At 36.6% G+C, this 288358-nt stretch overlaps 2 protein-coding genes and 1 non-coding gene across 3 annotated transcripts; 2 read left to right on the forward strand and 1 right to left on the reverse strand.

Annotated features, from left to right (window-relative positions):
• Nucleotides 1–4562: 4562 nt before the first annotated feature.
• Nucleotides 4563–173832, reverse strand: KCNJ3 (potassium inwardly rectifying channel subfamily J member 3). Its single transcript, XM_022569742.3, has 3 exons — nucleotides 171774–173832; nucleotides 161106–161322; nucleotides 4563–16395 (listed from the first exon to the last, which is right to left on the reverse strand). Exons 1-3 carry the CDS (start codon nucleotides 172473–172475, stop codon nucleotides 15809–15811), a joined length of 1506 nt encoding a protein of 501 aa, XP_022425450.1. The 5' UTR covers nucleotides 172476–173832; the 3' UTR covers nucleotides 4563–15808.
• Nucleotides 172547–241187, forward strand: LOC149748582 (uncharacterized). The gene is given in 5 exon segments (XM_089916814.1): nucleotides 172547–173398; nucleotides 173400–173542; nucleotides 209338–209418; nucleotides 239023–239105; nucleotides 239457–241187. Coding segments are annotated over 5 exon segments (1251 nt in total). The 3' UTR covers nucleotides 239549–241187.
• An 8361-nt stretch (nucleotides 241188–249548) lies between these two features.
• LOC115802207 (small nucleolar RNA SNORA72) lies at nucleotides 249549–249681 on the forward strand. Its single transcript, XR_004022605.1, has one exon. It is a non-coding gene; the product is annotated as a small nucleolar RNA SNORA72 (small nucleolar RNA).
• The last annotated feature ends 38677 nt before the right edge of the window (nucleotides 249682–288358 follow it).

Consider the following 288358-nt stretch of genomic DNA (forward strand, 5'->3'; position numbering starts at 1 on the left):
CAATAACTCTTTACCATTGAGTAGTGTATTTGTTTATCAGGAGGCCATAGTTAAAGATACAGAGAGACAGTAAACTTAAAGGACAACATCAGCTCGAAAGAACCACAATTTGATAGCCCCCATCTTCCTTTTATGGTGTCCAAAGTTGAAATACACTTATAAACCCAATCTGTTTCTAAGTTTCAACAAAGACCGTAAAGACTGTAGCTTGGATTAATGGAAGGGTCAATTAAAACAAAATGCAAGATTTTTGCCTGTCCCCTCCTAACCACAAGGACATCACTTCTGGGGAAAGACAGGGAAAATTTCTTTTATTAAAATAGTGGCAAAGTTAAAAATGTTGTTTTAGATGTAGTATTAAGATTACGCTGATCACTTAAAACAATCTGGAGTGTCTCATTCTCTATTCTCTGAAATTGCTTAATATTTAAATAAATTATTTCAAGACTGTTTGATAGAGTTTTTTAGAGAAACCATACATCCATGGAGTTTTCTTTGTCTTAAGACTTTAATTTACTGGGACTTCCCTGGTGGTCCAGTTGGTAAGACGCTGCACTCCCAATGCAGGGGGCCTGGGAACTAGATCTCACATGCATGCCGCAACTATGAGTTCACACGCCACAACTAAGAGTCCACATGCTGAAACTAAGAAGTCCACATGTTGCAACTAAGAGTCTGCAGGCCACAACTAAAGATCCCACGTGCTGCAACGAAGATCCCTTGTGCCACAACTAACACCCAGCACAGCCCAAACAAATAAATATTAAAAAGACTTTAATTTACTGATTCATTTTCTAAAATGATTATAGATTTATAATTTCTGTACATTTCTATGTCAATTTTGCCAACTGAAATATATTCTAGAAAAAATTTCCATTTCATCTAAATCTTCAAAGGCATCAAAATAATGGATCATAATTTCCTTTTCTTATCTTTTTATTAACTGCAGCATCTGCAGTGATACTCAACTCTTTATTCCTGATATTGTTTTGGTACCTACTTTTCCTTCTTGATCAATTTTGCAAGAGGTTGTCAAATTTTTAAATTTGCTAATAATCACTAATTTTTATTTGCTTTATGATTCATTAATTCTTGCTGTTGTCTCGATTATTTTATTCATCTGATTTTCTTTGCTTTTATTATGCTCTTTTTAAATAGCTAACTTCTTGAGAGATATTCTTAGCTCATTAATTTTAATTACTTTCCTCTTCTAATATTTTCATGCACTTAAGGTATTAAATTCTCTTTTGCTTTAACTGCATTCTTAAATATAATCTAATCCCCTTTACAATTTCTTCTATGAACCATGGACAATTTGAAGTGCTTTTTAATTTTTAAACATATAAAAACTTCTGGTTTATATATGATAAACTCAATAGATGCAGAAAAAGCCTTCGACAAAATTCAACACCCATTTATGATAAAAACTCTCCAGAAAGTGGCACAGAGGGAACTTACCTCAACATAATAAAGGCCATATATGACAAACCCACAGACAACATCATTCTCAATGGTGAAAAATTGAAAGCATTTCCATTAAGATCAGGAACAAGACAAGTTTGCCCAATCTCACCACTAGTATTCAACATAGTTTTGGAAGTTTTAGCCACAACAATCAGAGATGAAAAGAAATAAAAGCATTTCAAATAGGAAAAGAAGAAGTAAAACTGTCATTGTTTGCAGATGACATGATGCTACTATACATAGAGAATCCTAAGATGTCACGAGAAAACTACTAGAGCTAATCAATGAATTTGGTAAAGTAGCAGGATACAAAATTAATGCACAGAAATCTCTTGCATTCCCATACACTAATGATGAAAAATCTAAACGATAAATTAAGGAAACACTCCTATTTACCATTGTAACATAAAGAATAAAATACCTAGGAATAAATCTACCTAAGGAGACAAAAAACCGTATGCAGAAAACTATAAGACACTGATGAAAGAAATTAAACATGATATACCATGTTCTTGTATTGGAAGAATCAACAACGTGAAAATGACTATCGTACCCAAAGCAATCTACAGATTCAATGCACTCCCTATCAAACGACCAATTATATTTTTCACAGAACTAGAACAAAAAATTGCACAATTTGTATGGAAACACAAAAGACCCCAAATAGCAAAAGCAATCTTGAGATAGAAAAACAGAGCTGGAGGAATCAGGCTCCCTGACTTCAGACTATACTACAAAGCTACAGTAATCAAGACAGTATGGTACTGGCACAAAAACAGAAATGTAGTTCAATGGAACAGGATAGAAAGCCCAGGGATAAACCCACACACATATGGTCACCTTATCTTTAATAAAGGAGGCAAGAATATACAATGGAGAAAAGACAGCCTCTTCAATAAGTGGTACTGGGAGAACTGGACAGCTACATGTAAAAGAATGAAATTTGTACACTCCCTAACACCATACACAAAAATAAACTCAAAATGGATTAAAGACCTAAATGTAAGGTCAGACACTATAAAACTCTTAGAGGAAAATATAGGCAGAACACTCTATGACATAAATCACAACAAGATCCTTTTTGACCCACCTCCTAGAGAAATGGAAATACAAACAAAAATAAACAAATGGGACCTAATGAATCTTAAAAGTTCTGCACAGCAAAGGAAACCATAAACAAGACAAAAAAAAACACCCTCAGAATGGGAGAAAATATTTGCAAACGAAACAACTGACAAAGGATTAATCTCCATGTTATACAAGCAGCTCAAGCAGCTCAATATCAGAAAAACAAACAACCCAATGCAAAAATGGGCGGAATACCTAAATAAACATGTCTCCAAGGAAGATATACAGATTGACAACAAACCCATGAAAGGATGTTCAATGTCACTAATCATTAGAGAAATGCAAATCAAAACTAAAATTAGGTATCACCACTCACCAGTCAGAATGACCACCATCAAAAAATCTACGAACAGTAAATGCTGGGGAGGTTGTGGAGAAAAAGGGAATCCTCCTACTCTGTTAGTGGGAATGTTAATTGATATAGCCACTATGGCGAACAGTATGGTGGTTCCTTAAAAATCTAAAAATAGAATTACCATATGACCCAGCAATCCCACTACTGGGCATATACCCTGAGAAAACCATAACTCAAAAATAGTCATGCACCACAGTGTTCATTGCAGTACTATTTACAATAGCCAGGACATGGAATCAACCTAAGTGCCCATTGACAGATGAATGGATAAAGAAGATGTGGCACATATATACAATGGAACATTACTCAGCCATTAAAAAGTAACAAAACTGAGTTATTTGTAGCGAGGTGGATGGACGTAGAATCTGTCATACAGAGTGAAGTAAGTCAGAAAGAGAAAAAGAAATACTGTATGCTAACACATATATATGGAATCTAAAAAAAAAAAAAAAGGTTCTGAAGAACCTAGGGGCAGGACAGGAATAAAGACGTAGAGGTAGAGAATGGACTTGAGTATACGGGGAGGGGGAAGGGTAAGCTGGGACAAAGTGAGAGAGTGGCATGGACATATACGCTACCAAATGTAAAATAGATAGCTAGTAGGAAGTATCTGCATAGCATAGGGAGATCAGCTCGGTGCTTTGTGACTACCTGGAAGGAGGGTGGGAGGGAGACACAAGAGGGGGAAGGTATGGGGCTATAAGTATACATATAGCTGATTCACTTTGTTATACAGCAGAAACTAACACAACAATGTAAAACAATTATATTCCAATAAAGATGTTAAAAAATAAAAAGTTCAGTGGGCACGCATCTAAAACTTTCTGAGGATAGTTAGAACAGTAATTGCACACCCAGCACCATAGTCCTGGAAGAGAATGTGATGTAATTCAATACCAATATGTCCTCACTGGCATAGGAGTAACTTCTATCTGGAAGATGAATATGGAACAAAAAATGGTTCTACACTTTGGTAAATAAGGGGTCACCTGTTTCCTGTAAAGAATTAATGACAATCAAGTCACAGTATGTGGCAATCTATTCAAACCATTCAGTTTGTTTACATGGAGGTCTGGTGCAGACTAGAGTCACTGAAATTTCTGCATTAGATACTAGTTTCCTCTTCTAGACTCAACTAAAATTATTCTAGGACCTGAGTGTCTCATTCACAGATAAATACAAAAATAGTCCTCCTCTTGTCTTAAAAAATTATGAGTATTTTATAATTCTTCTACAACTTGCATATTTATTTTGAAATCATTTATATATGTGAATGCAAACAGCTAAAATAATTATTGTAGTCTCTTTCCTCCCTCTCAAAAAAAGAGTATTATTTCTACATTTCAAACTTTCTGGGAATGTGTATAAATATAGGTACACCAAAATATATCAGGTCATTTATTATTTTGAAACTATGATCTAGTTATTTTTAATGCACTGAATAGGTATGAATTCTAACACTAATTAAAGCAAGTACTTGGAATAGTGATCAGAGATTCAGATGTTTTTAAACTACTTTGAGATGGAGTTTGGCTGACTTGCTTTCTTATCTTAGGCTTCTCACTATTGTTTCCCTTTTGGTTTTTGCCAAGTCAGCTACCAGTAAACGTACTGAATACTCAGATAGTTCAGGAATGAATTTCTTCCAAGAAAGCACACTAAGTTGAAGAATTATTCTGAAAGAAAATGAAAGTTAAACCTTTAATTAAAATTAAATCTACCTTAGTATGGCAAAAAAAATGTCTGCCATGCTTATTTCACTTCTCACTATGTATAAATTAAACCAGGGTTATATGGTGAAACCAAGTGGAGGTTGGCATTTGTCTAACCCAACCAAGATACTCAGAGAATACACTGTATCTGTGCCCATCATTCCAGATATTGATTAGGGAGGTCAATTCAATTTTATTGAAATTTCAAATGATCTATATGATTTGGGGAACACCAAGATATATACCATTGATTGGCTTTGTTTTTATTTCTCTTTCCCTAGATGTGGTAAAAGCTATAAATTAAAATTGTAAAGCAGCAACTCTGTTTTGTATCTTATTAAAGCTCACACCGTTCCAGGGATGTGGTCTACATTGGTGGGTCACTATGCTGAATCCCAAGGTTGAATGAAAGGGTCAATGCAAGAACATTTATTTCTTTGAGTGATGTCTAATAACAATCAAGATTTTATTTCTCTGCAAATAATGATCGGAAAAAGACATTTTGTTGCATAAATTTTAAATTCTAGTGATTTAACCAGTGAATCTTTAATTATTAATTTTAAATAATGGAAAGTCTATAATATTATTCCAAGCTACTCAAACTTATGTGCTGACACCAGATATTGCTTTTTCTGAAATTCCGTCTTGGATTAGAGATGAAAGGAGTTCTTCCTCTAAAACACATAGCTGATACAAAAATAACCTCTTGATTGGCAAGCTGCCAATATTAAAACTGTTATATTGTTTTAATATTTGCTTCTTCAGAGTTTGAATTTTACCATCTTTCTTTAAATCAAGTTAATGCTCTTAAATGTATCAAGTGAACGAAAGAGAGGAAATACACTTTCAAATAACACTTTCCTTTGGGGACCAGTTCAGGTAATTTGGAGTGCTTAACTGCAATGGTTGAGGAAAGAGACAATGTTGTGAAAGTATAATGAGAGCTAAAAAGATCTGAAATTGTTGGTTGTTCTTTGGGGAATTTCTAGCGTTTTCCTTTTCAGATAAGGGGAACTACATAAAATGATTTTCTTTTTTTCCCTCTACTTGCCAGGAGTGAAATATTACATTCAGTTATAGTATTTAAATTAACTTTACAGTAAGAATATGTTTTTTTTCCTCATCTCTCTGTGTATTCAGTCTTGCTTATATTCTCCTATAACATTTTGCAAGCCTCATAAATTCTGAGGGGTGTAAGCTGTAAATAAAATATAATGAAAAATATATTGGTTCCAATGAAATAAAAATTGTGGAGTTTATTTATCCCTTGTGTATATTGGAAGAATGAACTTTTTAAAATACATATCTGATTCCATCGTCCTTTCAAAATCTTTAAAAGTTGTCTTCCACGTAAAAACCCAACTATTTTTTGAGGGCTATAATGTCTTTTATGAATGGGTCCCTACTTACCTTTCTGATTATCTCCTATATTAATGTACTCCATGATCTAATGTACCCCATGATCATACCCCATGTTCTAGTCTTTCTGAGCTACTTATATTTGCAACACATGTTTTCCAGACTCTATGAATCTATAACACTTCTTCCTTTACTTCTCCTTTTCATTATCTATGTAATTTCTCCAAATCTCTGAAAACACAATCCCAGTAACCCTTACTGCAAAATGCTTTTCAAGATCCTTCCACCCTCTTTAACCCCACCCCAATCCCACACCTGATATGAATTGGATCAGTTTCTTCCTCAGTGTGCCCATAGTATCCTTTGCAGTTATGCTTCAAAACATTCAGAACAGTGTATTTTCATTAACAGTCGTTTCTAACAAGTTTGAAAAGCTTTTATTACCTTCTATAACCCTAGTGTATATCATAACACCCACAACATAGTAGGCACACAAAATTGACCAAACAAGTGTTTATTGATTTGAAGCTTTTAAGATGATGGGTCTCTGTGGACGTGGCAACCCTGAAGTTAATTTCAAACTGGATGAGTGACCAGAAAGTTCATGTCAATGGACAACAGGTGGTACAGATTCAGCATAAGGTAAAATTGATTCCATCATCCTCAAGTAAGAGCTCCCTTATATAAAAGGCATGCTTGACAATTTGGAAAATATTAATATAAGGTATTGGGAAAAGAAACAAGATAAAATATATAACCAGTGACTAAAAAATAACTTATGGATTCAGAATACAATATTGGTATAAATACTGGTCATTCGCAGTTAGTGCTCCATTCCAACTGTACCAACATTTGATTCTCATCCAAGAGGGAAACTACCTGCTTCAAGACTAACTGTAATGTATACTTCTCCATGCAAACTTTTTTTTGTCCTCCAACTTAATCATCAATAATTATTTTATCCACTAACTAGCCTAAGATTTATCATTAATCTTACTTTCTTTAAGAAACTGTATATTTTATCACAGAAAAGATCTCAATTTACCAAATATCTGCCACTTAATGTTTTCTTTACTGTTAAATATCAACTCTGTAAGTCATCAAGAATGGAAAGTGTCTGACATTAAACATGAGTCAACTTAGTCAAAAAACCACAGGTGGATGAGAGAGTTCATCCACATGTCCAAATCTAGATATTTTAAGAAAAATTCTGAATAATGTGAAATACAAATCTCAGAATTTAATGTAATATAGTTTCATACTATAAATCTTACATACAGGGAAAGTGAGAGCCAGTGAAGTCAAACCTATACAAAAATACAAGTCTATAATATAATTAATTGTCTTATTCTGTTAGGGGAAACACTGACTGAAACCGCCTGCCCTGGCCAGGCAAAGACAGTAACAATTTGCACGAGTTATCTTACGACAGAGATCGAACTAACAAGGACTAACAAGCCACCACCAACCACAAGAATATGGGAAAGGTCAAAAGGAGAAAGGAGACGCTAGTCCACATGTCCTACCAACATCCCAGAATCCCCCTCGCTGGAATCCATCTTGGCTGAGTGATTGCATGCACCACCAGAAGGTACCCTGAGTCATAATGATTGGCCAGAGACAATCCGGAAACTAATCCCATCACCATTAAACCCGAGACTGCAAACCACACAGCAGAGCAGTTCTGAGTTTCCTTACCCTGCTGCTTTCCGCCTGGGTGCTCCTTCCCAATAACGTTTCTTGCTTTGTCAGCACATGTGTCTCCTCGGACAGTTCATTTCCGAGTGTTAGACAAGAGCCCACTCTTGGGCCCCCCTTCCTGCAACAATTCTGTGCACAATTTTCCTTTTAATACAAATAGCTTATGAAACCAAGAAGTCACTTCATCAGTGTAAGAGGGAGAAGAGATAAAAGTTGATTATAAAAACCAATCATTTATTTAGGAAGCTTTAACAAAAAAAGAAGCCATATATCTCATAGACTTTACAAGTCTTTATCACTGTAAGTCCATATCACTGTAATAATGGAATACTGGGTAGAAGACATGTTATCAACTTTGATTTATAAAAATAAAACTTCATCTAAGTGACATTTTCTGATTTCCCCTTCTCATTCAGTCAGCCACTGAAACGTAAACCTTGATCAAAATACCAACTCCCATGGGCCCATCCAATGTCTCTGCATACAGTTCATTGTTCTTTTGGTTAAAATACAATGGAATTTATTTTCTAAAATTAATTTCTAGGTCACAAGCTTTCATACATTTTAAGTGTCTGTGTGGCACACATTTTTCTGCCAACAAATACTGACACTAGCTTTTAAGTTACGTACTGAAATTTAAATCCACCTTTGATATTTTTTAAGACCAAAGCATAGGACGCTAACCAAGAAAAGTAGACTTGATGTACAAGCTTAGATTCAGGACATTGAAGTTATGGACGTTATTTTCAATCTATTTAATGAAACATTGCTTTGTTGTTTTATTTTGTTTGTTTTTTCCACTTCTGTGAAGAACTGGAAAATAAAGCCTGGTCAGACATTTTCTCACAACTAGGACAAAAATAGACTCCTAAGAGAATAATTAAATAATGTCTTGTTAAATACGTTTCTTCACAAGGAAGGACGTCATTAATGAAAATAAACGCTGCCCCTATTTTTAAATATACTTTGATATGGGGAAAAATATTTTGTTGAAACTACATTCTTTTTATATAAAAGGGGATAAGTAAGAAAGATTAGTGAGATAGAATAACAGTGCCCAATGAAATCCACACCATAATCTCTGGAACCTGTGAATATGTTACCTTGCTTGGCAAAAGGGACTGGCATATGTGATTACGTTAAGGACAGATATGGGAAGATTATTTTAGATTATTTACGGGAGCCCAGTGTAATCACAATTGTCCTTAAAAGTGGAGGCAGAAGGTAGAAGAGTCAGAAAAAGATATGACTATGAAAGAAAGGCACAAAGAGATGCAACTTTCTCGGCTTTGATGATGCAAGGAGAGGGCAATGAGCCAAAGAATATGGATGACCTCTAGAAATTGAAAATATCAAGGAAATGAATTCTCTTCTAGAGCCTCCAGATAGAATTGCAGCCCTAGTAACGTATTGATTTTTAGCCCAGTGAGACCCATGTCAAACTTCTAGCTACAGGCTGTGGGATTATACATTCGTGTTATTTATGGTCCAAATTTGTGGTAATTGATTATAACAGTGATAGAAAACTAATACACTTAAGCTGGCCTGTCTTCTCAAAATGGTAGATTAAATATAAGTATTTACTACTGCTACTTCCTGAAACTACTGAAACAATAGTAGAGGAATTTTAAAGGCATAGCAGGGCAAAAAGGTCAGGAAAGGAGACAGTAGCAAGAAGAACTCTTGAAAGTCTGTTTAAAAAGCAGACTTTCCTTTGTTTTAATCAACTCAACTGGTCCTCAGAACAATGGCGGCCAGGTACCTCCTCTGTAGGAAGGTGATTAAAAGAGTCTTATCTGGGCAATGTCATTGACCTTAAAGAAGAAACCTAAAGATACTATCAATAACTTCCATAAATAGTCCAACCATGTCACTGAAAAGTGAAGACTACGTATGCTTGGACATACTGCATACAATTGCACAGAGCCTCAATAATCTTTTTAGTTGCCTCCATAGAAAATAAATTCAAAATCATATGTATTAAAAGATATTAGAAACAGAATGAAGGTAGAAGAAACATTTAAAACACACTATCAAAAATTTGAGAGCGCTAAAATCCTTCACTTATGATACAAGAAAAAGACCCTTTAAAAAAGGAAACCTTTAGAGAACAACAAAAAGTTCTTGAAAATTAAGACTACTCTATGAGAAATGAACATCTTGGAAGATAAGTGAAATCAAATAGATGGATATAAATGAAAGTCATAGATGATAAAATTAAGAAAATCTCCAAGAAAATAGAGAAAAGATACAAAGAGATAAATAAAAGAGGAAATGAGAATATTAGAAAATCATTCCAAGAGTTCTGACATCCAAATAATGAAAATTCCAGAAAGAAGGACAGAGGAAGATGGAAGGGAGTGAATAAAGGAAAAAAAACTTAAGAAAATTTTCCTGATGGGCATGAGTTTCCAGATTGAAAGCACATGGCAAAAGATTAAAATGGATGCACAATTAGGCAGAAATTTTGAAATTTTAGAACACCAGGGAAGATTAGACTATCCTATAAGTTTTAAGGGGAGAAATCAGTTTCACACAAGGGATTAAAACTTAATAGCATCAGACATCTCAATAGCAACACTGGAAACTAGAAGAAAAAGGAACAATGTTGCTGAAATTCAGAAGGAACGCCATTTCTACACTAGTCCAGACTCTTAATATTAATTATTAGGGAAGAATTAATTTATTTAAAGAAATCAAGGTTTCAAAAAGTTTACTACCAGGTTTTTTTTTCCCCCTGAGAAACTCCTGGAAAATGTGCTTTATCAAAACCAAGGATTAGGGACTTCCCTGGTGGTCCAGTGGTTAAGACTCCACGCTACCACCGTAGAGGGCACGGGTTCGATCCCTGGTAGTGAACTAACATCCCACATGCCGTGCAGCATGGCCAAAAAAACATAAAAAAGAAAAAGGAAAACCAAGGAGTAAACCAAGGAAACTGCATATTTACCATGAAACAGGGTTTCTATACCTAGAAAGAGGTGAATGGAATCCCCATGACGATGATAAAAGGAGATCCCAAGACAACAGCTATAAATTGAGAGAAATTTACAAAATTGAGCAGATCAGGATGCTTTGGTAGGGATTTCGTCAAGAAGAGAAAACTGTTCCAATATTTTATGTGTTTGAAGAATTAACAGGAAAGTATTTATAATCGGAAAGGACACTGTGGCTAAATTAGTGATAAGTACATGTATAAATAAGCAAAGAAAAAATGACTATCAACTCTAGGGAGGAAAAGGCTGTGAGGGTGAGTAAAATGATCAAAACATATGGGCTCAAATGCAGTAGAACTTAAAACACTGATAATTAATCTAATTAAAAATATGAAAACAATATAACAATATTGGGAATTTAGGGTAGGGTGTATGTAGTAGAGGTATGGTGGGCAGCAAGTTTTAGAAATAGAACCAGATCTTCATCTACCACAGTGTAAAGTAAACAGAAAACGCCCCCAAATGGAAAATCCAGAAGAAGCAATTGCATATCAGTAGAACCACCAAAGAGCGCAGAGACTACTCAGGTTTGTGGATTCTCTAAACAACCTGTCTGAGAGTCAGTTTCTTCAAGTGTAAAATGGGGATAATCTCTACCATGTAGAGCTGTTGTGAAGATCCAAATACTATGTGCAAATCAGCACGCAAGTAATTGACTCGTGGAGCTGGGAAAGGATAAGCAAGAGTTATATTGGATACTGATCTTAGTAAGCAATGAGAAGAGATAATGGGCCCTACCATATCTTTTGTTCATTGATCCTACACAGCCTGAATATTCAGAAACAGCCATGATTTCAAGAAAACTTTTCAGGTAAAAAAAATCATGATTTGGAAAAAAATTCTACTGGATGAGGAGGATCATCCTTTTTGAACTCCTCTAGGTCAGAAGCTACAGGAACTTGGCTTTGCAGATTAATTCTGTGAGGTGTCAGAGAGCTGGACATATGACATATTGAACTCATCTGATCTAAAATTAGGAAAACACTTTTTCTTTGAAACACTGTCAGAAAAAGTAACTGAGCGCTTTTCTAAAAGGTGATTTGATATTTAAACAAAATCAGGAAAACAGTGTATTTGTCTGCTTTACTTACTGTGGCTTTTGAGACTCAGGTTCAGCAAAGCGTAAGATGGTCATGAAGCTTCCTCCAAGAAATGCAGGTCTCAAATAATCTGTATTATTAAATTCAGGTTCCATATTGCTGAAGCATCTCACCAGTAAGGAGCCAAAATAAAAGTAACCCTCAAGGAATGACTTATAATGACTGAATTATAAGTTTTCAATCATTTAATCATTGATTTTTAGGAGTTAAAAGTCTTATGATAAACCAAATCAAGTAATGTGAGTAATTAACTCTTGGGAAGTAGAAAAATGATGAGCACGCTACAGAAATTTAACCCAATCATATTTTGAAAGTTTAATACAGTTTTTATAAAACTGAACTTGCAGTATTGATTACATAAGTTTCTGCTTTTGTAACCTAAATGACCTTGTACATTTAAATAATAATAAACTGCATGCTGGACAATGCAATTAGTTTGATGCTAATCTGAATATGTACAACAGAACTCAAGCACATACTCGGAATAGAGCTCACAGATGTGCTGTGCAGTCACACTGAACTCTCTTCATGGTATGAAATGGTAGAAACTTTCATTCAAATAGAACATAAGCCACCTTCCCCAGAATCTCACTTTTCCTCCCAGAGAAATCATCCATTATGGTTCCATTCTATTTCCACAAAGTGGCTCTTGAGTACTGAGACAACTAAATATTTTTCAGAATATTTAATGCCATATATGGATGAATTTAAAACAGCATAAGAATTTCTTCAGAAATAATAATAAAATATCCTTATTTTTAGTTTAATATATATTTACAAAAGCATATTCACATATTTCTGAGGATATTTAAATTGAAAATAGGCATTATCAAAATAATTGTTTTTTTAATTTACATCATTTTGATAAACAGAATGAAATATTTTACCATGACAGGAGCTATACCATGAAAATCCCATTAAAAGGGACTAGTTTCTAGTTAAGTTGAATTATTCAGTTCAATGAACACATTAGATTTTGCTTTTTTTTTTTTCAGTCACCACACTGGTGGGCTGAAAATTATCTTGACTTAAGTTAACTTTTACTCCCTTTGATGTGAGCTCTTACAAATTCCTGAAATGGAAATACCAGAGGTTTATTTTTTATTCAGTCAATAAAATGCATAACTTTTCACTGCTAGGAAAACATGTCATGTACAGATTGAACAAATGTTACAGGAAATCACTTTGATGAGAAGTCCTACAGGCTAAAATATATGAAACTGAGATGACTTTGCTTGGAATGACCAGTGTCAAAAAAATCAGCAAAATGAGAAGAAAAAGCAATTCTTTATTTTTATCCAAATATATCAGACTTCATAAATTAGTTTCAACAAAAACGTAGAGTCACCATATATCATCCAAACCAGGACATTATAAGAGTGAAAGGGAGTATTAGTAATAATTACACAGGTACAACAGGTATAAACTGGAACTCTCCTGGGTAAACCGGGACCTATGATCAACTTAGCAATAGGGGTTAAACTGCAATTACATGCAGAAATCATACCTTTCCCATACATATGTGGGAAAGTTAAAGGAATAGCATTCACTAAGAAAAATTTGACAACCATGGTTCTTTCTCATCATTCAGGTCTTTGTTCAAAGATCACCCCCTCCCTAAGCCAGTCACCTCTTCTAAAATAATCAATTCTTATTTCACCCAGTCATTTTCCATCATGTTACCCTGTTTTCCTTCCCTTAACTGATATTTTGACTCTGAAATTGTGTCATTTGTTTTTTGTCTCCCCTCCCCCCACTCCTACTGATATGCAGTGTTTGAATGGGCAGTGACCTCCTCTGACTTAGTCATATCCAAATCTACAGGAGCTAAAAATGCCTAGAACATTAAAGACATGCAAAAATTTTGTTGAATGAATGAATGAATATATTTGGAGAGTTTATTTTTGGTCTCATAATCCTCTTGGTGCCAAAAACAAATTAAAATGACTCTCTAAATTAAATTATGGCTCTGTTTAGTTTTAAGTGGTTGGACTAAATGATCTGTGCAGTCTCTTCCACTGATAATAAATATACGGTGACCCCTGGGTCCCCTTCTCTCTCTGCTACTATTTCATTTCCTATATCCAGTAAATAAGAAAGTTTGGGGGTAAGGGTTAGGGCAACCAGCTCTATTCACAGTGGTTGGATGCTCAAGGTTGATCATTTTGCCAGTAACAATTCCCTGGTATATGTTTGCACCTGCAGAATTTGGTTGATACAGAGGTAGCCAGAAGGTATTATTGTAGTCAATGATAGAACTGTTGATGTAATAATTTTCCAATACGAAAATCATCACAGGATTGCTAAAAACAATGGGAAATGGTGGGAGCCCAAACCAGCTATTAAGGATTTACAATTTATAAGGAGAAGTAGATTAATTCTGGACAGACTTAGATTGCAATACCCCAAAAAGCTTTATAGGAAAATCCATGATATTCTGACAAGAAGCACTTGTAAATTTTCATTAAAATCTCTGCATTCCAAATCTTTATTTTTCATGTGTTCTTCTGAGGAATAGTTTTGATTCCTACTAATGAGTCATAAATATCAAACCTCTGGGTTCAAAAAATAGTACTGCTAAAATTATTTTGGTGGGCCAGAGATCCAAGACACCAATAAATTGAGTGTTTACCGAAACAAAACAAAACAAAAAACTCACATGGGTAAAATATCTTCAAGTTATCTGATTTTAAATTCTCTCAGGTATATACAAAACATTCCTTCTGAATTGAGTGACAGGCAAGGGATGAAATAGGTTCCCCAGGTGAGGAAAAGAGTCTGTCCTGCTATAACAAGTGCCACAAACAGGAGAATGGCATTAAAAGAGACTCAATGAGACATACATATTTTACACATAAATACCTATCATCTGTTTCATTGTATTGTTTTATCTCCTCAAAGATAAATTACTTATTTTTAAAATGACAAAAGTTTGAGAAAAAGAGTGAAAATGTTACCAATTGACTCAGTTTGAAACAGGGACCATTAATTATGTAATTTCACACAGATTCCAATATATTCAATATAACTTCGCTACTGACTATTACAGTGATTCAACATTTGTTCAGAGCTCATATTTGTATTAGATCATATGTAAAAGAGATTACCAGACTTTAATCAGTCCAGGAAAGGACCAACTCTCAAAATGGCAATATTTATTTTTTCCCAGTACTAGCAACTTTTAAAAATCATAAGAAATTGTCAGTGTATTAGTATGCTTCAAAATTTACAAGTTAAACATATAATGGTTATATTTTTGCAGGGCCATAAGTAGCACAGACTTGTGTGACTCCCTCGTATAAAGAACAACTGAAAACCTTCCAGGACCTTAAACAGCAGAAAACATTAAATCAGATTTTAAAATGACAAATAATTTAAGGCTAAAATATTTGGTATTAATAATTAATGCCAGAAGCCTTCCTAGCCTAATAAAGTAAACATGCACAAGAACTACAGCTTTGAACAAAACATCACAATTTTATCAGATATATGTATGTACGTGTGTGTATGTGTATGTATATATATGTACATATATGTGTGTGTATATATAAAACTATGTGTACACACACACACATATATATATATAGTTTTATCACCCTGAAAGCTATCAATTCATGTTTGGCTTAATACGTATGTTAGAAATGTTGTGCAGGGTACTACCCCTTTAAATATATATATATACATTTTCCATAATATACAATATAAATATACCATATATAAATCATGCCATAAAACTAAATGTAAAATTTGCACATTATTGCATGCTTGATGTGATAATACATGCCCGTTAATAAGAACTTCCTTCTGATGTCCTCCCTTTACAACTTTATCTTTTGCACATTAGCAATACTTGAAAAGGAAGGTTCTTAAATACGTATATATGACTGGGGGAAAAAATGTACCTTTCAGATTCCTTAAAGAGGATTACCTCATCAGCCAAATATTGGACTATTACCAAATCAAACAGTAAATAATGCCTGAAGGGGTGTTTGGTTATGTGAATCTATCAGAGTTCATTTTTCTTAGTTTTGCCGGAAGATTCCCTTCCATCCTGGCTGCTCCTCCAGCCATCTTTTGAAGCTTTGGTGGCAAATCAGCCACCGACTGGCTCATGGGATCAGACAACATTTTGGTGGTTTTAGATACCAGTTTTTCTTCTGAGTTGCCAGGTACTGAACTTATTCGTTGAAGTTTCATGGGCAAATCGCCCAAGCTGTAGGCTTTTTCAGAAGTTGTAGAACTCATTCTCAAGAGTTTTTTGGGAAAGTCTTCTCTTCCAGTAATTTTCTGCAGCTTAGATGGAAGTTTGGTACTAATGTCATCTAGTCCATCTAAGCATTCCACAGAATTATGTCTTTCTTTGCTGTTAGTTATGGCTGGTGCTATTAAAGGGGACGACATAAGAAGCATTTCCTCCTGTTCTTTCACACTGTAAGGTGGCGTGGGGACTTCAAATGTTGCATGGAACTGGGAGTAATCAACTTTAAAGAATCCTTCTTCTAAGGAAATTACAGGGAAAAAACGGTGGCCCCAAAGAACTTCATCTTCAGTGTATGATGTTCGAGCTTGACAAGTCATCCCTGAAAGCAAAAAGGAAGTCCTTGATAAATTACGCATAGTAGAAGCACATGTTAAGGCATTTTGAACTAAGGAATTCATTTTGCTTGTTAACTTAAGAAGGATACTTAACTGCGTATCACTTTCCTCTTCTGTAGAGTAAAATATAAAAAGCAACACCTGTCTTACAGTACTGCTGTAAGCATGAAATAAAATTACACGTACAGAAATGTAAAACGAGCCAAAATAGTTGGCTTTTATAAATGAAAGCAAAGATAACCATCCCAAGTATTTGTTAAATGAATAAAAGTTGAAAATATTTCTATGTTGTATAATGTAAAGTCATTGTAGAGATTCCCTTCTTCTGGACCTTTAGGGCCAGAATGAACTTTTGTTCAAGTTTCAGAAATCCTATGCTAAAATCAGTAATCTGGGCCACTGTGATGTTGCAAGTTCTATTCCTGCTATACAAATTTCTGAAACTGGATGCTGGATATAAGATGTGAAATGCTGCCATTTATATATTATGTTGCTTGGATATCATTTACCTTATGCTACTCTGATTAACTCAATTCTGTTCTCATTAATCATATGTTAAGACTAAGTTACTCTTAAATCAGTCAGCCTCTGAATATTCCTTTGTGAAGACTGGAAATATATGAATAAATTAAAGCCATATATTACATTTCAGTTTTATATTAGTCAAAAGGTACAATTTTCTATAAGTTGCAAAAGTCATTACTGTCCTCTACCTTTACTATCAGACATCTATTAAAGGTTATTAAAGTGTAAAATAATAGATGAATTTAAAAAATGCATCTTTCCAATAGTTAAGTATAATTTAAACAAGTAATGACAGTCTTTCTTCTTTCATTTCTATTCTCCCTTTGTCACTTTATAAATAATTTCTACTGTGTTTAAGCCTGGTATAGTCTGGATAAAGAGATATTCTGTATTTTTTCCTCTGACTAGCAATCACACATGCAATACTTAGAATTAGAAATAAACTGCATAATTCAAAAAACATACTGAAGATAAATTAAATCCTTCACTGAATCCTTCCAAAATCTTACCTTATAATTATTATCAGTTCTATATTACCAGGGAATCAGTTGTTATGACATATATATTGTCTTTTTCCAGACAGCTTTTAAAGAAATTTATGTAGAAAATAAATGCCCATCTCAGGCACTATGTTAGGTGCTCTCTCTCCATATTATTTCTAATCATCAGTATCATCTTGATAAGAATATTTTTATGTCTATTTTAAAGACAAAGAGTATAATGCTCAGAGAGTTTAAATCTCTTGCCCTTCCTGGCACACAGATCTAGGAAGTTGTAGGGAAAAGTTGGTATTATTCTAACTTCTGTTTTTGTTGTTGTTTTTACTTTGCCATGATGTCTCTATTATTTTAGTTGGGAACCTGATTCTAAACAACTTATCAATCTCACTGTCATGGTGGAAATCTGACAGTGACCCAATACTAGTCTTCATAGTCATTATCATATCAGGAGTAGCACCCAGAAATATTTATATGTGAAGATAACAAAATTAGACTAAAAAGTGATTTGTACATTTTATAGACATGCACACAGTAAGTATCATTCTGTATTTTCAAACATTTCTAGTTTCTGACAATATTTCATGAGAAAAAATTATAGAACATCACTTATTTAGAGAAGATAAAAAGTATATTTCCCAATATATTTACTTGGTTTTATTTTGAGATGTTTAAATATTAAGCAAACTACCTGGAATAAAGAACAAATATTGATGTTTTTATCCATTAGTATATGAAACAATAAAATGAGTAAGTACCCTTTATTGTTTAATTGAATAAGTACCCTTTAATTTCTCTCCAAGAGCAATCACTCTCATGAATTCTTTATGTATACTTGCCAGTTCAGGGTATTAATTTATATAAATTTATGAAAAAGGATCAGTATAAATGCATGTATATATTAAGAGCTGAAGTAAATTAAGATTATGAACTTTGTTCAATTATTTCTAACAACAGTAGATTACATATTGAAACAAAATTTGATTCCTATCACATTCTTAGGCCATATTTAGCTACTTTTTTCTTTGCATTAAGAAAGGACTATGAAATTAAAAATAAAAATTCTGTCCCCATTATTTATCATTATAATGTACTGTGTTGCTGATCCCCAATGCCTACCCTGAGCTGTTTCATATGTAGTTATCAGAAGTCATAGAGAAGAACTAGAGAACCTTAAATGAAGGGAAAAAAATGGGGGAAATAAAATCTTGTAAAATTTTTACTTTGAGGAAACAGGATATTGATAATTAAGGTACTATGACATCTACAATGGAAACAGGTATTTCAAATGTTTGTTCATGTAAAAATACCTGTAAGCATTATTGCTAAAATGCCAGTGGATAGTTCTGACTGAAAAGGAAGGTAGGGATTTTATTCTACTATATGAAATTGACTTTACTTCCTTTCATAGCAAACTAATACTGGTGAGGCAACATTTTTATATAATTGAAAAATATATAAATTAGGCTTCCTATTCCACTACTAAACAGCTTGTAAAAATCACTTAAAGCTCTCTGAGCCTCAGTTTACTCTTCTACATAGCAAGGATAACAATATCCTCTTACAAAGCTGTTGAGAGTTTGAGATAAGTGAAGTGTACGAAACAGTGTTTGGTATCAGGCAGTGCTCCATCATAACTGCTTTCCTTTTTATCATTCTGTGGGTGATCATTTGCATTTCCTGTTTTCCCTGGAAATTAGTGATAATGCATTCATATAAGCGGGGAATTTTGACATATTAGTAATTTGTCCCATATTAGTAATATAGGATATTAAACTTAAAAATTGCTAGGTATCACATAGCAATTTTCTTTTGAAATGGTCAACTAAACATTCAAAATATTTCAAAACTACAGAAGAAGATACATTACTCATCTTCTCAATTTTTAGGGTTTCTCAACATTTTCCACCTAATTATCTAGAATAGCTGGGAAGACTAAGTATGGAAACTTGGGGTGTATTAAAAAGGCCTCGGCAAGGTGAGTGACTACAGTACACTATAATACTTTGGTAATGAAGAACATTTGTCAGCACTTTAACCTTTGTTTGTTCTTCTACTGTTCCTTTTACACTTTCATTAAAAGTAGGTACACAGATATCAGACATTTCCAATTCAACAACATCATCGTTTTAAAATCTGATTTCACCTCAGGATGTTAATGTGCAATCAACATATGGATAATAATATGGAAACATTATTAATTGGATAACAGGAAGATCTCTATGATGGTCAATCTGCAGTTTAGACAATGTGCTAAAATAAGATGTAATTGAGAAACTACTTCTTTTTACAAGTTATCCCAAAAAAGTAACACCCAAAATGGTGTTGAAAATATAGAATACAGGTTTCAATTGAGAAGATTTAAAGTAAATATAATTGTTTTCTAAGAACATGAATATATTACAGTATTCTTCCTTCTAGAATGCTTTATCTTATGATACTACTTACTCTCAGCCAAATTATTTAAAAATAATCCATGCTTAGATTCATAATTACAAATGCCATTTGAATCAAACTAAATGCAGGTAAAAAGATACTATATGATTGCACCTCTTAACTGGCAATGCGACTGTTTGCATGTTTTAACCAGATTCCAGGCTTGAACAAATGTGATGAAAATCAACACGAGCTCTCATCTCTGTGGAAACTGGCAAAGCAGCAGATGCTGCTTTAACTGGAAATAGCTGGGACTTTTGAATCCTTAGACGAAAAACATTTTGTGAAAAAACGACTTATCCTGTGCCTTGATTCATGGACAAAGAAACTATACGTTGTTGTTTAATTTATTCCAAAGTAGTGTTTCAATTTAAAATGATAGAGGCAATGTAGTCTAATCTCTTTACTTTTGACTTTTCTCTTTCCTGATTCTGCCTTTACATCGTTAAGTTCATCTCCCTAACTTAACTGAACATTCATTCAAATAAGAAGTCTGAAAGCTTTTTGAGTGAAAATGGCAAACTGAATTGTTATTTTGACAAGTCCTTAATTAAACTTTCAGAATACCTCTAACTCAGTTGTTTTCTATTGTTTCTTCTGGACAGAGATGGTGCATATGTCACCTACGTGAGATGAGTACAAGATGGTTAAATGCAGTATAACCACAGGCCAAGGGGAATGTCTGGATGCTGCGACACAGAAAATACCAAGCAATCGATAACTTCTGCACAGCAGAGGCTTTACCTAAAGCTTACTCAGTATGGAAGTTGCTGAGGGGGTGTGGGGGTGTGGGAAGTTCTCCAATAACATGGTGGCTGTAGCTGCACTTTATCATGTGTGCACTAAACAAAAAGGAAAATAAAAGCAAATCTCCTTCAAACGAGCCGTGTCATAATAATAATAATAGGTAACATCACTATAGGGCTTACTATGTGCCAACTATCTTTCTAAGCACTTTTTGGAATCTTCACAACTGTCTGAGGAAGGCATGTGAACCCCAGTTCCACCACTAATTAATACATGATCTTTAAAAAAACTACCAAATCTCTTAATCCTCAATTTCATCATCTGTAAAATTAAGGCCCCCCCTACTGATTTCACCTGAATATTCTGAGAATTAAGTGAAATTATTTAATAGATATATATATAATTAAGTTATATATATGTAACTTACATATGTAATTTATATATATATATATACACATATATACACATTGCTTGTACAATAAAAATTGGTCATTTTCATCCATAAGTCCCTAAATACAGGCTACGTAACTCTACAAATTTCATTTATACACATACGTACACACAACTGAAATATTTAGCCAAGTAATAATATCTTAAATCTGTCCCCTTTGTCTATTTTTTTCTTTAAATTGGCAGTGGTTTTTATAACTGAATTGACTAATAGCTTAACATGCATAGCATATGCTGTATCACAAAGTAATTTCCTAGTCCACCCTATGCACTGCTCTGAGGATTACTGAATAAGATCTGTAGCTGTGACTTCCCTAAAGCACTTCCAAAATTTCACCCATCCCCCTAGATGTAATAACTGTAAGGCTCACTTGGCATTCTCTGCATGCTCTCTATGGTGTTGCACTGAGCTGAACCCAAATTTAAACTATAAACTTTCTGAGGAAGCACATGATGTTTGGGACTTTTTTATCTTGTTTACAAAATACAAAGACCCCATGTACACTGCTGTTCAATAATATTAAGGTCATGGCACCAGGCTCTTCTGGGATATTGGTTGAAAAGCTAACTAAGAATACATAAATGGCTACCAGAAACTGCAGTTTTCAAAGAAATGGAATCTCTTTACTTTTAAAGTTCAACATATTTTGCTCAGACACACTTTTAGTGAGGAGTAGAAGTTTCTGGCATACATTCAACCCAATATTATCCTCTATTATTTACAAGCATTTGGTCTTACAATGTGTTCTCAGACATCAGTTTGCTATTATTCCCTAAGCTAGGTCAAAGAAATCTAAAAAAGTAAAAATAAAAGCAAGAAGAAAAAGCCAATTATATTTGTTAGAAAATAGTTTAAAAAAATTAAATTAAAAAAGAAAATAAAGTGTCAATAAGAAATTTAGCAATAAATGTTTCAAATGTACTACTTTAGGTTTCTAAGTTCCCAGAAGAACAAAAGAAAAGAAAATAGACTTTTAACCATGACCAACAGAACAAAATGTTAGATTCCCAGAAAGGAATATAAGTGCAGGTGCTAAGGGTCAATGGCAGATGGACAATATGACAGGGAATTCATTATCATACTGCTGAAAATATATTTAAGAGAATCAAGGTAATATTAAGCAAAAGAACATGGGTTTTGAATATAAATGAGATTGTTGCTGTTTTAACCATACATTATTAGTAAGACCTTAGGCATATTATTTCAATGATCTGAACTTTGTTTACTAAAATATATCAATAGTAATAAGGGATAATAACATATTTATAAGGCTATCATGATTATAAATAATACCTACTTAATGGGTCTACCATATATCTAAAATAATAAAGGTTCAATAAGTGGTAGCTATTATCAATTATTATTATTATTGGGGTTCCAGCTAGTTAAAAGGTCATTTTAGATATATTTCAATTCTTTAGTGATCACTTTCTTTCTTAGAATCAACTCAAGGCAAATGAAATAATTCTTATCTTGTTAGTTTCTATTAACTTGATATAGACCATGTTGTCTATATTTATCTGGAGTATGAGGAAAGGCCTATATTACACACATAAGGAACTGAGTCAAGTCTAGCACTGCCAACCTGGCCTGCCCTGCACAAGTGTGACTAACTTTACAGTAGTAACTATTTCCCTCAAAATACAATTAACTTCTCTACTTTGTTGACAAGGCACTATCTTCAGCTCTCCACTCTCACTTCATACAGAAGCATTGCAGAATTTACCCAGCACACTTTCAAATGATTATAACTCCCTTACCCTAACTGTAGAAGTGTTCCATTCTTGCTTATCTTTTCCTCTCTTCCTTCATGGTACCTATTAAAACATACTTTCTTGCACTGACAATGACAGAAACAAAACAAAGCTACCGAAATCCATTCATGCTATTGTTTTCTCCTGTTAAGATATGATTTTTAGTTTCCAAAGCATCTTAATGGTATAGGTATAATGTAACCTAATTACTGTTGGGAAATATCCTATATTATGAGGCTGACATCATAAAAGATATTTTTCAAAGGGAAAATGTAATAAATTTCTAGCTTAAAAGAAAACAGAACATCTTTCAGATAATGCTGGAATTTAATCATTTTGGTGAACATTATCCCTAGTCATTGGGAAGAAAAACTTTTGATATATTATCTGAAGCAATACCACCTGTCAACTTTAAAAAAATATTGCACACAAATTACAGCAATTAAATGCTTAGATTAATCCATTTTAAAAGATATTCTTGGGCTTCCCTGGTGGCGCAGTAGTTGAGAGTCCACCTGCTGATGTGGGGGACACTGGTTCATGCCCCGGTCTGGGAGGATCCCACATGCCGCAGAGCGGCTGGGCCCGTAAGCCATGGCCACTGAGCCTGCGCGTCCGGAGCCTGTGCTCCGCAACGGGAGAGGCCACAACAGTGAGAGGCCCATGTACCGCAAAAAAAAAAAAAAAAAAAAAAAAAGATATTCTTAAAACTTTGCTTTAAAATGTCACTCAGAGCCACTTTCTATAATGTATGGGACTGAATTGTTTGTGTCCCCTTAAAATTCATAGGTTGAATTTTCACCCTAAACCCTAATGTGACGATATTAAGCGGTGGGGCTTAGTAACTTTTGAATATGTTAAACTAACTAAATAAAATTTAATCAAGAAATAAAAAACAAACCCCACAGTTACTAGCATGTCTTCCTAGTTCCTTCAAAATCTAGCTCTAAGTTACCACTATAGTTTTAGCTCTTTAAAAACCTTAACAACAAGAACTACAACACAGCAAAATATATATGCCAGATCCTAAGTGTCTTCTATATGTATTATCGTATAATTCTCCCCACCACTCTATGAAGTGTGTACTATTCTTTTTTCATATGACAGACAACGATACTGAGGTATCAGGAGGGGGAAGTAGCTTCTCCAATGTCACATGATGGTAAATCCAGAGCCAGTTTTTTTAACCTCTATTCTATTCTGCTCCAGTTTTCTTAAATGGATGACTTTCCTATTAGTAAGTACTGTTTTCCATATATATTACTTGGTTTATGCTATTTCAACTGCTTAAAATGTCCTCTTCCATCTCTCTACCTGTTGACATAATTCCTCATATTCAAAGCTCAGAACAAAGTGTCATTAATTCTATGAAGTCTTTCCCGATTTTTCTATTTTAATTTATTGTCTTTTAAATGTGTCTTATTGTCATGCACGTATGCACAGGCACACACATCAATATTCCCTGACCACTAGGTGTTGTAAATATCTCAATGACATACATAATTGACTTCAATCAGTGATAATACTTAACATTTATTAACATGTTAAACATCTCCTTTCTGCCAGGCACTCTTCTAGGTGCTGAATTACCAGGTGCTATGGCAATGGACTGAAGGATCAACCTCTCGACCTCCATGTTTAAACCTAGTCCTGAAAAATGAGTAGTAGTTTATCACATAGTCCACATCTACCATGTGAGAAAAACACATTCTGGGGTGGGGAAAGACTTGTGCACACATCCGGTTGTGTAGGGGCACAACCAGTTGTACTTGAATTTAGGATACAGTTCCTGTTTGTTCATTCATTACGGTTACAGATAAATATCACATTAGAATAAGCTTCTTAGGAGAACTCTTATCCACCTTGGCATCGCTAGTATCCAACATGGTGCCAGGTATTAGATGCTCAATGCTTTCTTGGGGAGAGACAGTAGAAGGAATGGAGGAAGAGGAAAAATGGGAAGGTTAAAATGGCAGTGCAGGAAAAGTCAACTTTTTGAATGAATCAGAGCTCCCATACCCATTAGTAATTTATTCACCACCAGTAGAGATTGTCACCAACAAAAAAAGAAGGAATATAATTGTTAATGAAGTAGATATATGTCAATCTTGATTTTTTCTTTGCTTTTAAGGTGATGATCTATTCATTAGTTCAACATATGAACTCAAAAATTGACTTTGAAACATCTATACTAAGAGCTTCTTATTTTAATTAGTAAAGTAGGGAGGGAAGAATATTAAAATATATATAATCACTGTATAGAATATGAATGATTCTTGCACAAAGAAGCAAGACACACTTGCTAATAATAAATCACACTCAGTGATAACCAGTCTGTTATCCACTGAAACCACTATTTTCTCCTTACATTTTTTTGAAATTATACACTGACAGATGTACAACCAGATATATTTACTAGAAGTTAGATTTATCTGCATTTAACCGTTAAACCATACGATAATTAAATTACTTGAATATTTTGATACACTTGAATACCTGACCTCTAGTTAAATCTAAAGTTTTGAGGAAACTATCCCTTATGCAACTATAACTGATCACCGTAGAAAATGGAGCAAATCCATTTTTACCTGACAATTGAAAACTTATTTTCCCCTTAATTCATGAGACTGACTTTTTATATAGGTTGCTATATCTTTTTCAATCACAAACTATATCTATTTTTTTAACATCTTCTTTGGCAGAAATTCAAATACATTTTGTCTGCTTGCAGGCTTAGAGCAGAGCCTGAATAAATATTTGCAATTCAGCAGTTGTTCTGGTTCTATGCTTTTCAGTAAAAAGTCAGAGAATTTTGCTTGTAATTTTGCTGTTACGTTATTTACAAAGACTAAATGAAAAATAAAGTCCCTATAATTTTATGGGAACTATTACTGAGTGGCTTTTATTTTAGGTATGAAAAATGCCATAACACAGTAATAATCACAAAATATATGACATTTTAGCACATGTATTTTAAAGGAAAATGATTGGGTTGAACATGTATGTACAAGTCTTCTGAAAGAATTAATTTTTCTGCCATGACATAAACAGGTATTTCAAAGTCAAAATATTGAAAGTTTCAAAACAATGAGATATTACCTCACACAGGTCAGAATGGTCATCATCACAAAATCTACAAACAATAAACGCTGGAGAGGGTGTGGAGAAAAGGGAATACTCTTGCACTGTTGTTGGGAATGTAAATTGGTACAGCCACTATGGAGAAGAGTATGGAGGTTCCTTAAAAAACTAAAAATAGAGCTATCATACGACCCAGCAATCCCACTCCTAGGCATATATCTGTAGAAAACCATAATTCAAAAAGGTTCATGGACCCCAATGTTCACTGCAGCACTGTTTACAACAGCTAGGACATGGAAGCAACCTAAATGTCCATCGACAAAGGAATGGATAAAGAAGATGTGGTACATATATACAATGGCATATTACTCAGCCATAGAAAGGAACAAAATAGTTTCTCATTTGCGAGACATGGATGGACCTAGAGACTGTCATATGGCATGAAGTAAGTCAGAAAGAGAAAAACAAATATCGTATAATATCGCTTATAAGTGGAATCTAGAAAAATGGTACAGATGAACTTACTGGCAAAGCAGAAATAGAGTCACAGTTGTAGAGAACAAACATATGGATACCAGTGGGGGAAGTAGCAGGGGAGGATGAATTGGGAGATTAGGATTGACATATATATACTTCTATGTATAAAATAGATAACTAATGAGAACCTACTATTTAGCACAGGGAACCCCACTCAGTGATCTGTTGTGACCTAAATGGGAAGGAAATCTAAAAAAGAGTGGATATATGTATACATATAACTGATTCACTTTACTGTATGGTAGAAACTAACACAACATTGTAAAGCAACTATACTCTAATAAAAATGAAAACGAACAAAAACTGTTTCCCTAAACTACATAGTTTCTCATCTCCTTGGACAGTACTTTAAATTATTTGAGTTAAACAAAATAAAATCACTTAAAGTAAAAGTCAACGATATAAAAATGCTGAGGAAAATAGCATATGAGATGCAAATAGTAACTTCCTTAAAATTGACATTTCAGAAAGGAAGTGATAACAAAACTCTGTAAGTTTATGCTAACATATAGTTCAACTCCTAAGACAGCCTAGATTTTTTTCCCAGGTTTTAAGTAAAAAATGATCTGTCTACAGCATTCTGTTAAGGTATCCAAGATCTGGAGGCAAAATTCTCAACTGGCCTGGTGACCTTGTGGGGAAATTTTATTGTATATATGTTTGCAGAAAGTTTTGACATTTATGAACAGAATTATTTATATCATATAAAAGATGCTAAGATATATAATACATAAAACTGTCTAATATTCAAAGGCTTGTTAATATTACAAGGGTCTAAATAAGGACGTAATAACCAAGGTCTAAATAAGGAAGGGAAAGAGAAAGGAGAGAAGGCAAGTGAATTAATCCACTTGGAATATTAAGACTCAAGCTCTCTGGTCAGAGGCCCACTTAGGAATCATAAGATAGAATTAATAATTGGTAAAGAAGAGGTTCATTTTGTGACTGTACATACCCACAGGTATCAATTTTTGTATCAGTCATAATTAGAAACTACTTTCTTATATATTCTACCTATTTTAATAGACTTGCAGCTACTGATGTTCATCCTTAGATACATCACTTTTTGAACAAAAACAAGGATTAGAAAATAACATCATGCAGTTATTTTATTTCAAGTAATATTTTATTCTTCCTGATAAACATTCTCAAAGTTAAACAAGGTTATATTTCATTCGATTGACCTGAAAAATATATGAAATGTGTATGATATTAACATAAAGGTATCCAAAATTATTCTAAGACTTTTATTCACTAATTTATGTCTTTATCTAACAAAACTTCCATAGGAAAAATGATCTAAATTTGTCTGCATTTAGGGGATGAGTCAAGAATAATAGAAATCTTTTAAACAAAATCAAAAGGAAGAATATTGGTGCTATTGATTTAAAAAAATGGGAAAGGAAGCTGATTGGTGGGATGAGGTGTGGGCAGTAAATTTTGTTTCAGACATGTTATTATGATGTAATGTAGAGAGTCTATAACAATATCCTCTAAAATTTATGTACATATATTCTAGAGTCTATGCTAAAATATTTAAATGAATTATTTTATTTTCAAAATCCCTGTGAAGTAGTTACTATCTCATTTTCAGCTAATAAACCTGCACCTAATAAAAACGGGGGTGGCAAAAGATCTGAATAAACACTTCATCAAAGAAGATATACAGATGGCAATTAATCATATGAAAAGATACTCCACATTGTATGCTGTTAGGGAACTGAAAAGTAAAATAACAAAGAGATACCACTACACACCTATTAGAATGGCCAAAATCTGGAACACTGACAACAGCAAATGCTGTTGAGGATGTGGAGCAACCAGAAGTCTCAGTCACTGCTGATGGCAATGCAAAATGGTACCGCCACTTTGGAAGTCAGTTTGGTAGCTTCTTACAAAACTAAACACACTCTTACCATATGATCCAGCAATCAGGTTCTTTGGTATTTACCCAAATGAGTTGAAAACTTATGTCCACAAAAAATCTGCACACAAATGTTTATCGCAATTTTATTCATAATTGCCAAGGCTTGGAAGCAATCTAAATGTCCTTCAGTAGGTAAATGGATAAACAAACTGGTGTGTATCTACACAAAGGAATACTATTCAGTGATAAAAATAAATGAGCTATCAAGCCACAAAAAGACATGGAGTAACCTTAAATGCATATTACTAAGTGAAAATAAGCAAATCTGAAAAGGCTACATACTTTATGATTCCAACTATATGACATTATGGAAAAGGTGATGATGGAGAGAGTGAAAAGATTAATCAATACAGCGTTTTGGGATGAACAGCTGATACACCAGGGATTTTTAGGGCAGTAAAACTATTCTGTACGATGTCTTTATATACTTGTCAAAACTTAGAATGCACAACACAAAAGGTGAACCCTAATGTAAACTATGGACGTAGGCTGACGAGGATGTGTCAATGTCGGTACATTGATTGTAAGTGATGAAGCCAGATTACTTCTGTTTTGGGAATTAACTTTTTCACACCTCAGGAGCCCTTATCTATGCTTATATGTTACATTTCAACCATTTCAGTATGCCTTAAAGATGAACCTAGGTACCATGATGCATATGGTGGGAAAAAAAAAAAAACTATTGACAGAGATGTACTACCAAATCTGTTTTCTTTAACAATTTCTAAATTTTGATTATTAGAATCCATAAAGGGGTCTTAAACACTTAAAAAATGTTTAAAACATTACTTTTAAGGGTGGAATGAAAAATCACATAATTAAACACCCTATTTTGTTGTTCTTAAATTTGTATATTCTAAACACCCTGCTCATCACATTAGGCAATACCTAGCCTATTCACATAAGTGTAAGTGGGCACATCTCTCTTACTGTGCCTGTATTTTATCTCCACAAAATGAATGGATGCAAGAAATAGGTATGTCTTCTGTGTAGACTAAGCTAATTTTCAAAACCTAAGTTTAATGCCAAAGTTTCCTCAAACAAAGATATAGTTATGTAATCATTCTTTAAAAAATATAAACAAAATTTCCCCTCTGTAATTTCAAACCATCATTATTGCTTATACCATCTACAGGGGCTCCATTCCCTCTGATACTGACAGCTCCTAGTTATTTTAGGCTGTTCTCATGCTCTTTTTAATCTACTTCTTCCCTTAATCAATACATATACTCTTTTCTTAATCTTCCTTCAGACATGAATTCTTTAAGTGCATATAATATCTAATAAACAGTGGAAGAAGTAGAACTTATTATAAACTATTTATCATATATATTCTAAGTCTAGGACTGTTATGAAAATATTCTAGGATCTTAATGAAGAAATATTCCTATCACCATAAGAGAGAGGAAAATGTACATAGACTATTTTTCAAGAGAAACAGAAAGTAAACATTCAAAACCTCAATATGCCAGAGGTGGATTTAAGATGATACTTACGCAGCTTAAGCATCAAGGACTTTCACTAGCACAAGTACTTTTCACTTTCATACACTTGGTTTCATAATTTTGTATTCTTTCTTCTTTAAAAAGACCTCCCCAAATTATGCAAGCATCCATCCCTGCCTAGATTTGCACCCACAAAGCGCTATAACATGCAATCAAAGCAAGGCTCAGTGACATAGGCTGCATGCATAATTAAAAAGATTTGCCATTACTTTGGTGCAATTGTTTTATAATTTATCTGTTCTTAATATTTATTAACTTTGGAAGGAAATTACACATGCATACCTTTTATAGGCATTCCCTATTTCACCTCGAGTACACATCTTATCCGTACAAATTGCCTACTGAACACTGTTCTTCATCTGACATCATGTTTCCCCAGCCCAAAGCTAGTGCAGAAAACAGCCTTCCACAGCACCTGGCAATTAGCCTGAGGTCTCTTCCTCACAATTTCCATTCTTTGACTTCATGGAGAACTCAATAGATGTTTGTTATTAGTACTACTATTATTGTCAAGACTTTAATAGTAATTTTCAAGAACCAAGATCTTATTATACAAAACTATTTTTATAGTGAAAGGTTAAACTCTTTCACTTCCTTGGAATGCTGAAAAACCTCTACCTGATAAGAAGTATTTGGTGTTTTATATTGAGGGAAATTTGTACATATCACCTGAAAAAAAATGTGTTGCTCCACTCAGTGGGGGGTAATTGATGTGTATTATTCAGAGGGTGTGACACTGTCTGACAGCGTTTTGTAGAAATCACCTTGACTGCTCCGTGGAGAAAATATCTGATCTGGGCAAGACTAAAACAAGTAGACCAGTTGGGAAGCTGTGTTAAAAGACAATGGCTGTGGAGATAGATTGAAAAGGCATTTAGGAGGCAAATTTAACAAGACTTGAAAACCGACTGGATTTAGAAGGTGAGAAAGACTGGAGACCACAATTTCATATTGTTAGAATGACGAAGATGGATGGACATACCATGAAATTTTACTTGTACTTCTCATAGGAAAGCGAAGATAAAAATAGTAAATTAAATCATACCCTTTTATTTTCTGAACTTTCTGATTAAATTTGTCTGACAGTTTTGTACCATCATGCCTGCCAACTTAGAGTCCTAGCAGCCAGTAGCATGAGAAAAATAATCATCCTCATCTAACCATGTGCCATTAAACTAAGAACAATTACTTCCAACTAAACTGTCTCTCCATTCTGCTAAGCTCAAAGGAAATGTTGTGACTGAAATGTCTCCTCAAACCTCAAGTTTCTATATCTAGCATTAATTTCATTAATTATAGCTTCTTTGTTTTACTCCGGATCTGCTGACAAAGCACCAGCTGGGTCTCAGCCAACTAATTAGATTAAATACATTGAGTTTGAAATACATGAAGTGCATCTTAATGCAATTGTTTTTCCAAGGCTCCTTTCCGAACAAACAGGTATCAATAATCTTATAGTGATTTGGTGATGTTAAAATATAGTTTTGATGGAAGCCATTAACTTTCCTGTAATCAATAGAAATTTGTTGGAATACAGCCACGATTCACTGTTTCTTTTCCAGGAATATGAGAGCAAAATAAGCAAAGAAAAAATGTACTTTATTAAGAACTCTGACAAAGAATTATGTCTACAGTAAGCTGAACAATCTTATTAGCCTGAATAGCACAATTAAAGAAACTCAATAATTTGAGTTAGACAGGCCATAGGAAACATAATCTAAAACACTACCTTATGTCAAAGAGGAAAATTGAGGTACAGGAGCAACTTCCTGTAAAGGTGCCAGCCTCACCTATTTTCATTTATAACATGATTCAATTTATAGATGATTTCAACACTAGAAAAGTGAAATGGGAATGTGAGTTCAATGACCACCTAATTTGAACACAATCTAAAACAAAGCTTTGCTTTAAAATGAGGAGAGCTGTGATCTTATCTGCGTCATCCAGATTAATTCCATTCTCAGTATAGGTTTAATTACATTCTGAGTTACCTCTTATTTTAATTAACAGTTCTGGTTGTTAATAGAATATGTGAAGGGAAAAGCCATCTGTCTCTCTCTTTACTGCCATCTTAAAGTAATGTTTGTGTTTTAAACCTTGGTATACCTCTTCCGAGGTCCCATCAGCTACTTTCAACTAGGGCAGGGAGGCAAATAACAGAGCCAGGATGGTATGGTGGGTGGTATAGAGGGTTTTTTAAAGTTTATTACTTTAGACCTAAATATTACATAAAATCTATTATATCTAAGACAGCATAGTTGGCATGACACATTTTTTAATACCGTGAATTGGTTAAGTAAATTCTACTTTCCACTGTCTTTTGTTTGAAAAACTCAAACTAAATATTTTATCCCTAAATCTATCTATCTAGCAATATAGAGCAAAAGTTCTTGATCTTGAAAGGATATAAGATTTTACATATCCAAAGACATGGACAAAAAGAGAGAGTAATAAGAGATTTCCCACCTCTGCTAGAGGCAGCACCATTCAAGGGAGCAGCTTGGGAGTGAAGCCTATGTCCTAATCTTGTGCTTCAAGCTAGAATAGAATAGCTCTGTTTTAACTGAACCAAGAGTCCATCTGAACTGCTGTTCTCATTGTCATTCCATGTTGACATTACTCAGCCCTGATGGTACTGAAGAAGAATCTGATTACTTCAACTTCTTCAACCGGTCTTCCCAAATCAATACCCAGAAATGCCAGCACTCCTCCCTCATCCAGAAACTGACGATCTTAAACATACTGGAAACTTTTAACCCAAACTTCGTTTCTTTCAGCATTTGAGAATCTACCCTACTCTACCTTGGTTGTTCTTGCATGTGGGAAGTGGGCAGGGCTGAAGTCACTGGGAGTTCTACTAGGCTACCTAAAGATTTTGATATCTATTAAAACATTTGGGTAGGTTTTCCAAGGTTCAGGTGCATGAGGTTTTCAGAGGGTGGCTCTTGTCAATGAAACCTACACACCCAGTGATCATGTGAAAAGCATGCTTTAAAATTTTTAAATGCATATGCTAACAGATAAGTAGTAGAAATTTTGAAAATGGAGTCATTCTGTTCTGGCCGTTTATTTAATCTTCTAGGACTTAATTTAACACAACTAGAATGCAAACGTCAAACTCATGTCATCTAATTCATATGAAGGTTAATAGAGTATAGAAATGCACTCAAAAATGTGTTCTTGAATCTAACATATTGTTAGACTGTACTAACATATTACATGTTAGTGTGCATATATATATATACATATGTTTTGTTATATATATAACAGAATATTATATATATAATATGGATATGGTATATATAACATACTAACATACTATTAGTCTTCCGACAGTCTGCTTATATTTTCTGAAATCTGAATTACAGAAAAAATATTGTCCTCTCCAGAATCTGATTATTAGAATCATTAATAGTGACATCAGAGAACAAGACTGCTTATTATGTTTATCATGAACTGTATGCCTTATAAAGTGCATTTATATTTATAAATGTCTATTAAAATCTACTAGATTGGAATATATTACACTGGATATAGCATCTATATTAAAAACCTAATTACGGGCTTCCTTGGTGGCACAGTGGTTGAGAGTCCGCCTGCCGATGCAGGGGACACGGGTTTGTGCCCCGGTCCGAGAGGATCCCACGTGCCGCGGAGCGGCTGGGCCCGTGAGCCATGGCCACTGAGCCTGCGCGTCCGGAGCCTGTGCTCCTCAACGGGAGTGGCCGCAACGGTGAGAGGCCCGCGTACCGCCAAAAACAAAACAAAACAAAAAAACAACTCATTACGCATGAAATCTTTTAAATGTACCTGTTTAAATAAAATTGATAATTTTGTGAACATATGAAAGCAGCTATACATTTCCGTCTTCAATTTGTTTACTCCTCCCCAAATATTATTATCCTGTGAGACACCTAGAGGTTTAGCGCCTGCTATAAATTGTATTTCAAGTAGGGGTCATCATTGGAAAGAGGCAATGGTCTCTTCATACTTGACAAGCAGAGAGAGTCATCAACGTGAGCAGCCTATTTAGTAGAATATCTGTTAAGCTGACTTAGGAAAAATATCACCTTTCAAAAGTCTTAAGGGAAATTTCTCAGTTAGAGCAGTGAGCCGCAGAAAAGTGATAGATTTTATCAACACACAAGTCAACAGGAACGAGGGGCTCTTTTGAGAACTTCTTTAATTGAAGTATAAAAGAAATGTATATCACTAGCCAAAAAACTAAGCCAAAAAGCAGCTCAGGTCTAGAACACTTTGCTTGGAGGAGTTAGGTTTTTCTCAGTAAATCAAGGAGGATATAAATTAATTAAAAGCGATGCTTACATTACACGATCAGAATGTGGAATAAAGGCAGATTTATTAAGTTGGAAGGAGTGAAGGATTTGATTTGGCAAAAGGTTATCATCTTAGAGAACAGAACGTACCAGTAATAAAGGGAAATGGGGATCTTGGAGGCTCAGGTACACACACATAAAAGGAATGGAGATTTACACATTCTAACCTGTTCTTGAAAACGAAACTGTACAAGATGACCAGGGGCCCCTAAACCATGTATGCTGTTTTTGAGCAGTAATTACAAATGTACGCAAATTTAGTAAGTTATTCTGTTGCATGAAGTGTATCTGCTTTACATTAAAATGAAATTGCAGAAAATATCCCCCTAAACAAACACACATTTACACATATACAAATACATGTACAGGTAGGATTATCTTCAAAATAAAATGTCCAGTCAAAATATACATAACAGAATTGGTACTCTCTGGACTCATCGTGCAGCATTTTCAGAGCAAGTCATGTTGCCGGAACCCATAATACCTAATCTAAATACCCTGACTATTGAAGTGCTCTTGTCAAAGAGAAAAAAACTGTTCAAAAGTATCTACATGTATCTATTTCTAGTTCAATACAAAATTAACTTTAACATCTCTTATCTCTGAAAAGCAAAGGTTAGTGACAATCCTTAAATTATATGTGTGGAAACAGTTTTCTATCTGTGTGGGAAAGTTGTATCCACATTAAGTTAAATTAGCAAAACTCCATGAACTGACGTTGTAAATGAATATCTTCATCAAATTCCCTTTTATATAAATAAAAAGAAAATAACATAGGGTTAAAAACTCTATAAATATTTTATAAGTATCAGAAAATTTTCAGATGCTAATAACATTTTAGGAAAAAAATCTGTTGTTGGTCAAATGCTATGTCCTCTGAACTACTCTTTAGGGACATTTTCACATACCTCACTGGGCAAAGACTATTCCTTATTCGTCTGTGCCCTTGGTAATGATCAGGTGAGTCTAGTTGCATTTTTGGCCCTCAAAAAACAATTCATGGACCTTGAGTACCCAAGTGACCAAGGATGATATGGGGAAGTGAGTCAGACCCTCAGTCAGTCTCTCTTTCTCTCTTACTCTCCTCTCTAATTTAAATATGTACCATGCCTTCCCTATAAGGCCAAAAAATAAGAGAGAAGTATTACTGAGAACGTTTTCAACAAAACAAATGGTGAGTGAGTTCATGTTGGGTAATTTTACCACTGATCTTTAACTATTAAAATTTCTGTCCCAGCCCTGTATTCTTGGTTGAGTGTGAATGTACAATTAAGCTCGTTTGTGATAGATGATGGCTAATGAAAAATCTTGCAGGGTCCTTGGGGCCCCGAGTCTTCATTCCCATGACTAACTCCTCAAGATTGCAACTTGCTACTTAACATTTCTCATATTTTAGTTATGTCATTAATACACTTATTCAAGCATTTAGGTATTGACCATTGTACTAGGCACTGAATACAAATCGATCAATAAAAGAGGTTTGATTCCCCACTCTAGTTGATATAAGAGTATAGCAAAGAATATATTTCTAAATACAACATTTCAATAAAATGTGATAATTTCCCTCTAGGAAATTCTGGAACACAAAGCTGAGGCACCCACCCAGGTCAGGGAAAGAAGGTCTCCAATGGTAGAGAGTACACAGAGGGATGATAATGAAAAGGTAAATTGGGAGGAAGATTATTCCAAGCCAAGTGATAGGAAAACTAGAGTGCCCAAAGGGGAAGCCAGAAAACACATTGAATATATTGAAGAAAACCAGTTACGGACAAACACAGGCTATTAAAAATAAGGAAGCAATGATGACATACCAAATAAGTAGGTAGTAACCAGGTCATAGGCATGAAACCATACTAAGCAGATTGAACTTTAAGGGAAACACATAAGCACTGAAGAATTTTAAATGTGTCACATACCTAGCAGGTGATCACTTCCCTTTCAGAATTGTTTGATTTCTCTTCCAAAAGTCTCCCTTAAGTAGATTGCACAGGACTGTTAGCACCAAATAATCCACATGACTATTTTCCCTTAAAGGGGTTTCACGTGTGGTTTACTACAGCCCTTTCAAGAAGACTCTATTACAGTCATTAGTTTACAGTAGTTGCTTTGGCCTGCATCCCCTGGAAGGTTAACTATAAACATGTTTTTGATATAAGCCATTTTCTAGTTCACAATTCCTCATCTGGTTTTCTTGTGGCTGGATTCTGCTTTCTGATTTCTGTACATGAAAACGCATATTTATGATCTGTGTCATAAAATTTAAAAATATACAGTTTCCCGGGCTTCCCTGGTGGCGCAATGGTTGACAGTCGGCCTGGCAAGGCAGGGTACACGGGTTCGAGCCCTGGTCTGGGAGGATCCCACATGCCGCGGAGCAACTTAGCCCGTGAGCCCAACTACTGAGCCTGTGTGTCTGAAGCCTGTGCTCTGCAACAAGAAAGGCCGCGACAGGGAGAGACCCGCGCACCGCAATGATGAGTGGCCCCCACTTGCCACAACTAGAGAAAGCCCTCACACAGAAACGAAGACCCAACACAGCCAAAAATAAATAAGTTAATTAATTAATTAAATATATATATATACAGTTTCCCTATATTTTAAAATGCATTTAAATATTTCTAAATAGAAGGAACACCACTGTAAGCAAGAGGTATATCTTAAGTTCTTTATAGATTGTTCACTGGTTTTATTTCAGTGATAGACCCACAATGAACCTTGGCTTTTAAATAGTTTTGAAAGGAGTAAAATCTGGTGCAGTGTGACTTTCATATCTATTACATTAGGCATTCAAATCTTTGTTAAAAATGAAGGCTGGGGCTTCCCTGGTGGCGCAGTGGTTGAGAGCCTGCCTGCCAATGCAGGGGACACGGGTTCGCGCCCCGGTCTGGGAAGATCCCACATGCCACAGAGCAGCTAGGCCCGTGAGCCATGGCCACTGAGCCTGCGCGTCTGGAGCCTGTGCTCTGCAACGGGAGAGGCCCACGTACCGCAAAAAAAAAAAAGAAGGCTGATATTTAATATTTAAGGAGATTGGCTGAGTATTTCAAGAAATAAATGATTTTATTAATTAATATATTCAACCTTTATATTTAATTCATATATTAATAATTAATATAAGATAACTTAAGACCAAATAAACTTTTCTCAAATTCACATTCCTTTAAAACCAAAGCAAAGAGGCCAAATACTGCACACCAAAAATCCACTCATTCATTCTACAATTATGTGAGTGCTTCCTTTGTGCCAAATACTAAAGGTCATCAGACCAGAGATAAATAAATAACACAAAACCCCTAATTCAATGGACATCACAGCCTTATATAGAAGCAAAATTATAAACAAATAGCTCACAAAAAAGCAATATGAATAAAGTAAGAAATATATGTACACATATTGAGATAACAGAAAAGAAAGTAATTAATATTGGTCTTTGTGGGTGAGATCAGAAACACCATTCAAGAAGAGGGACATATAGAAATTCCCTGGTGGTCCAGTGGTTAGGACTCCATGCTTTCACTGATGAGGGGGTGGGTTTAATCCCTGGTCAAGGAACTAAGATCCCTCATGCCATGCAACGTGGCCAAAAAAAAAGGAGAGACATATGAACTGAGCTTAAAATATATGGAAAACTTATATGATTGAGAGGGGCAATATAAGACAAGGAATGGATATGATATATTCAAGGTTTAATGAAAGCAGTAAAATTAGAGACAGGCGATTACATGCGAGAGACAAAGGCATTAGGATCTATGAGATTACCATATGTTAGGTCCTTGAAAAATATTTGTTGATTGAGGGGAAAAAAAAAAGCTTGAATAAATAAAATCATGAATTATTACTGGACTTCATTCACTGACTAGATACGGGAAGTCTCTATGGTATCTCAGTCCACTTTACTTCACCCTGGCCTTTGTTTTTTATTCCCCTTCAATGTTCTAATTCTATATCAACATTAACTGTTCCTCGTTGTATCACTGTCTTTTTATCTTTTAATTATTATTCATAAAATTACATTAGCATACAGTAGTAAATAGATAAAAGAAAACTCAATGTTGCATATGCCTGATTTATATGGCATACTTTCTATTAGTGCTGTATCAATATTATTTTGCAATATAAATTGTGAAGAATCATCTGTTAAAGTTCCAAGCTATCAAAAAAATGGATATAATAGTATCATGTACTTCATTAAAATAATATCCTTCATGTTAGAAAAAATCCCAAACTTTAATATTTTCACAAAATATTCAATGCTAAATTTAACTTATAGACTCAGCTACTGCTTAGTCAAGCTAAAAGCGTTTATAATAAAGTACTATGAACTGTTTTTCTACTACACCAGATTTTTTTATCCTACTCTTTATGGGTATGCTGTACACTCAAATGCAGATGTTTTTAGAAAAGATATTTTTGCTATACTAATTTGAGCAATTAAAATGTAGTTTTAACAATATCTTATTAGCGTATTAATTAAAATAATGATTCATTTACTTGTGGCAATTAGAACCTTACTTTTGTAATCTAATAGGTATATTCTGTTTCCATGGAAACATAGTATCCATCATTACAATACAATGTATTGTATTGTAATGAAACTGTGCTACATGGAGTTTCAACTACATGTAATGTAGTTGATTACTACAACTACATTGTAGTAATCAACTACATGTAATGTAGTTGATTACTACATGTAATGTAGTTCATTACTATTGTAATGAAACTGTGCTACATGGAGTTTCAACTACAGTGGCTAAACTGGTTACAGTTCATCTTGTCAATGAAGCAAAGGCAAATGGAAAGAGACTGGTTTTCTGGATAACAATAAACAGACAGATTGTCTTGGGTCCAATTCTTCTAGTATATGTCACACTCAATATTTCATTTTGTCAATGACAGAAATTGAATAAAACATATTTAAATGTTGTCCTAGGTCAGTTAGAGCTGCTGAAATGTCCCAGTGGTTCAAGATAATTATAAGGCATAGAGATTGGAGATGAAAGTAGTATGGATACCTTCTTTAGTATTGTAGTGTTAATTTCACATAGTAAAAAAAGTAACAGACTTACTCCACCTCAGATATTTAAAAACCTGCTCAATTTCATTTGTAAACATCCGCAGAGATCATGCTCCAAACTTAAATACTGGAGTCAGAAAAATATTACACTGCACCTGGTTTTTAATGTTTTTGTGGAGAACAACATCATTAACTTTGATAAGTGGACTGTAGGTAGTGAGCAGTAACAGTGGCATGCTGAGGTGTTCTAAGTCCATAGACTAAAAAGTAGCATGATGGCAGTCTTTGGTGTAGTTCTGCCAGAGAGATGCACATTTATTTGAAAAAATCAGTGCATTCTTGCTTTCTTTCTTGGAAAGGTTTTGGTGCAAGCGTTTCCATCCAATGACTGAGGTTGGTTTTCCTTTCTTGAAATCAGAAAGCCATTCCTAGAAAGGAGGAATATAAAACTAATGGAATTTTGTTTAAAGTACTCTGCAGACAATGATTTGTAGATAACTTGATTTTGAAAGGATACAGGAAAATATTCCTTTTAAATATGTTCAACATTTAAACCATTACAGTAGATTACTTTCTAATAGTCAATTGCCCAGTAATTGTACAATAGTCAACTGTCCATGAAAATAGTGCACTTCAAGGGGATAGTGTCCATGTTTTTGACTCATGTGTCCAACATCATTTTAACCCACAAAGAACTTGGGTATTTTGAAGAATTTTCACATTCCAGGTCTTGGACAAGAAATGCACAAGATGAAACTCTGACTTCTTGTGCTGAAAAACAAGAAAACTGTCAAACTCTAATAGAAGGAGGACCATCAAGATGGCAGAGGAGTAAGACGTTGAGATCACCTTCCTACCAACAAATACATCAAAAATACATCTACATGTAGAACAGCTCCTACAGAACACCTGCTGAATGCTGGAAGAAGACCTCAGAATTCCCAAAAGGCAAGAAGCTCCCCATGTACTTGGGGTCCTGGTGCTCTGGCGGGTGTCAGGCCTAAGACTCTGAGGTGGGAGAGCAGAGTTCAGGACACTGGACCACCAGAGACCTTCCAGCCCCACATAATATCAATCAGCGAGAGTTCTCCCAGAGATCTCCATCTCAACACTAAGACCTAGCTCCACTCAGCAACCAGCAAGCTCCAGTGCTGGATACCCCATGCAAAGCAACTAGTAAGACAGGAACACAACCCCACCCATTAGCAGAGAGGCTGCCTAAAATCATAATAAGTTCACAGACACCCCAAAACACAACACTGGACGTGGTCCTGCCCACCAGAAAGAAAAGATCCAGCCTCATCACCAGAACACAGGCACCAGTCCCCTCCACCAGGAAGCCTACACAACCCACTGAACCAGCTTTACCATCTTGGGGCAGAAACCAAAAACAACGGGAACTACAAACTTGCAGCCTGCAAAAAGGAGACCCCAAACACAGTACGTTAAGCAAAATGAGAAGACAGAGAAATACCCAGTAGATGAAGGATCAAAGAAAAACCCACCAGACCAAACAAATAAAGAGGAAATAGTCAGTCTACTTGAAAAAGAATTCAGAGTAATGATAGTAAAGATGATCCAAAATCTTCAAAATAGAATGGAGAAAATACAAGAAATATTTAATAAGGACCTAGAAGAACTAAAAAGCAAACAAACAATGATGAACAACACAATAAATGAAATTAAAATTTCTCTAGAAGCAATCAAAAACAGAATAATTGAGTCAGAAGAACAGATAAATGACCTGGAAAATAAAATAGTGGAAATAACTACCACAGCAGAATAAAGAAAAAAGAAGGAAAAGAATTGAGAACAGTCTCCAAGACCACTGGGACAGTATTAAATGCACCAACATTCAAATTACAGGGGTCCCAGAAGAAGAGGAGAAAAAGAAAGGGACTGAGGAAATATTTGAAGAGATTATAGTTGAAAACTTCCGTATTATGGGAAAGGAAATAGGGAGTCAAGTCCAGGAAGTGCAGAGACTCACATACAAGATAAATCCAAGGAGAAACATGCAAAGACATATATAAATCAAACTAACAAAAATTAAATACAAAGAAAAAATACTGAAAGAAGAAAGGGACAAGCAAAAAAATAACATACAGGAGAATCCCCATAAGGTTAACAGCTGACCTTTCAGCAGAAACTCTGCAAGCCAGAAAGGAGTGGCAGGACATAATTAACATGATGAAAGGGAAAAACCTGCAAACAAGATTTCTCTATGCAACAAGAATCTCATTCAGATTCGACGGACAAATTAAAAACATTACAGACAAGCAAAGCTAAGAGAATTCAACACCACCAAAACAGCTTTACAACAAATGCTAAAGGAACTTCTCTAGGCAGGAAACCCAAGAGAAGGAAAACACCTACAATAACAAACCCAAAACAATTAAGAAAATGGTAATAGGAACATACATATCGATAATTATCTTAAATGTAAATGGATTAAATGCTCCAACCAAAAGACATAGATTGGCTGAATGGATAGAAAAACAAGACCCATATATATGCTGTCTACAAGAGGCCACTTCAGGCCTAGGGAAACATACAGACTGAAAGGGAGGGGATGGAAAAAGATATTCCATGCAAATGGAAATCAAAAGAAAACTGGAGTAGCAATTCTCGTATCAGACAAAATAGACTTTAAAACAAAAACTACTACTACAGACAAATAAGGACACTATATAATGATCATTATGTTATACCCAAGAAGGTATAACAATTGTAAATATTTCTACACCCAACATAGGAGCACCTCAATACATAAGGCAAATGCTAACAGCCAAAAAGGGGAAATCGACAGTAAACACAATAATAGTAGGGAACTTTAACACCCCACTTTCACCAATGGACAGATCAACCAAAATAAAAATAAATGAGGAAACAAAAGCTCTAAATGATACATTAAACAAGATGGATTTAATTGATATTTATAGGACATTCCATCCAAAAACAACAGAATACACTTTCTTCTCAAGTGCTCATGGAACATTCTCCAGGATAGATCATATCTTGGGTCAAAATCCAGCCTTGGTAAATTTAGGAAAATTGAAATTGCATCAAGTATCTTTTCCAACCACAACGTTATGAGACTAGATACCAATTACAGGAAAAAAATCGGTAAAAAAATACAAACACATGGAGGCTAAACAATACACTACTAAATAACCAAGAGATCACTGAAGAAATCAAAGAGGAAATCAAAAACTACATAGAAACAAATGACAATGAAAACACGACAACCCAGAACCTATGGGATGCAGCAAAATCAGTTCTAAGAGGGAAGTTTATAGCAATACAATCCTACCTCAAGAAACAAGAAACATCTCAAGTAAGCAAGCTAACCTTACACCTAAAGCAATTAGAGAAAGAAGAACAAAAAAACCCCAAAGTTAGCAGAAGGAAAGAAGTCATAAAGATCAGATAAAGAAATCATGAAAAAGAAATGAAGGAAACAATAGCAAAGATCAATAAAACTAAAAGCTGGTTCTTCGAGAAGATAAACAAAATTGATAAACCGTTAGCAAGACTCATCATGAAAAAAAGGGAGAAGACTCAAATCAACAGAAATAGAACTGAAAAAGAAGTAACAACTGACACTGCAGAAATACAAAGGATCATGAGAGATTACTACAAGCAACTATATGCCAATAAAATGGACAACCTGGAAGAAATGGACAGATTCTTAGAAAAGTACAACCTTACAAGACTGAACCAGGAAGAAATAGAAAATATAAACAGACCAATTTCAGACAAACACTGAAATTGAAACTGTGATTAAAAATCTTCCAACAAACAAAAGCCAAGGACCAGATGGCTTCACAGGTGAATTCTATCCAACATTTAGAAAAGAGCTAACACCTATCCTTCTCAAAATCTTGCACGATATAGCACAGGGAGGAACACTCCCAAAGTCACTCTGTGAGGCCACTATCACCATGATACCAAAGCCAGATAAAGATGTCAAAAAGAAAGAAAACTACAGGCCAATATCACTGATGAACATAGATGCAAAAATCCTCAACAAAACACTAGCACACAGAATCCAACAGCACATTAAAAGGATCATGCACAATGATCTAGTGGAGTTTATCCCAGGAATGCAAGGATTCTTCAATCTATGCAAATCAACCAATGTGATACACCATATTAACAAACTGAAGGAGAAAAATCATACAATCATCTCAATAGATGCAGAAAAACCTTTTGACAAAATTCAACACCCATTTATGATAAAAAGAACTCTCCATAAAGTAGGCACAGAGGGAACCTACCTCAACATAATAAAGGCCATATATGACAAACCCACAGCCAACATCATTCTTAATGGTGAAAAACTGAAACCATTTCCACTAAGATCAGAAACAAGACCACTAATATTCAACATAGTTTTGGAAGTTTTAGCCATAGCAATCAGAGAAGAAAAAGAAATAAAAAGAATCCGAATGGGAAAAGAAAAAGTAAAACTGTCACTGTTTGTAGATGTCATGATACTATACATAGAGAATCCTAAAGATGCTACCAGAAAACTACTAGAGCTAATCAATGGATTTGGTAAAGTAGCAGGATACAAAATTAATGCCCAGAAATCTCTTGCATTCCTATACACGAATGATGAAAAATCTGAAAGAGAAATTAAGGAAGCACTCTGATTTACCTCTTCAACAAAAAGAACAAAATACCTAGGAATAAGCCTACCTAAGGAGACAAAAGACCTGTATGCAGAAAACTATAAGACACTGATGAAAGAAATTAAAGATGATACAAACAGATGGAGAGATATACCATGTTCTTGGATTGGAAGAATCAACACTGTGAAAATGACTATACTACCCAAAGCAATCTACAGATTCAGTGCAATGCCTAACAAACTACCAATGGCATTTTTCACAGAACTAGAACAAAAAAATTTCACAATTTGTATGGAAACACAGAAGACCCCGAATAACCAAAGCAATCTTGAAAAAGGAAAATGGAGCTGGAGGAGTCATGCTCCCTGACTTCAGACTATACTACAAAGCTACAGTAATCAAGACAGTATGGTATGGGCACAAAAACAGAAATATAGATCAATCGAACAGCATAGAAAGCCCAGAGATAAAGCTACACACATATGGTCACCTTATCTTTGATAATGGAAGCAAGGATATACAGTGGAGAAAAGAGAGCCTCTTTAATAAGCGGTGCTGTGAACACTGGACAGCTACATTTAAAACAATGAAATTAGAACACTCCCTAATACCATACACAAAAATAAATGCAAGATGGATTAAAGACCTAAATGTAAGGCCAGACACTATAAAACTCTTAAAGGAAAACATAGGCAGAACACTCTATGATATAAATTACAGCAAGATCCTTTTTGACCCACCTCCTAGAGAAATGGAAATAAAAACAAAAATTAAAAAATGGGACCTAATGAAACTTAAAAGCTTTTGCACAGCAAGGGAAACCATAAACAAGATGAAAAGACAACCCTCAGAATGGGAGAAAATAATTGCAAATGAAGCAACTGACAAAGGATTAATCTTCAAATTATACAAGCAGCTCATGCAGCTCAATATCAAGAAAACAAACAAGCTATTCCAAAAATGGGCTGAATTCTAAATAGACATTTCTCCAAAGAAGATATACAGATTGCCAGCCAACACACGAAAGGATGCTCAACATCACTAATCATTAGAGAATTGCAAATCAAAACTACAGTGAGGTATCACCTCACACCGGTCAGAATGGCCATCATCAGAAAACCTACAAACAGTAAATGCTGGAGAGGGTATGGTGAAAAGGGATCCCTCCTACATTGTTGGTGGGAGTGTAAATTGATACAGCCACTATGGAGAACAGTATGGAGGTTCCTTAAAAAACTACAAATAGAACTACCATATGACCCAGCAATCCCACTACTGGGCATATACCCTGAGAAAACCATAACTCAAAATAGTCATGTTCCACAATGTGCATTACAGCTCTATTCACAATAGCCAGGACATGGAAGCAACCTAAGTGCCCATCGACAGATGAATGGCTAAAGAAGATGTGGCACATATATACAATGGAATATTACTCAGCCATAAAAAGAAACGAAATTGAGTTATTTGTAGTGGACCTACAAATAGAATGGACCTACAATGTGTCATACACAGTGAAGTAGTCAGAATGAGAAAAACAAATACTGTATGCTAACACATATATATGGAATCTAAAAAAAACTGGTTCTGAAGAACCCTGGGGTAGGACAGGAATAAAGACGCAGATGTAGAGAATGGACTTGAGGACAGGGGGAGGAGGAAGGGTAAGCTGGGATGAAGTAAGAGAGTGGCATTGACATATACACACTACCCAATGTAAAATAGATGGCTAATGGGAAGCAGCCGGATAGCACAAGGAGATCAGCTCGGTGATTTGTGACCACCAAGAGGGAGGGTGAAGGGAGAGGCAAGAGGGAGGGGATATGGGGATGTAAGTATACGTATAGCTGATTCACTTTGTTCTACAGCAGAAACTAACAGAACAATGTAAAGCAATTATACTCCAATAAAGATATTTTTTTTAAAAAATCTAATGGAAGTGTGTAAAAAGACCACTGGAACCAGGTTGATAGGGTTAGTACCAATAAGAGATGGGTAATTACAGCATGAAAAAGAATAATTAGTACAATTAATAGAAACACTGAATGTACAAAAATCCATGAACTCATAATAATACTTAAAAACATATCTATATAAATAGATATAGACAGATGCAGATATAAAGAGAGACAAAGTGTTCAAACGAACAAAATAAAAGAGAAAAAATAAAATTTCTCATTTTCATTGGAGGTAGCTGAAGCACCAACCCTTTACTATAAAAAATTGGTAATTAAATGGAAAATTTAAATTCAGGGTGTTTTGGAATGAATTGTGTCCCCTCAAAATTCATAAACTGAAGGCCTAGGCCCCCATACCTTAGAATGTGACTGTATCACAAGACAGGGCTTTTAAAGAGGTAAAGAAGGTTATATGAAGTCATCAGCGTGGGGCTCTAAGCCAATAGGACTAGTGTTCTTATAAGAAGAGAAAGAGAAACCAGATGTGCAAGAGCACAAAGAAAAGGTCATGTGAGGACATGGTGAGAAGACTGCCATTTGCAAGCCAGGGAGACAGTGCTCAGGAGAAACCAAACCTGCTGACATCTAGGTCTTGGACTTGCAACCTCCAGAACTGTGACAAAAAAAAAAAATTAAGAGTGTTTTTAAGCCACTGAGTGCATGGTAATAATTTGTTATGGCAGCTCTAGCCAACTAATACACAAGGTAACTAAAAAACTCTAGTCATTAAGGGCAAATTTGTCTTTACAGTATCATTCCAGATATCAAATTATAAAAGAAACTACAAAATTAGAAAATTACCATGATTTTGCAACCCCAGGTGAAATAATGATTCAGGAAATGATCGTCAGTGGATACTAAAGTCATGAGAAAAGTTGATGGGGAAATTTACAATAGAATAACCTGGCTGGGACCACCTGCATCCCTCAACGTATCTCCATCACTAAAGTGGAACAAGCAGACGTTATGTGTGCCCTGATGTGATATGACATTAAGTACACAGCAGTAGCTTTGAAATATTTTTGTCAAAAAGATAAACCTAAATTGAGTTAATTTTTTGACTTTCATTTCCAGTTCTCAGAAAATACACTAGATGCAGGTCTATATTCAGTAAGACCATGAGGGAGCATTCAGACAAGCTCAGACTGGAGGACATTCTGCCCATCAACTGTTTTGGTTGTTTTACTTAGTTGACTGGGGGTAAGGGAGTGGGAGATTGGGCTGTATATATAAGGGACCCTTTGGCTTCTGGGGTTGAGGGGAAAGACATCAGTGAAAAACTGGTAAAATTCAAATGAAGTGTATAGTTTTTACCAATACTAACTTCTTTCCTTGGATCATTAAACTATGGTTATGTAAGACGGTAACATTAGAGGAAGGTGAGTGAAGGCTATTCTGCAACTTTCTGTAATATTTTGCAATGTTTCAATAACTAAAATTATTTCAAATTTGAAAGTGAAAAAAAAAAGAGACAATAAACGCAAAGTGCACAGTGTATTCGGCTCCTGACTTGAACATATCACCTGCAAAGGGACATTTTTAAAGACAATCTGGGAAATTCAAATATGAATTCAGTATTAGATATGCTTAATTTTTTAGGTATGATAATGGTATTATGAATGTAGAAGAACAAATTATTTTTGGGAAAAAAAAAACAAATGTAAAGGACTTCCCTGGTGGTCCAGTGGTTAAGACTCCACGCTTCCACTGCAGGGTGCACGGGTTTGATCCCTAGTCAGGGAAGTTCCACATGCCACATGGTGTGCCCAAAAAACAAATAAATAAAAAAAATAAATAAAATAATAATAATATAAAGGGGAATTCCGTGGTGGCTCAGTGGTTAAGAATCCGCCTGCCAATGCAGGGGACATGGGTTCAATCCCTGGTCCAGGAAGATCCCACATGCCACAGAGTAACTAAGCCCATGTGCCACAACTACTTAAACCTGAGCACTCTAGGGCCTGCGTGCTGCAATTACTGCAGCCTGTGCACCTAGAGCCCGTGCTCCACAACAAGAGAAGCCACCGCAATGAGAAGCCCTTGCACCGCAACAAAGAGTAGCCCCCGCTCGCCACAACTAGAGAAAGCCTGCGCTCAGTAAAGAAGACCCAACGCAGCCAAAAATAAATTAAAAAACAAACACACACAAAAAAATACAGAAGTATTTAGAGATAAATGTTATGATGTCAAGGATTTGACTTTAAAATTCTACAGGAAGGAAAATTAGCACTGATTATGTTTCACTGATATTGGTTGAATCTGGGGATGGGTATATGGGAGTTCATTATAACATCCTCTCCACATCTGTGTTTGTTTTTAAAAAGTTTATATTCTTTAACTTTTGCTTGGTCATACAACCAGAACAGATTTCTGGGCTCATTCTCAGCCCCGTTCCGCATCGTTCCCTGGCTGTTTGTTGTTGAGTGCCCCAACTGCTTCATGACCAGTGAGGGCTGCCTGGCAGTCTCTGTGCCCACTATGAGGACTGCAGGAGAATCTCACAAGGTAATAAAAGAAAGCTTTTGCAACTAAAATGCAAGTGCTATGGGACTTTTATTATATTAGCACACTACTGACAAACAAAATGTCAGATGCATCCATCATGTTGGTTGGGCTGACACAACAAAATACCTCATACTGGGTGACTTAAACAACAGAAATTTATTTTCTCAAAATTCTGGAGGCTGGAAGTCCTAGATCAAGGCACCAGACAATTCAGTTCCTGGGGAGAGATCTCTTCCTGGCTTGCAAACGGCTACCTTCTCAATAACGGCTCTTGTGTCCTTTCCTCTGAGTGTACGGCAGCAGGGGAGCGGGGGCTTGGAGAGAGAGAGAAAGAGAGAGATCGGGGGAGGGAGGGAGAAAGGTGTCTCTCTTCCTCTTCTTATGAAGCCAACAGTTCTACTGGATTAGGGTCCATCCCTCATGACTTCATTTAACCTTAATTACCTCTTAAACGTCCTATCTCCAAATATAGTCACCTTGGGGTTTAGGGCTTCAACAAATGAATTTAGGGGCCGCAATTCAGTCCACAGCACATGTCAGTGGAAGATTTGTTCTTCAGTCCACAGCACATGTCAGTGGAAGATTTGTTCTAACTCTCCCTCCACCACCAAGGGTGAGGGGACGAACATCTCTGAATGACCAAGCATGGCTCAGTATTTTAATATACGAACATGGAGGAAGAGACAATTACATAAAAATGATTATTTCAGTATCTAACAGACATATTAAATAATAGAACTACTTAGCTGATGAATAAATATGACTTTGGTTGACCAAGTTTTACCTTTCATAAGTTTTCTTGTTGCCCATGTTCTGAATCCCAATTGGATAAATGTAACACTTATTTGAGATGTGGTCTGTATATAAAGTATAGAAACAACCAGACAATAAAACAAAGGTTAAAATAAGACAATAGCATGAAATTAAAGGGGAAAGAGTTAGCAATTAAGAAGCACTTCTAACAATGAAATCTATTAGAGCAGGGAAAGTTCTCCTGGGGGAAGTATAGAAGGCTTATGGGCCAAGTCATTTCAAATAGACTAGACAAAATAATCAAAAATGGCATTAAGAGAACAGTCCCTCAAGAGAAAGATAGGGGTGGGAGGTTGATTAGATAATGTAATAGAGCTGTCACATCTTTAAATGTCCATGATTCTAAAATTCTATATGACTTTTAGACAGTTTGATCACCCAGTAGAGACTTTAATTTCATTTTTTATGGCATATTTAATAGGTGAACTGCAGTGATCATGCAAGCTTGGCCTGGCTTGCTCTCTGGGGCTTGGACTTCTGGCACTGCAATAACTACAGCTCTAACATAAACCTCAATGAAACCAATAATTACTAAGTAATCCCTGTGCAGAATTTCCATCAGACATCTAAGGCTCATATCAGCACTGTTAATGTAGAATTATTGAAATTTAAATCAGAAGTGTTTATCCAACAGTGTGATGAGATAAAGTGACTTGAGACTGCTTATCATGATTAAGGCTGCAGATTGCAGGTTATTATTAGGATGAAAAAGGAACATGAAATAAATGGGAAGAAAAACAAACGTGGGTTCTTATTATCTGGGGGAAGAAAAAGATTGTATCTTGAATGCAATTAATGCACTAAAATGATTGTGGCATCCTCTTACTTTCTCACATTAGTCACTTTTATAACTGAGGACCTGCATGGGTATGACATAATGCCTCAGGGCCAAATGACTTGCCAGGAGAACAAAAACAATGTCCTGAGCTGTTTAAAACCTCTCAAAAGGCTTTGTCTTTTAGATATGAAACTATTATTAGTGACGAAAGTAAAAGTCAATGAGAAATTGCAATAAGGATAAAGGACTAACTCACTTTAAATCCATATTTCAGAATATATCTATAGAATAATTATCCACACTTATATGAAAACGTCATCCCATGGAAATTTGTTTTTCCAAGACTTCCATAAACTGAAAGTTTAATGGTAAGTTATTTACTATAACATTTGCTGATGTATTCATAATTTTCTATTACTTTATAACCTAAAGTTATAAAGAATACTGCTGATGGTCAATCAATACATACCTATTTACATTTATTAACTAGCACACATATAACTTATTACAGTCAATTTTTAGTTCTTTTATATTCTCAACAGTTCACATATCTTTAATAATATTTGTGGATGTGCTTTGTTTCCCCAACTCGAATATGACTTCCTTTGGCTTAGGAATCTCATTTATGCAAACACCACCTTGTGTGATTAGATAGATAGATAGGTAGACAGACAGATGGATATAGAGGTATAGAGGCATAAATATATGTATATGTATCTATAGTTGTATCTATATCTACATATAGATAGCAGGCTTCAAAATGTAACACACATGAAAAGTTAAAAACGAGTCAAAACCAAAAACAACTACGATTTCTTTTCTTTTGAGTCAGTGATAATCATACTGTAGTGTGAAAATTTTTTTTAATGTACAACTTTTTAAAACCTTTAAGTCCCCCAATCAAGAGTCCCTTTTGCATAGCATTATGTACAGCAATTTTTTCTCATTTACTGTAGCTTTTATATCTTTTTGTTTGATTATGTTAACTAATTTACTCCCTTACATTAAAAATATTCTGAATTTCTCCTAAAGGATTCCTTAATTATTTCAATTATAAACAACTTTGAGAATCTACTATGTGCCAGGCAAAGGAACACCCTCATGAAATACATATTCTAATGGGAAGAGAGACAAAAGATAAATAATTGAATAACATCATGCTAGGCAATGATAAGCTCTTTGAGGAATAATAAAGCGGTGTGATAGAGTATGCATCCATATGTCGGGTGTCAAGAAACACCTTCCCTGATGGACAGATGTATAAATAAAGTGAGCAAAGGGAACCAGCAAAATATCTGGCAGAACAGGGGTTCAACAAAAGGACAGCAAATGCAAAGGCCCTGGGTGGGTGTAAAGTTGGCAAGTATAAACAACAGTAAGGGGTCCTGTATGACTGAAGGGCAGAGTGTGAGGCTGTGAATGTTAAGAGTGAAGTCAGGGAGTCTGCTCATGTGGACCTTGTAGAATGAAGGGAGGAGACCAGGATATGAGGAAGACAGGAAGGGGATCTGTCCCCAGTCAAATCACATGAGTGCTTCCAATATGCCTACGTGTAAGTACACATAAGGTCAAAACTGGGTTGACTTATACATTTTCCACCTATTCAGCATTGACTCTGGTGAACAAGGGCATGTATAATAAACCTATAAATCAATTACAAAGAAGGACACTGTTGAAAGCTGACTCTACAATCAATATTAATGTCTAATGCAGTTTTAGAAAGCAAAAAGAGGACATAAAGAACTGAATAAAATGCAGGAGAACCTATTTGCTATTCAATTATTAATACAGATCTTTGGAACAGAATTAGCTGTTGATATTTTAAAAATTCCTGAGTACTCTCTATAGCAGAATTAATAACCATATATGTTTACCTTATTAGGACTGAGTTTAATTCAAAACATATATTGAAGAAGCTAAGAAGGACTTCTTCCTTAAGGAGAAAAAAGAAGGATACAGAAAACTAGTTATATTGAAATATAGCTTTAAAGGAAATGTTTATATTGAATACAAGTCAAACAAATTAGGCAACTCTACTCTCCTATCTGCCTAACTCCTGGGGGCCACAGCAGCTATTCCTGCACTTTCAACATGCCGTAAATACACCAGCCTTGCTTCTGTGGAAGTCATGGTGCCTACTTCAACTGTCTTACCTATTTATGGCTGTGATCCTTTCCAGAATTGCTTTCTGGCTCTAAAAGTATTTTGTTAAATTGCCAGCTTACAATAAATCCTTTTGTTACCACTGTATTCATAGGATTTACAAAGATCTTAAAATGGTCCTGGGTGGTCACCTTTCACAATAATGCACCTAACATCACTGATTGTATATTTTCACCCGAAGGCCCTGGAAGGCATGTCTACTGAGATAATTATAAAAGAAAAAGACCGAAAAGTGAGCAAAAATAATTTTATCAGCTTACTATATTGATTTCCTCCTTTAACATACTTTATTTTTATATTCTACAAATCACCATGACTTATACAATTATTACCCCTGTACATTATATTAAGCATGATATATTCGAAAGCTTTGTAATTCATAAAATGACATTTGTCCCCTAGGAATGGAGCTATGTCATCTATGTCAAAAGTCACACAATTAAGTAAAAACCAAGAGAAATCACTCAATTTAGTTAAAAAAGAAAAGCTACTCTTTAAAAAATGTGTGCATCAGGTAATAATCTTGGCAGATGTTTTGAGGAAGTAATGACAGGATAGAAGAGAATGTGTGAAGACTGGAATCGGTGACACCATTTAGTTAAAGAGAAATGTAGTAACTGCACAGTGAGTGGCAACTGTGTAGACAGCACAACCAGTTGATCAGTATACACATTTTTAAAGCTACAAGTTGTGACTATTTATCTGGGGCATGTAAACCCAATTTTGAAACACACTATTATAAGGATAATGCATTTATCTCTGACACAGTCGGGGTATAATGCATAGTTCTTTATATGTGAGGAAGATACCAGTTGACACCATCAGAGTTTGTAAATCAAAATCTCCTCCACTCTTAACATTTTGTCCTTAGGGCAAAAAGGTTGCATTTATAAGATCAATCACAAGAGTTACGCATTTCAGTTTCTATAGTGAAATTTGTTTCAACTTACTGGATGATGTCAACATCTAATACATGTTATTTCATATTTTGCTGAGAAAATTATAAAACTGACCCCAAATAATAACAAATGTATCTTGAACAGTGGCATATTACCATATCTATCTAAAGTTATGCTTTATCAGAATTCACCAAAGTAAGCAAACACATGTAAGAAAAAGGTGAAAAAAATGACTTAAATTCAGGTCCTAATAGAAGTAAATTCTGGCAAATAGACTGACAATGAATCAGACAATGGAAAGGTGACTCTGATTCATGATTCCAGAAACAAGTGGAGCCGCTCTTAGAGGACCATGAATATCATGCTCTCCAAGAAGAAACTTCATGGGCAGTGGGTTCCTGTCAGCTACTCTTCAAGTAAGGCTTGTGGTTTGCACTTGGAAAAGACCGCTGTGCCAGGCAGAGAGAAACTGGGGCATGGCTGAAAGCTGGTTACTAATGAGGGCACATAGGCTAGTGAAAAAACAAAACAAAAAACATGGGACAGCAGCCCCTGTTGATGACTAAGTATACGAAAGAAACTCTAGCCATCTGAAACAATGCTTAGGGGTGTGAAATCCAGCTACTTACTCTCTGTGTAACCTGGGTTAGTAAGTTAGCTTCAATTCCTTACTAACGTCAATTCCTGCATCTAAAAAACAGGAATGTCGGTAATAATACTTAGCTTGTGGATACTGCCTGGAATAATGGAGACATTGAGTGAAAAGCAGTAACATACATGAGATACACAGGAAGTGCTCAATAAATGTTAGTTTTGATCATTATTATTGATAATGTCCATAATATGTGTAATGAAGCTTTTATTGCCCCTTTTCCAGCTTCATTCACTGACTATGTCATATGTTAGGCAATCTGACATATGACATAGCAAAATAAAGTGTAGACAAGCTAATGTCTCTTCACCTGGGTTTGGGAGAACCAAGTTGATGTAGAGCCCACATCAACTCCCAAAATTGTACTGTGCCTATAAGAACAAGAAAAGAGAAAGATCTGTCAATGTTCACAAAGACTCTTCAGTCTGAAAAAAGGGGGTTACCCTGGAGACTCAGAATCACCATGAAACCAATATCCTACAAGAAATATGAAACAACTTTAGAAAGTTTCTAATTTGCCTTAACAGAACTCAAAATATTCTGCAGCTTTTACAATAGAATGGTCATAATACACTAGGAAAGCTCGGATCAAGATTTTTTTTAAGATTTCTTTAAAATTAAAAAAAATACATATGCATATATATAAATACATATATATGTATATATATATTAATTTTTGTCCTTATGTTTCTTTTTCAACTAACAAATAGGATACTTTTATTATCCTCCACACTGTGACAAGGCAGTCTGTCAAAATTTCCTTGATTATATAAGTGCCTGTTTGGTTCTACTGAGCTTTTGATTACAACTGCATTCATTTTAGAGATCAATTTAAGTAAAGTTTTACTTAAATTCTAATATTGATTCTTCTCATCGAGGGTGATGACATTCAAATTTTCTTTTGTATAATAATCAGTCTAAGGAATGAATAAATGCTACTCAATTATTTTTGTAATGCTCTTAGAATAGGTCCTAAAATTTCTTTTCAAGTTGATTCAAGGTATTTTGTATTTTTCGTAAAGTAAATCGTTTTCCTCTTACAGAATTTTCTATCTAGTTGTCACCAGCAGGAAATGCTGCTAAGTGAGACTTTTTCCTTTGCCCATCAATTGACACCTAGGGAACAATCTAAAACCCAAGGATGTTTTTAGTATTTTTTTTTAATTTTTATTTTAAAGAGAACTTCAAACAACAGGGACCAAACCCTTCCTCCAGGCTTATTAAGTGTGGCAGAATTGGATGAAATACCACCAGTTTCTGTTGCACACCTGCAATTCTCCTTCTCCTATCCTTTTTCACTGACAGCTCAAAGCACACTGAAAATTGCTTCTTTCCTGGACATTTCTGAAACTTGAAGGCTTGCTGGAGCAACTCATGGTGATGGGACAAGAAGGGATAAAATGTGTGTGTGGGGGGGTGTCATGGTTAGCTGATAGGGGCCAAAGGGAGACCAAGCTGCTGCTCTCCAAGGAAGTGATGCTGGGGCTTGAAACAATGTTGAAAACTATTCCCAAACACTCCTATCTTTCCTGAGGAACTACTTCATTAGCAGAGGCTCCCAAAGCATAAAAGCATAAGGAACCACTTTAGAGGCATCACTCTCTCATCCTTATCACATTTCATACAAGCTGTCTTTTTTTTTCTTCAGATTCATTTGATATTTTCTTGTTTTAATTTAATATATATTTTAATAGACGTATAGTTGATTTACAATGTTGTATTAGGGACCTAATTAAATTTAAAAGCTTTTGCACGGTAAAGGAAACTGTAAACAAAACAAAAAGACAACCTACAGAATGGGAGAAAATATTTGCAAACAATGCGACTGACAAGGGATTAATCTCCAAAATATATGTACAAATATATACAAATAGCTCATACAGCTCAATATCAAACAAACAAAAAAAGGAGAAAGAAAAAAGAAAAAAGTCAGCCCAATCAAAAAGCTGGGCAGAAGATCTAAATAGACATTTCTCCAAAGAAGACATACAGTTGGCCAAAAGGCACATGAAAAGATACTCAACTTCACTAATTATAAAAGAAATTCAAATCAAAACTACAATGGGGTATCACCTCACACAGGTCAGAATGTCCATCATCAAAAAGTCCACAACCTATCATTTAACACCTGCCATGTCTCCTATCTTTCTTTTGACCATGCATTTCAGATTTAGGTGTCCCCAAAAGACTCTTTGTCTTTCCCCACAGCCTTTCGCCACTCAGGTCCCTCACCTGAATCCAGGTGTCAATCAGAGTATACCTGGGTTTAAGTGAGTCTTTTACACTGTGCTTAGAGTACTGCTTGGAACATAGTAAATATACAGTTAAATTAATAAATACATAAAGGTTGAAAGGAAGTTATCCAGGCTTTATTCCACACAGGAAAAAACCTAGTCATCCTATTTCTGCTCTGGACAAGAGAATGCAAGAGACATCATAAAAATAAACTCTAAAATAAGCTTTAACTTGGAATAGCAGAAGGACCACACATGACGACTGGCAAATAAAATGCCTTTATTCTGGTAAAATTTTATAAGAGAGTGAGTACCAGAGCACTTGCCAGGAAAGTAAGTTTTATGTATTTATCTATTATAGTTTCTTTTTACAGATCTAATTAATAGCTTACTCACAACTGAGCTCAAATTAATATTTAAATTACATTTCCATCTAGTTAATTTTGGTTTTATTTTTATTTTTTTCTTCACGTGAACTTTATATTTTTGAACATTTTTCAAATAGTTAACCAACTGTTACAGTACCATTTAATGATTTTTTAAAAATAAATATTGATTTGAAATGCTAAGTTTAAGATATGCTGAATCTATTTCTGGGTCTTCTGCTCTGATTAACTTTTCTTTCTGTTCCTATGATAGTATTATTTTAAAAACATAATCTCTTAATTTCATAAATTGCTTTAATTAGCCCTTAATTTAACCTATCCAGTAGGACATGTTTTTAAATGTGCTCTTGTCTTGCCAGTTTTTCTCACTCTTTAACCTTAATGTAGAGAACAAGTCTTAATCACCTTTAACCATATTTAGTGCCCTGTACATATATATGTGGTATGGAACTAAATTTTGGAAAAATATAAGTAAATAACATAAAAATGTAAGTTAAATAAATATGCATATATATAATACACATTTTTTCAATGATGTGAAATTTCATATTCATTATGTGAGATAGGTAATGTTATTTCTTTATGAAGATTCATACAAAGGTATAAAAACTTGTATAAACTAGGTATGTAATACTAGTTCTTTGAATATCAGGTAAAGATAAAATATTTTATTCTAGGAAGTATGTTTATTATTGATCTATATTAGCACACAGTCAAGAAGGCTATGGGTTTCAGTTTAAAGTTAATTTTTAAAAAAGACAGTGGGGGACGTTCAAGATGGCGGATGAGTAAGACGTGGCGATCACCTTCCTCCCCACAAATACATCAAAACTACATCTACATGTGGAACAACTCTTACAGAACATCTACTGAATGCTGGCAGAAGACCTCAGACTTCCCAAAAGGCCAGAAACTCCCCATGTACCTGGGTAGGGCAAAAGAAAAAAGAAAAAACAGAGACAAAAGAATAGGGATGGAACCTGCACCTCTGGAAGGGAGCTGTGAAGGAGGAAAAGTTTCCACACACTAGGAAGCCCCTTCACTGGTGGAGACAGGGGTGGGAGGCGGGGGAAGCTTTGGAGCTGCGGAGGAGAGGACAGCAACAGGGGTGCAGAGGGCAAAGCAGAGAGATTCTTGCACAGAGGATCAGGGCCGACCAGCACTCACCAGCCCGAGAGGCTTCTCTGCTCACCCGCCGGGGCGGGCGGCAGCTGGGAGCTGAGGCTCGGGCTTTGGAGGTCAGACCCCAGGGAGAGGACTGGGGTTGGCTGCGTGAACACAGGCTGAAGGGGCTAGTGTGCCAGAGCTAGCCAGGAGGGAGTCCAGGAAAAAGTCTGGAGCTGCCGAAGAGGCAAGAGACCAATGTTTCACGAGGCGAGGGGATTCAGAGCATCACCTAAACGAGCTCCAGAGACGCGCATGAGCCGCGGCTATCAGTGCAGGAGACAAGAGAGGGGCATGAAACACTAAGACTGCTGCTGCAGCCACCAAGAGGCCTGTGTGCAAGTACAGGTCACTATCCACACCTCCTCACCCAGGAGTCTGTGCAGCCCACCACTGCCAGTGTCCCGTGATCCAGGGAGAACACGTGGCACGCCTCAGGCTGTTGCAACGTCACGCCGGCCTCTGCCTCTGCAGGCTCGCCCCGCATTCCGTACCCATCACTCCCCGCGACCTGAGTCAGAGCCCCCTAATCAGCCGCTTCTTTAAACCCCTCCTGTCTGAGCGAACAACAGACGCCAGAGGGCGACCTACATGTAGAGGCAGGGCTAACACCAAAGCAGAACCGCAGGAGCTGTGCAAAGAAAGAAAGAAAGGGATATTTCTCCCAGCAGCCTCAGGAGCAGCAGATTAAATCTCCACAATCAACTTGATGTACCCTGCATCTGTGGAATACCTGAATATACAACAAATCATCCCAAAAATGAGGCGGTGGACTTTGGGAGCAACTGTAGAATTGGGGTTTGCTTTCTGTATCTGATTTGTTTCTGGTATTATGTTTATCATAGTTTAGTATTTAGAGCTTATTGTCATTGGTTGATTTGTTTGAGTTGGTTGCTCTCTTCCTTTATTTTTAATATATATATATATAATTTTTTTTCCTTTTTCTCTTTTTGTGAGTGTGTATGTGTATGCTTCTTTGTGTGAGTTTGTCTGTATAGGTTTGCTTTTACCACTTGTCCTAGGTTTCTGTCTGTCCGCTTTTATTTTATTTATTTTCTTAGTGTAGTTTTTAGCACTTGATATTATCACTGGATTTGTTTATTGGTTTCCTTGCTCTCTTATTTCCTTTCTTTTTTTATTACTTTTTAAAATTTTAATAATTTTTTTAATTTTTCATTTAAAAACTTTATTTATTTTATTTTATTTTTTCTTTCTTTCTTTTTCTCCCTTTTCTTCTGAGTCATGTGGCTGACAGGGTCTTGGTGCTCTGGCCGGGTGTGAGGCCTGAGCCTCTGAGGTGGGAGAGCTGAGTTCAGGACAGTGGACCACCAGAGACTTCCCAACCCCACATAATATCAATCGGTGAGAGTTCTCCCAGAGATCTCTGTATCAACGCTAAGACCCAGCTACATTCAATGACCAGTGGGCTCCAGTGCTGGACAATCCATGCCAAACAACTAGCAAGACAGGGACACAGCCACACCAATTAGCAGAGGGGCTGCCTAAAATCATAATAAGTTCACAGACACCGCAAAACACACCGCCAGACATGGTCCTGCAACCAAAAAGACAATATCCAGCCTCATCCACCAGAACACAGCCACCAGTCCCCTCCACCAGGAAGCCTACACAACCCACTGAACCAACCTTACCCACTGGGGACAGACACCAAAAACAATGGGAATACGAACCTGCAGCCTGTGAAAAGGAAATTCCAAACACAGTAAGTTAAGCAAAATGAGAAGACAGAGAAATACGATGCAAATGAAGGAGCAAGGTAAAAACCCACCAGACCAAAAAAATGAAGAGGAAATAGGCAGTCTACCTGAAAAAGAATTCAGAGTAACGACAGAAGAGATGATCCAAAATCTTGGAAATAGAATGGGGAAAATACAAGAAACGTTTAACAAGGACCTGGAAGAACTAGAGAGCAAACAAACAATGATGAACAACAAAATAAATGAAATGTAAATTTCTCAAGAAGGAATCAATAGCAGAATAACTGAGGCACAAGAACAGATAAGTGACCTGGAAGATAAAATAGTGGAAATAACTACTGCAGAGCAGAATAAAGAAAAAAGAATGAAAAGACTTGAGGACAGTCTCAGAGAGCTCTGGGAAAACATTAAATGCACCAACATTCGAATTATACGGGTCCCAGAAGAAGAGAAAAAGAAAGGGTCTGAGAACATATTTGAAGAGATTATAGTTGAAAACTTCCTTATTATGGGAAAGGAAATAGTCAAGTCCAGGAAGCGCAGAGAGTCGAATACAGAATAAATCCAAGGAGAAACACGCCAAGACATATATTAATCAAACTATCAAATATTAAATACAAAGAAAAAATATTAAAAGCAACAAGGGAAAAGCAACAAATAACACACAGGGGAATCCCCATAAGGATAAGAGCTGATCTTTCAGCAGAAACTCTGCAAGCCAGAAGGGAGTGGCACGACATATTTAAAGTGATGAAAGGGAGAAACCTGCAACCAAGATTACTCTACCCAACAAGGATCTCATTCAGATTCGACAGAGAAATTAAAACCTTTACAGACAAGCAAAAGCTAAGAGAATTCAGAACCACCAAACCAGCTTTACAACCAATACTAAAGGAACTTCTCTAGGTAGGAAACATAAGAGAAGGAAAAGACCTACAATAACAAACCCAGAACAATTAAGAAAATTATAATAGGAATATACATATTGATAATTACCTTAAACGTAAATGGATTAAATGCTCCAAACAAAAGACATAGACTGGCTGAATGGATACAAAAACAAGATCCATATATATGGTGTCTACAAGAGACCCACTTCAGACTTAGGGACACATACAGACTGAAAGTGAGGGGATGGAAAAAGGTATTCCATGCAAATGGAAATCAAAAGAAAGCTGGAGTAGCAATTCTCATATCAGACAAAATAGACTTTAAAATACACTATTAGAACAGACGAAGAAGGACACTACATAATGATCAAGGGATCAATTCAAGAAGAAGATATAATAACTGTAAATATTTATGCACCCAACATAGGAGCACCTCAATACATAAGGCAAATGCTAACAGTCATAAAAGGGGAAACTGACAGTAACACAATAATAGTAGGAGACTTTAACACCCCATGTTCACCAATGGTTATATCACCCAAAATGAAAATAAATAAGGAAACACAAGCTTTAAATGACACATTAAACAAGATGAACTTAATTGATTTTTATAGCACATTCCATCCAAAAACAACAGAATACACTTTCTTCTCAAGTACTCATGGAACATTCTCCAGGATAGAACATATCTTCAGTCATGAAACAAGCCATGGTAAATTTAAGAAAATTGAAATCATATCAAGTGTCTTTTCCAACTACAACATTATGAGACAAGATATCAATTTCAGGAGGAAAAAAATCTGTAAAAAACACAAACACATGGAGGCTAAACAATATGTTACTAAATAATCAAGAGATGACTGAAGAAATCAAAAGGAAAATAAAAATACACCTAGATCAAATGGCAATGAGAACACGACAACCCAAAACCTATGGGATGCAGCAAAAGCCGGTCTAAGAGGGAAGTTAGAGCAATACAATCCTACCTCAAGAAACAAGAAACACCTCAAATAAGCAACCTAATCTTACACCTAAAATAATTAGAGAAAGAAGAAAAAAAAAAAACACAAGTTAACAGAAGGAAAGAAGTCATAAAGATCAGATCAGGAATAAATGACAAAGACATGAAGAAAATGATAGCAAAGATCAATAAAATTAAAAGTCGGTTCTTTGAGAAGGTAAACAAAATTGATAAACCATAATCCAGACTCATCATGAAAAAAAGGGAGAAGACTCAAATCAATAGAATTAGAAATGAAAAAGGAGAAGTAACAACTGACACGCAGAAATACAAAGGATCATGAGAGATTACTACAAGCAACTATATGTCAATAACATGGACAACCTGGAAGAAATGGAGAAATTCTTAGAAAAGCATAACCTTCCAAGACTGAACCAGGAAGAAATAGAAAATTTGAACAGACCAATAACAAGCACTGAAATTGAAACTGTGATTAAAAATCTTCCAACAAACAAAAGCCTAGGCAGATGGTTTCACAGGCAAATTCTCTCAAACATTTAGAGAAGAGCTAACACCTATCCTTCTCAAACTCTTCCAAAATAGAGCAGAGGGAGGAAGACTCCCAAACTCAATCTATGAGAACACCATCACCCTGATACCAAAACCAGACAGACATGTCACAAAAAAAGAAAACTACAGGCCAATGTCACTGATGAACATAGATGCAAAAATCCTCAACAAAATACTAGCAAACAGAATCCAATGGCACATTAAAAGGAGCATACACCATGATCAAGTGGGGCTTATCCCAGGAATGCAAGGATTCTTCAATCTATCCAAATTCATCAATGTGATACACCATATTAACAAATTGAAGGAGAAAAACCATATGATCATCTCAATCGATGCAGAAAAAGCTTTCGACAAAATTCAACACCCATTTATGATAAAAACTATCCAGAAAGTAGGCAAAGAGGGAACCTACCTAAACATAATAAAGGCCATATATGACAAGCCCACAGCCAACATCATTCTCAATGGTGAAAAACTGAAACCATTTCCACTAATATCAAAAACAAGACAAGGTTGCCAACTCTCACCACTATTATTCAACATAGTTTTGGAAGTTTTAGCCACAGCAATCAGAGAAGAAAAAGAAATAAAAGGAATCCAAAACGGAAAAGAAGGAGTAAAACTGTCAGTGTTTGTAGATGACATGACACTATACATAGAGAATCCTAAAGATGCTACCAGAAAACTACTAGGACTAATCAATGAATTTGATAAAGTAGCAGGATACAAAGTTAATGCACAGAAATCTCTTGCATTCCTATACACTAATTATGAAAAATCTGTAATAGAAATTAAGGAAGCACTCCCATTTACCATTGCAACAAAAAAATAAAATACCTAGGAATAAACCTACCTAAGGAGACAAAAGACCTGTATGCAGAAAACTATAAGACACTGATGAAAGAAATGAAAGATGACACAAACAGATGGAGAGATATACCATGTTCTTGGATTGGAAGAATCAACCTTGTGAAAATGACTATACTACCCAATGCAATCTACAGGTTCAATTCAATCCCTATGAAACTACAAATGACATTTTTCACAGAACTAGAACAAAAATTTTCACAATTTGTATGGAAACACAAAAGACCCCAAATAGCCAAAGCCGTCATGAGAAAGGAAAACAGAGCTGGCGGAATCAGGCTCCCTGATTTCAGACTATACTAAAGCTACAGTAATGAAGACAGTAAGGTACTGGCAAAAAAACAGAAATGTAGATCAATGGAACAGGTTAGGAAGCCCATAGATAAACCCACACACATCTGGTCACCTTATCTTTGATAAAGGAGGCAAGAATATACAATGGAGAAAAGACAGCCACTTCAATAAGTGGTGCTGGGAAAACTGGACAGCTACTGTAGAAGAATGAAATTTGAACACTCCCTAATACCATGCAAATAAATAAACTCAAAATGGATTAAAGACCTAAATGTAAGGCCAGGCACTATATTACTCTTAGAGGAAAACATAGGCAGAACACTCTATGACATAAATCACAACAAGATCCTTTTTGACCCACCTGTTGGAGAAATGGAAATAAAAACAAACAAATGGGACCTAATGAAACTTAAAAGTTTTGCACAGCAAAAGAAACCATAAATAAGACAAAAAGCCAACCCTCAGAATGGGAGAAAATATTCACAAACGAAGCAACTGACAAAGGATTATCTCCAAAATATACAAGCAGCTCATGCAGCTCGATATCAAAAGAACAAACAACCCAATCCAAAAATGGGCAGAAGACCTAAATAGACATTTTCCCAAAGAAGATATACAGATTACCAAGAAACACATGAAAGGATGCTCAACATCACTAATATTAGCGAAATGCAAATCAAAACTGCAATGAGGTATCACCTCACACAGGTCAGAATGGCCATCATGAAAAAATCTACAAACAGTAAATGCTGGAGAGAGTGGGGAGAAAAGGGAACCTTCTTGCACTGTTGGTGGGAATATAAATTGATACAGCCACTATGGAGAACAGTATGGAGGTTCCTTAAAAACTAAAAATAGAACTACCATATGACCCAGCAATTCCACTACTGAACATATACCCTGAGAAAACCATAATTCAAAAAGAGTCATGTACCACAGTGTTCATTGCAGCTCTATTTACAATAGCCAGGACATGGAAGCAACCTAAGTGTCCATCAACAGATGAATGGATAAAGAAGATGTGGCACATATATACAATGGAATATTACTCAGCCATAAAAAGAAACGAAATTGAGTTATTTGTAGTGAGGTGGATGGACCTAGAATCTGTCATACAGAGTGGAGTAAGTCAGAAAGAGAAAAACAAATACTGTATGCTAACATATATATATGGAATCTAAAAAAAAAAAAAAAAAGGTTCTGAAGAACCTGGGGGCAGGACAGGAATAAAGACATAGAGGTAGCGAGTGGACTTGAGGACACGGGGAGGGGGAAGGGTAAGCTGGGACAAAGTGAGAGAGTGGCATTGACATATATACACTGCCAAATGTAAAATAGCTAGTGGGAAGCAGCTGCATAGCACAGGGAGATCAGCTCGGTGCTCTGTGACCACCTAGAGGGCTGGGATAGGGAGGGTGGGAGGGAGATGCAAGAGGGAGGATATATGGGGATGTATGTATACATATAGCTGATTCACTTTGTTATACAGCAGAAATTAACACAGTATTGTAAAGCAATTATACTCCAATAAAGATTTAAAAGAAAAAAAAGACACCATTGACCTCTGCTTCTGATAGAAAAGTGGTGAATAAAAGAAAAACCCCAAGCCAAAGCTTTCTATGGTAGATGTTGCTGAAACAAAAACCTGACTACTCTGTCGATCCAATGTTACTTATTCTCAGCCTTGTATGCATGTTTCTGATAATTGCTTTTGTAGACAATTCACTTTGCCTCTCAATTTGGCAATTAACCTGATTATCTTATGTAATTTGCTTACTGTGTAGTCTAGTGCTGTTTAGGTGATATCATTCCCTCCTTTTCCCAGTTTTCTGCCTATTGAAATGAAGTCCTCATCGATCTGAGATATTGGGGAAATCCCTCTCACCCGGTCTTACTTATCTGACCGGGAAGATCAGAAGAAAGAACCGGGTGACTTATCAGGAGTTGAAGGTTTTCGTCCTGCTGCCCTTCCTCTGCCATGTGGTAAGATGCCCACTCTGGGCAGGGGTGCCTGCAGTGCCTAGAGATGGTGAAATAAGCTGATGGGGGAGCATGAAGCAACTACTATTCCAATCTGCTTAGCCAACCCCAGCTACATCACTGTGACCTATGAAACTAAACTGTGTCATGTGTTTAGCTTTCCAGACAACTTATCTACCTACTTCTGACAATGATACATTTGCCACAAAAACTGCCCAGCATTAAGCCAGCAGTCCAGTATTTGGTGGACATTTCACGCTTCTCGTCATCCTTAAATGCTATTGTCATTAAGAAGTGGCGTGGATTTTGAAAAACTACTCTGAAAAAGGTTTTTTTTTTTTTTCTTTTTTTGCGGTACGCGGGCCTCTCACTGCTGTGGCCTCTCCCGTTGTGGAGCAGAGGCTCCGGACGCGCAGGCTCAGCGGCCATGGCTCACGGACCCAGCTGCTCCGCGGCACGTGGTATCTTCCCGGACCGGGGCATGAACCCGTGTCCCCTGCATCGGCAGGCGGACTCTCAACCACGGCACCACCACGGAAGCCCCTGAAAAACATTTCTGATTGCACCTCCCTCACCTTCTTCTGATCCACACACCTTAGTAAAGGCAGTTTACTAAATATGGCAGTTTTCCCAAATAGTTCATCTTTTCTTGGTCATCTCTTGGGTAATGATGAGGACCACAGGGTTGAGGAGTTATATAGACCTCTTTTTGAAACTTTCAGATCCCGTCGTACCATTCCTGCCCACAGCACTTCTTTTTCTCCTCTAATAACAGCCTCAGGCCAGCTTGGCAGGTAATTTCTGAGTGGCAGCCTGGCCAAAATGTGGCCTATGGAATTCAAACTTAATTCTGGTTCAGCCACCTGAATTCTATTGTTGGGTTGCTATGGTCCTCAGGTCATAAAGATAATAATCACTAGGTTGAATACACTGATGTCTGAGTCCATGACAGAGACCCATGTGAGGCAAGGGGGGGTGTTATTAATGCATCTGAAAAACTTTTATCAAAGTGCCCTCATCCCTCTTCCATCTGACACTCTGGATGAAAGGTCTGGATGCATGGAGAGGATGGTTAGAGGAAAGGTGAATTTATAGTTACTGGAACAAGACATGCTGATTTTATAGGAGTACAGGGAGAGTAACAATGCCAACATCTGGGGAGGGATCACGTTAGAACTCAGGAGGTTCAGAGCAGGGAGGGACATTAATGATCTTTCGCCTTTACAAGCCATTCTGGAGCCTTCTTCACAAAAAAAGAAAAACAGCCAGGTACACTCTCCCAAAGGGTAGTAAACTGCTTACATGTAAATGACTCCTAGATCTGCCATTCCCCATGAAATGGTGGTGACCCTGACTTGATCTCCAGGTTCTATAACTTTAGAGAGAAGTCAATCAGAAGCATGAGAAGGTGGTCCCAGCTCCTGCAGCTCCCAGGCAAAATGCCTTTCAGCACCTCTAAGTGTCTCCCCACCTCCATTCCCATCTCTCTCACTAGGTTATTCCATGGGATGGATGAGTGCCACCTACCTGGTACATGGTTTAGAAAAATACTATAGGTCAGACTGATTGCCTTCAGACAATCCTTCTGAAGACACAGGCTGAACTAGAATTGGGGAACTTAAGATTTACCAGCTGGCCAGGAGGCCACGTTGGAAATACTGTTACCCTGTGTCCTCTGACTGATGTAGATCATACTTGGGGTGAACAAGCATTGCAATTAACACCTTCCTTCCAGGGGCACCATGTTTGCCTCTGGAACTGTACTAGACATTAGTACAGAAGCCAGACATTAACTTGTCTGTAAATTGCTTTGACTTGTACCTTAGGAGTGGTCATAAGAGCCCTTCAAGTGTTTAAGGAAACACTACCAGTGGATCATGTAGTTCTCAGATGACTGTGGAGATTTATTGGGAATGGGACACCCTTAGTTACATGGGAAGCTCCCAGGAGGGATGAATGACTGACTTCTGGTATATTTACTCATTGGGTAGTTATCCCTACAATAGGAGCCATCCAATTAGGAAAAGTGGTAAGAAATGTGTCCCTAACTTTAGATGAAGTCATCAATGATACTACTTTGAACATAGAAGGTATTTAGGTCAGTTTCAACTCACTGGCCAAGACTGTTATGGAAGATTGTTCTACAAATCCTTCTTTCAGACCAAGGTGGAACGGGTGAAATCCTTAATACACCTCTGTACCTGGAGTAATTCCTCTGAAAAAAAAAAAGGTTAATGCAGAGACTTAAAGAGAAAGTTGTGTGCCTTTCTAAAGTATATATATACCCTGGTTTTTATGGAATTTGTTCAGCTGGCTGAGTCTGGGACGACCCTGGGGGTCATGTTTGAGGTCAATACTGCAGGTTGGCTCCATGCCGCTGCTTGGAGTCCTGGCTTTAATTAATTGTTCTATGAGAAAAATTGAACTAATATAGGTCTAGTCTCTTGATCAGATTAACCAGAGTGGCCCACAGGGTGGAATATTCATGTAAAAATTTGGATACAGATAAGAAAGTGTAGGGTTAAAGGGTATTTTGAGGGGAGAGGCAGTCTGCCAGGACTCTGAGCATCCCTGCATGTTCTTGTTGAGTGGGCCAAATGCAGAGTTTATCCATCTCCTGATACGGAGCAGTTTTTCTAGTTAGTCACAGAAGCAACTAAGTAGGCCAAGTCCACCAGACTGTGACAACCACGTAGCTGCTTGCTCTCCAGTGGAAGAGGGATCTGCTTTTCTTCCATGTGCTGTGATATTTTCTGCTTGCTCAAAAAGTACTTGTCCCTGGGTTCCTCAGCTGTGAAACAAACCCACTGCATGTGCAGCATCTCTCTGGGCCCATTGCATGGCCCTAATGGGACATGGGAGGCATGGGGGACAGACAAATATGCTGATGCTCATGCTGCTTTCTGTGCCATGTGTAATAAGGTCCATTGTCTCCAATTGAGGAGTCTTGTGCCTTCTGCCAGCATGCATGTAATGGTGGTCAGCTGGCTTGTTAGCTTGCAAATAGGGTAAAATCAAGTTTCAGAACCTTCACAGTTCTTGAGAGAAACAACATTATTTTGAATGGGATATAACTGTATTCTATTTAAACATCTCTTCATTGTCTTCCAAAAAAATAACCTGAATACGTCCTTATAATTCATAAAAGGCACACTAGTTATAAGGTAGCTGGACTAGAATTTGACCCACAAATATGGACACAGAACACATTTTTAACTACTTTCCTGTATTTCCTTGTATGTTAATGTAGTTTAAAAACATTGGAATATTTTGCATTTTATTTAGTAAATTTCCCATGTCTGCATTATGTAATCCTGTTTATAGCTCATTAAACATCAACTTTTTCAAAGTCCTATTTTCTAAACTGGTAATCACTTTATTTAAATTTGACAAATATTATCATCATTCTCTTTAATTTGTATATGATATATAAACTTTTTTAAAACAAACTATGTAACTGCAACATGCCCATGTTTCATATCACATTCTTTCATTTGAATAAAGCAAACAGTTAAAAGGAGTTTGATTCACTATTAAAAATATTTATATTACAGTCCTTTCATTGCAAAGCTCCAGAAATCTAGATACCAAGAGTTTACAAAGTAAAAATACACTCTTTTAGTTACTTCTTACAATTTGTAATTCATAGGATGAGGCCACTTTGAAATTATCCCTGTACTACCATTGACAAATTAATCAGGAAGAGAAAAAGACAAATTTAAAATCATTTCAAAGTGTTATTGATATGTTTTCTGAAGCAGAAAAAGAAAAAAATACAGATATTTACAGATACCCTATTTTGAGTACAAAATAAGTCATCTTCATAAGACTTCTACTTCATCGTAGCCCAAGGTTCTTCTAACCCTTCCAGGTTTTTGCTCCTATCCAGCCACTTACACCATTTCAACAACAGAGCCACCACAGACTGATGGCACCACTTCATGAACGCAGGAGGAAATTATTTTGCCCCAAATGTCCATCACTTCCTTTCAGTCCTCTCTTTAGTCTGTTATGTCAGGGTTCGTACAAAATACTGCACATTCAGCCCTATTTTTAAAAGTCTTTTCCCAGGTATTAAATCCACCTCTTTTGTACACATACCTATAGATTATGACTTTTCACATGCATGCATGTTCCAATTGCTGAAGGGACTTCCTAGGAAAATTGTTTGTTCTTCTCAGGATTCCTTTCATTAGTACTTCAAAAAAGGTCCCGCTTTGGGGCTTCTCTGGCGGCGCAGTGGTTGAGAGTCCAGCTGCTGATGCAGGGGACGCGGGTTCATGCCCCGGTCCGGGAAGATCCCACATGCTGCGGAGTGGCTGGGCCCCTGAGCCATGGCCACTGAGCCTGCGCATCTGGAGCCTGTGCTCTGCAACAGGAGAGGCCACAACAGTGAGAGGCCCGCGTACCACACACAAAAAAAAAAAGTCCCTCTTTGGAGTTTTATATAGCTCCATCTAACTCTTTATTTCCTCTGTCAATAGTTGCTTTTTGTCAAATTTAAATAAAAGCTATTTCTTATCCTCATGTTTTGAAGTCTGATTTGGAAATGAACTTTTGGAAGAGAATCCATTTGCAATTTGGGAACTACCTAAAATTTTATATTAAAATATAGAAAAACTCAAATGATGTAATAATGGAAAACTGATAATGCATGATTATTTTTTATTATAGCCTATTTATGCTTAATGTTAAAACAGGTTAGGCCAGGACCAGATGGCTTCACAGGCAAATTCGATCAAACATTTAAAGAAGAGCTAACACCTATCCTTCTCAAACTCTTCCAAAATACTGTAGAGGAAGGAACACTCCCAATTTCATTCTACAAGGCCACCATCACCTTGATACCAAAACCAGACAAAGATATCACAAAAAATTACAGGCCAATATCACTGATGAATATAGATGCAAAAATCCTAAACAAAATACTAGCAAATAGGATCCAGCAACACATTAAAAGGATCATACACCATGATCAAGGAATGCAAGGATTCTTCAATCTATCCAAATCAATCAATGTGATACACCATATTAACAAATTGAAGAATAAAAACCATATGATCATCTCAATAGATGCAGAAAAAGTTTTTTGACGAAATTCAACACCCACTTATAAAAACTCTCCAGAAAGTGGGCATAGAGGGAACCTACCTCAACATGATAAAGACCATGTATGACAAACCCACAGCAAACATCATTCTCAATGGTGAAAGACTGAAAGCATTTCTTCTAAGATCAGGAACAAGACAAGGATGTCCCCTCTTGCCACTATTATTCAGCATAGCTTTGGAAGTCCTAGCCAAAGCAACTGGAGAAGAAAAAGAAATAAAAGGAATCCAAAGTGGAAAAGAAGTAAAATGTCACTGTTTGCATGTGACATGATACTATACATAGAAAATCCTAAAGATGTTCCCAGAAAACTCTAGAGCTCATCAAAGAATTTGGTAAAGTTGCAGGATACAAAGTTAATGCACAGAAATCTCTTGTATTCTTCTACACTAGCAACGAAAGACCTGTAAGAGAAATTAAGGAAACAATCTCATTTACCATCGCAACAAAAAGAATAAAATACCTAGAAATAAACCTACCTAAGGAGGCAAAAGACCTGTACTCAGAAAAATATGATACTGATGAAAGAACTGAAAGATGACACAAACATATGGAGAGATATAGCATGTTCTTGGATTGGAAGAATCAATATTGTGAAAATGACTATACTACCCAAAGCAATCTACATATTCAATGCAATCTCTATCAAATTACCAATGGCATTTTTCACAGAACTAGAACAAAAAATTTTACAATTTGTATGGAAACACAAAAGACCCTGAATAGCCAAAGCAACCTTAAGAAAGAAAAACAGAGCTGGAGGAGTCAGGCTCCCTGACTTCAGACTACACTACAAAGGTACAGTCATCAAAACAGTATGGTACTGGCACCAAAACAGAAATATAGATCAATGGAACAAGATAGAAAGTCCAGAGATAAGCCCATGCACCTGTGGTCACCTAATCTATGACAAAGGAGGCAAGAATACACAATGGAGAAAAGACAGTCTCTTCAATATGTGGTGCTAGGGAAACTGGACAGCTACATGTAAAAGAATGAAATTAGAACACTCTCTAACACCGTACACAAAAACAAACTCAAAATGGATTAAAGACCTAAATGTAAGGCTGGATACTATAAAATTGTTAGAGGAAAACATAGGCAGAACACTCTATAACATAAATTATAGCAGGATATTTTTTGATCCACCTCCTAATGAAAATAAAAACAAAAATAAACAAATGGGATTAACTAAACTTAAAAGCTTTTGCATGGCAAAGGAAACCATAAACAAAACAAAAAGACAACCCTCAGAATGGGAGAAAATATTTGCAAATGAAGCAACTGACAAGGGATTAATCTCCAAAATATACAGGCGGCTCATGCAGCTCAATATCAAAAAAACAAACAACCCAATCAAAAAATGGGCAGAAGACCTAAATAGACATTTCTCCAAAGAAGACATACAGATGGCCAACAAACACATGAAAAGATGCTCAACATCACTAATTATTAGAGAAATGCAAATCAAAACTACAATAAGGTATCACCTCACACCTCAAAATGGCCATCATCAAAAATTCTACAAACAATAAATGCTGGAGAGGGAGTGGAGAAAAGGGAACCTCCAACATTTAAATTGGTACCACCACTATGGAGAACAGTATGGAGCATTCTTTAAAAAGTTAAAAATAGAGCTACCATATGACCTAGCAATCCCACTCCTTGGCATATACCTGGAGAAAACCAAAATTTGAAAAGATACATGCACCCCAATATTCATTTCAGCACTATTTAAAATACCCAGGACATGGAAGCAACCTAAATATCCGTCAACAGAGGAACGTGTAAAAAAGATGTGGTACATATATACAATGGAATATTATTCAGCCATAAAAAGAACAAAATAATGCCATTTATAGCAACATGGATGGACCTAGAGATTGTCATACTGAGTGAAGTAAGTCAGACACAGAAAGGCAAATATCATGATATCACTTATATGTGAAATCTACAAAAAGGGTACAAATGAACTTGTTTACAAAACAGAAATAGAGTCACAGATGTAGAATACAAACTTATGGTTACCAGGGAATAAGGGGGGGGAGGGATAAATTAGGATATTGGGATTGACATATATACACTACTATATATAAAGTATATAACTAATAAGAAGCTACTGTATAGCACAGGGAACTCTACTCAATACTCTGTAATGGCCTATATGGGAAAATAATCTACAAAAAGAGTGGATATATGTATATGTATAACTGATTCACCTTGCTGTACACCTGAAATTAACACACCATTATAAATCAACTATACTCCAATAATAATAATAAAAAAAACATGTTAAGAACATGTCAAACGTTGGCAAGCATTCCTCCAATTGGGAACATGGTTTTGAGTGTAACTTATCCAGATTTCAACCTCAACACCATTGTTGTTTAGTATGTGCACATGGATAAACTCTTCCATTCTCTCCCTCTGGAATTATTCATCAGTAAAATGTGGATAACATCTACTTTACAGGGTTGGATGCTACGTAAATAGCACCTTGCATGGTACCTGGCACTTACTCATCACAGCAGAGTATATTTGAGCTATTATTATCTCATGAGAAATTCAGCAGAAAATTTATCATGAGAATATGGTGGGATATGATTTCTCCTTCATCCTCAGTTACTTGACCACTTCTCTACGTTACAGTAATGTGAAATATCTGCTAGAAAATCTGGAAATACAGAATTTTTGCAAATAAGGACAATGGAGGAAATAAAGAAAAGCCTGTGTGACTGACGAGCAAAGCACATGACATGATATCAGAAATAGCTCTGCAGTAAATTTACTGATTAGATTTTTAGCTAAAACTTGCACTTGTCTGTTAAGTTGAAACCCTTATAACTATTTTCTTAAAGGTATCCCACAAACCTGTACACAGTCAGAATCAAATTTAATGTTCACTAACTATCTTTAGTGCCACATGATGTGTTGTGCTATTTTTCATGTATCATCGTTCACTGCATCTGAAAAACTACTCTTTGGAGTAGGTATTATTTTCATTATTTTATAAATAAAACCAATGCTCAAAAAATAAAATGTTTTGAGAAAAATCCTAGCTAATAAAATTCTAGCCCTCTAAATTTTTAAATAGTCCTAATAACCCTGAAATAAATCTTTCTTAGAAATATAAAAGCTTTAAAAAATACTTTAATATAGAATGCATTGAAATACTAAGATACTATCACAACTTTTAGATTTTGTAATATTTCTTGTGTTCTTTTTAATTTTTCCTGCAATTCAAAAATAATATTTAAAATAGAATAATTTTCGTAATAAGAACAGCATTATTATTCATCTACAAGGTAATCAGCATTATTTACTAATTTTGTATTATACTTCAGCTCAAATGTCACTATTAATTTGACTACATTTCCTTTTCATGCCACAATACATCTATTTCTATAGGCATCTTGTTAACAAGATGCTCTAATTAACTATTTTCACTCTGATTTCAAATACATGACAGAGGATAAAAAAAGTCAGCACACCCCCATGTGAAAGTACACATTTTAATAGCCAGAATTTAAATCCTAGGTTTTTGAAGTTATGATTAAGGAGATACAATAATTTAGTTCAAGAATGAAGGATAAAATCATGATTAAGAACCTGTGATCCAGATCGTCTAAGTTTTTCTCTGAAGCTCTCTGCTCAAAAACACTTTGGAGATACACAGCTCCAAACTGGCAATAGTAACTGAAAGTATGTATGAGATAACAGAACCAAGTCACAGCAGGGACCAGAACACCAGGCAGCACAACTCTGCTCCCTCCCCCCGGCCATACTGAATCATGCCTCCCCACATGGCGACTCTTCTTCTGTCCCCACCAGCACTTTCTATAGACAAAAAGACTATAGGCACAGTACAGCTGAAGAGCTGTTGTCAAAAACAGAAAACAAAACCCCTTTTAAAACCCTGATAACATCACATAATGGGTAGCAGGTTCTTTCATCAAAGACACATATAAACATTTACACATTGGCCCTGACTGAAATACAGTCAGAATCAAATAGTCAGAGCAGGATCAAATTCCAAAGCAGCAGCATACACATCCAAACCACATTCATACATACTAAGAAGATGGGGCTAAGTTTAATTTTCGAGGTTCTGCTTTGTTTTAATTCTAGGTATAATATGAAAGGGGGAATATTGCAGGAGCCTGGGAAAACTGAGATAGGTAAACACAAAAGCTAACAACTGATATATGTGTTGTTCTCTTTTAAAGTTGAGTAAACAGAAACAATAAATAAAAACTCTGTTATCTATATATAATCGTTAAAATTAAGAATAAATTTGCTAACACTTAGAGTTAGTTAGTGTTCCTCTTACTAAATTCTCACTATTTGCTAATTATTCTTTAAAATATTTCACATACATCCATTCACTTAATCCTAACGACAACCCTCTATAGTCAGTGGCATTCTATTTCTATCTTATAGATCAGGATAATGAAGCCAAGTGAGTTACCAAGTTAAGGTAAGTGACTTGTCCTTGGTTATGCAGTGAACACAAGTGGGCAAAAATGGGATTTAAACTCAGGCATGTGGCTCCAGAGTACACAGGCTTAACATTCACTTTATCTTCTACATCTGAGGCTTTAAAGAAAGTGAGAATGTCTACAACAGATTCTAAAAACACTACTGGCTGCCTCCTCCAAGTCATGTGGGATACAGATAGGCAGGAGGCTCTTGAGGACAGGAGGGTCATGGGAGCTTGCTCCTCTGACGGGGATGATACCAAGTGTCCTGCTTTGCACAGCCATCTTTTAATTAGGCTTTTATATTTTTTTTAACTTAAAACATAATCTATACAACAAGCCAAAACTTCCTCTAAAGGCACTATGGAAAAGCACTACAGTAAAAAAAAAAAAAAAAAAGTTTTTAAATAGGATTCAAATATACTTTTGAGAATAATTGTTTGGTATTATCAAAGAGCATCAAGCTCTATGAAACAAGAAAATGGGCCACAAGGAGAAGACAAGCTAAGTTGAGCAAGATATTATAAAAGAAGTTGGCAGAAATAAGGGGAAAATGCAAAATATCCTAAATACTAAAGCTCAATTAAAATCCATATCAAAGGCAATAAAAAGCAGAATTAGGAGAACCTACTGTATAGCACAGGGAACTCTACTCAGTGCTCTGCAGTGACGTAAATGGGAAGGAAATCCAAAAAAGAGGGGATATATGTATACGTATAGTTGATTCACTTTCACATACAGCAGAAACTAACACAACATTGTAAAGCAATTATACTCCAATAAAGATGTTAAAAAAAATTAATTTAAAAAATAAAAACAAATTTAAAAAACTAAATTTTAAAAAAGAGCAGAAATAAAAACTGAAAATTAGTGATGTAGAGGAAAAACATAAGTATGCTGAACATAAAGAAGAAAGTCACTGAAAAAAAAGCTACAGTAAATATAATAGATATGAGGGAAGTAGAATGGTGGCGGGGGGGGGGGGCCCAACCTGAACCTATAGATCAAAATAAGTCACTGAACACTAGACAAACATAACACAAATGAAGGAATATGTACATATTTTCTTGACCTGTTTTTGAGTTTCAATGAAAGCAAGCTTTTTACTGTAGAGCCCAGATATTTGCACTGCTAATCCCCCTGCCACTTTCAAGACTTGGTACAAATGTCACCTTTTTGTTGACTCTGTCTTGACTATCCTATTGAAAATTACAACCTACTTCCTACATGATCCCACTCTGCTCTGTTTTTATTTATGCTTAGTGCTTAGCACATACTAATGTACAATATAATTTCTTATATATTATGACTAGAATATAGGCTTCATGAGGGATTGGAATTTTTTGTGCTATTCAGTGATAAGTCCCAAGAACAGAGAACAGTGCCTGACACATATTATGTATCAATTAAGTGTTAGCTTTATTAAGGAGTAAAATGCCCAGGAAGGGGTCAGAGGGCAGGATACATACACAGAAATATCAGGTCCCAAGAACCTACACTTGGAGAAGAACAAGAAAAGTGGCTGGCATGGTAGATGGGAGTCAAATAATGAGGAAGAGGATTTTATTCTAAGAATTCTGGAGACAGTTCTAGAGACAATAGGATTTACATGTTGAGTTGTCCAAGGTAAAAGAAGAGTGGATGTTTGAATCCAACAAGCAAAGCCTGGGAAACATCTAGGACCTGACCACATTATTGGCTTCTCTATCCATCCCCTTCTTCTATGCCACCCTCCCACAAGTTTGTAAAATCATACATAGAATCCTCAAAGACGCCAATCTTATGTATTCATCCCTCTTTTTTTCCCAGCCCAGCGTACACTTATGCATGCACACACGCATTCACCACACACACAGTCTGTTTCTCAGCCACAGCAATCCTGCTCACCACACACCAAATTTAAGACACATGGTTAAACTGTGAAGGTTCCTAGACAAAAGTTCCAACACTTTAATTATGTGAACTCTTCCCAAATACATCTAAAATTCAGGGCAATCTCAACAAGGTTTTTTTTGTTTTTGTGGGTTTTTTGTTTTTTTTTTTTTGTAGAACTTTTCAAGTTGATTCTAAAGTCCATCTGGAAGAAAAAACCGTGTAAGAACAGCCAAGATATTTCTGGAAAAAGTAGAGTAATAAGGAAGGCTAGCCTTTCTTGATATCAAAACATACAAAAGGTTGCAGTGACTAATATAGTGTGGTTTCAGTGCAGAAATAAGTCAATGAAAAAGAATAAAGCCCATGACTATTGGAAGCTGAGCATTAAGATAAATGAACTATGACATTTGTTCCAACTTCATTTAATGTTAAAAAAAAGTAGAGACAACCTAAATGTTCAACCTAAGGGAGATGGTTAAATAAATCATCATACATACCATAAAATATGGTATATAGGGAAGAATGCCCACAATATATCTTTCAGGAAAAAAAAGCAAGTTATAGTATGATATTAATGGACATATATATATGTATGCATGTGCATATATATATACATAGATACATACATATAAAATATGTTCCCATTTTTATAAAATAGTAACACTAAAACAGGAACAATAACAAAAATAAATGTATTTGCATTGTATGCATGGACATGGCTAAAAACACCAGAGAACACACTAAACTGTGAACAGTGAGGTTTGGGAAAGAGCGACTTCACTTTTTATTTTACAGAGTTCTGTGTTACTGGAAATTTTAAACAAAGGACATATTTCATGTTTTACTTTTGTAATTAAATGTATATCTGTACATGTATCATGGTATCAAATTTCAGGCTTTTTGAAGAATATCCATTATCTAATTTAAGTCTCACATCAACTTTGTGAAACACAATCACACATGTTAATATTCAATTTTACAAAATGAGTGAAGAAGTCAGAAGATGCTCCATAGGGTGTAATGGGAATGCTTAGGCACCAGAAATGTGACAGCTGCCTTTATATGCCAAGCAGCTAGAACATAGGTGATGCATAGTATGTCTCAGTAGGTGCTCAATGACACAAATAAGAGACAGATTATATCTATAGGCCAGTAGTCTAAACATCTAGTTTGAGGCTTTTCCTTCTCCTACACCCTGAGCAGGTGAGCCCTTTCTAGACACTCCAGAACAGGCTATGTGCCTTTTGGTCATCAGTGTAAATCTGGTTCGAGAATGGGTCTAGAGTAGACTGAGCCAGCTATAGCCACAGACCCTGAAGAAGTATTCTGAAAAGACTTTTCTATCTTTTTTTTTTTTTTTTTTCTTTTTTGCGGTACGCGGGCCTCTCACTGTTGTGGCCTCTCCCGTTGCGGAGCACAGGCTCCGGACGCGCAGGCTCAGCGGCCATGGCTCACGGGCCCAGCTGCTCCACGGCATGTGGGATCCTCCCGGACCGGGGCACAAACCCGTGTCCCCTGCATCGGCAGGCAGACTCTCAACCACTGCGCCACCAGGGAAGCCCAAGACTTTTCTGTCTTTAAAGGAATAGTTTACACAATTGAATTTATTGCTCCTCCTAATAAATATATTTGATGACTCTTAAGTACCCTTCCAAATTTTAAGTAGTAACAGCAAAAAAACTAACAAAGTATTCAGTTGATAACCCAGGTAACCTACTTTAAATGGTGTCTGCACAGAGCCATTCAACTCTGCTATATAGTATCTTTTTTCATAATTACTATCACAAATTATTATTTCATAATTATTATTATAATCTTTTAACACATGATTTTAATTCAGCGACTCGAAAATGAGTGAGCAACACAGACTTCCATATTAGCTTTTCAAATATTAAATACTTTGCCTGCATTTGATGGAAAAACACGACCCAGGAACAGCAACTGAGTAAGGGCCAAAAGGTGTCACTTCATTGAACAAGGTGGCTACTGTTTAAAAGACACAAAACAAGTAATTATGTCAACGTATCAGTGAATCACTGGGAGAAAATAATAAAGGCAGCTAACTGGGATACTTAAACATTGTCTAGACAACATAATTGGAAAAATTGCATTTTTTCCCTTTTGCATGAAGATACTCTGCAGGATATTTTATATCCACAGAAATCCACAGAAGTTCTATTGAGTATCTACCTGGTTTGGCATCTTTTCTTTTCTTACTGTATATCCTGAGTGCCATTCCTAAAATGAGTCTCTTTTTTGTAAATCTTCTACCTAGAAGATAGACTTCAATTACTTCAGATAACCTCACACGATTATGTAATTCAGCACTATGTCACAATCTTTGTTCAGACACTCAGCATAGTTTGCTGTTTAATCCATAACCCATGGTATGCAAGTGATAGTAGGAGAAATGCCAATGAAAAATTCTGCAGTTTAGTAGAAAATAACAATGGTCCAGGGTTTTGTGAATTAGTCTGCAAGGATATTCCAAAGGATGCCCTTCCCCTAGAATTTGAGTTACTGACATTCACACTCCAATGGGGAAATCTAATTCCTCAAAATCCAATTTCCCAGGTAGAAATCCAATTATTTAAGTCTTTCCTCACTCTGTAATGATGCTTTGGGCTCCACACTGATTTAACAGGGAGGATAAAAAGAAAATCACCTCACAAAGAAATGCAAAAATAAAACACCAGGGTTTCTTTTATTACTCCAAAAAAAGGTCTGCTTTTCAAGAGTCTAAAGAACAAAAATACCAATCATAACCTATTTCATCTAGACAGGTAGCAAATCAATATTATAAAGCACTTAAAAGAAAGACTTTTAGCCTACTAGATTGGCTCTGGAATACTAAATAAAAATGCCCTTAAGAAGCTAAAAGACTTGAAAATTTTTAAATAGGAAAAAAGTTATATATGAAGATAATAAAAAAAAGAAACAAATTGAGTTTTGGCATTTAAAGTTTCTGAAACATTTATAAAAAGAAGTATAATAAAGAATATTATTATATTAGAATAGTGAAATAGCCATAGGGAATTAATTTTAAGTGTTGATTGCCCACTAAACGAGAAGCAATACATATATATATATATATATATATATATATATATATACACACACATACACACACACACATACTCACTATACACACACTCACTATACACATACATGTATATATGAACACATAGTATGTAATATTCATATATACAATAGGCAGTAAAATATAATTTCAGCTTCAAAGAGACAGTTTGACTTGATTTTTATTTTCCTAATTTGAGATTATAGATTTATGATCTCCAATTTTATAAAACACTCATTTTCCTCTAAAACTGTAGAAAATATATAATTGTACACCAAGCCAATTAAAGGAGGAACGAGAAAGTCAACATAATAGGCTTCCTTAGGCATAGAACATATGAAGAAAAAAATTAACAAAATTGAAACAGGTTATGCATAGATGAAATCAGCATATATTTTTCAATATTATAAATCTGAATATAATCTAGTAAAGTTACACGATGTCAACCAAAGTTACTTACTGTAGAGCATTGATTTGTGACAAGGGACATGCAGGTTTCTGTTCAACTATGCATACTCATTTGCTAAAGTTAAAATATAGGCTTCATAGAGAAAAGAAAATTATGGTTGTTCGAAAAGTAGATTCTTCAAAATGGTAGTTTCAATCAGATTATTCCCAAACACTTGCAAATGTTACTAAAATGATAGCCTTCCTTGATGAAGTGTCCTGTGTAACATTTCTCCCTTAGTATTACAGACCTGTATCCCTGGCTAACTGTGAGTTTCCTGATGGCTGCAACATTGTTTTATACTCATTTTTATATCCCATTACACAGTGGCTAGCCTGCAGTTTGGGAATTAGGAAAGAAAACAATACATTGCAATCATTCTTTGATAGGGAAAGTGCTAGGCTTTTTAAAATGGATATCAACACTTCATCATTCATTTATATTTACTGAACACCTACTACATGCTGAGTATTGTGTACATATTTATGTCAACAGAACTAGGCACAAAATTACCTTTGATTGAAAAGAATGAGAATTCAGAAGATTTATTATTCAACAATATTTAGTGCTTCACATAAGTGGAAATATTCATCAAAAGTAATGATTACACTTGTTCATAAATGAGATCCAGTATGACTTTGAGGGCAAGATGCCACTTGGCAGGTTAATCCCCTTTGCTGGGGAAATGAAAAAAGAGAATGTAGCTGTGAGTGCTCTTCTAGATATATTTATTCCTGGATCACTTTTTTTCCTCCACTCAGTTGTACTGCAACATATTGCACACTGCTTTAACTTGGAACAAGCACCAACTTCAAAATTCAATTTGGAGAACCTTAAAAATAGACTGAACATATCATGACAAATCAAACGTTTTGAAATAACACTGTTGGCAAGGTGGCTTTTACTTAAAATTGAAAATGTTAACATTTTGCAAGAAGGTGAATTATTTTTCTTGGCAGATATGTTTTAAAGAACATTGAAAGGAAATACTGAATAAGAACAAAAGTTTCTAAAGTAAAATCAGTTCTCTTAAAGGAAATAAAAACATCAAAGAGAAATGACAACAAAACATATATTCTCTCCTATCTGACAAAAACAACTCAATCTGAACAATAGCTTCCTATCAATAAAGCAACAGAAGTTCTTACTTAGTGGCCCAAGATATAAATTTATATATAATCTGATTCTCCCAATTAGATTTGAACTGTCAGCTCCCAATTCAGCAAAACCAAACTTTCCTCATAGATAAGCTTGGAGGCATTTCCAGACACCTCCACCTTACACTGCTGGAAGAGAACACACAACAGTCCCTGAAAATAGCAAGGCATTTGCTTCATGAAAAAAAAAAAAAAAAAAGAATTACCATAATGTCAAGGCTCAGAATCTGCAGTATGAGTGCCTAGAGGCATTAAATCCAATTACCTATGTTCAAATCATGGCCATTTCTTGTGGTACTATTCACTCATTTATTCATTCAACCAACAAATATTTGTTAAATGCCAGGCTCCTTGTACTAGCTGCTGAGCTTACAGACATATGTACTAAAGGTTAGTCACCAGTTTCTGGAAACTTAAATCCCAGCCCAGCTTCTGTGTGTGTGTATTTAAAAGAACTATCCAATAGCCGATACTTGGCAAACCTAAAATTTGAGAAGCTTAAGATGATAAATATTGTATGATGCAATGCTCTCATTCAGAAGCTTTCTGTTTATAGGTTTTAAATGACAGATACTGCTTTTTGAAATAACTTTAGAAAACTTTATGCATGTAAGGAATATAATAAAGATTGAGGATCGTGTAGTCATGGTAAAGTCTCGCAATCACATTTTCCTGAATTTTTGTGGTATAGTATAGTCCTAGAAATCATGATTTTAAAAAGATGTGAAAAGGCAGAGCACTCGAGCACCGCAGTGTTCCTCTTTTTCATCTGCTCAGATATATGCGAACGGTTTCCAGCTTTCACCATAAATTGATGAGCGTGTGCCTGGAAGGCACAATCCTGATGGATTTTATGCAGTTGCCTTTGATTACTCAAAACGATTCAATGTCATCAGTGGATGTTTTCCACGGAGCAAAAAGAAGTGGTGAAAAGCAGACTGCAGGTATTGAACTGCCTCAAAGAGAGGGGAAAACACAACGCAAACTCACCAATATAATTCTTATGACGTGACTTGCATTTTTCATTAGCTCACTTATTTCCCCAAGAACTTGCAGTCTTTTACTTTCAACAGCCATGATATGAATCCTTAGAAACTATACTATATTCTGAGGAAAGAAAAAATTGAGTCAGCCCAGTGCCTAAGTTTAAACTGACCATTTTAAGAAGCACTTTCCAATGCTCTATTTACTACAACTCTGGGTTTTCATTTCCAATAAAATTTCATTTTATTTTTAATTCCCTTCTGAAAAATTATGCTAGGAGTTTGTGATAAAGAGTTCCTTTATCTTTTTCCTATTCCGTGATTTTGTTTAAAATCATAAATGGCAACTTTGTTCAGAAGACCTTTCTCGATTCAAGTGGGTTGAAGTATGGTTGACAGCACGATAAACTAAGTTAATATTTTAAGATAGAACAGTCATGTCTAAAAACACACAAATAACTAAAGGAGAAATAAATAGACAAGGTCAATCATTCTGTGAGGCCACAAGACCTCTATCTTTGCCCTCGGCTATGATCAAAATACAGAATGGTTTTTCAGGCCAATACAATCACTTATCTGTGATAGACTGATTTAAACAAAATCTGCATTGCTCCAAATAGAATTTTACACTACTTAAATAAGTGTGACTAGAAGCAGGAGAATTCACATTGAAATAACTATATGAGCTCATAAGTTAGCCTGTCACAGCTCCATGGATTCTCACAGAAGACACAGGACTCCTGGATCGAGGACAATTAACTTTATTGCTCACAGCAAAATCAGTAGCCAAAGTTTGAGCATCGGTGCTCTAGTTCCCTGAGCCCTAAATTCCACAAGGTAACCGAAAGGTCTACGTGGAGTTGTAAGTGCAGTGGGACATGCCGTCAGAGAGGAACCCTGAGCTCAGGGAATCCTCTGCTCTTACAGGCAAGCAGGAGGTGAGCTTCTGCTCTGCCCAGAGGGAGACCAAGTATAGCTCAGGACTGAGTGATGCACTCCTAGGATGCACTTCCCTACTTTTCAGAATCAGCAGCTGCATAAACAATCCTGAGAAGGGGCATAGGTAAAGGATGGTTTGGCACATTCTGCAACACATGTAAGACGTCAAGTGGACCACGGTGGACTGCTGTGCAACAGATCTGAAAACTGATTTGTATGTACCTACAGTTGGGAAGCCCTATAAACTAAAAATGAAAAACAAGCAAACAAACAAACTCATAGAAAAAGAGGTCACGAAAGGTGGGGGGTGAAGGGAGGGAAAGTGGAGAAAGGTAATCAAAAGGTACAAACTTCTAGCTATAAGATAAATAAGTACTAGGGATGTAATGTATAACATGGTAAATATTATTAACACTGCTGTATGTTATATATGAAAGTTGTGAAGAGAGGAAATCCTAAGAGTTCTCATCACAAGGAAAAAAGCGTTTTCTATTTTTTTATTTTGTATCTATACAAGATGATGTTCTCTAAACTCACTGTAAAAAACCATTTCATGAAGTTTTGTAAATCAAATCATTATGCTGCACACCTTACACTTATAGAGTGCCGAATGTCAATTACATCTCAATAAAATAGAGGAAAAAGAAAGAAAATATTTTAGATTGAGAAATCTAAAATACATAACAAGCCAATACCAAAAAAAAAGTTCAAGAAAAAACTGTCCACTTCTACTTCCACTTTGCCTTCTGAAGAAGCTGCATAAGGACTGGAGCTTTTATTTGCTTTTTAGATTAATTTAATCTCAGGGAGTAACACAGAACCTGGCCCCTAATTGCAGGTTTAGATATTTTTAATGTATTTTTCTCAAATGAATAAATAAATTCTGTTTGCCAGTGCATTTGTCCCATTCTATTAGGCATCTTGCTGATAAACCATTTTGATCTGGTGTACTTTCGGCTTGAATCACCATCCTTGGCTGTGAAAAAATGTGACTTGTTCTTGTCAAATAATACTAAAGGCTTTCTGGTCTCTGCTTGGATGCCCTGGTTCCCAGACCCCTGCTTTAACTCTCCTGCCTTTATCTCCCTCAGAGCTTTTAGATCAGGAGTTTATTTCTGTTCTCTACAGTTGTACTTCCTTACTTCCTATTCTACCAGCTCTGACACCTGTCCATATTGGTTAAAAGAGCAGATTTCTTGGTCAGAGTCTAGTTTCAAAATCTGATTTAGTTAATCACTAGCTGTATGAACTCAGACAGGTCTTGTAATCTCTCTTCGACTCACATTATTTAAAATGATAATAATATAATCCACCTCATGAAAATTAAATGAGGTAAAGCATGTGTCAACAGTTCGCTGAACAGGATGGACTCAGAAAGTTCAACAAGCAATAAGAAACTTTATGTTTTTAACATTATAGCTTTCCAAAATGAACTTTGTATGCCCCTTTCCTCCTCTTCCCTGGACAGAAATTGGGGCACATACTTTTGATTTTTAACCACTTTCAGAAGTTAATTAACAAGCAGTTCTTATATTACATATTTTAAACTACTAAAACTTTAATCTTAACCAATTAAAACCGCAATACTGGCCTAGATCAGGCACAACTAATAATTTCCAAAGGCTGACAGTGGAGGCGGGACTTCCCTTTTTTTTTGGTATTCTCCCCTCCTCCTTTAAGTTCCACCTCCTCCTAGCCTCTTATCACTAGACATCTTCTGACTCCCCAGACTGAAGAAGGTGAGGATAAACATGAGGATAAGTTCAAAGTCTTATTTAACTAAGGCTGTGGAAATCCAAATACTAGTCATCTCTATTGGGGTACTTTTCTGATTTATTCAAAGATCACCCTCTTACCTTGCTGGGGTCCTCCCACTATCCCATTCCGAGGCAGAAGGAGCAAAAACTCCCTGGCAGAACCCTCCGGACTCTTACTCAACTCCTGCTGTACATTCCAGAGAGCTTTTCTCTGCTAGGACCACCACCTTTGGAGGCCATATAGATTTGAAAACATATGCCTTCTAATTGGAAACTCATCCCCTCAAACCCCAGAATCTTAGTAATCAAAAAGAAGGAAACACTCTTAAATTTTATGATGACCCCTATAAAGCTGTTTGAGTTTTTTGAAGGAGGGGGCAACTTTCTGCAAAGCACATAACCTCACAACAAAATTACAGTGAGAAATGAAAGACAAACGAAATAGCTAAATGTTAGTGTATCTATCATCCTGCCTTGCTAATCATTCATTTGGGAAGCCTCAGAGTAATTTAAGAGTGTCTATTTCAGGACAAGTATTAAGAGGAATAATGAAAGCAAGTGGAGGAGATAATTGAAGTTCATGCAACAATATAATTAGGAAAACATCAAAAGTGTCAGAAGAAGGTACGAGTTATGTTTGGTGTCTGTTGCTCTATTTCCCTAGTAAGTGGAGGAGATAATTGAAGTTCATGCAACAATATAATTAGGAAAACATCAAAAGTGTCAGAAGAAGGTACAAGTTATGCTTGGTGTCTGTTGCTCTATTTCCCTAGTAATTTGGTTGTCAAAGTTAGATTCACTAAAGTTCAGGTTTGTTCCATACATGACTGTATTACCTGTGAAGGCAAAATAGGATATCTTTTTAGTTCTTTGTATTACTTTGTGTAATTTGGTCAACCTGTCTTGAAAGTTGTGCTATTTTGGGACTTTTGTCAGAATACTATCTGGTATCTATCTGTTCATGAAAGGGAGCCAAGATCATGCCCCATAATTACAGTGGTATTTATGAAACAGATCAGTTACCTTCCCCTTTTGCTACATGTAGTAAAACAGCTGTTTGTTATTGAACAGACTGGATGGAACTTGATTTCTCTGAATTTCTAAAATATTAGGATGTATTATTAATAATATTCTTACTAGAGAACTCTGATCACATTAGTATTCATTTTATTTACTTAAATTTTGCTTCAAATGCTCTCTGTCACAAATCTTTATTCTCTCCATCACACTGCCTTTAAATTTTTTTCTTCTATCTACCTATTTATTTTGAATATCCAAAGCCTTTCCTGTTTGGGCTCTTCAGTGTCAAAATTACACATTTCTACACAGAATGTCAACAAAGATTTTAGATTCTAGAGGACAATGTGGAATACCTGGGTAAATATACATATCCATAATGCTGAGAACAGAGGATAAAGAAAATTATTTTCTCTATGTATCTTTTATGGCTAATTCTTCATTTTGTCAGGAAGAGTTTATGTTTTAATAAAATAATGATATCTAACATTTGAATGGCGTTTTGTATATTTCAAGGCTTTTTTGAATGCACTATCTCAACAATCAGAGCAGACTTCTATCCCTATTCAAGTCTATTACGATCACAACACGTAGAGTTAGTATTTTCCAAAGAAAGTAATTCTAGTTTCCAAGATCCCTTTGCTCCTCTTTTCCAATAAAGCCTTTCGTAAAGCAAACTCACACAATTCAGATTCCTAGATAAAGTAAATATGTATCCTTAGTGTTTTCCTCATATAAAAGCCCCATGATATTCCAACAAACAAAGTAAATTCAAAGAAATAGTGGGTTTAATTTCCGCTGGGGCCAATGACTTCTACACTTTAGCCTGATGACTATTAGGCCCTAGGTACACGGTAACTTCTGGGCTTGCTGGTTAGAAAGAAATCTAATACTCAGAAATCCCTGTGCTTTTTCTTATTGCAATATTATACAATTAAGAAAAAGTCTCAAGCTCTTTAATGTCAAAGCTAAAGCTAGAAGTCCCAGCAGTGAGATTTTAACAATTTTGTTTTCATTTTTTATATTATTCTATTTTACTTTTTAGGTAAATTTTAAAAATCATGCTTGAAAAAAGAATTGGTGTTTGAGGAGGTAAGCAACAGTTGTCTGGAAAATTTATGTATGCACAAATCCTTATTCTCTAACAATGCTGAAATGAATAATGATGTGCTTAAAGTATAAAGATTTCAAGAATATAGCAGGTTACCGTCTCCAAAATTATTTATCACTTTCACACTTGAGACAATCACTTCAACTGAAGATGCTCCTCGCATGTCTTAACTTGCTGTTTTTACTCATATAGAGTACACTTCCCAGTCTGATTTTATCAGAGTTAACGGTATTTGAGTGTATCTACTCCAGGAGATAGTCTGAAATTGTATCTTTGCATTTCCTAGAGCTGCGAACACAGTACTTTTCACGTAATGAGTACTTAATAAACATTTTAAAAATGGAATTGAAACCAAAGACAAAAATGTACCATTTTCCACATAAGTAATATATTTTACAAAATGTAAAATAATCTCTGAGCCTTCAGCTAATTAAAGGTTATGAAAACAATATAACACAGGACAACCAATAATAGCAAAAGTTAACATTCACATCAACAAATATTTGACCACGTGGCAAAGGTTTCTCAAACCCTAAAACTGAATTTCAGAGTGAGAATCACGAATCACTCTAAATCAAGAGAAGATAACATAGTTTTGTTTAAAACCCTCTTATTCACACCAAGGCAAATTTTGGATAACATTTTTTCTCCAGGATTTCCCCATTTTTCATGGATCATGCCACCTCACTTTTTGAAAATTATCCTTTAAAATATGTTTGACTAGTTGTTCTCCTACTTGAGTTAAAAAATATCTCAAACTCACCTAGAGATATCTTTTCCTCAATCTTACAGACTATAGCAATACTAATATCAGAAAACATAAATATATTTTAAATTAATATTTTAAAAATAAGAAGAACACGTAGCCATGCAAAACACTTGTCTATTATAAATGTCACCAGCCTTCTCAAATTTTCCCATCAATATTTACATAAAAGACTACGTTTGCTAGCAGACAAGCTGTGGTGTCAAAGGAATAAGAGAAAATGGCAAAACATCCATTTAGATGCAAGAAGAATTTATACAGTACATTGCTTCTTCTGTAAAATGAGAAGACTGCCATTTTTCTCAATTGTAGCAGTACAGCACCACAATTCAAATTCTAGAATACCAGCAGTCTGTGGTGTACACCAGGACCACTCATGAGTTCATATTTAAGTAACCCCTATCCACCCAAAAGCAACTGAATACAATAATTTGTAGTTTCTTTATTATATCTTCTCAATATTTCTGTTCTGCCTGGTACACATTTTGTATGAACTATATTCATGTAGATTGTACTTACCTTATTTATCAGTAAAGAATATAGATATGTGATATGTGTGTGTTTCTTCTTACTCTCTCTGATTGGTCTCCTTTACTGTATCTTAAATATTGGTTATCTTCAAGGCTCTTCTCATCTCACTTTTCATGCATTTCATGGCAATATCAGCCACTCTCTTTTTTAAATTTCTTAACTTTCCAAACCGAAGAAATGGTGTGGACAAATGCCTAAGTCTTTTCCTGAACATTCTTGCCTCCACTCAAGGAGTTTTTTGACCAATTCACACAAGTATACTTTGGATTATATTACAAGGAAGGGTAAGATTACAGTCATGAACATCTTTGAATCTCATTTAGTTGGAAAGCACCATGGAATGATAGTTGGAATACTTGAGATGACCACCAAAGGATATATGGCTTCTCAAAAGGCAGATAGAAGAAGTTGTTTTCCACTTAGAGGGAAAATCATGGGGAAAAAAATACATGAAAGCAGAAGGACACAGTGTAAGTTCAAGGAACCTGAGAAATATAGGTTGAATAGTGGGGAAAGTATGCCACACTTATCTACATCTAAATCCACCCAGATATGGCTTTTGTATCTATTAAATTGCTCATCATGAGAATTGGACTTGGGGAAGTTTGAGAAAACTGAAAGAATAAGAAGAGGTAAATAGGGACTTCCCTGGTGGCACAATGGTTAAGAATCAGCCTGCCAATGCAGGGGACATGGGTTCGATCCCTGGTCTGGGAAGGTCCCACGTGCCGCGGAGCAACTAAGCTCATGTGCCGCAACTACTGAGCTGGTGCTCTAGAGCCCCTGAGCCACAACTACTGAGCCCGCATGCCACAACTACTGAAGCCTGTGTGCCTAGAGCCCGTGCTACGCAACAAGAGAAGCCACTGCAATGAGAAGCCCGCACACCTCAAGGGAGAGTAGCCCCCATTCACCACAACTAGAGAAAGCCTGCGCACAGAAACGAAGACCCAACGCAGCCAAAAATAAATAAAATAAAACAAATAAATTTATATATAAAAAAAAGAAGAGGTAAATAAACACCTCTGTAATGCTTGGAGCAGTCACATTCATATCGTGCTCCTAGGTCCCTAGAGTTTCTAAGCAGCATCCAATGGTTGTTGTGGTGGGGAAAGGGGAAAGGCAAAAGGAAGGAAGAACAAACAAGGTTGACTCAGTCCCTGGTGCGGAGCAGTTCCATAAAGATATGTTGAAATTCTACTGAAGTTTTATTCAAAAAGACAGTGAAAAGGGCAAATAAGAGAAAAAAGTATTCTGAAAATCAATTTTTTTTCAGAAAGAATGCTGGGAGAAAGAGCCATTAGTGAATGGAGGAGCTGGAAAAACAACAAGAGGAAGACAATGCAATGTCAGTAATATTTCATGTTACAGAAAATGCAAGGAGAATGAAATGGAACCTTAATTCCAAAACAGAATACAAAAAAATGCTTCCTTCATGTTCCAAGTATGGAAATCTTTTTCATCTCAATATATTTTTTAACTGTTTTTAAATTGATATACACTCTCTAGAGTGGCAGAAAAGACATTTATTTGAAGACTCAAAAAAAACAGCCAAGCAGTATCACCAGTTGTTCCCACTTGATATCTCGAGTCCTCTAAGTTGTATAGTAAACTAAATTTGAAAATAACAAATGAATATTCTCCGGTTTATATTTGCAAACATAACTATTAAACCTTCTGCTTCCCTTGTAACATGTGCATTATACTGATATACCATGGCTAATTCATCCTTGGTTTGCTCTTCATTAAAAATAATACACTTTCCCACCAGCAGTGCAAAAGAATGGACTTGAGGATATGGGGAGGGGGAAGGGTAAGCTGTGACAAAGCGAGAGAGAGGCATGGACATATATACACTAACACACGTAAGGTAGATAGCTAGTGGGAAGCAGCCGCATAGCACAGGGAGATCAGCTCGGTGCTTTGTGACCACCTGGAGGGGTGGGATAGGGAGGGTGGGAGGGAGGGAGACGCAAGAGGGAGGAGATATGGGAACATATGTATATGTATGACTGATTCATTTTGTTGTAAAGCAGAAACTAACACACCATTGTAAAGCAATTATACTCCAATAAAGATGTAAAGAATAATAATACACTTTATAATTCAGCTTTTAGAAAATACTGTGCTAAACAAAGGAGTATATATATTTTCCTGTTTTATTCACTTGACTAAAATGAAACTCTTTTTATGATAATACCTCTATTAATGATGCACAGCAATCTTAATTCCATCAGAAAAGGTTTTGATTTGTTTTGTTTGGGCCGGTGTAATAAATAACAGAGGAATCTTGAAAATATATCTGCACCTCAATGGTACAAAATACAATAGCATTGAGTACTAAGAAATAATTTGACTGACTGGAAGTAACACGGGGAATGACATTTCATTCCTCATATAAATGGTGTCCAATAACCAATTGTTAGCTTTGTAGCTTTGGTGGATAACATCATTGATCCAAAAAACATTCCTCGTCTATTGTCTAATACCCCATAAATGAGTAAAATATCTATAACTTTGAGTAATTTTTTTTCAGAAAGGGCCTTTAGTGTCCCTAAGTTCCCAAGGGTCTATAGAAGGAAAATTTTATAACTTTCTCACATCAGTTCTTAAAGTGAGGGGATAAAAAGTAAACACAATTTTCTAACTAGTGGTCATTTCAGTTCTAAATATATGGAGTCAAAACTCTATTTCAAAAGTTTCCATCAGGTTTTTAAAATAGGTTCATTCTGAGTGAGCACAGTGATTATATTATAGTCAATCCATTTCCTTAGAAGATGACATTCATATCACAACAGGCAATCCTAAAAGACAGATACCCATCAATTTCAAGATTGAAACTTTGAAAGGAGATGGTGACATTTCAAAGTTGGTCCAGACATTTAGTCATTAGTCTTAAATTCATTTGCCCTAAATATGACTCTTAAAGGCTGAATTGCATTCTTTTATATAAATAATTCATGTGCTGAAGCCCTAACTCCCAGTACCTCAGGATGTGACTACATATGGAGATAGGCACTTTAAATACGTAATTAAGTAAAATGAGGTCATTAGGGTGGGCCCTACCCCAATCCGACTGAAGAGGAAATTCAGACACAGAGACCAAGGATGAGCACAGACAGATGAAATACTATGTGAGGACACAGTGAGAAAGTGGCCATCTGCAAACCAAGGAGAAAGACCTCAGAAGAAACTAAACCTGCCAACAGCTGGATCTTGGACATCTAGTCTACAGAACGGTTAGAAAATAAATTCCTTTTGTTTAAGCTACCCAGTCTGTGGTATTTTGTTATGGCAGCCGTAGTAAACGAATACAATGATTTTACCACACTTCTTTACCATTTACATGAAACTGCACATTTTATTTAATCATCAAATATTCTCTATGAGAGAACAGTTGATAGCAACATTTGGAGTAGGTTTCACTTACATAACGCTGACTTGTATTATCTGCTCTTAGCACACTTGGGTCACAGTCCAGGAAAGCTCTCCCACACCTAGTCCTCCTCTTCTCCCTCCTCCCCACCACCAGCAATTATTCCAACGGCAACAAAATCTCACTAGTATGTTGTAGGCACTATTCTAAATGCTTTACATACTGAATCACTTCATTCTTGTGGTTCCACAGTTACTGTGATCATTTTATTAACTGGGAAATAGACACAGGGAGGTAGGTAACTTGGTCAAAGGCACAAATCCAGGCAGCTCAACTGGGACTTTTTTTTTTTTTTTTTTTGCAGTATGCGGGCCTCTCACTGTTGTGGCCTCTCCCGCGGCAGAGTACAGACTCCGGACGCGCAGGCTCAGCGGCCATGGCTCACGGGCCCAGCCGCTCCGCGGCATGTGGGATCCTCCCGGACCGGGGCACGAACCCGCGTCCCCTGCATCGGCAGGCGGACTCTCAACCACTGTGCCACCAGGGAAGCCCGACTGGGACTATTTTTGACACCATAGGGTTTAAAAATAGCACTCTGCCTTTTAGAAAGTGAAGTTGTCTTCCATTTTGGCTTTATTATAAAAGCCAAATCTTTTATAAAAGTCATATCTGTTTTCCACTCAAAAGTTCTTTTTTTTTCTTTTATATAATGTCAATAACTTTTTGGTTCAGATAGATAAGCTAAATATAAATTTTGTCCAGTTTAGAAGTGGTCATAAATAATATTTGTGTGATAAGTGAGAACTTGTAAATATTAAACATTGTTTGAAAATCCTTGGTAACATTACCAATTGGAAAACCAAATTACCCTTGCCACAGTTATTGCTATATGATTAAAGTAATACCTTAAAATTTAATGAGGTACATTATGAACTTCCAACTTTATCTCCCATCAAGAAAAAAATTTTAAAAATGGATTTCAATTTAAAGTTTATAAAATGGAAAGAGTACCAAACTCTTCCATCATTTGTTCATATATCCAAGTTGAATTTCATTATGATATGTGTTTGAGAAATAGTTTACTGCACCAAATCCAATAAAAGAGTAGTAATCCAAATACATTCCAAGGCTGCAGCATACATAGAATTTAAACTAGGCATTTAAAAAATAGAATAATTGAAATAGTTACTAATGAGTTTCTTGTATGGAAAAGAAACACTGTGTCTTATAGTTCAGAAACCTAGAGTAGGGGCTTCCCTGTTGGCACAGTGGTTGAGAGTCCGCCTGCCGATGCAGGGGACACGCGTTCGTGCCCCGGTCCGGGAAGATCCCACATGCCGCGGAGCGGCTGGGCCCGTGAGCCATGGCCGCTGAGCCTGCGGGTCCAGAGCCTGTGCTCCGCAATGGGAGAGGCCACAACGGTGAGAGGCCCGTGTACCGCAAAAAAAAAAAAAAGAAAAGAAAAGAAACCTAGAGTATAAGCTTACCTGAGTTCAAATATGACTCCACCACTTTGTAGCTGTGAGATCTTGGGCAAGTTATTTAACCTCTTTGTGCCTCATTTTCCTCTGCTCTATAGGGATAATCTAGTGTCTACAGAGTTTTTATGATGATTTAACAAGTTAACATTTATAAGTCACTTAAAACTGTGATTTAGTCATGGTATCTTCTATATGTTTTTTAAAGACATAGAAATATTATAATTTTGTGGTTAATCCAGGAAGTTAGTGGTGGCAGAAACACATGTACTGAGGAGCTGTTCTCTTACTGTGTCATGAAAAACCGTATTCCTATGTTTCCTTGTCTCTGTCTGATTCCAAGTGAAACAAAAAGTCCAAAAAACAAGGAACAGATCTGTGAACATTACTTAAAAAAAATCCTGGAATCATGCAAAATGCACTGGGGGATGCAGATAAAAATCTTTTAGTGTCTGTGCCTATTCCAACGCTCTTGAAATCCAAGCCATTTTTGTTGCTCCAAAGTCGCCTCCGAGTGTTTCTTCACCAAAACATGCTAAAAGTACTCTTTCATGATTTAAATGTGGAGCTCTTCATTCAAAAGGCATATGAAATTTTGGCTGAAGTAATGTAAGTTTAACCCTTATTCTCATTTTGTATTTTCACACACCCTGGTCAACTGAGAAAGGAAACAAAATAAACGGAAATACCTTGTAGATGACTGATCTGAGTAGAAGACTGTAAGAAACTATCTCTCTTCCAAATCTTTCACTGAGGCAGATTGCAAGGGAACGTTTTATTAGTTTCCATGAGTGGCACCAGGCAGGCAGTTGGGGACATAGTTTTATTACCAGATAGTTTATCATGTCATTTTGCCTCCATTTTCAGATCTGTAAAATGCATGCTGGAGGTGAAAGTATGTGTGTGTGTGATGTGTGTGTGCACGGGCTTTGTAGACATATGAATACTTACGCTATGTTTCACAACAGTTTAAAATGGATGTTTCACCCATTTTCAATCGCAATGGAGAGTAAATAATTATGGCTAACATTTGTCTAGCACTTACCATGAGCCAATCACTGTCCTGAGTATCTTAAATATATTAATTCATTTAATCCTTTCAACATCCTTCTCAGATAAGCACTGTTACTATCACTATTTTACACATAAGGAAACTGAGGCATAGAAAGGATAAGGAACTTGCCCAGAATTACATGGTAAGCAGATAGCAGAACCACATTTAACCAGGTATTCTGGCCCCATAGTTCTTCTTCTCAAGCACTATGGTGCTTCTTTAAACTACCTCATCAGATAACACTAACCAATAATCACTATGCACATGAGCAAGAAGAAGCTCCTAAGATATCACAAATTAAACAATAATTTGCTTAATTCAATTTCACTGACAGGCCAAATAATCACAAGAACAGCTTAAAAGGCACAAAGAATTATGTATCCATTTGAGAACATTTCACAGAACTCAAAACCACTGAACGTTCTGCCCAGCAGTACACACCGGTTCACCATTGTGAGCCTGACCCAATAAAACACTGAATAAAAGCAATTGAATTCATTAAGTCTCTACTGAGCTCCCACTAAGTATAAGGTAGGCAAAGTGGGAGAAATAAAAAGTCACAGATGAGTTGCACACTTAGATCATTCATCTCTATATGTAGATACAGCTACAGTAAATAAATTATGATACAGTTCAGACAAGTAAGAAGTATCCAAATATCTATTTTTTCCTTTAAGATCTATTTTTATCTTATTATATCATCAGTAGCCAAGAAGCAAGCCAATCAGAAGCCAAGACCTTGAATGCTATGGAATTCTATCATTTCAGTAATTAAAATGCATATTACTTAAGTACAAATTTCTAAACAGAGTCCTCATGGCTAATTCTTGCATCTATATCTTTGTTTTATTATTGTGTTGCTTCTTTTTTTCTCTAGACTGTTTTTACTGTCAACAAAAGACTAAAATTCAAAGGTTTTTGATGTTTTACTACTAATGTAACACTTGTAATCTGCATGTAAATAATTGAGCACAAGATTGTAGGGAAAAAGTTACAGTCATAAGGTTCATTGATTTTCCAGGGTGAATTAATTTCTTAGTGCTGCTATAACAATTTACCACAAATTTAGTAGTCTAAAACAAATTTATTACCTTACAGTTATATAAACCAGAAATCTGAAATGGGTCTCTCTGGGATAAAATCAAGGTATCGTCTGGGCTGCATTCCTTTCTGGAAGCCGTAGAGGAAATTAATTTCCTTGATTTTTTCCATCTTCTAAAAACTACCTTAATTCCTGGGCTCGTGGCCCCCTTCCGTCTTGAAAGCCAGCAATGGTTATTTGAGTCTTTCTCACATTTCATCACCCTGACACTGACTCTTCTGATTTTCTTCTCCACATTTAAGGACCTCTGTGAATACACTGGACCGCCTCAAATAACTCAAGATACTCTCCCTAATTTATTTATTTATTTGGGGGGAGGGTAAAAGGAAGGATAGCTTTATTGAGGAAGCCGGCAATCCTGGGGATAGCTTCTAAATAGATGTGCATAACATATATGAATAATACTTATGGATAAAACAAGAACATCACAACCACAAACCTCCTGTAGCCCACACCTGAGAGACTGTGCAAGCTGGAACTCAGGTGTCTCTCACTGGACCCATCCCCTCTCCCTCCAGCTAACCCACTTCAGCAATAATCAGGTTCTTCTACTCCGTCCCCACTTCTGTTGCCTTGATCTGAAGCCCATCTTCTTTTTGCTCTCCCTGTTCACTATTACCAGTCTTTTCCTCTTCTAACATCCTTCCCACTGATGACAGTCAGTTTCTATGACGTTAATCCTATTACGTCCCCTCTGACTAAAATAGTTCTCCATCACCTACGGGATAAAACTAAGTCATTTGAGAAAGTAATCTGCCTCAGTATCCAGCAGTCAAATCACTTGACACACAACCCTCTCTCTCACAACATATACACATACACATGTGCACATGCGCACACACACATGTGCACGTGCACACACCTTTCCATATTGAAATACTTATTGTGCACATTTGCCAGACCGTCTCCTACCTTCGTACCTTTTTTCCCTTTCATAAAAATCCCTTCTTTGTGTGCCTCAAAAACTCCTTATTCGGTTCAAATATTTCCTCATGAGTAAATTCCTCCCTGGCCTTTCCAAGGTAGGATTTTCCTTTTCTGTATCCCCTTATATAACAGCATATATTACTCTATTAGTGAGATTATCACATTACGCTGGAATATGTGTTCCCACATTTCTCTCTCTCTCTCTCTCTCTCTCTCTCTCTCTCTCTCATACACACACACACACACGCACTCCTCTTGCCTCTTCTCCTCTCTTCCCCTCTCTCTCATTTCTCTTCCTCTCTGGAATTTGATCCCTTCAAGAGCAAGAGTGGTACAACTATCATTTTTCAATCTATTCAACACGTAACTGGAGCTTTTGGTGGCACTTAATAAATATTGATGAAATAAAAGTAACATTATAATAATATCACTTTCCAACATCCTTCACCATGCAGAGCTATAAAAAGTATCAGGTCACTGGCAGTGAATGGGAAAGGGGGGCATAGTGAAATAGAAACAAAAGATAAAGAGAATTTGTCAAAGTGACAGAAAAGAGGAAGATAACTTATGACTTTCAGAGGATTGTTGACAGTTGTCTGGCTTGCACTGGGTCAGTAATTTTTGACGGCAGACAAAGTCAACTCATGCCCCAACTGCATCTTTCCAATTTGATGATGATGATGGTGCTTGTGTGTGTGTGTGTGTGTGTGTGTGTGTGAAAACTGGTTGAAAAGACTTCTGGAAAAATTTCTTTGGAACATTTAGAAACTGAGTGATTGGTATGTGTGATGTCATTTTAAAATAAAACATCAGAACATAATTCCACTCTTCTGGAAATCTAATTTTTTAATGTGGGAGGATTTTTTCCTATTTATTGCCAATGGATTACTACAAAACAAAAATATACAAGACAAAAAATAATAAAAGTTTAATAATCTTGTGGAACATTGTTAAACATTTAGTACTGTCATCTCTTTCCAGTATTATCAGCATTGAACTGTATCTTCAGTGACTAGGATATTAATTCAATATAATCAAGAATAATTTTGTAAAGTACTTATCTGTCCTTACTGAATCATATTGTAGAGATATGATCACGTAATTGAAAGAATGTTTCCTGTATTAGGTACGGAAAAAACATGTTTTACTAAATATTATGGTTGAAAATTACCATGAAATGTCTGAAATCTTCAGTTTCAAATACACTAAATTTAATTAAATAGTTTATAAATTAATTCCTTAATTATATGTATGTCAATATATTCTGTGCACTTCCTTATCATGACCAACAGTGAGCAACTGCTTTTATTCAAGTGCCTTCCCCATCTATTCTCTAAACTTCCAGGTAGAGAGGGAGGATGAGAAAGAAAAACATGAGAGAGTTGAAGGGCAGAAGGCCTAAGAATTCCTTTCTCCTGAATTCCTTTTAAAAATGCTCATAAAAATTTTTTTTCAGTTTGCAGTTTCCTATGAACTGCAAAACAAAATAAGAAAAAAGCAAGCTCAGCATTTTGAAGGGAATTTTCGTCTATCTCATAGACAAGTCAAGTGTACCTAAACTCCATTGTCTCCCTCCCTCCTGGTACTTTTCCCATCTCCCCAGGTTGCCGTGGTTTAAGGTCTTGTCCTTTCAATGTTCTATGCAATTACTTATGCCCAGTCATTAAGCAGAAAAGTTCTATACAATTCCAAAGGGACACATACTGAATTCCCTTGATTCTAAAATGAATGTTGTGTTATATAATGACATTAATAAAATGTATTTTAATTCAATTAGTATATTTAATAAAATCTTATTATTTGATTATTTTTAATGTTTACTTATAAAATATGCTATAAATTCAATCTTGAATTTTTTAGCAGTAGTGACTTTTAGGAAAGAAAAAAAATGAAGAATTTATGTATTTAGGAAACATCCAACATAGAAAAAGATAGACACCCAATTCTGTGAAGCAAACAGCCCTGTAATACAGGAATATTATACAAATAACATAGATGAGTGGTTTAGCAAAAACTCTTTTACAAAATACTGGTTCCTGAATAACAAAATAAACTGACCAAGCTTTTTTGAAATTATTTTTTAAAATTTCACCCAACAGGAAAGACACTGTTCTGTGATATTCAACAAGTATTATAAAGAAGGCAATTCTTTTATCTTAGAAGAAATAAAATTTAGCAAAAATAAAATTCAATGAGAGAGGTTAAAAAAGAGTAATAGCTGCATGGGATGTTCATTTGAATGTAATAACAAAAAAGTGCCCGATTATTATATTGTCATTATAAATGCTAAAAATAAGTGACATCCTTAAAAGCTAATCATGGTTTAGAAAAATTACTTTGCATTTGCTTTTGCTAACATGTTTAGAATTCTAAGTTCTTTCCATGTATTACAGAATTGCTTCAACACATTACTTATAAAATTGGTAATCTTAAGCAGGGTACTTGGTTTCCATCAACTGTTAATTATAGTGTTCCCACCTGATTTCACCATTTCATCAAAATATTTGCCCCTTTATTACTACAGTTAGTTTTTTATAATAATGGAAGCACATAATGCTTTAAAAAATAAATATTTCTCCATGAATGATTAATTTAAATAATTAAATCCTAAAATAAGTCAAAGATGTTGCAGGGAGTTATAATATTAGTCATTTGTGAATATAAAACTCTAAACCAATCAATTCTCTTACTTTGAATGTTTATATTATTGGGGTATAATAAAGATTGTACTGTATATAAATATTTGATACAAAATATTAAATTTACTCATCTGACCATAAACTACTTCAAGTTAAAACACTGAAGAAATGCAAACGGATAAGTATAGCCTTCTTTATCCAAGTGCTGTTAAGTGAGTGTTGGAGATGAAATGAAGCAGAGTTTACAGACATGGATATTAGTTTCCATCTGAGGGAACTAGTTCTACTCTGAAACATTTCCTTTAAAGCATTTGTGCTGGACCAGTGAGATTTCTTTTGGTCTTTTTGAGGATATGTGTCATTCCAGAAATTATGTGCTTGAAAGCAAATTATGGTTGGCAAATGACAGAAGGTATACTTGGAAATAATTAAAATATTAAAGTTTAGTGTCCAAAATTTTTTAATTTAATAAAATCGGAGACCAATATCCATCCCTGGCCAACTTAATGTGACAAAACTACATTTGATGACGATTTTTGCAGCTCACTGGGATGCCATAATTGGAAATATGAACTCTTAGGAAAGGACAGAGTTAAAGAAAACCCTCTAGCAATTATGCATTGGTGGTATTAACAGTTGTATAGTAAGTATAAAAATAGCTGAAGACTAATGAATTTGTATCTAAAAAATTATTCTCTGACAAAGTATTAAAGAAATAATGTAACATCTCATAATGACTATACAAACATTTTTAGCAGGCATAATTTACATATTAAGATATGCTCTCAAGTATGAATATTAGACATTCAGTCACTTTAATAACACTTTAAAACTTTTAAAAGTGCATAAAAGAAAAATATGCAACCCAAAAAGGGCAAGGTCTGAATTATTAAAATAACATGAAAATACTAGTGATACCACGTCAGAAACAAAAGGTGTTAACTGAAACACGACTTCACATAACTCTTAGCTCAACGGTTCTTGACATGTGAGAGAGAAATGAATTTGGCAGCACCACGGATCTGCTCAAAACCAAAAAGTATTCCAAAGAAACTCTGGATCACAAAATCTCTCCCCAAACTCTAGGTACCTAATATTCTAATGCTTCCATTAGACTACTCCCGAACTCCTATTTTAAGAATCACACTTAAGCTAACTACCTAGTACAATGGCCCATGGTCCAAAAATATGCCAGATTTAACAACCACTGCTCAGACACACTCTTAAAATTCATCTTTTGGTGCTAATCTCAGCAGTTATCAAAACAGAAAGCAATGCCATGGTGTCATGCTTAGAAGAAATTCAGTAAATTATTCATGGAGGTGTTTATGTATTGAAAGCAAAGACTACATTAAAATAAGTATAAATCAATTAATATAAATTAAAAGTTAATTTCAATTGTTAAAATATGTCATTTACCCCATATTGAATATGATAACTTTGAACCCAGAACCTCTTAGTCCCCATGTTTACTTCACTTTACTGCTTTGTCCCAATCTGTTCACTGGAATTTGCCACCGGACTTCCTAAAGGCCAATGATCTGTACATCAGAAAGCACTAACTATCCAATGATTTTCACAGGAATGATAATAAAGTAAATTTAAACTTGGAAATATTATTTTAACACAATACTGAGTTAGTATAAGTGTTTTCGAAAAAGAAATTTCAACACATTTGGTTAACTGCACAGTCGAATAATTATAACTTTCTGAGCTTTTTTAGACACTGAGATTGGTAAAGGCAAGAAGGCTTGAAAAGACTGCCACTGCCATTTCTGATCTGAACTACAAGAAATGGCCTCTGAAAACAGAAATTTAAGGATAATAATTCACAATGATTCTCAGCTTTCGCATTGCTCTGATTTTCTGAGGTAAAGTTTAAAATCAATCAAATATTTTAGATGTGTTTTTACTTGCCAAAGTACATTTTCTTTTCCACCAATTAAGGGAAAGTAACAAGGAAAGTAAAAGGTTAAGATTACCATTCATCACCATACCGTCAAAAACCATATTTCAAGAACAAAAGCAACTGTTAACGTAGATTTTATATTACCATGTTTCAACCATTCCAAATTCCATGATGCATTTTTAATACCCATGAATTGTACATTAGAGTTTTCTTTATTCCAGGAGTATGCAACAAATTAAAAAATAACTGAGATAAGAAAGAAATTGTTACCATAGTCATTCTCAGCTTTTATCTCTGTTCTCTCTCTTTTTTCAATATACTATCCCAGGGAGAAAATAAATGTAAGGAGATGGGGATAGGGGAATGAGACTGAGCCACTGAGTATATTATTTGGTATATAAAATACGAAAACATTCCTGCATCTTTGCAAACAATTTTAAAATCCTTTATCTCTGTTTAGATTTCTCCCTAAATTCAAGTTTTCATTACAGATGATTGGTTAATGTCAATGTTGGCTTATGACCTCACTCAAAACCAGTCATCTTTCTCAGTGTCAGTTTATGTATTTCCAGCATCCTGACACAGATTTTCTTTCACTTCCATCTTGGCATCTGTTTCCCAGCACACATGGGTTAAATGTCCACGACCCTATGTGGTTTCTCTTATTAATCCCAAACATAAACAAGAGTCATTCAAACTAGTATATTATTCCTGATACTTTGTAACAAGTCACCCTTTGTGTGAAGCCACCACTAATTTTGTGCTCCAAGTTCTTTATTTCGTAACTTGTATAACCCACCTTGCTAGTATCAACTTATCCCGTAATGATTAGAGGAATCCACCACCTGACCTCAGTGTAAGGCTATGGTCTTGCCATCAATCAACGACATTGTCTAGTACCTAGAGTCTACTTTCCTCTTGAAAAATGTTTGTTTCTTTTCCACTGGACTCTCAGAACTCTCCAACTGTGACCATGTTGGATACAGTTGACACCAACTGTAATGGAGAACAACGGTTTGATAAATGGCCCAAGGTATAACGGGTTCTACCTTTTGGAATACACTACCTCTCAATTCCCAGAGTTAGGTCTGTCCTATTCTGCCTCCTTACCTTTATCTTTTCAGCTATCTGACCCCAGTAACTTTAAACTTTCATATAGATTCCTTCTTATTGCTATCAAGTTAGCTTTCCACAGCCTCACTCCACGTTCATCAAGCAATCTCCCAATATTTTTATCTAGTACTTTCATAACTTCATTTCTTATATTTGATATGGTTGCAATTTACCTCATGTATGTGAGCTATAGATTCAAATTTATTTTTTTTCCAGATGACCATTTACTTGTCCCAGCATCATTTATCAAAAGCCCTGTATCATTTATTAAAAAGCCCTGTTTGTGTGTGTATGTGCGTGTAATAGACTAAACGCTTTTTTTTTCTTTTTTCATCTTCTGAACAAATTACTTTGAATGAATAACCTTTAAAATTTATCTTCATGAGGCTTATTGTTTATGAAAGGAAATTTAACATTTATTTTATCACAAATTTATCACATCAACCAAATTCTGCTAACACCTTCAAAAGTATGGTTTCAGTATTTTGCTCTAAGGGAGCTGTCATCCAGAGACTAGAGTAGGGAAAAGCAAAACTCCTTCTAATAAACTAGATAATGAAAATTACAGGATCTTTATGATTCCTAACCTAACCCTAATTAACTACCTCCCCAATATTTCAAAACAATAACAAGAACAATATTTTAAAATTAATCAGTCGTGAAATGAATAAAGTAACAAAACACAACCCCCTTAAATTAGAAAATCATCTAATTAGAAATGGTACAAAATAATCACGATACAATAATTCATCCTTAAAACACTGCAGGCAAGAAAGAGATTAAAAAAAAAAAAAAAGAGGTAAAAAAAATCCTATTTCTCAGTTCCTTCAATCTGCCATATACACTGCTTCCAGTTTCCAAGAGCTGTGCTGGAGCAGAATATAGGACTAGGAATATTTCACCAACATGAATTCTACTCATCTTTCCAAGAAGTCTCAGTGACACAAATTCTTAACTAATTTGTTTGGTGCACAATATCTAGAATTTCAAAGAAGACTGTTGAGACAGCTGTGAAATGCAAAGATATGAACTAATGGAGAGTGTATGAGAAAGCGTAAAAATATTATATTTTTGTAAATATGTTTAATACTGAGAATTGTTAATTATTGAATTTCCTCGAAGTATGGAACTCAATTCAAAATTTCATCTCTCATTGTAGTACTTTTCCAGAGCTAGTGATAATACAAGTCTGTAGACATAATCACAATTTAAAATTTCTTTTAAAAGACTTCAATTTATTACTGAAAATGTATATATTATTATTTCATATTATTCCTCTATTGGCATTAAAACTACCAATAGAGGAATAATATGACTAAGCAAAGTTTATTAATAGTTTCAGGATTCATAAAGCTTCCCTTCCACCCATATCTGCAGTAATTCATATAACCACAGAATGTTGGGATTGGTATATAGAATCTATTACAAATGGAAAGAATGTCCAAGCAATTAAATAGGATTTGGATTTTCAGCTAAAATAAATTTGCTTTAATTATAATGGCATTTATGCAATCTATGGCACAATTTAGTAAAAGTTATTGAAAAAGCAAAAGCAAGGAGATTTGGAGTTTAATTAAAAGTGACAGTTAAGGCCCATTCCAAATAACTTCCTACAAGAACCTTACCTAGTACAGCCAAGATATTAATAACCTATGAGTAGCTTAGTAACCCTCTGGTAGATACAATGATAAGGTCTAACACATACTTAAGATAATAGCTCAGTTTCAGCATTAACAGACAGTCCCTATGAAAATGAAAACTATAAATAAGAATGGATTATTTTCACTAAAATTTCTTCTTTCTGCTTTGAGTAACTTAGAAAATCCTCTAAAACCAATCTCATTTTCTTTGAGGATTGAGCTTTAGCATAATGGCAGAAGAAAATTTGCAGCTCATATCCATCTTAAATTTCTTACCACATATTCTTTTACAAGTCATAATGATGTATCATGTCAGAAATATAGTCTGACCCTTTAAAATATGTTACTGTTTATATAAGGAACTAGAAACTGGTTCCTTATATAGGAACCAGTTTTTTTTTTTAAAGGCGTTTAGAATGAAAATGGTTAAATTGGCAAATGCAGAGATTTCCACACTTTCTTTCTTCATCGTTCCCTTCCTGCTTCAGTAATTTTTTCATTACCCTTTTATCCAAAAGAAATATCTACTTATGCTGTTCATTAAATAGTTAAATACAAACAACTTACTCATTATTTATGTCCTTAATAACTTGGTAGGCATTTGAAAAACTAGTAACATAAATCAAAAGAAAAATAGCATTTTATTTCATTCCTAAATAACCACAGGTACTTACTCTTGGCACATGCACACCTGTTTGGCACCATATCTCAAATCCTGTAATCACTTTGAACATCACTACCTCCATTTTCTGTTCCACACTAACCTTCCTTCTGGTAATAGCTTTATATCACAGCACTGTCAAAAACCTACCCTTCACAAAGATATGACATCATCAAAAGTAATGTAATGCAGTCTAACGTTAAAACTGAACTAAGCTGAGCTAGTCGTTTGCAGGGTTTATGGCAAATGTTACTGTATTTTCCTTGAAAATATAAAATATTCCACAGCCCCTGTGAGTTCAGTGGGGTACCTTGGCACATGGTTTGGGAACCACAGGGCTAAGGATGAATATAATCACAATAACAAAACTCAATGTTGGCACTCTAGGGATCACAAAGAATCATTCATTTCAGGGGATTCCCTGGCGGTCCAGTGGTTAAGATTTGGCACTTTCACTGCCATGGGCCCGGGGTTCAATCCCTGGTCGGGGAACTAATATCCTATAAGCCACGTGGCCAAAAAAAACACTGAAAACAACAAAAAAAGAATCATTCATTTAAAAACTATTAATTTTATGCAGTAAGAAATGAACATCAAAGATCATTAAGGTGACAGATGCATATTGAGTGCCTGCCATATGTGGGCAGCAGCATGAGGCACTAGGAATATGGTGCAGAACCAGGCAGAAAAAGTCACTTCCTTCCTGGAGTTTACATTCTAGCAAAAAAACAACTAATGTAAAATATCTAAATAAATATTCATGATGTCATTTTATTTGTGATAAGTGCTACAAAGGAAACTGACAAATAGCATAGGCTGATTTGAGAATAGATAAGGGTGGAGGGAGTCATGTTACTTTAAGGGATCCAAGAAGTCCTCCTTAAAAGAAGTAACAGTTGCAGTAAGCACTAAAGCAGTGAGTCTCAACGGAAAGTGAGTTTGCTCCCCATGGGACATCTGGCAAAGCTTGAAAACATTTTGGTTGTCATGACTGGGAGGGACGCTGCAGGCGCTCTAGTGGGTAGATGCCAGAGATGCTGCAAACATCCTACAATGCATAGCACAGCCTGCATGCACCACCACCCTGACAAAGAATCATCTGACCCAAAATGTTCACGATGCTGAGAAGCTTTTAAATAGGTATGTATGTGGGTGTGTGTTTGGGGTCAGCGGGGATCCGTGGGCATCCCAGGAAAAGGGAACAGCACGTGCAGACTCCTAAATAGTAAGAATATAGTGCATCCACTGAACCAAGAGAGGGCTCGTATAGATGGAGGCTAGTGTAAACAATCGCAAATTCTCAAAATTCGCTCAAGAAAGGTAGGGGAAAATGTGATCAAAAAGGCTATTCTGTCTGAATAATCCTTAGGGTAAAAGGAAGAAGAGATTAGTGGCTGTAATTTTAATTATTCAAGGAAATGCCAGCCTGTATGTAGTATTCAACTTTCCCTTCTGCTGTAAAATGTGACACAGCGAGGAAAATAAGTTATCTACACAAAGGCCTACACAGTGATTAAATGGCTGTATCACGGCTTGTGTTGGTCTCTGAGCAGCTGTGAGATTCTACAGTTGATCAAGCATAACTTGGTCAAACCAAAAAACCTAAAGGGACAAAGAAAGGAGGGCATTTTATGATCAGAAATGCTTTCACCCTTTAGCTTCCATTTTAAATGATTACTTTCATTACTTTTAACACTGGTATTTCTTTTATCCCAGAATATAATTGATATAGTTACAGTATTTTCATACTTAATTTGGTGATGTAGTAAGCTGACAACAGAAACTGATGCCACAACTGAGTACAGAGAGACTCGTTGTTTAAACGACAGCTTTGGATAATCCAGGTGGGATCCCCATACACCAGCTATAAACCGTCAGACAGAGGCTATGATAAGCAGAATACACTCTTTAAAAAGTCCTCCTAATACGAGCAGCTGCACAACAGCGAAGAGAAAGAGAAAGGATGTGGTTTTCTATTAAACATCTAGTTTGTATGTGATAGGTTTAGAGCTAAGTCTTCTCACTTGTTTATATTCAGCTTCTCAAATATCCTCATGTTAAGGCAGAGAAAACTGAGGCCATACAAGAAGTCACCTGTCCAAATCAGACTAGATTCATTCTGGTCATGGCATAAAAAAGAAATTAGAAAGGCACTGTATAACATATTTAACCTTTTAATAACAAGGTGAAAATCTCACAAAATTGATTGCCAGAAGTGTAAATCCCAAAGTTACTAATATAAATGTACTGGACTAAGTATTTTCATTACTTTATTTTATCATCACAACAGTTTTGGAAAGCTTTGGAATTGTCCTCGTGTTACAGATGAAGAAACTGAGGCTTGGAGAATTAAATAACCTGCCTGAGCAGATAATTCAAGGTAGAATGGGGAATTCTCTGCACTTTCAGCAGACCACCTGCAGGGAACCCTTTCCCACCCCTCCCGAACCCATTTCCTCCAAAGCTTCCCAGTCTTCTCAATAACCAGTGGAGGTTACCTACAATCTTTTTCAAGTCAATATGCAGTTTAATATGACAGCCACAGTTAGAAAGGATCTCATCCATTTTGATTTTCAATTTGTTTTCTCTTTTTGATACTATTTCCCAATGTGCAGGGCTCCAGGATTAGAGACCCTCTTACCATATCCCTCCTGTGTTATCTCTTGACTGTTTATATACAAAATCCTATTCGTTTCTGCCAACAACCCTTGGAAATAGGAAATATTATCAATCCTGCTGCACAAAAAAATGGAAACCAAGTTCCGAGGAGGTGAACTGGTTTTGCTGGGGACACTTTTGTAAATAAATAACTGTCAGGTCTTCAAACATCTAGTCCGGATCTCACTTACAAGTAACTGCTTCCCTCATCTTCAACCAGTCTTAAAATGCTGGCCCACTCTCTGGGGGGCATGTGGATACATCACCTATATACACTTGGTAAGACTGAATGAACCTCTAGATCAATCTCACCAAAATAAAAAACTTTTTTTTTTTTTTTTTTTGCGGTACGCAGGCCTCTCACTGCTGCGGCCTCTCCCGTTGCGGAGCACAGGCTCCAGACGCGCAGGCTCAGCGGCCATGGCTCACGGGCCCAGCCGCTCCGCGGCATGTGGGATCTTCCCAGACCGGGGCACGAACCCGTGTCCTCTGCATCGGCAGGCGGACTCTCAGCCACTGCACCACCAGGGAAGCCCAATAAAACACTTTTAAAAGTAGATACAGCATTTGTTACTTGATACATAATATTAAAGGTATTTTCTTCCTCACACTGAATCAGATCAGAGCCTTGCAAAGCAATTTCTTCAGAAGGCATATTTGTTTCCTATTTCTGCTGTAACAAATTACCACTAACTTAGTGGTTTAAACACAAATTTATTATGTTACATGTCTGGAGGTCAGAAATATAAAACCAAGGAATTGGTAGGACTGAGTTCCTTCTAGAGGCTCTAGGAGAGAATCCATTCTTTGCCTTTTCCAGCCTCCAGAAGCTGCCCACATGCCTTGGTTTGTGGCCACATCAACCTAGTCTCCTTCCGTCAGTACAACTCTTTCTCTACCTCCTACCTTCCTCTTTAAACTGTAAGAACCATTGAAGTGACATTGGGTCCATCTGGCTAATCCACGATCATCTCCCCATCTCAAAATCCTTAATTTATACATCTGCAAAGCCCCTTTTGATGTGTAAGGTAATATATTCACATGTTTGGGGGATTATGACATGGACATATTTGAGGGGCCACTTTTCTGCCTACCACAAAAGGTAAATTTTAAAAAGCAAGTATAATAAATAACCACATTTTACATAATTCTCACAAGCTCTGAGGCAGTTAAGAAGTTTAAAAAAACCTAATCTGATTCATATTTAATGGTAAAATCTAGAAGCACTCCTTTCAAAGTACAGAATAGTAATAAAGTCAAAGGATATCATCTATTTTATTCAGTATACATGAGTGTCCTAAAAAGCATAATAAAACAAGAAAAAATATTGAAAACATATAAGGATGGGAATATTATTAAGATTATGAGTCTCTCCAAATAAATATTATGAAAATTTCAAATATCCCCAAATAAATCTAAAAGTTCAATGAAATTCCAATCAGCATTCCAGAGAGTCTTCTTCCAGAAACTGATAAGCTGATGTAAGTTTTCAACACATACAGTGAAGTTAAAAAAAAAAGCAAGTAGCAAATTATGTAATTTACTTGCATTTTAAATATCAACAGAATAATCAAAATTTGTTTTTATGGATGCATACAGATATGATGAAAATAAAAACCTGTGCATGGTATTGATATATGTCATTTCAGAATAGTAATTTCCTTGGGGAAAGGAGAATGTGGAAAGAAAAATGTAGTTAGGTCTTAGCGATTTGTGTTTTTAAAACACAAAATTTCAAACAAACATTTCAAAATGTAAACAATTTAAGATTGGATAGTGGACACACAATAGTGGACACACAAATGTAGTGGACACACAAATGTTTCTTCTTACCCATATGTTTGAAATATTTTATAAATAAAATTAAATTGAAATAGAACCAATATGAAGAAGGTCCTTAAAGTATATTGCAAAAGGAACCAGCTCAAATGGCAAATCAATGGACTTTTAGAACCACATTGATATCAGAAGTGCAACATCTTTCTGGTACCTCTGAAAGTCAGTCATCTTAGTCCAAACACTAGACTGGGGTGCAGTTCGACTGTACAAAGGACTAAAATTGACATTAGTGTCCCAGCACTGTGAGTTTGTTCCAAAATTCAGCCTAATTCCACACAAACCTGGGCTTTACAGCCATGAGACTCACTCTGGGTTGGCTACAGACAAGAATGTTATAAAAGAGCATTTAATGGAAGGATAAGGAGCACCATCTGTTCGTGAGTCAGCAAAACCAGGGAATTTCCATCATCTATTTTAATTCTTTGCTTATGAGCCTTGTTTTACTGCTGTCAGAGGCCTCTAGACAAACTCGAGTCCAATCAACAGTGTAAGCTGCAAACTTAAAATCACTTAGCATAATGCCCTGAAGAAAAGGCTAAAAAAAGAGCTGTCAAGACAATCTAGAAGTACCCTTTTCTTTAAAACTGGATTTTTGAGTAGTTAAACTGTCCTCTTATATATTCAGCTTATTATTTAATCCAACTAAGAGAATCAGCATTTGTTTCATGGCAAAAAAGAAGCTTTTCCCTTTGTCACATCTCACCTGTTGTCCAAGACTGCAATCCCTCCAGGGACACCCAACAGTACTAAGCAAATGTACTTGGTTAGAAATAGCTCGGACATCACTACCTTGTGTGCTTTATGTCTTTAATTTGTATTCAATTGCATTTCAAATACTACCACTTCTCTGGAAGTCAAACTTGATATAAATTCTGAACAATGTTGCTGACCAAGTGCCATCCTCCCCACACTAAAATAATTCTGAAATTCTGAAGGATTCCCCACCAACATCCCTGCAAAAGCACTCAACTTAGATGTAGGGAATAACTGTCAAAAGATTCTCTATTGTCAAGAGATTTACAAAAATGCCTCAAATTAAGGAAACTTACTTAGTCAAGATTATATTCAATAAGCTTGAAATGTTGAGCATTTCTCCAACTTTAAGGGGAGAATTTTTAAGGATACCATCAAAATTGGAGATTAAAACTAAGCTTGCAAAATAGAGTGAAGTATCCAAATCTTTCTTCTATTTCATACTACTTAATAAGATCTCATGTGAAGGGGGAAAAAAAGCCAAAATGTGCACATTTGTAAGTTGGGAGATACAGAGACGAATATAAGAAGAGAAAAAGGGCAGAGTTTACTTGGTTGGGTGAAAATTGTATTTTAAGTTCCTATTCCTACTTTTGATAGTTTAGAGGCACTATTTCTGATAAAGGAACAGCCTGAACCAGATGTCGCAATACTAAACCTTCTTCCCTCAAAATATTCACTTCACTTATTATACCGCTCTGCTGCTCACAAATACAAAATCAGCAGCTTTCCTTAGTTGCTCATCCAGAAAGTAAGAGCCAAAAAGAAAAAAAAACGAGGAATGGAAAGAACATTCTGTTGCATTCAAATATGTTGACTTATATTCTTTATTTGTAATATTTTATCTATTAATATGTTGTATTTCACTCTAAAAAAACTCATACTTGCTGTGAAAATATTTATATAATGCCTTGTCATTTAAAAGTACCTTTTAAATTCATTATTAATGTGTTTCTAGTGGCCGATGAAGTCATCATCATTTTTCTTTTTACTTATTTAATTTTCAAGGATAGAGAAGCCTAGAATTGTTAAGTTTTATAACTTTTCCAAGATCATATATTTCCCCAGTAAATCTCAGACAAAATCCTCTCACATATATCTTGGGCTCTTTCTACTATAAATTTCTTAGAATTTACAAATTTTAACAAATTCTTTCATCCTAAATATTAAATTAAACTGAAAATAAAAGTATTTGTTCTCTTATACCACATAGCATATTTAATAAAAAATGGCACTATGAACATAGAACCTTCTACAGAAGCAGTTTTATAGAAATCTAATGTATGGATTTCTAATACATAAAAATATGAATTTATTCAATATTCACTGAATTATCAAACATGAGTCACAACTACACTAGAGGATATCAGGTCTTGAGTACACAGTACAGTGTTGTTTTGACAAATAAAATAACATGAATATAAAATGCTTAAGATAGAACTTTAAATATAGGAGGTGACTAAAATATATGATAATTGCTACAATCACCATCATTATTATTTACATTCATAGATAATAACTAACTCCCTTTGGTACTGGTATCAAGTCCCATTGTATGTACACAAAATGAAGAATATAAGAAACTTGTAGAACAGAGGCACCATCTATATTTAAACATGAAATTCTCATTGACCTGAAGTGAGGAAGACAGAGATTAGATTCTAGGATTGATCAAATACTGATAATAAGGAGGCATGTACCATGTATGCTATTTATATAAAGATACAAACTGTCTGGAAATCCAGGAACCATAATGTAAAACTGCTGAAGGCCATCAGAATAAAAGTAAAAAGTGAAGGTCCTCAAAGTGACATCTTTAGAGGCAGATGGTGTAGAAGAACAATAGCACACTTAAAACATAACAGAATTGGTGACAGAATCTTCCAGATATCTATAGCTATATTAATTATCCCCAATTCACAGATGAAGAAACTCTAGGAAAGTTTAATTAACTTATCTGATATCAAAAAGCTAGTAGAAGCCAGAGGCAAACTCCAAACCCAAACTGTCCAATCTATCTCACTAACCTTTAGATTAAATTATGTTATATTTTTTACATTTCTTTTGTGTAATTTCATTTCTATGTAAACTTAAAAGCAATAAAGAACATGTTAGTCTGGATTCAATACCAAACTATACGGGAAAGCAGTTTTCTGTGGAAAAATAACACGAGTGAGAACATTAGGATGAAATGTCTACCTCTGCCTTCAGGTTTTATGAACATAAAATATTGACTACGGAGAGAAACGCTCTAATACACTCCACCAAAAATCAAAATTATTTGAATTTGAGTAATTTTTGTGGCCACAAATATTCACAGGGAGTCTTAATCTTTTTTGGTATGAATTGCTTAGGCAGAATAATGTTTGTAAATGCATAAAATATCACATTAAATAAAATATTCAAATAATATTTAGCATCAAAACTCTAAAAAGAAAACCTATGTGACAAAATTTGTCATACGAAAACTAGGTAACATTTTGAATTAAATGAAAAATCCAGAATCAATAATCTAAGCTTTCATCTCAAAAAGCTAGGAAAATATGGTAACCCAACTCAACAAGAAATAGAAAAAAGGAAAAAAGAATGTTAATAAGAAGTCAATGACAAAAGTGGCAGACATACAACAGGGAACCTCAATAAAGTCAAAAGTTTATCTCTTGAAAATCTTTTAAAGTGTTGATAAATCTCATGCAAGACTGATGAATTAAAAATGGAGAAAATACATATTACCAGTTATAGGAATGAAAAGAGAGGCATCATTATAGATCTTGCAGATATTACAAAGATAATGCTTGTAATACTTGCATCAATAAATTTGACAACTTAGAATAAATAAACAAATAATTGACAAAATTGATACAAGAAAAAGTAGAAAGTCTGAACAGTGCTATACCTGATAAAGAAATTACACTTGCAACCTAAGTTTCCTTCAGGGGATAAAGGGATTAAGAAAATGTGGTAGATAGATAGATAGATAGCGAGAGAGAGAGAGAGAGAGAGAGAGAGAGAGAGAGATAGGAAGAAAGAAATGATGCGACCAACAAGGGCTTAATTTCCAAAATATACAAACAGCTCATACAACTCAACAAAAAAAAAACAAGCAACCCAATCGAAAAATGGGCAGAAGGTCTAAATAGAACTTTTTCCAAAGAAGACATACAGATCGCCAAAAAGCACGTGAAACGATGCTCAACATCGCTAACTATTAGAGAAATGCAAATCAAAACTACAATGAGGTACCACCTCACACCAGTCAGAATGGCCATCATTAAAAAATCTACAAATAACAAATGCTGGAGAGGGTGTGGAGAAAAGGGAACAGTCCCTACACTGTTGGTGGAAATGTAAGTTGGTGCAGACTATGGAAAACAGTACGGAGGTTCCTCAGAAAACTAAAAATAGAATTACCATATGATCCAGCAATCCCACTCCTAGACATATATCCAGACAAAACTATAATTCAAGAAGATACATGCACCACTATATTCATAGCAGCACTATTCACGATAGCCAAGACATGGAAACAACCTAAATGTCCATTGAGAGATGAATGGATAAAGAAGATGTGGTACATATATACAATGGAATACTACTCAGTCATAAAAAAGAATGAAATAATGCCATTTGCAGCAACATAGATACAACTAGAGATAATCATACTAAGTGAAGTTAGTCAGAAAGAGAAAGACAAATACCGTATGATATCACTTATATGTGGAATCTAAAATATGGCACAAATGAACGTATCTACAAAGCAGAAACAGACTCACAGACATAGAGGACAAGACTTATGGTTGCCAAGAGAGAGGAGAGGTGGGGAAGGACAGACTGGGAGTTTGGGGTTAGTAGATGCAAACTATTACATATAGAATGGATAAACAACAAAGTCCTACTGCATAACACAGGGAACTATTGAATCTATTCAATATCCTGGGATAAACCATAATGGAAAAGAATAATTTAAAAATGTATATACGTGTATAACTGAGTCACTTTACTGTACAGAAAAAATTAACACAATACTTTAAATTAATAATACTTCAATAAAAAATAAATTAAAAAAGAAAAGGAAGGGCTTCCCTGGTGGCCCAGTGGTTGAGAGTCCGCCTGCCGATGCAGGGGACACGGGTTCGTGCCCCGGTCTGGGAAGATCCCACATGCCGCGGAGCGGCTAGGCCCGTGAGCCATGGCCGCTGAGAAAAAGATATAATGGAATACTAGCCAGCTTTAAAAAAGAAGAAAACCCTGCCATTTGCAACAACATGAATGAACCTGGAGGGCATTATGCTGGATGAAATAAGCTGATTTCACAGAAACAGAGAATAGAACAGTGGTTGCCAGGGGCTGGAGAAGGAGGAAATAGGGTGATATAGGTCAAAGGGTATACATTTTTAATTACAAGAGGAATAAATCCTGAGGATCTAATGTACAGCATGGTGACCATAGTTAATAATATGGTATTGTACACCTGAGAGTTTCTGAGAGTAGATCTTAAGCATTCCAACCACGAAAAAAAGGTTAATAACTATGTTAACTGTGTGAGGTGATGGGTGTGTTAATTATCTTGGTCCTGGTAAACATTCTACAATGTATACATATATCAAATCAACACAGTGTACAATTTAAATACATCCAATTATATTTGTGAATTATTCCTCAAAAGATTAAGATAGCAACACTGCTTCAATAAAAACTCCAGACCCAGATAACTTCACTAGTGAATTATATTGAACATTTAATAAGGCAGAAATAATATCAATGTTAAACAAATTCTTTCAGATAGAGAAAAGGTCTTCCCAACTGGTTTCATAAAGCTGGTATAACCCCATAACCAACTTGCCAAGGGATGGATGGATATTAAATATATATATATATATACTATATATATACATGAAAAGTCCTAAGTAAATTCTAAATCAAATTCGTCATTATATAAAAAGGATAGTATATCACATATTGAAGTATTTATTGAAGGAAAGTTTTATTCAAGGTTTACTGAAGGAATGCTAGGTTGATTAAACACCCAATAATCAATGTGACTTAGACATCAATGGAGTAAATGAAAACAATGACTATTCAGTAGATGCAGAAATAGTATTTGATAGAAGTCAACACTTATTCTTGACACAAACTAGAAATAGAAGGAAACTTTGCAATTTTTCTATTAATCTAACACTATTCTAAAATAAAAAGTTTGTTTAAAAAATATATTAGTGGAAAGACTAGTAAAATTCAAATTAGGTATGTAGTAAGGAATTATTGAGTTAATGTTTTTTCTGGTTCTCACAATTATACTATAGTTATAAAAGATATTAACATAAAGAGAAGCTAGATGATGTGTAAGTAGGAATTCCCTATATTATTTATGTAACTTTTCTGTAAATATAAAATTATCTCAAAAAATGTTTCTTAAAAGAAAGGATAAAACAAATTTCATGGATAAATAAGCAGCTATGTATCATAGTATTGACATATATTAAAATTTTTTTCGAAATATCATCTGAACGATGTTTAAAATCTGTCAATATATTAATGCCAAAATTTTTCCTCTCCCCTACTCCACCCTTTCAGTAGCCTCTGGAAGCCTTTTCCACCTCCATTTTTTCAAAGTTTTCAGGTACGCTATGTTTTCAAAACGCCATTTTAAAATTGTGAGTAAAAGGCATTCACATGGTTAAAACAAAACAAAGAAAAAAAAATGTCTCCCTGGAAATTAAAATTTGGGTGGAGGACAAGGTATTTATGCTCCAGTGCTGAGATCCAGAACTAATACTACAATGAAGATGATATCTTACCATCCTAAATCCAAGTAAAGGCAACAATAAATAAAGAAATAACAAATGAAATAAAGGAGACATTTTCACTAATGTTAGTGTCAACGAAATTTTAATAAGCCAGCTTGCTATTTCTAAGTGGCTTCAAGTCAATCAGAAATTCTGCTATTAATAAACATTACATAAATAAACATTTATGGGGCAGTATAACTAATATAACCTGTATTGAAAGCATGGGGAGCTGTCATATTATTGGCCTTTGACCTCAAAATTATAGTTTTAGCAGACCATTACAAAGAATATTTCAATAGCTCAAAAAGGCTTGCTACAAAAACAATGGTCATTATATTATAATTCACTAGACAAAATTTGTGTGCAATAAGAGAGGATTAAGGACTTCATCTGAGGTAAATAATAGTACTAATCAAATAGGATTGCTGTTTTAGGACAATAACTGGTACATAAGAACTGTTTAATATTACTTCTATTAAACTGTCTCATATACTGATTAGTTACATCTATTAAATGTTTTAGACATTATAATTTGTCATATTTCATGTATGTTTTCTTTACGACTGCCATTCATCTTTTAACTCTATTCATGATGTTTTTTGTTACAAAAGTTTTAATATGCATCTAGTCACATTTACAACAGCTTCCTTTACTTATTACAGTTCTATATCCTTACATCCAATAGTTTCAATAGAATCCCAAACTTCCTAACACTTCATGTCTTACTAGAACAATTAGTATCCCAATTTTACAGTTCAGGAGACCAAGGTATTTAGAGGTACAAAGGTTTATACAGTATCTTACAAAGAGTAACTATTTCAGAAATGTTTGGACCTAACAAGCAATATGTGTTTGAAGAACTTTAGGAACTTACAAAGAGTAAGTATTCAGGAAAGGCTACTGGTTAGCCATTACCATGATCACCATTATTATCATCAAATGAAGTTTCATAATATTTCCTATTCCTGCAGTTAAGGATACACCAAATAGATAATTTTTAGTAAACTAATATTTTATATCATAGAGTTCAGTTTTAACTAGAAACATCTCTCTCCATTTCTTTAAGTTTTTTATATCTTTCTATAAAGCTTCATACTTTTTGTGTATCTTCCACCTTTCTTAAATTTATTCATATGTATTTTGTAGTGTGTGTGGTAGTTTATATTGTTATTATGAATGGATTTGATTTTCCATCACATTTCTTAATTGGTCATTGGTGTTGTAAAGGAAAACTACATTTTTTGTTGTATTAATTTTTTAATGATAATAGTATATTTTAAAAGAAAAGTAATCTCAGTTTGAGTACACCAATATGTTGTTTCTGTATTCAAGATTATATTTTATTCTGCACTCAAGATAACATCATGCAATTTTGTTTGCATGGATAGTTATAAGGAATTAATTGAAATGAAAGAAACTATATTTCTTTAAATGTATTAAAAGCAATTTTAATAGATGTTACAGGCTGAACTGTGTCCCCCCAAAATTCATACGTTGAAGCCCTAATTAACTCCCAACACTTCAGAATGTGACTATATTTGCAGATAGCTTTTAAATGAGTAATTACATTGAAAAGAGATCACATATGGGCCCTGCTCCAATATGACTTGTGTCATAGAAAGAAGAGATACTAGAGGCAGACACGGAAGGAAACCATGTAAAGACACAGGGAGACGATGCCCATCTACAAGCCAAGGTCTAACCCAGCTGAGACCTTGATCTTGGTCTTCTAGCCACTAGAAGTGTAAGAAAATAAATTTCTGTTGTTTCAGCCACCCAGTCTGCGGTACTTTCTGAGGCAGCTCTAGCAAACTAATGAAATAGAAGCAAACAATTAAGTCTTTTATTTTTTTCTGGAAAATATAATTCTATGATTTTATTACATATTATGAGAACTCATTTTAGTCTTTCAACCTTTTACAGTGAAATGTAACAAATACATAGAAAGGAGTACACAGTAAAGATGTACAGTAAGTACCCTACATACGAATGAGTTCCATTCTGAGAGCACACTCGTTAAGTCCAATTTGTTCGTAAGTCCAACAAAGTTAGCCTAGGTACCCAACTAACACAATCGATTATGTAGTACTGTACTGTAATAGGTTTATAATACTTTTCACACAAATAATACATAAAAAACAAACACAAAAACAAAGAAAACATTTTTAATCTTACTGTACAGTACCTTGAAAAGTACAGTAGGACAGTACAACAGCCGGCATACAGGGGCTGGCATCGAGTGAACAGGCAAGAAGAATTACTGACTGAAGGGAAAGGAGGTGGGAGACAGTAGAGCTGAAGGATCGTCAGCAATAGGAGACCGGAGGGCAAGCTGCACGTAACAATGTACGCCAGACACCTGAACTAACTTACATGATTGGACATGTGAACGCATGTTCACATCTTTGAAAGTTAGCAACTTGAAGGTTCATATGTAGGGGACTTACTGTACACTGTAGCTCAATGGATGCAAATCACATAAGGTATGTTCTTTGTATGGAAATCAATTAAGATAGATATTAATAACAAAGTTTAAATTGAAATGCCACATATTTGGGAAAATTATGAAATGAATTCTAAATACCCTAGCTTAAAAATGGTTAGAAAATATTTTTATATTCAATGAAAAACTACCTTATCCAAATTTGTGAAATAAAGCTAAAGCTTTCCTTAGAGAGGAATTTGTATCTTAGAGGGAAATGTGTAACATATATCTGAAAAGAAAAACGATTGGAAGTCAGCAGGCTAAACTTCTATCTCAAAAAAATAGAAAAATAAAAATTCATCAGAGCCTTATAATTTTAAAGCAATATGGATGGTAAAGAGTTTGTGCCATTATAATGATCGTATATGAAGCTCAATTTGCCAAGTTCCAAATACAAATTTTCAAAGTTTATTTGAAGAAAAATAATTCCTTATCACTGAAGGCAAAAATGAAAAATACTCATTGCTCGCTAGAAAATATAGGCAATTATGAAGATTTTTTTGTCATTCTAGCTACGCAGCTTATATATCTTAGCATTCTACTCATGATCTATGAAGAGTTGCAATGAAGAGGAAACTAGCAAAGGCCTATGACTAATAACAAATCCACAAAGGTAAATCAAAGCCATGTCTTTAATTAGTTCTATCTTGTGATAAAGTTGTATAAGAGGCAGAAGCATCCACGAGATTGAGGATAAATTATGTAGTGTTTTCACCATTGTTGCTTACGTGTTTGTTTGCCTATTTATTTATGCCAGGCTGACATGAAACAATGGAATTAGACCACAGTTCAGAACCTATTCCAGTAAATGGTATAATTTCAAGGTAAGAATTCCCAGAAAGTCACATATAAGGAATTCTAATCAGTTTTGGAATATGTCACCATTGTATTAAGTGAAAACAAAAGGTTAAGTTTTTTAAAGTTCCATAATTTACACATTTGTTTTGTCTGAAAGTTTGTTCAGTATAGATATTTTAATTATATTAGCAATAATTAGTATTACAATACTATTATGAATTAGCAAAGCTTATAACCAAACCCTATAGATATTGAAGCTAAGAGGCTTTGTTAATTAATCACCTGATTAATTATAGCAGCATAATATAATTGTGCTCAAATAAAATATAAAGAAGGTCTTTACATGGATCTTTTCCATTTATATGCTGAACATATTTATATAGGTCTACTGTTAAACATTGTTCAAAGGGAGAAATATGAGAAAAAGATAACTTCTGAAAATGTAGCATCTTAATTGGATGTTAAGAGTTTTGAGTCTATAAAAAGGTAGTTGAGTGAATATTTATTTAGTGGCTAACATATACTCATCACCGTACTCTCAGAAATAATCTGTTCCCATTTTAGATGAGTGAAATAAGTATTAGAGAAGTCATGTTTCTTTACCACAATCATAACACTAAGCAAAAAAAACAAAACCAAACAAACAAAAACAGTATTCAACGACAGTTTAAAATACAGAAAAGCAAATGATAAAATATCTTGGGTTACAACCCTCTGAGATGAGTTACATTCTTGTAGAGTTCAACAGTTTGGGGTTATGTCTATGCAACATTATGACAATCAGATGCAACCAAAGATTATTTTACTTGTTTGTCCACAGCATACTCGCAGAACATTGAGACTGACAGAAAACTGGGGAACCATCCTGAGAGTTGGCAAGCTAACTACCTTCATGAACCATGATAAAGCAGATCTCCTGAAACTTTTGAGCAAGTCCAACTTTTCCATGGACGTACAGATGAGCCTGCTACAAATGTAGATATCTGAGAAAACTTTAATTTTGGGGGGGTCATTTGGTATCAACTAAACGGATTTAAAATGTCTTTTACTTGTCGGTGAATCTGTTATTTAGTGGTGAGTGGCTAAATTCCTAAACGATAATTTATACAAAATTAATAGCTTCTATAAGAACAGATTGACTTGTATGTTGACACGAATTCATCCCACCATTGCCCATTCCAACCCAAAATAAAAGCAGTGATTCCCTTTATGTAGTGCATCTGGTAACTTTTAAAAATGAAATGAAAATGACTCCTGCTAATGTTGAATAATGAAAATATTAATAGTTCTCCTTGCAATGAGTCTGGTTAGCTGAAACCTGTGCAGTGCTTTGCAAGCTACTTCATTTTTCAACACTGAGCTATGGAAAAGTCAAGCAGCTAACAGAGAATTGTTAATACGTCCATATCTGTACTATACTTACCAAATGTCTAATCTCCTAAAATCATATGAAACAATTTGTGTTTCCCAGTATATCAGTCTTCTCACTGAAAGTTATAGTTAAAAGAAAAATTTGAATTTGATCACTGCTTCCTGAGCACGTAAATCATTACTTATTCTATTTTCATCTGAATAAAGAAAAGTATAGGTTTCTAAGAAATTTGTTAATCAATGTAGTTTTCAATGTACTCATATTTCTTCTAAACTAGATCTTACAACTGAGTGAGTTTGGTTCCAATATATAAGACAAAGGGCACCAGTCATCCTAGAAATGTCACATAGAATTGCTTCCTCACTTGCTCTCACTGGATAATATCATACACCTCAACAATTGGAAAGGAAAAACCAGCCTCTGCCATAGAACCCACGTATAATTTTCGACTTTTCAGTTCTTAAAGGGGACTATCAAGGTGAGCTATCGCACCTCTAAGATGCCAACACATTTTTAATTTTTACAGAAGTTTTATTTGAAAGGCTACTGTATCTCTAGCACATGAAAGAGAAAAAAGAAAAACAGGCAATCAATCAATTTTAATTTGATTTTAAAATAGGAGTCACTTTTTAAAAAATATTGTTTAAATAGGCATATGTGCAATAGGTGTGAATTTGGTTCATGAACTCAAGTGGAAGAAAAGTCAAGATATTATTTTTTTTAATCAAAACAATCTTATATGGTTTATTTCTTCTTGTCACAAAAGAGTGACAGAAAATTCTAACTTACTTCTGTATTATATTTTGGGTTCGGACGTGAGAGGCAAGGACCCTTAATGATCTCTAGGGATTTACTAGAGTCCCAGGGAGGCATATTTTATCCAGAAAACTTGAAGAAGAACTTTAAGTTTAGTGAGAACTGGTCACTGTGGGGATGTTCCCTGACCAAGTCCGTGTGTTCATTGAAGATGAGCTGCTTTCCTGCCTTGGGCACTGGAATCTTTCACCTTATTTCCCAAAGTCACAGTCCTTCGTATTTGGCTCCCAGTAGCCAAATATCACTCCATCAAACATCTGGCCTTCCTCTGGGATTCCATAGGGTTCTGGGCTCAATCAAAGTTTTACCATTTCTAAGACCTATAGCTTTAAGCCCATTTCTCTTGAGAAATTACCTTCATGTTGGGTTATTTATCCTTTTCAAATTCAAGCAACAGTCTCTTCTATCTTTTATCTGGAACAGGCATGAGATTGCAAGACTGTTTACTTGTAGTGAGGGTAGATGGGGGGTAGTGTAAGGAGAGCTCAGACTTTTAAGAACATTAATGTGGTGACTTACCACCCCACTTTACCCCCCTACTTCACCCCCCACTTTCCCACAATAGGGATAGAAAACAGATTAGATTAATCCTTCCCTAATGGGACCACAGCAACAACAATAAAAAAAATCCTGGACACTAATTTTCTTCTTAGGAATATACCTTGTTGCATAAATTTTATTTTAAAAAATCAAAAAGATAAAAAGTGAAGTAGAACACTAATTGAATTTTCTCAATTTCCCCCTCAATAATTCTTTAGCCTTACAACTCTTCTATTTTGCAAATCATTCTAAAAGAACTAGAGAGTATAGCCTTAATCACAATGATAAATGAGTAAAAGGAATAATTGTTAACAGCTCAAAAGGTATACATTTTAAGACAAGTGTAACACTGACTTCTCAAGAGAGGCTTTTGTTTTAAATTTATTTATTTTATTAATTTATTTTTGGCTACATTGGGTCTTCGTTGCTGTGTGCGGACTTTCTCTAGTTGCGGCGAGCGGGGACTACTCTTTGTTGCAGTGTGTGGGCTTCTCACTGCGGTGGCTTCTCCTGTTGCACAGCACGGACTCTAGGCACGTGGACTCAGTAGCTGTGGCTCCCGGGCTCTAGAGCACAGGCTCAGTAGTTGTGGTGCACGGGCTTAGTTGCTCCACAGCATGTGGGATCTTCCCGGATCAGGGCTCACACCCATGTCCCCTGCGTTGGCAGGCAGATTCTTAACCACTGTGCCACCAGGGAAGCCCAAGAGAGGCATTATTTTCAATTCACTTCTTACTTAATAGACTATAAAGTACAACTCTAAAGTGGTTTATGCAATGAAAAAGTACTGCAAGTTTGGTATGTACCGCCTGCTGCACAAGAGTAATGTTCTGGGGCTTCCCTGATCTTTCGATAGCAACAGCCGGAAGTAGTTTCCTTGCTAGAAGCTCTTACTGTCATTTTACAACAGGCAGACTAGATTTTATTTCTATGATCTGAGTAGTGTGCTGTTATTCTCATTTAGATAAAAACACTGTCCAGGGCTTCCCTGGTGGCACAGTGGTTGAGAGTCCGCCTGCCGATGCAGGGGACACGGGTTCGTGCCCTGGTCCAGGAAGATCCCACATGCCGCGGAGCAGCTAGGCCCGTGAGCCATGGCCGCTGAGCCTGCACGTCCAGAGCCTGTGCTCCGCAACGGGAGAGGCCATAACGGTGAGAGGCCCAGGTACCGCAAAAAAAAAAAAAAAAAAACACTGTCCATATAAGTACGACGTAATAAGTTAGGAAATACATTTCACAAATGATTTTCCAGGAAGTTATAACAAGAAATATCTGAGAGAAGAGTTTGGTGCTTATGAATTTCCTATGTCACTTCAGCCATCTTTATGAACTTTTTGTGCTCACTGTCATTCCTTTTCAAAATAAATAAATTTCAAATAAATATATATTATATGTGTGTATGTATATCCTTACCACCAGTATGATAGTGAGGATAATATCATTACATGTTTTTATAATTTTAGTATATGTTTGTCTAAGAATCAAAAATTTCATAAATTTCTCTAGAAGGGAACCAGCTAATAGATTATATGATACACATTTTATAAATAAAGTAATTAAAGTTCAGAGGGACTTCCACTTCTGGGAAGATATAGTAAATATACTTATCCCTGTTTCTCCAGTTAAGTACAAGTAAACTCCATGGACATTATATATAAAGCAAACACAAGACAACTGAAAGAGAAAAAGGCAAAATGGCAGTGGATCTCAGGGCCCAAGGAAAGACAAGGTAATTAATTCACTGGGTTTCCTTTTTACTTCATATATATCCCAGACTTGGAACAAAAGAACTCACAACCAAGAAACATCAATGGGCACAGATATGAAAAGCCCCAACAAAAGCTTGCTCCCTCTGGCCAAAGGAAAAGAAAAAGGATAGCCCAGCAAGATGGAAAGCTGTTAGGCAATAATCTTACTCCAGTCAAACACCACAGAAAAAACTTTAGCACTACCTTCACCCCTGTTCTGTCAGTGCAGACCACATGGGAGCCTGGACTTCTACACCCAGCTGGCAGTAACAAAGTATCCCCCTCACCCCCATGCTGTTATGGTAGTGTAAGAGGAGGCCTACTAGAGAGACAGAACTTTTACCAGTAACCATGTCACACCCCTCCACCTATACAGTCAGTGGAGGCCACCTGGGGAGAAGTAAGGTGGCTTTGCTGTACCTCCCAGCCTGCGAGGTATCAGTGCAGGCCTAGTAGGGGGCCAGAATTCCCACCCCTGCCCACCAGTAAGAAGGAGACTCCAATGTCAATGGAGGCTTAGTGAGAACCTAGATTTCTACTCATACTTTACCTTCCCCCATCCAAGCAGTGTCAGAGGAAGCCACCTAAACTAGAGGTTCAGAGACCTCTAAATAGACTAAAATGTCTATTAGTCACTACAAGAAACAGAAAGGTCTCAAACTGAATGACAAAAGGCAACCAATAGATATCAAACCAAGATGACAAAGATGTTGGAATTATCTGAGAAAACACTGAGAGCAGACATCCTAAAAATGCTTTAGTGAGCAAGTGTAAAGACACTTGAAACAAATTGAAAAGACAGTCTCAGCAAACAAGTAGAAGACATAAAGATGAACAAAATGGAAATTTTAGAAGTATAAAACACAATAACTGAAATGAAAATTACCAGGGACAGAGAAGGACATTAATTGATGATAAAAGAACCAATCCACCAAGAAGTTATAACAACCCTAAATGTGTATGTACCCAAACAGCATAGATGAAAAACATGTGAAACAAAATTTGACAGAAATGAAAGGAGAAGTATACAAATTGACAACTATAGTTGGAAACTCAAAAGTCCCTTTTTGTACCATTGATAGAACAATTACACAGAAAACTAGAAAGGATATAGAACAAGTTGAGACATCAGCCACCAACAGGAGCTAATCAACATTTATAAAATATTCCACTAATGAACAACAGAATATTCATTCATTTCCAGTACCCACTGAACCTGTAACAAGATATATCCAAACACTTGACAACCAAACAACACACTTCTAAATAATTAGTGGGTCAAGAAGAAATCTCAGGGGAAATCAAAAAAGCACACTGAACTGCATGAAAACGAAAATACAACCTATCTAAATTAGCTCAATACAGACAAAGCAACACTAGCGGGAAATGTATAGCACTAAATGCATACATTAGCATAGAGGAAAGGCCTCCAATGAATACTCTAAAACCTTACCTCAAGAACCTAGAAAAAGAAAAGCAAAATAAGTAAGCCAAAAGGAAGGAAATAATAAAGATAAGAGCATAAACAATGAAAATAAAAACAGCTAAAAAAAATCAATGTTGCAAACAGCTGTTTTTTTTGAAACAATCAACAAAATCAACAAACCTTTATCAAAGGTCTAACAAAAAAAGAAGGAAGGTAAACATAACAAACATCAGTAATGAAACAAGAGCTATCACTACAGACCCTGTAGACATTAGAAGTTTAATAAGAAAATATTATGAACAATTCTACACACAAAAGTTTGACAACTTGGATAAAATGAACTAATTCCTTAAAAAAACACAAACTAGCAAAATACAGTATGAAATGGAAAATATGAATAGCCTTGTAACTATGAAGAATTTAATTCCTAATTAAAAATTCTCAAAATAGAAATCTTCAGGCTGGTTTCACTGGAGAATTCTACCAAACATTTAAGAGGAATTAACACCAATTCTACATAATCCCTTCCAAAAAATAGCAGAGGAAGGAAGGACTCTCAAATTCATTTTATGAAGCAAGTGTTACTCTATACCAAAACAAAAACAGTTCAAAAAATAAAAGCCACAGGTCAATATCCCTCATGAACATAGACGGCAAAATCTCTAACAAATATAAGCAAACAGAGTTCAGCAACATATAAAAATAATTATAAACCATGACCAAGTGAGGTTTATTCCAGCAATGCATAGCTGGTTCAATATTTAAAAATCAGTTAATATAATCTACCACATTAGCCCATTAAAAGAGAAAAATCACTGCATCATATCAATTGATGCCGAAAAATACTTGACAAAGTTTAACACTCATTCATAATAAAAACACTCAGAAAATAGGAATTAAAGGGGGAAATTCTTCAACTTTATAAAGAATATCTGCAAAAATTATAGGTAATACTATATTTAATGTTAATAACTGAATGCTGCTCTTTAAAATAGAGAATATGGCAAGAATGTCCATACCAATAACTCATAATCAACATAGCACTGGAAGTTCAAGCCTGTGCAATTATACAAGAAAAGAAAATAAATGGCATTCACATCAGAAAGAAGTTTATAAATAAAACTGTGCTTTTTCATAGATGACATGATTTTCTATGTAGAAAATTTCAGAAACTCTACAAAAAACATATCAACAAAAATTCTCCTAGAATTAATAAGTGAGCTCAGCAAGGTTATAGGTATGTCTTAGTCCATTCAGGCTGCTATAACAGAATTATCTTAGAATGGGTGGCTTATAAACAAACAGTTCTAGAAGCTGGGAAGTCCAAGATTAAGGCACCAGCAAATTTGTTGTCTGGTGAGTGTCTTCTTCCTGGCTCAAAGATGGCCATTTTACCTGTGTCTTCACAAGGGAGCTCTCTAGGGTCTCTTTTATATGAACACGATTTCTGTTCATGAAGGTTCCACCTTCATGACTGAATCAAATCAAAGGCTCTCTCTCCAAATACCATCACACTGAGGATTAGATTTCGATATATGAGTTGAGGGGGAGGGGGAGGACATCAAATATTCAGTCTATATCAAGGTAGAATATAAATATTTTAAAAATCTATTTTATTTCTATATACTAGAAATGAACACACAGACACAATTTAAAAAGTATAATGCCATTCACAATCAATAAAAAAGGAAATACTTAGGAGTAAATCTAACAAAACACATACAGGATTTGTGTCCTGAAAAGCTATAAAATGCTGAGTGTATAAATCAAAGAATATCTACATAATGGGGAGACATATATTGTTCCTGAGTTGGCAGATAGTAAAGATGCCAATTCTCCCCAAATTGATCTATAGGTTTAAAGCAATTTGTATCAAAATCTCAGCAAGATGTTTTATAGACATAAGATTACTCTAAAATTTATATGGAAAGGCAAAGGAACTAGAATAGCTAAGCAACTTTGAAAAAGAATAGGGTGGGAAGAATCTATCTACCTGATTTTGTGACTTATTATAAAGCTATAGAAATAAGACTATTTGGTTTTGTCAAAGGAATAGACACATATATCACCGGAATTGATTAGAGAATCCAAAAACAGATCCACACAAGTATGCCTAACTGATTTTTTTAACATCTTTATTGCAGTATAATTGCTTTACAATGTTATGTTAGTTTCTGCTGTATAACAAAGTGAATCAGCTATATGTATACATATATCCCCATATCCCTTCCTTCTTGCGCCTCCCTCCCAACCTCCCTATCCTACCCCTCTAGGTTTTTGATAAAGGTACAAAAGCAATTAAATGGAGGAAAGATGGCACTTTCAACAAATAGTGCTACAGCAACTCAACATTCACTGGCATACATGGAAAAATGAACCTTGATCTTACACCTTATATAAAAATTAACTCGAAATTGATCACAGACTTACATGTAAAATGTAAAATTAAAAAACTATTAGAAAAAAATAGGAGACATTCTTTGGGACCTAGGGCCCGGGAAAGAGTTCTTATACTTCACTCCAAAAGCACAGTTCATAAAGGGGAAAGTTGATAAATTGGACCTCATTCAAATTAAAAATTTTTTCCCTCTGAAAGATCCTGTGAAGATGATAAAAAGCCTACAGGCTGGGTGAGAATTTTTGCAAACCACATAATCAACAAAAGACTAACGTCTAGAATATATAAAGAACTTTCAAAATTCAACATGAGCAATCCATGTAGTAGTGATGGAAATATTCTGTATCTTGACTGTTCCAATGTCACTATCTTGGTTGTGATACTGTACTGTAGTTTTACAAGAGGCTACCATTAGGGGAAATGAGGTAAAATGGTACATGGGATCTGTGTTACTTCTTAACAAGTACATGTGAATCTACAATGATCTCAAAATAAAAAGTTTAATTTAAAAAATTAAGGCTCAAAAATGTTAACTGGTTCTGAAATTGGCAAGAAAGATGCCCTAGCTGTTTCTTCTGAGTCACTCTGCCTGAGTTAATCAGACTTAGAATATAGTCATTCCTCGGTATCCACAGGTAATTGATTCCAGGACTTCTGTAGATACCAAAATCTGAGAGGTTTCTCAATTCCCTTTTATAAAATGGGTAGTATTTGCATATAACTTACCTACATCCTCCCATACACTTTAAATCATCTCTAGAGTACCTATAATACCTGCTACAGTGTAAATGTTATGTAAATAGTTATAAATACAATGGAAATGCCATGGAAATACTTGCCAGTGAGTGGCAACATTTTGCTTTCTGGAACTTTCTGAAATTTTCTTTTAATATTTTCAATCCATGGTTGAATCTGTAGATGTGGAACCTGTGGATATGGTGGGCCAACTGTATAGCACAGAACCTAAACAAAAGCTTGAAATGAGAGAAGTAATCAGGAAGAAGGGCTGATGGTTCTAAAACCGGCAGATCAATCAAGAGAAGAAGTCAAGTCAGAAGCAAGATCAAGAATAGGAGATCTCAGTCAAAAAGTAAAAGCAAAATGTTGTTTTCTGCCTAGACTATGGGAAAGCCAGAAAGCAGAACATTTGGAAACAGAAAATTGCCTGGGAGTTTCAAATACTTGGCTACCTTGCTCTTGATGGTACATAACTTACTTCACTTTTCACTGGTTCAAAGGTTAATTCCTACATAACAACTACCTCTCTCCCTCCAGGGACCAGTCTGGTTCAGAAATCAATTAAGACGGACTTCCCTGGTGGCGCAGTGGTTAAGAATCCACCTGCCAATGCAGGGGACATGGGTTTGAGCCCTGATCCAGGAAGGTCCCACATGCCACAGAGCAACTAAGCCCATGTGCCACAACCACTGAGCCTGTGCTCTACAGCCTGCAAGCCACAACTACAAAAGCCTGCGCACCCAGAGCCCATGCTCCGCAACAAAGAGAAGCCACCATAATGAGAAGCCCACACACTGCAACAAAGAGTAGCCCTCGCTCACCACAACTAGAGAAAGGCTGCAGGCAGCAACGAAGACCCAGTGTAGCCAAAAAAAAAAGATAATTCTAAAAAAAAAAAAAAAAAAATCCATTAATGAACATTTATGCAGAGCCTACCAGAAATATTTAGCACTTGGGAAAGTCATTGCGTAAAATCTGTCCTGAAGGATTTAAAAATGTAATAACAATACAATTGCAAAATAGTTTATTATAAGTAATACCGTTAATGAACATTAAGTTCAAGAGTAAATAGGTTTGCAGGATAGCACATTGAGTTGTTCCACCACTTATGAGCTATGTACCTTTGCACAAACTTTTGAACTTCTTTGAGGTTCTCAGCTTCTCCATTAATAAAATTAGAATATTTTAAATATACAGTGGTTTTATAAGGATCAAATGAGGTGACAGACATTGATTACTTGTACAAAAGTCAATAAAAATCAAGTCTACATGTAAATCTCATGTCCCAAGTCTACATTATAGAAGGAAAAGATCATCAGGTTAGAAGATATTTGACTAAAGCTTATATTCTTGTATTCTGCAATTTAAATTGCCTTACAATCTTAAAAAATAAACAACTACATTCATCACATTTCCATCTTAAAATATAATGGTGTGCTTTCTGAAACCAGTAAATCTGCTTTCTTTTTTTTCTGTACCTATGAAAGGCAGGAGTTTGCCCAGATCCACATCTTTTAGACTCATCCTGATTGAACCTGAAATATATACTGGACTTCCTAATGGAAATATCAAATAGAACTCCATTACAAATTTGAACAAGAAATTTATGGAGAAAATGATCCTTATGAGGCATAGTCATAATTGTAGGGTAATTGACTGAGTCCTTGATTTTTCCTAACTCTAAGCTCAATACTATAAAGAACCAAAGGGGTATGCATGCCAATTTCTAAGCCCTTTTATTGGCACACTTACTCTATTATATATTTATTTATGGTATTTAGATTCATTGTTAAAAAGTCAAGATACTTTTATTGTCATATACAAAAGCCTATATTTGTAGATATATACATTTTATAGATCACTTTAGCAAAAGTGAAACTATTCTAAAAAAATATATATATAAATAACTGTTAAGTGGCAGCCTGGATGGGAGGGGAGTCTGGGACAGAATGGATACATGCATATGTATGGCTGAATCGCTTTGCTGTGCACCTGAAACTATAACAACATTGTTAATCGGCTATACTCCAATATAAAATAAAAAGTTAAAAAAAACCTGTAAGGTATAATTATAAATATTTGGTGCACACAGAAAGTTTGCTTCATGACAAAACAATACAAATAAAATATTCCAATCTGTAATGTGAATATAATCAGATACTTTTCATCAAAGCAAGGTTATTTTAGAAAACATAAGACATCTAAATACACTATCTTGCAATATATATGTAGATGTCTTTATTTTTTCCTTAGAAACCTACATAATCTGAAATCAGTAATTCAAAGCCAGCCTTTTGTGATTTTAATTTTAAAAAACTTTAAAGTAAGTTAAATAGAACCCACAGGTGACATATATGCAGCATGTCTTATGAGTAGCAAATCTCAATTCCACAATTATATTATGTATTCATCTTTATTTTATTTGTTGTTGATATCAAGATTGCTATTCACCATTATTCTCAAAGAGTTATTTGCATAGCATGTTATCTCCCTCCCATCCCTCACTGTGTCTCTCTACTGTGCCAATTATTTGTCAATTTTCTTGCCCATTTAAACAATCAGGTTGGGGGTTCAGTGTTCTCTTCTACTTTGGGACTGGAGAGGTTTAATTAACAAATTTCTGTTTTACTCTCTAACCATTTGATTTACCTCTGTAGCTTTATTTCATTGTTCTTTTCTTTTTTTTTTTTTTTTTTTTTCCTGCGGTGTGTGGGCCTCTCACTGCTGTGGCCTCTCCCACTGCGGTGCACAGGTTCCTGATGCGCAGAACCAGCAGTCATGGCTCACGGGCCCAGCCGCTCCGCAGCACGTAGGATCCTCCCACACCGGGGCACGAACCCGTGTCCCCTGAATTGGCAGGCGGACTCTCAACCACTGCGCCACCAGGAAAGCCCTGTTCTTTTCTATTTTAAGTTGAATTCATTATACCGTTTTTTATTTGCTAATAGGTACTATTAAGACTATAAATTTGCACACCACACACGATTTAATTTGTGGAATTCTTGGTCATTTGGAATCAAATAGTCTGTAAATTTAGCTTGAATTATTTGAACTCAAATTTCATAAAGTAAACTGTTGCTTGTTTGACTTTTACATTTTCTAAACTTTTTAAATTTCCTGAGCTATAGATTGGGGTTAGTCAGGTAAAGAATATATCTTTTGCTATGAATTTTTATTTTTATTTCATGGTAGCAAGAAATGTGGCCAAATAAGCATCAATTTTGGAAATATTTTGCAACTTTCTCCATAGCCTAATGTATGTTTAATGTTTGCAAATATTCTATAAATCTATAAAAGTTATTCTTTTGGGCTTCCCTGGTGGCGCAGTGGTTGAGAGTCCGCCTGCCGATGCAGGGGACACGGGTTCGTGCCCCGGTCCGCAAACATCCCACATGCCACGGAGCGGCTAGGCCCGTCAGCCATGGCCGCTGAGCCTGCGCATCCGGAGCCTGTGCTCCGCAATGGGAGAGGCCACAACAGTGAGAGGCCCGCGTACCGCAAAAAAAATAAATAAAAGTTATTCTCAGTAGGGTACCGTGGTCACTTTACAATACATATAATAAACTGAATTTGCTAATCTTCTTGAATAATATCTTCTATATATTACTTAGTTTTGCTGTTGTTTGATGTATTACTTTTGACAGAAATACGGTATCATTGTAGATTTGTCAAATTGCCCTTGTATTTTATAATTCATTTTTATTATTTTGTATTTGTTTTTGAGTCTCTTATATTTATTACCCAAAAGGTTTAAGCCCTATCTTCTGATGGACTGCAATGTTTAACAATTGTTTTTCTATTTGGTGCATTAGTCTCTAAATAATATATTACTTGGTTTTTTAAAAATCATTGAGTTCATTTTGCCTGGTACATCTTTGTCTATTCATTTGCTATAATAGCTCCATCTCCCTAACTGACTTCTCTTTGTCATTTTAAGCATCACAGAGCTGTGTCATCTAAATTTAAGAGCCCCTTTCAAACAGGAAAAGCACCTCTGGTTTAGCAGTGTGGAGTCCTGAGGCTTGGATGGGCTTTGTCTGGCTCTTCTCTCAGTCCATACCCATATCATCTTTCCCTCAGCCCCACAGGAGAAAATTCTCACTTAACCTAAACAACTGTTCTCGCAGATTTATTGAGGTTACAAACACTGAAGCCAAGCAGAGTGGCAGAGGGGCCCACATGGACCACCTCTTCAGCAAACTGTCTTCAAGTATCCCTGTCTATCAGCCTCCCTAAGGGGAAGATTTTTGCGAGGTCCATAGGCAGCAATGTCTCTTTGCTCTGAAACAAATTTCAGTTTCAATATTTCTGTTTTGAATTTCTCTCCTCTGATTCCTCCCTTACTCCATTTCATTTGTTTTACGCACTTTAGAAATACATCAAAATGGCTTATTTACTGATTGTATCCTTTCCTGCTTCCCAGGATTCTTATATGGACTCACTTTTTTGCACATACATTTTTCTGTCATTTCCATGAAATTTGGGCTAAACTCATGTTAAACCTGCCATCTGAAACCTCAAGTCAATACTCTAAGTTTTGTTTCCAGCTATGATTTTCCACATAGATATTGGGAATATTTTTTGCTCAAATTTTCATCCAGTTCTACCTGCTTCCACAGATTTGAATGAAGAAATGAGCATGTCCCAATATCAATAAAACAATTCTTATAATTTTTAACACAATCAATTCCTTGTCACCCATTTAAAGAAGACCAAAAAAAAAAGTCTAAGGTTGTAGGTGAGCAAAACTTTCCATTAAAATACAATACTGAAAAATGTTATAGCAAAGCTAAACAGAATATATTTTTATTTCTATACAGGATAGTTTGAATTAAACTTATCAAACAAATGTGGCACAAAAGGGGTTTATAGAGTAACCTGGAGATAATTAAGCAGTGCAGCATACTGGTCACCAGCACATGGTCTAGAGGCAGACCGCAAGGGCTCCTATCTCAAAGGCACCATTGGTTAGCTGTGTGGCTTTAGGGTTAACCTCTCTGACAATTACTTTCATCATCTGTAAAATGTGATAACAGTGTCTCCCTAATAAGATAAGAGGTTTAAATAATATATGAAAAACACTTAAAATAAGAACTAGGCTATAATAAGTGCTCAATAAATATTTCTTAAGATTATTAAAATATGTTTCTCAGAAAGTATAGAGGTAGCCCTGACCAGAAATACAGACCATATATCCTCTCAACTTTAATTATTCCAGTTATAAGATTCTCTGGAAAGCTATGTCATAGTGAGTAAAATATTCAGTTATTAGGTACTCAGTACAAAAGCTCAAGAAAAATGACTGAACTCTTTGTCTTGGTCTTATTTGCAATTTGTCTTACTTTCTGTCTGGTAAAAAGCAGAGCCAGAACTGGTAGATTGGGTCAGTTCAAAATTTGTTGTTGATTTCATATCCTATGCCACAGTAAAATGATTTTATACTGATTTTATATGAGAAACTTCTCAGTTTTTGATTACATAAAACTTTCACCAAAAAAAAAAAAAAAAAAAAAAAACTATGAAGGAGATTAAAGAGTCAGTGCTAAAGCAGACTCAAGCAAAAACTCACCATCTGTAGCAGGAGGACTTCTTAAAACCCAGGGGTGTCTTCTTACCCAACTGTCAACACCAGGAATTACGCCAAGGGGACAGATGCTAAAATTGGAAAGTCTCATCTAGGGCATGACATCAGAGCTCTACAATTTCTTTCTAAAAAAGCATCAGTAACCACAACGCAACAAAGTATTAAGGAGAAAACAAAAGCACCCTTCCTAATGAAGAATGGCTTCCATTAAATAGTTATACTACTAAAATTCTATTAACAAAAATGAACATATTGGTTTGTGGGATGGGAAGTAAAATCTGTATTGAACTAGTTTCCAAGAGACCAGGAGGTATTTTTTTAATCATTGGCAACAACAGGGAACATATGATCAATCAGGAAAATAATAATAGCAGAAGCCATGCTAAAAATAGTTTCCAGTGACAGTGCAGAGTTGAAGAAAAACAATAAAGAAATCTCTCCTGCTGTTTTAACAATACAGAGACAGAGACCTGATAATGAGAACTGATAACTCAAAGATAGCAGTCAGCATTAAAAATGAAAAACAATCTATAATTAATACCATTACATTGGGGAATTTATGATCCAGAAACACAGAAAGCCTTCAGTAAAACCTATTTCATGCTTACTCAAGTATTGTTGAACCTGGATTTTTACTCCCTTTAGATTTTCACTTCTATCAGAGGAGGAATTTGGCTTTTAAGATTTCATAATCTTCAGCTGTTTGACAACCAGGCTGAATCTGAAACTGTACTTGCTGACTGGGGCTTTAGTTTCTAAAGCAGAGCTCGCAAACTCAAAGAGTGTCAAGCAGGTAACACGAATGAGTGAGGTCAACAGTCAGAGGACTGTGGGAAACTGGAGAGAGAGTGGCCCAGGGACAGAGAATGGCTGCTATTCAGCTTGGCACAATAAAGCAAGCCTGGTATTGTTGAATCTCATTTTTCAAGAAAAATTTTGAAAATCCATACTTCTATTTGAATCTCCAAGTTATATAAGTGTTCTTTTTTAAAAAAAAAAAATATCAAGCATTATTTTAAAACTATGGGCATCATATACATCAATAAACTAAATCCAGCACACAGATTGCCAGATGGTAATCTCTAGAAAGGTCTCCATTTTAAGTAAACCTCATAAATGTAAAGAAAACTGTTTTGTTTGTTTTGCTTTGGGAAGTATGACGATATAGCCATGCAAGCTGAAAATCATATGACTTTTTACATGAAGATAAAGCCCTGTGATTTGCAAATTCTGTTCAGTTTTTGTAAGTAAAAGATCTAAACTGGGTAAGAAAAACTGGATTATAAAGCTTTATTCAGCACCCCAATATCAGAAGTAATTCTAGATTCTCTAGAAATGAAAGGAAAAATGAGAAAAATCTAGCTCTTATTTTCTTTATTTCTAAAAGGTAAAAGAACAATATAAATTTCTACTTGTGTTTTAGGTGACAAGAAGCACTAAAGTAACCCAGACCGGTTATTAGCTTATTCAGTGTTTCAGAGGAAAATAAAATCATTAATAAGGACTGTGTTTTAAGGAGATAGGAGCTACTAAAGACAGCTCTATAAAAGACTCAAATAAATAAATCCTCTTTTCTCTTTAAATACATGAGTAAAAACAAACATCACCAATAAAAATAATCCAAAGAAAAGAGTTAATAAAAGAAGTACCATAGGTGAACATTTTGTCAACTTCAAATTTTACTTCCCTCCAGGAAACCCTTAGTATCCACTTTTATTTCATTTCATTCTAAGGCAAATTGATAAGGAGATTTTCTTCCCATCAGCCAGTCTTTCCATTTCTACACTTCACTGCTTCTCATTTCTATTTACAGAGAAGAAAACTCACATACATGCCTATAAGACACAATACCATATTAGTCAGTTGCCAAACGCAAATGAAAATACTGAATTATTTCCCCAATGTCAAAATAAAGGCAGAAAGAACATATTTGTCAAAGGATACATTGAAGATTATATCTTGAAGTATTAGCCTGAGTACTCTTCAGCATATTTTTATGCGCATTCTCCCCTAAGACTGAAATACGAGGTCCCGTGAATTAAGAGGTTTTCCACTCTGGCCGGTGAGAACAAGAACTCTCCCTGGCTGTTTGTGATTTCTGGTTACTGGTCCCTCTAATCTTTTTCAGTGGTTCTTTCCCTCACCTGGGGTAGTTTCCCCATGCACATGAGCCTGAAGACTGTAGACCTCAGCAGATCTCCAAAGGTCTGTCTCTGTGCAGCTCTCTCCTCTGGAATATTCTTCCACTTTCATCTGTCTGGGCTCCCAGCTCTTTCCCTTCCCTCAGGGAAACCCCCAGGCCCCACCTGGTGCCCTCTCCCTGCACTGCAGTCTGGAAGCTGTGCAGGCATTAAGCAGGGGCAGTCGTGGGCTCACCTCATTTGTTTTTTGTCTCTCAGGGATCACTGCCTTTCCTTGTCTGATATCCAATGTCCTGACAACTGTTGTCTAATACAGTGCATTCCCTTTTTAGATGATTCAGGCAGGATAGTATACTTTGTCTCTGTCACTCTGTTTGCATAGAAATTTGGGGGGTTTTTTCTTTCATATGTATAATTTTAAGAGTAAGAGTCTGATCTTTCCTCCCCACATTCATTACTCTTTACAGTTTCTATTCCCTTGTTAAATACACACATTGTAAACCCTCAGAATTAGTAAGTGGTACTAGCATAAGTTAAACAAGCATGGCTACAAGCAGAATCCAATGTTAGGTCTTTCTGTTTTGTTTTGTTGCTTTTTTTTTTGCTGTACACGGGCCTCTCACTGCTGTGGCCTCTCCCGTTGTGGAGCACAGGCTCCGGACGCACAGGCTAAGTGGCCATGGCTCATGGGCCCAGCCGCTCCGCGGCACGTGGGATCTTCCCAGACCGGGGCACGAACCCGTGTCCCCTGCATCGGCAGGCGGACTCTCAACCACTGCGCCACCAGGGAAGCCCTGTTTTGTTGCTTTTTACTTAGGACCAGTGACTCCCTGCCACTTTCTCCCACTCTCAAAAGGCAAGATACGCTGGCAGGAAGGTAAGATGCTTCTTATGGCTTTGAGTGTCTCTTAGTTTTGAAACAGGCTCTGGTTCTAGACATTAAAATGACCTGCATCAAGAGCTGCAATAATTAACTTTATGAGTTATTATACCAACAAATGAATGACAAGTTCAGGAAAACTCTATATAGTTTACAGCAACAAGAGAGAAAGAGAAAGGCACATAGGAAAGAGAAACTGCAAGAATGATTCAGAAGACACTGCAAATTTCCAAAAAGTAATGCCACGTACATTGTACACACTGCCCTAGGACATTTATGGGGACACAGTAGCCTTCTCCTAACAGTCAAGAATTATAACTTAAAATTCAGAATTGAGCTTATTATATATTTTATTGTATCAAATTAAAAGGATAGAGTTAAAATTCTAACCAGAATACCTTTCTATGAAACAGTCCAGGAACTGTCACTCAAAATCAAAATTTCTCAGTTTTCTTTTGCTTCTCTTAAAAGATATTATGGAGGAAAATGTGAAAGATACAAAAACAGTGACTTTTTTCAGAAAGTTTGACTATTCTGAAGGAAATAAATATTAAAATGATAAATAAATGAAGCCACCTATGATAATATATAAAGACAAACTAAATTCTCAGAGCAATTGGCAATGTGTCTACATATGCCAAGTTCTGCTTTTAAAATGGATTTCTTAACATTCAAAGATATTTTGTACTTACATCAATAATTCAAGCAAATTTAATTAACTATATCCCCGATGGAAACAAAATAATGTAGGATTTTACTAAGCATATTTCCAGGGTTTCCCTTCATGCTTGGAGAAAAGCTGCCACATAATTATGTCTCCTCTTACCCTGTAAGGCTGATTGCCTTACAGTCTCTGGTGGTTTGTGTCAATAGGAACACAGATTAAGATATTCATTCCTGTGACCTGGAGACAGGCCCACAATGGGGTGCAAAGTCCGGCGAGCTAAAGCCAATGCTATTACTTGACTGAACATAAACGGAACCTGCTTATTGAACAACCTGAATTTGATGTGAACAGGAGAAAAAAAGCTTCCTTTTTCTCTATTTTCTGCCTTTTAGTTCACTCTGTTGGATCCTGATTCTTCAAAGAATGACAACATCTCAACTTTCAGGGAGAGAACAGTCCCTTTATTGATCATTACAATTCACTTTTACTACTAAATGGCTCAGTCTTGTCTAAAATCAAACTTCAATGTCAAATTTAATTTTTGTTACTCCAAATCAGCAGGGGCATGGGGTCTGGTCCTTCACTCTCTCCATCGCCTCCCTCACCCTCTTTCCATCCGCTGGTTCTGCAAAATTGGAAAGGCCAGTGGGAGTAGTGATTAGAAGCAGAGCACTGACACCTCTCTAGCTCCATCTCGTTTAACACAAGCTGGTTGTCCTGTTCTCCATTCTAGCAATCATTAGTTGCTGGTTCTTTCATAGGAGGTGTGTGTGTGTGTGTGTGTGTGTGTGTGTGTGTGTGTAGGCACTTCACAATTTCTTATAATTGGTGTTTCACTAATTCACACTGCCTTTGTGTGGGGTCAGGGGCGGTGAAGGGGACTGTAATTCCAGACCATGGGGAATCAATCATCCCAGATTTTCTTAACTCCCTCCACCAAAAAGCCCTCTTGGGCAGGATTCCCTCAGGGGAGATGAAGCCCAGTCACTTCCTTTGGTATGCAGTGAGCTTTTGGCAAACTAAGGCATGCTTGCCAGGCAAAATTCAAGATACATTAGCCTTTTTCAGTCATGCAGAACTCTGTCATCTCAAGCATCGCCAGTAAATTTTCATGAATTTCCATGAATTTAGAAAATGGGAAGCAAATATTAGTTTATATAAGAGGTGGATTTATCATAAACATAAGGTAGTTTAAGCTCAGGGCCCTTTGGATGCGATCCTTCCAAATCTCTGAAAAGGTCTTTAGCAATATAGTCATGTAGTCAAATAGTTTGTAAATTTTGCAAAAGTAAATTTGCACAAAATTTTGATCTTCTCCAAGCACTCTCTGTGTTCACTTATGCTCACCAAACTTGAAGACAAACTCACGTCAGCTTCTAATAGGAACTCTCACTAGGATCTTTCCTCTAATCTTCTATGCCATAGGGATGAAGAAGCGCCCCAGGACAAAAAACTCTCCAGTAGACTGACATACTCTACATTAATACATTTCAACAATAGCCTACCAAATGAAAGTTGGCAATAAGGGTTAATAGTCACCAATTTTGCTATCTTTTTAAAAGTCCTACATAAGCATATCTAGCACTACCTTATAATGTAAGGCACTTATCACTTAGGAATTTCAGCTTTGGAACTTTGGCCTTAAAATGCAAGGCAATATGGAAATTTCATGTAATTCTCTATTATTGTAAGCATGTACCCGAGACAATGCAGGCTTGCATTGCATCCCTTACTCAGGCTGTTTCTGTCATCAAAAGACAGTCTCAACTTAAAACTGGTGAAAATATTCAGGAGGACACATTTAGTTTCTATTTTATTTTATTTTCCTGGGGGGGATGACATTTTTTCTCTGTAAGGGAAAATGGAAAGAAAGCTGACCCTTCACTGAAATGTTTAGCATATCTCAATGAAAAGCAGAATACTGAAGATTAATTTTATAGAAGGTAAGAATCTATGCTTTTTAAATTTAAATGTATAATTAATATAGAGTAAGAAAGAATCATTTGAGAATTAGGTTTAAGCATACATAGCCAATTCAGTGACAGTTATACTACAGTAACTTAAAAAAAGGTAAAAAAAAATGGAATCTGCTAGGGTCAGAATCTGTTTCAATACTCAGTGGGTTCTTACCATAGGTTAACTGGCTGGTTTAGTCTCTAAGTCTGTATAAGGAAAGTAGATTTTGAGAAACAAAATGTCTACATATCAATAGGTTAAACCAAAAATCAATACTAAAGCTTTTATTTGTTTGCTTTTTCTAATGTTGTGGCGGGCAGACTTAGCCTCTGTTTCCTAGAAATGCACTAAACATCTGAATTATTTTCCACTTTTAAAATAAATCACTGATAAAAGCTAAATGTGATTCTGTACTTTCCATCCTTGATTAATCCCTGGTACTTTCAAGTGATCTGTAAATAATACATGCTTTTGAATGATATTTGGCCAGATTGTTCTTAGCAGGCTCAGAGCTACACACTGAATTTTGATGGGAGTTAGTGAAATAATGCAAAGGAGGCAGAAATGAACAGCTAATGAGCTACTTGAGTTGCCAGACTGGCACTGCGTCCAAGAAAAACTTCAAACCAAGTGGTGATACAAAAGGGAAAAAAATGATTAGAGCCACAAATCTTTTTGAATCCTGTTCCAAAATATGACCCTGTAAGATGCTTTTATGTTTCTAAAGAGTCCACTGAAGTCTGCAATTGTCTTTCATTTATCTAAACACCAGTGGCTAAGAAATGTATGGCCTGCCATGAAGAAAAGGAAGTAAGGGTTGAGAAAGAGAAAGTCCATAAATACTATGTTAATTCGGAAACAATGACAAATTCCATAGCAACAAAATTGTCCTGGGATATCTAGGACATTTCAAAATTTCAAATACAAACAAATGCAGAATAAGACACGGCATAAAAATTCACTTTCTACCAAGCTTTATCTCTACAAGCAGTCTCATAATGGCAGGGAAAAAAAATAAACACAAAGTGTAGTACTAGCACCTTTTAACCTATTAAGTAGGTATTTTGGCTTACCTCACAGGGTTTAAGTGGAGACTTTGACAGGTAAAGGGCAAGATTTTCATTCTAACTTGTAAAAATTTATTTCATCGAAGAAATTATGCACTGCTCAAAATATTCAATTTCTAAAATTCTTCCAGTTGGGACAAGAGAGTTGGAGGAGGTTTTGACCAACGCAATGGAGAGAGAATCTCCTAGGAAATGTCTTTTCCTAAAAACAATGTAAAAGTCTCTCTAGGAGAAAGCTCTGTTATCCTTCCCTCTTCCCTCCTCTTTCTGCTTTTAACTCTGAAATAATGTCTAAAAAATGAGGCAGTCAGGAGATTGGTTCAAGACGGCAGAGTAGAAGGACGTGGGCTCACTCCCTCTTGCAAGAGCACCAGAATCACAACTAACTGCCGAAAAGTCATTGACAGGAAGACACTGGAACACACCAGAAAATATACCCCACATGCAAAGACAAAGGAGAAGCCTCAGTGAGATGGTAGGAGGGGCGCAATCACAATAAAATCAAATCCCATAAGCTCTGGGTGGGTGGCTCACAAACTGGAGAACACTTATACCACAGAAGTCCACCCACTGGAGTGAAGGTTCTGAGCCCCACGTCAGGCTTCCCAACCTGGGGATCTGGCAATGGGAGGAGGAATTCCCAGAGAATGAGACTTTGAAGGCTAGTGGGATTTGATTGCAGGAGTTCTACAGGACTGGCGGAAACAGAGACTCCACTCTTGGAGGGCACACACAAAGTACTGTGTGCATCAGGACCCAGGGGAAGGAGCAGTGACCCCATAGGAGACTGAACCAGACCTACCTGCTAGTGATGGGGGGGTCTCCTGCAGAGGCGGGGGTGGCTGTGGCTCACCACATGGACAGGGACACTGGCAGCAGGGGTTCTGGAGGGTGCTCTTTGGATTCTCTGGGTTATCCTTCCCAGAGTCTGCCATTGGCCCCACCAGGGAGCCTGTGGCCTCCAGTGCTGAGTTGCCTCAGGCCAAACAACCAACAGGGAGGGAATTCAGCCCCACCCATCAGCAGACAAGCGGATTAAAGTGTTACTGAGCTCTGCCCACAAGAGCAACACCCAGCTCTAACTACCACCAGTCTCTCCCATCAGAAAACTTGCACAAGCCTCTTAGAAAGCCTCATCCACCAGAGGGCAGACAGCAGAAGCAAGAAGGACTACAATCTTGCAGAGTGTGGAACAAAAACCACATTCACAGAAAGACAGACAAAATGAAAAGACAGAGGACTATGTACCAGATGAAGGAACAAGATAAAACCCCAGAAAAACAACTAAATGAAGTGGAGATAGGCAACCTTCCAGAAAAAGAATTCAGAATAATGATAGTGAAGATGATCCAGGACCTCAGAAAAAGAATGGAGGCAAAGATTGAGAAGATGCAAGAAATGTTTAACAAAGACCTAGAAGAATTTAAAGAACAAAACCTAGAAGAATTAAAGGACAAACAAACAGAGATGAACAATACAATAACTGAAATAAAAAATACACTAGAAGGAATCAATAGCAGAATAACTGAGGCAGAAGAACGGATAAGTGACCTGGAACACAGAATGGTGAAATTCACTGTCACAAAACAGAATAAAGAGAAAAGAATGAAAAGAAATGAAGACAGCCTAAGAGACCTCTGGGACAACATTAAATGCACCAAAACTCACGTTATAGGGGTCCCAGAAGGAGAAGAGAGAGAAAAAGGACCTGAGAAAGTATCTGAAGAGATTATACTCAAGAACTTCCCTAACATGGGAAAGGAAATATCTACCCAAGTCCAGGAAATCAGAGAGTCCCAGGCAAGATAAACCCAAGGAGAAACACGCCAAGACACATAATAATCAAATTGACAAAAATTAAAGACAAAGAAAAATTATTGAAAGCAGCAAGGGAAAAATGACAAATAACCTACAAGAGAACTCCCATAAGGTTAAGAGCTGATTTCTCAGCAGAAATTCTGCAAGCCAGAAGGGAGTGGCATGATATACTTAAAGTGATGAAAGGGAAGAACCAACAACCAAGATTACTCTACCTGGCAAGGATCTCATTCAGATTCAATGGAGAAATCAAAAGCTTTACAGACAAGCAAAAGCTAAGAGAATTCAACACCACCAAACCAGCTCTACAACAAATGCTCAAGGAACTTCTCTAAGTGGGAAACACAAGAGAAGAAAAGGACCTACAAAAACAAACCCAAAACAATTAAGAAAATGGTCATAGGAACATACATACCAATAATTACCTTAAACGTGAATGGATTAAATGCTCCAACCAAAAGATACAGGCTCGCTGAATGGATACAAGAACAAGACCCATATATACGCTGTCTACAAGAGACCCACTTCAGACCTAGGGACACATACAGACTGAAAGTGAGGGGATGGAAAAAGATATTTCATGCAAATGGAAATCAAAAGAAAGCTAGAGGAGCAATACTTATATCAGATAAAATAGACTTTAAAATAAAGAATGTTACAAGAGACAAGGAAGGACACTACAGAATGATCAAGGGATCAATCCACGAAGAAGTTGTAACAATTATAAATATATATGCACCCAATATAGGAGCACCACAATGCATAAGGCAACTGCTAACAGCTATAAAAGAGGAAATGGACAGTAACACAATAATACTGGGGGACATTAACACCTCACTTACACTAATGGACAGATCATCCAAAATGAAAATAAATAAGGAAACACAAGCTTTAAATGACACAATAGATCAGATAGATTTAGTTGATATTTATAGGACATTCCATCCAAAAACAGCAGATTACACTTTCTTCTCAAGTGCACACGGAACATTCTTCAGGATAGATCATATCTTGGGTCACAAGTCAAGCCTCAGTAAATTTAAGAAAATTAAAATCATATCAAGCATCTTTTTTGACCACAACACTAGGAGATCAGAAATCAATTACAGGTAAAAAACAAAAACAAAAACAAAAAAAACACGAACACATGGAGGCTAAACAATACGTTACTAAAAAACGAAGAGATCACTTAAAAAATCAAAGAGGAAATCAAAAAATACCTAGAGACAAATGACAATGAAAACACGATTATCCAAAACCTATGGGATGCAGCAAAAGCAGTTCTAAGAGGGAAGTTTATAGCTATACAAGCCTACCTCAAGAAACAAGAAAAATCTCAAATAAACAATCTAACCTTACACCTAAAGGAAGTAGAGGAAGAAGAAAAAACAAAACCCAAAGTTAGCAGAAGGAAAGAAATCATAAAGATCAGAGCAGAGATAAATGAAATAGAAACAAAGAAAGCAATAGCAAAGATCATAAAACTAAAAGCTGGATCTTTGAGAAGATAAACAAAATTGATAAACCATCAGACAGACTCATCAAGAAAAAGAGGGAGAGAACTCAAATCAATAAAATTAGAAATGAAAAAGGACAATGGACACCTCAGAAATACAAAGCATCCTAAGAGACTACTACAAGCAATTCTATGCCAATAAAATGGACAACCTGGAAGAAATGGACAAGTTCTTAGAAAAATATAACCTTCCAAGACTGAACCAAGAAGAAATAGAAAATATGAACAGACCATTCACAAGTAATGAAATTGAAACTATGATTAAAAATCTTCCAACAAACAAAAGTCCAGGACCAGATGGCTTCACATGTTTGAATGTTTGAATTCTATCAAACATTTAGAGAAGAGCTAACACCCATCCTTCTCAAACTCTTCTAAAATATTTAGGAGGAAGGAACACTCCCAAACTCAATCTATGAGGCCACCATCACCCTGATACCAAAGCCAGACAAAGATACTACAGAAAAAGACAATTACAGACCAATATCACTGATGAATACAAATGCAAAAATTCTCAACAAAACACTAGCAAACAGAATCCAACAAGACATTAAAAGGATCATACACCATGATCAAGTGGGGTTTATCCCAGGGATGCAAGGATTTTTCAATATATGCAAATCAATCAATGTGATACACCATATTAACAAATTGAAGAAGAAAAACCATATGATCATCTCAATAGATACAGAAAACGCTTTTGACAAAATTCAACACCCATTTATGATAAAAACTCTCTGGAAAGTGGGCGTAGAGGGAACCTACCTCAACATAGTAAAGGCCATATATGACAAACCCTCAGCAAACATCATTCTCAATGGTGAAAAACTGAAGGCATTTGCTCTAAGATCAGGAACAAGAGGATGTCCACTCTCACTCTATTATTCAACAGAGTTTTAGAAGTCCTAGCCACGGCAATCAGAGAAGAAAAAGAAATAAAAGGAATACAAATTGTAAAAGAAGAAGTAAAACTGTCACTGTTTGCAGATGACATGATATTATACATAGAGAATCCTAAAGATGCCACCAGAAAACTACTAGAGCTAATCAATGAATTTGGTAAAGTTGCAGGATACAAAATTAATGCACAGAAATCTCTTGCATTCCTATACACTAATGATGAAAAATCTGAAAGATAAATTAAGGAAATGCTCCCATTTATCATTGCAACAAAAAGAATAAATTACCTAGGAATAAACCTACCTAGGGAGAAAAAAGACCTGTGTGCAGAAAACTATAAGACACTGGTGAAAGAAATTAAAGATGATACTAACAGATGGAGAGATATACCATGTTCTTGGATTGGAAGAACCAATATTGTGAAAACGACTCTACTGCCCAAAGCAATCTACAGATTCAATGCAATCCCTATCAAATTACCAATGGCATTTTTTACAGAACTAGAACAAAAAATCTTAAAATTTGTATGGAGACACAAAAGATCCCGAATAGCCAAAGCAGTCTTGAGGGAAAAAAGCGGAGCTGGAGGAATCAGGCTCCCTGACTTCAGACTATACTACAAAGTTACAGTAAACAAGACAATATGGTACTGGCACAAGAACAGAAATATAGATCAATGGAACAAGATAGAAAGCCCAGATATAAACCCATTCACCTATGGTCAGCTAATCTATGACAAAGGAGGCAAGGATATACAATGGAGAAAAAGTCTCTTCAATAAGTGGTGCTGGGAAAACTGGACAGCTACATTTAAAAGAATGAAATTAGAACACTCCCTAACACCATACACAAAAGTAAACTCAAAATGGATTAGAGACCTAAATGTAAGACCAGGCACTATAAACTTCTTAGAGGAAAACACAGGAAGAACATCTTTGACATAAATCACAGCAAGGTATTCTTTGATCCACCTCCTAGAGTAATGGAAATAAAAACAAAAATAAACAAATAGGACCTAATGAAACTTCAAAGCTTTTGCACAGCAAAGGAAATCATAAACAAGATGAAAACACAACCCTCAGAATGGGAGAAAATATTTGCAAACTAATCAACAGACAAAGGATTAATCTCCAAAATATATAAACAGCTCATGCAGCTCAATATTAAAAAATCAAACAACCCAATCCAAAAATGGGCAGAAGAGCTAAATAGACATTTCTCCAAGGAAGACATACAGATGGCCAAGAAGCATATGAAAAGCTGCTCAACATCACTAATTATTAGAGAAATGCAAATCAATACTACCATGAGGTATCACCTCACACCAGTTAGAGTGGGCATCATCAGAAAATCTACAAACAACAAATGCTGGAGAGGGTGTGGAGAAAAGGGAACCCTCCTGTACTGTTGGTGAGAATGTAAATTGATACAGCCACTATGGAGAACAGTATGGAGGTTCTTTAAAAAGCTAAAAATAGAATTACCATATGATCCAGCAATCCCACTACTGGACATACATCCAGAAAAAAACCATAATTCAAAAAGACACATGTACCCCAATGTTCATTACAGCACTATTTACAATAGCCAGGTCATGGAAGCAACCTAAATGCCCATCGACAGATGAATGGATAAAGAAGATATGGTACATACATACAATGGAATATTACTCGGCCATTAAAAGGAACAAAATTGGGTCATTTGTTGAGCCATGGATGGACCTAGAGTCTGTCATACAGAGTGAAGTAAGTCAGAAAGAGAAAAACAAATATCGTATATTAACGCATATACGTGGAACCTAGAAAAATGGTACAGATGAACCAGTTTGCAGGGCAGAAATTGAGACACAGATGAAGAGAACAAACGTATGGACACCAAGGGGGGAAAGCGGCGTGGGGTGGGGGTGGTGGTGTGATGAATTGGGAGACTGGGATTGACATGTATACACTGATGTGTATAAAATTGATGACTAATAAGAACCTGATGTATAAAACAATTAATTAAATAAAATTCAAAAAAAAACAGTAAAAATCTTAAAGATTTTTTAAAAAGTCAAAAGGCTTTAGTTGATATTATCAGTGAAGTTTTATTTCTTGAAGGAGATTTTTTGAATGTCTAAGAAAATTATTTTTGAAATATGAACCATTAAGTTGCAGGATAATCTCCCAAGGGAAACACTAAAAGTCCAGATGAGTCATAAAAACTCTTTCAGAGTTAAGTAATACTTCTTCACATCTCAGCTCTACATTAAAGGTAGATATGTAGGATAAAAATAAAATGTAACATTTTACTTTATAAATAATGTAAAGTGAAACATTACATTTATAACACTAGAATAGAATTTACTTTCACCCATTACATCAGACTTTATTTGCCCAGACAGTTAAGATCATTTTCCAATTTGAAACTACACTGTATTGAGGCATGGCAAAGTTATCATGTACAGGCAAAAACCCATTCCTAGGGCACATGACTGCTGGTACAATTGCAAGAAATGAAAGGTGTCAGTGAAGAAATTTTTCAACAGGTTATTTTCTACTCTCACTTTTGCTTGCAGAGTAAAAACCACTGCATGAGCAGGAAATGTATAACAACTTGAAGTTCAGTGTGGCAACACAATGAAAGAAAATCCTTGACCCCAAGGAAAAATGGACTTATCTATACCTATTTTCCCTTAGACCAATTTAAAATGTATTTTACTCAAAAAATAGGGCAGAATTTATCTATATCTAGCGCTCACTGAACTAAGTTATCCTTATAATAGCAAAGATCAAAATATTATAATAATAATAGCAGCTTTTGGTTAATCTTAAGTGTTCTCATCAGAAAGCACATTTATACAAACACACACGTCAACATTTTGTAAGTTCAGGTACTCATAGTATCTTCTTAGTTAGATATTGTCACTAATAGACTAATCTCCATAACTACAAAAATTGTCATTTTTATCTTCACACAAAGCTTTCATCTAATTTTAACATATATCAAATTTCTGAGATTTTATTTTTCTTCACAGAGTCATAATTTTATTTCTTAAGGAATTCTAAAAGACAGTTGGGGTGTTATTCAAAAGCACTCTCTAGAACTTAATTTTAAATTATAGAGTACAAATATATAACTGAATGAATTCAATATCTTCACAGATTTCTTCTAAAAAAGGTTTTTAAATTCCAATTCTAATTTGACACTTTATTTTTTATACCACACTGTAGTGGATCTTTAAAAGATCATGTTGAAGACAAACTCATTCTATGTATCTAAATTTTTTTAAAGAATAAATTTTTGCAACAAATTTTGATTGAAAATAATAATTTAGGACCGTTTATTTTAACTAAAGTATTGAGCATATCTCATCTGATTTACAAAATTTACATATCGTATTGATGTAAAGCATTTTTCAAAAGCTAAAGAAATCCAAACCATATCCATTTTACTTATCTTTCTTCTCCCAGGAGGTACAAAATGAACATAGAAAACAATGAAATGAGAAAGACAATATTATATACACTACTGTTATTTATTTTAAACACTATTATCCAGAGACCTTAGGTACAAATCTGATCATAGCACTCTCCTGCTCTAAAACCTGTTATACCTTCTTTTTTGCCCAATAAATTGAAGCTCTGTCCCTCAGGCCTATCCACGATCTCCCGATACATTTCCAGCCTTACCTTTTGGGCTTATTCCACTTCGTACATCTCACTCTTTAGTCAAAATCTGAATTTAGAAACTCTTCTGCTATATAGTCCCTGCATTCTGCACCCCCAGGTCTGCAGCTGCTTCATCTTGTGTCTTCTCCTTCATCTTCAGGCATCAAATTTCATCAAGGGCAACATGAAATTTTCCATACTTCAAGTTTTCAACAAATCTTTTCCAATATCCTAGCCAAAAGTGGATGCTTCTTCAAACTTCCCCTAGCAACAGATTATCACTTTTCATCTGAATTACTGCTCTAACACCCTAATTGATCAACCCATCTCTAGTTTTTCCTGTTTAATATTTTTTATAAGGTCAGCCAGAGTGATTTTTTTTCCTTAAAATGCAGTTATGATCATGTCATCCTTCTGCTTAAAAGTCACCTGTGGCTCCTCATTACTCATAACAATTCAGTGCAAAAACATAAATGACTAAAACTGCTACATTTTCCAGCCTTTATTCTTCCACTACTATCTCCTGAAACTCCTTTATTTCTCCATTACCCTACATATATTCTATCTCTAACCACGTGAATATCATTCAGTACCTTAAACAAAGCAAGTTTCCTGTTTCTGTTACACTTGAGGTCTCTTCCAACTTTGTTCACTCTTCCAATAATACTCTTTCCACCCCTCTTGGCCTAGCTAACTCCCTTATCCTTTCTAACCATAGGTTGTGGTCTTTACACATCTCCCACTAACACGGTTTATTTCCCAATTTACATTACTCCCACTGCCTGGGTAAGTGTTATCTCTCACTGGATCATGAGTTTTGCTGGCTGCGGCCCTCAGACTTTCTTATTCATCACTGTGTACCCAGTGCCTGGAACACTGCTTGAAATACAGAGGTTGCTTAATATATAGTTGTCAAAAAATATGATGATCTCAATAGCTACCAGTTGTATCGTATTTAGCCAAAATAAGGACTTTGCAATGTTGTTCAAGACCAGGCCTATTTATAAGGCATATCTCTCTTTTTTTTTTTTTTTTTTTTTTGCGGTACGCGGGCCTCTCACTGTTGTGGCCTCTCCCGTCGCGGAGCACAGGCTCCGGACGCGCAGGCTCAGCGGCCATGGCTCACGGGCCCAGCCGCTCTGCGGCATGTGGGATCTTCCCGGACCGGGGCACGAACCCATGTACCCTGCATCGGCAGGCGGACTCTCAACCACTGCGCCACCAGGGAAGCCCAGGCATATATCTCTTGACTGGCCTTCCCCTCTACTCAGCTAGGCAACTAGCTGATCTGATCTAAAATTTAAACTCTAGTAATAGGGAGAAAATCCTTGACATGTTTCAAAAAAATATAATCTCCATCATTATAAATTATTTTGAAGAAGGTAAGCAAGAATTGCATTTAGATAAGTGAATCATTGTTGGTGATGAGAAGAATGCCACAGTGAGTCAAAGTGCAAAAATATATTCCAGACTCTTCCACCAACTGGTTCTGAAAAGATGGGCAAGTTGTTTTACCTCACTGAATCAGAGTTTCCATTTCCGATTTAACTAGATTATCACTAAGGTGCACTTTATCTTTATAATACTATCATTCTACTATTCAATTAGGTGACAGCTAAGTTTTAAAAATCATAAATGTGCCTTTTTTTTCTTCCTCTCAACTTTCTCTGGTTCTGATAATATTATGGCTTCTTGTGTAAAGAAAAGGAAGAAATATGTTTCTTTGAAGCTGAAAATAGCATATTAGATTTAACCAAGCATATCCAAGCCAGGGAAGACATCATATTGGGCAGATATGATTAAATGATCAGTTCAAATAAGGTACAATATTTTAACTGATATCTGTAGTACTGGTCTAGTAGAACCTGGAGTATAGGAGGGCACTCTGTAAATGTTAGGTCCCTTCTTTAGTAAGGTTTTAGACACATTTAAAAGATAAGCAAAATTCAGCTTGTTAGACTGAATTTAAACAATAGTAAATAACTGAATAAAAAGCAATAGACCATCAGTGTATTGCATAAGAGAGACATTGAAAGTTCAAGACCAAAGTCTGTCCTCGATTTTAGCAAATTGGCCTTAAAAACTTAAGGCTCTGAAATGTTTTGATAAGGGATTATGGTGAGTCACTACCATTTTGTAATTTACAGGCTATAAAATGTTAAACCCTTAACTAAATGAAGAGAATAATCCAAATAAGCTTAACAAACCTTTGCATTTAATGTATACAAATTAAAATGGAGGGTAATGAAGCATATTTGAAAAAAGCCACTGGGAGAAATGTAGTGCAAAGCAAAACCAGAAAGAAACAGATAACACATGTTAAAACATTTTTGGAACCGATAATGCTAATCTGAATAAATACACACATACAAAGAGGCTACATCATTTTCTCTCTGTATTCTCTAAGTAGTGCTGCCAAATACGGAAGGATTGGAGCCATTTCTGGGGAACTGCTGAATCAGGAGCATGAGTCAGAAAGTAAACCCTTAGCACCAAAAAAGTACTAAAAAAAAGTGCTGGGAGCTTATACACAGACATACACTCAGTTCCTAAGGTCGAAACGTTCTATAATCATCAAAGCACCCTGCGCTCTTCACTTCCCAAAGTTATCCCCTCATATAATGTGTATTTGGAAGAAAGTTCTCCTCTCATGGACTCGGATTTTACCTGTATCTAAATGTTGAGATATGCTACAGAGTTGGTACTACATGTGCCTAAATAGGGCTTTGAAAACTAACATCAGGACATTTTCCAACTTAAACGACAAGAAATCTAAAATAAAAATAAAATTAAACAAAATAAAATAAAAGGCCTAAATTAAATTAAAAATTATTTACAGGTGTACGAAAAGTTTGCTTGACAGTAATTTAGGAAGACTAAGATGCTCTTTCGTCAAAAGCCTTTAAGATCTTAATCATCCCTCTGAAATAGTCTAGACATCACTCTTCTTTGAACTAGGCAGCAGGAATGATCATAACTAGAGCTACTTTCAGGCTCATGAGTATATTTTTGGCACAAGACATTCAGCAAATACACCCCACCTATAACCAACACAATGTAGGTTACAAAGGTAAGTCATCCTTGGACAACAAAGAATTAATCGTCTTCCTTCCTCCCCTGCCCCATGCTGAGAGCTTCTCAATCTTGTAATGGCACTTTGTTACCATCATTAATAAATATTAAAATGCCACAGTTTATAAAATAACTTCATATATTTTTATTTTATTCAACATTAATTTTCAACTGCAACAATAACAATGGCAGCCATGACTTCCCACTTGAATTGCAGTTCTGAGCTCTCCTCTATGAGCTGAATGGGTCACTGATCTTAGCTCTTTTTCAAATAGAGCCTAGAACAAAGTAGTAACTAATCAAAGTGAAGCAATGCAAAGTGGGTCTAGAATCCTTATTTGTCAAGATAAACTCACTCTATCTGGATCTCAAATCTTACTCATTATCCATTTCCTATTAAAAGCATATTTCTCTTTAATCTCTGCAATCTCCACAATATTTACCCCAGAAAACAAAGCCTTCAGATAGTTTAGCTTTAATGACTAATAGCCAGCATTAGCCTTAGTGTAAAATTATGAAAAAAATTGTCCTTCTGAACTTTGCAGTAAGCATAATGATAATCCCTCTATGAAACGGTAAATACTTGCATGCAGTGTTCTGGTCAAATCCATGTGTAGTGATTTCAATGATCAGAATTCTCTCCAGCAGTGAGTGGCACTAACATCCTTGTTTGGTATTTATATTACATCTTCACACAATGTTCCACAATAGCTATCACATCTTGTTCTTCCTTATCATGATGAATAGCAATGCATTTTAATCCATACTCCTGATTTTCACCGTTTTCCACCCACATTAATTTGCATTTGGCTACATTGATCAGCACAGTCTGAATCGACACAAAGCTTTATCTCTTTAACAGTTAAATCAGTGAATTTGGGGTAAAGCAGATTGCTCTCCATAATGTGGGTGGGCTTCATCCACTCATTTGAAGCCTGAATAGAACAAAAGAGTGTCCTTGCTGAACAACAGAGAATTCTCCAGAAGAATGCTTTCGGACTTCATCTGCACCATCAGCTCTCCTGTGTATCAAGCCTGCTGGCCCACACTACAGATTTTGGACTCACCAGCCTCCATAATTGTATAAGCCAATTATTTATAATAAATATATACACATTCTAAAAAAAAAAAACAAGCTTCATCTCTGAAGACTTCAAAAATTTAAAGAGCTATGTTCTCTTTCATTTTTACCACATGCCAATATGCTAAATTAGTCCAAAATATTTCTGCTGAGTAGTTAATTCAATAAATATTAGTGGCTTCACTAGCTGAAATTGAGTAGTTCTCAAACTTTAATGTTCTTAATAAGAATCATCTGGGTGCCTATCACAAATGCAAATTTCCTGATTCACAAACATCAGATATTTGAACACTGTAAGTCTAGGCAAAGGCTCCAGAGTCAGCATTTTAATGAGCTTCCCATGGGATTCCAATGCAGGTAGTACCAGGACTTTACCTTGAAAATCTCTGAAAATTACTTAGTTAATGTCTAAACTATGAAGTTCTGTGTCACTGGACCACGCCACATCTTAACCAAAACTGCTTTCCCCAATTACAATCCCCCTTGCTTACATTTAACAATTAGCTTGATTATCTACAATGTTTGCTGACTTCTTTTATCATATCTGCCATAGGCAAGATTGTGACAAATATAGTGTCAACTCTCCCCAACTCACCTCATCCCCAGTAATTTACCCATACCACCCTCCGGCACAACAAATGAGAAACTTCATTCTAAAATGCTAAGGATTGTATTAATTAAATATTCTGTACAAGATAGCAGTGAAAATAACATGTGAAAATATTCTTTTTATGTACTTTTGAGGCTTCAATGTTGAATGTGGAAAGTGGAAAACAGTAGAGTAACTCCAATCATAAGTTTGAAAAGACCTATTCCATTACCAATGAAGCAAACTTCTCCATTAAATAGAAGTAGACATCTAGGAAGGCTAACTAACATTCCTGACTGCTAAATTGGGTGACTAACCAACATTTCTGACTGCTAAGTTGGGTGACTAACCATCCCAGTTTGCTCAGAGTTCCTGGTTTAACACTGAAAGACTCATGCCCCAGAAAGCCTTTCAGTTTCAGGTCAATGGAGATAGTTGGTCATCCTACTTCATGCCTCAATATTTAGGCATTAATTTTTTAAAGTCCCTGGAAAAACGTCTATAACAGCTATCAAAAGAAAACGATAAACTAGGATTTTATTTAGGAATTGTTCATTAAAAATTGCCTTATATAAAAATGACTATGTTTCTCAAAAATTTGAGTTTTATTTTGACTCAAATTATTGAAAAGGTATCTCTAAAAGAGAACACAATTAAGAAATAATAAATATTTAAAAATATATATAATCATAGAAGTTACTTGGAGGAAGGTAGTTTGAGTTCCAATATATAGTGATCATGGACTTTTACTTGATAAGGTAAGTCTTCTGAAACACCAGCAATTACTTTAAAAGGTAATAGCAATCTGGGCAGGAACAGGGAAACCAGAGAGGTAAACAAGACATCCCTGATTTAGGTCCTGACTACAACAGATACAAGGAGCTCACAGGCTAATAATTCAGAACCTGCAATAAGGAAGGATGAATAAAATTTCCAATGGTCAGGACAGAGCTAGCTCATTTGCAGTAACACTAGGGGTTTGCCAGATCACTATCTTCTGAAGGATCATTAAAGTGTAATGATTAATTACAGCTCATAAAGCCAAATATTGTAGAATCATTCATAGAGGAAAATTGTAGGCACATCTCAATTATTCACAAGCTGAGCTTCTGCTCTGTGATTTACTCATTAGGAAATTTCCAACTGTTTTTTCACTAGTCAGGAGAAGAGTCAGTGGCTTGTTCATGCTGTTTTATTTATTTTTCCCAATTTATCTTTTTGTTTCTCTGGGTGTCTCAGCTTCTTCTAAGTATGGAGCGGAACTTCAATGGGAAGGATCCCGGAGCACTTTTCCCATTCTTGTTTAATTATAAGCAACTATTTTGGAACCAGAGGCCTTTTTCATTACTTTCAACAGTCACATAGTTGCCTGAGTCAGACAATTTCATGCAGGACCCAATTATCTCTGGTCTGGCCTACTGTAACAGCTAACACCTGGTCTGTCTCCAGTCTCAGCCCCACTCAATCCATCCTCCACCTGCAGCCAGAGGGATCTTTGAATCTTACAAATACAATCATGGCATTCTCCTGCTTCAAGTCCTTCAAGGGCTTTATCGCTTATAGGAGTAGGTTCAAACCATGCCTCAAGGATAGGCTCATGTCCAGCCAATTCCCCTCCGCCTGTCCTCTACTCAGACCATACCAAATGGTTTGACTCCTCTAACAAAATGAATTCTCATTTGCTGTTCCTTGGGCCAGAATGCCCAGCTCTCCTTACCCTCTGTATGACCTTCTCCTTCACCTTCCCGTCTCACCTCACACTGTGTCCTCTGCCGAGAGGCAGGGGGCTTTCTCAGACTCCTTAAGAACAAATCCATCCGGGACCACTACTCTAGGCCTATACTGTAGCGTGACATAACATCTGTTTGAGCACATATTGCTAACACTCAGTTTAGCTCAACTTCTTTCTCCCTTTGGACTGTGGACTTCCTCCTTAATCATCTTTGTACTATCTTACACCTACTATAATATGGATAATCAACAAGCACTTGTTGATCAATTTCCTATAAGAAAACAATTTATGACTCAGAAATCAAGCTTATAAAAAGAGAGCAACTCTATTAAAATCGGTTAAAAATAACAACAAACAGGTCAGAAGTGTTTACTGGTATCTACTACTTTCTGCAACCTAGGATATACATTAAAAAAAAAAATACAGCCTCAAAACAAAGTCCTCAGTCAATCTTGGCAGTTTACAGTTTATCTGGAGATGTAATAAAGCACATAAGAGATGAATGTGAAAAAATTATACATGTATATATAAAGAAATTATTTTAATAATAGTAGACAGACTACTAGGGACAGGGTTTTTCAAAATAGTGTGCTAATTATACAAGCAATTTATGCAAGCAATAAATTGGAAGCAAAATGAGCAATAGTGACTGAGAATTCACGGAATAAAATTCATAGCCAATAGATACCATAATTTTAACCTTGCTAGTAATCAAAAAGAATAAAATAATGTCAAATAGACAAAAATGAAACCAATTATAATATCCATTGTTGGCAAGGGTATGAGGAAATAGGCACCTTCATAGCCAGTTGTAAATTGGTACCAACTTTCTGTATAACAACCCTGAATAGATATTAAAAACCAACAGATGTATATGTCCCTTTACCTAGGAATTCCATCTTTAGGAATTTATATAAAATAGTAAAGTTGGTGGTAAATAAATTAAAACTATGGACTATAGAGTATTTATCTCATTAAAAAGGAAATGCCTAAAAATTCCAGACAGGAGATAGGTAATAAAAATTAAGATAGATACATAATTGGCATACAATAAAGCCATTAAGATGAATGGTGTAGAACTGTAATTTGAAATGAAAGATGTTAAAAACATATTATACAATAAAGCAAGTTATAAAACAGTACGTGTAGCATAATATAACAATATATCTGAATACAGACACCTGAAAGGTTAATGACCAATACATTAACTGTATAGCAGCTGAAAATAAGAGTAAGGTTTTTATTTTGCATATTTGTATTTTTTCTATAATGAGCATGTATTTAATAGCCCCTTCATAGTAAAACACAGTATTTTAAATAAGTGATTAAAGGAAAGCACATGGACTAAAGTGCCCAGGGAAGAGTGAACAAATATGGCAGTTCTTATGCCATGTAAGAGAAGACAGAAATGCTATCCTAGGTAGTGAATCCTAGGTAGTGAAAATGGTATTATTGCAGACATGGGAATCAGCAGTGAGCACCAGTGTATGGACATTACAGTAAGCAGGGCAACCTAATTGTCTCAGGAAGGAACACATGCATTTTGACTGGCAGTCATTAGGGATTTTTGAGCACAGGTATATCATGATAGTAGTGTTGCAAGCACATTCACCAGGCAGACATTCAATAGTGCACAATCTGCATGTAAGCAGATACTAAATCCATTCCTGAGACAACTACTGTGATTTAGAAGTACTGTTATGTGAACTCTCAGAGGAAGAGTTAAATTACAGAGACACCACTAACAGAGAGCAGAAGCCAGGTACCTGCTCCCTTGGAGCATTTACAATTGCTCAACCTCTATCTGAAATCCCCTTCAAAGCAAAGGGATTTGTTTTACTCAAGATACTGTGCTTGGGCTTAAATGTCACCTTCTCATTGCAGCCTACTCTGACTTCCCTACACTCCCAAACCCTCTTGCCTTGCTTTACTTTTTTTCCATAGCACTTATTTTCTAACACTCTAAATGAGGCACTTAGTCATTTTGCTGTCTGATTTCCATATATGATTATAAATACCCACAAGAACAGGAATTGTGTCTTGTTAACTAATGTGTCCCCAGGGTCTAGAACACTGTTTAGCCTGTAATAGGTGCTCAACAAATTTTGTGGAATGAACAACTTAATTGGGTATAAAAAAGAAAGGAAAGGGGAGGAGGCCTTCGACAAAAGAGCCATGATTAATAGGGACAAACATTCCAGATGAGGATGTAATTTGAGGGTAAGATGATTACTTGGTATTTACACAAGTTGACTCTGAATTAAAATAGTGACATCTGAGTGGACAAACGTCCTGGAAATTGATGGCATATATAAAGCCACAGCAGGTGAGAGATTTCATAGCTGGAGATAAAAGAAATAATGGACTTGTGCATACTTTGTGGGTTCATTTTTAAAAATCGAGTATCTAGATTCAAGAAGAAAGAAGTCAAGGGCAGAGAACCAGGAAAAATTTATAAGAAGAGGGAGTCATGCAGGGTATAAGGAACACCTGGAAAATAAAAATTAGAAGAAACAGAAAAAGAGGGAGAGGGAAAATGTGGTGTCTCTGAATCCCAGAAAGAACCTTGAGTATAAAGGAATAAATAACCGGATTACGTTTTTCATGAAGAAAGACGTGGACACGTCTGAGAACAAAGAAAGTCAAAGAGATTTTAGGTATTAGGTATAGGAAGTATTGGCGCTTGAGTCACAGGTAATAAACATGACTATAAAGCAGGTGCATTTGGAGAAGAATAAAGACATTTTCCTCACAGACACCAGCAAAGAAAAAGGGGATATAACCATGAGAAAAGGATAAGGAGAGTAAAAAAAAAGTATACAAATTGAAGTGTCACATTCTTTTCTATAAACTAGGTGGAGAGTAGTAGGCCTAGGAAGGGATAGGACAGCTGGGACTGGGGGCATGGAAGGAGAGAAAAGGTCTCAAATAGATCCCATGGGGAGAGAGCCTGGGAGTGCAGAAAAGACAATTAAGAAGACTGCCAAATAGCAGCAGAGAGCAGATTGAAGTTTGAAAGCATCGAGTTCTAATGAGCCAAATCTGCAATGCTGTTTGCCTCTAGCAGTGTTCTCCCTCCCGGGAGAATCAGCAAAGAGAGCAACAGTTAGAGGTAACCTATGTTTAGAAATTTGCTACGTGAGCCAAGAAGCAAAGGTTATTCATGAAGAGGCAAATGTTGTGTTCCTTGTTGGAAGTGAAAGTCCAACTCATTGGAAGCAAAGAAGGCAACAATCCCTGAACGTGATCACTGAGGAGTATTTCCAAGGAAGTGGGGAAAATAATTATTGTGAGTCCTGAGCTGGAAGCTGAAACTTTCAAGGAAATGAGAAATCTAATTTTTCATCTCCCTCCTCACCACCACTACCACTCCCGCTGAGACCACAGGAAGGGAAGAAGCAAAAACTAAATGAGATCAGAAGATTCTCATCAGAGGACCGCAGCAAAGTGAGCAATTATGTGCCTGTCTTGGGGGCTGGGGACTGTGTAGGTAGTACTGTTAATACGGAAAAGTGGTAACGGTCTAAAGTTTTATGCATTCCCTAGGCATTGGGGTCACTGGGTTTTAAATAAACTACATGCAATCCACTAGGGGAAAAAAATGTGTGTTTTATTTTGTTATATAGAGTCTGAGATTACTAAATTATTACTCTAGCATTTAAATGCAGGCTTTGCTTTTGAATCGAATCCCAGCACTCGCTGTTGATGCGATGCAATCATCTGTAGTGCAGAGGTGCACCCACACCCCACCCCCGACCTCTCAGACTTCTCCTCACCCCACTCTCCACATTGTTCACTCTGCTCTAACCACCACCACCTTCTTTTAGTTCCTGGAATCAATCAGGCTGGTTCCTGACTCAGGACCCTTGTACCAGCTGTTTCTCAGCCTCTGCTGTGTTCTCCCTCCAGACAGGCCCAGGAGGTCCTTCTTGACAGGCAGGTCTCTGCTTAGGTGTCACCTTCTCAGAGAGACCTTTCCTAACCGTCAACCTAAGCCTGGGATGCACTCTTTTTTCCATAACCTTGTTTTGTTTTGGTTTTTATTCCTGACACATTATTATGTGATAATACCTTGCTTATTTATTTTTTTGTTTTGTTTTGCAGTCTTCCTCCCAGTTAGAATATAACTTTCATAAGGAAAGGGATTCTGCCTGTCTTGGTCACCACTATATTGCCAGTATTTCAAATATTTCCAAGCACACAGCATACATTCAGTTATTTGTCTAGTGAATGAATGAATGATTTTAAAACTTGGTGTTTTAATGTTAAATATGATGGAAAGTTACATTGTTAACATTTAGTCACAAGCCTCTATAACAAAAAACACTGGAGCCAAAATAGTATTATTGATGTCTCAAAACATCACAAAAGATCATATCTGTCTTATTCCAAGCAATAAATATTGTGAGAAAGTATTGTGAATGGGAGGATAAAGGAGGAAACATCCTGAAAAATGAATCTAAATAAATCTCAGTATAACTTTAAATGATCATATGGACATAAGAATGTTTATGTTATTTTTACCAGACTCAGGGAGGTCTGAAAATATAGACAGATTTTTCAGAGTTTGAATAATGTGTGATTTAATCAGTTAGGGCATATACACAAACAAAATGTCAGATACATTTTCCACAAAATAAATTCTAAAAATTATTCATAATGTTTTTGCTGTTATTCTTGCTATACTAAATCTAGAAAACAGGCTTAGTTAAGAGGTTAAGAGGAGGCAGGCTTTAATCTTTTCTCCATAAAAGGCAATCTCTAAATAAGAAATTCAGTCTCCAGTCAAGTTTTCACATTTTCTGTGGAAAGTAGTCTCTGCCAGTTCATAATTAAAAAAAAAAAAAAGAGAGAGAGGGCAGAAAATGGTAAAATGAAATCTACAGTCCTAATGAATAATTTAATGTTACGAAACTCCAAATGACTTTATGTAGAATATCATTTACTAAACATGATCCTCTGAAATCTGATGAAGATACATCAGTTAAGTCAAGAATACACAGGCGTATTTTAAAAACAACCTGATTCAATATTCCCTTAAGATGCCTATGTAGAAGTCAAAAATCAAAAAAATATATGATGAATAAGGAAGCCTCAGACAAATCCAAATTGAGAGACATTCTACAAAATACCTGGCCTGTACTCTTCAAGTACATCAAGGTCAAGAACACAAAGTAAGGTTGAGGAACTATTTTATCATGAGACTGAGAAGACAAGTAAACAAATGAGGGCATAATCCTAAAATTGATGTTGAACCAGGAAAAAAGGGCTATGATGGAAATTACTGAGAATACAAGTAAACAAATGAGGGCATAATCCTTAAATTGATGAACCAGGGAAAAAGGGCTATGATGGAAACTACTAGGACAACTGATAAAATGTGAAGGTAGACTATGAGCTAAATAATAGTACTGTATCATTGTTTAATATCCTGATTTTTTTCTTAATTGCACTGTGATTTTGTAGAAAAATTTTCTCATTCTTAAGAAATACACACTAACCAGAGATAAGTAGGAAAAATGGTTGGATGGATGGATGGATGGATAGATAGATAGATAGATAGATAGAACTAGTGAAAGATTTCTAAGACTGTCAAGTGAAACAGAAACTTCACTCGTGACAGTGATTAGAATAATAATAAGCAATTAATAAACTATAACCAGCTGTGTCAAAGATAGAACCACATGCTTAAAAATAAATCAGTAAAAAATCTGCTGTTTAAGCTCTAACAATGTATTATTACTTCAATAAACAAGACAAATAAAAACTAAAATTTAAATGTAAAGATTTCTTGAACTAGAAGCCTTTATAAATTGGTTTCATTATTTATCAATATATGATATTTTAGAAATATACTATGACATCAATTCAATTTTAAGTTCAAAAACTGGAGAATTTAAACCATGAAATTGTCCACAGAAATCAAATCCCAGATACAGATTGATGAATTCTTTACTCACTGTTCTCAAAAACCTTAAATTTTAAACTGAAGCACTAATGAAAATAAAATAATAGTAATACAACAGGTAGCTTCAAAGTGATTATTATATCATTCTCCTTCTAGAGAGATGAGAAAAAAAGTTTACGGAGATTAAGTATCTTGCCCAAATTTCAAATCGGTGTTATGTAACAGATGTATAAGATTACAGTGGCTTGCCTCCCCCTGCCCCTTGGACAAAGCTTTATATCAAGATGGGAGATACTTTCATTATGTAATGTCTCCCACCTTGATATAAGGCTTGAATGTATCTATGCTATTGCCGATGTTACTTTCAATGCTATAGTTTATACATAATAACTAGCACTTTAAGATTATTAGAATGATATTGGTAGAAAAAAATTAAAAGCTAAAGTATTTCTTGCTCTCTCACTACTTGTAGCAAGGGTAAAACTCAAGATAGATAGATATAATTATGTAAATATTCCATTATTAGTCTCAAGCATCCAGCAGGTTCCAAACCAACTGGCAATGCTTAGGCCCCAAATAATATACTCTGATTTATTGTTTCTTTCCTTTGCCAACCTTATTCTCCTCAGAGAGTAGCAAACTGTGGGTATTGCAGCATAGCAACGCTATATCACATCTTAAGAAGTAACATACAGCACATAGCTATACCAAAGCCGAAAAGGAAAATTTCTTTTCAAAAAATTTTTGGTCAAGGTTCAGCTGGGGAAATCTACTGACCCACTTTGAAATTAAAATGCTACTTTAGTGTGGTTCGCGCCCACAGGCGGGCGCGCGTGCGCACACACACACACACACACACACACACACACACAGGGAATTTTCCACTGAGGTTGCATATAGTAGCATATTAAAGCTCTGTCAATGACACCCGAATCACCATCCCTAAGGCAAGAATACGCATGCTGAGTTCAGGTTGCTCACTAATTACCCTGAATTTATTTTAACCTTAAATCTTTTAAAAAATATATGATTATAGGAAATCCAAGTCTGCAGTTAAACTAGAACATCATAATCATTTCTAGGAGTCATCTCAGTTTCCTTTTCTTTCTTTTTTTTGCAGTAAGTATTTCTGAGTTAACATTACAAATGCAATCATCACAACAGTAAATCTTCATTTTCAAAGCAGTATCAACTTAATGTTACAAAGAAATAACAGACAAGTCATTACTTTCATTATTGCGAGCTGAGACATTTAGCCCAAACCATGATAGGTATTGTGCATATAATATAATGTTATTATGGAATAAAGAAACGTCATGATATATCTATGTTTTTACTCACCAGTTGTTTCCACAATGCCTTCTAGGATGACGACAATCTCGAACTGTTCACTTTGCATGCTTCGCTGGGATAGGTCATAAAAGGGGCTTTTGGCATCAATCACGTGGCAAATCGTGAGGGGGGAAACAAGAAAAAGTTGATCTGCCCCTGTACTAAAACCTACATCCAGTTCAAGTTGATCAAGGGGAAGGAACTCACCCTCAGGTGTCTGCCGAGACTAGACAAGCACACAGAAAAAGAGAAGAAATCACCACTTGTACTGAAATTTGCAAGGCAGCCCAACAGTAATTTACATCATTGCCAACATTCTGCACTATCAATCATCTGCAACAAAATCCAAACAAATCATTATGCAGCTATGTTCTAGCAAATGGGCCGAAATCCCACATAGCTCATGCGGAACATACATGCATTATTTATAATACACGACTTACTATAATTACCAGTCCCTAACTCATGAGCTTTGGAGAAATGCCTGGTCCAACAATGGCTGTTAACACAAACTGTGGAACTAAGTGTATATGTGCTACTGCTTGACATAAATCACTAAATGATAATGCACTACACGCCAGATGTTTTTTCCTCCCAAAGCAAATAAGTAGGCAATTCTTACGGAGTTTGTTAAAGCTAAAAAAGGTTGATCATAATTTAAAAACAGATTTATTGCATTATTACAAAGCAAACATAATAATTTATTTTTCCAGGACCTTTGAAAAGTAACAGATAGAAACTAGAATAGAATAGTGAAGATGTTATCATATTGAATAATGTTATGTACACAACAGCTCACATAATAAAAATAAAGGCAGATGCTGTTAACTAGTGGCTTTCGAACCACTAGTAATAAATTGCATTAAAGTTATTTCTCTATTTATTTTATAAATTGTAAAATTAGTCAAACTTTGTGCTCAACTGAATTTCTTTAAATCAAAATGCAGTTTAAAAACTCTGTATTAGACAACTTGTAGTTTACTAAAACTTTCATATGGCAGTGGCACTCAGTATCAGTATAAATCACTGTAAAGCTTAATTCAACAAACTCCTTGCATGCTAAAAAAAATTAAATACGATTATTAACAATTAGCAAACCATGAAAATAAACTTATCTTTCTTTTCTATTCATTTTTCATATATGTTGCTTATAAGGATCACAATAAGCAAATATTTATATGATGATGCTGGTAAAATAAAAGCTGGATTAAAAAAATCAGGGTGGAGGGAGGCTTGCTGCTGGTTGAATGGGGTTTGGAAGAATCCAATATATTTTAAGAGACTCTTTGCAAAGCAAATTTAATAAACAAAACAGACTCTGCAACACTGGTCTGTCCAATGAATCGGTAGACTGAAGACAAAATCCTTACTTTCAGAGTTCCCGGAAAGACACTGACTTTGTAAACGAGCCTGAAAATACTGAAAAATATGGTTTAGTAAGCTGTTCTCCACAGCAAAACAAAACCAAGAGTTCCAAGTTGGTGGCAAATTGTTACCGCAGCAATTGCAGAGTCTCAAAAGCAGAACTAGTCAATTAGACAGACTACTTTGTAATTAGTGATACTCAGGAGTTTTATTTGTATAGAAAAAAAGTCCAATGAAAATATTGAGACTATTTTTCTTCTCTGCCTTATGACTAGTTGATTAAAAATTTAAAAAGAAGAAGAAAATGATCACTGACAAGAAAAAAAAAAACATGGAAAAACCTGATGGTGCAAAAATAAAAACAGCAGCTCTAACAACCAATGTTGGAGAAAACTAGTCATTTCTAAGCCAGTAGAATTCATTTATCTTTCTATATATATTCTCAAATTGGTAAAATACAGATGAGACCAGCACCTTTGCAAATACACAGTTGTATAACATGTATTGATTAATGTAACAAAATAAAAGTCAAACACAAAACAAAAATAAATAAAAACAAAAAATCCTGGGTCATTGTTCTCTCACCTACTAAGAAACAGGTGCTATATAAACACAAGGTGGTATTCTGACATTTATAATTAATGATCAGAATTTGGGTCATTTTACCAACTATTCTAAGCTCTGCTTTTTCTGCATGAAATAAAAATATTCACAAACATAATTTTTAAACTCAGTTTCCCAGTTATTTTAAAATAATTTCCCCCAAAGAAGATATATTTTTCTAATTTTTATATACGTACACCAAGGCTAAAATTCATCTCCCTTACTTATATATTTGTTATTTATACTTGCACCTCATTCTTAGAGTAGCCATTAGCTTCTTTATTCTCTGCTCATTCAATAACCCATGAAAAAGAAGTGGCCTAGAAACAGATAGGCTATCAGGAGAATGCCAACCTAGAATAAGAAATATTTTATTTTTAGCAAAGCAGTTAATTCATATGTAGGTAATTGAGACTTAAATATGCATGAATCTGTTCCATTAACGTCCATAACGTTCCAGACTCCATGTTATCTTTCGATTTTAAAAATGTGTTCCATATACTCAAAATTATGCCTATACCCCTTCCCAAATGCTTTATATCCTATCCAAGTCTTGGCAGAAACAAAGTTGACAACTGCACCTATTTTGTGATACTATGGGGAAAACAATACTTCATTTCTTTGAAAGATGTTTTCCACACTTACATCTTTTTCCGATAAGTGAAATTCCCTACTTATTCACTAAAAATTATTTTCCAGTGGATAAATTTAATCTTACTTTAAATGACACTGAGGTACTACATACATCCACAATTTTATCTTTCACGTCTTCTTCCTTTTTGTTAGGCCAACAGATATTTCAACTATCAATATGCTTACCTCCCTGATTTTTGTTTGCTTCTCTGACTCTGTAATAGACTGGGAAGCCTATTACTCACTGTGAATTAAAGAGAACGCTTTTCTGTTTAGAGGAGGGAAGGGTGTTTGGCAGGTGCCTGGAGCACTGGAATTGTTTGAAGTCTGAGCTCCTGGGCAGAGCAAGGTTATCTTATCAATACTCAGCCAAATACGATGTCCCAGAACCTGACATATATCTACCAAATACATTTGCAGAAGCATGCACATTCTACTCTAGGTTTACAAGGAATTCTAATCTAGGCTTTTCTAGTTCTGGGGCAATTCCAGAGATTTTTCTGGAGCAAGGGGGGAAAAGAAGCATATGTAAGTTATAGTCTCTCAACTTGTATAAGTGGAGTTAGAGAACTTTTGTTCAAGGAACTGTAACACATACATAAAAGATACAAAGGAAAAAGAGGAGTTATGGATGTGCCTTTATAAAATTAAACTGTGATCTGTACCTTGAGTATGTAATAAATCAGCAGCAATGATATTTCATCCATTTCTAGTTCTCTTATTTAGATACCAATTACCATATTTCACCCAGAAATTTTGATAATAGGCATAAAAAATGTAGGTAAAAACCAATTTAACCTTTATTTATTACGTCATCTTAAGAATTATAATAAAAGAAGAAATCTTTCATTAGTAGAGCAGTTTGTCCCTGGTCTACATTATCTCCTCTTGTTCTATAAGCCTCCTAATTCCAAAAGGGAACACAGGACCATGACCTTTTCCTGGATAATATGTAAATAGATACAGTCGAGATCAACAACAATTCTAAACAATTGCTTAAGGTGAAGAGTGATACAATAAATTATTAAAATTTCTAAGGTTGACTTTACTTGATGAAATAATCATTTAAAATCTTGAAACTATTGAATAAATAAGTGGGGAAAAGGTGGAAGGGAAAACAGTTCATGGAAAATTGGTAATTCTTAAAAATTTAGAACATAATTTGAAAACACTAGCACTTGAGAATAACTTAACATACAACTTTTATTATCAATTGTATGAAATATTTTGGGGAAGGAAATAAAGATTTTTCTGCCATTTTAAAGACTTTCTGGTTGGTTGCATTATAGGAAATTCTGAGAGTTAAGACAAAACTCAAGGAACTCTAAGGCATAAAGTTTGTTTAAATTTAGTGCCCAAAAACATTTTAAGTAGAACCTCCTGGATTTTTTGAAATGATTGTGTGCAATTTAGATTTTGGCAATAATTTCTAAGTTATTCTTTGTAATAAAAATATTGCTATTGAAATGTAGTATTTCTATTACACACACTTTAATTATATGCCACATGGATATATGTCTAGAACTTAAGGTTTGTGCCTCATTTTATAGTTACATGTACTAATTTCAAAGAAGCAGCTAATGTCAAATGACTTTGAACTCCCTTAGAGTCCAAAAAGGCCTGCAAGATAATAAATTACAACTTCTGACTACAGGTGGAAAAGGAATCAAAAGTCACAGATGCCTAGAAGGGATTATTATCATCATGTACTTTACAGACAAACAGCTTTCTTATTACAGATAAAGGACTGTAGCGTATGTATCCAAAGACAAAGACACATACACACACACACACACACACACACACACACACACACACCGCTCTGGATACACATTTAGAACTGCCCTTGGCATAAGTAGATCCACATTTCGCCATCCTCCTTCTGGGATATTTGTGATCAGTTGCCCACATTCATTCAGCAGGGACACACTTCACCAATACAATCAATCTCTTTGCTGCCTTTCTCCCATCTCTCCAACCCATTATTGTGTTCTAATTATAGCCATTGTGCTCTTTCCTAGCTTGGAGGGAAGCTAGGGGAATTTAAAAAAAAAAAAAAAATTTAATCTCTAACATCTGACTCTTGAGAAGTACTTCTATAATATTCTAAGGCTTGATCCACCCCACCACCACCACCACCACTTTTCACACGTACCTACTGGAAAAGGTAATGAGGGCCAGTGGTCCAGAAAGGAAAAGAAGGAAAACATAGTTGAAGACAGAGAGGGCAGCCCTTCTTGCCTACCACCTCCCCACCATTTTATCCGTAATGTCACTTCTCCTCTTTAAATGTGCAGTGTGTGTGTGTGTGTGCGTGTGTGTGTGTGTGTGTGTGTTGAATATATGCTGAAGTCAGAAATAAAATTACATGCAATGAGGTCAGAGTACTACGTGGAATCTAAAATTTGGAAATGAGCCAAAAGCAGGTACCAGTATAAAGAACAACAATGCCTTGTGACTCAAAGCATTTCTGGCAATGATTTTGGGACTCAGACCAAAATTAAAGTCAGGTAGAAGAAAGTGTGGACCTAGAATTTCACTGGACTGTCTACAGTTGTACATTTCTTTTGACTTCTTATAAATTTATTTATTTTATTTATTTATTTTTGGCTGCTTTGGGTCTTCGTTGCTGTGCACAGGCTTTCTCTAGTTGCGGCGAGCGGGGGCTACCCGTCGGTGCGGTGCATGGGCTTCTCGTTGCAGTGGCTTCTCCTGTTGCAGAGCACGAGCTCTAGACACGCAGGCTTCAGCAGTTGTGGCACGCGGGCTCAGTAATTGTGGCTCATGGGCTCTAGAGTGCAGGCTCAGTAGTTGTGGTGCATGGGCTTAGTTGCTCCACGGCATGTGGGATCGTCCTCGACCAGGGCTTGAACCTGTGTCCCCTGCATTGGCAGGAGGATTCTTAACCACTGCGCCACCAGGGAACTCCCCTCTTTTGACTCCTTAAGTTTGAAATTCCATCAATACACAGGTGGAAAAAAATATGAACAACATCAAGGCTAAAATAAAGATTTTTAATGCTAAGCCAATTATCCCATAAAAATATGTTCACTTTTATGAAAAGAAAGTAACTTATAGATGGAATGTAATTTATCCTGTAATAAATTCTGTGAGGCTTCTATGCTATTTAAATGAAAGAACAGCTTTATAATTCCTTGAGGACTTTTTATGGAATTTATAATAATAACTGTGGACAGGATTTGTAACCCTACTTGCACATTCCCCTCCTACTCAGCAAACAAACACCCTCAAATCCATCAAGTGCTTTTTCCTGCTTCTCTTCATCATTTGTTCTTACCTACTACTGTTTATTTTTGGGTCTTTATGTCCCTATTTCTGTTCACACTGTATTCCCCTGAGCACAAGCCACCCTGTCCTTTTCAGGAACCATATTAAAAATAAAAAACAAAACAACATATTACTACTATTTAAAAGAAGAATAGTAATTATAGTCTTTAAAAAGAACACAAATTCTATATCTATTACAGAATTACTGTACTTGTGTCAGAGAAGGCAAAGCTAGACTCCATAGAAACTGTACTTTCTTTTTTAAAGACATAATAAACCCACCTAAAAAAACTCACTGACCATTATAAGATCTAGCCCCAAGAGTTCTGGGGTACTCAGTCTTAGACTCCTTGAATCTTTCTACTAACCACTTGTACTATGTTCAGAAGAAGAGTTTTTAAATAGATATTCACTTGTGAATTAATTTTTTAAAGGAGATAACTAATGATCTCAAGATTAAAACTAAAGTGCAAATTGACCAAGACCAATTGGAGAAAAGAGTCAGTCATACAAAATAGGGTCATATAGAGTCAAAACCATAATTGCATTAAAGTGCAAGGTATGGAATGAAGGCAAACTAATAAATATATGAAAAAAGTCAGGAATCAAGTGGTCCAGGAATCACTGTGGTTAAAAGATTAACAAAATATTAAGATATATGAAAAAAATGATGAGCTTGTTAGTTTTGCAGATGCAATTTTGTTTTTTATTGCATCTGCACTGGATCACATTCATATGAGGAAACTAGATAGCATCCAATTCTGAGTATCCATATAAATGGAGAATAGAAAAGATGAGTATAAAAATAATGTATGTGATATATTAGAAGATAACTGGGCATCATTACCTTTCATTAGGTGAAAGTTAAGGGTTGCATAGCTGACATCCTAGGAAAGGAAGATGATGACTATATGCCATGAATAAAAATATGAAGATATAATATTATACTTCCATGAGAAAAATTTAACCTTACCTCTTAATTTCAAAATATATATCTAACAATAATTGATTTTATGTTTACTTTATGTAAATAAGGTTTGACTGAGTGTCTACATATATATATACACACATATATGTATACATGTAACTGGGATGGTTTTTGGATAATAAGTGTGCAAATTCTTGAATAATATATCAAAAAGTTTAAATCTTTCCCTAATAAGATGGAAGTCTAGGCCAGTCAACCATTAGTATTAGATTTGTAGGAAAGAGTGAGATTTCCAAATCCTTTAAACCCAACACTGAATTACAGGGTCCAATGTATCAACCATTAGTCTCAACTCCTTAATCCAAGCATTTTTATTAAAATTTTAAACTGGATGTCATATTAACTTAACATGACCTTCCTATTCATTAGTTCCTATATTTTAGGTTAAAAAAAATAAAATTCAAATAAAACATCTTCATGGGGATGAAAAGAGGAAAAGAGAAAGAACATTCATCTTAAAAGAGCTTTCTAGAGCTGTATTCATAATAACATTATAAATTTTAAAGAATAACTTCCAATTATATTCTTAAATTTTTATTTAATCTGCTTTCTTTTTTTCTAAGTTAAAAAAGGACTGATTGCTCCAAGCATAAAGTTGGAAGATCTATAATTAAATATTGAAATAAATTTCAGTATTTGCAAGCTTGGAAGATGGGAATAGAATTGAAATAAAATTTGCTTTCATATAAGTTAACAACAATTAAAAATTAGAGAAGTTATAAGAGAAAAACTTCCATCAAGACATAGAATTCAAAAAAAAAAAAATGCACAGTAAACTTCACAGTAGCCAGGATTAGAAAGTCATATGCATGTTCTTATTTTTCTATTCTTTACAAGAATAGAAGTGCTTTAAATCATCAAATATAATTCTTATAGTAATACTGATAAATAAGCTTTTATTCAGCAAATAAGAAAACAGCAATAGAAAAATATAAATGAAATTAAATTAGGTAATAGGAAGAACTCATATAGACTGTAATTACTATTATTAAATATTATGGTTTTGTTGCCTTAAAATTCTATGTATTTCTCTGTATTAAAGATACATAAATTTTACATTTAAAATGTCAAACATGGGTTAAGAGAAGAAACTGAATATGTGTAATAATATTTAGTAAGGATGTATAAGACCAATATCAAAATATTACTGCTTTAAGATCTTGGTATAGCTTCTCTTTAAAAATATAACTGGCTGTTTTGGGTCACTTCATCTCAGTCCCTAAAAGAAAATGAGAGTCACTTATTAAAGGCAAATCTTCCCTCTGATTTTGCCGAATGTTATTAGTTTCCTAATAAAACATGGCTCCTTTTAAATGAAGTCTAAGGAAATGACAAGAGCTATGAGAATTCATTTTAATCACCATGGCTACAGGACAAATCAACTTCAAGCAAACTACAGTAACTGGTTGGATGAAGAGCTGCCACTGATCAACCCTCTCCCCTCACAAAAAAAGCAGGACAGAATTTCACCATAATTTTGTTTAAATATAAATTGACTCCACATGCCAATTATTTTTACTTTTAGCACTGACATCTTCCCAACAAATCAAAAGTAAAAAATTTTATAAGAACATTATACATATTGTTTTAATTAGATGTTTTTATCACCTTGTGTTAATATAGCACCTTGCTCCAAGTTTGCCAACGGTAGAAATCTTTTTTTTTTGTTTGATCAGGACACTCCTTGTGGTATATGTGATACTTGCATAAAAATCAGTGTCCTGAACCACTGTAGACACTGGGTGCTTCAGATTCACTACAACTTTGTAAAAAAACAAAAACAAAAACAAGAACCTACTATGTAGATTAATTCTAATTATTTCTGATTTTGTTAAAATAAAATTTGATAGTCTAAAAACATCTAAATATGTTTCCTCAAAAAGATATTTGTTTTAATAAACGTATTTATATGTTTGAAAAACTAGAGAACAGCAATAACTGACCTTTAAAGTCTAATTTTAAGTTTCCAATACACCAATCAAGATGATAAACTACTCTTCAGTAACAATCTCAAAGTGACACATGAACATGGATTCCACGACAGAGACTTTTGCACTACATTTACAAAGTGTTGCTGGTAGGCCTAACCTAAAAGGAGAGGTTATATATCTTGTTCTATTCATAGAAATAGGCACATACAACAAACACCCTTGCAACAAACATGTCTACAACATGTTTAGCCTGATCCAAACAACTCAGTTCAAATATGGTCCATAGCATGATATACTAAGTTAAATTAAAAAAAAAATTACATGCAGCCCATTGGAGTTAATTATAAAGAATATGATCTACTCAAATTATGTATTCACCATTATCTTAATTAACATATACAGCAGAACCAGGTTGAAAATTTTCCAGTAAGCTATACACAATTAGTTTGTTTACTGTCTGTAGCATAGTAAATATGCATATGATGTGGAGTGACAGGACAACTGAGCTGCTTTAAGTCCAACACTATACTGAGCAAGATGGTCAAGAATAATTAGGGTAAGACCTTGTAAATGAGTAATGAAAATGACGCAAGAGACAAATTTTTTTTAAAGCACATTGGACCACTTTTAACTACCATATAAACTGAGGCTGTGTAAAACGATAGAGGACCTGTAGAGTAAAATTGAAATCTCAAAGGCAAAATCTCAACTTAAATATTTCAGGTTTTCATTTTATTAATGCTAAGTTCTGAATGGGGCTATGGTTTTTCCATGCAATCTCAGATAAATTTTTAAGACTGTATTGAGGTCATCTTTTCAATTTATGAACATTTGAAAACTAAGGCAAATCCCTCAAAAAGATGGATTGTAAATAACACATAGAGAACTGGGCTCGTATCCCTCATTCCTAGACTCTAATTGGATGAGTGATTAGAGTGGGCTTCTCTTCTTGTTTGTAGTGGTGCCCCCTAACGACTAGATGGACCTTGCTTTAATAATCACTCCATGAACAATTTCTTTTAGCATTTACACTGCTGATGGTAGGAAGCAATCTTATTTAATGGATGCTGAAAAGCTTCAAGTGAAATCTGTAATTGACAAAGGCTTCATAGAAACAGGCAATTAAGAATAAAATTAATAAGAGACTCTACAGGAAAAGCACTCACGCTTTCACAGAATATTTCTCTAGGAAAATATTTGGTGAAAATAAAACTTGAAAACAACCAGGTGTTGTTTTTCCACTTTATAAACTGCTTCTCTGGTTTGTGTACTTGTTAAAAAAGATGACCACAGATAGAGTTAGAATAAATGTTCTTGGGTCTGAAGGAATAGTCCACCTGCTAAATACTACTAGGGGGAAAAAAAGAAATTTAAAAAAAAAAAAGAAAGAAAGAAAAGCCCTGAGTGAAAATTAAAGCAATTTCAGCACCTTTTTCTTCAAACTAAAAGCTGTTCAGTTTTAATACTTCAAGTTTACTGGAGTAGCCTATTGACAACAACTCAAAAGCTCTCTAAAGAGCAAAGCAGCAAGGGTAGGAAGGAGAGTAGGGCACTTGTGTACCTCAGAGGTCCAGGAGCCAACACCACTCCGTTGGCGTTACTAGTCCAGAAAGTGACACAAATACATCCGAGGAATATAAATAAGAATAAAATAAAATAAATAATAGCACGAGAGTGGGTGGGAAAAGAACAGAACTGTCAGTTGTACTCTCTTTGCCCAGTCCTCCACGCCCTCCCCAGCTCCCAAACAAGGAAGTTTACCTGTGGCGTTAGTCAAGCCTAGGAGCCTGAGGGTGGCTCTCAGGTGAGTTAATTCCCAGGTTTGAGGGCTGGCGGTCGCCAGGTGGGGAGGGGGCCGGTAGCACTTACTTTGAGCAGCTTACAGCGTATCTGCGCGGAGACCATATGGCTGTTGCGCAGGTTGCCCACTCGGAACATGAGCGTGAGTTTTCCGTCCCTCATAGAGATCACCGCGTGCTCGCTAAACATCAGGGTCTCCGCGCGCTTCTTGGGCTGGGACATCTTGATGAACATGCAGCCTATGAGGAAGGCGTCCACGATGGAGCCGAGAATGGACTGGAAGAGGAAGAGGATGATGCCCTCGGGGCACTTGTCGGTGATGTAGCGGTAGCCATAGCCGATGGTGGCCTCGGTCTCGATGAAGAAGAGGAAGGCCGAAGGGAAGTTATAGACGTTGGCCACGCAGGGCGTGTAGTTGCCGACGTGGGCTTTGTTCAGGTCGCCCCGAGTGTAGGCAATCACCCACCACATGGACGCCATGAAGAGCCAGGCCACGGTGTAGGTGAGAATGAAGATGAAGAGGTTCCAGCGCCACTTGAGGTCCACCAGGGTGGTGAAGAGGTCCGAGAGGTAGCGGCTCGTCTCACTGCCCAGGTTGCCGTGCTGGACATTGCACCGGCCGTTCTTGTCCACGAACCGCTGTCGCTTCTTCTTGGGCACAAGCTGCTGCTGCGGGCCCTGGCCCGGCCCCTGGGGCTGCAAGCCCGAGCCGCTGGACGAGGTGGTCACTACCTGGTAATCGTCCCCAAATTTCCTTCGGAGTGCAGACATAATACGGAGGGGCGAGCCAGATTCAAACGCGAAGCGAAGGCGCAGGAGCCGAGCGCTGCAAACCAGCACCAATGAGGAGGTGGGAGCGGGAGAGAAAGGGGGGACGAACGCCTGCGTGCCCGGGGCGGGGGGCGCACCCGGCAGGTAGCTGCGGTCTCTGCCCCCCGCAGACGCCTCTCCTCCCCTGGGACGGAGGCTTTCTCTCCACGCTGAGTCTTAAAACAAAAAAAGTGTTCTCCCACACTCAAGGCAGGAGGGCTGCAAGGACTAGGAACCCGAGCGCAAATGTGCCCCCAAGCTTTTCGAGGCCTCTCTTTTCTTCCCTCACCACCGGCATCCCGGGGGCCCCCTCTTGCCTTCCCACAGCCCTCCTGACTCTCCTGCAGCGCTCCCAAACTGACAGTTTTATGACTGATGGCCAACTCGCCGGGCTGCCGAAGCGGCGCTACCTGCTCGGACCAGACCCTCCCCCCTCCCCGCCGCTTCCCGACCGCCCGCCCTGCGGGACGGCTCCCGGCTCCCTCCGGCGCTCCCGCCTCCTATCTTTTGGCCCAAATCCCGCCCAAAGGCATGTCTGCCGGGCACGGGTACAGCAGCCCCTACCCACGCCCTCCGGGCTCAGAGTCCCCGCTCCGGACTGCGGAGACGCGTCCGCCTGCCGTCCGCGGGCCGCTGAGTTTCCGCGGGCGCCACCGGGGCCCTCAGGCCGCCCCCGAGCGCTGCAGAGACGCGGCGGTGCGCTAAAGCCGAGCACTCACCCAAGGCGAGAGCTCAGGAGGCGGCGCGGCCGGCGGCAGCGGCAGCCTGGCCTCGCACTCTGCCCTGAAGGCGGTTTTCCTCGCCCCTACTTTTCCTGGGGCACCACGACGGGCGCCAACGCCGGTCCCCCAAGCTCCGCACCTTCCTGAGGGCACCGCGCTGCCCCCCACCAGAAGGATCCTGGCGCGCCGGGCACAGAACGACTTGGGAGCGGGACTCGAGGGTTCCTTGGCGCCGTGCTCTCCCAGCAGGCGACAACGGTGCAGCTGTAGGGGGTTTGAGCCTCGGGATGCGGGTCAGACTCTCAGGTGAAATACCAGCTCCGCTCCAGCTTTTCCTCTGCTTCACGGTTCCTGCCTTGTCCTCTCCCCTCCTCGGTCCCCCGCTCCCTGTCCGCGTCTCTGTGGCCCCGGTTAGTTGAAGCGAGGCTCGAGCAGGGGGCGGCGGGAGAGCGGTGTGTGTGTTGGTGCTTGTGATCCGCTGCAGAGCCGCGCTAGCCCCGCCTGTCCCTGCCTTCCTCCACTGTTTCACCAGCCTGAATTGCACCTCCGCGCCTCAGTTGAGCCTGCAGTGTCTGGCAGCTCAGGAAAAAGCGAGCCCCTCCAATGAGAAGCGACTCTAAATCTGCTCCCAAAGGAACTCTCCTTCCTCGCCCCCCTGCCTCAGGCAGAAAGCCCCCAGCAAGCAGCAAATGTGCTCTTTGAAAGGAGAGAAGTACAATATGCCTAACTAGGGCTCTCGTGTAAACGGATGCCTGGGTTTGAGGATGCATCATAAACAGGGATCCCGACTGGCTTCGAGATAAGCCTGTTCAGAACTCAGAGTTGCAAGTAGCAGAGGGGGCTCAAGATGGGAACAGAAAGGAGGGGAGGCACTCCTAGGAAAGCTCACGGTCCTCCCTGAAAATGGCTATTGGAAAGACTTGGAATGTCCGGAGTTAATGTGTGGCTGTAATTGAGGGAACAAGGCTGGATTGTAATGGCCCAGGCCTGGCAGTTAACTTAATGGAGGGGCAAAGTGCAGAAACAGCTAATACAGTGCCCATGCATAAACATCAGTTTATTTACCATATTTCATGTTTGTTCTAAGATGCTATGGTCTCTTATGGCATATTCCATTCAGTCCAAACACATAAAATTGAATTTGTTGGAAAATTATCAAATCATGGGGTTATGAAAGCAAGGGGCTGCTGCAGGACTCCCAGGCAAAGGAAAATAAGTACATAATCATTCTGCCAGTTCGCTGCCAATAGGTGCTCCCTTCTAATTCTCTATCTCTAAACCTTAGTGCAGGTAAGCCCTGTACCTTGTCAGCCATAAATAGAGGACTCTTTCACTGTCCTTTGGTTAAAACGCCTATCCTGGGTTACAGACATCTCCTGCGGGCTCTCTGATAAGAGGTCAGTGACTGTGATTCTTTAGGATTACATAAGAAGGGAAAGTGACACTGTGGGAAGCAGAAACTGCTCTGGGCCTGGATCATAAGACCTGGTTGAGTTCTGGCCCTGCCATTTACAAACTGTGTGACCCTGAGCAAGTTGCTAAACATCTTTGACCCCCAGCTTTCTACTCTGAAAAATTGGGAGTTTGAACATTTTGCCAAAGTTGGTACATGAAAAAGAGAATGAATGTGGTTTTATTAACTCCTTTTGCTGCAAAGGATGTCATAGACTGGGCTGTAAAATTGCAACAAGGCCAAGAGATGAGGAATGAGTGTTTGGAGTTGGCCCCAAGTTGGGAACTAACACATATTCTCCTCTTATCTCTGACTACTCTCCCCCTAATCATGATGCCTTTGTCAGGCTGGCTTCTTTTAATTCCTGAAACCCACTGAGGCATAATCACCATCCTTGGACCTTTGCCTATCTGTGTTCTCTTTCTGGAACGTTCTTGCCCTGGCACTCCACGTTGCTGGCTTCTTCAGTCATTCAGCTCAGCCTGAATGCGTCCTCCTAAAGGAGCCCCTTCACTAGCTTTCCAGGTACCCCCTACCATATCATCTTAGTTCATCTTCATGACACTTCTTTTTCTAGCCACTATTTTCTTCAACAGAGTCCTGGAATATAAGAGCAAGGACCTTGTCTCCAACACCTAGAACACTACCGGTCACATACCAGGTCCACAATAAGTATTTGCTGGATCAATAACACATACCCATATACATATGTCACTAGAAACTCCACATGCATTGAGTAATGCAGAATTAAAAGTCATCACTAAATCAGGTCACTTAAATAATTTAATATAAAAGAGCATATAAATTAAAACAAAGTAATCCTTCCTGTGCTTGTTAGCTTTAGAACTGATATTCTATCAGTTGCCAAATCCTTTTGATTGCCCCACTGCAGTATCTCTCTTTTAAAAATGGTACTAACTTTCTTCAAATCCCCATTTCATCTTAGACCCAAAGTCAGATGATGTTCTTGCGTTTAGTCTTTTACTCCTTCAAACTGTCCTAGGTAGTATTACTAGATCTGTCTCCTTAGAATCGTATATGTTTAGCAGTGGCATGGAAACTGAAGAGCTCTCTGATAGTTTCATTTAATTATTTCATTTCCAAGCTTTTAAACATTCCCACTTTTTAAAAAACACTTTTCTATTGAAAAACTTTGCCATTTTCCAACAACTAAATTTATAAACAAATAATTTTATACTTGAAGAGACATGGTCTGGTCTAGAGGCTAGAAGAGGGAAATAACTTGCTGACTGTCACAGACTTAATAAGTGGACACTTTGAGATTTGAACCCAAAATAATGAATCTCCAGAACCTAGTTGTTCTGCTATCTCTTCCCAGGTGCCTAGAAAGGAGTCTAGGATTCTTGCTCCGTAGCCAGGGTCTCCCTCCACTCCACCACGTTTCTCATACAGGTTGAGATCTAAGGTCCACCAGAATATAGCCTTTCCAAAATTATCTCCTACCTTCCCTTTAATGTGGGCTCTGATCCAGCCAACTTTGATTGTTAACAATTCCCCAAACATTAAGTGCATTTGCTCGACTGCAGTCCTGTCACTTAAGGATTCTATCTCTATCCCTACAAAGTCCAAATTACCATCTCTAATGTACACACAAGAGAAGGGAAAAATTCCTTCAGCTTTTACTTCAAGTGCTATCTCCCCCACCTTTACCTTATCCTCCCACTAGCCGTAATCCATCCCTTCTCTGAATTCTCATTCCCCTGGATTTGCAATGTGGTTTTTACTTTCTAGCCTGTATTTGAGCTCAGAATTTACCAAGATTTCCCCTATAAAATAGTAAGCACCCTGAGCATCCACCTATTACTATTTTGATACCATCTAGCACTCCAGCTACCCAACCTTGCCTTGCACATGATAAATATTTAATACGTTTTTAGAGAGAACTAAAATTTACTGAGCCTACTTTAACGTGCCAGGCAACTTACTTGGAGCTTTGCAGTTAGTATTTCCGTGACATAGCTAGCAAGATGGTAGAGCAGGGATTCCAAAACATGTCTGCCCATTTTCAAGGTCTCTGTTCTTTGAGAGAAAGAGTATTGCCTGATAAAAGATTTTTCAGGATGCCATCATGTCACACTTTAAACGTGACTGAGCCTTTGGCCTATTTGTGACCTTGAGTCCAACTCCTTGAAAATGTTTAAAGATGAACCAAACGCATCTTCCTCTGTCAGGACAGCTGCTTCCATGATGAGGTTCTGGATGGCAGCCAGCCCCACGGCGCTGAGGCCAGGCGGGATGTGTAGGGAATGGATGACAGAAGGCCACCTAATCAGGTGCTGTCTGATGAACTGAAGTGAAACACTGTGAAGAGAATGGGTCAAAGGGAGGAGAGGCACACAATTTCAGCCAAGGCCACAAAGCCAGAACAACCTGGAAAACAGAACTACAGAATACACAATACACATTTGGAGTCCAGCATTTAAAGACAGGGTGGTAGTTTGTAAACAAACTACCATGCAGTTCTTGGCTGGGGCGGTGGCAGGGTGGAGGGGAGATCAAAGCTATATTTAACAACAAACTCAGTTCTAAACAAGCTGCATATTTATTCTTCCCAGAAATGTTTCTGGCAATGTCTTATTTGCTGTGTCCAAAATTAGTAATAACACAAATAACTGTAACTTTAAAAATGAAGGATATGATTCTGTGTTTTAATACTGAAAAAGCATGACTTTGCACATACACTCACCCTATTATATAACAGAACAGTGTGGAGAAAAGAGTAGATTTAATGTAAAAGAAAAAACCTCTGCCCCTGAGAAGTCCAAATTCTAAAAATGACTTAATCTGCCAACAGTGAAAAAAGCAAACCTTTGAACATCTCAGCATACCTGGAGTCCATCTCCTCGTCATTCACTTATTGCCACTGTGACTCCCACCATGAAATAGTCCACATGGCCAGAAATATTAATTACTCCCGGGTGAAAATGGTATTATATTTAATACTCCTTTACTCCTAATCCTACCATTCTCCAAAGTCCGGTGAAGAGATGGGCAGGCTTGGGATCTGAAGGTCTTACGCTTCAAAAGGTGACACATCCCCATTACCACCATAAGCTCTGCTATATCTGGGAAGAGGTCACTCTTTGAAATTCTGTATGCAATTTTGGGCAATAGAATGGTGTTCCTTTTTTTTTTTTCAACCCTCCTAAAAAAAGATACCGAAGTTATTTTCTCTCTTGCCAAAAAAAGAAGGAAAAGAAATGAAAGGGAGAAATCAGTTTGAGATTTGATTGCGCAGATTTGAGAACAGAGGCATTGCCATACCATAGCAGATGACTCATCCAGCCCTTCATCTTGGCTCCAAACTCTGGCCTCCGCCCGAGGATTCAGAGAAAGGCAAAATGCCATTGTCACTTGGAGACCATTTATTTAGCAAGGTTTTCCTGACTTAAACCCTCTCTTTACTCCAAAGCTATACATGGGAATACTCTGGTTTATGAAAGAATAAGGACTTTAAAAAAGTCTTCCAGAACTCGAGGTCTGTTAGAAAAGAAATAATTGTTTAACAGACTCAAAGATTTGTTGGAAGGGTGTGAAGGAAAAAATAATTTCCTTTCTTTATTGTGTCAGTTGAAGTTATATCAATACTTCTGAGGATTTCTCCCCTGAGAATACGGATGAAGTCCCAGATGTCAAAATATGTACAAGAATCCTACTTAGTTCAATACAATACACATTTAATGTGCATAAACCATGTGCCTAGTGCCATGCCAAGGGTTGTGCAGGTCAGAAATGATGACAACATAATGCCAACAAATATGTTAACAACAACAGTAATAATAAGTAATACAATGTGGTAAGCATCTAAAGGAAGAAGATTGTTTTATTAACGTTCAGAAGAACAAGTCTCTTTAAGAAGTATTGTTCCAGCGAAGGTGAATTTTCCAAACCTATCAAACTGGAATCACTTACATTTTTAAAGCATTAAATTCCCTCTGTCCAAATGACTTTATTTTAGAAATCTGAAGATAGAATTTTAATAAGATTTCTAGGAGGTAATATTTCTACATAATTGGAATAAGATAAGAAATAAATTATATTCATAGAAAGTTACAAACACTAAAATATTGTAAGAAAAAATACAAACAGTAGCATTTTGAAGGTGATAGAGTAAATTTTTCACATGAACCTTCTGTGCTAGTGGATACAAAAAAGATTGTAATTATTTTTCACTACTGGAAAATAAAAATGCAACTTTTGTAATTTTCATTAAAATGTTAGAATGACAGATTGTGCCAGTACAGTTTATCTGGGACGCAGATACCAAGACAAAGCTAGGAAGGCAGAAGGTTTCTTAGGGGTAACACCTAAGATAAAAGGGGAAGGGACAGGATGAAGCAGAAGGAGCCTTTAGGCTGTGATGCTGATCTGACACTAATGAAAAGAAAGGAGAGAAAACAGAATTGAATAGAGAGACACTCAGACTATTATGCAAATTTGCCAACGGGGAGCAAAAGTTGGCCATTGGAACAGTACAGTGTTGAGCATAGATGGCTGTGTCCTCCTAGGCTTGCTGAGCTGTCATTGGCTGAGGGCTGCCCTCAGGAAAACATGACTTTGGCTGAAATCTGTATCAGACTGGGAAAGGTGCCGTAGCTGGAGGCCAACCCATGCCATGCACTCCTTCCAGCTGAAGGCAGGTTTTTCTTGAAGGGAGATCAAATGGCAAACACCCAAGGCTGCCAGTCAGAGAAGTGGACTTTATCAGGGTCTTTTCAGAAGTTTTGTTACAAATATCCAGAAACACTAGTATAATCTAACCAACTGTTTATGACTGTGTGCGTAAATCTTCAGTTTTGTCCTGGTACAATGACACGAATCTCTCTTTTTTGCGGGGGCAGGGGGTGGGTAGTAATAGCCCATGGCCATGTTGATCTTGGCTTCATTTATAGTCTTCTAGAGGGTAGAAATATATATATATGTGTGTGTATATATATATATATATATATATATATATATATATATATATAAAACTTCTTTTAGCATCTTCCAAGACTGAGGCGGCTTGACCGAGAGAGAGAGAGACAGGAGTCATGGAACAGTTGGGCATAGGACAGGAGAAGAGAGTAAAAGAGAAGCTATGAAAGGTCCTAGATGATCAAGAGATTGAGAACAGAAATCAAGCAACTTTTCACAGCAGGAGTCCCAGGTTAGAAAGAAGAGTAGAACAACATACAGAATTTTCTGAACTCCGATTGTCCTGTTTATAGTTTTTCAGTTGTGCATTAGAATCACCTCAGGACTCCACCCCAATAATTTTATCAGATTCTCTGGGCATAGGGCCCAGGCATCAGTATTTTTCAAAAACTCCCTTAGTGGTTCTGACAACACAGCTAGGATTGGGAAACACTAATTTTGGGAACTGCATACCTATTAGTGCAGGAGCATCCCTGGGAAATGTCACGCATGTAAGTATCATCAATCTTTCTCCCCCACTCAGAGGCCCCATTCTTTGGCACCAAAGAGAGACAGCTGAGATTAGGGCCCCCTTGTCCCCTATACTCTCACAAATCTCCAGAGCCCAACACGTGTAGATCTGAATGCAAGCAGACAGGAGGATCTTGCCCTCCTTGGAAAAGCACCTGGGCAAAGCAGGATGCAGTGTGGGTTGACTGCGGTTTCATCCAATCCTACCACCCACACTCATAAATAATGAACATGAATGGAAGGGTCTGGGGCCACTGAATTCTTAAGCCCATTAATGTTTTAAGTTTTTTCATTAATAATGTTTCTACAGCTTTCTGCGAATGTGGGTGTGAATGTAAAAATTCTGCCTTTAAAATCTTCCTTCGCCACTATTTATCATACTTTCATGAATTAAAAACGAAACTGGGAAAGGGAGGGAGGGAGGAAGAAAGAAAAGGAGGGAAGAAGAAAGAGCACAAAAATTAAAACTCTCACAAAGATTACTGATTAACCAGTGGCAGAGCACATCACCCATGAACCTGTGTGGCCACGTCGGCTGACAGCCAAGCTGGGATCGGCAGAGCTGGACATCTGCTTTATATTATGTGATTATTTGGAGAGGAGGGAGTGAAGAAGAATTACAGAAATAAAGACAACAACCACTAGAAACTAGAATGTCCTTTTTATACACACTTATTTCTAGAATCCCTCCCAGTTTTTACACAGGGAAAACTCTCAATACTTTTCATTTAGCTTTGTGTTCACTCAATAAAATGACAGCATAAACTCACCCATGTTAGTGATGACCCAGTCTTGCAGAGATCATCTTCATATTCCCCATAAGATAACAGAAGAGGCCCTGGGGATTAGTAAAGTCCAGGGGTAGATTGGGGTTGCATTAAAACTCTCCATTTCCCTGTTATGTGGTTCCTCCTTCAACTTACAAAGTGGGTGCTTCAGCAATTCAAATTTCCGGTTAAGGTAGCAATTATTGTTCAAAACTGATCTGAAAGTAAAAGTTGTATCTAATTTATTCATAGAGAGCTGCTACCTATTTATTGTGAACTCACAGATTATACTGTGGCTCTAGAAACATCTTGGCATTGAAGTAATAATTAAATGTAATGATTCACCAAAGCTACTCTTTTTCCCCTCTCTCATCTCAAGCTGCTAATTGGAAAGTCTCCTCTCCAAAAAAAGAGCTTAGGTGATTGACAAAATTTTTTAATTAGTAGATTTCTCTAGAGGGAGAGTGGATGGGTATTAGCAATCTATTGTGCATATAATATAAAGAAGATGCCTGCTGTTCAACAGTTACATCTCTGTATTGTTTTTGGTTTGCATCAAGGTGAAAAATCAAAGAAAGAAATTAAACATGCTGTGAAATGACCAAATAATGAATTAACTTCCCATGCACATAGAAATAAAGTTCTTTCAGCAGTAGTTTTTAGCAAAATCAAATAATAAGGATTAAGGATTAGAGAAGGGGAGAAAGAGAAGACGGAAGAGGGAGGTCACAGCCCAGTTCTAGCCATCAGGAAAGTGCATATTATTTTTTGTATTCTGTGAGGCTAAAGTTGCTGCTGATGAAATGTCCTCACATATTCTGTCAATGTCAGTATGCAAACATCACTAAATAAACCCTTGTGTCAAAATGTCACATAGTGATTATTTATGCTTCTTGACAATACCAATGAATGACAAGGCTGCCTCTATAGCTGTGAAAGTTTGCATACCAACTGTTAGAGGTAACATAGATGAAGGACAATGTAGTCAGCAGAATTCATTTAAACTGTGCCATTAAATTAGCTATGTTACCAGTGGCCAACACAGCACACACTACTGTGATTCTCCTGAAAGAAAAATATCGACTAAACATCTTAATGCAAAGCATTTAATAATTAAAATGCCTTTCTGAACCCCTGCTATCAAGTAGATAGTCATACTGAAAGAGAAGTGTCATTTATTTTTCTCCTTTATTTGCACATTGTTTCAAAATGTTTCTTCTTCTGAAATTGAATATGAAGCCCACATATTTAGAGGAGACTGCAATCACTAATGAAGTTTGGATAACACAAAACAAACCCAAATGACACAGTGATAAAGTCTTTGCAATATATACACAAAGTGACTAAGATATCCAGCCCCTTTGTTCCTGAATCCCCATATTGTCTCCTGTTCCAACTCTACTCAGCGAGATAAAAGGTAGATCAGTGGGACAAAAACATATACTGTGAAAATATTTTATTAAATCAATCAGTAGGTGATTATAAATCTGTCATCATACATTTTAAATATTAAAAAATAATTAAAAGGTATTGTTTTATTAGGGATAACAAACTACTAACATTTCCCTCTATTAAGCATCCTGATACTTACTGATACATTGGATGCTCAAAAGACAATTCAAAGTTACCTAAATCGCTACGCTTTTCAGGGTCTTGACTAAGACCTCTGCCCTTGCCCCTAACTGCTGGAATATGAATCTTCACTTTGAAATTTCTGGCTTTGTGACCTTGGCAAGTTACTAACCTCCCTGTTCTTGGCTTTTCTCATTGTTAAAATGAAATAGATATAGCTTCTACCTCACTGAGGTACTGTGATGTGAGAATTAAATGACAATCTACATAAAGCAAAGAGTCTAATATCTGGCACAAAATATTTTCAAATTCAGTGAAAAACAAATTCAAAGATTGTCTTTAAATGAAAAAAAAATCGACATGGAGAACTTCTAATTTGCTATTAGCTTACAGATGATTTTACAGCCCTTCCCTGGTGGCTCAGTGGTTAAGAATCTGCTTGCCAATGTAGGGGACATGGGTTCGAGCCCTGGTCCGGGAAGATCCCACATGCTGCGGAGCAACTAAGCCTGTGCACCACAACTACTGAACCTGTGCTCTAGAGCCCACGAGCCACCACTGAGGCCGCGTGCCACAACAGAAATATTATGAAATTAAAGCAATAGCTAAACTCAAAAGATTTCTAATATATTGACCCTCCTTTATAATAACATTGTGGGTCACAAGTTACAAACTCTGTTTTCTCAACTCAACAAAAATGAGTGTGCCTACTTTCATTCCCTACTCGCTCCCATTTTCTTGCTTCTCTGTCAATGTTGGCTGTATCTGAAGTTACCCTACACTGGCTCTGCTATTTGTGTTCTAATAGGTGCTTTCATTCACTCTTATTCAGGATACCTTTGCCTACTGATGGGAGGAAAAATCCACCGACCATCTCATTCCACCACCACCACTTCCCAAGTCCTTGCCTCTATATAAGAAAAGAATTGGCTTCTTAACAATCCAACAAAAATATAGCCCCCACTCACTCTCCACAACAACAAAACTCCTGCTGGAAGCAAAGCAAATGAAAACCTTCCTTAAGTTATTCCTGTAACGAAATGGTGAAAGAATTATTCACCAGAACACTTTTTGTGAAGTGAAAGTGTTTGAGCGGCCTCTGAGACATGTGAAAGTAGATGGAGCTGTTTCAAGGTCAGGCCTCAAGAGGTGGTTGTTAGTCCTGAGAGGCAGGAAGGAGGACAAGAGAAAGAAAGAGTTGAGAGAGGCCTCAGCACTGGGATGGGGGACCTGTCACTCTAGGAGGTATCATTCCTCCCCATGACAGTCTTCAAAATTCACAAAGTTCACCGGTATGATGATGGTTTTTGAAGCCAATGAAGTGCCTGGAATTCATACTCCCCTTGATATAAGGCAAAACCAAGGTGGTCCCTGCAGTTGCAAAAGCTGAAAGGCAAAAAGATGCAGGAAGAAACAACCCCTAAAATCAGAGAAATCTCTTTGAGGGCTTTGGATTGGGTAAAACCATAAGGTTCAAATCAAGTTGGAATAGTTCTGTGAAGGGTAACGAGGCTCCAAAATGACCCTCGGTTTATAATCCTGATTTTGTTTTTCAGGTTTATTGAAAACATTTTCCTCACTAAGTCAGAGATCGGCGGCTGCACCAAATCAGCTTTATCACCATTAACCTTTCATTGTGTTCTGTGTGTGTTACAAAATGACACAAGTGAGAAGAGAGCATTTTGAAATTCAGAGATCGGAGTGGGGGGGGCGGCTAGGCTATTAAAATAATTGTGCAGGGGCTTCCCTGGTGGTGCAGTGGCTAAGAATCCTCCTGTCAATGAAGGGGACACAGATTCGAGCCCTGGTCCGGGAAGATCCCACATGCCATGGAGCAGCTAAGCCCGTGTGCCACAGCTACTGGGCCTGCGCTCTAGAGCCCGCGAGCCACAACTACTGAGCTCGCGTGCCACAACTACTGAAGCCCGCACACCTAGAGCCCATGCTCTGCAACAAGAGAAGCCACCACAATGAGAAGCCCACACATCTCAAGGAAGAGTAGCCTCCCCTTGCCTCAACTAGAGAAAACCCGCGCGCAGCAACGAAGACCCAACGCAGCCAAAAATAAATAAATAAATAAATCCTTAAAAAATAAATAAGTAAATAAAATAACTGCAAATATCTAGAAACGCTAGCAGAGTATTTCAAATAATGACTTTAGAAAGTAAACCCACCCAACATAAGAATGAACAAATTGGTGCTATATTGTATTTTTATAGTACAGCAAAATAGCTGTACTATAAAAAGTGACACTGATATTTCAATTCTACATGTCTTTCAAACAGTATGAAAAGCTGTAACTTCAGGGTCTACCCCAAACAAAAGCAAAAACTTATAGCAGTGATTAAAATATATATATATACGATTTCCTAAGAAACATCTTAATACAGACATTATAACGCAAGGGAATTTTATTTTCAAAAGCCAGGACACCTGTAAGTAATAAATTAGTTTCATGAAACTGTCACAATGAGTTTGTGGAAAGAAGAAAAATTAATATTGTTTTCTAAAATTGCATAGTATTCATCATCTATTTGCAATAAAGTATGATTGGCTGCACTAACACCACGGTTACTTTGAATAGTTTCTAATGCTAAATAACTCATGACCCTATGTACCGTCTAGAACTGTAATTGAAGGTGGGGAAGAATAAAAGTCTTAGAACTCCTTCTTAAAAGAAAACTTACGAGGAAGGAAAAATAAAAGAGGTAAAAGCAGACCTACTCCTGTTGAAGCTGGGTCGGGGCACAGAACCTCATCAACACAGACCTTTCCTCCTTTCTCATGGTGGTCCGCAGGAAAGCTGAGAAACTACAGCACTCTGAGAGGTGTAGTCCATCCTCCTTGACTCTGGAATTTAATAGACGGAATGGAAGGGAGGCAAGGTGAAGGAGAGATGCCAACTTCACCCCAAGCTGTGTCCACTTCTGGGATTCTCTGACATTTTTGGAATGAGGAGGCTGAGCTGATGAAAGTGAATTCCTTTTTTTTTTTTTTTAATTAATTTATTTATTTTTGGCTGTGTTGGGTCTCCATTTCTGTGCGAGGGCTTTCTCTAGTTGCGGCGAGCGGGGGCCACTCTTCATTGCGGTGCGCGGGCCTCTCACTATCGCGGCCTCTCTTGTTTCAGAGCACAGGTTCCAGACGCGCAGGCTCAGTAGTTGTGGCTCACGGGCCTAGTTGCTCCGCGGCATGTGGGATCTTCCCAGACCAGGGATCGAACCCGTGTCCCCTGCATTGGCAGGCAGATTCTCAACCACTGTGCCACCAGGTAAGCCCGAAAGTGAATTCCTTGAAGGACTTAAAAGCCTCATGAAAGGAAGTTCTTTCCTTCCAAGGGAAGAAGGAATGAGGCTGAGAAGCTAGAACTGTAACAAAGCCTTAGTCATAGTGGGATGAGCAATTCTGCTGTAGGTTATCTGTCACACAAAATATCTCTTATCCAGGCACTAATGGTCTAATATAATGCATGAGTCTTACAAATATGCAGGTGTGGGGAAGGATTGATGGGATTCTAAATTTAAAAGAATAAGCTGTTTCATTAAGAACTCTGTGGGAAAAAAAAAAATGTTGTGTATAAACAGCATGCTTTGGTACCCTTGTGGAACCGTCTTAACGCTGCAGGAGAGAGCTAATATGAAAAAGCTTGGTTTCTGAACATTAGGGTATCCAAAAAATGCCTAGCCTGGCTGCTGTAAGATGGAGTAATCTTGATCTCAGTTTCAGAACAGAGGTTGTCACAGCTGGAGAGTAAAATGCCCAATAGAGGCAGCTCCATGTGCCATTCCTCAAGTGGGACCCAAGAAGTGACAAGTTGATAGCACACACAGGTTCCTCCTCTGTATGGAACCTTCCATTTCCTGAGAGGAGACAGAGCAGGAAAAATAAAACAAAAATAAGCCTATGTTACTTGACCAGACCTAGACTTATACCTCAACAACAGCAAGTGACCACCAGAAGATCCCCATCAAAAATGTGATGGATGGTGAAAGTTGCATTAGTTGGAAAAGAAAATGCTAGGATCAAGTAGCAATTAAAAAGAGGTTATCTACAGACAAGGAGATTGCATAACCTTTACTCTTTCAAGTTTTAAGAAAATAATTGGTCAAATTCTTTCTCTACTCATTTATACACTCTGTCTTTGCCCCTCTTGGAGTATTCCAATCATTCTGATTGGAATATTCCAATCATTGTGCTAAGTAGAGCTCAGCGGCCCTCTGGAGCTCACATGTAATAGGTACATTTCAGTGTGATTGCCTTACAAGAGAGTAGATGTGTGGATTTCCCTTCTTCTTTAGTGTGAAAAGCCAGTGCTACATTACAAGACAGGAAGTTACTGTGAAATCACTGAGGATAACATTGCTGGGAAAGGTAACCCATCTTGGAATCACTGGGAATTGCTTTCCTTATGCACAGAGGAGGCCATAGCCTTAGTTTGGTAAAGATTGTGGTCCCATATGGTTGAGAGATAATGCAACAGAAGCCACGTGTTCTGTGTCCACGAGGTGGCAGGAAGCTGATTTCTACCCTGATCCAGTGCTCATGGGACTATAGATTTGTCTTCCTCAGAGGTAGACACATATAGGATTAGAAAATCTTAGTCACCAGAACTGGAACCTTGGGTAGAGAAAACAGTCTCCTAGGTGTGCTCCAGAGGCAACTCTCAGGTGCTGGTTCAGGCAGGCAGTGCCTCACCTTGAGCCACCTTGGTCCCCCTCAGCAGCTCTAAGGTGCCCTACTACTGGCATCCACCATAGTCTGAGCCTCACTGTCTTGTTCATGAAGTGACAGAGAACTAAAAGGACTTGAACCTCAGGCCATTAGCCTCTTTGATTGAAGACTTCCTCTTTTAAAGATGTTCTAGTGTTCTTTTTGAGAATCCTCAGAATTTCCCTGCTGCTGCCCCCCGATTGCAGATGGACTGTGCTGGCTGCCTTGAGTTCCTTCCTCAGCTTCCTGCCTCGGAAGTACATCTCTTTTCTCTTTTGTTTTCCAAGCAGGAGCACCCTTGGGAGACTTTTCAAAATGGTCCACAGCCAGTTCCACTCCCCACAGATACTTTGCAGCTCGCTCCCAGGGAGAGGCCTCTTACCTCGTTGCCTCAGCTGCCTTATCCAAGCAAAACTGTTCGTTCCACTTTCCAGATGTGACTCGGGTTCTTGTTCCAGGGTCCCTCAAGCTCCAGGCAATCTATGTCAAGCTTTACAAAATATTCTCTTGAAAATCCTACCATCTGGCTTTATCTTTTACTTTTTTCCCTCATGGGAAATTGTGAGGAGGACACACAATAATCTGTCAACTCTTTAAAAAGCTGTCTCGCTACAGCCCTTTAAACGGCAGGTGAAATACTGTTGACTGAACCAGTTTCATAATCTCTGAGCATGTCTCAAAGAGGTCTGGCACTTTATTTCAGAAATGTAGGGACCTGGTAACTACTGCGTTGTTCATGACTTTCCAGGCTCCTGACAAATGATGCACAGCTGTAACTTTGATAACATTACACACGGATCACATGGCACAGTGATCACATTATACACTGATAACATTAGGCATCAATGGAAAGAAGTAAAAACATTTGGAAAATAAAGGATACTGTGAAGATAACTGGTAAATCTCATACCAAAATATGCTACATAACTATAATAAATAAGCTAAAGAGATACCAACTGGACACATTATATACCCAGAAGCCACCTAAAAATCTATTATATCATAAAAGAATTCCAAACCAGTGAAGCAGCAACAGGTTCTTAATAAATGTTGTTGTTGATGTTATTGTTGAGAAATGTCTTAGCTCAGGGTCAGTGGAAAGTAGATTCAGAGGCAAAGGCTTATGCGATACCCCTACATAAGGGAATCTAATCCCAGATAGCAAGAGTGAAGGAAAGGAGGATGAGGCCAGGAAGGGGGAAAGCCAATGGAGGATGCAAGGATGAGTTGACTGACTGCTCCACCTTTAAAGCCCATTTTCTAAGAGGCAGTAGGGACAATGGCTTCTCATGAGGCAGAAAAATTGATCTCTAGCTGCCCCCTCCTCCCATCCATTATTGGTTAGTCAAGGATGTGCCCCAAAGAGATTAATTACTCCTGTTCCGCCAACACGCCCACATGTGTGTGCATGCACGTGCACACACACACACAGCCTGTTTACACATATTTTGACATCAAATAGAAATGCCTCTACATCACTACTCTTCAATAAGGAAGGCTTAGGGCAAGAGGCAGAAGGCCTGCGTTGTGAAGTTGGTCATAGTCTACCCCCAGTTAGTCCTGGCTATAGATACTGGGGCTGGAACAAGTGAAACAGGTGAGACAGAAAGGCTGAGGCAGAACTATTTTGATGTAGTGCATACCTGAAACCAAAAACAAAATTACTTTTGTGTGGAAGGCAGGCATCAACTTACACCTATATGCCACATTTTACCCCAAAATAAATGCCAGTAGATTGAAGAATATAGAAAATGAAAATATCAAATAGAAGGTGATGTTGATGCATATTCATCTCTAAAGAAGAGCTTCTTAGCACACTGGGAATGGAGGAGGCTGCAAAGAAAACAAAAATGTTAAGGGAAGTCCAAATTCTGTGCAGCACTGAGGGATGCATTGATGTGTTTTTTGAAGCTCTTTCCTTCCCTGTAATTCAAAATACTACCCATTCCTTGTTCTCCTTCAGTGTCATTGAATTGCATTCTCTTGGTCTTCTCCGAGAGCTTTCACCCATTAGTTTGTACTATACATGTTAGGTTTGCCAGATCCCTGTCTTGTTTCTGTTTCTCCCTCACTCTGTGCTCTCTGAATGTCCTTGTTGACATTCTCAAATGCAATTATCTGTAGGTCGATGACTTCCAGATCTACTCTGTCAACCCTGATCTCTTTTGAGTTCCATATGAATACTTCTGCCACGTTGTTGCTTTACAAGTACATCAAACTTTGTGGGTTCAAGTCTGAAATCAGTACCCCTTTCCCAGGATGCATCAGTGCTCCTTCTTCTGTTTTGAGTACCATCCCTGCCATGCCCTAAGATGGAAATCTTAGAGTCATCATTGACTCCTTTCTTCCCCATATTCAACACATCAGCTTCTCTTGTCAGTTCTTTCTCAGAATGTCTCTTGGGTCTGGCTTGTCTTGTCTAATTCCACTGCAACTGCCTTAATTCAGAAATTTAGAATCACTCATCTGAAATATTGCAATAGCTTCCCATCTGTTCTTTCTCTCACTAGGCTCTCTTACTATAGTACCTCCACCAAATTCCTGCCAAGTGATCTTCCTGAAAGCATTTTTAATTGATCATGTCCCTATCCTGTTTTAAAACCTCCCTTGTTCCCACTTCTCACAGAAGGATTATGTTTTTTTTAAACAATATTTTTAACCTCGTTTACCTAGAAGACAAATATATAATCCTCAACTCCTTGTACCTCACTGTTCAGGCATCTATTAAACATCTACATCATAGTTTTGCAATTTATCCATTTATGTTTCTGGAAATTCTAAAATGTGCCTTCCCTCAGAATAAGAACTCTATATCATTCATATTTGTATGCCCTAGAGCATAAGCTATTGCCTAGAACAGAGCAGGATCTCAAAAATGGTTATTATTGAATGAATACTTAAAGACAGGAACTGATAAATTAGCATCTTCCAAAATACGTTTCAGAAGTATGTTAAATACTGTTATATAAAAATATGCTTTTGTAGATAAATCAGTTTGGGACATTTTAGAAAAACAAATGAAATAATTTTTTAACTGGACTGCTTCTCACAATCACTAATATTCTTTAATGTACATAATAAATCTTAAAAAGCAATGTAGTATAAAAGTATTAACTGCACTTTTTGCTACCAAACCAATTTTTGAAATGAGTTGCCTTCTAAGGAAATTACTTTTGAAAATGCTTTTATATGCAGGTTCACTAATTCATTGTAAGAATATAATAAAGACAGGTTCATCTCATGTACATCGTTATTCGTCAGAAGAATATATAGTATGACCCAAAGGTTATACAGTTTTCTTTAAATTTAAACTATTCTGCAAGGCAGGTAAAAGCAACTTAGGGCAAGGTTACTTTTCCAATGCCATTCCAAGCAAATATTATGTATGATTTCCTATTCCTGAGAACAACAACGGTAAAAAAGTCATATTTTTTTCTTGGATTGTATTCATATCCTTCACAAAATTGTTGGCTCAGGCCCTTGAGAGCTCAGGGTAATGCTGACAATGGAAAGCAAGCACATTGATCATTACTGTGTACATAGCAAAGCAAACAATCCAAGGAAATAATAAGAAATACTTTTTGATTAGGGTATTACAGAAGAAACACAAATTATTCTCAAATTTTACTAGGTAGAAAATGATTTGCTGAGCTAGTAAAAGAGGCAAATTCTGACTCCATCAACCTGTACTGGCACTCAGGAATCTGCCCTTTAACAAGTTTTCCTCGTAATTCTCATGCAAATAGTCCAGAATTAACAGATAACACTTTTACATACCCTGCCTTCACTTATAACAATCTATGAAAAGGCTACACAAAAGAAAGTGAACAAACAGGGTGTGATGGTTAGTTTTATGGGTCAAATTGGCTGGGCCATGGTGCCCAGATAGTTGGTCCAACATTATTCTGAATGTTTCTGTGAGGATGTTTCTGACTGAGATTTACATTTAAATCAGTGGACTCCTGCTATAATGTGGGTGACCTTATCCAATCAGCTGATGACTTGCCTAGAACGAAAGTCTGACCTCCCCACTCCCAACTGAGCAAGAGGAAATCCTCCAGCACACTGCCTTCAGACTTCATCTGCAAAAACACCTCTTCCTGGGTCACCAGAAGGCTGCCTTTGGACTTGAACTACAGGTCTCCTTGGTCTTTAACCTGCTAGCCTCTCCCATCAAATTTTGGACTTAAGTCTCCACAATTACAGGAGATAGCTCCGATAGATAGATAGATAGATAGATAGATAGATAGATAGATAGATAGATGGATAGATCCAATCCTATTGGTTCTGTTTTTCAGAAGAACTCTGACTAATACACAGGGGAAACCATGTCAGCATTTGTCCAATAACTCTACTCCCAACATTTCCCAAGCTGGGTGATAGAATTCCTGTTGATTGGTTTGCCAGAACTCTGTAATCTTCTGGGAACTTCCACCCCATTTATTCCTCTACCTGTCTACTCCAGCCAGCATGTCTGGTTAAACCAACCGAACTCTGTCCCTAGGACATCAGAAATAAAATTGAGAGAGTGAAATCAATCTCCCTAGGGGTACCTGAAATATTCTAAAAGAATCCGTCCCAGATATTTATAATATGAAGCCAGGACTGAGAACCACTGATATAAGTCTTATGTATATTGTCAAGGCCAGTGGTTTTATTTGTTTTTCATTCTAGGAGTCATGGAAGCCACTCAGTGCTTTTAAATAAGAGAGTGTCCTTATCAAGTTTGAGCGTTTTTTTTTTATACACTCATGCTGACAGCTGGGACAGAATGAATTGGGTAGGGAGGGAAAAGTGTGAATATAAGAAGATTAAGTGACTTGGGTGAGGAAAATACCAGTGAAGAATAAAAAGTTGATGGATTCAAGGTACATTAAGAGATAAAACTGACAGGAAAATATCAATTGATTGTCTGGGTGTGGGTGAAGAGTGAGGGAGTGAGGGGTGACTCCTGGGTTTCTACAAGCAATAGATGGCAACAAGATTCTGCCATTTACTAAATAGGAAACAATGTAAGAGGATCAAGTTTTTAATTCCATCTTGGGCATTTGAGTTTTAAATGCAAAAAGTTGAGTATGTATATCTAGAATACAGAAATAAATTTGGGAATAATTGTCATACTGACAAGCTCAGCACTCTCTCTTTTTTGACAACACATTGGTTCTAGGGACTATGAATTATTACAGAGATGAGAAGGGGGCTGAATTAAAAAGAAAGTATAAAATATTGCAGTAAGAATTTTTTAAACTTATTTAAAGTATGGTCAATATGTGCTTCTTTTAACTATGCTTAAGATACTGCATTGCCTGTTCTGAGCAGGAGAAAAAAAAAAAGAGATCAATAGTTTCCAAATGATCCTTTAAGGCAGTTTTATTTTTCTGTTCTCTGGCTTAGAACTTAAGGGAAGACTCAGTTAAGAAGCAGTTTCTAGTAGCAGTTAAAGTCAATGGAAATCCAGTTCTAATCATTTCAATAAAACTTTCTTTGATTTTTATTTTAGCTATTAACAGATCTACATATGCCAATATTATTTATTCTTGATGTTAGAGAAATATGTCTAAATGTTGTCTGACCTACGAAGGGGATTGATTTTCTTGGTTCCAGGGTTTTACTTCCACGGCGAATCTGAAAACAGTGACTATGGCCTCAGGAAACTATAGGTGACTAGAGAAAAGTACTTACTAAAATTTTTCCAGAAGTTACCAGCAGTGCCTCTCTGAGAAAAATTGAGTTTTCTAACAAAATGATCCTTCTCTTAAGGCTTGGCAGATCTCAAGTGTGGGCCCTGTAATTACTCATCTCTAAAACTGGCAGAGTTGTGAATGCAGACAAACAATTGGTGGATGGCAGTCAAAGACATGATGGTTTTTTTTCAGCAAACATTCTCGCAAACGATGAAAGATAATTGACAGATCATTGACATTGAAGCAACAGATGAAAAATAAAACAATAAGTTGGTTATATAGGTATAGGAGAAATAATTTATAATTAGTAGATGGATTTATTTGTTCTTCGTGATGATAAAGCTTAAGTGTGTTTGATAAACCATCTATTTAAAAAACAGCAACTTATACTTACTGATTGTAGTAGAAAAGTTCAGACCAATAGTGAAAGACCAGCAGTGAAGGAGATGGAAGAGACCTCACACTCACAAATATCAAGCCGTTTGACATCCGTTTTACCGCTAGAGTTGCATGGTTTAAATAATAAATCTTTCTTAAATCTTAAAAATCCACTGCAACTACTCAAGGGTTCCCTGCGGAAGAAGCTAATCAGGCTGTCATTTAACCAGGACTCACAGGTTAGGGACAGTAGGTGGCAGCCCATCTTATCGGCTGGGGGTGCAGTGATTGGCAGAAGCCCATGACATAGCATTTGTTAAATATTCTGACTATCTCTCCTGGGCCTACCTGAAGCCACTATTTGCTAAAACCTGGAGGAATAGCTACACCTAATCAAAGAGACGTGGTTAATCCAAAATGATATGTGGTGTGAAAAGCATTCCTATTTGGCTTTGAAATGTATTTTTGTACTAACATTTGAATGTGTGTCTGATGTTCTGAGAAATGACTTCAAAGAGATTAATGAAGCCATACTGTGAAGACCTGACTCAAGAGAGCCGGGAAATGGTCCAGCTTTCTCTTCATTCTGCTTCCCTGCCGAATTCCTCTTTGACTCCCACTCTCTGACACCACAAGGAATAGCTCAAATGTCGGTTAGAATCATGTCAGTCCATATAGAAAGGAGAGATGAGCGTGTGAGTACCACAGACTTTTTTTTGCAGCAGGTAATGCAGATTTTAAAAAAAATAACTATATTTGTGGATTATGTCTTCAGTATGCATTTTCTTTTTATCCTAATTCTTTCCAACAGTCTCTGGTTCTTATTTAGAGATCCCAGTGTTTCCAGGGAAATTGGCTCCCCTCCCAGCTTCAGGTATGGGTAATGGGACCTGGGCATCCTCCAAGCTTCAGGCGCGGAAATGTGACCTTGACACAGTACATCCCATTCTCTTCGCCACAGTCATGGGGTTCAGACCTGAATATTCATTCTAAACTGACACAATAATGGTAAACCTCAGGATTGTTGAAGTGTTGCAACTGGGCTCCCTTCCTTAGATGATTTCGTGTATAGATGTGAGGCCTAAATCTGCTACAGTCATTTTAATAAAGTCATCATGAGGAAAAACCAATATACAAAGATGGACAGAGCTGAAAGACACAGAGCTGGATCCCTCATGATATTACAAACCTCAGGGTAAAGCCAATCCTGAGCCTGCCCTTCCCCTTCCAGCAATAAATCTACTCAACTAAAATGTTCCTTTATTTCTTAAGCCAATTAAAGTGGAGTTTTCTGTTATTTGCAATTCCAGGCCTTCTAATTAAAACAGTAAGTCAACAAACAGGTAATTAAGCTGATTAGGAACTGTCAATTATGTTAAAATTTAAATGTTGCCAATGAATATAAAGCAGAATTCCACCACAGATAACCACAAGTCGATACACACATTCACTTCTCTCTCCACACACGCACAAACACACACACACATGCCACAAATCTATGTTATCTGCTATATTTTAATTCAGTCGAGCTGTATATTTTCACAGAATACATGACAAGAAGACAAAAGTAACGTCTATATTATGAGTTAAGATTCACTTGATCCTGGGAGGACAGCCTGTATGAAAGTGGAAATATCTCAAATATTGGGATATTCAGCCTCAAAAGTTCTAGTAACTTAAGCTTTTGTGCTTAAGAGGTAAATTAAATCTTTTTGTACAAAGAAGTATACAAATTTTGATTAGAAGAAAGATAGCCACAAACGGCATTATCAATGAATGAAAATAAATCAAATGCCATAAATTAGACTTATCTTTATATAATCGTATTACTCAAAATGGCAAGCCATCGTTGTCAATATTTTGAAATATTCGGAAGAGGCTTATGTCCTTTATAGGTATTTCTTTGTTATATTCTTTAAGTAATAACCATTTTCTTGTATATGTTAGAACCAAGGGCAAAAAGAAGTCAGCAGTCAGCAAAATTAATGAAGTGAAAAAAATGCTGTCATTTTTTTGGAATATGATGGTAAGTATAAATATATAATGAATCTTTCCTCCCAAATTTTGCTACAACAGTTTCTTTGACCTATGACCCAGGGGTTGCAGAAAGACACATTCACCAGATAAAATGTTGCCAATATTACTGGGTATATGCATAGAAGTAATTAAAATATTAATAAAGAGAGTGTCATGATGGAAGGTCGTGTTGCTGTTATTCAGAGCCCACATCGAGGTAATTGCTTTTGCTACAAAAAATTCTCAGAGCTGCTTCATTAGCCTTGCCTTGTAGTCAGAACAACTGCAGCGAGGCTGTTCCTAAAAGTGCTCACACATGCTGCCAGAGTAATGGCTTATGCCAAGCACTGTGCATTCTGCTGAGATGTGTGGGTCCGATTGACAGGCTCATCCTTGACAGCAACTGGGAAACAGGAATTATGACACAATAGAAAGATAAATCCATCGCAGCCACAGGAGCCAAAGAGAAAGGCAGAAAGACAAAGGTCAGTGACGGTTCAGGCGATTTGGGTGACTTCAGTGGCAGACATATAAAATTGAGTTATCAACTGAATACTGAAATTCAGCAGAATCTGAGAGATTTCAAGGACAGTCATGAACAAATCCGAAATTGGTGCTGGGTATGAAAGAGTTCTAAAGAAAGAAGTTGTGCTTACTCTATAACTAAGCAAGGGAATAAATGGTCTTACCTATACTGTCCTGACTTCCTATAATTTAATTAAAAAATAGGAACTTATTACACCATATTATATACTATCATGTCAATTGTATATTGACAATCAAAGAAATTGTATAATATTCACGGGGGGTTTTTAGTACATGGGAATGAGGTATCCCCCTCTTCATCCTAGCCATGTATTTATAAATAAAAAAAAAACACACAAAAGATTGTGATTATTGAGTTAAACTATAGATACAATTTATAGAGGACTAAAGCAGAAAAACACAAAGCAGTTTTACGTCATCATTTTAGCTTCAACATCATCATCAGGATCGGCACTGTCGTCATCATAAGACAAAATGACTATCAGACGCTGAACTAGACTCTGTAACTTTTAAATATTAACATACCTAATGTGAGACAATGTTATCAAGAGGTAGATTTCTCTGCTGTGAAGGTAGAGGAAAAATAAGCCAAATGGGCAACTGTTGACATGCCAACAATGCTCCATAATAGGATCACAGGTTCTATGTAACAGATACATCCAAGAGGAGGGAAGGCTGTATTCTATTCCTGGCTTGGTAACACTGGCCATAGATATTGCAACTAACTCTCTGTTTTCTAACTTCATGGTCACCCAGTAATTTTTTATAATAATTTGGCTTCTCATGTAAAATTTCTTGAGCAGTAAATAAAATTATTATCATTGGTTATTAGTCATTTGACATTCAGGTTTTTATGCATCAGCTCCTTTTAGCGTATTTAACAGGAAACTGTCCCCCACAATCCTGTGGTCTCTAAATTTAATTTAATTTCTAATCCTGAGAGAAGGAGGAACAGACCTTGCAATGAGGAGACCCATCTAGCATCAAGGCATCCTTCCCAAGTAGCATCCCATTCTCTTCCTCTGTGCCTTTGGTTTTCTGACTTTCTTTACTCTTCCCTCCCATTTACCAAAGGAAAAATGATCATTAAGGATGGTTTTGTCATATTTGCTAATTCACAATAACTATAAGAAAATTATTTTCTAGCAAGATGTGAGTAAGCAGCAAAGGAGACTAGGAAAGTGCAGATAATAATTCAAAGGAAGATATTTATTTGATAAGCAAAAATCTCCACAGTTATAATAGTAATTTGAAATACTAGAAAAATTCACAAAACATATGTTAATATAAATCTTTTGAAAACCAATCTATGAGTAGATTTCAAGTATCTTAAGGGTGTCTGCAGACTTTAAACTGGAAGTTCAGTTACTCAAATAGCATTCCAAGGAGTAATTCTGCAGCAGAAACAAGGTTCATATACAAACATGTTCATTGCTTATACTGCTTACAACCTAACAAAACTGGTCAAACCCAGTGACCTACAATAAGAAATATCTAAGTAAAAAATTGGTGTATCTATTGGATGGACTATGTTCACTAAGATATTGGAATGACATAGAAAATATTTACATTAGTTTTATTGTTGAGTAAAAGGACAAAAAATATACTAAAATATTAATAACACTGGTCTTTGGATAATATAATTATGGGTGTTTTTAACGTTTATTTTTCCTTTTCATATTTTCAAAATTTTTATTAATAAACTTGATGGCTTCATAATGAAAAATTGCTTCCGATTGACTCAATATTTAAAAACACTTGTTGGTAGAAGAAATGGAAATTGTCACTACAGACAAATCGATTTATGTATAAGAACAACATCTCTCTCAGATTTATTTGAAGCATTTTTAATCTTTGAGTCGAACACAGCTCTTTCATTTATTTATTCACTTATCCACTGAATATTTATAGAGCACTTACTGTATATCTGGTGCAAAGATGTGCTCTGGGAATGCAATGAAAACTAGACCTTATTCTTATCCTCAAGATGTTTCTAGTTTGTATCACAGATGCTACTGTAATAGTCAATTAAAATAGAGTGCAGTATGGACTTGATAACATGGAAAAACATGGAGGGCAGCTACCCCATTCAGGAACAGTTCCCCAGAGGAGAAGACCCTATGCTAAATCTTGATAACTAAAACTTATTGAAGGCTTATAATGAGTCAAATAATGTTCTCTTTTCATATATTAACTTATTAAGTATAATAATCCTAGGATGTTAATTTTGATATGAATTTTATCATGCAGATACACACAGATGAGAAAACTAATGCAGAGACAGGTCATACAGGTAATTAGTGACAGAACTGGGATTTGAATGTACAAAGTCTAACATCAGAGTCCCTAATCTTAGCCACTACACTCATTTGTCAAACATGGTGTGGTTAAGAAAGAGTAAACAAAGAGAGAAGCAGGTGAAATGACAAACAGGCGAGAAAACCCAGGAACACAGCAGGTTGGGGAGCTGGACTGCAGAGCACTAGTTGAGGGTGATGGGAGGGAGGTTGAAAAGGCAGCAGTCATCAAGTTACCATAGACCCTTTGCGCCATGCTCAAGAGATTGAAATTTATCTTGAATGGATGGGAGAACAGTTCAAAAGTGTTTTCCCAAAAGTGCCACGATCAAATGCATTTTGGAAAGGTCACTCTTTTGAGTGAGAATAATGGATTCGAGGAAATATAGAAGCAGAGAGGGGGTGAGATAGAAGGATTTATGATCCAAACTATTTAGATTGACTCATTATCAGGTAATTGTTTTCTAATGTTTGATGATTTGTCATGATTAGAGTTTGGAATCTAACTAATGTCATATCATTTAGATAATAAGTAATTGAGTATAGTGATTATGATGATTACCCTCTCTAAAATTGGACAGAAAAATAATAATAAAATATTCATTTCATAGATTCAGAGCACTTTTTAAATTGGCTATCTTTCCATAGTGCTTAAACAGTTGTAAGTGACTGAGTGAGGAAAGGAAGAGGTAAGCTGTCAATTTGCTCTGTCCAAATGAATTCTGTTCTTCTCCCATGTCCAGACATATTTATTCACATTCTCTTTTTTTAATCCAAAAACTAAGGAAAGGGTAGTATTGGAACTTTGGAAAACAGGAATGATGAAGTCATACCAAAATCTACAATTATTATTTTTATTCTTTTGGTTCGTGTGTCTTTCCTTAATGTAAGAGCAGCCCCAATGTTTCCTATAGGTTAAAAAAGATTGTCTTCAATGCAACATTTATAGATAAGTACCAGAAAAGTCCTCTTTCAAAAAATATCTATTCTCCAATCCTGTTTTGTTATTTTCCTGAAATTTTCACATTAAAAGATTCACCTGTTGATGTCAAGTATTGATCTAGCTTTTTTTTTCTAACATCTTTATTGGAGTATAATGGCTTTATATTGTTCTGTTAGTTTCTGCTGTACAACAAAGTGAATCACCTGTACGTATACTTATATCCCTATATCTCCTCTCTCTTGTGTCTCCCTTCCACCCTCCCTCTTGGTGGTCACAAAGCACCGAGCTGATCTCCCTGTGCTATGCGGCTGCTTCACACTAGCTATCTATTTTACATTTGGTAGTGTATATATGTCCATGCCACTCTCTCACTTCGTCCCAGCTTACCCTTCCTCCTCCCCATGTCCTCAAGTCCATTCTCTACGTCTGCGTCTTTATTCCTGTCCTGCCCCTAGGTTTTTAGAATCAGTTTTTCTTTATTAAGATTCCATATATATGTGTCAGCATACGGTATTTGTTTTTTGCTTTCTGACATACTGCATTCTGTATGACACGCTCTAGGTCCATCCACCACACTACAAATAACTCAATTTCATTTCTTTATATGGCTGACAAATATTCCATTGTATATATGTGCCACATCTTTATCCATTCATCTGTTAATGGACACTGAGGTTGCTTCCATGTCCTGGCTATTGTAAATAGTGCTGCAATGAACATTGTGGTACATGACTCTTTTTGAATTATGGTTTTCTCAGGGTATATGCCCAGTAGTGGGAATGCTGAGTCGTATGGTAGTTCTATTTTTAGATTTTTAAGGAACCTCCATACTGTTCTCCATAGTGGCTGTATCAATTTACATTCCCACCAACAGTGCAAGATGGTACCCTTTTCTCCACACCCTTTCCAGCATTTAATTTTTGTAGATTTTTTGATGATGGCCATTCTGACTGGTGTGAGATGATACCTCATTGTAGTTTTGATTTGAATTTCTCTAATGATTAGTGGTGTTGAGCATCCTTTCATGTGTTTGTTGGCAATCTGTATATCTTCTTTGGAGAAATATCTATTTAGGTCTTATGCCCATTTTTGGATTGGGTTGTTTTTTTTTTTGATATTGAGCTGCATGAGCTGCTTGTAAATCTTGCAGATTAATCCTTTGTCAGTTGCTTCATTTGCAAATATTTTCTCCCATTCTGAGGGCTGTCTTTTCGTCTTGTTTATGGTTTCCTTTGCTGTGCAAAAGCTTTGAAGTTTCATTCGGTCCCATTTGTTTATTTTTGTTTTTATTTCCATTTCTCTAGGAGGTTGATCAAAAAGGATCTTGATATGATTTATGTGAGAGTGTCATGCCTATGTTTTCCTCTGAGAGTAATATAATGCCTGGTCTTACATTTAGGTCTTTAATCCATTTTGAGTTTATTTTTTTGCATGGTGTTATGGAGTGTTCAAATTTCATTCTTTTCCATGTAGCTGTCCAGTTTTCCCAGCACCACTAATTGAAGAGGCTGCCTTTTCTCCATTGCATATTTCTCCATTGCATATTTATATGATAAAAACCCTCCCGAAAGTAGGTATAGAGGGATCTTACCTCAATATAATAAGGGCCATATATGTTCTCAATGGTGAAAAGCTGAAACCAGTTTCACTAAGATCAGGAACAAGACAAGGTTGCCCACTCTCACCACTATTATTCAACAGAGTTTGAATGAGAACATGACCATATGTGTGTGGGTTTATCTCTGGGTTTTCTAGCCTGTTCCATTGACCTACATTTCTATTTTTGTGCCAGTACCACACTGTCTTCATTACTGTAGCTTTGTAGTATAGTCTGAAGTCAGGGAGCCTGATTCCACCAGCTCCGCTTTGCTTTCTCAAGATTGCTTTGGCTATTTGGGGTCTTTTGTGTTTCCATACAAATTGTGAAATATTTTGTTCTAGTTCTGTGAAAATGCCTTGGTACTTTGATAGGGATTGCTTTGAATCTGTAGATTGCTTTGGGTAGTATCGTCATTTTCACAATGTTGATTCTTCCAATCCAGGAACATGGTATATCTCCATCTGTTTGTATCATCTTTAATTTCTTTAATCAGGGTCTTATAGTTTTCTGCATACAGATCTTTTGTCTCCTTAGGTAGGTTTATTCCTAGCTATATTATTCTTTTCCTTGCAATGATAAATGGGATTGCTTCCTAAATTTCTCTTTCAGATTTTTCATCATTAGTGTATAGGAATGCAAGAGATTTCTGTGCATTAATTTTGTATCCTGCTACTTTAACACATTCATTGATTACTCCTAGTAGTTTTCTGGTAGCATCTGTAGGATTCTCTATGTATAGTATCATGTCATCTGCAAACAGTGACAGTATTTCTTTTTCTTCTCTGATTGATGTGGCCAAAACTTCCAAAACTCTGTTGACTAATAGTGATGAGAGTGGGCAACCTTGTCTTGTTCCTGATCTTAGTGAAACTGGTTTCAGTTTTTCACCATTGAGAACAATGTTGGCTGTGGGTTTCTCATATATGGCCCTTATTATATTGAGGTGAGATCCCTCTATACCTACTTTCGGGAGGGTTTTTATCATAAATTGGTGTTGAATTGTGGTGAAACCTTTTTCTGCATCTATTGAGATGATCAAATGGTTTTTCTCCTTCAATTTGTTAATATGGTTATCACATTGATTGATTTGCCTATACTGAAGAACCCTTGCATTCCTGGGATAAACCACAGTTGATCATGGTGCATGATACTTTTAATATGCTGTTGGATTTAGCTTGCTAGTATTTTGTTGAGGATTTTTGCATCTATGTTCATCAGTGATATCGGCCTGTAGTTTTCTTTCTTTGTGACATCCTTGTCTGGTTTTGGTATCAGGGTGATGGTGGCCTCGTAGAATGATTTTGGCAGTGTTCCTCCCTCTGCTATATTTTGGAAGAGTTTGAGAAGGATAGGTGTTAGCTCTTCTCTAAATGTTTGATAAAATTCGCCTGTGAAGCCACCTAGTCCTGGGCTTTTGCTTATTGGAAGATTTGTAATCACAGTCTCCATTTTAGTGCTTGTGATTGTTTATATTTTCTATTTCTTTCTGGTTCAGTCTTGCCAGGTTGTGCATTTTTAAGAATTTGTCCATTTCTTCCAGGTTGTCCATTTTATTGGCATACAGCTGCTTGTGCTAATCTCTCATGATCCTTTGTGTTTCTGTGATGTCCGTTGTTACTTCTCCTTTTTCATTTCTAATTTTACTGATTTGGGTCTTCTCCCTTTTTTTCTTCATGAGTCTGGCTAATAGTTTATCAAATTTTTTTATCTTCTCAAAGAACCAGCTTATAGTTTTACTGATCTTTGGTGTTGTTTCTTTCATTTATTTTTCATTTGATCTTTATGATTTCTTTCCTTCTGCTAGCTTTAGTTTTTTTTTGTTCTTCTTTCTCTAATTGCTTTAGGTGTAAGGTTAGGTTGTTTATTTGAGATTTCTTGTTTCTTGAGATAGGGTTGTATTGCTATAAACTTCCCTCTTAGAACTGCTTTTGCTGCATCCTATAGGATTAGTGTTGTCATGTTTTCATTGTCATTTGTTTCTAGGTATTTTTTGATTTCTTCAGTGATCTCTTGGTTATTTAGTAGTGTATTTTTTAGCCTGCATTTGTTTGTATTTTTTACAAAATTTTTCCTGCAATTGATAGCTAGTCTCATAGCATTGTGGTCAGAAAAGATACTTGATACGATTCAAATTTTCTTCAATTTACCAAAGCTTGATTTGTGACCCAAGATATGATCTATCCTGGGAAATGTTCCATGAGCACTTGAGAAGAAAGTGTATGCTGTTGTTTTGGATGGAATGTCCTATAAATATCAATTCAATCCATCTTATGTAATGTATCATTTAATGTTTGTGTTCCCTTATTAATTTTCCTTTTGGATGATCTGTCTGTTGGTGAAAGTGGGGTATTAAAGTCGCCTATTATGACTGTATTACTGTCGATTTCCACTTTTATGGCTGTAAGTATTTGCCTTATATATTGAGGTGCTCCTATGTTAGGTGCATAAATATTTACAATTATTATATCGTCTCCTTGGATTGATCCCTTGATCATTATGTAGTGTCCTTCTTTGTCTCTTGTAACATTCTTTATGTTCAAGTCTATTGTGCCTGATATGAGAATTGCAACTCCAGCTTTCTTTTGATTTCCATTTGCATGGAATATCTTTTTCCATCCCCTCACTTTCAGTCTGTATGTGTCCCTTGGTCTGAAGTGGGTCTCTTGTTGACAGCATATATATGGGTCTTGTTTTTGTATCCATTCAGCCAGTCTATGTCTTTTGGCTGGAGCATTTAATCCATTTACATTTAAGGTAGTTATCGGTATGTATATTCCTATTACCATTTTCTTAATTGTTTTGGGTTTGTTATTGTAGGTCTTTTCCTTCTCTTGTGTTTCCTGCCTAGAGAAGTTCCTTTAGCATTTCTGGTAAAGCTGGTTTGGTGGTGCTGAAGTCTCGTAGCTTTTGCTTGTCTTTATATGTTTTAATTTCTCTGTTTAATCTGAATGAGATCCTTGCTGAGTAGAGTAATCTTGGGTGTAGGTTGTTCCCTTTCATCACTTTAGATATGTCCTGCCACTTCCTTCTGGCTTGCACAGTTTCTGTTGAAAGATCAACTGTTAACCTTATGGGGGTTCCCTTGTATGTTATTTGTTGTTTTTCCCTTCCTGCTTTTAATATTTTTTTCTTTGTATTTAATTTTTGATAGTTTGATTAATATGTGTCTTGGCATGTTTCTCCTTGGATTTATCCTGTATGGGACTCTCTGGTCTTCCTGGACTTGATTGACTCTTTCCTTTCACATATTAGGGAAGTTTTCAACTATAATTTTTTCAAATGTTCTCTCAGTCCCTTTCTTTTTCTCTTCTTCTTCTGGGACCCCTATAATTCGAATATTGCTGTGTTTAATGTTGTCCCAGAGGTCTCTGAGGCTGTCCTCAATTCTTTTCATTCTTTTTTCTTTATTCTGCTCTGCAGTAGTTATGTCCACTATTTATCTTCCAGGCCACTTATCCATTCTTCTGCCTCATTTATACTGTTATTGATTCCTTCTAGAGAATTTTTAATTTCATTTATTATGTTGTTCATCATTTTTTTGTTTGCTCTTTAGGTCTTCTAGGTCCTTGTTAAACGTTTGTTATATTTTCTCCATTCTATTTCCAAGACTTTGGATCATCTTTACTATCATACTCTGAATTCTTTTTCAGTTAGACTGCCTATTTCCTCTTCATTTGTTTGTTCTGGTGGGTTTTTACCTTGTTCCTTCATCTGCATTGTGTTTCTCTGTCTTCTTATTTTGCTTAACTTACTGTGTTTGGGGTCTCCTTTTTGCAGGCTGCAGGTTCGTTGTTCCCATTGTTTTTGGTGTCTGCCCCCAGTGACTAAGGTTGGTTCAGTGGCTTTTGTGGGCTTCCTGTTGGAGGGGACTGGTGCCTGTGTCCTGGCGGATGAGGCTGGATCTTGTCTTTCTGGTGGGCAGGACCACGTCTGGTGGTGTGTTTTGGGGTGTCTGTGACCTTATTATGATTTTAGGCAGCCTCTCTGCTAATGGGTGGGACTGTGTTCCTGTCTTGCTAGTTGTTTGGCATAGGGTGTCCAGCACTGTAGTGTGCTGGTCGTTGAGTGGAGCTGGGTCTTAGTGTTGAGATGGAGATCTCTGGGAGGGCTTTCACCGTTTGACATTACGTTTGATATTACTGATTTTTTTAGTAATATCATAATTTTTTTAGTAATATCATTATTACTAATTTTTAAGTAAGAAATATTTAGTTTGATATTACTAATTTGATATTACTGGTCCACTGGGAGGCCTCTGGTGGACCAGTGTCCTGAACTCTGCTCTTCCACCTCAGAGGCACAGGGCTGACACCTGGCTGGATCACCAAGACCCTGTCAGCTGCATGGGTCAGAAGTAAAGGGAGTAAAAAAGAAAGAGAGAAAGAATAAAATAAAATAAATGTATTAAAAATAAAAAAGTTATTAAAAATTCAAAAATTAAAAAGTAATTAAAAAAAAGAAGAGAGCAACCAAACCAAAAAAAAAATCCACCAATGATAACAAGCACTAAAAACTATACAAAGTAAATTTTTTTTTTAAAAAAACGGACAGAGCCCTAGGACAAATGGTAAAATAAACGCTATACAGACAAAATCATATAAATCCACTGCCTCAATTTTGGGATGATTCCTTATCTATTCAGGTATCCCAGAGATGCAGGGTACATCACGTTGATTGTGGAGATTTAATCCGCTGCTTCTGAGGCTGCTGGGAGAGATTTCCCTTTCTCTTTGTTCGCACAGCTCCTGGTTTTCAGCTTTGGATTTGGCCCCGCCTCTGAGTGTAGGTCACCTGAGGGCGTCTGTTCTTCGCTCAGATAGAACAGGGTTAAAGGAGCCGCTGATTCGGGGGCTCTGGCTTACTCAGGCCAGGGGAAGGGAGGGGCACGGAGTGCAGAGTGAGTCTGCGGCGGCAGAGGCCGGCGGGACGTTGCACCAGCCTGAGGCGTGCTGTGAGTTCTCCCGGGGAAGTTGTCCCTGGATCACGGGACCCTGGCAGTGGCGGGCTGCACAGGCTCCCCGGAAGGGAGGTGTGGATAGTGACCTGTGCTCCCACACAGGCTTCTTGGTGGCGGCAGCAGCAGCTTTAGCGTCTCATGCCCGTCTCTAGGGTCCGCGCTGATAGCTGCGGCTCGCGCCCATCTCTGGAGCTTGTTTAGGCCGTGCTCTGAATCCCCTCTCCCCATGCACCCAGAAACAATGGTCTCTTGACTCTTAGGCAGTTCCAGACTTTTTTCTGGACTCCCTCTTGGCTAGCTGTGGCACACTAGCCCCTTCAGGCTGTGTTCACGCAGCCAACCCCAGTCTTCTCCTTGGGATCTGACCTCCGAAGCCTGAGCCTCAGCTCCCAGCTCCCACCCGTCCCAGCGGGTGAGCAGACAAGCCTCTCGGGCTGGTGAGTGCTGGTCGTCACCGACCCTCTGTGCAGGAATCTCTTCACTTTGCCCTCTGCAACCCTTTTGCTGCGCTCTCCTCCGTGGCTCCGAAGCTTCCCCTTTCCGCCACATGCAGTCTCCGCCCGCGAAGGGCTTTCCTAGTGTGTGGAAACTTTTCCTCCTTCACAGCTCCCTCCCAGAGGGGCAGGTGCCATCCCTATTCTTTTGTCTCTGTTTTTTCTTTTCTCTTTTGCCCTACCCAGGTACGTGGGGAGTTTCTTGCCTTTTGGGAAGTCTGAGGTCTTCTGCCAGCATTCAGTAGGTGTTCTGTAGGAGTTGTTTCACATGTAGATGTATTTCTGATGTATCTGTGGGGAGGAAGGTGATCTCTGCGTCTTACTCCTCCACCATCTTGAAGGTCCTCTCTGATCTAGCTATTTTACAATAAAATATTCTTACAAAAGTAGGTTTCAAACCTTTCTCTTTGGTAGCCCAGTGCATTATTAAAACAAGCATTAATGGCATTTGAAATACAAAAGTAAAAACAGAGCTACGCTTGTTGAAGCAGGCTCAGGGAACGAGGAACCCAGAACACTAAGCTAAAATAGCAAATTTAGAATACTATTGTCTTAAAGAATGTAATGTTTTCCAGTGAATAAGTTCAGCAATTCATTTTCTGCAAAGGTTACAAAAATGCTAAGTGTAGCTGAATTAGAAAGGCAACAGAAAATGAGATGTCTTTGGAACTGAGGCTAGTACTAATTGGCCCTTTCTGAATCTTTTTTCCTGAGAATGCTTTTCTTTTTCTATGGCTCAGCTATGGTTATAGTAAGTATATTAACAGAACTTATTTATTTTCCCACTTTTCTGCTTTTCCTAGAATCGTTTTATCAATGTTTCCAGTTTTTCACCCAACCATGTGACGGTTTATCTCCAAGAAGTACATTTTCACACACAGACTTATTTAAAATTATATAATATTACAACTTGCACAAATAAATGTTTCAAATGGATCTAGTGCTTGTTAAATGCCTAGGTGGCACTGGAGTATGTACGTACACTAAGAAATTAACAGCCACCACTTCATTGACTGATTTGGAAATTATCTACTCAATTATGTCATGCAGCCATTCCCAGATGTTCGTTAGTTATTGCTTATTCAGAGGACTGGCTATATTGGTGTTCATATATTTTTAGGTTTATTAGAGTGTGAACGTATACTGTAATTACACGATGCAGATGAACCACCATCTGCAGATATTTCTCCTCCTCTCAAGGACTTTCAGATCAAACTGAGTCATATTCCACTGATGAGTTTCCCCTGGATTAAAGCTTTACAGCACTGTAAATGACAATAATTATGGAGCTGAAAATATAATGTTTCTTTGGACTAGAAACTTCCTTTTCTGTCCTTTCATGCTTTTAAAATAACTTCTAAAATAAACCACGTCTTGTGTGATATGTTAATAAGCCCTTTGGGGCAACATTATTAAATATGTTTTAAATAGACTATCATTGATAAATAAGCAATTTACTTTTAGGTCACAATTTAGAGACCAAAATAGCAACTTAAATATTCAATGATGATTCTTAAACATGTATCTTTATCCAATTAGTCACCTTGTCTTCCTCATCCTATCTCAGTTGTGGTATGCATATTTATGGATATTTTGAGAAAATACTTATTGGAAAAGTCTACAGTAGAGGGGTTCTCTAGAAGCTGTCCAGGTATTCCTACCACAGCCTAACATCACAAATTGGACATTCAAATCCTATCAGCAAATTTTGCTTGTAAAAAATGAATTTACAGGATTATCTGAAACAGAGATATTTTTTTAAATTGTGTTTTCCTTTTTCTGTGGATTATCCACTCAGAAATATATTATTTTAATACTATGGAGCAAAAGATTATGACTTTGTACAGTCTCTTGGAGAATACTAGCTTTGTTTTTGAATTATAACAAATGAATAGGCTTTGGGAAGTTCATTCACAGACCTGTAAAACCAGTATATCCTGTTTGAAAGATTTCTCCTCAATCTCAATGTTACATTATTCAACGCATATTTATTGCATGTCTAAAATGGGCAGAACTCTATTGTATATATGATAGATCCAGATAAAAACAACAACATGGTTTTGATGTCCTTCTTATTAACTAATGGGAGCAGATAGATGTAAAACTATCCAACTCTAGTAATAAGAATGAAGTTGATACCAGAATATAGGCTCAAGCAATGTTCTGGAAGAAAAACAATGAGTAGAAAGTATTAATTCTGGTTGGGATTTCTCAGCCATCTGTCTGCCAAGTAGTTCCCTTCTTGTCTTCCAGATCAGCTCTCTAAATATTTATATTCTTTTCTATCATTTTTTTTTTGGGGTAGAGTTGTTTTATAATTCTGTGTTAGTTTCTACTGTACAGCGAGGTGAAGTAGAGTTCCCTGTGCTACACAGCAGGTTCTTATAAGATGTAAGTTGTAGAAGACCCCAGTCTTGAAATCAGAAGGCCAACAAACAAATGACAAGGTACTCAGCATGTGCACGGAGATGCAAATTAAAGCAAAAATAATATGGCATAAAGAAATAGAAAAAAAGGTTGATAAGTTTTGAGGAAGGTGTGGAGAGTGAGTATATGTTCTCATGTGAATATCCAATGATTTAACACATCAAGAACACTGCATTTTCATAAATCAGGTAATTGCACATGAGGGTGTCTTTTTAGATTCTATTTTGTTCCATTGACCATTTGTCCCCATCCCCCTACAAACACACACACACACACACACACACACTTGCACCAAAACCACATTTACTTAATTACTGTAACTTTATAGTATGTCTTTCATCCTAGTTGTATAAGTCTTCCAGTTTTGTTGTTCTTTTTAAGAACTGCATTAGCTATTCTTGACTTTTGGGTTTCCATATTAATTTTAGAATTTCCACCCAACTCTAGAAGAAGCTAGCATTGAGCTTCTAAAGGTCCCCTGAGTGGGATTTTGTACAAAGTTCTTGCAAGGAATGTGGAAGGAGGGAAATGCTTTGATTAGGGGAGATGGACAAGGTAGATCATGGAGAGAATGAGCACTTCCCCAAGACTGGGCAGAAAAGCAAATGGAATGGCTACAGGCCCACAGTCCTTGTTGGCAAGGAGAGCTGCTGTCAGGGGTGTTTCTAACCCTTCTATAGGAAAGTGTCCAAGAAACAAGGGTAGACTGCAGGGCTGAACCTCAGCATGAAGTGGCAGAGAAGTGACATTATAGGTAAAAAGCAAATGGAGCAGGGACCCAGCAAATATCTTTGATTTCTGCCTCACAGAGGCCCAGAAGTCCTGGGTGATCATAGAGGGATGGAAACAAGCACAAGAGGTGAAGAAGTTGAATTTCCAGCCTCCCGACTGGGGAGCAGAGTAAATCTGTCTCACAGGGAAAGAAAAAAAAAAAAAAAAAAAAAAAGACATGTGATGTTGTAAAATTAATTATTTATATAACTTAATTGCAATAAAAACAAAATCCTTATGTGCCAAGTGTGGAATTAGGTTGACTATCAAAGTCTGCCTAGGATGTACTTTGCCAAAGCAGTTTAGGATTAGATGTAAATGACTCTATTCTCCCAGAAAGGGAGAAAAGAAATCGGTAGCTAGAAGAAAACATGAAAACTGTTTCAGAGTTCAAGTTATTTAGATAAGTTTCTTGAATTCTTCCATCACATATTTAGCCTAATTCCTAATCACTTCAAACATCATCTACTGTAATAGCCTGGCCTCGCATGTGAATGTAGTTCCTGCTAAATGTCCCTAAATATGTGCACACGTATATACCTGGAAATCTTTACTCTGCAGAACTTTCCCAATCACCTCTCAAATGAAATCAATCCTACCTGCTACCTTCAAGACTCATCATTTTTTGGTTACCTTTCCAAAAGTATTTATCTCCCACCACAATCCTTTTCATCCTTTTTTAGGAATGCTGGAATATTCAGAGATATCACTGAGTTGTATATATGATCACTTTTAGGAGGAGAGAATGAAAGTGGAAGAGGGAGGTGGTAGGCTGCTGAGGTTGGGAAGAGCAGTGGGTTGCTGAGAATGACAAACAAGTAGGATTTGACACAAGAGTGGTTTTTTATCCTCCAATTTTGGTTACATGGGGTTATCAGGAAAAAAAAAATGCAATGGGACCAGAAACATTATCACAGATACAGTGTTTAATAGATCAAAAGAGGAAAAATGTTCTTAGGGTGAACATGGGCAAAGAATAAAGGACAGGAGTCAAAGTCTCAGGTTCAGTATTCAATTACACATAAGAATAGGGCAAAGGCAGAAGTAAAGCAAAGGGACTTCAGCAATAAACAGATCTGTGATCCTCAGAGCTTGTTTTTAGTGGGAGTGGTACCATGTTGTGTAATTGTGTTTTTCATTTATAAGCATTAGAATGCATCGTCAGTACCTTGATCTTGGATTTGCCTTCCACTGGTTCTTCCTCACTGTAGAAATCTTCAGAGAAGACAGGGCCAAATTCAGAGGGGTATCTGGTTAGCAAGCCCAAAATTCCTACTCCACTCACATAATTGATATCCTTATTGTCTGCTTAAGACATTGCTGTTCTTTTTCTCCCAATTAGCCTATTAGACCTTTGAGACTAAAGGTCCCCCCAAAATTCTAAAGTATCATTTCACTGTAAAAAATTTTTTAGATAATTTCCTTTGTCTTCTTCCATTTGTTGATGAGCCTGAAACCTTGAAATCCTATAGCACAAATCAGAGTCTGACTTCTGCTCCTTGATTTGATTCACTCTGTTAGTAAATCTAAGGTTTATTCAAGCCAGTAATTTTTTCCTTTTTTCCTACTCTCGCCCATCTTGGTAATTTCTTAGCAATATTTATATTAATATTCATGAGAAGGTGCATAGAATTTGAAATTCAGATCAAATATATGTGTCGAATTGTAGCAGAGCTAGTAAAGTTTATGCATAAAAGAAGGTTTTTACATGACTGAAATAAAGGCATTGGATTCTCCAGAGTGTATTTTGTCATTTGTTATAATTTTGTCCCATTTTACCAAAGATATTCAAATGTAAAACTCATGACATTAATATTTGCTAAGCTTTTCTCTTAAACTCATTAGTCTTCATATTTGCGTTCTCATTATGATGAATGCAATGTATCGAATGTAGTAGGAGCCCATTAAATATTTGTTAATCTAATGAGTGACAAATGAATGTGTATTCAAATTGAATCTGCCTCAGAACAAGACTACAAGTCTACCAACATTCTAAAATACTAACTGGTTAATTCACTTAGGATGACTCTAACTGAAAATAATTCCCCCTGATTTAATATCTGTTTTATCCTCTCTGACAAACTTTATAGCCACTGTTTTATCCAAGACCACTGTCTCAGTGCATTTGGGCTGCTATAACAAAATACCATAAACTGGATAGATTATACGCAATAGAAATTTATTTCTTGCAATTCTGGAGGCTAGGAAGTCCAATATCAAGGTACCTGCTGATTCAGTGTCTGGTGACAGCCTGCTTCCTAGAGTCTTCTCACCATGTACTGACATGGTAGAAGGGGTGAAGGAGCTCTCTAGGGCCTCTTTTATAAAGAAACTAATTCCAATCATGAGGACTCTGCTCTCATGACCTAATCACCTCCCAAAGATTCTACCTCCTAATACTATCACCTTGGGAGTTAATATTTCAACATAATAATTTTGGTGGGGGATATAAACATGCAGCCAATAACAACCACCATGTTATGCTCATTTAAATTTAATATGTAGCATTTAAAATGGGGAATACTATACATTCCTAGCAACAAAGAGTTTGTATCTGGAAGATTAGTGGTCTGGTAAAACCTTAATTCTATGGCAGCCAGGAGGCAAAGCCTTAGAACCCTCAAAAATCTCTGAAGTAAATACAAAGGTAGCAAATGCTTAAGGATCTTCTAGGAATGACCCAGAAATAAGGTAGATTATTGAACAGATTCCCTGATTCATCCCGTCCACGCTTTTTTTATCTTGGGAACTGGAACAAAACGATGTTAGCCAGAGTGGTAGGAAGATAAAACACTATTTATCCAAGTTTATATTTTAATGGTTAAGTGCATATGCTCTGGAATATGGCAGAGAGGAATCTGGAGTCCTAGATCTGCTATTTACTAGCATGTAAACTTGTTTGGTCTATAACAAAATACCACCGAAGGGGTGGCTTAAATAACAGAGTTATAGTTCTCACAGTTCTGGAGACTGGAATTCCAAGGTCAAGATGTCAGAAGATTTGGAGTCAGGGAGGGGCTCTTTCTCTGGATTGCAGGTGGCTGCCTTCTCACGGTGTCCTCACATGGTTTCTCCCCAGTGTGTGCTCCTGGAAAGAGAGATCTTGTGTCTCTTCCTTTTCTTATAAGGACACTAATCTCATCGTGAGCTTCCCACCCTCAAACTTTATTTAAACCTAACTACCCCCCAAAGGTCCCACCTCCAATACCATCACTTTGGGGATTAGAGTTTTAACATATTATTTTGGGGGTACACAAGCATTCAGTTCATAATAAAACTTGAGCAGCGTAGTTAATCTTTCTATGTTTTAGTTGTCTTATCTGAAAATCAGGACAATGGTAGTAACTATCATATGACTTTTATATTAAATAAGATAATGTATATAAAGTATGTATCATCTCCATACATTTTGGCATAATCTACATATTAGCTATTAAAACTATTATTTATTAATCATTTACTAGCTTGTCTTTTACCTTCTGTGAGACCACTGTTCAGCTGGTATCCTTTTAATGTTATCTGCAGCTGTAGTAAATGGTTTTACTTTAACTATTTGTAAAATAAGAAAGTGTCTCTCTGTACCTATTCCTGTTCATTTCTCTAGATAGGTAGATGATACATGGATAGATAAATAGACAGAATTTCTCTATTGAAAAATCCATATTTATAATGCCATTTAACATCCACATGTAAGATGTCATTCTTTTATTTTTATTCCAACATTAAAAAAGTACCAAGTACCAAGAAAAATTTCTGTGCATCGTAGTTTGAACACTGTCTTCGGATAGTCTTTTTATTTGCACTTCTTGACACCAAAAGATAGCTTTTGCCTCACTTTTTAATCTCAAAAGAATATTCTGCTCCCAGAATATTAAGAATGGGTAAGGGAACAACAGTGAGTGGCAAGTGCTTGCTTGTATATAATTTTAAAAGTCAATAAGGCAATCTGAATTTTTTATGTCCGCTATAATTACATGATGGGCTCAGTGTATCAGAATAATCTAAGTTCTATACCTTCCTGGATGAAAACGTGAGGTTCACTAGCCCAGAGGTAAGCCACACTAAAACTTACATTTGGAATACAGAGGCATTTTAGGGAATGACTGAATCAAGTAAAAGGTTGGATTGCTCAATCATGTCTATAAGGCGAGGCTATTTGATGAGAAATCATATTCAGAAAAATAGTCCTTAGAGGAAGAAAGGGAAATTTCAAAAATTATGCCTAAGGCACAGTTGTCATTTTACATTCCAGTTTTCTTGTGAAGGTGAAAGAAAACTTTTTAAGTGTTACCAGTTTTGTTTCATGGCTCTTGGACCTGCTGGCCTAAACACCCTTCACTGTCAAATATTATGTCAGCATCACATTGTGGCAAAAGCGGCCAAATGCAGAACAATATTAAAAAAAAAAGAACAATCAAACAATGTTATAACTACTCAAGCCACAATAGCTCTCAGCACTTTTTTTGTATTTTTATATAAAAAAATTAATCAATGGTGAATTACTTCTTCTTTAATTGCTTTAGAAAAATCATAATGAATTTTTCAAAGTTATACAAATTGAAGATTGAAATATCAACTAAAAAGAATAGGCATGTTAAATTTGCTTCTATTCCTTCCTAGTTTAAATTATAACTTCTGAGGAAGAAATTCTACAAATCTCCTATAGAGCCTTACCACAAAATTTATTGAGTACCGAGTCTGGTACCATGTCCTAATTCAAGTTACAAAGTCAAAAAACCAAAAAAAAACAGAAAACTGTGTGTGAGAGAGAGAAATTCTCAGTCTGCATTTGTGAGGGCGAATGGTGGTTATGCAGAATGGTCTAGGGCCTTTAAACAGGGAAAGGGATGGGGGAGGGAAGCTTTGAGAGTTTCTTACACTTTTCTTTCTATACCTATAACTCTAAGCCTTCTTTGAATCCACTTCCTTATCTATTAATTATGTGGTCAGTACATAATCATCCCACCTAATTCACTGAATTATTGTGGTAATCAATTTATGTGCAAAAGTATTTTGTGTCAATATAATACATTCAATATTACGTCATACTATAACTGTTTAAAAGAGTGTTAGGTTGAGTATATAGAGTTTCCAAAGGTTTTACATCAGGAATGTCTCATATGAATTCTGGTTTTGTATATAACTAAGTTGATCATCTGGTATCTTGTTTTTGTAGCAGCAGCACAGTAACATGGGAAATGCCACAACTATGGAAGAATTAAGACTTACTTATTTTAAAATTGCAACTTCAACGCATTATATGACTCCAGGCAAATTATATAATTCTTTAGCCTTAGTTTCTTTATCCAAATAATAGAAATAACAGCATTCACCCATAGGGTTAAATATACTCAAGGAAATGCCTAGTTTACCGCAAAGCTGTTGCTAATAAATACTGGTTGTAACCAATGATCTATTGAATAAAGCCTTAGTTACTTTGTGAAAACACATAAAAGTCTCTTTCTTGGCTAATATGCTCATTCTTCTTCCAAATTCTAAATAGGGGATCAAATTGGAAAAAGAAAAACTTAGAGAAAATAAACACCTCACACCTGATAATTCTAACATGAGGTTGAAAATAATGGCCTTTTATTCTGTCACCTCAACTGTGAAATAAAGGCTTATACCTTAAAATACTAACTGTTAGGGAATACAGTTTTAGAACTCTACCTTTTCTCCACTCTGTTTTATCTTCACATGTTTGAGGAAGGAAAAATAATCTTAAATCTCTAAGTATGACTTAAGGGTCATAGAATCTTGGCAAGAAGTAAAATCACCATGCTGAGTACCACTTTGTATATACTCCAGTTAATTAACTCTAAATTTTAAAAACTATAAAAATGAGTAACTAAATAAAGGGCCCTCTTTTTTAAATGATCAATACACTAAAACTCCAAATTTTGAAAACTATGAAACACTGTATTTATAGAATAAGTATTTTAAGTTAAAATAGTGTTTTATTTTATGATACTCCAAAATAAAAATTAGGTTAAAGATAAACTACCAAAAAATAGAAGAGAATTACTTCAGATCCACATTTATGACCACTTTTTGTAATTTAGTAATCTTTGGAACTCTGTATAACAGTGTTTGGGAAAGAAAACCCTACCAGAAAGATAACTATGATTACTAAGCTGTGTTTTCTATTATTCAGAGCTCTCCAAAAATTCTCCTGCTGGAATGACATTTGCACGGTTACTGTACCCAAAAGCATTTCTCCTTTCAAAAGCTCAACAAATATATAGACATATATATATATTTTTACAAATCCAAAATATAAAAATAAAAAACCTCATTGCCTATAAATTGTAAGCTTATAATATATATCCTAATATGAACATCATACATAGTTAATAATAGGAAATGCTTTTAAAATATTTCAACTGTATATCTAAGTTCAGTTTTGAATTTAAACTCAGTTTTAAAACAGAGCAATGTATTTTACCAATAGCAATCGCTGAAATAACTTATTTATGTAATTAATATTATAAATCACATTAAAATTAGAATACTAAAATAAAAAGTAGCTGTAAAATGTATATAAATGCTCTATTATTTACTCAAGATTAAGCTCAGAATAAATCAGATGTGTATATTCATAAATGTGTTGTTTGATTAGGCTTGTTTTAAATTCCCTCTCACAAGAATGAAGGGATATTTTCCTGAAAATATGTTAGAGTTACAGGTTGAGCTTCAGAAGGCAGAACGGGAATCAACTGGTATCCATAACTGGGAGACAGCTTTAAGCTCAGTAGGAGACAGTTTCTAACAATAAGAGCTCTCTGCCCTAGGATGTAGTGACTTGGGAGAATTCACCAGGAGACTGAACTATCTTTTAAGGATGATCAATTGAGATCAGTGTAGGTAATAGTGCCAGTCCTCTAAGAGGATTTTTCTGTGCACATTTTCACTGACCAAACTGAAAACAAAGTTGGGCTAGACTGTCAGGAGAGGAAGATTAGTTTAAAAGCAATAAGAGACTCTTTTTTTAATTAAAATAATAATCTATCAAAAATAATATTATTAGGAAAAAATTCATGAAAATGCAACTATTTTGGATATTGCAAATAGCTGTATAATCCTTTCCTACCTGCTAACATTTTATAGAGTTGCATTAAGTATACTTTATTTTGATTTTCTCGGTTAATGTATTACAAATATATTTGTAAGATTTTATCTACTCTTTACAAAAGCTGATATGCAATGAAAATAAAAAAGTATTATGAAGATGGGGAGGATGAGTGAATCTATCAGTTGAGTGCTTCTTAAATGTCAGGCACTATTGGAAGTCTTACGGGGTAGTTATCTTATTTAATCCTCACAACCCATTTACAGGGTTATTTAGGCAAAGAGAGTTTAAATATTTTCTCAAGCATAGAGCTATTATGTGATGTAACCAGGTCTTACCAGCTGTTATACAGTAATTTTCTAAATAATGATAACTTAACTATAGAGACCTAATAGAGGCAATTATCCATTAGAATCTTAATGTAGACATTTCTGTGTAAGAATAGGAAGGTAGACATTTCTATATAACCCTATACTCTTTCAAATAGAAGTAAAAGACAATAATCTTCTTTCTCTTTTGATCTTCAACTTGACGTGTAGGAATTAGTAGTTTGGTATTCCTAGGAAAACCTCTAGAGCCAAGTTCTAAGAGTGCCTAAATGGACCTAGAACTTTCCCAGAGTGGAAGGAATAGTATTACGTGTCATAAAATTTCAAAATTTCACAAGAATATGGCAAGATTCTGTACTGAAAACTACAAGGGTAAATATTCCTGAAGGGGCAAAATGAGGTGCAATGGAGAGCTTAGTTCTTATTTGTCTCCAGATGGTACAAATTACAAGTTACAGGCTGGTTTTGTTTTATTATTATGATAGCGAAAAGGAACTAAACTAGAACAACAGTTTCCAGATGTTGCAATGGAAGAATTTTTCAGAATGTATAGAAGTCTCAGCACTTTCTCCAATGTAGCTGTCAAGCTTCTTGGAGATAATATCTGCAATGTTTTTCTTTATCTTCAATAGGATATACTTGGAATTCCATGGACCAAAAGTACAGAAGAGGATTCTTCCTAATTAGTTGTCTTGTTAAAAGAGTAAGAAAGAAAAAGGAAATTTGTTTGCAAACAATTAGGACCACTATAATTTTACTTAAGTCTGTTCATTATCTTCCTAATGCATTTAAACTATTCATATCCTGGAGTAATGCCTGGAAGATTTCCGTAATTTGCTTCCACTGAAAAAGAAAGTGTCTGGAAAGCTTTCTTTCTGAGGCCAGAATTCCTCCAGTTTCAAGGTTTCTTTTCTTTACTATCTCCTTTCATAGCATTTGGCCTCACAACTGGCCGTGAATTAAATCCACAACTCCAAAATTTATTCCCAGCTTCTGGGTTGTGGACAATTCCTTTGACTTGTTCTGACCCACCCTCCTGTGGATTCCTGCCTTGCCTTGAGAAGAAAGCACAAGACTGGAAGAGGTCATGAAGAGAGTGAGTGTAGATAGAAGAGAGGCTGTTGAACTCTTATACAGTAGTGTCTTGGTCTGGGAGATGAGGAAGGAGCAAAGCAGACTGTTAAAAGTCAAGAAGGGGTTCTAGAGAAACAAAGGAGATACTGGTCTCAGGTTAAAACATTTATTAATAATGACAAGATCTAGATGAGACATACCCATGAGAGTAAGCAGTGGATTCATAATGGACATCATCACTAGTGAGAACGAGATGAAGTGTCTAGGAGGTCAGTGTAATGGAAGAACCATGTATATGAATTTTGAAGTACAAGAATTAATGACAATAAGCTAAGAAATTTTCAAAGAATGAGAGAAACTGACCACAGACAACTACAAGTAAAGTACAGGAGTAACAGTTTCAGTAACAAAAGGGTAGATAATATGGACAAACTCTCCCACTGAGAAGATCTAGAAGAGCTGTTCAATATATTTTGTAAAAAGTATTTAGAAATACTAGAGAACTACCAAAGGAGTGGAGATTTTTGAGCCATGACCAGAGATAGGCAGGAAAACCAAAGAGGAGATGGGATTGCATGTTTCTATAGACCAGAGGTCAGGAAACTATAGCCTATGGGTCAGATCTGGCCTGCTACCTGTTTTTGTAAATTAACTAAAGTTACTTTCATTAGAAAACAGCACATTCATTTGTTTTTATATTGTCAATGGCTGTTTTCTTGTTCCAGTGACAGAGTGGAGTAGTTGTAACAGAGGCCACATGGCCCTCAAAGCCTAAAATATTTGCTATCTGTATCTGTACAGAAAACAATTTGCCAATCCCTGCTCTAGATACAGGTTTCATGCCAGGAAATAACTGAAATCCTCTTTAGAGGAATATAACATCATTCTCACTTTTAACTTTTTCCTATAATTTTTAAAACACAACTAACTCTCAATCAAAATGAAGAAAATACAAAGGGAGAAAAAAAGCTATGTGAAATGAGTTCTTCCTAGAAGTAGACTCTGAGAAAGTTGAGTAAAAATATTTTTGAAGGGATATGACTCCAGATAACTTTTTCAGAGGAGTGGAGATATAAGAAAGGGAAAAGAAGAAAACTAATAAAGGATGCATTACTGAGCTAATTACCTCTGAGGATAACTGAAGTTCAATCTCCCTAGAGAACTTAAGGAGATATTGTAAAACATGCCTGAGAGTTATCCCAAGCAAAGGATGAGGAAGCTGGAGTTTTTATCCATCAAATTCTAAACAATCATTACATGAATGCTACTTCTGCAGATGTTATCTCTTCAACTTTTCCAGCTTGTACTTTGCTTAGCCCAAGCATGCTCCCATAAGCAAAATTAAACTGAAAAGGCAGGGAGGAAGAGATATTGGCAAAAGAGTGCTTGGATCTGAAGAGATAAATGCCTAGGACATATGGGCAGGGCACTAACAGGATTTGTTACCTAAGAAGCACATATATTGGTGTTAACAGACCAATGGATTTAAATATAACTGTATTTAATATGCTGAGGAAACAAAAGACAAGACTTAGAGGTCTGGCAGAAACTTGACCATAAAACATAACCAAATGCAAAGTCCATAACTAACTGAAAAACACATAGCTGAACAATCTCAGAGTATTGGTTTAATACAAAATTAGATACAGCTGAAAAGAGATTTAGTAGACTTGAATGTAGGTCAGAAGGAAATATCCATATTGATAACTGATGTAACGAAAGAATGGAGAATGCAGAAAAAATATATAAGCTATGAGACTCAATGAAAATGTCTAAATGTAACTAGAGTTTTAGACAGAGAGGAGACATAACACAAGGCTGGAGAAATTTAAAAAAATGATAAAGCTTATAATTTCTTCAAACTGATGAAAGACATGAAGCCAATAGACTTAAAAAGCAATGAAAACCAGAAGTACAATAAATACAAAGAAAATCAAACTTAGTAAGATAATAGTAAAATCACTGAAAACAAATCCAAAGAGAGAATCTTAAAAACAACTGAATAAAAAAGAGGCATTGTCTTCAAAGGAGCAATCACAAAAGTGACAGCTGAATTGTCAGCAGATAAAATGGAAGCTAGGATATATGGATTTTCTTAAAACACTGATAGGAAAGAACTTTCAACCTGAAATTCTGCACTCAGAAAATGTATCTTTCAAAAATGAAGATAAATTCTCCATAAGGGAGAAATGGAAATAGAATTTACAACCCTGCTGTAAACAACAATCAAAAAAAAAATGGGTAAATACATGAACAACTATGTTCAAACATTGGACAACAAGCAGTGTGGAAATGTAATCCCTGCTGTAAGGAAAACAAACATAGTGAGCCCTATATTTGCTTCAGCTATCTATATGGAGGCAACTTCTAGAATGCAGAATAGGCAAGGAGAGCCAAAATATAGCTAAGCAATCTTAGCTTGATGCCTTGCAAGGACATATATTGGAGTTTGGAGTACCTGAGGTAGCTAGAATTTGCAGGGCAGAATACCAGAAAGGAGGTAGCTATGCAAAGAGCTCCAGAAATTTACATTAGGGTATATTTGGTTTCTATGCTACATAATACATTACCACAAAACTACTGGGTTAAAACTATATGCAATCATTTTCTCACAGCTTCTGTACATAGGATGCTCAGACAAATCTTAGCCAGGTTCTCTGCTTCATTCAGTCACCAGCTGCAATCCAGGTGTCTACTGGCAAAATCCAGAGTCTCAACTGGCAAAAGATCTGCTTTAAATCTTCCTCAGCTTGTTGAATTTCCCACCTTTTGGCTATAGAGCTGAGGGCCCTAGCTTCTTAATGGACATTGGTTAGAGGTTGCCCTTTTGTCCTAGAAGCCACATTCAATTCCTGCCACATGGCATTTTTTAAAAGCAATTCACAGCATGGCTTTTTCCTTCTTTAAGACCAGTAGAAGTGTGAGTTTCTCCTGTAGTCTGCTCAGAGGGTATCTTATATAATGTAAAATTGATAGAAGTGAAACCCCAGCATCTTTACCATATTCTAGTGGGGCTAAAAGCAGGTCACATATCCTGCCCACCCTCAAGGAGAGGGAATTATATATGGCATACCACCAAGTGGTAGAGATCAAGGGGGCCACAGCGTGTTCTCGAGTATATGAATAAACATTAATTTGCACATGTATAGAGTGAAAGCTCACAAAGCAGAGTAGGGAAAACTTTAAAAGAATGGGAAATTATCATGCTACATTTTGTCAAATAATTTCAAGAGATCATATAGTCAGGAGTCATTGAGTCCCCAGAAGTCAGAATAGAGATACATGTTGAACATAAGGGACATTCAGTAGAGATCCAATGCAGGTCACACCTCGATTGTGGGTTGAAACCAGCCTTAGAGTAAGGGCTATCCCAGACCCCATTTTAAAAGCTTAAAAGCAAGCCTTAAAAGCATAAGAAGAAATCCAATCAGAAAGGCGATATATGTGACTGGACTCAGGTCCTTCCAGGGCTTGCTCCAGCATTTTAAAGTTTACTTGGGTAATAATAATGACATATTGATTTTTCTCTCAGCATGTTTGCTTCGTTTTAAATAATTAACTAGCATTAATTACCATGATCTGCTGGAAATTAGTACTTAGTGGAAGAGTACACCGTTGGGATGAGAGTACCAAAATAGGAGTGATACAAGCAAGGCTCAAGAAATCACTTAATAAATGTAAATGATTCTGTTAAGCATGAGGAAAATGAATTGCTTCTGTGTTTCAACTGAATTAAAAAGGCAGTGAAGGGCTTCCCTGGTGGTGCAGTGGTTGAGAGTCCGCCTGCCGATGCAGGGGACACAGGTTCGTGCCCCGGTCTGGGAGGATCCCACATGCTGCGGAGCTGCTGGGCCCGTGAGCCATAGCCGCTGGGCCTGCGCGTCCGGAGCCTGTGCTCCGCAACGGGAAAGGCCACAACAGTGAGAGACCCGCGTACCACAAAAAAAAAAAAAAAAAAAAAAGGCAGTGAACATTATCATCAAATCATCTTCCCTCTACTAACACCAATTTGCCATGTTCTTTTACCTTTCTTTCCTATTCCTTATTCTCCTCTGCAAACACAAAATTCTATCAGATGTTTCTCTAAAATAAAAACTTAAAATGGAAGTCTAGGAAGTGACAAAAATTTAGGAGAAAAATGTAATGAGACACTATCATTTACCAATGAAATGTTAAAGGCACAGAGAAATTCTCTGGATGTAAGTAATTAAATAATCATTATAAGAGGGAAATTTCAGAAATTTGTATATGTGTGACATTGCTCTTTATATTGATTATCTCTGATATTATTAAATGTATACCTTCATGTGTTCTAAAACAAACTTTTGAGAGTTCAGAAACACATCGAATGCATATACCCTTTGACCCAGCAATACCAAACCTGGGAATTTACAGAAATATACATATATTCTCACATATCTGTAAAATGACTTGATGCATTATCTATATAGTAAAATATTAGAAATAACCTAATTTCTTAAATAATTTATGTGTGGTTATTAATGGAATACTATGCAGCAATATTAGAAACCTATATAGTAATTTTAGAAGACTTCCATACAACAACCCTAAATACTAATATTATTCCTATTATACTGGGAAGGAAACAGGCATACAGAAACCAAGCAACATATTCAGAGAGGTTATAGCATTGATATGAGTTGGAGTAGAATTTCGGCAGAGGCATTCTTTGAAAATACCTCTGCCACCTAGGGTAAATGTATGTCCCAGTTTACCTGTAGTACTGATCATTATTACTAGCACTCCTACTCATACTCAAATGTGTCCTGATTTTCATGACAATTTTATGATAACCCTGTATGACATGGCATCTCTCCCTATAAGACAAGAAATGACAAAAATGTACATTCTGCAGATATGTTGTACTGGTTTCCATTTCAATAACTCTAATTTTTCTCCTTATTACATTTCTGCCATACTAAAATTGTATTTTCATTTTCCACCATTATACTTCAATAACCATCCATTTATTCTCATCTTCTAGAGAACATTTTAGATTCTCCACATTTGCCAAGTTTGGAAGATTTGGCTCATAACAATTACCTCCCGTGTGTTTAAAATCCATTTCTAGGTATTAGTGTGCCCCTTCCCTTCTGCTAATAGCTGCACTGAATTTAATACTCTAAAAAAGAGCTTTTAGAAATGTGCATCTTCATAAATATGCTACCAGAAAACTACTAGAGCTAATCAATGAATTTGGTAAAGTAGCAGGATACAAAATTAATGTACAAAAATCTCTTGCATTCTTATACAATAATGATGAAAAATCTGAAAGAGAAATTAAGGGAACACTCCCATTTACCATTGCAACAAAAAGAATAAAATACCTAGGAATAAACCTACCTAAGGAGACAAAAGACCTATATGCAGAAAACTATAAGACGCTGATGAAAGAAATTAAAGATGATTCAAATAAATGGAGAGATATACCATGTTCTTGGATCAGAAGAATCAACATTGTGAAAATGACTCTACTACCCAAAGCAATCTACAGACTCAATGCAATCCCTATCAAACTACCAATGGCATTTTTCACAGAACTAGAACAAAAAATTTCACAATTTGTATGGAAACACAAAAGACCCTGAATAGCAAAAGCAATCTTGAGAAAGAAAAACGGAGCTAGAGGAATCAGGCTTCCAGACTTCAGACTACACTACAAAACTACAGTAATCAAGACAGTATGGTACTGGCACAAAAACAGAAATGTAGATAAATGAACAAGATAGAAAGCCCAGAGATAAACCCACACACATATGGTCACCTTATTTTTGATAAAGGAGGCAAGAATATACAATGGAGAAAAGACAGCCTCTTCAATAAGTGGTGCTGGGAAAACTGGACAGCTACATGGAAAAGAATGAAATTAGAACACTCCTTAACACTATACACAAAAATAAACTCAAAATGGATTAAAGACCTAAATGTAAGGCCAGACACTATAAAACTCTTAGAGGAAAACATAGCAGAACACTCTATGACATAAATCACAGCAAGATCCTTTTTGACCCACCTCCTAGAGAAATGGAAATAAAAACAAAAATAAACAAGTGGGACCTAATGAAACTTAAAAGCTTTTGCACAGCAAAGGAAACCATAAACAAGACGAAAAGAGAACCCTCCAAATGGGAGAAAATATTTGCAAATGAAGCAACTGACAAAGGATTAACCTGCAAAATTTACAAGCAGCTCATGCAGCTCAATATCAAAAAAAAAAAAAAAAAATCCAATCCAAAAATGGGCAGAAGACCTAAATAGACATTTCTCCCAAGAAGATATACAGACTGCCAACAAACACATGAAAGGATGCTCAACATCACTAATCATTAGAGAAATGCAAATCAAAACTACAATGAGGTATCACCTCACACCAGTCAGAATGGCCATCATCAAAAAATCTACAAACAGGGCTTCCCTGGTGGCACAATGGTTGAGAGTCCGCCTGCCGATGCACGGGACATGGGTTCGTGCCCCAGACCGGGAAGATTCCACATGCTGTGGAGTGGCTGGGCCCGTGGGCCATGGCCGCTGAGCCTGCGCGTCCGGAGCCTGTGCTCCGCAACGGGAGAGGCCACAGTGGTGAGAGGCCCGCATACCACACACACACACAAAAATCTACAAACAATAAATGCTGGAGAGGGTGTGGAGAAAAGGCAACCCTCTTGCACTGTTGGTGGGAATGTAAATTGATAGAGCCACTATGGAGAACAGTATGGAGGTTCCTTAAAAAACTAAAATTAGAACTACCATATGACTCAGCAAACCCACTACTGGGCATATACCCTGAGAAAACCATAATTTAAAAAGAGTCATGTACCACAATGTTCATTGCAGTACTATTTACAATAGCCAGGACATGGAAGCAATCTAAGTGTCCAATGACAGATGAATGGATAAAGAAGATGTGGCACATATATACAATGGAATATTACTCAGCCATAAAAAAATGCAATTGAGTTATTTGTAGTGAGGTGGATGGACCTAGAGTCTGTCATACAGAATGAAGTATGTCAGAAAGAGGAAAACAAATACCGTATGCTAACACATATATATGGAATCTAAAGGGAAAAAAAGTTTCTGAAGAACCTAGGGGCAGGACAGGAATAAAGACGCAGACTTAGAGAATAGACTTGAGGACACAGGGAGGGGGACCGGTAAGCTGGGACGAAGTGAGAGAGTGGCATGGACTTATATATACTGCCAAATGTAAAATAGATAGCTAGTGGGAAGCAGCCACATAGCACAGGGAGCTCAGCTCAGTGCTTTGTGTCTACCTAGAGGGGTGAGACAGGAAGGTTGGGAAGGAGACACAAGAGGGAGGGGATATGGGGATATATATATATGTATAGCTGATTCACTTTGTTATAAAGCAGAAACTAACGCACCATTGTAAAGCAATTATACTCCAGTAAATGTTAAAAAATGTGCATCTTTCATGAAACATGATGAAAAGCTAAATTCATTAATTTGGCCTTTAGATATTATTCTGACATCTAGAGTTAGTCTCTTCTGATGTACACATTGTGACTTTTAGAAATGTTCTTCTTAGGGATACTGTATCCTGATATACAACAGATATTAACCATATTTTGTAACTACATGCATGTTATTACATGAATGTAAACATTAGGTAAAATAATTTTAAGTTATTCGATGCTGAGACATTGGGTCATTCAAAGACTAAATCTAGATATTAGTTTTCTTTTAAGGAACACATCAAAGAATAAAGCATATATGATAATTGGAGTTATATTGTAATGTTGAAGTCGATTCAAGAACATCTTCTCTCTTGCCTCTCATACTATTATCCGTGTGTTTTAACTACTATACCAAAACACTGATTTCTGAAATCCAGTGCATCACTTAGTTATATGAAATAACTTGTATGAAAATTAGTAATTTTGAGACATGCTTATTAATCAAGCCTTCTTTATAAATCATAGTACATTGTGTATACTTCTCTTCTGCATTTTAATAACAAATTTGATTTTCCTCAGTTATTCTTGCATTGCTAACTTCCAACATTTTTCATCTACATTTGTCTGTGGCAGACAAACTAATGATCTATGTGATATGAAATAATGCAATTTTCCTATTTTCTGTTATTTAAATCCATGTTAAAATACACCTTTTGCATCAGAACTTTTATTGAGAAATGTCATATTTAAGACCTCCTAGATGTATCTACATAGGGTGAAAAAGTGCTAATTTCTGAGAACATCTCAAAAAGTATTTATTACTTTTTATAACTTCTCTATTTTCTTTATTCTTGCCATTTGTAACATATTCAAAACTAGAATAAAATAATGCTGTAATTAACCTACCTTGTCTGCCAAATCAGAAAGATAAACATTTGTTTAATATCTTCTAACAGTGGTCAAGAAATGTAACAACTTTCACTTTTATTTTATTTTAACATGATATAATCATTATTAATTATAATAAATATCTGAAAAGTAAAAATATACATATATATATATACATATATATATATATATATATATATATATATATATATATATACACACACACTCCATATATATAATGAATAATTGAAGAGTCGATGCCCAGATCCCCAGGTAGCAAATTATAAGACTCTGAGAGGGATAAATTAATAACCTTGATGTTGTAAGACTTCTTTCTCACAGCTTTAAGGAAGAGAAGGAACACATGGTAAAACCTATGTCACTCATGGAAGACAACACGCAAAAGAAGGATCTTGGAAGAATTAGACCACAAAATTGATGTGTGCCTTGTGAAATGAAGGAGTCCTATTGAACATGTTTAATGATATTCACATTTCCTCTTTTCAGATTGTTTTGACAACATATTCTTATATATCTAACTTACTGAGTAATATATTTTTTAAAGTGTTTGATTTCTTTTTCAACCACCTTATATATAATGGGGAGCTGGGAGAGGAAAAGCATTAAAAGTATTCAGTTTCAGACATTTACCTGGTTTAAAAGAGAGGAACATAAACCAAGTACAATCAATTGCATGAACAATGTCCCAATTTTATATAAGTACTATTTCTCTAAAATGTTTCACAAAATTGGCCTCCTGATAGTATCAGAATCCCAGAAGAGCTGGTTATTGCAGCCTGAGCTCCTATCAAGCCAGAAGTAATACAGATGAATTTGTTACCAAATTAGTGACATCAATTCAGATTGACAGATTGAAAATATAAAAGTAATTTGGGGAAATGTATCTTTTTCTTTATAACCCATAGAGGGATTCTAGAGTTTGTAGCTTGCCTTGGTTTTAAGATTTCTTAACTGATAGTTGTCAATAGTCACGATTTTTCAATAGTACAAGCTAGGCTGAATTTGTATTAACTGCAAATTGCATAAGTAGTTCATTTTCAATCACATAAATTATAGGCTGAGTGCAAGGTCGGAATTCCTTTCCAGAATTATCACAGTATATTTTCTGGATTTGATTGAAAATTCAATTACATTTTATGCTAATAAATAAATAAGATATGAAGCCATTAATACATATCAAATAATGTTTTTTTTAATCAGTGATATATAAACTTTTTGGATTATATTTTTTTTAGCTTCTGCTGAAAACTACAGAGGAAGTGGAGTTGAGAGTGGTACATGTTCTCACTCAGTGTCCATCTGTGAGGCAGGGCAGTTTATTTATTGTCAGATATCTCTGGATCAATTGCCCACTGGGGTAGGATGACTACCTGAAATATTCAACACAGAGGTGAGCTGTTTGGTAACTCCATTCACTATTCAGACCCAGGGCAAGTTGAACTAGTAGGAGTCAGGGTTCAATTTCCTGAGGAGAATATAGTGAGACCAGGAAGAATTCTGCTCTGAAAGACAGATTGAGGAACACTGCAAGTTTTGGGAACAGAACCTCAAAATAGGGTCTGAACCCTATATGCAGGAAAATTCAGGCTCAGGAACATGAGGGGCTGGCAGCAAACTATCAGAAGAGGCTCTCTCTGAAGGTAGTGGAGCTCAGGAAACGATGTGGGACTTCACAGAGAGCATGAGAATATGAAACTCCAAGTCAAAACTTCATCAAAATGAAACCTGTCTTACATACACTATGCCATAGAGATAATACTGGTAGATGAAATATTAAAGTCTTACCAAAAGCAAGAGAGTTAAGAGGCTAAGAAATCATAAATAGTCAGTGCTTTAAAAGAGTTGGTTTGGGAACTGGTAAGAGTTCAAGCCTGTTTGGTGAGGTTTTAGCAAACTTCCTCTATAGGAGAGGGTGAATGCTGATGACTGTCAATTAGCCAGTGTTGGAGATGCTTGGCAGCTAGCGAACGAGCAGTATTACCAAAACCCACCTTTCCTACACCTTCTCAACCACAGGCATTTATGTTCTTTACACAAAAATTCTGTACAAGTCTTTAAGCCAATCCAAGTCAAACAGGAACTTTTATCCCTCGACAGAAGATTTAGCATTAGTCTTGGCAGCCATTGGTCTCAAATAAGGGGCTAAGCCATGGAACCTTTGTGCCTAACGAGCAATATCCTTCTCCTAACCTCAGCCTTCTCGGCTTCTTCCTGTTTTGTCAGCTAGAGTTCAGTCCAAACTATCTGAACTCCAGCTCAGTCGTTAGAGTACCTGACAACTCCCATAGCTTTAAAACCCCTGTTTCATTTGCCCTTGCCGGATGGGGGTGGTGTGTGATGACAGGAGTGTCAGAGGTGGAAACAGACCCTGATGTTTTGATCTGTGGAATTTTAAGGACTGAGTTTGAGCACTGATTCCACCATATACTACTGATGTGATCCTGTGCAGGGTTGACTATTTCACTGAAGTATTGATAGGGTTAATTGAGACAACCCATACAAAGAATCCAGCAAACCACCTAGGATTAACAAGTAACTGAATCGCTTTGCTGTACAGCAGAAATTAACACAACATTGTGAATCAACCATACTTCAATAAAAAAAAATTTTTAAGTATTTAGCAAATATTAGATATCAAGTGCTGCCTGAGATTCTACTCGCAGAAAACTAACCCAGTGCTATGATGCTGTTGCCCCACAGATTGTCCTACTTCCTTTCTGTCCTAAAACAGCAACAAAAATAATCATTCCTTAGGAAATACATCTGACCACATATATAAAGTGCACACCAACATGCCTGAATTTTAGTAATTGTCAGTAAGTGTAAATTGCCACATTTTGTCTTTTTGAATACCAGTGTGGTAGAGACTGTTGTTTGTTTATCTAGAAACCATTCTCTTTATTTCTCCTTCCTCATATAACCACCATTTTGTTCAGACCCCTCCCAACTCACTCAAGGGAAGCTGACAGCATGTTCAGCTCCAGAGGGGGTCATATTCAGTAGGTCTTAATTATTCCCAGCCAATTATAGGATCCTGTACCTCATGTGGGTGAGCCAAAATGGCCTTTCCTGAGTGATTGTTATTTGACCAGAGATGGGCACAGGCTTTACTTGGTTCTGTCAATCTGAAGGGAACAGCTTTTAGTTCCATGGTTAAGAGAGTATTTTTAGTCTCTCTCTCTTCCCAAGCATGCAACCTAAACTGCTTCTAGCAGCCATTCGGTGCTGATGAGTGAAGCCAGCCTGAGGAAGAGTTTAAAGTTGAAAAATCATCTGACCATATTTGTAAAGTCCAGAAAATGGAATTCTCCCATTTGAGATAATTCTTCTCCTTATTAAGCCAGCCCAAATAAGGTTCATTCATTCACTGCATCCAAAAGCATCTCAAATGACAAAAACCATTCTCTGCATTTTTTTTCTTTTTTCTAATCATTGGAGCAGATCTGATCAGATCAGATCATTCTGATCACAGTCATTTTTCTTTTGTGATCTCCATGCTTCCTTGGTTGATTTCATCCATTGCCAGTGGTTCTAATGACCCTCTATGTATTGATATATTCAAGTCAGAACTCACTACTGAGCGCCAAAATCATATTTCCAAATATCATTAGTTATCTCCTCCTGAGTCACCCACAAGTTTCTCCAAATTAGCATCCTAATCTTATAATTCCCATCTATGTTAGTATGACCTCTTCCTCTACGCATATTCTCATCATTTGTTGTATTGTCATCCACTTAACTTGAAACTTCAAGACTTCATTCTCATCTTCTCTTTCTAGCACCTATCCCATCGGCAGTGCATATTTGTCTTTTCTACTTCCGAAAGTAGCCCTGAATTTATTTCCTCTTTGCCTTCATCGTGTAACTCTGTAGGCAAAGTTCTCCCTCATCTCTCATATGGGGTGCTGCAATCTCCTCTTCTTTGAACTCCCAGCCATGAATTTCTCCTCCTTCCATCTATCCTCGAGATACAAAGTATTATGTTTCTAAATCAAAAAGTGATTTCCTCCTTTTTTCCTGCAGGAAAATCAAACTGTTCAGCATATCTTCTGCAGCTCTTCATGACCAGACCCCACTCCACCTCTCTGGGTTGATTTTCTTCTAGACTTTCTTTCACACATTTCCAGGCTCCAACCTAGAAATGTCTGATGAGGATGTCTCACTTTTCTCCAAGCATGCCATGTTTCCTCTTGATACCGCATATTTATAAGTGCTTCTTCCTCTGCTTCAAATGTCCTGACCTCATTTCTCTGCCTGGAAAACTATTATTTATTCTCTAACATTCAGCTCAGTAATCTCCTAAATATTTATCCTTAGCAGCAACCTAAGCTCTCAGCCCGAATTAATCTCTCCCTGCCCTGTATTCAAAGCATGGTATACAGAACTTCTCATATAGTATTCTCCACATCATGGTATTATTTGTAGCTTGTGAGTCTAGATCTGCTCTTAAACCATTAGCACTTTAATAAAGGGAGAGTGCATGATTCACCTGGGAATCTCTCAGACTAGTTAACACAGTGTCTGGCATATAATAATGTTTTAATAAAAGTCTATGAAAGGAAAAACAGCAGGATCTCTCAGGGCACCACTCGATGGAGAATGCATGTTTTCTCAGGAAAGGTTAGATTTTGTATCAGTTGTGGTTTGTGCTAACTACACTCGTACTCTTTCATCTGTCTATCACCTGGCAATTCTGCTTCACTTTCCAGGTTATCCTCAAGGACAAATAACTTGGAAACTCCTCTTTCAGCCGAAAGCTGAAAAATACATAGCTCGTCTCCTAGGTCTAAATGGAAGAATAAAGATAATCATGAATTCATTTCTAATAAACAACCCATCACAGCCTAAAGCTCTTAGAAGTGAAAAATTCATGATATCCACATCTACAAAATGCAATGAGGTTTGAATAAAATCAACAGAGAGGCATAAATTGATATAATGCTTTTTATGTCTTCTGTTACAGCCGTATTGGGGTTTTTTTTTGCCCAGAGTAAAGCGGTTGTTTTAAGGTAAAGGGAGTGTTTTGCCAGAGCAGGGCAGAGGATGCAGAGCCAAACTTATTTCGACGCAACCACGGATCACTACTCAGGAGCCTTCCTAAAGAACAGTTCACCATATGTGCTGTAACACCTTGTGGGACACAGTGGTACTCTGTTTCCAAGCTTCCTGACACAGATGATGGCCTGCAGCCAAGTATTATGTGCTGTATTTCCAAGTAGCTTTGCAATGGTGCTACATTCTTCTAAAGTGTTGCTTTGCCCTTTCTTGTGTGAAGGTCTTGGCACATGAATCAGGAGGCTTTGCAGGGTTTATGGGAATGTAATTTCTCAGTTTCATGGAGGTCTGGCACATTCATGAATATGATGAAATTCATTAGATTGAAATGGAATCCAAATTGTCATCATGAGACGATTCTGAATAAAACACATGTTCCCTGATGAATCTATGCTGGAAAAAAGCTGTAAAACAACAGTTTATGTGTGGCATATTCCTGTATTGTAATCACATTTTAAACTTGTTTAGTGAGAAAATCAATTGAGAAAATCTAGAATAAATAGTGCTGGGTTCATCATCATCGTCATCATTTCTTGAGTGCTTCCTGTGTGCTTGAAGGTATTAGTGCATTTAAATATCCCAAGAATCTTATGAAGCAAGGCACCGCTATTACACTCATTTTCGAGAAATTGAGTTATGGAGTCTTGGTGTACACAGAGGACCAGGAGGCACCAAAGAAAGAGGCAGACCACTCCAGATTGGTAGGCGGCAGGTTTAATTAGCAAAGGAACTTACATACAAGTCTTGTTTTGGGCAGCCATAAAACAAGTAGATCTCTGCACCTGCCCACCAGAATCTTAAAAGTTTATATAGAGATCTTAACTGGGCTGCCATGTGTATCATCCAGATGGTCTCACCAACATCTTATTCTCTCAAGGCTGCGTCCTTGAAAATGGCTCCTACTGTGGAAATGGGGGGCAAAGCATACATCCCAAAGACAGGGACAGGGATAAGTAGCCTCCAACTGCCCTGCCCAGATCCAGCTCGAGGGTCAACTGGTGGTCACATCCTCCAGATTTCTTCCTCAAACAGGTATAAAAGTAACTTTTCCAGAGGTGCACGGGCAGGAAGTAGCAGAACTAGAAATGGAATCCAGATCGTCTTCACAGCCTACATACTTTATCACTATGCAAATTGCCTCTGTTTTAGTATTATCCAAAGAGAACAATTGACCTTCTGAAAAAGGTGAAAATTGGACTTTCACATCCCTGAGGTCAAGATATAGTGCCAGTTATAAAATTTACTTTATTTTACCCTTTGATCATGCCATTAGCACTTGTGCATGACCTCGTCTTGAATACTCAGGAGTCATTTACGTGTAAATTACCTTTACCTAACTTTTATTAATTTAACATGATTTAATCTCTGAATTGTGTATTTGAAAGTAATCCAGAAAATACACAAGAGCAAACATAGCCTGGAAGTTTCAAACAGCTAATTTGAATACTTCCAAAAAATAATAAACAAGTTGTTTAAGGTTATTTTGAAATCCAACAAAAAGCCAACTTAATCAATGTCATGGTCAGGTGGACAATATTTCAAGGTACAAATGAAACTGCAAGGAGTAGCTTTCAGAAGAGAGAGGAGTCGGCTATACAGTCACCCCAAAATGTAGTCTGCAACCTCTTAGGTGCAGTAAAGTCATCCAATTAAAATTACAGTTAATGGATTGCAATGACCAACTTGACCCTATTATTACAAGCTGTGAAAAAAGAACTCTGAAAAATAGATTTTCACCTTAGAAGATATGAATTAAAACACTGCTAGAATATATTCATATCAAGTTGAGAGACCCTTGCCGACTCACTATGAGAGGAAATGCTATCCAATTTTCAACTTCCTACAGGAGCTGAGAAGTAAAACATGTTCAGAAAGTAGAATGAAATCAATATCGTAGCAACCAAATTAATCTTTCATTAGCAAATAAAAACCATGTATCCTCATCAAATCTCAAAGGCTAAATGGTAAAAATCCCAGGAGCTTAAGATAGAAAACATACCATTAAAGCTTGAAAATCCCATTTATCAGTAAAAGCAAGCATATCTTTAATGCTATCCTTTCATAATTTGTGAAGTACAACTTCCACCTTCGGTTAATACATTGGGTAGGCAAAAGCTCTTTACATGAATCACTCTGAGGAGGAAAATGAAATGTTTATAGAGTAGAAGGCTCAATGCAAGGAGGAGAGGTTAGAAATGGAATTTCCATGTCAACACTGCGTGGAAGGGGAGAAGGCACTCTGGCACAGAAACTCAGTTAGTTCCAGAGAAGACTGAAGGAAATAGAGACAAATTTCAGACCCTAATTCTCTCCCTTTGCTTTAGCTAAACCACCAAAGGAAGCAATCTGGGCTTCTTCCAAAGGAGAGAAAAGGGAAAGAAAAAAATAGATATAGATATAGATGTTGATAGTATACAGGTACAGAGTATATATACATAATATAAATAATGTGTACAAAATAAACATAAATACACATGTATAGAGTCTTAACTGGCATTTTGGATTTCATGTAAAGACTGCCAAATTCTTCAGCAATCATTTTCAAATTTTATAGGTCCATCATCATAAATGCAAAATTCAACGTTAAATAGGTTTACACAATAAGAGAAGGCAGTAGAACCCTCTCTGCTGTGATAGCTTGCAGAGGGTAGGAGTCAAGTGTGATGTACTAAACAGAAGTTCTGTGCCCTGACGTCTTAGAGGTTTGATTATGTTGTTAATCAACTTTTCAATGGTATTGTTTGTCAATTTCTTTTTTTTTAACATCTTTATTGGATTAAAATTGCTTTACATGGTATGTTAGTTTCTGCTGTATAACAAAGTGAATCAGCTATACATACATACACATATATCACCATATCTCCTCCCTCTTGCATCTCCCTCCCACTCTCCCTATCCAACCTCCCTAGGTGGACACAAAGCGCCGAGCTGATCTCCCTGTGCTATGAGGCTGCTTCCAATTAGCTATCTATTTTACATTTGGTAGTGTATATATGTCCATGGCACTCTCTCACTTTGTTCCAGCTTATGCTTCCCTTTCCCCACGTCCTCAAGTGCATTCTCTACTTCTGCGTCTTTATTCCTGTCCTGCCCCTGGGTTCTTCAGAACCTTTTCTTTTTTGATTCTTCTATATGTGTTAGCATATGGTATTTGTTTTTCTCTTTCTGACTTACTTCACTGACAGACTCTAGGTCCACCCATCTCACTACAAATAATTCAATTTCATTTCTTTTCATGGCTGAGTAATATTCCATTGTATATATGTGCCACATCTTCTTTATCCATTCATCTGTCGATGGACACTTAGGTTTCTTCCATGTCCTGGCTATTGTAAATAGTGCTACAATGAACACTGTGGTGCATGGCACTTTTTTGAATTATGGTTTTCTCAGGGTACATGCCCAGTAGTGGGATTGCTGGGTCATATGGTAGTCCTACTTTTAGTTTTTTAAGGAACCACCATATTATTCTCCATAGTGGCTGTATCAGTTTACATTACCACCAACAGTGCGAGAAGGTTCCCTTTTCTCCAAACCCTCTCCAGCATTTATTGTTTGTAGATTTTTTGATGATGGCCATTCTGACCAGTGTGAGGTGATATCTCATTGAAGTTTTGACTTGCATTTCTCTAATGACTAGTGATGTTGAGCATTCTTTCATGTGTTTGTTGGCAATCTGTATATCTTCTTTAGAGAAATGTCTATTTAGGTCTTCTGCCCATTTTTGGATTGGGTTTTTTGCTTTTTTGATATTGAACTGCATGAGCTGCTTGTATATTTTGGAGATTAATCCTTTGTCAGTTGCTTCATTTGCAAATATTTTCTCCCATTCTGAAGGTTGTCATTCCATCTTGTTTATGGTTTCCTTTGCTGTGCAAAAGGTTTGAAGTTTCATTAGGTCCCATTTGTTTATTTTTGTTTTTATTTCCATTTCTCTAGGAGGTGGGTCAAAAAGGATCTTACTGTGATTTATGTCATAGAGTGTGCTGCCTATGTTTTCCTCTAAGAGTTTTATAGTGTCTGGCCTTACAATTAGGTCTTTAATCCATTTAGAGTTTATTTTCATGTATGGTGTTAGGGAGTATTCTAATTTCATTCTTTTCCATGTAGCTGTCCAGTTTTCCCAGCACCACTTATTGAAGGGCTGTCTTTTCTCCATTGTATATTCTTGCCTCCTTTATCAAAGATAAGGTGACCATATGTGTGTGGGTTTATCTCTGGGCTTTCTCTCCTGTTCCATTGATCTATATTTCTGTGTTTGTGCCAGTATCATACTGTCCTGATTACTGTAGCTTTGTAGTATAGTCTGAAGTCCAGGAGCCTGATTCCTCCAGCTGTTTTCTTTTCTCAAGATTGCTTTGGCTATTCGAGGTCTTTTGTGCTTCCATACAAATTGTGAAATTTTTTGTTCTAGTTCTGTGAAAAATGCCAGTGGTAGTTTGATAACTACCACTAGTAGATTGTTTTGGGTAGTATAGTCATTTTCACAGTGTTGATTCTTCCAATGGAAGAACATGGTATATCTCTCCATCTGTTTGTATCATCTTTAACTTTTTTCATCAGTGTCTTATAGTTTTCTGCATACAGGTCTTTTGTCTCCTTAGGGAGGTTTATTTCTAGGTATCTTATTCTTTTTGTTGCAATGGTAAATGGGAGTGTTTCTTTAATTTCTCTTTGAGATTTTTCATCATTCGTGTATAGGAATGCAAGAGATTGCTGTACATTAATTTTGTATCCTGCTACTTTACCAAATTCATTGATTAGCTCTAGTAGTTTTCTGGTAGCATCTTTAGGATTCTCTATGTATAGTATCATGTCATCTGCAAACAGTGACAATTTTACTTATTCTTTTTTGATTTGGATTCCTTTTATTTATTTTTCTTCTCTGATTGCTGTGGCTAAAACTTCCAAAGCTCTGTTAAATAACAGTGCTGAGAGTGGGCAACCTTGTCTTGTTCCTGATCTTAGTGGAACTGGTTTCAGTTTTTTACCATTGAGAACGATGTTGGCTGTGGGTTTCTCATATGTGGCCCTTATAATGGTGAGGTAAGTTCCCTCTATACCTACTTCTGGGAGGGTTTTTATCATAAATCAGTGTTGAATTGTGTTGAAAGCTTTTTCTGCATCTATTGAGATGATCATATGATTTTTCTCCTTCAATTTGTTAATATGGTTTATCAAATTGATTTGCGTATATTGAAGAACCCTTGCATTCCTGGGATAAACCCCACTTGATCATGGTGCATTATCCTTTTAATATGCTGTTGGATTCTGTTTGCTAGTATTTTGTTGAGGATTTTTGCACCTATGTTCATCAGTGATGTTGGTCTGTTGTTTTCTATTTTTGTGACATCTTTGTCTGGTTTTGGTATCAGGGTGATGGTGGCCTCGTAGAATGAGTTTGGGAGTGTTCCTCCCTCTGCTATATTTTGGAAGAGTTTGAGAAGGATAGGTGTTAGCTCTTCTCTAAATGTTTGATAGAATTCGCCTGGGAAGCCATCTGGTCCTAGGCTTTTGTTTGTTGGAAGATTTTTAATCACAGTTTCAATTTCAGTGCTTGTGATTGGTCTGTTCATATTTTCTATTTCTTCCTTATTCTGTCTTGGCAGCTTGTGCATTTCTAAGAATTTGTCCATTTCTTCCAGGTTGTCCATTTTATTGTCATAGAGTTGCTTGTAGTAATCTCTCATGATCCTTTGTATTTCTGTAGTGTCAGTTGTTACTTCCCCTTTTTCATTTCTAATTCTATTGATTTGAGTGTTCTCCCTTTTTTTCTTAATGAGTCTGGCTAATGGTTTATTAATTTTGTTTATCTGCTCAAAGAAGCAGCTTTTAGTTTTATTGATCTTTGATACCATTTCCTTCATTTGTTTTTCATTTATTTGTCATCTCATCTTTATGATTTCTTTCCTTCTGCTAACTTTGGGGGATTTTTGTTCTTCTTTCTCTAATTGCTTTAGGTGTAAGATTATGCTGTTTATTTGATATGTTTCTTGTTTCTTGAGGTAGGGTTGTATTGCTATCAACTTCCATCTTAGAACTGCTTGTGCTGCATCCCATAGGTTTTGAGTCATTGTGTTTTCATTGTCATTTGTTTCTAGGTTTTTTTTGATTTCCTCCTTGATTTCTTCAATGATCTCTTGGTTATTTAGTGGCATATTGTTTAGCCCCCATGTGTTTATATTTTTTACGGATTTTTTTCTGTAATGAAATCTAGTCTCATAGCATTGTGGTTAGAAAATATACTTGATATGATTTCAATTTTCTTAAATTTACCAAGGCTTGATTTGTGACCCAAGACATGATCTATCCTGGAGAATGTTCTATGAGCACTTGAGAAGAAAGTGTGTTCTGATGTTTTTGGATGGAATGTCCTATGAATATCAATTAAGTCCATCTTGTTTAATGTATCATTTAAAGCCTGTGTTTCCTTATTTATTTTCATTTTGGATGATCTGTCCGTTGGTGAAAGTGCAGTGTTAAAGTCCCCTACTATTATTGTGTTACTGTCGATTTCCCCTTTTATGGCTGTTAGCATTTGCCTTATGTATTGGGGTGCTCCTATGTTAGGTGCATAAATATTTACAATTATTCTTTCTTCTTCTTGGATTGATCCCTTGATAATTATGTAGTGTCCTTCTTTGTCTCTGGTAACATTCGTTTTTTTAAAGTCTATTTTTTCTGATATGAGAATTGCTACTCTAGCTTTCTTTTGACTTCCTTTTGCATGGAATATCTTTTCCATCCCCACTTTCAATCCATATGCGTCCCTAGGTCTGAAGTGGGTCTCTTGTAGACAGCATACATATGGGTCTTTTTTTTTTATCCCTTAAGCCAGTCTATGTCTTTTGGTTGGAGGATTTAATACATTTACATTTAAGGTAGTTATCCATATATATGTTGCTACTACCATTTTCTAAATTGTTTTGGGTTTGTTATTGTAGGTCTTTTCTTCTCTTGTGTTTCCTGTCTAGAGAAGGTCCTTTAGCATTTCTGGTAAAGCTGGTTTGGTGCTGCTGAATTCTCTCAGCTTTTGCTTGTCTGAAAACCTTTTGATTTCTCCGTTGAATCTGAATGAGATCCTTGCTGGGTAGAGTAATCTTGGTTGCAGGTTTTTCCCTTTCATCACTTTAAATATGTCCTGCCACTCCCTTCTGGCTTGCAGAGTTTCTGCTGAAAGATCAGCTGCTAACCTTATGGGGATTCCTTTGTATGTTATTTGTTGCTTCTCCCTTCCTGCTTTTAATATTTTTTCTTTGTATATAATTTTTGATAGTTTGATCAATATGTGTCTTGTCATGTTTCTGCTTGGATTTATCCTGTATGGGACTCTCTGTCCTTCCTGGACTTGATTATTTCCTTTCCCATATTATGGAAGTTTTCAACTATAATCTCTTCAAATACTTTCTCAGTTCCCCCTTTTTTTTTTTTCTCTTCTTCTTCTGGGACCCCTATAATTTGAATGTTGCTCTGTTTAATGTTGTCCCAGAGACCTCTGGGACTGCCCTCAATTCTTTTCATTCTTTTTTCTTTATTCTGCTCTGTGGTAGTTAATTCAACTATTTTATCTTCCAGGTCACTTATCCATTCTTCTGCCTCAGTTATTCTGCTATTGATTCTTTCTAGAGAATTTTTTTTTTTTTTTTTTTTTTGCAGTACGCGGGTCTCTCACTGTTGTGGCCTATCCCATTGCAGAGCACAGGCTCCGGACGCACAGGCTCAGCGAGTGGTTTCCTCATAACCACTTCTGTATTAGACTTGTATAGATCAAATGCATTAAAAGATATCTGCAGGGAGTAATGTCAGTATCATGGTAGAATGAGACACTCCCTTTGTATCTCCCCTTCAATCTGCAACCAGTGAATCATCCACAACTCAACAAAGGTGCCTATACTCAATACACCAGGACACTGGAGAATTCCACACATCTGTACATCTAAAGGTGGGTAGGCTGAAACACATAAAGTAGAACCAGGGTACAGGGGAACAAGTGATATTGCAATCCCAGATCCTTAGCTGTGGTGGCTGAACCTACTGCTCCAGAGAACACAGTAGCATCAGGGTAGGCAGCACACAATTCCAACCTCTCAGCCATAGTGATGTCTGTGGCCACAGGGAATGAAGCAGCAGTGGCAGTGGGGCCAGTGACCCTGTCCCTCCAGTGATGGAGGTGCTCATGACTCTTACCACCCTTCTTGTCCACAGCAGTGGCACCCACAAATCCAACAATCCCAGACATGACAGAGGCACCCGCTACCCTGGCTCCTCCCTCACCTTCACCCTCCTCTCACGGCAGCAGAGCTTGCAACACAAGAGACCCCAGATATGGCAGAAGGGCTTGCCATCCTTGTACCCCAGGCAGGGATGCCACTGACACTAGCAGCAGAAAGGTACCAATGACCCCAGAGGCACAAGCAGGGACAACAAGGGCACCAGGCAACACCTCTGAGAGAGGTGGTAGAGGGTAGAAAGTGCCAACTCTCGAATATAACCAGGGGTAGCTCAGGTAAGAGAAACCAAAAACTTGTACTGTAGCGCCACCTACTGGAAACCAATAGAAAGCCCTTTAATTCTAACCCCCTGAATAGAATGAAGTGGGAAAAAAGAAAAAAGAAAGATAAAAGGCTTTACCTAAGAAGATGTTTGCTACTTCAAATGCACTGGCAGAAGAGCAACTCATCAAACACTATGAAGAAACACTATAACACAAAAATAAAATGGCAATTCTCTAGAAACTAAACTTAAAGTCAATCTAACGAGAATTCAAAATCACTATCATGAAGAACCTCAATGAGCTACAAGAAAACTCAAAAAGGCAGTTCAATAAGATTTGGAATAAAATTCGTGAACAGGAGGAATACTTGACCAGAGATTTAAACTCTAGAAAAGAACCAAACAGAAATTATGGAACTAAAGAATTCAATAAATGAGATAAAGAATGTGCCAAAAAGCATTTTAAAAAGAGCAGACCATATGGAAGAGAGAATTTGCAAACTTGAAGATAGAAATCTAGAAGTGATACAGGTAGGAGAGGAGAGAAAATTAAGATCTCAAAAAATGACAAAATTCTGTAAGAACTATTGAACTCTTTTAGGAAGGGAAACTTTAGGAAAATGAATATCCCAGAAGGAGAAGGGGTGGGGGGAGAAGGGAGCAGAGAGTTTATTTAAAGAAATAATAGCCCTTCTTATTAGATTGATTGAAATTCTTTACCCGTGCCATGAGGAAAAGGAACATGTTAATGTGAATTTCGGTGTGAATAAAGAAAAAGGGGAAATTACATAGGAAGGAAAGTCTATGGAGGAGATAAATGATGGGTATCAAACTTTGGAGGTGGCCTAATGTGTCCACTAGAATTAGGCACCTGAGAACTGCCATAGGAAGGGAGGAAAGGAAGGAGAGGTCCCCAAAAGAAGCAAGGCAGGGGTGATATTTAAGCCAAGCACTGCCTTCTTTATATACTTAACTGGCTTGATTCTGCCAGGTATTTCTTTCACTAGGACCAAAATGTTCAAGACAAAAATGAAATAGCTAAACTCAATGCTGAACTATGTTCAAGTCAATTTTTCTTTAGAATGTAAAAAGCACAAAAATATTGGTAAAGACGTGGACACTGGGCCAAAAATGCAGCTGGGAATAAAGGTGATGAGCATCCTTTTTTGGTGTGGCGATCTCACATGAGCTCTGTGCGTTCCCCTGCTCATGCCTTAAAGATGATCTTCGTGTCCATGCTCCTTGCCAGTCTTTCAGGAGCAACACCTCTCTGTTTTAGGTTTTCCGGAGGTATATTCTGAGTTATATGAGATGAAACGAGAGATGACCAACGCTAAAATAATCTGCACATTCTCACGGTTTGCTGCTTTCCCTTTTCTCCTTTTCTCTTGGATTTCTTCTTTTTCCAAGAAATAAGAGTCCAACGTATTTCACCTGTATTTCTTCTCCCCCTCCCCCTCCCCAGCCCCCTGGTTCTGTGCATGTATATTGAAGAGGCATTGCTGTGGCAACCTTCTGTGAGGAAGCTTTCAAGCTGCTCTATTACTATATATTAAAGAAGATCATACCAGAGGGAACCATTTTTAAGGTAGAAGAAATTTAACCAAATTTATATCTCAAAATTAAGAGGCACCAGGACTCAGAGTGTAAAAATATTCTGTAAGTGAGTTCCTCATTTACAAATATTATTAGTGTTATTACTCTTTGTATTCATTTTTACCTTGGGTTTGGAAAACCATTTCCATTTTCCCCCTAGAACATACTGCAGATTGGCATCTGGTACAGTTGTTCTTAAGTGTATTCCTCAGTGTGTGCTATAATAAGTGTCTCTCTCTTTAGTCTCTTTGGTTTTCCGTAAATATCAACTCGTAATTTTCCTTTTCCTCCTCTGAAGTCCTATCTATGAAAACAAAACTACCATCTATAGAAGATGGATTGGCTCCTCTGTTAGATGAATCTGTCCCGTCCAAGAGCGTCATGAACTCAGCACGTTATGAAAAGCTATGACTTCCAAATGTGACTCTCAGGTGGGTATCAAGAGGTAAGGAATATTGGAAGTAAAGTCTAGCCTTCTGTTGTGTCCTTCTTTCCTTCCTTCCTAGCTCAGTTCTCAGGTTTCTAATTCCAATGGACATATTGGGCAGCCTCCAAAATTCGATACCCATCATTTATCTCCTCCCTAGAATTTCCTTTCTATGTAATTTCCCCTTTTTCTTAATTCACACTGAAATTCACATTAACATGTTCCTTTTCCTAAGGGCCCTGGTAAATAATTTCAATCAATCTAATAAAAAGGGCTAATGTTCACTAGGATACTATTGGCCTGTTTATGCTAAGCCCTTCATAAACATTATCTCATTCAATACTCACAGCCGTACTATGAAGTGGATACTATCAGTTTTTGTTTTTAAGGTGAAGAATTTGAATGTTAAAAGCCTTCCATCCCTTGCATAACAACACACAAATAATACGTGAAAGAGCCGGATTGAACCTGGTTCCCTTGGAGTGTGAGCTCAAGCTTCACGCTCTGGACCATCTCATCCATTGCTTCCAGCTAACTAACCCTGGTGAAGACGTCTGTGACCTGTAATGCCCTAGAGTGTCTTTCTCTTCTTCTGAAAGCTATTTTCTTTTTACAGAGGAATCTGTAATGCATCAGTAAAAGAACAGATTATGAAAGAGATTTAAGCTTGAGAAATGTTTGGCGCAATCTCTCAAATTCTACCAAAGTGACTGTCCTTTCCATTTTCACTAGCGTTGCTGTTTGAGCTTCTGCTCTGTTTCTTCCAGGGATAACCTCATATAGAAATGCGAGAATATGTCTACCTCAGAGTCCAATACTCAGGTACGTAGATGGCTGAGGCTTTTCTGGGTGACACACTGCTCCCTCCACTGGACTGTGGGAGAAGGAGAAAAACACGCTCAAATCTGAAAGTTTGACATGGTACCTAATTTCTTGTGTGTGTAATTTTCTTTATTGACACGATACCTAATTTTATTTACATTTATTGAGAAACTAGGAGAGACAAATAACATCACAAAAAACTCAGGGGCGTGATGGTCCCACAAAGCTGAGAAATAATAAGGGATTCCAATGAAGCTTGTCCCTAGCACAGCTGTGCCTTCTGTGACTAGGTTTTATTTTTTATTTAGGAGGCACAGCAAAGATGTGTTTTTCACACCAACAGGAGAAGCTCACAATTGTCATCGTGATCTGTTTTAAAGATAGAGCTGGCATCGTTATCCTAAATTTCTATTTGAGAACTATAGTCTGTAGACTGCACATGCTTTATCTTTCTGGAAATATTTTACAATCTAGAAAAATATCAATATGGAAAAATATAGACCGAGAAGGTGAAGCAATTTTAACAAAGACAATCTAAGTTTACTACATTCTACACGATTCTGAATTCCATGTAGTGCAAAAATATGGGCAGAGCAGTCATTGAGCCATTCCAAACCTTAAAAATAAATCCAATAACATGGCAAGATTCATGGTTCATTAACCTTACTTATTTATTCATCCATTCATTCAAGAGTCACTTATAAATTTCTTACTATGTGATGGACTCAGAGTTAGATGCAAGGAAAAATTTTTTATTCTCCCCCAAAAAGCAAGTTCTGAGACTAAGGTTTGGCTTTAAGTTGTTTCTTTGGGAAGCGATCTCAGGAAGCACATGGGTCAGGCAGGAAAGAAGTAAGACAGAAGGGACAGCAGCTGATGAAGGGTGTATAATTAAGTGAGTTACTACTCTGGGTCGCTAGAATTTAATCCTGCTGGCCAACTCTGCAAGGCAGTGTAGAGCATGCGCCTAATATTTTTCCCACCTGTGGGGCAAGAGGGTTGGACTATTTATATGCTAACTTTCTTTTTTTTTTTTGCGGTACGCGGGCCTCTCACTGTTTTGGCCTCTCCCGTTGCGGAGCACAGGCTCCGGACGCGCAGGCTCAGCGGCCATGGCTCACGGGCCCAGCCGCTCTGCGCCTCGTGGGATCTTCCCAGACCGGGGCACGAACCCGTGTCCTCTGCATCGGCAGGCGGACTCTCAACCACTGCGCCATCAGGGAAGCCCTATACTAGTTTTCTTAAGCCATCAGTTGAGGGCTGAGGCCAGGTCAGGGAAAGGGGTGATTAATTCTCTAGGACCTCCATATGAAATGCATGTGAGCATAGCAGCACTGCCAATGGAGAAAACCCAGGCAAAGAGATGTAGGGGTTAGTGAATTAAAATAGTAAGGCCCAGGGGACATGGGCAGGCCACCTGTAAGTCTGCTACAGAACACCAAAGTTGTATGAAGTGCAGTGAAGAGCTCACAGTGAGACACGGAGGTCAGGCATACATGCGGTTGATCTGGTTGACCTTTGGACTGACCTGAGAAAAGAGCAACATCTTATATCATTTGTGATTAGAGGCAAGGACATAAAGTTGAGAAACAGATAAATTTGCCATTAGAAGTGGAAGCTGTTGATGAATTAAAGAATAAAGGCCTCATCTTCTGATTAAGTAGGGTGTAGATAATCCCCAAGAGTCAAAGGAGAGAGTTCAGTGAGAGATGTTCAGGGAACTGGAAAAGGAGACAATCAAGGACATTATGCTTTAATCATACATAAGGTCAAAAGATAGAAGAGAACAGAAAAGCAGTTTATAAATACTTTCATCGCCAAACAAGTTTTGGAGTCTCTCAGACCACATGTGTGGAAGTAGGGAGATATTTAATGAAGAGAAAATCATGGATGCACTTTGTGCCTTTCCTAATGTTCTATCAGTTTTGTCTTATGCTCAGCTGATCTCTAAAGAATCTGATTTTACTATCAGTCAGCACCGAGAACACTGATATTACTAACCCACATCAAATCACCCAGTCTTAAAATCTCAACTTATGGAAGTAATATTCATGGGAAGTTGTTTAAGCAAAATGCTTTCCATTCTTTATCCACTTCTATAGGTATTATTTAGACCACTAGAAAAATGCATGTGTGGATCACATTTTCTTAGGGCTTCTTAGGATAACTTTCACTGAATTATGAATACTTATCGTATCTTAAGATTGTTAAAGATCTGAAATAGTCATAGAAAATTTGCTTCTATATTTGTCAAGAATTTATCAATAAGTTGTCTATTTTATCATCAAATGTCTGTTTTGAAGGCCCATCTGAAAATTTTTCTTACTTCAACTGAAGAAATGATATGTATCTAATCCTATGATGATAAAATGCTGTAACTTGTTTTACAAATATTACCCTGGCTAAAAGGAACTTGGATACAAACATGAGGCCTGAATTATTTTTATTTTTTTGCATTTATCATATTGGCCATTTGCTGTATTATTCAGTTATGATTTTCTAACTCTATTTTTATTATCATTTTCATTGGGATTTTTGTGTATGTGGCTGAAAGTCTCATTACAGAAAAGTAAGTATAAATAAATTTTAAAGTGAAAATAATTTTGGGAGCTATGTAATTTTTTTAAAAATCACAAAATATGATGATGCAAAGGGCATAGGACTATATATAGAATAAAGCCACTAATCTTATTTATGTTAACCCCAGGCCATCAAAATCACTGCTCTGTCTTTGCCATCACGTCTTTTTATGCTGATGTGATTTCAGTCTACAGGGAGTCTACAACATAAATATATCTGCATTAGAGCATCACAAAATAGCACATTTTCCACATCTACACACCTAGAAAAGGGACCCAGATTTAGTGAGATTCAATTTGTCACTTTTAAGATTATTAATGTATCACGGTTTCAGAAAAATCTCGTGAGGTAGAACCCCAATTCATAACAGGCTAAGTAAACTTGCTAGTAACAGAAGGGGTCAATATTCAAACATAGGTCTGTTTGAATTTAGAATATCCTTTCTACCAAAACACTTTATTTTGACTTATACCTTCCAACTATACAGATAATAATATGTAAAGAAGGAAATAGATGTATTGTGTTAATATCTATTCAATGCCTGGTGGCTATAAGAGTATGAAAAGCCTTGCTATGGCAGTTCTAGTACAGACCATTAATTGCATCACATCACTGACTAGTTTTGTCATATGACATTTTATTCTTATGTGTTTTCAAAGAATAGTTTATACATTTCTACAGGGCTTTTTAAAAGCCATGTATTGGTGCATCATTAAACTTGTGCATGTCTATTTTTTATGGAAAAAGGTGATGGCTCCAATAGCAAGGCTGAGGTACCTGAGGAGGAGGGTAACTGAACTGACTCTGCTGGCAGAACTCAAGGCAGAAAAGCTGGATGACAATAAAACATACACAATGTTAATATTAAGTGGTCTCAGCAAATTAGTCATGAAAGAAATAGAGTCAATGCATCTCTCCTCTGAAACTTGAGTGTAAAATGATGCTAGCTTTTGGTCTTCTCTAATTTGCACATCTGATGTGAGTGAATCAGTACATTGTCATTTATGCTGAGATAAAAAGTACAGCCACTGACAGATTATCTCATCATAAAAAAATGCTGGTGGCTAAAAGTAAGGGGTTTGGGGTTTCCCTGGTGGCGCAGTGGTTCAGAGTCCGCCTGCCGATGCAGGGGACACGGGTTCGTGCCCCGGTCCGGGAGGATCCCACATGCCGCGGAGCGGCTGGGCCCGTGAGCCATGGCCGCTGAGCCTGCGCGTCCGGAGCCTGTGCTCCGCAACGGGAGAGGCCACAACAGTGAGAGGCCCGCGTACCGCAAAAAAAAAAAAAAAAAAGTAAGAGGTTTCTCCTTTCTATGTTCACTTGATTTCCTCCATCTTTTCACTGACAGTAATAGCAGTTTCACAGGTCATGGGTAGTGCAAAGAAGCATCACTTAAAGTACTTGTCTGTCATTGTTTAGGCAAAGATGCCTAAGGAGAATGCTACCTGCTATTACAGTCAAAACCTTGTTAACAAGGTGGATTTTTGCCAAGAGTGAGGCTGAAGTGAGAACTACATCTCAGGTAAGGGGTCACCCACCCAATTATAATTACCAATGGAGTTGTAAAAAATCAAGAAAAATGTCTGACATAGGCACTGTTCTCCAATTTGGTGCTTGAGTTTCTGCACCAGAATGTCCTAATGTTGTTTTTTTTTTTAATCTAACAAATCAGAATCTCTGGAAGTGACACCCAGAAATCTGCATTTATAACAAGGAAATCAAATATATTAATATTGAAGTTGACTACTATTTCCTCTAGTTATATATCAATATGCCTACTCCAGTTTGATGGGAAAAAATGACTTTTTCCTTATTATTTATCATCAAGTAAAATTGTCACAATGATAAGGATTGTGTATAATGAATGCTTCATTTTCATTTTAGGTAGTCAAAAATTTGAAAAATTCTGAAGTCCAGATCTCAGACCATAAGCTAATTCTCTTTTATTTTCATATTTAAAATACAAGAATTCAAGTAGTTCACATCAAAGTGATAATTACAGAATAATTTTTTAAATTATTACAAACATTTTAGAAAACATAATGACTAAGCCTCTACATTTTTCAAGCTAGGGCTAATATTTTAACAAATTAGCCTTGCCTCTCTTTATACCAAAGAGGGTTTTGGTCATTTTTGTGACTGGTTTATCAGAAGACTAACAAGAAAATTCTGCCAACTGATTAACATGGTTATGAATAAACCATATCCTTTAACTGTGGTTTCCTGGATGGCCAATCCTGTCACTTGTTATTTGTAAAGCTCATATAAAAAGAAAACAACCATATACTAAACAACCTAATTTTTTTATGAGATTCAGAGTAAATGATAGTTCTATGAGGTACACTTGATTATTGTCAGCTCCATTTTTGAGGTAAGCAAAATTATGGCATAGAAAAGTTAAGGACTTTGCCCAGGGTCACAAAGATGGTAAGTCAGCAAGTAGCAAGATTCAGACTCAGTCTAAAGCCCATGTTCTTAACGGCTGTCTCAGACTCTTACCTCTGTTAAGAGATAAGAATATAATCATATTTCTAAACCATTTTCTTGTTATGCAGTTTAGTCTATATCTATCTTTTAATCTGGAAATATTATAGACCTTTTGAAACACATTCCTACCTACTACAATGATGTTATGACACTTGCATAAACTGTCAAAAAAAAATTCTCCCCTTTTTTAACGTTTCCAGAAATAAATTATAGTTTTTATTTGATAATTTATAATCTTTTTCTATAAAGTATCTTCATTGGTGAGTATAGATAGTAATAACTATAACACATTTATAGAAATCACAGTAGAATTTATAGCAGTCTAGAGCTAAATAATATACTGTGATGATTATTCTGAATAACTAATTTTGAAGATAAAGATCAGAGAAATTAAATGTTTTGTGTTTGTTTGTTTGCTATGCGATGGACATTAATTAATTTTTGTCTGTGAGGATCCTTGCCTCCTTCCTCATAGCACCTAAATTTCCTGCTAAGGAATTACTTCTGCCCCATTTTGGTCATCTTGCAGGGAGTGAACAGTTGACATTGTGGCTGTCAAAGGTGCCACATCTTCCCTTATGTTGGCCAACAACACCTGGGCTCCACGTATGTCACAATCCTGGTCTCCCTTCAAAGGCATTGAATCTTGAGCATCTGAGGCAAGAGTGGGAGAATATTTAGAGGTGATTTATCCCAGTGGGACAAGGGGGCAGTAGTGGCTCATGTCTTTTGTCTTATACCTGCAGCTGTCCCAGATTTGAAACAGTTTCTGTTTTTCTTGCTTTCTAACCCTTTAGAACAGGTATTAGTTCCAGCCTATTCTTTTCAGTCCCCAAGCCTTACCCAGATAATTGCAATAAATCAAATTTCACTTAATTAGCTAGAGTTGCTACTTTCTGTTACTTACAACCATGAATCCTAACATATATATCTTGTCTATTCTTTTGTTCCAGGTCACCCAAATAGTAAATGGCCGAAAAACAACTTGAGTGAACCTGACTCTCCTTACTTGAATTCTCATACCCTTTTCAGTAAGTAATTCTGCTTCCCCAAGTACACATAGTACCTTCCACAACCTTCACATTCAAATCTTGCTGTCTGAACTCTTGATATCAAAAATCCTAGAACCAAATAAAGTTAATGATATCTCTTTCTATCCAAATTCTTTATCTAAATGGTTGTTATTTAAAATAAAAAGACAGGGCTTCCCTGGTGGTGCAGTGGTTGAGAGACCACCTGCCGATGCAGGGGACACGGATTCATGCCCCGGTCCAGGAAGATCCCACATGCCGCGGAGCAGCTGGGCCCGTAAGCCATGGCCTCTGAGCCTGCGCGTCCGGAGCCTGTGCTCCACAGCGGGAGAGGCCACAACAGTGAGAGGCCCGCGTACCGCAAAAATAAAATAAAATAAAATAAAAAGACAAATTGATTTGGATAGAAAGGGATACATTATGGATAATGAACCTGTTCTACAGCATTAACCAGATTGGGTAGCAAATGGACAGTTACCAAATACATTTTCTGTATGAGGAGCAAAAATCTTATATTAAGACTCGGACTGCAATTGTAGAATTAAAGACTGAAAAATGGAGTGGAAATATAGGGCAATATCCTTTCAAATAGATTTCCTTTCTTTAAGCTGTAATCAATATTCTCTAATAACCATTGTACGCAGCTGCCCCTGCCCTAAACTCTCCTGGGAAATTTTCTGATTCATTATGGAAAACTGCCTAAAATATCTGTACCCTCTGATAAGACTCTCCTGAACTATAATTACAAATTGTGCTTTAGAAGTTGCTTTTAGGAAAGAAGAACATCAAAATTTTATTTCCTACATATTAAGATAAAATAATATAACCTAAAGGAGATATCTATTATATTAACAATCAGAGATTGTTTTGACCTGAAAGGGATTGTAGTGACCATCTAGCTCAAAATTCCATATTTATAAATGTGGAAACAGAGGGTCAGGAGGATAAAGTGACTTGTATAAGATGATAGAGGTTCAGGGCAGGCTAAACATTCACTATATTAAGATCATGCATGTGTCCCCAGACCTAGTTCTTTTCTTAGGTCTGGTTGTATAAATGCTGGTGATAAAGAAAGTCTGATTTATATGATGCATCTTATGTGGGAAATGTCTGTGACTCTAGGTATCTGATCAACCTTGAGAAATGACAGCACTGTTAGTGTAATAACTTTTGAAGATAACCATTGCTAATTTGATGATTACCAGTTACCATTAAATGAACTTAAAAATTATTGTTTTATTTTCTAGAAAAAAAAAATTAGATGAGAAAGGTTGTTAGTGATCTTTTCTGACTCCTGAGCTAGTGTTTGTCCTATCACACCCACCTATGATTGACAAAGAAATGCAAGTTTTATTTTGTTCTTGGTCAGTTCTTGGTCATTATAATGTTTCCTTCTCAAACTACATTTGTTAAATTTTACACTTTATAATTCACAATCATATTTTTATTAGGCTCTCTACACTGTCTGTTATTAAATCGTCATGTTTTCAGATGCTTAGGGCTTTGGAATGTCCTATTACACTGGATAACAAGGCCAAAATACAAAGAAGTACTGTGGGCTAATGGAGTCATGGAGCAAAAAAGCCTGAGGTAAGGAGCAATGCAGAAGCAAAGTAAAATAGAAAAGTACTCCAAGCAAAAAACAACTTATCAGGCTTAAGCCTAAAAGAGAATAATGTGGGTTCCTATTTGACAGCGAGAGGCAATGCTTAATGGAAAACATTAAAAGGAAATGGTTTACGGTACTTCGCTTGAGTCTTTACACATAAAAGATGTCACTTGTGTTCAGACAAGTGGAGAAGCCCACGAAGTGGGGAGAAGAGCAGAAAGTCATTCTGAAATAGGGAAGAATAAAATGCCTGGAGGAACATTTTATACCTGCAGGAACTATATTTTAATAATTTAAATCATTTTTCAAGACCCTATTAAGTTAAATTATTTTTGGCATTCAGAGAAGAAAGATAGATATGAAATCTGGAAAAACTGAAGAGGGAAAAAAGATTAAAGAAATGGAAGCTCTTTAACTTCCCTCTTCTATCATCAAAACCTTTCAAATAAAGTTTTCTTCTTGTTTTAAATAGGACATTGAAGACCCACTTTCTGTATATAGATTGTAAAGCCATACATTTATTACACCAGTGTGAGATTCATCAGAATTTCATTATGCCTCTACATATATACAGAGCTGGTGATCTCTAGTTGTTTTAATGCTATGTTTCTGTATAAAGAGTTGACATTTGGCATAATCATTATAATATTTATTTTCTGACTGGTGTCACTATACCATAGCTGCTCATCAATTATAGAAATTAAAGAGATTTTTTCTTAGGTAGCTGGACATCAAACATTAATAGCTTGTAAAGTAGTTACTCCTCGGCTTCCCAGAGATTTCTGACACCATTACCTGTCAGAGTTTCCACTCTTTGCTTCTGTTGAAAACTGAAACTGAAACTACTGCTTCCTGGAGCACCAATCATCATGGTCCTGGGCTCTCAGATTGTACCTTTTGCCCCAGGTCCCAAGAATAATTCCTTAGTGGCAGATGAGGCAGCACCTCACAATGACAGCACCCTCTTAAACATATTGTTTCACCTGGTCCTTAAAGAGAAGGGGGTAGGAATGTTTAATTTTGAGATGTGGTATAACCAGTGCATGGTCAAATATCAAATGCCAAGTAGGCAGCAGGCTAGAAGATTCTTTTCCAATGAGTGTCCTCTTTGGAATAATCTTTAGAATCTCCGTACCTTTGTCAAAATACACTTCTGTTGCTTGAGAGATTCCTCTAAAAAAAATCTACTAGTTCCAGTGGATACAAAGATAAAGTTTAGTTTCTTAGATTAATCAGAAATGGTTCAGAAGATATGACAGGTACACTTTGATGAAAGAGAAGCTTGAAAAATAAATCTACTAATTGGAGAAAATACTTAGATGAGGAAAAAAAATATCTGAGCAGTCACAGAACAGCATGAATTCAACAAATTCTAATAGCAAAATGGTTGGCACTGAAAAAGGCGTTGAGCAAGGACCAATATTAAAATTTTCCAATGTTCAGTTCAAATCCCTGAGACTATGTTCCAATAGGTAGCAACCTTGATATCTGGTCCCCTCCACTTTCTCCAAATGAGTGACCAATAGATACTGGAAGCTCCAAGGTTCAGGCAGGTATTAAGGGAGTGTTATCTACCCAGAGATCATACTATGTAATTAACAAATGTCAAAATACTCCAGAAGAAACATCCTTCAGGAATGCTGCAGTGGTGAATACTATTGGTTGCCTACCTGTAAGGCTATCCTTCATGCTCCTCCATCCTTGCAGACAGAAGCCTGATTTTGTTCAGGGTTCTGTGTTTCTGAGATAGATAAGGTCATGTGTTTTTGAGGAAGAAAAAGCCAATCATGGTGGTCTCATCACTTTTGCCATTATACTCGATTGGCTCAGACAGAGCAAGTATTTCAATTCTGGCCAACGGGATGTGACAGGAAGTCTGGCTGGTAGCACCTAGTAAAGTTTCTCAACTCTTATAAAGGAACACAATACTAGAACCACCAGTTTTTCTGGATGTCTGGAACTAAGAATCTTCTTGAGGCCATGAGTGTAGCCAGTCTAAAAAGACAATTCAGTAGGATGAGAATGGCAGTGCAAAAAGATTGAAAGAAGCTGTATTCTTGATGTTTAGCCTCTCAATCAACCTAGTAGTTGCTCTATATTTTGGATTTATGAGATAAATATCTCTCCTTTTAAAGATAGCTGTGTTGAGTTTTTGTTATTTGTAGCCGAGCACATCTTAATTTTATGTAGTAGCCAATTTATAGTACTGGTATAGAATTGCAACTCCATACCTTCTTTAGATTGGAATAATTGAAGTGGATGGAAGATAACTAAATTCATGAGTATAAAATATGAATCAGCAGTAAGTAAAATCTACAGCTGCTTTATGAAGCAGAACCTAAAACAGTATGTGAACCTACTGCCTGTTAGGAGCAAGGGCTCAGTCAAAATGAATTCACCTTTGAAGGAGACAACAAACATTAAATACACTGACAAAACTAATACGTGGGAGACATGTTTCCAACTCAAAGAGCAAAGCATACTGCACCTTGCTTAAAAAGAGTCCACATTCATGAGGCAAATGGAAAGTCAGTATGATTATAAGAGGATGTGGAGGAATTTCTAGTCTACTAAGTATCAAGTATCAAGATTTTCAATTTCATTTCCTACCATTGCCAGTGACATAGAAATGTTCACATTTTCTAATGAAGTCTTGGGCTTTTCCTTTTATTTTTAAAATCAAATGTATTCCTACTTACATGCATTACTTCATAATGCTTTCCTATTATAATTTAAGGATAATTTCATGTTCAAGTTTTCTCTGCCTAGAACTTCTTCAAGTCATCTTTAGGTCTTGCTCAAATGCCATGTCCTCTATGAAATCTTCCCTAACATCCTGAAGTCAGGAATATTCTCTCCTTCTTTTTGTCCTTGTTGTAATGTGTCTACACTAAGGTATAGCTCTTTTCAGAGTATCTCTTGCAATGATTTTGGCTATAAATGTGACTGTCAGCTCGCTGAGGTCACAAATCATACATCTTTAAATTCGCACCTTGTCATTTGGGATTGGTTTTGGAGGAAGAGAAGAGTTTACTAGACACGTGGACCAACTGGTCTCTGTGTCACTGAGTGGAAGCTCTTCCCTGTTCAGGCCAGAAAGGCCAGAAAACAATGAAAAGACACCTTAGTAAAGTGTGGCTATAAGGAGCAAACTTAGAAGCTTCTGACTGAAACTTTTCTTTAAACTTTAATATGAAAGATTCTGCAAAGAATCCTGCTACACACAATGCATCATATTGTCTTTTAAATAGAAGCAGTGGTAGGATAGATGCACCTGTGTGTGAGCCTGTCCCTCTCCATATGGTTTAATTAGAGCCCATTCTTCATCCCTGATCTTTTAAAAGTATGAATCAGATCTTATACTTCCCATAAGAAAAATCCTCACTATAATATTATTAGAAAAACAAAACAAACACAAACAAAAAACCCCTCCTTCCTTCCACAGCCTAAGTGATTCCTGTCAATCTGGCTGCTGCTGCAGCAGCTTCATTACCTCAGCCTCTTACCTCACACTGCATTCATCAGGGGCCAAAATTCAGCATTTTTGCAGTTTCTCATTAAGCTCATGCCAGCCTCATGGGTTTAGTTTTTAGAGTTTCCTCTGCCTGGAGTCTTCTTACACCAGCCATTTGTACAGCTGGCTCATTTTCTCACTCACATCTCAGCTTAAACACATCCTTGACGTGGTCTTACCAAATCATCGTGACTAATATAGCACCTAGGATTTTATTTTACTAAAATTATTTTAATTATTAATTTATTTTTATGCTTGCTGTGGATTTCCCTGATTAAAATTAAACTTCTTGAGGGCAAGACAGACTTTGTCTTTCCTGTTTACTGCTATATCCCTAGCACTGAACATAAAACACAGTTGGAGATCAATACATATTTGTTGAAAAATGAAAGCATGAATGAATGGACAATATCCTCAAAAAGATTTCTGGAAAACGGCTAGGAGAAATGGACCTCAGCATTCCAGTGAAAGTGCAGGGCAGAGCACGTACGAGACAACTGTGATGTGCTGGCCTTTCCAAACAACCTCCTGAATTAGGAAAATGCTAATTGAGGGTAGCCTAGATACAAAGGGTAAATATGGTAAGTAGATTTTTCCTTTTGGTTTTAGAGAGAATCAAGTGCACTCTTTAAAAATATTATTTATTTAATCTGGCATCTTATTATAAGCTATCTGAGGGTAAGACCATGAAAATTCTCTAAAAACAAAAAACTCCTGCTTTTGTTTTTTATCTGCAATAATTATCTATAAGGTAAACTATATGCTTGCTTTGTCTTAAAAGACTTCCTTTTGGCTTTTAAGTTGGAAATAATGTAGGTAGAACAAAAACTTAAGAAATAAAAAATGTTAGAATTTTCAATGCTTTCATAGAGATGGCAGCCACATTTAACATGGAATAATAGTCCTTTATTCTTAAAAATAAAGCAGATATTTTATAATCATCAGTTTTATTTATTTCTGAGCTGCTAGGTTTTGTTTTTCCCCATATTTTTTGTTCTTTCAGCTGTTGTCACAAATCTCCTTCATCTAATGAGTTCCCAAATAAACCTGATTTGAGCAGCAACCAGCTTTTTAAATTATGTTTTTATGGGAAGGAAGATGCTCTGGCAGGAAGTTATGAACGTGAGGAGTCGAAGGTTTGGCTCACCAAGCCCTCCAGTTCTTAAAGCAGCTGCATGGGGCTCATGAAGACATGCTGCTTGTAACAGGTAAAGCAGATCTTGGTTTTACTGAAAAACGTGATAGGCCCACATCAAAGCAAAAGGTTAAAAAAGTAAAATAAAAACATAGTTTTCATCTTGTTAAATTCAAAACTACTCCCCTTTCCCTCTTTAAATATGTTGACTCAGATGACAAGAACATAACTGGGTTTCTGAATTATTTGAATACTTAAAGCTATCGTTACTATGTTTTACTTAAATCCAGATTTATCTACGTATTTATTTGGTTTTTCACATAAAACAACTGGACTTTATTTTTTCAGTTATGAAAATTTTCAAACACAAAGGTTAAGAGACTCGTGTAATGAACCACCAAAATCAATATACCTTTTTTTTTTTTAACCTATGTATTTAAAAGCTGATTTTTTTCTTAGAAAAAGGAGGCTAGCCATCATTTTAGGTAAGTCAAATTACAGCACAATTTGTGGGAGCAGTCAAGAGACTGCTTGAAGTCACAGTTCCCATACCTAGGCAAATATATAAGCTCAAGGGGACAAAAGTGAGATGCTAAAGAACTAAATATCTAATTGCCTGGCCACTGGAAGCAAGCAATTTATTGATTTATTTTTCAAGAATCATTTGGATCTACCAAGTGCCTATTTTAACATCATGTTGCTTAAGGACAAAGAATGAAGGTCTATGGTCATATAAACATTTCTGGGTGAGGGGTAGAGGTGCTAAAGTGGCCACTTTGAGCAGACATTGGCAATCCCATCAGTGACACTTGACTATTGCAACTCATGAATGTAGCATAAAATACAATTCACTTGGAAAAGATAGGAAAATAAATTACTTGTAAATTAAACAAACTTTAGAGGGTTCCAACGTTCCTGAGGTGGATAAAGATGGGGGGAAAAGGAGTTAAAGGAAAAATATGGGGTTGCCAAACTTTTGTTTCCTTAACTCTGAAAAATGATTTAAAGATAGAATTTGATTGAATTTATTTCATTACAACCAGAATGTATTGGGAGGAATAAAAAACTGTTGATGAAAATACTATGGAAGTTTTCAATGCAATAAAGATCAAATATCAAGTAGACATTTGACATAGATTTATGTCTTAGGAAATAAAGAAGGAAATACATATAAAGTCTCTGCCCTTCCTAACTTTACGTTGGCTTATGCTTTCTAATTTTCTTAGAGCTGTCAGTGGAACCATTTTTGAGAACAGAGTCGCTCCCTTTCTTAATGATTTATATTAACAAGTAAGGTGGCAGTGAAGGCTTTAATGAGAGCTACTTATTTATGTCTGCTAGACACACAGGAGAATTTGGGCAGCAGGGCTGTCTACTCATGCATCAGAATTTGGAGTGTGTTGATCAGACTGGGGAAATTTCGCACGACTTTGGGAAAACTGAAGTAGAAGTAGAAAAGAAGAAACGCAAATACCAAAATGCTTTAAAAATATTATTATAGTAGGAGTTCTCGGGTCACCTAGTGGTTAGGATTCCAGGCTTTGACTCCTGAGGCCTGGGTTCAATCACTGGTCAGGGAACTGAGATCCTGCAAGCCATGCAGTATGGCCAAAAAATAAATAAATACATAAATAAAATAAGCATTACAATATTATTATGGTAAAGATGAAACAAACGATGAAGAAAGTTTGAAGAGGCACACATATACAGTCTTCTGAAAATAGCACCATTCAGTTCCAAAGAGTCTTAGGATGGCCAAGACATCAGGAAATAAAAAGAAAAGCCCAAGTATTTCACTACTTAGTTTCCATCAGCATTTCTGGGGCCCTGGACATGGGTGATGATATTTGGTGCTGAAAATGTTCTCAGCAGATACTGTGTTAGAAGCAATCTCTCTTTAAATGAAATGTAAAATTTTCAAACTTGACAAAATGAATCAAGTCCTGTCAAATCTCTATTTATATTGATATCAATGTGTATTTACAAACATATATTCGATGAAAAGCAATTCATGGACACTGTTTGGCAAATTTAAAAAAAAGTTATCCTCTATTATGTGATTATCATATGATTCCCACCAATTTAAATACTAGCAACCTGATAAAATTTGTTGCCAGTAATCTGTTTTAACTTTTATATCTGGTCCCAGGGATTGGTGCTTAATACATGTCTATTCATGACTAAATAGAAAAAAAAAAGAATGAGTGTGTAAGTGAATAGCCAAGTAAATACTAAACCCTTCATTTTTTGCCATAGAAACAGTATTATTTTAGTTTCAAATATTCTCTAAAAATTGTCTAACAAAGCCTAGTAATTTGTTTAGCCAGATCTCAATATATTTTCATTAAGTCAAGATTCAGTTTTCTAGTTGCTGCTGTTGTTGTTATTTTGGAACAAATATTCTATGCCTGCAGTCTGCAAGCCCAAGGTTTATTCTTACTCTTTGTCTCTCTTTCTAAGTGACAATTGGTTAAGAAATCAGTTTCCTCCTGTGATATGTTAATATCAGATGTAACACAGCCTACTGAATTTTAAAATTGTAATCTGCTCAAGCTCACAAAGGAAACTGTGCAATTGAAATTCATTTCAGTTTAAGCTACTTTAGTTAAATATCAGATTGCCAGTCAATAGGGAAATAGTGGAGGCATCTATGGATAATGATCATTTACTACTTTAGGAAAGACTCCGAATCACCATTTCATGCATACTAACAAGTGTCATCATATTGACGTCTACACAATGAAATAAATATATAGGGGGCTTCCCTGGTGGTGCAGTGGTTGAGAGTCCGCCTGCCGATGCAGGGGACATGGGTTCGTGCCCCGGTCCGGGAAGATCCCACATACCGCAGAGCGGCTGGGCCCGTGAGCCATGGCTGCTGAGCCTGCGCGTCCAGAGCCTGTGCTCCGCAACGGGAGAGGCCACAACAGTGAGAGGCCCGCGTACCGCAAAAATAAATAAATAAATAAATAAATAAATAAATAAATAAAGCTTTCTGTTCGACTTTTACTATTTGCAAGATTTACTTGATTATACATACTGTAGCCTGGTAAAGCATTTCCACTTTGCTAAATTCTTGATGTATTCTGGTACCATGTCATTTCACTAATAACTATATAACTTGTTTTATCTTCTAGGGCTTAATTTACAATCTCTGCAAGTGTATGTGGCATTGAAGGAGACAATTAGTCCACTGAAGAAATGGAAATGCACTTTCAAGTAGACTGGCACCAGTTTTGCTAGAAATGCCATGGTTATGAAAAGGCAGGATGCAAGTCAGGGTGAGTTGTAACCCTGCACTTGAGAGAAATAAATAGTGAGACAGAACATGAGTGAACACATTGCCTGGGTTTATTTGTTTGAAAACCTGCACCTACTCTGACAGCTGTAATATAAATAGATATAGAGTACAGAAAAAAATTATTGAATAAGGCATACACAGACTGTTTTCTATTCTCATCAATAATTCTGATACTGACAAAAGTTTTGCCTTCTGCTATTTCATCAGTCTTTTCTCTCAGTTAAAAACTCCGTGAACTTTACCCTATATAACAAAAGTGTCTCTTTCCCTTCCTGCCACCTCTTTTGATGCAGATGTCACTCGGAAGGTAGACTCTAGAAATACAAATCTCACCTTTCTGCTGCTAGTTTTCCTTCTTATTACATAGAATGCAGTGGCAGCTTTTTAGATATTTTATTTGCTTTGGAATTTTCCCATTTAAAATATGAAGTTCTAAGCTAAGCAATGGTAAAACAAATGGTATAAGAGAAAGTTTTCCCTCTCTCTGACACAGATGGTAATCAATACTGAGCTTTGCCTCTCAAATTCTGCAAGTGCCGTGTTGCTGCCCCAAGTTATGCCTACGGTTCTACAAGCAACCAGGATGAGAATAATTTCGTAGGGGAGGAAAATATCTTTTTCTTCTCCCCTTCTAAATTCTTGACTGGTGTCCCTGTAGCAAAAGACAGATGAACAAGAGAAAATATACAGATGTATTTAATATAAGTTTTAAGCCACACGGGACCTTCATAAGGGAATGAAGACTCAATGAAACCTGAGTGTTTTTCTGCTAGTTTGATGAAGAATGAAAAGTGGTTGAAAGATGTGATAGGACAAAGGTGAGACAAGGCCTGTACAGATTCTCCTCTGTGTCTCTTTATTTTTGGAGATAAGGATGCTCCTTTCTTCGGATATAGAGAAGGCATCCCTCACATAGGAGTCTTATGGCCTGCTTCAGGGGACGGTCAGAAAGTTCTTCCTGCACATACCATTTCTCAAATTCCTTCAGCTTGAAATACACAATATGCCAAGATGCCATCTTTGGGGGGAGTGTGTCCTGAACCACATAGACTTCCATCAAGCTATTTTTGAATTAAGAATGAAACTAAACAGCACAAATAATATACAGTAAAATCTCGAAACAGACATTCCCAGGCACAGGGCTGGTGGGATGACATGGAGAGATAAACATTGGCCAGCCAAGGCTGGACTTACTATGGATTTACTAATTTCATCTCCTGCTGTCTCTCAGGTTTGCAAGGATTTGAATGGGGCTGGGAAGAACCAATCAAGTTAGAAGACAAGTAGTGCTTTTCAGTCAAGGTTTTGCTCTTGCTACTGTGAGAAACCTACTATTCTGAGACACAGATATGGGGAATTTGCACATCAATGGTTTTGCTACCCTTCCTGCTGAGCTGGTTTGGCCACCTAAGAGGGAAACACCTAGGAATTCAACCCACAAACAGGTTTGTTTCTCTGTTTTAAGATTTCGAGTTCTCCTCAGTGGTTGATAGTTCCTCAGGCCTTAAACTGTATCCACATTTTCACAGCTATTTACCCCAGATGGTTTTCCCCTCTCTCACTTCAGTGCCTTACACAACGCAAGAAAAGTTGAGGGATGAAGGTCCCGGGAGCGCTCAGAGAGATGTACTTTGTCTCCGGGAGAAGGTGCAGAGTAAGACTCTTAGAAGGCACTAAGTAAGGTGGCAACCGTGATCTCAAGTAAAATAGCCCATTGGAATTCTTATCTCTGCATTTCTCTCACTGTAACTCTAGAAGACCACTGGCTGTACGATAGGGAAAATAATGTCTAATTCACAGGGCTGTTATGAAGATTCAGTAAAATAGTGTACATGAAGTACCTAGTCCAAAACTTGGCAAATACTATGGGCTAAATATGTGTATTTCCTTCAACTCTAAATGTCCAACCTCCCTCCACATCTTAACTTACTTCACCAAATCCGAATTCTACCTAAATAAATCTTCGGGTTTAGGAGAGCAAATGAGTCTCCATGACGCTCCTCGAAATTGTATGGTTAGTCAGGATTGAATCTTCAGGTAGTATCTAAACCACACCGTATCTCATAGCCACCTTTGAAAGAACACTTGAGTAATATCTCTGTATGTGATTGGAAAAGACGTCATTTTACTTAAGAGAATAGATGCAGTTTGAAACTGAATGACAATCTTGGAGTGTTTTCATTTTCAGTTTAGCAATTTGCTAAGGAATTTTGATGACCTTGAGAATTTTAAGAAGCTCAAATGAACAAAAGTACTCTGCATGACCCCCATCACCAATAGAATAAAAAATAATTACAGGTAAACTTTTGTTTTATTTTACACAATCTCAAATAATGATGCTAAAAAAAGACTTGTAACCTAGTACCTAATTGTTTTTTTAGCTCTCTGGAAAACATGTACGGATTAATCACACATAGTTTACTGGCATGAGCAATAAAGAAAGACAATTACTACTTTCCAAAGCAAAAAATATATAATAATAATCCACAATTTAGATCTTTAGAAATCTTCCACTGAAGGAAGACTTATTACAACAGCCTTTGAAGAAATAGTTCAGATCACCACAATCATATTTAAATACGGGAAATAAAATTAAACACATTTAGAATTCTATACTGTTCTTCTAACATGTCTTTAACTAAATAGATGATTAATAAATATTTATTGTTAGGTACACATGCTTTGACTTTGAAAATATTGTAGAACATACATTTAATTTCCTGAGTTTCAAACATAATGCTTGAGCATAATTATAAATACAGTTATGTTTCTGGGAGACAGTAGCCTGGAAAAGAAGGAAAGACTGTGATAAATTATTCCTCAAAAAACATTTTTTTGAAGGCACAATGACCCAGGTAACAGCACCACAACTTTTATCATATTATATAGAATTTTCCCCCCAGAAAACCTATCAGATTTGTAAGCATGTGGCTATAAGAAAGAAAATGCCTTAGAGATATTGTAGTTACAAACCCATCTAAGCTCTGTATTTGTTTTGAGAAAAGATTGGCCCTGTTTGCAACCTACAGTGGGGAACTTTTGGTGTTGTCTCATCCTCCACGGTGGGTGAACTCATCCCTTTCCACTGTTCGGACACAGCAGAATGTTTATTCACAAACAGCACATTTATTCCTAGGATATCAACAAAAAGAAATCCAACATAGACCTTCACTTTTGTCTTCTCTTTCTCAAAACCTCTCTGAATTATATCTGCTCTTCATTGATGATAATCTCCCTGGTAAATCAAGCTCTTGTGACAATGAATGTTATTCAGTTACTAATTAACCTTCCTATTTTTGATATGATATTTCTGGAGATTCTACATTTTTGAAAATTATTTTGGTTGGAAGAATATCAGGAACATAAAATATCGCGTCTGAGCAGACACATTTCCTTTAACCTTTCCAGTAAAAGCTCACCTCAGTACCTGGTGAGTTTACTGTAATCAAATTTGTAGCTGAAAGAATAGATATTTTCTGATTTTCCCTGAGAAGCTGGTTTGCAGCTTGGCTATATAAGCTGAGAGTAAAAAAGTAAATAGATCCAATACCAACTGTGGCTCAGGGTCAATTTATAACAATTTTTACCAAAAAATAAAGGAAAATCAAATTAAAGTACATTAAAAAAAACTTCTTGGGAAATTTTACAACTGCCCTCAGAACCCTTAAAATGTTCACATTCTACATTGTCTAAAATTACTCCTGTTTTCTTCGTCTTCATTAATTATATTAAAGACTAAACAGAATATATAAAGCCAAAGGAGATTTAGCTTCAAGATATTAAGCAATGCTATTTACTATTGGAGAATATCTAAAATACGTTTTTAATAATGACAGACTAGAAAGATTTTAATCTTGGTTTATTGCCACACACAAATATGTTTAACAATTTTTATAATCTATATGTTGCTGAAAATGTATTTTGGTATGCATGTTAAGTAAATTAACATTAGCTACTGTATTATATAAACCCTGAAATCTCCACTACTTCATATTATGGAAGTTTATTTGTTGCTTATTTAAAATTCATCTAGAGGCAAGGAGGGAGTATGCAGTATTTAGTGATTCAGGAACTCAGATTGATGGAAGGTCTGCATTTAGAATGCGTATCCCACAAGGCCACCTTAAACATTGACATCCACCCAACATACACAGCAAAATAAAGCCTGAAGGGTAAAATGAGAGATTTTTATAGGCCAGTGTTGGTAGTCATATACATCACTGCCATGCACATCTTATTGGCCATAACTCAGTCGCAATAAAGGTAGGCTTTGAAACAGTCTGAGAAGAAAAGAAAAAACAGGGAAGTCTTTATGGTAGATAGTTAACCAGTGTCTTTTGTAGGCCTTTAATTCTATTAATATCCCCTTAATTCACAATACAATTTCAATATGTGTTCCTTTCAAAATGTTTGATACCCAGATATAATTTTTAAGCCCACATAAGAAATCAAAGAACATTCTTCTAAAATTATGTGTACTTGCAGACTAGTGAATTTCTTATGACTCATTCTAAACAATAAAATATTATATATTCTAAGAAATCATGATTAATAATGACATAGGTATTTGTTATAAACATTGGTTCATGTAAAAGAGAGCTCTCAAGGGAATAAAGATGTGACACATGAAGGTGGCCCCTAACCACATCCACCAAAATCCTTTGTACTTATTCAATATGCCCATCCCTCAACAGCCGCCAAGTGTTGCTCAAGGCTCATACCTGTAACTTCTCCAGTAACTTCTGAGTCTTGCCTGGGTAACTGAAACCATCTCTCTGGGGGTTGCCTTGAGAGTATACAACCAGATGTATATTCAATGAAAGACTGGTGGGGATTACAAAAGTTTTTGCTTTCTTGCCCAAAATTGAAACAGAATCTGCATTTCAGTAATAAGCTCCAGAGTTCCTTGAGGAATAGGGTGAGGCTGGACTTCACCTGACAACAGGAAGTTGTATTGCTACTTCTATCCTATCTAGCATCCCTAACTCCCTTATAGCTTTTGCCCTTAGCAAGTCTCTTTCATGTACACAAATACTCATTTCAATCTGTTTCTAGGGAACCTGACTCAATACAGGAGATAAATCATTTAAAATATCTTTTAAAGTCCCCGGCATCTCTAGACATATTTCGTGCAGGTAGTGAAGTTGCAAAGACTCTGAATTAACATTTTACATTCTGGAAAATATGTCTGCAATATCTCTTTACAAATCAGGCTTTTCTTGTTTTACAACTATGCTGAGCGTCTTTGGTTTCCTTTATACTCATCAGGAGCACACATGAAGAACTAGGAATAAATATAAATGAAAAAGATATAGCTAGAGAACCAAGATCCAAGGAAGAAAGTTGGCCTCAGCAAGTTAGTGAATAGAAAAGATGACAACACAAGCAAATTGATTACCAGCAGAAACTATTTCAAGTTAACATTGAATCAGTAAGTGCATATGTAACTGGAGTCAGGTATATTTAATATTCTAAAACTAATTGGGCATACACTAAATGATTCTGACCTACACAAGTTTAGTTTACTTTAATTTTTTTTTAAATAGATGTATTTGCTTAGAAAATTTAAATGTACCTTCTAAATCCATGGAATAATTGAAGACAAAAATATAAAGGTGTTACATTTTGCCAAATTAATTTATAGATGTTTTACAATCAAAAGAAAATTTCAGTAGGTGTGTGTACATGTGGAAATTGCCAACTCGATAATCATTAAGATGTAAATGTAAAGGGCAAAGAATAACAGATAATATTGAAGAAGAACAATTCTTATACTTATTCTACAGGATAACAAGATCTATTACATACAGTAAATAAGACAGTATGATAGAGGAATAGGTGAATGAAACAAAATGGAGTTAATGCACCAAATAATGCCACCACCCCAAATATGTCCATATCCTAATCCCTGTGAATGTTACCTTAAGAAAGGGACTTCATAGTTGTGATTTAGGCACAAACCATCAAAGAGATAAATAATGGAAAGATTTCTTTATAATAAGAATAGGGGGATTAAGAATCAAGAGAAACAGAATGGATATATAAGAAAATTTACCATTTAGATATGTTAGAAATCTAAAATATTTTTATTTTAAACTAGCAAAGGAGAAAAACAATCTCCGTGAATACTCTAAATAGACCAGATCCCAAGTTTCAGTTAACCGGAAAGATATAACTATGTTAAATTTATCTGTACCTAATAAAATAGCTTCAAAATAAATGAAATAAATGTATATAGTAATACCAGGCTAAATAAATATTATATGTTACATATAAACTTATATATGTTACATACAAAGTTATATAAATGATCAAGTTTTATAAGGCTACAATTATATAAGTCTAAAGATAAATCCACAAATCTGGAGAATAAAAACACACACATATAAATCCGTGAGTATCCAAATGTCAACCATAGAAAGAGTAAACTGTTTTTTATATTTACATGGTGGAATACTATTTATTAGACGTTCTTTGAACACAATGAAATTAAGGTAGAAAACAATAAGAAAATATGACTAGGAAATTCCCTGGTGGTGCAGTGGTTAAGAATCTCCTGCCAATGCAGGGGACATGGGTTCGATCCCTTGTCCCAGAAGATCCCACATGCTGCAGATCAACTAAGCCTGTGTGCCACAACTACTGAACCCACATGCCACAACTACTGAAGCCCACATGCCTGTGGTCCACAACAAGAGAAACCACCACAATGAGAAGCCCACGCACTGCAACAAAGAGTAGCCTCTGCTCGACACAACTAGAGAAAGCCCATGCACAGCAACGAAAACCCAATGTAACCAAAAATAAATAAATAAATTAAAATTTAAAAAAAGAAAATATGACTAGAAAAATCCCATGTTTGTAAATGTACAATACAAAAGCAAATACACTTGGCACTCCTAATCTGTGAGTTTTGTATCCACAGATTCAACCAACTGCAGATCAAATATATATCCCCCCAAAATTCCAGAAAGTTCCAAAAAACAAAACTTGAATTTGCTGCACACTGGCAACTATTTACATAGCATTCACATTGTATTTGCAACTATTTACATAGCATTTACATCGTATTAGGTATTATAAGTAGTCTAGAGATGATTTAAAGTATATGGGAAATTGTAGATTATAATGAAAATTACACCATTTTATATAAGAGATTTGAGAATCCCCGATTTGCAAGGGGTCCTGGAGCCAGTCTCCCCTGATACTGAGGGTCAATTGTAACAAATGGATCAACAAATAAATTAGAATTAGAATTTTTAAATATTTTAAACTGGATCATATAAAAATACAAAGGATACAGCTAAAAGATTACTTTGAAGAAAATTTATCAAGCTTAATGTAAGTATTAAAAGAATAAGAACTTTTAAATTAATAAAATATTCATTCTAAGAGCTGGGGTGAAAAGAAAAAACACAAAATCAGCAAATAAACCCAAAGAAAGTAAAAGGAAGGAAATAATAAACACCAAAGTAGAAAATAACGAAATGGAAACAAACGTATAATAAAAGATTCACAAAGCTAAAAGTTAATTCTTTGACAATATAAATAAAATTTACACACCTGTGGTGAAACTGATTAAGAAAGAAAGACACCATAAAACAATTTCAGGAATGGAAAGGGTGGAGTACTACAGAACCTTCAACATCACAAATATATCAAAATATGACTATGCACAACATTACACCAAGAAATCTGAAAATGTATATAGATGAAATAGACAAATTCCTAGAAAATTCCAACTTATAAAAACTAAGTCAACAAGAAACAGAAACGTTGATGGAATCCAGAATTTACAGAACCATAACTAGTCACAATTCCAGTTATTGAACACATGTAGATGCAGTACCAGTGAAAGGTTGTTTCTTTTGGTTAAATGTGATTCTTATTAGTCTGCTTTGACAATTTAATCCTTTATGTAAGCACAGTTTTATTCTTCTAAAAAAATACTGGAATTAAATTTCACCGAATATTAATAATTAGGTTTTGGGGGATGGTGCTATATTTGTTATATTGTTTGGGGATCTTATTTAGTATTTTAGGTTACAAAATAAAATTTTAAAACAATATTTTATGAAATGTAATGTACTGACACTTGATACACTCCATTTTTAGTTCAAACATACTTAAAATTTATATAATAGAATACTATATAAAATTATTTAGCAACTTATGTATTGTTTAGCAACTTGGAAATGTGACAACTTTTTATGCAGCAAGTTGTTATAAATAATTCTAAAAACCTGAAAGTAAGAGTATATTATAGAAACATTTATTCATAGCTGGTACTTCTAAAATGTAAAGCGGTTTTCAAGGGAAATTAACAACATATTTAGAAAGCCACTATTACATGATTCACTATACAGTGTCAACTGGTCTTTAGTGTTATAATATTAGTCAACTACCACAACTAGAGAATTATCTTTTGCATAAATGAGTCAATTTTCTAAGGCCAGGAGCTACTTTGGGCTTTAAAAATCATTTTAGTTTCATTGAAAAACCTTCTCATCTCCCATTTTATTTAATTGTTGTTTCATCCTCCATTCCCAGGAAATTTGAAAGAAAGTCTCTTTATGAAATAATATATGTATATAAAGATATAAATATAGAAGTTAGGTCAATTTAAAGATTGTCATTTTAATGAACAGCAATAAATTTATTTTCCTGTATCTGAATAATAACTGTGAGCACTGTCTCTAGTTTGTTCAATATAACTTGATTTTTATCTCTCTGCTGCTTGAGGGACAAGTTAAACTGCAGTAAAATATAATAAAATAAAAAATAATTCAAACACAGTCTTCATATCAAAATACTCTCTAATCATCAGGGGAATGCAAACCAAAATCCCAATGAGATATCACTTCACACCTATCAGAATGGCTATCATCAAAAAGACCACAAATAACAAATGTTGGTGAAGACGTGGTAAAAAGGGAACCTTTGTGCACTGTTGGTAGGAATGTGAATTGGCGCAGCCACTATGGAGAACAGTATGGAGGTTCCTCAAAACTAAAAATATAACTGCCATATTATCCAGCAATTCCACTTCTAGTTATTTTCCCAAAGAAAACAAAAACACAAATTTGAAAAGATATAAGTGCCCCTATGTTCACTGCAGCATTATTTAGAATAGTCAAGATATGGAAGCAAACTAAGTGTCCATAGATAAATGAATGGATATTAAAAAAAATGGATAAAATGGAATGTGATATACACACACACACACACACACACACACACACACACAACGGAATATCACTCCGCCATAAAAAAGACTGAAATGTTGAGTTGTGACAACATGGATGGACCTTGAATGTATTACGCTAAGAGAAATAAGTCAGACAGGGAAAGACAAATACCATATGATTTCACTTATTCGTGGAATCTTTGGGATTGAACCCAGGCTACAGCAGTGAAAGCCCAGAATCCTAACAACTAGGCCACCAGGAGACTCCCACTTATTCATGGAATCTTAAAAAGAAAACAAACAAATACAGAAAGAGACTCATAGATACAAAGAACAAACTGGTGGTTGCCAAAGGGGAAGGACTTGGGGGGCGGGATGGGTAAAATAGGTCAGGGAGATTAAGGGGTACAAACTTCTAGTTATAAACTAAGTCACAGGATGTAATATACAGCATAGGAAATGTAGTAAATAATATTGTGGTAAATTTGTATGGTGAAAGATGGGAACTAGACGTATTGTCGTGATCACTTTGTACTGTATAAAAATATCTAATTACTATGTTGTGTACCTGAAACTAATATAATATTGTAAATCAATTAGACCTGAATAAATAAGGGGTGTGGAGAGAGAAATACAACCAAATTTTTTAAAAATTTCTTAAGATAGACTGAGAATGTTGGTGGCATGGGGAGAAATCCTCCTCCTTCACTTGCTTATGTTTGTATATATTGGCATAAGCCTTTTGAAGGGAAAGTTAGCAGTGTCTGTGATATTTAACATGGGCATAGTTTTTAGCCCCAGAAACATCATTATTTAAGATTCTATACAGCCATGTGTACACAATAATACAAAAGTGTTCATCACCACATTGCTTCTAGTAGCAAAATTATAGTAATAGCCTAAAAGTTTGTTAATAGGAGAATGGCATTAGATCATAATACTGTGAAATATTACACAGACATTCAATAAAAAAGGTAAATATCTTTGTATAGGAATGAAAATATAGCTTAAATACATTGTCATGCTTAAAAACCCTCTTTATCTTTCACAATCATGCATATTGGGGAAGTAGTTTCACACACTGGTAGTGTAAAAAGAATAGAAAATTATAAGAAGACAATGCTAATAAAAGAACAGAAAATTGTATCAAGCTTTCATTTTAAGTGAAGAAACATCTACCCTTGAAGAAACTGCTTCAGACAAAACATTTCTTACTTTTAACTATTTTCTCTCTGAGTCATTTAGGAAAAGGACTGTGCCCTGGTGAACTGCTTGATTTCCTACTACTGTAAATTATATTGCAGAGGAATCTCACGCCTATTCTATAAGCTGCTGTTGCTTGTGTTCATAATTGCTCTCATCACAGTCAAGGTGTTTTATCAGTCTTCTGATGGGTCCCCTGCAGCTAAGCACTACTATAATTGACCTGTTAATATAAACTGAGGAATTGAGATAAAATCTACCTCATGCAAGTGAGTTGATCAAAACAAATTTGTCATATTTCTTAAATGAAAAAATATAACACATAGTATAGAGGACATACTCAATCAGAAGCATCTGAATAAAAAGATTAATATTAATCTCATTTTGAAAGTCATCCCCATTTATGGTCTTCAGGACATTTCTATTCAGATAATGTCAAAAGTCAGTTCTTCCCATTAGCTGGTTGTGACACTAAAAAAAAGTGCACCTCCCCAAGTTTCTTTTTTACTACAAAGTAATATCCATACAGATATTTCACTTCATGAGAAGTTGAAGGGGCTGGAATAAGAAGTTTAGGCAGATATTTATAATATATCCATATCTATCTTAGGCCTCAAAATTTCAAACGTGAACAATACAATTTCTAATCTCTTCAATTCACAGGTGCCTCTGTTGACAATTTTCAACTCTCTTGAATATCCAAACTCTCAATCATGTAAAAATAATTCAATGTTTCTTAAATCACTCATATAATCAAGATTAGATGATGCATGATTAGTCATTGTTATAATGAAAGGGGAAGATATAAGTAAATATTTATAAATGATAGTCAAGATGGGATCACTCTGATGAAATTCATTTTTCCACAAAAGCTGATGAAATAATCATTTCGGTGTTGACAACCTCTTTTGGATAAAAGACAATTCAAAGTAAATATTAAGCTATCAAGATTGTAATTTATTCATCTTATGAGCTTAAATTGTTGCCCATAGTACAAAAATTTTTCATGTAAAGACTTTCATTTTAAGATGTTGTAGGGTTTTTAAAAAATAAAACAAAACAAACCTTTCATCTGTATGACGTTATTAAATCCTCACAAAAATCTCTTAATGTACATTAATCTTCATATTAGAGATGAAGATTCTGAAGTTCAGGCAGAACAGGATGCTTGCACAAGTTCTATAGCACAAATTAATAAAGTATGGACTTGAGAACTAGACACTGGGTTCAAATTCTTCTCTACTTTTCATTTATTGGGTGACTTCGTGGAAGCTACTCGAACTCTCTATGCTTCAGTTTCCTCATCCATAAAGTGGAGTGATGGAAATGACAGTACCTTTTTCAAATCCTTATTATGATAAACAAATGAGTTTAAATGCTCCTAAACAGTTCTTGGCACATAGAAAGTACAACATAAGTATTGGATATTATTACTTTAAAACTGCAGTTGATGGAGTCTAGACTTGAACTTAAATCTTCTGATGTCAAATTTAGACTTTGGAGCAAGACAAACTTGGATTTCATTCTTACTCAACTATGCAAAAGCAGTGTGAGTTTTGGGAGAGCAATTTTCTTCATATACAGAATAGGAATAAAAATATACTTGCACACTTAATAGACTTCTTGTGAGGATTTTACTTGTCAACATAGTACAGAAGCTACATAGTGTCTTATGGAGACCAGCATCACAGTAGATGATAATTCCATTTTCAACTCCTGTGAAAGTAACTTAATGCTTCTACTTACATATGATATGCTGATCAATTCATATTTATTTAAAATTTAATGCACACACAAGCACTGCTGGGTTTACTGGCTCACTTCTCAAAGTAAGCCATAAGGCATCATCCTCATTTTACAGATGAGGAAACGAAGGCAGAGAAAAGTTAGGCAATGTATCGAAGATGAAAAAATTAAGTGATGGGATCAGAATGAGAAACCGAGCAGCTTGGTACCTGACACTACATTCTGTTGCTTCTGAGCATTTCCATAGTTAGGTGCAGTTCCTAATGTGATTACTTTTTTAAACAGAACACATAAGACTGGTATCTATTCTGGTAACCTAGGAGCCAATATTGCCTAAAAATGCTTCCTACTACCAAATATCTACAAATGCTGGAATAAATACAACAAACATTCTCCCAAATTAACCGATATGCCCAGGGTCAAAAATGACAAGTGAGTGGAAACAAGAGTTTTAATCAGTTGTCAGGGGTATGCCAATCTCCATGGCTAAGAAACATCTGACTTAACAGGCGCACTATGAACAGGAGACAAGATTCTGAAAGCAAGCAAGGTTGGGGAGTTGGCATACCCCACAAAAATCAGATCCTTAAAATAGAGGCTAAAGACCATTTATTGCCCAAGGAAGGGAATGGACTGGGACTACATCTATCCTGGCCAAGGCTCTGAGTGCAAGAAAACGTCTCCGAGAATTCATAATCACTGGATTGACATTCAGTGCTTTGTCATGCAGTTGAACATCAGCTCACAATTCACACCAATATGGAATGAGTGTTATGAATGAGAATTTGCAAAAACAACACACTTTAGTCCCACGAGGGTTTTGTACATTTAAATTATAAGATGTGGAACACAAAATAGTATATTAAATAGAAATTTAATAGTATATTAAAGAAAAAGAAAGACAGGATTTTTAAAGTAAACTGATTAATTAAAATGATGAAATAAATGCTTAAATTACTAATAAGAGAAATAAGAACTTGATCAAGGAGCATTGGTTCTTTCTACAGGATACAATCTTAAAACTCTAGGCAGATTTGAAAGGAAATTAGAGTGTATTTAAGGAAACGAATGCAATCTTTAAAATAAAATATAACTCCAAGGACAGGTTAAACAGCACACTTTACACTACTGAAGATGAAATTAATGACATGGAAATATGAATCTGAAGGTACAACCCAAAATGTACAAGATACAAAATAAAAAGAGCTCATGCAATGTGAAAAAGTGGAAACGTCTTCCAGAGGTCTAATTTGAGTTGCAACAGTCTGATTCAGAATGTATATTGATGCAGACTTCTTAATAACAGCAGAAGACAAAAGAGAGGGAAAAATGTTTTCAAGATGCTTCAAGAAAGTCAGAGTTAAAACATATTCAGTTAAAATCTTATTGAAAAACATGGATGAAATAAAGACATTCATTGTGATGCAAGGGTAAAATTAAGACACTTTCAGACAAATGAAACAGTTTACCATCAATAGACTTTCACTAAAGGAATTTTTAAAGGGTGTACTTCAGGAATAAGGAAAATGTGCAAATGATCCTGTAGAAATATCTAACATTCAACACAGCAATGTGAACAAAGAAATGAGAAAGTAATTACTAAGGTGTAATCAAAGAGTAATTGAATTAAAAAAATAATAGTATAACAACATCTATTTGGGGAATAAAAGTTGGGAAGAACTGAAACACTGGACAACAATAACATGTAAGTCAGGACTGACAGGAAAGACATAAGAAATTTTTAAGATTCTTATTATTTAGAAAGAAGGTGGAGGTTGGTTTGATTTAAACTTTGTAAGTACAGAAAAAAGTTAAGTAACCATGAGAGGAATACAAATGCAGTATTTAATATCCAAACAGTTGTATAAAACTAAGCAATACAAAGAAGACAGGAAAGGAGGTTAATAAATAGCGAAAGCAGGTCTTACAGAAGGCACAATAATGTGTTAGAAATAAATCCAAATATATCAGTAATCACAACAAATGTGCCTAGAATAAGAATGTTTGGTGATAAAGATTTTTCTGGATACAAAAGAAAATTCACTTGCATATTGTTTTATAGTTACATTAAAAACACAGCTTGGCTTCCGGAAAGATGGCGGAAGAGTAAAACGCGGAAATCACCTTCCTCCCCACAGATGCACCAGAAATACATCTGCACGTGGAACAACTCCTACAGAACACCTACTGAATGCTGGCAGAAGACCTCAGACCTCCCAAAAGGCAAGAAACCCCCCCACGTACCTGGGTAGGGCAAAAGAAAAAAGAATAAACAGAGACAAAAGAACAGGGATGGAACCTGCACCAGTGGGAGGGAGCTGTGAAGGAGAAAGCTTTCCACACACTAGGAAGCTCCTTTGCGGGCGGAGGCTGCGGGTGGCAGAAGGGGAAAGCTTCGGGGCCGCGGAGGAAAGCACAGCAACAGGGGTGCGGAGGGCAAAGTGGAGAGATTCCCGCACAGAGGCTCAGGGCCGACCGGCACTCAGCAGCCCGAGAGGCTTGTCTGCTCACCCGCCACGGCGGGCGGGGCTGGGAGCTGAGGCTCGGGCTTCGGTCGGAGCACCGGGAGAGGACTGGGGATGGTGGCGTGAACACAGCCTGCAGGGGGTTAGTGCGCCACGGCTAGCCGGGAGGGAGTCCGGGGAAAAGTCTGGACCTGCCGAAGAGGCAAGAGACTTTTTCTTACCTCTTTGTTTCCTGGTGCGCGAGGAGAGGAGATTAAGAGCACTGCTTAAAGGAGCTCCAGAGACAGGCATGAGACGCTAAGGCAGCTGCTGCGGCCGCCAAGAAGCCTGTGTGCGAGCACAGGTCACCATCCACACCCCTTTTCTGAGGAGCCTGTGCAGCCCGCCACTGCCAGTGTCCCGGGATCCAGGGTCAGCTCCTCCGGGAGAACGCACGGCACGCCTCAGGCTGGTGCAACGTCACGCCGGCCTCTGCCGACGCAGGCCCGCCCCGCACTCCGTGCCCCTCCCTCCCCCCCCCCCCCCCCCCGGCCTGAGTGAGCCAGAGCCCCCGAATCAGCGGCTCCATTAACCCCGTCCTGTCTGAGCGAAGAAGAGACGCCCTCCGGCGACCTACACGCAGAGGCAGGGCCAAATCCAAAGCTGAGCCCCTGGGAGCTGTGAGAACAAAGAAGAGAAAGGGAAATCTCTCCCAGCAGCCTCAGAAGCAGCGGATTAAAGCTCCACGAACAACTTGATGTACCCTGCATCTGTGGAATACATGAATAGACAACCATCATCCCAAATTAAGGAGGTGGACATTGAAAGCAAGATATATTATTTTTTCCCCTTTTCCTCTTTTTGTGAGTGTGTATGTGTATACTTCTGTGTGAGATTTTGTCTGTATAGCTTTGCTTACACAATTTGTCCTAGGGTACTATCCGTCCATTTTATTTTTGTTTTTTTAATTTTTTTCTTTTTTTCTCTTAATAATTATTTTTTTATTTTAATAACTTTATTATATTTTATCTTTATTTTATTTCACTTTATCTCCTTTCTTTTATTCCTTCCTTCCCTCCTTCCTTCCTTCCTCCCTCCCTCCCTCCTTTCTTTCTTTCTTTCTTTCTCTCTACTTCTACTAATTCTTTCTTTCTACTTTTTCTCCCTTTTATCCTGAGCCGTGTGGAAGAAAGGCTCGTGGTGCTGCAGCCAGGAGTCAGTGCTGTGCCTCTGAGGAGGGAGAGCCAACTTCAGGACACTGGTCCACAAGAGACCTCCCAGCTACACATAATATCAAACGGCAAAAATCTCCCAGAGATCTCCATCTCAACACCAGCACCCAGCTTCACTCAACGACCAGCAAGCTACAGTGCTGGACATCCTATGCCAAACAACTCCCAAGACAGGAATACAACCCCACCCATTAGCAGAAAGGCTGCCTAAAATCATAATAAGTCCACAGACACCCCAAAACACACCACCAGACGTGGACCTGCCCACCAGAAAGACAAGATCCAGCCTCACCCACCAGAACACAGGCACTAGTCCCCTCCACCAGGAAGCCTCCAAAACCCACTGAACCAACCTTAGCCACTGGGGACAGACACCATAAACAACGGGAACTATGAACCTGCAGCCTGCAAAAAGGAGACCCCAAACACAGTAAGATAAGCAAAATGGGAAGACAGAAAAACACATAGCAGATGAAGGAGCAAGATTAAAACCCACCAGACCTAACAAATGAAGAGGAAATAGGCAGTCTACCTGAAAAAGAATTCAGAATAATGATAGTAAAGATGATCCAAAATCTTGGAAATAGAATAGACAAAATGCAAGAAACATCTAACAAGGACCTAGAAGAACTAAAGATGAACCAAACAACGATGAACAACACAATAAACGAAATCAAAAATACTCTAGATGAGATCAATAGCAGAATAACTGAGGCAGAAGAATGGATAAGTGACCTGGAAGATAAAATAGTGGAAATAACTACTGCAGAGCAGAATAAAGAAAAAAGAATGAAAAGAACTGAGGACAGTCTCAGAGACCTCTGGAACAACATCAAATGCACCAACATTCGAATAATAGGGGTTCCAGAAGAAGAAGAGAAAAAGAAAGGGACTGATAAACTATTTGAAGAGATTATAGTTGAAAACTTCCCTAATATGGGAAAGGAAATAGTTAATCAAGTCCAGGAAGCACAGAGAGTCCCATACAGGATAAATCCAAGGAGAAATATGCCAAGACACATATTAATCAAACTGTCAAAAATTAAATACAAAGAAAACATATTAAAAGCAGCAACAGAAAAATAACACACAAGGGAATCCCCATAAGGTTAACAGCTGATCTTTCAGCAGAAACTCTGCAAGCCAGAAGGGACTGGCAGGACATATTTAAAGTGATGAAGGAGATAGACCTGCAACCAAGATTACTCTACCCAGCAAGGATCTCATTCAGATTTGATGGAGAAATTAAAACCTTTACAGACAAGCAAAAGCTGAGAGAGTTCAGCACCACCAAACCAGCTTTACAACAAATGCTAAAGGAACTTCTCTAGGCGAGAAACACAAGAGAAGGAAAAGACCTACAATAATGAACCCAAAACAATTAAGAAAATGGGAATAGGAACATACATATCGATAATTACCTTAAATGTAAATGGACTAAATGCTCCCACCAAAAGACACAGATTGGCTGAATGGATACAAAAACAAGACCCTTATATATGCTGTCTACAAGAGACCCACTTCAGACCTAGAGACACATACAGACTGAAAGTGAGGGGATGGAAAAAGATATTTCATGCAAATGGAAACCAAAAGAAAGCTGGAGTAGGAATTCTCATATCAGACAAAATAAACTTTAAAATAAAGCCTATTAGAAGAGACAAAGAAGGACACTACATAATGATCAAGGGATCAATCCAAGAAGAAGATATAACAATTATAAATATTTATGCACCCAACATAGGAGCACCTCAATACATAAGGCAAATACTAACAGCCATAAAAGGGGAAATCGACCGTAACACATTCATAGTAAGGGACTTTAACACCCCACTTTCACCAATGGACAGATCATCCAAAATGAAAATAAATAAGGAGACACAAGCTTTAAATGATACATTAAACAAGATGGACCTACTAGAGAATGGACTTGAGGATATGGGGAGGGGGAAGGGTAAGCTGTGACAAAGCCTCGCTTTGTCAGGCATGGACATATATACACTACCAAAAGTAAGGTAGATAGCTAGTGGGAAGCAGCTGCATAGTACAGGTAGATCAGCTCGGTGTTTTGTGACCGCCTGGAGGGGTGGGAGAGGGAGGGTGGAAGGGAGGGAGACGCAAGAGGGAAGAGATATGGGAACATATGTATATGTATAACTGATTCACTTTGTTATAAAGCAGAAACTAACACACCATTGTAAAGCAATTATACTCCAATAAAGATGTAAAAAAAATATATTAAAAAAAAACATAGCTTGAAAGTCAAAAAGAAAAAGAAAGGATACCTAGTCAAATATAAGCAAAAGAATGTTGCTGTTGCTATATTAACATGAGGCTATTCTTTAAGAAACAAAGCACTGTCAGGGAGCAAGAGGGTCACTACTAAAGGACAAAAGGTTCATTTTATCAGAAGTATTGTTCTGTTCTAAACTTGAAAGCTTATTAACACAGCCTCATAATGCAAACATTCACCATCTAAGATTTTTAACTTTCTTACTAAATTAATAGATTAAGCTGACACAAATTTATAGAAACTATTTTAGCAATACAATTTATCAGCTTGATTTCTCTACCTCCCAAGTTAGAGAATGCATATTTATCAAGTTTATATTAATAAATAAAGCATCACATTTTAAGCCATAAAATCTCAAAAATAGTTTATAATTGATTCATATAAATTACAATGCTACTAGAAATAGATATCAGAAAATTAGAGTCATCAGAAAGAACCCATATACCTCAAAGTACAACTAACATACAACCTCAAAATATCTCACTGGACAAAAGCCAAAACCAAAACAAGGACCATGATGGTGTAAATTGAAAAAGACAAAGAACTGAATGATAAAGAAATACTACAAATCAAAATGTGATGCATACAGCTACCAGGAATTTAAAGAAAAATTTGTTTTCTGAAAGTTTTTATATTAGAAGAGAACAAAAAGAAATTAATGAGCTAAGCTTTCAATGTAAGACATTAGATAACAAACAGAATAATTAAAATATGAGCAGAAATTAATAAAAGGAAAACAAAAAAAAGTCAAACAAGTAAAAAGCCGTTTTTTGTTGTTGTTGTTTTGTTTTTGCGGTACGCGGTCCTCTCACTGTTGTGGCCTCTCCCAGTGCGGAGCACAGGCTCCGGATGCGCAGACTCAGCAGCCATGGCTTACGGGCCTAGCTGCTCCGCGGCATGTGGGATCTTCCCAGACCGGGGCATGAACCCATGTCCCCTGCATCAGCAGGCAGACTCTCAACCACTGCACCAACAGGGAAGCCCAAAAGCCGTGTTTTTTTAAGTCAGCTAGACAAAACAGCCCAAACCTCTGATTGGCATACAAAAAGACAACAATTATAGATACAGTATAGGTGAAAGAGAATTTTAAAATTGCTTTCATGCCAAAACATAGGTGAAAAGGAAAGTTTTCAAGAAAAATAAACTTAGTAAAACTGACCCCCAAAAGTAGAATACTTAAATGTAACTATTTAAGAAATTAAATCAATAGATGTTAACCTACACATCCACACCCTAAAACAAAAAACAAACCAGAATCAAAACACAAGAATATATGGAGTTTTCAGGCAAGTTCACTAAACATTATCCAACGAATGGATAATTTCACCTGCCTTCAAGTTCTCTCAGGAAATACTAAATTACCAACTCATTTCATGACAAATTCAGTAAAAAATTACAAGAAAGATAAAGTTCAATATGATGAACATAGTATAAAAATTCTAGGGCTTCCCTGGTGGCGCAGTGGTTGAGAGTCGGCCTACCGATGTAGGGGACACGGGTTCGTGCCCCAATCCAGGAGGATACCACATTCCATGGAGCGGCTGGACCTGTGAACCATGGCCGCTGAGCCTGCACGTCCAGAGCCTGTGCTCCACAACAGGAGAGGCCACAGCACTGAGAGGCCCGCGTACCGCAAAAAAAAAAAAAAAAAAAAATTCTAAACAAGATACTAGTGACCTGTGTCCTTCAACATATAAAAATAGAGTAGATCATGAGAAAGTTGGGTTTTTACCACTAATACTAGGTTGATTGAACAATCAAACATTGGTTAATATAATTTATCACATTGACATAAAAGACAAAACACATATGAACAGCTCAATAATCACTGGGAAATTTTTTTTTTTTTTGCGGTACGTGAGCCTCTCACTGTTGTGGCCTCTCCCGTTGCAGAGCACAGGCTCCGGACGCAAAGGCCCAGCAGCCATGGCCCACGGGCCCAGCCGCTCTGCAGCACACGAGACCCTCCCGGCCCGGGGCACGAACCCGCGTCCCCTGCATCGGCAGGCGGACTCCCAACAACTGCGCCACCAGGGAAGCCCGGGGAAATATTTTTATAAAATGAAATGCCCACCCATAAGAATTATTAGTACATTAATATTTTATTTCATATGTGATAAAATGTATCGGTGATAGAGGCAGTATGCTGATCAAATGTTCCATGTTCCCCTATATTTCCCATACCCAGTCAGAGCCATATAACTACTTACACACAACAGATTATGAGTGGCCTATGGACAATTTTCCATTTTTATTTCCCCAACATGGTCATAAAGGTGCCACAAATTCAAAGCAACTTAAATCCTTAAAGAGTTGCCTAGACATCAAGCAGAATTTGTGTCATGCTAGAAACAAACTGTTGATATAATTCATAGAGATTTTGTCTACCCTGTCATCAGTAATATAGACAAAGAATTCATAACCAGAATTAATAATAAACTGCTTTACAACTCAATAGGAAAACTATAAACTATGCCATAGAAAAAAATAGGCAAGAGACATGAACAGACATCACAGAAGGTGAAACTGGGAGAACTGAAAATGAAATAGCCATCAAAGATCCTCAACACCACTATTTTTTTTTAACATCTTTATTGGAGTATAATTGCTTTACAATGTTGTGTTAGTTTCTGCTGAATAACAAAGTGAATCAGCTATATGTATACATACATCCCCATATCCCCTTCCTCTTGCATCTCCCTCCCACCCTCCCTATCCCACCCCTCTAGGTGGGTCACAAAGCACCGAGCTAATCACCCTGTGTTATGCATTGCTTCCCACTAGCTATTTTACATTTGGTAGTCTGTATATATCAATGCTACTCTCTCACTTTGTCCCAGCTTACACTTCGACCTCCCCATGTCCTCAAGTTCATTCTCTACATCTATGTCTTTACTCCTGTCCTGCCCCTAGGTTCATCAGAACCATTATTTTTTAGATTCCATATATACGCATTAGCATATGGTATTTGTTTTTCTCTTTCCAACTTACTTCACTCTGTGTGACAGAATCTAGGTCCATCCACCTCACTACAAATAACTCAGTTTTGTTTCTTTTCATGGCTGAGTAATATTCCATTGTATATATGTGCCACATCTTCTTTATCCATTCATCTGTCGCTGGACAGTTAGGTTGCTTCCATGACCTGGCTATTGTAAATAGTGCTACAATGAATATTGTGGTACATGACCCTTTTGGAATTATGGTTTTCTCAGGGTATATGCCCAGTAGTGGGATAGCTGAGTCATATGGTAGTTCTATTTTTAGTTTTTTAAGGAACCTCCATAATGTTCTCCATAGTGGTTGTATCAATTCACATTCCCACCAACAGTGCAAGAGGGTTCCCTTTTCTCTACACCCTCTCCAGCATTTATTGTTTGTAGATTTCTTGATGATGGCCATTCTGACTGGTGTGAGGTGATACCTCATTATAGTTTTGATTTGCATTTCTCTAATGATTAGTGATGTTGAGCATCTTTTCATGTGTGTATTGGCAATCTGTATATCCTTTGGAGAAATGTCTATTTAGGTCTTCCTCCCGTTTCTGGATTGAGTTGCTTGTTTTCTTGATATTGAGCTTCATGTGCTGCTAGTATATTTTGGAGATTAATTTGTCAGTTGCTTCATTTACAAATATTTTCTCCCATTCTGAGGGTTGTCTTTTCTTCTTGTTTATGGTTTCCTTGGCTATTCAAAAGCTTCTAAGTTTTATTAGGTCCCATTTGTTTATTTTTGTTTTTATTTCCATTTCTCTAGGAGGTGGGTCTAAAAGGATCTTGCTGTGATTAATTTCAGAGTGTTCTGCCTATGTTTTCCTCTAAGAGTTTTACAGTGTCTGGCCTTACACTTATGTCCTTAATCCAATTTGAGTTTATTTTTGTGTATGGTTTTAAGAAGTGTTCTAATTTCATTCCTTTACATGTGGCTGTACAGTTTTCCCAGCACCACTTATTGAAGAGGCTGTCTTTTCTCCACTGTATATCCTTGCCTCCTTTATCAAAGATAAGGTGACCATATGTGCATGGGTTTATCTCTGGGCTTTCTATCCTGTTCCATTGATCTATATTTCTGTGTTTGTGCCAGTACCATACAGAAGTCAGGGAGCATGATTCCTCCAGCTCCGTTATTTCTTTCTCAAGATTGCTTTGGCTATTCGGGGTTTTGTGTTTCCATACAAATTGTGAAATTTTTTGTTCTACTTCTGTGAAAAATGCCATTGGTAGATTGATAGGGATTGCACTGAATCTGTAGACTGCTTTGGGTAGTATAGTCATTTTCACAATGTTGATTCTTCCAATACAAGCACATGGTATATCTCTCCATTGTTTGTACCATCTTTAATTTCTTTCACCAGTGTCTTAGAGTTTTCTGCATAAAGGTCTTTTGTCTCCTTAGGTAAGTTTATTCCTAAGTATTTTATTCTTTTTGTTGCAATGGTAAATGGGAATGCTCCCTTAATTCCTCTTTCAGATTTTTCATCATTAGTGTATAGGAATGAAAGAGATTTCTGTGAATTAACTTTATATCCTGCTACTCTACCAAGTTCATTGATTAGCTCTAGTAGTTTTCTGTTAGCATGTTTAGGATTTCCCATGTATAGTATCATGTAATCTGCAAACAGTGACAATTTTACTTCTTCTTTTCCAATTTGGATTCCTTTTATTTCTTTTTCTTCTCTGATTGCTATGGCTAAAACTTCCAAAACTAAGTTGAATAATAGTGGTGAGAGTGGAAAACCTTGTCTTGTTCCTGATCTTAGTGGAAATCGTTTCAGTTTTTTACCACTGAAAACGATGTTGGCTGTGTGTTTGTCATATATAGCCTTTATTATGTTGAGGTAGGTTCCCTCTATGCCTCCTTTCTGGAGAGTTTTTAGCAAAATGGGCATTGAATTTTTTTTTTTTTTTTAGCGGTACGCGGGCCTCTCACCACTGTGGTCTCTCCCATTGTAGAGCACAGGCTCTGGACGCGCAGGCTCAGCGGCCATGGCTCACGGGCCCAGCCACTCCGCGGCATGTGGGATCTTCCCAGACCGGGGCATGAACCCATGTCCCCTGCATCGGCAGGCGGACTCTCAACCACTGCGCCACCAGGGAAGCCCTGGGTATTGAATTTTGTTGAAAGCTTTTTCTGCACCTATTGAGATGATCATATGGTTTTTCTCCTTCAATTTGTTAATATGGCGTATCACATAGATTGGTTTGCATTCATTAAAGAACACTTCCATTCCTGGGATAAACCCCACTTGGTCATGGTGTATGATCCTTTTAATGTGCTGTTGGATTCTGTTTGCTAGTATTTTGTTGAGGATTTTTGCATCTATGTTCATCAGTGATATTAGCCTGTAGTTTTCTTTTTTTGTGGCATCTTTCTTTGGTTTTAGTATCAGGGTGATGGTGGCCTCATAGAAAGAGCTTGGGAATGTTCCTCCCTCTGCTATATTTTGGAAGAGTTTGAGAAGGATAGGTGTTAGCTCTTCTCTAAATGTTTGATAGAATTCACCTGTGAAGCCATCTGGTCCTGGGCTTTTGTTTGTTGGAAGATTTTTAATCACAGTTTCAATTTCAGTGCTTGTGATTGGTCTGGTCATATTTTCTATTTCTTCCTGTTTCAGCCTCAGTAGGCTGTGCTTTTCTAAGAATTTGTCCATGTCTTCCAGGTTGTCCATTTTATTGGCATATAGTTGCTTGTAGTAGTCTGTCATGATCCATTGTATTTCTGCAGTGTCAGTGGTTACTTCCACATTCTTATTTCTAATTCTATTGATTTGAGTGTTCTCCCTTTTTTTCTTAATGAGTCTGGCTAATGGGTTATCAGTTTTGTTTATCTTCTCAAAGAAGCAGCTTTTGGTTTTTTTGATCTTTGCTATTGTTTCCTTCATTTCTTTTTCATTTATTTCTGATCTGATCTTATGATTTCTTTCCTTCTGCTAATTTTGTTTTTGTTTTTTTTTCCTTCTTCTCTCTCTGACTGCTTAAGGTGTAAGGTTACGTTGTTTTTTTCACATTTTTCTTGTTTCTTGAGGTAGGATTGTATTGCTATAAACTTCCCTCTTAGAACTGCTTTGGCTGCATCCCATAGGTTTTGGGTTGTCATGTTTTCATTGTCATTTGTTTGTAGGTATTTTTTGATTAACTCCTTGATTTCTTCAGTGATCTCTTGGTTATTTAGTAACATATTGTTTAGCCTCCATATGTTTGTATTTTTTTTACAGTTTTTTTTTCCTGTAATTGATTATTTTCATAGTGTTGTGGTCTGAAAAGATACTTGATACAATTTCAATTTTCTTAAATTTACCAAGACTTGATTTGTGACCCAAGATATGTTCTATCTTGAAGAATGTTCCATGGGCACTTGAGAAGAAAGTGTATTCTGTTGTTTTTGGATGGTTGTCCTATAAATATCAATTAAGTCCAGCTTGCTTAATGTGTCATTTAAAGCTTCTGTTCCCTTATTTTCATTTTGGATGATCTGTCTGTTGGTTAAAGTGAGGTGTTAAATTCCCCTAGTATTATTGTATTACTGTTGATTTCCCCTTTCCTGGCTGTTAGCATTTGCCTTATGTATTGAGGTGCCCCTATGTTGGGTGCATAAATATTTACAATTGTTATATCTTCTTCTTGGATTGATCCCTTGATCATTATGTAGTGTCCTTCTTTGTCTCTTGTAATAGTCTTTATTTTAAAGTCTATTTCATCTGATATGAGAATTGCTATTCCAGCTTTCTTTTGATTTCCATTTGCATGGAATATCTTTTTCAATCCCCTCACTTTCAATCTGTATGTGTCCCTAAGTCGGAAGTGGGTCTCTTGTAGGCAGCTTATATATGGGTCTTGTTTTTGTACCCATTCAGCCAGTCTATGTTTTTTGGTTGGGGCATTTAATCCACTTACATTTAAGGTATTTATTGATATTTATGTTTCTACTACTATTTTCTAAATTGTTTTGGGTTTGTTATTGTAGGTCTTTTCCTTCTCTTGTGTTTCCTGTCTAGAGAAGTTCCTTTAGCATTTGTTGTAAAGCTGGTTTGGTGATGCTGAATTCTCTTAACTTTTGTTTGTCTGTATACATTTTAATTTCTCCAGCAAATCTGAATGGGTAATCAGATTTACTCTCCCCTTGTTGGGTAGAGTAATCTTGGTTGTAGGTTTTTCCCTTTCATCACTTTAAATATGTCCTGCCACTTCCTTGTGGCCTGCAGGATTTCTGCTGAAAGATAAGCTGTTAACCTAATGGGCATTCCCTTGTGTGTTATTTGTTGCTTTTCCCTTGCTGCTTTTAATATTTTTTCTTTGTATTTAATTTTTGATAGTTTGATTAATATGTGTCTTGGCATGTGTCTCCTTGGATTTATCCTGTATGGGACTCTCTGCGCTTCCTGGACTTGATTGACTATTTCCTTTCCCATGTTAGGGAAGTTTTCAACTATAATCTCTTCAAATATTTTCTCAGTCTGTTTTTTTTCTCTTCTCCTAGGACACCTATAATTCAAATGTTGGCACATTTAATGTTGTCCCAGAGGTCTCTGAGACTGTCCGCAATTGTTTTCATTCTTTTTTCTTTATTCTGCTCTGTGGTAGCTACTTCCACTATTTTGTCTTCCAAGTCACTTATCCGTTCTTCTGCCTCAGTTATTCTGCTATTGATTCCTTCTAGAGAATTTTTAATTTCATTTACTGTGGTGTTCATCATTGTTTGTTTGCTCTCTAGTTCTTCTAGGTCCTTGTTAAAAGTTTCTTTATTTTCTCCATTCTACTTCCAAGATTTTGGATCATCTTTACTGTCATTACTCTGAATTCTTTTTCAGGTAGACTGCCTATTTCCTTTTCATTTGTTTGGTCTGGTGGGTTTTTACCTTACTCCTTCAACTGCTGCATTTTTCTCATTTTGCTTAACTTACTGTGTTTGGGGTCTCCTTTTCGCAGGCTGCAGGTTCGTAGTTCCCATTGTTTTTGGTGTCTGCTCCCAGTGGGTGACGTTGGTTCAGTGGCTTGTGTAGGCTTCCTGGTGGAGGGGACTGGTGTCTGTGTTCTGGTGGGTGGGGCTGGATCTTGTCTTTCTGGTGGGCAGGGCCACATCCGGTGGTGTGTTTTGGGGTGTGAGTGAACTTAGTATGATTTTAGGCAGCCTCTCTGTTAATGGGTAGGGTTGTGTTCCTGTCTTGCTAGTTGTTTGGCATGGGGTGTCCAGCAGTGGAGTTTGCTGGCTGTTGGGTGGAGCTGGGTCTTAGCTTTGAGTCAGAAATCTCTGAATAACTCTCACTGATTGATATTACATGGGACAGAGAGGTCTCTGGTGGTCCAATGTCCTGAACTTGGCTCTCCCACCTCAGAGGCTCAGGCCTGACACCAGGCTGGAGCACCAATACCCTGTCAGCTACTCAGCTCTGAAGAAAAAACAAAAGAAAATAAGTAAAAAATAAAAATAATAACTAAAAAAAGAAAAAATTATTTTAAAAAATCATCATTAAAAACAAAAGAAGAGAGAAAAAAACCAATAAACAAATCCAGCAATGATAACAAGCGCTAAACACTAAATTAAGATAAACATAAAAATCAGAAACAAATCAGTCACAGACAGCAAACCCCAAGTCTACAGTTGCTCCCAAAGTCCACCACCTCAATTTCGGGATAAGTCGTTGTCTATTCAGGTATTCCACAGATGCAGGGTACATAAAGTTGACTGTGGGGAATTAATCTGCTGCTCCTCAGGCTGCACGGAGATATTTCCCTTTCTCTTCTTTGTTTGCCCAGCTCCTTGGGTTCAGCTTTGGTTTAGGCCCCACTTGTGTGTAGGTCGCCTTCAGGAATCTGTTCCCTGCCCTAATAGGAGGGGGTTAAAGCAGTGGCTGATTAAGGGGCTCTTGCTCATTCAGGTCAGGGGCAGGGAGGGGTACAGTAGTTATAATTGGAATACAGGGAGAGACTGAGGTGGCAGAGGCCAGCATGATGTTGCAACAGACTGGGGCACACCATGTGTTCTCCCAAGGAAGTAGTCCCTGGATCACGGGACCCTGGTAGTGGTGAGCTGCACAGGCTCCTGGGAGGGGAGGTATGGATAGGTATGGCCCTGTGCTTGCACACAAGCCTCTTGGTGGCTGCAGCAGCAGCCTTAACATTTCATGGCCGTCTCTGGTGTTTGCGCTGATAGCCGCGGCTCACACCTGTCTCTGGAGGTCATTTAGGAGGTGCTCTGAATCTCTCCTCCTTTTGCACCCTGAAACAATGGTCTCTTGCCCCTTAGGCAGATCCAGACTTTTTCCAAGACTCCTTCCTGGCTAGCTCTGGCACAATAGCCCTTCAGGCTGTGTTCACGCAGCCAACCCCAGTCCTCTCCCTGGGATCTGACCTTCAAAGCCTGAGCCTCAGCTCCCAGCCCCCACCCACCCCAGCAGTTGAGCAGACAAGCCTCTCAGACTGGTGAGTGCTGGTCAGCACCGATCCTCTGTGCGGGTACCTCTCTGCTTTGCCCTCTGCACCCCTGTTGCTGCGCTCTCCTCTGTGGCACCGAAGCTTCCCCCCCACCCACACCCCATCTCCACCAGTGAAGGGGCTTCCTAGTGTGTGGACACTTTTCCTCCTTCACAGCTCACTCCCAGAAGTGCAGGTCCCATCCTTATTCTTTTGTCTCTGTTTTTTTTTGCCCTACCCAGGTATGTGGGAGAGTTTCTTGCCTTTTGGGAAGTCTGAGGTCTTCTGCCAGCGTTCAGTAGGTGTTCTGTAGTTGTTCCACATGTAGATGTATTTCTGATGTATTTGTGGGGAGGAAGGTAATCTCCACGTCTTATTCCTCCACCATCTTGAAGGTCCCCCCTCAATCCCACTATTAAATGGAAAAATGCAAAATAAAACCATATGTTTTATAATTTCATACCTATCCTATTGGCAAAACTTTAAATGTCTGACAATGTTAACTGCTGGCTAGAAAGTGGAGCAACAGGAACTAATATATGGCTGGTGGGTGTGGATTGAGACAACCACTTTAGCAAGCAACCTGATAAAATTTTGCAAAGTTGAAAGTGCTCTAACTTCAACTTATGCTCAAATGCTATGACTTCTATATTCCTTTCTCTGACTCTCCAAACAGTCTGAGGCAAATCTCATATTTGTGCTAAATTACATGAACTTTCATTAGAGTTACAGCAGACATTAGTTACCTCAGTGCTTCCCATAATCCAAACACACTTACCCTCTTTGGGGAAATACAAGACGTTAACCAGAGGTTTTGTTATTTGTAAGCAACAGCCTTGATTCCTCATTAACGTACTCAGGTTAAAGCAATGATCTTTTCATACCTGTGTGCTCAGCCTCTAGTAGAAGACCTGGCTCTAGTGAGCCCTCAAATAAGAGAGATCAATTTCAAAGTACTGAGTAGTTCCCAGGTACAAATTAGATTCTTTGCAATGTGGTTTATGAAGACATTATTTTTAATATCAGAATAGCAGCTTAATAAACATCACTCAAAGAAAGCTCCTCAAAGATAAATTCATTCAGTGTTCAAGATTTGGCCTATTTTATATAACCTTTAATTTCTTCTCAATTTACATTTTATTTTCAAGGTACTATTTTTCTCTTCCAGGAAAAAATTATTTGAAGAACCCGAAGTAATTCTTAGGGTGTTGTACTTTAGATGTGTTAGAAATCTATTTAACTAGAAAAAATGCAATAATTCACATATATATGAAATGTTTTTCCACTTTACAAACATATATGACCCTTTCCCTATCACAAGCTTCCTGTGATCAAATGTCCATGAAACATATGAGCATAATGAGATCTGATAACTTCCTGAACTGGAAAAACACAATAATTTAGCAAAACCAGGGGGACTTAGCTTTTTTTTTTTCTTTTGTATTCTTGAAGTAAGTATTCCATGGCCTATTCAGGGAGATCAATATAGCTTTAGCTTTGTTTTATATAGCTGGGCAGTCATGATGGTAACTGAAAGTTCATCTGGGTTTTAATTGAATGTGTTCCTAGAGATGCACCAAAACAGATCAGAACGACTTGCTTTTAATTTCCTTTGGGCAAGTTGCTGGTGTGGGCAATGTTGAATTACCGTTTTGCCTCTTTTGCCTTTTTCTCTTCTTTTTGAGTCTGTCCCTTTGAGCAACACTGCAATAGCTGCTGGCTATGCAATTAGGCATCTCTGTCTGCCTCCCCTTCAATATTTTTCTCCTTATTAAGCTAGTAGGAAAATGTTAAGCCCCTAGGCATCTGCATCTATTAATAGGAAGAGGAGATTAACTGTCACCATTGCATAGATTCATGATGAGTAGACTGCTGGCAGAGTTCTCTTTTATTTCCTTCTTTTTAGTAACAAGAAAGCCACGGGCATCTTTGCAACATCATAAAGTGGCTCAGCAGTAGGGCCTCTAATCTGGTCTCTGATGAGATGTTGTTGGCCCTCCATCTTGAATTGTCCATCCACAGGATTAGGACAAAGGAAACAATTACACTTAGTCCAAGACTCTCCTTTTACAGATGCAGCAATAGAGGTCATGTGATGAGTCAGAGGGTGGGCAGGTAATTAGTGACTAAGCAGAAACAAGTAGAGTATCTAGATGAAACCCAGAAATGGGCTCCTGCGCCAGCATCACAGAAAGCCGTACTCTGACAGTGGGTGTTTGTAACAAAGTGTTTATTGCAGAACACCAAGCAAGGGAGTGGGAGACAAGTTTCAGATCCACCCCAACTTGGTCTTTGACTTAGGGGTCTTTTAAAAGGGAAGAACAAAGAAGCTGAGGTTAATCATGGTCGTGTGACATTTCTTGATAATAGTTTTGGGAGTCAGAATGTCTATGGTTGGACTTCCCTGGTGGCACAGTGGTTAAGAATCCACCTGCCAATGCAGGGGACGTGGGTTTGATCCCTGGTCCGGGAAGATCCCACATGCAGCGAAGCAACTAAGCCCGTGTGTCACAAATACTGAGCCTGCATGCTGCAACTACTGAAGCCTGCATGCTTAGAGCCTGTGATCTGCAACAAGAGAAGCCACCACAATGAGAAACCCGTGCACCACAACGAAGAGTAGCCCCCCACTCGTTGCAACTGGAGAAAGCCGGCACACAGCAACGAAGGCCCA

Source organism: Delphinapterus leucas, chromosome 8, assembly GCF_059928025.1.
Source record: "Delphinapterus leucas isolate spDelLeu-1000000601 "Yukka" chromosome 8, BTC_Dleu_Yukka2, whole genome shotgun sequence".
NCBI classification, from domain to species: Eukaryota; Metazoa; Chordata; class Mammalia; order Artiodactyla; family Monodontidae; genus Delphinapterus; species Delphinapterus leucas.

What these genes read in the sequence shown, in the direction of transcription:
- KCNJ3 (XM_022569742.3), bottom strand. Translation starts at nt 172,475, where the DNA reads ATGTCTGCACTCCGAAGGAAATTTGGGGACGATTACCAGGTAGTGACC. An exon ending in TACGCTGTAAGCTGCTCAAA is followed by an intron (nt 161,323 to 171,773) that starts GTAAGTGCTACC and finishes GTGCTTGTCTAG; the next exon opens with TCTCGGCAGACACCTGAGGG. An exon ending in AGGCATTGTGGAAACAACTG is followed by an intron (nt 16,396 to 161,105) that starts GTGAGTAAAAAC and finishes TTTTGCTTTCAG; the next exon opens with GGATGACTTGTCAAGCTCGA.